At 39.1% G+C, this 288,358-nt stretch overlaps 5 protein-coding genes and 2 pseudogenes across 13 annotated transcripts in view; 6 read left to right on the top strand and 1 right to left on the bottom strand.

Annotated features, from left to right (window-relative positions):
* LOC129519109 (growth-regulated protein homolog gamma-like) overlaps positions 1-11,322 on the top strand; it is a 19,018-nt gene extending 7,696 nt beyond the window's left edge. Inside the window, exons 4-7 of one of the 4 annotated variants that reach the window (XR_008666355.1) lie at positions 8,123-8,206; positions 9,311-9,355; positions 9,493-9,533; positions 10,427-11,322. Coding sequence is in view for 2 of the 4 variants with exons in the window: in XM_055339315.1 (XP_055195290.1) it covers positions 8,123-8,206; positions 9,311-9,323 (97 nt within the window). In the remaining 2 variants the exon portion in view is untranslated. Of the gene's footprint in view, positions 1-8,122; positions 8,207-9,310 lie in introns of all 4 variants that reach the window. The other 3 variants (XR_008666349.1, XM_055339315.1, XM_055339306.1) reach the window with 3 other exon arrangements.
* A 75,690-nt stretch (positions 11,323-87,012) lies between these two features.
* On the top strand, positions 87,013-88,928 carry LOC129520159 (permeability factor 2-like). The gene is made up of 4 exons (XM_055341193.1): positions 87,013-87,140; positions 87,236-87,359; positions 87,478-87,561; positions 88,314-88,928. Exons 1-4 carry the CDS (start codon positions 87,035-87,037, stop codon positions 88,327-88,329), a joined length of 330 nt encoding a protein of 109 aa, XP_055197168.1. The 5' UTR covers positions 87,013-87,034; the 3' UTR covers positions 88,330-88,928.
* Positions 88,929-97,814: 8,886 nt separating this feature from the next.
* On the top strand, positions 97,815-99,554 carry LOC129520255 (permeability factor 2-like). Its single transcript, XM_055341328.1, has 4 exons — positions 97,815-97,942; positions 98,038-98,161; positions 98,280-98,363; positions 98,826-99,554. Exons 1-4 carry the CDS (start codon positions 97,837-97,839, stop codon positions 98,839-98,841), a joined length of 330 nt encoding a protein of 109 aa, XP_055197303.1. The 5' UTR covers positions 97,815-97,836; the 3' UTR covers positions 98,842-99,554.
* Positions 99,555-126,604: 27,050 nt separating this feature from the next.
* MTHFD2L (methylenetetrahydrofolate dehydrogenase (NADP+ dependent) 2 like) lies at positions 126,605-248,655 on the top strand. 6 transcript variants are annotated; one of them, XM_055340519.1, is made up of 9 exons: positions 126,613-126,816; positions 129,141-129,229; positions 143,146-143,330; positions 144,139-144,261; positions 165,491-165,643; positions 166,849-166,956; positions 186,572-186,664; positions 221,183-221,308; positions 248,519-248,655. In XM_055340519.1, exons 3-9 carry the CDS (start codon positions 143,177-143,179, stop codon positions 248,629-248,631), a joined length of 870 nt encoding a protein of 289 aa, XP_055196494.1. In that variant the 5' UTR covers positions 126,613-126,816; positions 129,141-129,229; positions 143,146-143,176; the 3' UTR covers positions 248,632-248,655. The 6 variants fall into 6 exon arrangements, with proteins under 6 accessions (XP_055196512.1, XP_055196468.1, XP_055196502.1 ...); XM_055340493.1 differs by lacking the exon at positions 129,141-129,229 and having other exon boundaries at positions 126,611-126,816; XM_055340502.1 differs by lacking the exons at positions 126,613-126,816; positions 129,141-129,229 and adding an exon at positions 129,246-129,623.
* LOC129519686 (elongation factor 1-alpha 1-like) lies at positions 240,089-241,740 on the bottom strand (annotated as a pseudogene).
* A 6,438-nt stretch (positions 248,656-255,093) lies between the features above and the next one.
* Positions 255,094-263,038, top strand: EPGN (epithelial mitogen). The gene is made up of 5 exons (XM_055340550.1): positions 255,094-255,172; positions 255,706-255,795; positions 258,620-258,740; positions 259,491-259,643; positions 261,646-263,038. Exons 1-5 carry the CDS (start codon positions 255,130-255,132, stop codon positions 261,698-261,700), a joined length of 462 nt encoding a protein of 153 aa, XP_055196525.1. The 5' UTR covers positions 255,094-255,129; the 3' UTR covers positions 261,701-263,038.
* A 16,145-nt stretch (positions 263,039-279,183) lies between these two features.
* On the top strand, positions 279,184-280,566 carry LOC129519493 (elongation factor 1-alpha 1-like; annotated as a pseudogene).
* The last annotated feature ends 7,792 nt before the right edge of the window (positions 280,567-288,358 follow it).

Genomic DNA, 288,358 nt, shown 5'->3' with positions numbered 1-288,358 from the left:
CCAGATGCCCCACGATAAGTGTTCTGGAATTTTTGCTTAGAAATATCCACATCACTTCCCCCACATTCTACTGACCAAAGCAGTATCGGCACAGAGTCAAGGGGCTTCGGAAATAGATTCCACTTTTTGAAAAGGGAGCTGTTAAAAACTTGCAACGCTACTTTTTAATCTTTCATAATTATCTAACCTCTCTGGGATATCTGATTTTCTCATCTATAAGATAGAAACACCCCTTGTAACATTTCTGGTTAATACACAAACAGGTCATAGTGCTGTGTTGACACAAAGCAGAAGTCAATAAATGGTTGTTATATCATTACATTATGTTATGTCTCTATTAGGGTAGGGAAATGTTTCAAAGGAAGAAACATAAGAATACAGCTAAAGCACGAGACAAGTGAGCAAGGCAGTCCTGCTCAAGCCACCGATGACTGCAGCCACATGAATGACCCAGGAGAGACCATCAGAAGAACCACACAACTGAGCCCAGCTCGGCTGTGGCATCACATGGCCCAGATTGAAGACCTATGGGGTCATGAACCAGGATAAAATGGTTGTTGCTTTACAGTTAAAAAAAAAAAGGATTTTTTTTTTTTTGTGACTTGCATGTGTGTATAGGCCTCAGGTTTGTGTGAAAAGTCAACTAATAAAACAGATTGTCTAAAAACTTAAGAAGCTGACAATCTGAGCATTTCGACAATCTAGATTGAACTCTACATTAATTCTGCTCCGGATCTGCCAGAGATTTTAGTAGGTCTAGAATGAGACCCACATTTGATAAGGAAGATCTCTGGATCTTTTATCACTATCTCTTTAACAAATTCCTTATCGGCCATGATGTCCTAAGCCTGTTTTTGGAGTTTTGGAAAACGAAATTACTTTGAATCTTTCAATAGTTGAGGAATAGTTTATGATATGTTAATCATATTAATATTAATAGTTTAATCTTTGCATAATCTTTATCTTGTTCTCATCATAATGTCTAGATACATTGATAACACAGCATTTCACTTGGTGCAGATAGAAAATAAAACTCAAGTCAAGATTGCATCTGAATGGTATTATTATTATTATTTTTTATGATAGTCACAGAGAGAGAGACAGAGGGAGAGAGAGGGGCAGAGACACAGGCAGAGGGAGAAGCAGGCTCCATGCACCGGGAGCCCGACGTGGGATTCGATCCCGGGTCTCCAGGATCGCGCCCTGGGCCAAAGGCAGGCGCCAAACCGCCGCGCCACCCAGGGATCCCTGAATGGTATTTCTAACTGATCTGCAGCTTTGTGGTTTCTCTGAAGACCAATATCCGGTCAGTCAATTGTATGTTGTCAAGATGTTAAAACTTACCTGATTTTGAGATTGGAATAACTTTTTTCTCTTCTTTAACCAGAAAGATTGCCAAGACCCCTGTCTTAGTCTGTCCAGGCTGCTGTAACAAAATACCGTGGACTTGTGGCTTTAAACAACCGAAATTTATTTCTCACAATTCTGAAAGCTGGAAGTCTGAGATCAAGGTGCCAACATGGCTAAGCAAGGGCCTCTTCTGGGTCACAGACTGGCCTTGTCTCGCGTGGCAGAAGGGGCAAGGGAGTACTGGGGTCTCTCTTACAAAGTCACTAATCCCATTTGTGAGGGTTCCATCCTCATAATCTAATCACCCCATCTTCTAACACCATCACCTTGGGGCTTAGGACTCAAACATGTGAATTTTGAGGAGAAGCAAACATTCAGACCATAGCAACCCTTTGTGAACCTGTGTGCTCGTCTGTTTCTCTGTCTGGAATGCTTGTCAGCATTTGTGGTGATGAACTTCCTTTCACCTTTAACAACTCCAGTGTTACTGCCCCAGTGAAGTCTTCCACATTCTCCTCCAGGTCCTCCCTCCTCTACCTTCACACTGCCTCAGGTCTCCATCTAGTTTAACACAGATCACCTTCTAGATTCATCTGTTTACATGTTTGTCTCCAAACAGGCTTGTGAGTTCCTCAAGAGCAGAAACTCAGTTTTTATTCTTTGAATATTTAATGTCCAGCAAAGGCCTTGGCTGGTAACAGATGTTCAATGATAACTTCACAAGAAAAGACTTTCGTATTTAAGCTAGGTTTACCTCTAGACTCTATCAGTCCTGTAAGTGAGGATTCTTCAACTGAATGTTGTGATGGGTTGAATTGTGCCCCCTCACCCCCACAGCAAGTCCTCAAATTCATAGGTTAAAGTCCTAACGCCTGGCACCTCATATGGAGGTAAGGTTTTTACAGAGGGAACCAAAGTAAAGTGAGATCATTAGGCTGGCCCTAATCCAATTTGGTGTCTTTATAAAAAAAAAAAAAAAAAAAAAACACAGAAATTTGGAGACAGACATACAGGAAGAACACCATGTGAAGATAAAGACAACCCCCTATAGGGCAGGGAGAAAGGCTTGGAGCAGCTCCTTCCCTCCCAGCCCCCAGGAAGAGCCAACACTGCCAACACCATGATTCTGGGCTTCTAGCCTCCCAAACCTCAAGACAAAAACAAAAAATATATATATTTCTTGTTTAAGCCACCCAGTCGGTGGATCCTTGCTATGACAGCATAAGGAGAGTAAAGCTAATGCTTTGATATTTGATTTGTTAAGAAGAAGAAGAAGAGAAGAAGAAGAAGAAGAAGAAGAAGAAGAAGAAGAAGAAGAAGAAGAAGGAGAAGAAGGAGAAGGAGAAAATTGTAGTCAGTGTGGAATAATAAGGTCATTTATAAAATTGCTTAAGGAAAAAAATTGGAGTTCATAGTTCACTGTTGCCTATGGCAGCTTCAAGTCCATCAAAACTGCTGCCTTCAAACTACAAGTAAAGTGTAATTTGCTACTTTTGACAGGACAAGGGTTACTGTAGTCTGAACTGCAGTTTCTTTGTTGGTTGCTTATAAGTGTGGTTGGAGTTTGACAGATTCCATTACCATCTTGAGTGGGATTATGCAAATAGGCACAAAAGCCAAAAGCAAATACTTGCTGAGGAAAAAGCATTTTTAATTACTTCTTTGTATACACATGACCTTTAAAAAGTGTATAGACATTCCTACGTCTCCATTCTGTAAGTCACTTAACCAACTGGCATTGATTGACATGATTATTCAGTTTCCCTCCCCAGGAAATAATAGGTTCATTTCTCCCTTCAACAAATTCATACCCTGCCCCCAAACCTCAGGCCCCCCTCCAACTAAAACAAAGCTTGAAAAACAAACCCAATTTCCTTATTGGCTTGGGACAAACACAAAGTTGCTCCTTTCATTCTTCAATGGGAAGGAAGTGCATGAACAACAAAAAATTCTCAGAGCTACATACAAAAGGGACATAAAAGAGGGCTGCATTGTTGATTCCGCCGTTCAGACAAGGGTCAAGATCCAGCACAGACATGGCTGTTGAGAGCTCACAGACACTTCTCCTGCTGGCTGTCCTTGCCCTGAGCATCTTTGTTAAAGCAGCTAAAGCTTTTATATTTTCCTTCTAAGCACTGCCAAAATTCAGAAAAGATTCCAGATCTAATGAGATTGTATCTGGCATTGAGCAAAATCTAGAAACTGTAAGATCAAAACCTAAGTATAACATATGTCTAGACCGTGGAGTGTCAAAGAATTTCTTGTTGAGTTAATTTTTAAAATCTTTTTAACTTCCTGGGAAATATTTAACTGTAAGCATCTGTGCTTGTCTTACCAGAGACAACGCGATGTCAGTGTATTCAGACACATTCTGACTTTGTTTCTCCCAAATTCATTACAAATGTCCAGTTGATACCTGAAGGTGCTCACTGCAGCAGAAAAGAAATCATGTAAGTAGTAAAGATAAACTCATTTATTATCTCAAAGTTCTATAAGTCAGTAGTCTAATGGCTTGACTAGGTTCTTTGCTTAGAGTTTCATGAGGCTTAAATTAAGGTGTCAGCGAGGTTGACATCTCATCTGGAGGCTCTGGGAAGAACCCACTTCCCAGATTTATTATGTTGTTGGCTGAATTCAGTTCTTTGCAGTTGTTGGATTGAAATACTCATATTCTTTCTGGCCCTTGGTTCATGGTCACTTGCAGCTCCTAGAGGCTACCCTCAGCTCTTTCCATATCAGCAGCTGAGAATCTGCCTTACATTGAATTGATCTCATACTTTAGATCTCTCTTTCTCTTCTGCTACCTGCTTTTAGGACCATGTGATTACATTGGGCCCACCTGAATCATCTCTCTTTGGGTTAATTTAGTCAACTCACAGGAATCTTAACTCCATCTGCAAAGTCCCTTTGCCATATAATGTGACATAATCACGGGTGTAATATCTCATTATGTTCCTAGAGACTAGGGAGGAAAACATAATGGCTCTTCTTAGGATTCTCCCTAATGTGCATACAAAAGAGTGTGTAAATATATACACATACAGTTTAAGGAACAGTAAGAGAGAAAACACCCATTCACTTGCCATCCAGGCCAAAATCTAGAACATGATTAGTACATCAGAAGCCTGCACGTGGAAAACATCTATTATGGGCTGAAGTGTGTTCTCTCTAAATTTTTATGTTGAAGTCCTAACACCTGAAACCTCAGAGTGTGACTGTTATTGGAGATAGGACCTTTAGAGTCGTGATTAAAGTCAAATGAGGTCACAAGGTGGGGCACTAATCCAATGTGACTGGTGTTCCTGTAAGAGGGAGAGACACCAGGAATACATGCACACGAAGAAAAGGCCTGTGAAGATACAGCAAGAAGATGGCCTCCTGCAAGGCTAAGGTGACAGGTCCCAGAAGAAACCAAACCTGCCAAAACCTTGACCTTGAACTTACAGCCTTCAGAGTGAGATAATAAGTTTCTGTTGTTTAGGCTACCCAGTCTGTGGTATACTGTTATGTCAGACCTAGCAAACCCCCCAAATCATATACCTCCCCCACGCTAAGAAATAATTACTATTTGAGGTGTCGTTTCTTCCTTTTAAAAATAGTTTTGCCATCTGTGTATGAAATCTAAAAATTACAATTTTGCCTGTGTTATGGATTGAATGTGTGCCCCCCCCCAACCCCAAATTCATATGTCGAAATCCTAAACCACAAATGTTTCTGTATTAGGAGGTGGGGCCTTTGGGAGGTGGTTAGGTCATGAGGGTGGGGCCTCATCACTCATTAATGGGATTAGTTTCCTTAAAAAAGAGACCACAGAGAGTTCCTTAACCTTCCAACTTGTGAGGACAGAGTAAAACGGTGGCCTTCTATGAACCAGGAAGTAGGTTCTCACCAGACACCAGATCCCTGGCACTTTGATCATGGACTTCCCAACCTCCAGAACTGTGAGAAGTAATGTTTGTTGTTTACACCACCCAGTCTGTGGGGTTTTGTTGTTGTTTTTTGTTTGTTTCTCTGTTTGTTTATAGCAGCCCAAATGGACTAAGCCTACTTTTTAAAGAATTTAAATTCAAATTGGTTAACATATAGTGTATTATTAGTTTCAGAGTTGAGTTTAGTGATTCATTTGTTGCATATGACACCCAGTGCTCATCATATCAAGTGCCCTCCTTAATGTCCATCACTCAGTTACCCCATCCCCCGCCCACCTCCCCTCCAGCAACCCTGAGTTTGTTTCCTATAGCTAAGAGTCTCTTACTGCTTTGGAACTTCAGGCCCCCATGCTGAATATATTCTTTGATTATGCAACATTTTATTCTGCAACACATGCATTTTGATATGTTTAGCTGTAGTTTATTCAATTTAAATGACATTTAGCAGTAGTAGGAATACTAAATAAATACCAAATTTGCTTATCTAATCCACTATTGGTGCACATTGAGGTTCTTTCCAGATTTTTGCTATTAGCAACATTCTGTATATGTGGTTCATGTATATGAGAATTTCTCTAGGGATTACTTGCTGGTTTAAGGTTTGCATCTATTTAACCTTACTAGGCTATGCCACACTGTATTACTGTATTATGGTACATAAAACCACTTGTTGTATTATATATTGGCCAATATCTGGTGGCGTTAACCTGATGAGTATATAATGGTATCCTTTAATTGTTCTTTTAATTTGCATTTCTCTATTATTAATGAGGTTGAGTATTTTTTCATATGTTTATAAGCATTTGTGTTCCTCCTTTTGTGAAATGTCTTTTTTCTTATTTTAAAGATTTTATTTATTTATTCTTGAGAGACACAGAAACAGAGAGAAAGGCAGAGACACAGGCAGAGGGAGAAGCAGGCTCCAGGCAGGGAGCCTGACTTGTGAATCCATCCGGGGTCTCCAGGATCAGGCCTTGGGCTGAAGGTGGCGCTAAACCGCTGAGCCACCCTGGCTGCGCCTTTTGTGAAATTTCTGTTCATTCCTTTGTTTCTTTTCCTACTTGCATACTATCTTTTTCCTATTGGCTTACAGGTATTGTATTCTTTATATATTATGAGTATTAATCTTTTGTCAGATTTATGGATAGCAAAGCTCATTTTCCAATTTGTGGCTCATATTTTCCTTCATTCTATGGTGTTCTTTCAATTAACTTAAGTTTGTGTTTCTAATATACTGAGTTAAGCAATATGCTTTTTTTCTGGTTAGCACATTCAGTGTTTGTTTCTTTCATAGACTTCACAGAAATATTCCTCTATATTGTCTTCTAGAGTTTCTATAGTTTATTTTCCTTTGTATTTAAAACTTTAACCCAAGTGGAACTAATTTTTGTATGCGACATAAGGGAATTAATACAATTTTATCTTATTTTTCTATGTGGTTCATCAATTATTTCAGCACTGCTACTTCCATCATAAACTGAGTTCCCATTGATGTGTAAAGATATTTCTGACTTCTCTATTCTGTTCAATTAATCAAGTTGTCTACACTTGTACACCATCTTTACTAAGATTTTATACTAATTTTTGACATCAAGAAAGGAAAATTCTCCCATCATCTCCAGAGCAGATTTTCTCAGACTTTTGTTTGTTCTTCTAAACAAATATTAGAAGCGGCTTGCAAATCTGCACTAATTTAATTATAATTTTGAGTGAATTTCTTTGAAGTTATTAATTAATTTGTGATTAATAATTAAGATTATAATCTTAATAATTAAGATTAATTTGTGAATTATTGACATTCTTATGATTCTGAATTATTTCAAGAGCATAAAATAGTTCTCAATTTATCAAGGGCTTCTTTAATGTCTTTAAACAAAGTTTTGTTATTTTCTCCATAAAGACCTTACATATCTTTTTTATTATTTAAGAAAAAAAGCACATTTCTAGTCACTTTATATTTTTTGATGCTGTTGTAAAGAATAGCTTTATAAAATTTTATGTTCCGGTTGTTTTTAGGATTTAGAGATAAAATTTTTAGTTAATTTTGTAACTGTGAATTCTTTACTTGGGTAGTCACATCATCTGACAATAATGGTAGTTTAGTTTCCTTCTTTGGAAACTTATGCCTTTATCTTTCTAGCTTTTGGAGATAGCTTTTGGACTCTTCTTTCTGCATTCAAAGGGAATACTTACAAGTTTTCACCATTACATTTGATGTTTTGAGGCTATCTTTGTATTGGTAACTTGCTCAGAAGTTATTGCTACATTATCATCATTATCTCTTTCACTATGATCCGGTCCTCATGTAAGGAACTTCAAAGAGGTAGAGATTTGTGGTTCTGTGAAGTACACTTGAAAACTATAGAGGTAATTTAAACTACAGACTTAATTTAAATAAGCAGTTTGTGTTCGCCCTCCCTCCCCGAATAAGTGAGACTTTAGCAAGGTCCAAAAGCCAGCACAATTAGCACAGGTATAAAGATAAAGAATGTATAGTAAGTGGTTGATAATTGGCAGCCAGGAAGATGTTACCTTTCTGTAGATTTTTCCAGAGTCTAACTAACACCTGTGTAGCACAAGTCCAATAAATGTTTGCTGACTTGTTGATAACCCAAAAAGTCTAAGAAAAAAATTATTCTTTAATTGATTTTTAAGATTTCATTATGTACACTGGTATGACTGAAAACCATACTCCAATAATATGATTAATGTAGTTTGAGAAATAAATCCATATCCATTTTAAGCATAAAATTTCATGTTATTGAAATTTTAATCAATAAATTCAAAGCATTATTGATTTACATATAGTTATCATTTACCCAAAATGCTTTTTTTTTTTTCAGAGTCACACTGAAAGATGAGAAATTAATCTGTTTGGATCCTGAGGCTGAATGGGTGATGATTATTATCAAAAAGATTACCAACAGGTATAATCAATGCCAAGGATTCTCATATTCATACTTTCTCTTTTCTTTTAATTAAAGATATTTATGAGTATATACAGACTCTGCTATAGGTCAGAATAAAATTACAGTAAGATTAATGAGTCTATACCAGAAAATCAAAAGTGTGGTCCCAAGACTGGCAGAATTACCGTCACCCAGTAACTCATTAGAAATCCAAATTATTAGGACTCAGCTCAGACTTACAGGATCAGAAACTGGGGTGCAGCCCAACAGTCTGTATTTTAACAAGCCCTTCAGATGATTCTGATGCATGACCAAGTTTGAGAACCATTGATCCATACCTTCTATTTAACACACTATCCTAGTTGACCTGTGTTATAAATATCCCCAATTAATATAAAAATGATTGAAATTTACTAGAACTGTCTCGTTCAGATCAGCTAGGCAGGCAATAGACATATATGGTGAAAAAAATTTAAGAAAAAAAATTCCCCTTTGAAAAAATTTTATCTCCAACATTTTTAGAAACTAGACTCCAAAGAGAATTTGCAAATTGGTGAATGGAGAAGATACACTAAGGACAGGCAGGTGACAATGGGAGTGTGTTCGGATTGACTTCTGGGGAGAAAAATCAAGCTAGGAGTTTTAAGCCATAGCAGTATGTAAGAAGAGAGAGGTGACCAGTCCTAATGGAAAACCTAAATTTTGTGGATTTTTTTTTTAGTTAAAAAATAAACAGGAAAACAAATTAAGGGTATGTGGAGTTATGATTCGCCCAGAGGATCACCTTGACAGTTACGTGTCAATGTGGTGGGAAGAGTTTGAATTTGTGAATCATATATTTATGGTTTAATGTTCCAGATCCACAGCTATAAGTCACATCATTTTGGTTAATTCACTTAACATTGGGATTTGTATGATTTCATTTGTCCTTACTTGGCTTTATCTTGGGGGAAGTAGAGGTTACACATGTAAAGTGATTATGGCTGTTATTAGTTTTCAGCTTACCAAATATGTAAGCTTTTTTCTTTATTCTTCAGAGTTCTTGCTTTTTTTCTTAAAGGCACCACACATGGGAAATCCTGTGTATTTGTATAGTTACTTGTTGCTCTGCTTGTATTGTAGTGCTCCCAACTGATGGTCACACAAGGAACGTCACATCCTATATGGGTATGGAGAGCCACTGGTATCTGTGAGCTTGAACATCCTCCAGAGTTTTCTTTGAAAGTAGCACCAACTTATGCTAATTTATGACTAAAATGAACTGCCTTCTTTACTCATTCTGACAACTTAAACATTGTTTTCAGGCAGGAGATTGGCTACTTGTGTGGAAATAATGGAAGAAGAGGTAATGAAATTTCTATTATGTTGGAAGAATAATCTCCCAAACTCATATTGTAGGTGAGAGGTTTCCCTGTTAGGCTCAGTATACTTTAATGGAGTCTACCTCTTCCTTGGTGTACTTTACCACTTAACTTTTTAGTGGATCTGGCTTTTGATCAGACTTTTCACTCAACTCCATCTTTGGAGATTATTAACAGTATATTTCTTGATTAACTTATCAACATTCTGACCTTTGATTGCTTGGACTTCTGAGTTCCAAAGGCTTTAACTTGCTCCCTATTTTAGTCACCTACAACTTTGGATGTCAGTATAAAGTTGGGTTTACCTATAGTCTTCAAAACTGAAATACCTCTTTTAGAGAAATTTTTTATTCATTATAAAACCTATGCATTTAGTAAGAAGAAAATGGGGTTTATACACTTATATAGAATTGTCTTAATTTCTAAGAATTTACTCTTAAATAGAGCAAACCTAATAGATAGCATCAGCCAAGTAAAGTAATCCAACCCAGGAAACTGTAAAGTCATTGAGTTGGAAGAGGAAGGGAAGGAAACTTAGTACCATCTAGACCCAAGGAAAATCACAAGGATGATGCCTCAGAAAGATGAAATGGAAAACACAGAGCTAAAGTTGTGTTCTAGTCATTTAACTTCTTCTAGGTAGAATTTCTGCATATGCAACACCATATTGAGTGAATAAACATATTTCTTCTTTATTATTTCTGAAGGAAAAAATGTGTTAACAGATGAATGATGTTCTCATGGAGCCAATGAATAGGAGTGCTGTTTCAGAAAATGTCTTAGTCAGTTGGGGCTGCTAACAGATTACCAAATTACCAAATTGCTAACAAATTAGGCCAAATTGTTGGCTTAAACAACAAACATTTATTACTCACAGGTCTGGAAGCCAGGAGTCCAAGGTCAGGGTGCCAGCATGGTCAAGTTCCTGAGAAGGTCCTAGTTTATAGATGGCCATTTCCTTGCTGTGTCTTCACATGATGGAAAAAGAGAGCTAGCTCTCTGGTCTGTTCTTTCTTTTCTTTTCTTTCTTTTTCTTTCTTTCAATATAAGGGTACTAATACCATACATAAGGATTCTACTCTCATGACCCGGTTACTTTCCAAAGGCCCCCACCTCCAAATACCATCATGTGGGGATTAGAGTTTCAACATATGAACTTTGAAGGGACATAAACATGCAATCTGTAGCAGAAAGGGATTCAGTCCTTGGACATTGGAGCCCTGAGGACTTTCTCTTGTCATCTGTTGTGTCTTTATCTCTCTCTGCTGACCTGGGATTTTTCTCTTCTCTCTGATTTTTGAGTCTTGATGACAAGTCATCTGCAAAAAGTAACATACTTTCCCTTATATTCAATTTCCAATTCCTGAGTGAGAAGACCTTATTGGCTATATGGATTCAGGTGTCCACAAAGGTCCAATGAACTGTGGCCAAGGGATAATAGTTAAATAGTGCAAGCAAGGCCATCTGGAACTTACACTGTTGGAATGCAGAAACAGCTAAGTGAGAGTTTCTTATGAACTGAATCTTTCAAAGGATCACTACGTGTGTGTCCTCACATGTGACAGGGGAAAACAAAGATGAAAGAGAAAATGTATTTCCTCAGGAGAAACTATTGTACTTTCAAGAGGTGATGTGCATGTATTGAAAGAGCCCTGGGCAAAAGGTCCAGAGGTCTAGGCTCTGCAATTCTGTCTTAACTTCGCTGTACTCTTTTGTAAATGTGAAAATATGGCAAACAAAATAAAGTATCTTCATTCCTCACAGGATTGTTAACAGGAGATAATAAAATAAAATTGCTTAGAAAGTAAGCATGAAAAATCATAAAGTATTATCCTTATTATTAGTAAAATGTTAAAATCAATTCTCAATCAGTACCTAAGATGGCCAGTTTTATGGTGGCTATTTACATTGTCTTATCCACAATTCTAACAATTCCAACTGTCTCTAAACTGTCTGAAGCAAGTGGTAAATTTTGCTGCTGTGGATCATGGCAAAAATAATAATCATGTTACTAAGCTATACACTAAGAATTAGCTCTAGGTTTGGGCTTGATGCAAAAACGATCTCAGGACCACAAGTACAAGACTGAATATTTTAGAATATAAAATTCCAAATTTCAAGGGAAAGGGATCAAGCTGGCACAGTTTGTGTCACGCACCCACTCATGGTCTAGCACCCTAGGACAGGAGGGTAGAGACACATCACAGAGACATGGCCAGTAGCAACCCCAGGACAAGGCAGGGCATTTCCAGAGTAGCTGGTAGACAGCTCAGTGGGGTGAGTCAATAGATTAGGTTTGGCTGGAGAGATCATCATTTTAGATGAATCTAAGATGCACCAAAGAGATAAAAATACAGACTATATAAAAAGGCTGAGATGTCAAGAATAGTATTGAAAATATCTAACTTATTTCTGAAAGGAATACCAGACAATGTGGGGAGGGACAAGGAATGAAGAGTAATATTTGAAAGGATAATGACTAAGAATTTTGTAGAGAGATGAAATCCTCATATTCAGAAGCCCAACAAATTCGAAACATGATAGAAAAATAAAATCCACACCCAACTGCATTGTAATGAACCTGCAAGATTCCAAAAACAAAGAAAATACCTTAGAATGAATAAGCATGACCTATACCATGTGGCAAATGATTCTAGAAGGAGGGCTCAAGGACAAGTCACGCCTACCGTAGGCCTCTAGAATACATACATGGTTTTTCTAAAATGGAAACATTGTGGCTGAATTAGTTGCAAAAGAGTATCAAATTGCTGAGGCTTTTTATGCACATTTGTAAAGAAGAATCAAGTTCATCAAATTCTGCTCCTGTTAGTCATGCCTAAATGTGAGACAGTTTCTAAAGGATATATAGTAAACTACTGAGAAGAAACCATGGTTAGTGAGTCATTTATTTATTTAACTAACTTTACTAGAAATTTTTTGCTTCCTTATGTTTGTGGTTTGTATACTTTAATTACTTACCTGCCCTCCTGCCCCACTCTTCTAAATGTGTTAATGTGGAGAAGTGGTAAAAATTAATAGTTAAAAACAGGATTTGAGGCAGACAGATCCTATTTGTTCTAGCATTTACAAAGAAAGTGGTTTCAGGCAAATAACAGTTCTGAATTTTGGTTTCTTCTACTATAAAATGTTAATACTCATATTTACTTTAGAAAGTGAATGAAAAAACTAAAGAAGTGAATAGGCAGGCATTCATCTCTCTATGCTCTAGGAGCCACATCAAATTACCCATAGTCTTTGCGAACGTATTATCCATTTCTTGGCTTAAAGCTTATACTCATGCTGTTCCCTCTACCTAAATCCCTTTACCCTGCCTCCTTCCCCTGCACCTGACCTGACATATAAAGGAACTAAGATCTGAGGAATGGTCTTAGTTTGTGTATCACCTCCTCCAGGAGACCTTCCCATAATCTCTCAAGTCTGGGTTATTGGCTCCTCATCTATATAAGCTGTCAGAATTACATTTGCTTCATATTTTGTCTCATTTCACAGGGTATGGTGGGGGGGGGGAGGCTTTAAATCAACACAAATAACTGACTTGCCAAAGATTATAAAACCAGAGAGTGGCAGAGCCACAGCATGAAGCCAGGAATCCTGATTTTTATCCTCCATTACTCAATTATCTCCATTACTCCCACTTTTAGTTACCCAGCTCCACCCTGGTTACACCCAGACTGTGGGACACTGAGACATAAAACCTCCAGAAAGAGACCCTCTGTGGCTTTCTAGGTGAGGTGCATTTCTTCCCCATGACACAGTAAGTCATCAGGCCATCAGGCCATCTAAGACATCCTGACTGCTGCTACCTTCAGTAATGCCAGCCTTGCCCCACTGGATCATCAAATGCTATAATCTTGGTCTGGACTGAGAGCTGTTTCTGCATTTTCTTCTGGATGCCAACAAAAATATATCATTTTAATGTAGCCAAACCTCACTCCAGAACTTGCCATTGACACCGAGATTTTTCTCTACTCTTGAGATTCAGTTATTGTCATTGCTGAAAACAATTGTTCCCCCCACCTTGCACCTCCCCTCCTACCTTGAAACACACATTTATTCACCCATGACTGGGCCCTACCCCATGGAACAGGGAGCTCAGGGTGAAGGAGGGGCAAACTCACTGTTCCTCTATTTTTCTACTTTATTAACACTACAGTTCATCCAGTTGCCTAAGCCAAGGATTTAGGAGTCATCATAGACTAACTTTCCTCTTCTGCCCCATATCCAGCCAGGCTCTAGGCCCTGCCACTTCTCCACCTTCTTTACCCTTCTCCATTCAGTCCTCCTTTCTCTTCCTTCTGCCATTGTCCTAGTTCTGGTAGTCTCAAACTTTTAGCAGTTTCCCTGAAAATGGCCTCCTAAGCAGTAGTATCCATGACTCTGGTCTGTTCCTATTCCTGTCAGTCGGATTCACTACAGAGTGACTGTTCCAAAACATGAATATCAGTGGGTGAGAAGAATCCTTCATCTATGAGGCAAGCCAATCATTAAAAACAACCATTAATCAGATCCTTTCTGGAAATTATCCATTATTCTTCAGATTTGCCTCAAAACTCACTGGGTGGATCCAATTTTGATTCATTTTTCTTGGAGTCATTCAAGTTTTGATCCCCGCCCCCCAGCACCATCTGTCAAAAAGGGACCCATATTTCTATTGTCATTTCATTTTGTTTAATTTGCTGTTTCTTACCTATGGGCCAAAGCTTACATCAGCAAATAGGTACATGTGTTATATTTATTGAAAAAACATATGTATGGTAAAAATTTAAACAGTGTAAGGGTTATGCCATTTTTTTTAAGTAAAAGATAAGTTTCCTCCCACGTCAAATGCTGAGTTGTCTGGTTTCCATCCCTAGGAGTAAGGATTTTTACCAGTTTTGGTGGACTTATATTCTCAGAAATGTTCTCTACATATTCCAGCATATCTGATGACATAAATGAGAGTCTCATTTCAGTACATTTATTTACTTATCTATTTACTTGTTCAGGATGGGGATTTGGGACAGAATATGTTGTTGCTGGTATGTACCATTGTTCAGTTTCCCGGTCTATTCTGATAGACATTTAGGTCTTTCTGGACTTTGTTTTATGTGAGAAATAATGCTTTAGTGAACATTTATGTATTTTCATTTTATGTCTATACAAGTTATGCAGGCATTCCTCTAGTACAGATATATAGAACAGGAATAACTGAATCAAAGGGTATGTGCATTTTACATTTTGATGAACATTGCCAAAACAGTTCCCAAGAATTTGCACTAATTTAAACTCCCTCTATTAGACTATGAAAATGAAATGCACTGGTGATAGTCTTTGTCAAACACTTTGGTCTTTGCTAGACTGATAGGTGAAAACTATTATCTTATTGTTTGAGTCTGTATTTCTCTAATTGAATGATGGTGGGCTTCTTTTCCTTTCTCTCCTTTTTTTCTTTTTTTTTTTTGCAGCCATTTATACTTTACTTTCTGGAAAATTTTTTTCATTATCGGTTTTATCATTTATTTGTAAGCTACCTGTAAATATTTTTTTAAAAAAACCATTTTTATGCAAAATAAATTGCAAAATATTTATTCTGTATTTTCCATTTGTATTTTTATTTTATTTTGTTTTATTTATTTTGAATAAAACAACAGAAAGAAACAATTATTTTAGTGTAGTTAATTCATTAAATTTGTTCGTAATGGTACCTAGAGTTTGTGTTTTGCTTCCATGGCACTTCTCCATCCCAAAACCTGGTTTGTTCAAATTGAGAGGTTTGAACCAATCACTCCCCGAAATAGATATTCTCTAAATTAGGACTGCTGGAAAACAGGCTTATTAGTGAATGGGTCACATACATCATACCTAAGAATAATGAACTTACATTTAAGAGGTCTTTTCAGGGCAGCCTGGGTGGCTCAGCAGTTTAGCACCAGCTTCAGCCCAAGGCGTGATCCTGGAGACCCAGGATCCAGTCCCACATCATGTTTCCTGCATGGAGCCGGCTCCTCTCTTTGCCTGTGTCTCTGCCTCTCTCACTCTGTGTCTCTCATGAATAAATAAATAAAATATTTTAAATAAATAAATAAATAAATAAATAAATAAATAAATAAATAATCTTTTCAATCTGGAATGTTTACAAGTAGTTCATGTCTTAAAATGAATCGATATATCCTAGCAATGTCATCTTCAGGGAAGAACAAGGGTAATTTTAAGCTTTAAACATAGATATATGTGTGTTTGTGTTTTGTTGATATATACACATAGAAGTATATGTGTAAATATTCAGTAAAAACTACATATATATAGTATTTTTATATTGAATATGTGTACATAAACATTTTGTATTTTATACAAAAATACTACATACATTCTTGCATACAAAATACACTAATATATATTTGTATATAAAAATTATATATTTTTTTTCACTGAAAAATAAATTTAACCATATTACAATATATTTTGTATAATAAATGAGGAAGTAATACCCAAGTCCCCCTATAGTAATATACTGCTATTATTTTAGTACATTCCCTTTCCATCTGCTTTCCCATGTATATATAGTTATAAGTATAATGGCATAAGCCATCTTTAAGGGACACTATAAAGGAGTGCCCTGTTAGATCAAAGAAACACCAGCAGAAAGAAACAAGAGGTATAGTGCCTTGGAAGCAGAAGTTGAGGAGAGGGGTTTTTAAGAAGTTGAGTGAGGCCTGCATCCCATCTTTGCCTGCCCACACCCCAAATCAGGGCACAGAAAGATGCAGAGTACTTCATGAAAAATATTTGGAGAACAAACCAACATGCCCATAAAAAGTTTGCAGGTGTAGCCTGGTACAAAATAATGTATAACCAGCCAGTCATCCAAGAAAGAGCCACAAATAAATTCAGTAAAAAAGTAAATAAATAAATAAAAATAAATAAATTGTCCTCTTCCTCTGTGTTCCTCTACCCTTGTTCTGATGCTAGAAAATGCAGAAGCAGTGCAATGACGAGTAGGGTAGGAGAAAAATAATTGCAAAGTGGAGAAAGAGAAAAGAACAGACCCTGGTGATTTCATCCAGTCTTATGACTAAATGTCATCTATGTGCCAATGACTCTCAGACTTAAAACTCCACCCTTGAACCCTCTCCTGAACTCCAGACTTGTGTATCTAACTTCCCACTGAACAACTCCACTTCAGTATCTAACAGCCATTTCACAGTTAATATATCCAAAATGGAACTCTTGATCATCCCCAAAAATGTGATCTACCTGCAAGTCTACATTATAGTTGACAGCAAATTTACCCCCTCCACTGTCCAGGCCAAAAAACTTGGGGATTTTTCTTGACTTCTTTTTACCCACACATTGGATATTATTTTTGTCAGAAAATCTTATTGAATCTACCTGTAAAGTATATCTAGAATCTGATCACTTCTCACCACTTCACTACTGCCTCCCTGCTTTGAGCTAGCCTCTCTCACCTGGGGAGGCCATCATCTTCAAACTGACTTATGCTTCTATACTTGCCACCTTCACCCCACAGTTTGTTTCAAAACAGTAGCCATAGTAGTGTTTTAAAACATAGATTAGATAATGTCATTCATTTATTCAAAACTTTTCTTTCCATCACATCCCATCTCACTCACTCACTCACAGAAAGGTGCTAGTTCTTATAATAGCCAACAAAGCCTTATGTCTGCCCTACCTCACCCCCGGTTTCGGTCTGCTTGAGCTTCTATAACAAACCATAGACTAGGTGACTTAAACAACAGACATTTATTTTCTCACCATTCTGGAGGCTGGAGCAGAGTGCCAGCATGGTCAGGTTCTGGTGAGAACTCTCTTCCTGGTTTACAAACACTTTCACACTGTGCCATTACATGGCAGAGAGAGAGAGAGAGAGAGAGAGAGAGAGAGAGAGAGATGAGCTCTCCGAGGTCTCTTCTTATAAAGACACTAATCCTACTGGATCAGGATCTTACTCTATGTCATCATTTAGCCCTAATTACTTCCATAAATGTCTTTTTTTTTTCCAAGTACATATTGAGGGTTAGAGCTTCAACATTTGAGTATTGGGAGGATATAAACATTCAGTCTGTAGTAGTACCATCACTAACTACAGGACCTCACTTCCTACGAGGTCCCTTGCTCACTCTCTCCATGCACATTGACCTGCTTAATGACCCTAGAACAACTCATACATATGCCTGCCTTAGGGCCTTTGCTCTGGTTTTTCCTTTGCCCGGAATATATTATTTCCAGATATTCCTGTGGATAACTGTCTCATTTCTTCAAGTCTTTGTTCAAATATCAGCTTCTCAATTAAGCCTACCCCAATCAGCTAATTTATAATTGCTAACTACCCTCTTCACTACCCTTAGGTCTCCTTATCCTACTGTCTCTTTTGTTGTTCCATCAAACCTTCTAAGATACTTTATAAGGAGCTAGTCATACACTGGAAACTCAGACAGGCTGGGCAGGGCATTGAAAGCCTGATCAGAATAGCTGCTATTGCCCCAGGAATAGGGTGTGGGGGCAGGTGGGATTCACAAAAGAGGCCATCCAGGAGCTAAGTCTAAAAAAGCCAGTGGGAGCTTGATAAAGTAGGTGTTTAGGAGTGAGTGGTTTATTTGAAAACCAAATAAACCTTAGCCACTCCCCCCGCCCCCAAAATAAATGCAATAGTGGAATCTCAGACATTATGATAGAGCAAAGAGGAAGAAATTTGGGGGCAAGTGGAGAATTAAGGGGAATAATTAAGGGAAAGATTGGCCTTACTATTTGAGCAGATAGGATTCTGGCTTGCTAGAGGATATTTCATGAAGGTTTGTTTCCAGCTTGTTAGTTTAAACAATAGAATATCACCCCATCTGACTTTGCCATTGCTAACTTCTCTCCTTTATGTGGGAATTGTCTTAAGAAATATATTACCAAATATCTATACTTTAACAACTACGAACAGGTTTCTAATCTTGCTGATGGATAAATGAAGTGGTACACTATTTAACCCGACTAGGATCTAGAAAATGACCAGCTTTCTTTACATTTGAGAGGTAAGTATTATTAAAACCATGGTCATCCCAAGGCAACTCAGGTCTGCTCTCTGACTGAATTTCTTCTCTATTCCTAGAGAAGGTAATTTCTTCCTATTACCTGACACTCAAATTGGGTGATTGTTAATACTCTAGGCAACTATTTATTACTTTTAAGGATTCTGTTTTCATATGTCTATGTGCAATGTCATCATGTTTCTAGTAAAAATACCTCTTCCATCTGTTAAGTAGCTATAGCAAGGTGCTCTAATCAAGACCAAGCTGGATTTTAAAGTCTGTGAGGCTATTTGTATAGCTGGTAAACTGACAATTTTCACCTTGGATTAACTGATTATGGGTATCTTTTTTGGGTAGCAGAAGGGGATGGCCTAGAGAAAGCGACAGGGAGGGAACACAGAAAATAAAGCCAGCAGAGAAAAACTTATGTCCTTTTCCCTTATTTGAGAAGTTGTTTGAGACCCCAGCAGAGAAAGGTGATAGGGTTATAAAACACAGCCTGAAACACAGGAAGACTCAGTAAAAATAGCATATAATGCATTTATCTATTAAGTTAAAAAAATTATATTTATCTATATTGACATGATTCACTTGGAGAATGACAATTTTGTTGTGTGGTAAATGTTGTAACAAATTAGAGGAAATGACACCTAACGACACCTACAGCCTGAAAATGAAAGGTTGGAGAACCATTTACCATTCAAATGGTCCTCAAAAGAAAACTGGGGTAGCAATCATCATATCAGATAAATTAAAGTTTATCCCAAAGACTGTAGTAAGAGATGAAGAGGGACACTATATCATACTTAAAGGGTCTATCCAACAAGAAGACCTAACAATCATGAATATTTATGTCCCTAATATGGGAGCTGCCAAGTATATCAGTCAATTAATAACCAAAGTAAAGACATACTTAGATAACAATACACTAATAGTAGGAGACTTCAACATGGCACTTTCTGCAAATGACAGATATTCTAAGCACAACATCACCAAAGAAACAAGAGCTTTAAATGATACACTGGACCAGATGGACTTCACAGATATCTACAGAATTTCCATTCAAACTCAACTGAATACACATTCTTCTCAAGTGCAATTGGAACTTTCTCCAGAATAGGCCACATACTGGGTCACAAATCAGGTCTCAACCAATACTAAAAGATTGGGATTGTCCCCTGCATATTTTCAGACTACAATGCTTTGAAACTTGAACTCAATCACAAGAAGAAATTTGGAAGAAACTCAAACATGTGGAGGTTAAAGAGCATCCTGCTAAAAGATGAATGGGTCAACCAGGAAATTAGAGAATAATTAAAAAGATTCATGGAAGCTAATGAAAATGAAGACACAACTGTTCAAAATTTTTGGGATACAGCAAAAGCAGTCCTAAGAGAGAAATACATCACAATAAAAGCATCCCTCAAAAAAATGGAGAAAACTCAAATACACAAGCTAACATTGCACCTAAAGGAACTGGAGAAAGAACAGTAAATAAAACCTACACCCAGCAGAAGAGAGTTTATAAATATTCGAGCAGAACTCAATGAAATAGAGAGCAGGAGAACTGTGGATCAGATCAACAGAACCAGGAGTTGGTTCTTGGAAAGAATTAATAAGATAGATAAAGCATTAGCCAGCCTTATTAAGAAGAAAAGAGAAAGACTCAAATTAATAAAATCACGAATGAAAAAGGAGAGATCACCACCAATACCAAGGAAATACAAATGATTTTAGAAACATATAATGAGCAGCTATAAGCCAATAAATTAGGCAATCTAGAAGAAATGGATGCATTTCTGGGAAACCACAAACTACCAAAACTGGAACGGGAAGAAATAGAAAACCTGAACAGGCCGATAAACAGGGAGGAAATTGAAGCAGTCATCAAAAACCTCCCAAGACACAAGAGTCCAGGGCCAGATGGCTTCCCAAGGGAATTCTATCAAACGTTCAAAGAAGAAACAATACCTATTCTACTAAAGCTTTTCTGAGGGATAGAATGGGACGGAATACTTCCAAACTCATTTTATGAGGCCCACATCACCTTAATTCCAAAACCAGACAGAGACCCCAGCAAGAAGGAGAATTATAGGCCAATATAACTCATGAACACAGATGCAAAAATTCTCAACAAGATACTAGCCAATAGGATCCAAAAGAACAGTAAGATTATTCACCATGACCAAGTGGAATTTTTCCCCAGGATGCAAGTTGGGTTCAACATTCATAAAACAATCAACTTGATAGATCATATCAACCAGAGAAAAAACAAGAACCACATGATCCTCTCAATGGATGCAGAGAAAGCATTTGACAAAATACAGCATCCATTCCTGATCAAAACTCTTCAGAGTGTAGGGATAGAGGGAACATTCCTCAGCATCTTAAAAGCCATCTACAAAAAGCCCACAGCAAATATCATTCTCAATGGGAAGCACTGGGAGCCTTTCCCCTAAGATCAGGAACAAGACAGGGATGTTCACTCCCACCACTGCTATTCAACATAGTACTGGAAGTCCTAGCCTCAGCAATCAGGCAAGAAAAAGAAATAAAAGGCATTCAAATTGGCAAAGAAGAAGTCAAACTCTCCCTCTTTGTAGATGACATGATACTCTACATAGAACACCCAAAGACTCCACCCCAAGATTGGTAGAACTCATACAGCAATTCGGCAGTGTGGCAGGATACAAAATCAATGGCCAGAAGTCAGTGGCATTTCTATACACTAACAATGAGACTGAAGAAAGAGAAATTAAGGAGTCAATCCCATTTACAATTGCACCCAAAAGCATAAGATACCTAGGAATAAACCTAACCAAAGAGGTAAAGGATCTATACCCTAAAAACTATAGAACACTTCTGAAAGAAATTGAGGAAGACACAAAGAGATGGAAAAATATTCCATGCTCATGGATTGGAAGAATTAATATCGTGAAAATGTCAATGTTACCCAGGGCAATTTACACGTTTACTGCAATCCCTATCAAAATACCATGGACTTTCTTCAGAGAGTTGGAACAAATCATCTTAAGATTTGTGTGGAATCAGAAAAGACCCTGAATAGCCAGGGGAATATTAAAAAAGAAAACCATATCTGGGGGCATCACAATGCCAGATTTTAGGTTGTCCTACAAAGCTGTGGTCATCAAGACAGTGTGGTACTGGCACAAAAACAGACACATAGATCAATGGAACCGAATAGAGAACCCAGAAGTGGACCCTGAACTTTATGGTCAACTAACATTTGAAAAAGCAGGAAAGACTATCCACTGGAACAAGGACAGTCTCTTCAATAAATGGTGCTGGGAAAATTGGACATCCACGTGCAGAAGAATGAAAGTAGACCACTCTCTTGCACCATACACAAAGATAAGCTCAAAATGGATGAAAGATCTAAATGTGAGACAAGATTCCATCAAAATCCTAGAGGAGAACACAGGCATCACCCTTTTTGAACTTGGCCACAGTAACTTCTTGCAAGATCCATCCATGAAGGCAAGAGAACCAAAGCAAAAATGAATTATTGGGACTTCATCAAGATAAAAAACTTCTGCACAGCAAAAGAAACAGTCAACAATACTAAAAGACGACCTACAGAATGGGAGAAGATATCTGCAAATGACATATCAGATAAAGGGCTAGTTTCCAAGATCTATAAAGAACTTATTAAACTCAAGAGCAAAGAAAAAAAACAATCATGAAATGCGCAGAAGACATGAAGAGAAATTTCACAGAGGAAGACATAGACATGGCCAACACGCACATGAGAAAATGCTCCGCATCACTTGCCATCAGGGAAATACAAATCCAAACCACAATGAGATCCCACCTCACACCAGTGAGAATGGGGAAAATTAACAAGACAGGAAACAACAAATGTTGGAGAGGATGTGGAGAAAGGGGAACCCTCTTGCACTGTTGGTGGGAATGTGACCTGGTGCAGCCACTATGGAAAACTGTGTGGAGGTTCCTCAAAGAGTTAAAAATAGACCTGCCCTACGACCCAGCACTTGCACTGCTGGGGATTGACCCCAAAGATACAGATGCAGTGAAACGCCGGGACACCTGCACCCCGATGTTTCTAGCAGCAATGGCCACAACAGCCAAAATGTGGAAGGAGCCTCGGTGTCCATCGAAAGATGATGGATAAAGAAGATGTGGTCTATGTACACAATGGAATATTCCTCAGCCATTAATTAGAAATGACAAATACCCACCATTTGCTTCAACGTGGACGGAACTGGAGGGTATTATGCTGAGTGAAATAAGTCCATCGGAGAAGGACAAACCTCATATGGTCTCATTCATTTGGGGAATATAAAAAATAGTGAAAGAGAATAAAGGGGAAAGGAGAAAAAATAAGTGGGAAATATCAGAGAGGGAGACAGAACATGAGAGACTCCTAACTCTGGGAAAGGAACAAAGGTTAGGGGAAGGGGAGGTGGGCATCCCCCAGGGGGGATGGGGTGACTGGGTGATGGGCACTGGAGGGGGCACCGCGTGGGATGAGTACTGGGTGTTATACTACGTGTTGGCAAATCAAACTCCAATAAAATAATATACAAAAAAATATGTGGTAACAGCTACAAGTGTCAATTTATAGTGTCATCAACACACACACACACACACACCCTTACACAATGTTAGTAACGCCAGTGTCTGCATGGATATGGTCATATCCTTACCGGCAGTAAGCAAAGTATATTGAGCTCGGTAATGGTGCCTGCCCATGTACTATTCATTGGGTTTTCCCAAGTTGATTTGTGTTCCAAATCTCCATCAACCCAGGACCACCTTAAATCTTAAAGTTTGAAGTTTAATATTACCTGGACTTAGCCATTCAGTGTGAAATATGGTTGAGGGCTGGTTTTCACCTGGGTCTTTAGCCTATCTGGGCAGTGTCCTGGATTGCAAACTTAGTGACAGCTGTGTTCCAGTAAACTGGCCGTTATATTTGAGTCACCAAAATTAAAGTTCAGATTTGGGAGAATGAGCAAACCTACTTAGGGACAAAGGGGGCTTTTACACTCCACTTATTTTTCTGATTTTCTGATTTCCTGATTTTCTTCAAATCTTGATCTAATAATTCGCCATTGTTTTGGCTGTTTCAACTTTTATTTATATTTTTAAAGATTTTTATTTGTTCATTCATGAGAGACACAGAGAGGGAAGCAGATACATAGGCAAAGGGAGAAGCAGGCTCCCCGTGGGGAACCCCATGTGGGACTAGATCCTGGGACCCCAGGTCACACCCTGAGCCGAAAGAGATGCTCAACCACTGAGCCACCCAGGCATCCCTTGGCTGTTCAACTTTTAAAAGAGTTTTTAAAAATATTTTATCTCTCCTTTTTATGTTTTCTGTCAGAATGGGACTCCAGATAACCTAGACTGCATTATTGGAAACCAGAAGTCTCAATCACATCTGCCTGAGAAAATTTCACTCAAGTTTTTGAAGCTCTGCCATTGCTTCAGTGATGCTGCTCTTGCTTTTCTCATACATACATTTCTTCCTTCTTCAAAACCCCGTATCACCTACCTGACCCTCTCTTAATCTCCTTTTAGTCATGAGTGCACCCAGTGTTTCCCTCTCTGTGTCGTGTTAGATTCTCAGTGGCGAGTGGCATGTCTTATCCCTTGAAGCAACTCGTTCATGCTCTGCACAAAGGAGACACTTAAGATTTATTTAATAGAAAAAATTTCAAAGCATTGCTTAAGAAATCAACTATGAAATAACCACTTCAGTTATTTCCCACATTTCTTGATTGCAAAGGGGAATAGTCTTGAGCAATAAGAAAACTTCCCTAGCCTTTTCCCTCACATTCCACTTGAGTTTACATAAAGTGTCAGCCCCAGTTTATTCTACTAACAGGGCCCAGCTGCTGGAACATTTAATCACCATTAGTTCAACTTGTGATAATGAACATGTTTCATCAGTCCACTTCATAAAACTCATTGAGAAACTTTGGTTCACAAAAGAAGGAATTTGACTCCCAGGGAGCATAGTTCTATACAGATGTGGTCAAGCAAGACTGAACGCCAAACTGCATGACAGTATGTGAAATGATGTGGGGAAGGGAGGAAATCATTTGCATAGAACATGAAACACACGTGTTGCCTTAACTGCCTGCACATTTCAGGGGAAAAGTGTTGTGAGCCAAAAAATATCCTGAAGTTTGAAATTACACAACCCAAGAGACAAATTTTAGGCTCATCATTTGTTAGCTACTTATTCAGTCTTAGACAATATAGACTGTAAGTCATCATTATTTCACATACTATTTAGAAGGAGAAATATCAGCTAAATAATCTGTGTTCCCCATTAACGGTAAGCATATCATGACTTCAGATATGTTAAAATGCGATCAAATACGATTATTAGAATCATTGAAATAGTATGAATCTTACTATCTTGCAAACTTTATTTCTCCACTTGGTAAACAAATGGTTGTAAAAAGACTTTCTCATAAATTTTAGTTTTCTTGTCATCTTTTCTTTATCAGTCTCAATGCTGACCCAGGGGAGTCAAAGTCTGCAGCAACAGAATGAGTCATAGTGTGAAGGTAAAGGATCCAGCAGCAAGCCTACCCACAAGGAAGAGATGCTGGAGGGGAGGGGAGGGGTATTGTGCAAGTTGAGCTGCAGGTTGTACCGCTCAGAAAGAGATGTTTTCCCTGTAAACTTACTTTTACTCCCTCATGACATATCTACTATGGAAAAGAAGGTGTATTGAAAAGTTAATTAATGTGATCTCTCTGCTTCTGAGAGGAAGATAAAGATTCTTTAGATTGACAGGCATCTATGTGGAACCTGCTTAAGATTCTCCCTCTCTCCCTCTGTCCCTCCTCCCTCCACTTGCATGCATACCTGCGCACACACATGCACGTGCAGTCTCTCTCTCTCTAGTGGACCCGCATAACATAACATTTTCCTCTTACCTTTCTCCTGAGAGCCACCTGCACACCTATAGCAAGTGATTGGTTCTGTTCTCTGTCGTGTGTGAAAGTAGCTTACCCCAGAGGGGATGTCTGAGATTTTCCAACCCAGCTTGTGACTACGTAGATAAATCTGCCTAATTCTGGGGTTCAGTATTAAGGAGTTCATCTACCCATAGATACAAATTTTGATCTTTAATATCAGCTTTTTTAGTAATAAAGGTGATATTTTGTCTTTATTTTTAAAAAAGATTTTATTTATTTATTCATGAAAGACACAATGAGAGGCAGAGACATAGGCAGAGGGAGAAGCAAGCTCCATGCAGGGAGCCCGATGTGGGACTCGATCCCAGGACTCCAGGATCATGCCCTGAGCCGAAGGCAGAGCCCCACCCACTTAGCCACCCAGGCGTCCCTAACTTATTTTTTCTTATCTTAATTAAATCAAGACTCCTAAATCAGGAAATTGTAAGGAGCACTATTTGTAGGTTCCCTAAGAAAACAACTAGCATACCTGAAACCTTGGCTCTGATGGGCAGGCAGGCTTCTGCACCCGGACACAAAAACTGTGATAAAGGTTGTCCCATCAAGGTGCCATCGAGAGATTCAGTTCATCATGTAACCACCCCTTCCTCATTCTGTTTGACACGGTCGTGATCAGAACTCCGGCCTACACTTGAGTGTGCTAGGTCTTATCTGCTAAGGAAGAGGGCCACTCCTTTCTTCTCCCCTTTCTCTGGCTTCTCTTAGCTTCCATCAACAGTGCTAAGGCTTTATCTCCAACCCATGGTGGACTTGGCTGACCTCCCTTTACCACTAGCTAGCAGAGAAGCAACCCAGGCCCTGATCCAAACCAACCGAAATGCAGGCAGCTGCAGTCTATTGGAATGACAGTGGCATTGCCTAAGGGCTGAGCCAAAGCACTTATTGACTCATTGTGAGCCATCAAATTAGGAGAATAAGCAGTTTTATCAGTAAAGCCACAACCTACTTTGCTTGGCCACATTCTCAGAGACCAGCGAACTAGGAACAAAGGCAGCGGTTCAGGGATACAAAGAAGTGGGATATGAGAACAATCAGAGCACTGGACTGGAGGAATCTTGCCCAGCTCTATGCTCAATTTATTTCCTTGGATACACTCTGTATCAAGACAACTAAGTTACATTTTTACCAGAAAAAAAAATTCAGCCAGAATGCTTAGTTTTGTTTTCCGCACCAAGAGAAAACATTCTCACACAGTCTATAGCCTTCTGTCTTACTTGTCATTATTTGTCATTACTTTATTTAGTTGTGCCTGCCTTCCATCCTGAGCTCACCCACTACCCAGCCGTTCATGCCGTAAACAGCTCTGAGCGGGTATAACCTGCCATTACTTGGCCTTAGCTACATAGCCTGTCTCTTGCTTTATTATGCTCTGGAACTTTTATGACATGGGAGCCCCCAGAAGTGAGAGGCACTTACTCTCTTGTTGCTACCAGTGGATACTGGAGGATGCCGCGGTAGTGAATTCTCCCTGCTTCCTTCCTCAAGGCAGATAATTCTGAGGTACAGCTATACTGAGTTCTGTCACCGCCTCTGCCCCTGGAACACACTGTGAAGGGCTCATCCCTGAAGATTAGAAGGAGCATGACAAAGCATGGACTTCCCCAAGAGGGAAGAACAGCATTTGGAGCTAGTGAATTTAGAATGATGCAGAGAGACGTGGCCACATGAGTTTGTCCCGGCTTTGATCTGACATCTTTGCAGAGAAAAGTACGTGGTCCTGATGGGAGGATGTTTATATGACTCTTTAGCATGAAAAGATGTTATCGTTATCAACCAGAAGGAGAGAAAGAATGCAGTGAGGAAGCAAAAGCGAGACTCCGTGCATACTGAATACAAATTTTAGCCCAAAGCAGACTCCTCTTGCAATGATTGTTAAAACACTAGTTTAGAGTTTTTATTTTTATTTATTTATTTATTTATTTATTTATTTATTTATTTATTTATTTATTTATTTTTTAGTTTAGAGTTTTTAGAAGGCTCAGAGTACTTCTGGATTGAACCTGTTAAAACATGCTATACAGACAGTTTGCAGGGGGGTGTCCTTGCTCAATAGGTAACTTGCCGCACAAAGTTTCTCCTCTTTTCAAACCAGGATCACACTACGTATAAGGCCAAGCACAGTAACAGATTAAACATCTGGGCGGTTTTTATGAGTGAGACATGCCCGAAGCAAAGTTGCTTAAGTAACGAGAGGAGGTCCAGATCAATAACAGAATAATTAGGCCTATTCCTGGTTCTGTCTGAGGTTGGGTTACAGGGAAGGAGTCAGACTGCTCTGAATCCACAGAGGTGACTTCTTTCTCTTTAGGTTATAGATGGAGAAGGTCCTCCTCATACTGCTGCCCTCAGCTGTAGCTCTGGCTCACGCACTGAGAGGGTCTATAAAGGGATCCAGACTGGGCAGCCCCAGTGGCTCAGCGGTTTAGCACCCAGGGTGTGATCTTGTAGACTCGGGATCGAGTTCCGTGTCGGACTCCCTGCATGGAGCCTGCTTCTCCCTCTGCCTCCCTCTGCCTCTCTCTCTCTCTCTGTGTGTCTCTCATGAATAAATACATAAAATCTTTAAAAATATATACATATATAAATGGATCCAGATCAACCCAGCAGCCCATCCAAACAGCTTCACTAAAGAAACTTGCTTGGTGGCCTCAAAGGTCACACTTACTTGGCTTACGGAGAAAAATGTTTTGAAGAGTTTGGAGGGTAAACTGGTACCATCTAGAAAGAAGAGAAAGAAATAGAACTTGGTCATTGACGGAGTAAAAAGATTATTTGTGAGTAACTTCTCTTGTCAAGAACTAGCAGAGAATCATCAGAGGACAAAGGGCAACAACTTCCCTGGGTGATGTGTTTTATCAACCTGGCTATACCTTTAACCACTGCAGCAGGATTTCTTCCTTTCCTCTCTCATCTACTTATGTATCTCAAGCATCAAGCACTTACCTCAAGAGATATCCTTGCAAGGGGTAACTTGCATCACAGACACTAACAAAATCTATGGAATATTTCTTGAGGTTTTCGTAATTAAAATCATCCAAATTCAGAACATTATCAGAATGGACATTTGTAAATTCAAAAAAAGATCTAGATTTTATTAAAGGGATCTTTGCCAAGTCTATTATGGTTAACCTACTACAGGCTGCTTTGTCAGCAACTCAGTTTTACTCTCAGGAATAGTACACCGACAGAAAAGGCGTTTAACTCCGAAAGCTCAGGATGAGCTTGTATAGCATCGTATAGCATCTTCACATTTTTAGAGCCAACTAGCAAAGACCTGTGAGTACTTAGTCTAAAACCAAACATCCTGGTCAGCCCGGGTGGCTCGGCGGTTTAGCGCCGTCTTTGGGCCAGGGCCAGGGCGTGATCCTGCAGACCTGGGATCAGGTCCCGCGTCGGGCTCCCTGCAAGGAGCCTGCTTCTCCCTCTGCCTGTGTCTCTGCCTCTCTCTCTGCATCTCTCTGTGTCTGCCATGGATAAATAAATAAATCTAAAAAAAATAAATAAAACCAAACATCCTAAAATCATTTTAATGGTGCTTAGATCAGATTCAAGACTTTGATATTTTTTTTAGAACTTTTCATTTGTGTTACGTAATGATCTTTGAAGAAGTCTTTTCCAATATGGCAAGAAGATGGCAAACACAAATTACATTGGGAGAATTCGAAGTATAAATATGAAGCTGCTGTCTGAGGCTGCTCAGCCTTGAGCCACTGTGAGTTTCACAGATGTTTAGGAAAATCTACTGAGGTCAAAGCAGAGAAATCACTAAAACCCACTTAACCCAAACTGTGACTGATTGTGTACTCATTGGAGTAGCTGCTAAGCCTCCATTCAAGTTAGAAGTAGTCCTGGGGTTAGAGAGGCTTTATTTTCTCCTCTTCAAAGAAGTCTGGTTTGATCTTTTTTTTTTTTAATTTTACTTTGCCAAACCTCTAAAATAATCAGGACGTTGATTTTTGATTGGGCAAAATAAGCACCATAGCATTTGGAAGAAAAAGGGAACAAGAGAACTTGATAGTCATAGAGTAGGGTCGAGGTCACAGTGGTTTTCAAAATGTGGACTGGGGATCCTTAGGAGACCCTGAGACCATTTCAGAGTGCCTGTCAAGTCAAAGCATTTTTTTAAATATTAAGATTTTATTTGCTTTTCCTCCTAACCCCCTTATAAGAAAACAATGGAGTTTCCCAGGGACTATATGATATGTGATGGAATCATTACTCTGATGGCTAATGGAATGTCAGTTGGTTTAAATTTTCTCAGTTTTAATTACTAATACAGTAAATATCTATGGTTATAATTCATATTTTAAAGAAAGCTCTTTGGGTTCCTCAATAATTTTGAAGAGTTTAAAAGTGTCTGGAGGCACGTAAAAAAGAATGAAATCCTGTCATTTGTAACAACATGAATGGACTTTGAGGGCTTTGTGCTTAAGGAAATAAGTCAGAGAAAGATAAATACTGTATAATCTTACCTTTATGTGGGCTTAGAAAACAAAACAAAACAAAAAAACAGTTAGTGTGACTGAGAAACTGAGTTTTTAATGTTTATGTAATTTAAATTTCAGTGTAAATAGTTACCATGTTGGGCAGTGCAGACCTAAATCCTCAGCACCCTGACTCCTGATTTAATACTGTTCTCAATCTTCTACACCAGCTGTTTACAGTTAGAGATTTTCCTTGTGCTAACTACTAAATTCTTGGTGTGGTTTGTGTGGTATGTGAAGGGAGTATTTAACAACAAATATGCAATAAGAAAATATTCATAACTCTAAAATATCAGTCAACTCCAGATCAAATCCTAGATTCAAATAAAGAGGGATCCCTGGGTGGCGCAGCGGTTTGGTGCCTGCCTTTGGCCTGGGGCGTGATCCTGGAGACCCGGGATCGAATCCTATGTTGGGCTCCTGGTGCATGGAGCCTGCTTCTCCCTCTGCCTGTGTCTCTGCCTCTCTCTCTCTCTCTCTCTCTCTCTCTCTCTCTCTGTGACTATCATAAATAAATTTAAAAAAATCAAACAAAGAAGAAAATAATCAAAAAATTCTTGTAGTTGCCCCTTTGGGAGTTCAAAAGAATATTTCTTCATGCTTTATCTTGAATTAACTACATGGTTTTGATAATATTTTTAAACTATAAACAGTGTTTAGACTTTGCTCCTGTTATAGTTATGAAGAGACAAGAACGTAATTACGGTTGCACAGAAAAGTCACCTGGGTGTTCAGGCATGTTCAGACCAAACCAGTCTGCTTTGGTGTGGTCATTATTGACTAGGATCTAAATCTCAATAAATAGGGAACCCTGGGTGGCGCAGCGGTTTGGCGCCTGCCTTTGGCCCAGGGCGCGATCCTGGAGACCCGGGATCGAATCCCACGTCGGGCTCCCGGTGCATGGAGCCTGCTTCTCCCTCTGCCTGTGTCTCTGCCTCTCTCTCTCTCTCTCTGTGTGTGTGACTATCATAAATAAATTTAAAAAATTAAAAAAATAAATCTCAATAAATAGAAATCCTAGATTTTTCAATTAGCAGAACTGTCTGAAAATTGTGCACTCAACTCTTGCTAAACATATTCCCAAGAGATACATGAGCACAGAAGAGAATCTCAGCTTGAAAATATAAGCTTTGAACTAGGGCAGCCCCGGTGGCACAGCGGTTTAGTGCCACGTGCAGCCCAGGGTGTGATCCTGGTAGACCCGGGATTGAGTCCCACATCGGGCTCCCTGCATGGAGCCTGCTTCTCCCTCTGCCTGTGTCTCTGCCTCTCTCTCTGTGTGTGTTTCTATGAAAAAATAAACAAAATCTTTAAAAAAAAAAAAAAGCTTTGAACTATGTGAACCTGTATGAGTTATTATTGAACTTCTCTAAACCTACATTTTCCTAGTAAACTGGGATTATGATGTTATCAGTGACTTCTTTATATGTTGTTGAGAGGTTTAAAGGAGATAATATGTAAAACAGTAAAATTCCTGAAAATTATTAATATTATAATTACATTACTATTTACTGTATTTACTTAAAAAATCTTATTTATTTATTCATTCATTCAGAGAGAGAGAGAGACAGGCAGGGACAGGCTAGTAAATAGATTGTAAAATTTAATGACTAAACAAAACAAAAGTTTATTTCTCTTTCACTTAACAGTCCAGGCTTGGTAGTCAAGCTCTGCTTGGTAAAGTCATCTAGGGATCCAGGCTGAGAAGGGCAGTTCCATCATCCTCTGCTGTAACTTCTACGGTTGCTTCCAGCCAGCAGGAAGGAAGGGGAGATGGTCATCTTGGAAGAACTTCTTTATTTTTTATTTATTTATTTTTTTCCATATAATGTTTGTCCTTGGCCGATTGACTTCTTTCACTCGGAAGAACTTCTTTAAACAGATGTCTGGAACGTTGGGCTTGTACGGGAAGTTTGGTTGGCTGTTCAGGTATTAGGATAGGCTATCATGGAACTAATGGGCCTGCCCTTGGTGTGGTCATCATTCACTAGGACCTGGTTGTCAATTACAGATATCCTACAACTGTCAGGATTTTGCTCACCTGAGTCTTGCAAACCAAACCCACAACAGATACATGAACATAGAAGAGTCTCAACTCAAACGTGTAAGTTTTAATGCACTGAGTTACTGAATCTCTGTAAGCCTATACCTTCCCCATGAAGTGGGATAATGATAATATTAGTGCCTTCTCCGTATGTTGGAGATAATTACCTAGGCTCATATCCTGGTGGTGTCAAATAGTTTTGTAATATGGTTACACCTAGAAGAAAGCCCAACTAAGAAATGTAATTTCTTACTCGGTAGTCATATTTTAAGTAAAAGGGAAAAGAAATTGTGGTTTCCCCTATGTGTCTAACACACAGGCAGAGAAAACCAAAACTCTAAATAAAGCATTAACATTGGAAAGAGTTTGGCACGCTAAGGGAACTGGACGGAGGAGGCTAGGATAGCTTAGAAAAAGTGGTATGACATGAGACTAAATGCCAGGATCCTTACCTACAATCAGCTTACAAGCCACTAGGAGAGATAGAGAAGTAAGCAGACCTGATTAATGCTATTATACTTGCAAAACACACCATGTTTTGGTAGAAGAGAATAAGTAGATTAATTTTTCTCTAGACAGTTTGTGGAGAATGGAACATCTTAAATGGCCCTCGGTGACTAAGACTTTGGGCATGAGGTGATAGGTGAGGGCATGGCAAGGAAAATGAACAGAAAAGGACAGAGCGAAGGGCAAGAGCAAAGGAAAGGAACCAGGAAATGTATAATGTATAAGGTGTTTCCTAAGAGTGGTAAGAGCTATGGCTTAAAGTATTATCAGAAAGAGTTTGCCTCTGCTACTCTTAAACAGTCCTCAGAGATAAATCCTACACTGTTGTAAGACAGCCAGAAAGATAGCATAACAAAAAAAAATCATAGCGTTAAAATATAATATCAACTTCTTGAGTTATATTTTTAAAACGTCATTCGTCTCTCCAACTAAGGAACAACAACTCCTTTGCATCAAAGTCTTGTTGAACAAGTTAACAGTTCTGATGTGCCAGTTCTATCAAAACCAGAAAATATTGCTGTACTTTTATCGGAAAAATGCATCCAGTACAGAAATGATTTTTGCTAACCCTGAAAATCAATCTAGTTCCACAGCGCTTAGAAGTTCTACTGTTTTTCTCTTAAAGCTTAAAATATGTTCAACACTTTCATTCACTTATACATGCACTCACTCATTCATTCAGCGATATTTATGAGTGCCGACAGCCTGCACTAAATACTAGGAACTGTTAGGGGATGGTAATAAGACACAGCCCTTAACTTAAAGGGATCCAGAGGCTCAAACAAATGGGAGAAGAACAAACATCACGGTATAAGAACAAGACAGAGTGAAAGGCACAGTATTATGCAGGTGTACATAGGTCTGGAAGGCAGCAAGTATCGCTCTGTGAAGAGGAAACGAGGAAAGCTTAGTGGAAAGAGAGTGGAGAAGAGAATTTGAACATTGATTTGGATCTGGAAAACGAAGAAGGTATTGCCAGTCTGAGAAGAAAATCACGAGTACCTGAACGCGACTGGCTAGGCTAATTTAAGGGCGATCATTGGTCTAAAGTAGACAGACCAAGCCAATCAAAAGGAGAAATGAAGGTAGAATGGCAAGAGAGAGCCGGACTGTGAAGAGACTTGAATGCTGAGCAGCATATTTTTTAATTTGTGTCACAAAGAATGGGAAATTGCAGGACTTTAAGTGGGGGATGAGCAGGACTGACTCCAAGTTTTAGGAACAGAGCTCTGTCAACAATATGAATGACAATGGGCAGCTGAGCTCTGGTTGCATGGAAGCATGGTCTCTGCAGAGAATCCTGCCCCTTGATAGCTGTGTGACATTGGGCAAATGATTTCCCCATTCTGTGCCTTATTTTCCCTACCTGTAAAACAGGGATGATAATGATAGCTACCTCCCAGGATTGTTGTGAGGATTAAATCCAGGAATTCCCATCATGGATTTAGGACATTGCCTGACATTTTAATAAGCACCACATAAATATTTATATACACACACAACATATACCCTAGAGAGAAATAGTGACAACGTGTTAAACAAAAACATCTAGTTTGTGCTCTATCTGTAAAGGGCCCTTGAGAGATGGGAGTAGGATGTCTGGGACCAGATTACCTGGTGTCCAATCCCAGGTAAACTGTTTTTTAATCTTCCTAAGACTCTTTTTTTCCTTCTCTGTAAATTGGAAATAACAACAGCATCTATTTCATAGAGTTGTGTGGAATTAATGTAGATAACACATGGAAAGTGCTCAGCAAAGAGCCTGGTACCTAGTGATGACTCACAATAGGATAGTTTCTTTATCAAAAAGTATTTGCTCAAGGAGTTTGTAATCCTGTAAATCCTTACCCTGGTTGATTCCCAGCCCTTGGGATGCAACTGACAGTGCAGAGAGCAAATTAGAATCAGATGAACCTGAAGTGAATTCTTGTTCTGTCGTTTAAAGTAGTGTGAATGGGGGCATTTTTCTAAAACTAAGGCCACCTTGTTTCTTCCTGAGATCATGAGAATGCTTCCCATCTCAAAAGGTTGTTTGTGAAGATCAGAAATCATTTATGTCAAGTAGCTAGACCCACACACACTGAGCGCATGCCAGAAGTTGCCTCCCTGGGACTGCCCCCCTGCCCCCCCTCCCCCCACTTTTTCAAGCTTCCCCTCCCATATCCTCTCTGGAAGAGGAAAAGCCACATTCCCTGACCTTAGCCTCAAAGACTATTGTGGCAAGAAGCCAGGCAGAAGATTAGCCACTATTCTGGGCCAAGAATTATGGGTCTCAGAGAAAGACAGAAGTAGAACCAAACTAACCCAGTGCCTTCACTTGCCGGACCTCTTGTTATCTGACTCCCAGTGATGTCTAACCAAAATTAACCACAGACCGCTAATGGGCCAGTGAACCATTGTGCAATGTTTTCAACTGGATACAGTGTGGAAAAATGGGAAAGAAGGAAGGGCCCACAGATAGTTGGGGGTTGAAAGTATAAGGGATGATCATAATGGCTTTGGGACAGAGGACAGCATATATGTTAGTTTGGAGGAAGGGGCATTTTTTTGTCCTTTTTTCCATATCAAAAGACACAGGAGTAGACCACCCCAAAGGAATAGTTTTCTTCAAGTATGGGAGGTGTTACAGTACAGTGGTTAAGAGAGCGGCTTTAGGAATAACGATTGTTGAGTTGAGGAATAACCTTGGACCTGCCATTTGTGAGCAGTGTAAGCCAATGTAATTCAGTAAATCAGTGGGCAAGTTATTTAACACTTCTTTATTTTTTTATTTTTTTATTTTATTATTTTTTTTATTTAACACTTCTGAGTTGAAGTTTCTCCCCCAATTCCTGAATCATTACATTAATGCAATGATTAAATATAATAATCCATATAAAGCAGATGAAATAGATTTGGCATATAGTACATATTAAAAATATTTGCTTTTTGTAATTATGATTTAATCTTTTAGCAGAGTCAACACAATTCAAAATGAGGAAGACAGAGGTGCAAACAACAAGATGAATTAGACCCTACCTGGCAGCCTGAACCATCTAATTCCAGAAATTTATTCGGTATACCATTAACATAAAATTCCTCTCCTGAAAATTATTTTCCTCCTTGATTTCTTTTCCCATTTTTAAAAAGATATTCTTTTTCTAAGCTTCTGACATATGGCACTTCTCCGTTTCTTAAGAAATTACTATTACTAAAAAGTTAGATTATCTGACTTGCTTCTCAAGTGCCTTCAGGCTTGACTATTGCTTATAGATCTTTGCACTTGTCCCTGTGGTTTGGGTCTTTCTGCCTTTCCTTCTTTCTCAGTGTGGTCATTATAATCTAGATAATACCCATTAAAGGCCATTTAACCTTCTGGCTTTATGATATAGCATTCTTGTCACCTGGAAAATGCCCTCTTATTCTCACTTAGCATTTGCCAAGCAGCAATTTTGTGCCTAGATTTTTTTGCTGGGTACTCTGATTTACAGATGGGAAGGTGCTTCTTGCCTCCCAGTGGTTTCGAATCTAACCGAAGAAACAAATCTCACAAGAAGTTATAAAACTTTCATGACAGTCTTATGGAAGTTATGAAAATAAGGAAGATAAGATCGTAAACCCAGGGCAAGGGCCCACCAAAAGAGTGAGAACAGATAGATACTGCTTTCTGGGAAGCAGTGATCACTACAGCTGGGAAAGGGAGGGGAGACAGTGAAGAAATATTTCTGTTGGCCAGATGGCTGGCTGGCAACACCACAGCTGGGAGTGTTACTCTCCTGACCTACAGGAGAGTAGCCTATTATGCATTTTCCTCTATAGAAGCATTTTAAATAGCATTTGTTTCCCACATCATTTATGAAGGGAGGCTTAATCCAAAGAGTAGCTGAATCATAGAGCACTAGAGTACATTAATAACTGACATTTTGTAGGATATAGCAATGTAAAAAGAACTTTTGCTTACCTTGCCTTACATCATGCTCACAAGCAACCACCCTATGAGGAAGTTAACCAACCACCCTATGAAAAGTTATAATTTTCTTTCCCTTTTTTTGAGAGCTAGAGCATGTATGAATGCAGGGGGGGGGGGGGATTAAAGGGGGCAGGCGGTGAGAAAATCCTAAACTTAGAACCAGATTCAGGGCTAGATGTCACAATCCTGAAACCCTGACCTGAGCCAAAATCAAGGGGCAGATGCTTAACCAACTGAGCCACCCAGGAGCCCCTATTTTTATTTTCAAGTGAAAAAAATGAAAATGATAGAAATTAATCAGTTTTTCTAAGGTCGCTAATTTAGCCATAATAATTACAGGTGGGTTATTACCATGCTCCCTTAAATAAAACTTATGTTACATCATGTTGCCTCCTATTTGAAAGAGTGTGAGTTTTCGTGTGTATGTAGGTGTGTGTATGTATTGGGGGTATGCCAGGACAGGGGTTATTCTATGAATTCTATGAATTCAGAACATTATTTCTAGAGGAAAAAATATTTCAAATACTAACAAACCAACTTGGTTCAAAGTCCTTAGAATACAATCTACGTATAAGTTGAAAACTGATGACATTATTTTATTAATTCAAAAAGCCTTGTAAATATGAATGTTGTAGCATATACACTGAAAAGCTGGCGTGGGTTGCAGTTTGAGCAGTGACTTTTTGCCTAGTCCTACTTCTTCTACAGGTGAAGAATTGACTAGATGGGCTGTTTTATAATTTTCCTCACAGTTCACACTTGGTATTGTAGTGTCACTTCCCTCAAATTAGCACTTACGATTGAGAAACAAAAGTCAAAATCACTTGTCAAATACGTGAAATCATTGTCATGGCTGGGATTAGACCTCAAATTTTCTGATTTCCATCTCCTCATCCTTACCTTAATACATGGGACTCTACTCCTCTGACCTCTATTTCTATAAGGCCAATACTGGTATGCATCAAAATACAAAGCTGTCATGGACAATACAGTTAGCCTTCGTGGTCTTCTGCAGGTTCCCGTGGTTATCTTGCAACTCACAGAGCACATTTGCACATTTTCGTTCTTTCTTTCTTTCTTTCTTTCTTTCTTTCTTTCTTTCTTTCTTTAAGATTTTATTTGTTTATTCATGAGAGACACAGAGAGAGAGGCAGAGACAGGCAGAGGGAGAAGCAGCCCCCCCTCCCCCAGGGGAGCCTGATGCTGGACTCAATTCCAGGATCCTGAGACCATGACTTGAGTCAAAGGTAGATGCTCAGCTACAGAGCCACCCAGGTGCCCCACGTCTTGGTCCTTTCATTAAAAGGTGAGATCTGTTTGCCAGCTAACTAACTTGTGTTATCTTTTGTTTGCAATGTAGATTTAGCACCAAGTGTGCAAATGAAAAGTGGAGCTTATTTCTTCATGGAGAATTTGTTAAGTGCTAACTTAACAGTGTTGAGAATGATCATGGTTCTACTCATCTCCAGGATCTTGAATTCTTCTCAGGTCATGACTGAGAGACATTTTGTGGATTGGAAGAGGAAGATTATTCCTTTCCCTCCTGCCTAGAGATGAAAGTCACACAATCCCAAGTAAAAGCCTGGCCACAGAGCCCAGCAGCCAGAGGAAGAGGGGGACTTGGGAGGACACACAGCTGTCCTCAAGTGCAAGATCCTATTGCTCAAAAAAAAAACACAAAAAATACAAAAAGCTTCCAGCCACCAGAGAAATTAGGAAAACAACCGATCTAGTTGAAATGAGGAAGTAGAAGCCACATTTTAATAATATTGGGGCAGGGAAAAAATGAAAGGTTAGAGGAGAGAGACTGGAGTGACTACAAGAAGGAGTAAAAATGATTGACTTGGGAGAAAACACAGTGCAAGAGTTGCAAACACTAATTTGTTAAGCTAGGAGTTGAAGTAAATAGCTGGCTCCCATTTGGAAAAAAAGACTTGTCCTCTAAATGACTAGAAATTTGGAATTCTTTGGGGGGTAAAAGCCACTACAGAGAAATAATTAAGGGGTCAACAAGTAGAAAGAATAGAAACTGTCGTGAGAAGTTCTAAATACATTTTCATTCAAAAGGATCTGGACCTTTGAAGCAAAATCATGTCTTTGACACAGGAATTACATGTCTAGGAATATATCCCAAAAGCCAATCTTAAGTAACTAAATAAAAAACGTTAAACACAAAGATATCAGTGTGATACTTTTATGGTTAAAAATGAGAGCTATATGAATTCTTTAAAACAGGGAAATAGTTAAGTAAATAAGATATACTGTAGAAAATGAAGTCATAATATTCAAACAACTTAAAATATTTTAAATTGTGCATTACAATACATCAAATCAACAAAATGAAAACTTTGCCCTGGCATAATACTCTGTATGTGCACAAAGCATAAAAATATAGAGAATGAGTATCTCTTAACAATGTAATTATGAGTGACATTTATTTCTGAATTATTTTCCCAATTTTCTAAAGACCGTGGAAAGCAGTCTCACATAATGCATAAAAACTGAAGATTTGCATTTAGCTGTCTGGCTTCTCATTTTTACTAGCTTTACACCTCATATATTCTACTAGCTTCGTGATCCTGGGCATTTTACTTAAAATTCTTGGGGGCTTCAGTTTCTTCATCTATAAAAATGGGATAATAATAATAACTACTTCATAGAGCTGCCTTAAAGATTAATGAAATAATAAGTTATTAAATGAAATTAATTAAATGAAATAACGTACTGTATGAACAGTCCTTGCAAATAGTTAACTGTTCGATAAATTTTACCAAATCATTATCTTAAAAAAAAAAAAGCATACACACGTATGTGGGTACACACACCTACTCAAGCAGACATATTCAAGTTTTAAAACAATAAAAATAAACACAGCTATCATTTACAAGGAGAGTTGAGTATTGTTAAAACCCATTTTAATCATGTTTAGTTTACTTAAGAAAGACATAGGGAGGAGCCTGACAAAGGGTAGGCTGGTCAGGGCAGTGGTGAAGGCTCTGCCCAAGCAGGGCATGCCGCTCACCTGTGACCTCATTCACCTCCGTCTTCCTGGATCACATTTCTCCAGTCCTCTCCTGAATGCTCATTGCTTTGGAATCAATGTGACATGATACACCTAGAAATAGAGGTTTTTCTACAAACCATTGAATATGGGAGATCTAATGCTCAAATACTTTTTCTTCATTCCCTGAGGGTCATGAACTCCATCTTTTCTACAGGCCTGCTGTAGACAGGGAGGAAATATTAGAAACAGTCATTTAATTCACTTTGTGTATTTTTCCAGTACCCTGCAAGTTAGAGTAGGTTTCTATCTTACCCTAAAGGGAGCGAAGGGGGGATAGAAAGGGCCAGTTCTCCAGCCAGTAAGACTGCTGGAGAGCTAAGCAGTATAATCCCAGTTCTCCATTAATGATCTTTGTCCATGGTGTGGTTTAGAAGAAAAGTAGAAATCAAATTTTAGCTCTGGTTTTACTACAGCTGAAATTGAGCAAATGATCGAGTTTCTGAATGCTAAATTTCCCATCCATAAATTGGGATTATAAGTAGAGTTATAGGAAGGACTAATGAAATATTACTTGGGATATGATATGTGATATAGGGGTGCCCAGGTGGCTCAGTCAGTTAAGTGGCTGCCTTTGGCTCAGGTTGCAATCTCCAGGCTTGCCCTGTGTTGAGCTCCCTGCTCAGCGAGGGGGTCTGCTTCTCCCTCTGCCTCTCTTCCCTGCTTATGCACTCTCTCTCAAGTAAATAAGCAAAATCCTGAAAAAATAAAAAGGATAGTGGTATGTAGTAAGCATCTACTAAATAGTAACTACAACTACAGAAACTAAAGAAGAAAGGGAAGTGTGGAGTTTCCATGATGATAACAAGTACTAAGTGCTAATGATTGCCAACATTTAGTATGTGTCAAGTACTAGTTTGAGCATTTTGCCTATAATAATGCAGCTAATCCTCATAACAGCCTTAAGAGTTGGGTAATATTATGAATCTATTCAATATTACTTTGCACAATATTAATTTGCTCTGTTTTATATATAACGAGGCTACTGAGTATAAAATATAGTTTGAAGAAAAAAATATATATATACAGTTTGAAGATACTTTGGAGCTCTTTGCAACTCTGTTAATATCTAATATCTAATATAAAACTTCTCTCTCATTCTACACCCTGAACCCTGTCTTCAATGACAGATCTTTGTAACTCCCACTTTGCTTGCCTTATGGAAAATATACAACAGATATATTTTAAAGAGAACTGCTCTGCCTTCAAGGATAGAAATTAGTTCTACACTCAGGGCAGAAATTCATTTCATTTAAGATTTCAGTGGCTACAAAGGAATAGTCTAGTTGTACCTTCTTCATTCACAATACATATTTTGAAATCAAAGTTTCATAATTAATATCAAGATCAGTTTGCATTAAGGAACAATTCAATCGAGATAACATGCTTGGTGTTAGGCATGATATTACCATTTTGGATCTCTGCTGCCCATTGTGTTTTTGGCACTGTCTGCTATTTCCATGAGCCACCGAATCAACCACAATGTAGTTCATTCCTTTCATATGGTTTTGCTCAAGGCCTACGTCCAACATAATTAATCAACTCAAATGTGTAGAAATTTGAACCAACCATTGGATGATAGAAATAATCAGAGTCCAGGCCACAATATGAGGAATTTGGTTAAGTGGCCACAAATATGGCTGAAGTCAAACACATTGGGATTTGCACATCACTGAACTGCAAGCAACATACTAGAATGCCTACTAGCAAAAAGTCCTTATCTGAAATTCTCTTCTGTGTTAGGACATCAGAGAAAGCAAATGGCAAAGAAGGTTTACTGTCACTGTAATAAATCTGTTGGAACTCTAAAATATCCTTCAGAATATTATTTCTTGAAATCAGTGAATTTCCTTGAGACATTTCAGGGAAGAGTCAGGGATTAAACGACTTTTGCACAATACATTTCTTTTCTAATTATATGAATACTTTAAAAAATAGGACTTTTACATAATTTTTAAAAATTCATATGTAAGTGGTTTGTGGCTTGGATATTTAACTTTCTGAGTCATCATTTCACTGGCTTATGGAAATGCTGTGGTTGTTCAGGTATGTTTTTATGTTCCAACAGGGACATGAAGTAGTTAGAAAAGCCTTTAATTTCCTTTAGACTTCAGTTCTTCAGTGATACAAAATGATCCTCATTTAAAGATGCAGCTACCTATGCTAATGGCTGCCAGGAAACATCTCCTTTGAAATAAACATGCAGACTTTCTTTTAGAGAACGGTTTTGATTGTTATTTGCAAGGACTGTTAATGTTTATGTCACTTTCTTTTTGCTAAACTGTTTTAGGGATCTTACATGACTTTTTAAATAAATGTTAGTCAAATGTACTATAACAGAAATATTGAGGGCAGGGAAAGTGAGGTTCTATAAAATATGTTACACATTTCATGTTAGAATGCTCTATAATGAATGCATCACTCTCCTGAGGACTTCAAAAGAAGATGCCATATAGGTAGGAATACTATTCACTATAGGCCACCGATTTCACCTTTAAATTGAATGGTCAGAGATAATGGAATGTAAAAAGTCCTGTACATTTTAGCGAAGAATTACAATTTATAGGGTATGACTCTAGACAAGTCAAGCTGACTGATAAGGACATAAACATATAAAAAAAGACAGTCATCTTGAATATAAATACCAGTTTCTTGGCAGTCTCAGGATACATATCTAAGGGCGCCTGGGTGGCTCAATCAGTTAAGCATCTGACTCTTGATCTCAGCTCAGGTCTTGATCTCAGGGTCATGAGTTGAAGCTCTATATTGGGCTACACACTGGGCATGGAGCCTACTTTAAAAATAAATAAATAAAGACACATATTTAATTACTAGTAAATAAAATACTGAGAGGTAAGACAAAGGTAAGTTGTCCTACTCTGGAAGGGGAGATGCCCATATCTACATGATGCATTTAAAAATGAGGAAGAGTCTCAGCCAGACAGAAACTTAAAGAGAAGTCATATATTGTGCAAAGACCTCTTTTGGAAAAGGCTTTGTCAGGAACTTGAGGGATGCCCTTGAGCTTCCTAAAGCCATGTGTGACCAGTGGCTTCATGGGAGTTTTAATATGAGTCTCAGCCTTAGCTTGGAGTTAATCAGATCACCTGTCAAGACTTCTAGGAGGTCAGCCTGGATTTTATAAAGATGGAGTCCACTTGGCACCACAGTCAGATGAAATCAGGTAATAAAAGAGTCAGGGAAAATAGAATGTCCTCAAAGAAGGACTCTACAAGAAGACACAACTGCCGGTAGCAGCAGAACCTCCCCAGTCCACTCATTCCCTGAGGTGTGCATACGAGGTTTGAAGGCAGAGAATGGTAAGATCTGGCATCTTTGGAGCAGTAAAGAAGTGTGGGTAATGTTTGAGGGAATGCACATCATCTATTAACATTGGCTAAATTTTCAATTAAAATACCAATTCAGTAATGCAATTTGTAGTTAAATGGATAACAAATTTCAGTACATAATCACGGGTATACAAGAAATAAGAAGTATATGTCTATTTTCCTGCACTTCAGCTCAATTCTTATTTTTAATCCTCATCTACCTGGGTAATGGACACACAATCTCACTTGCTATTTGGTTCTTTCCTTTTCTAAGGATTGTTTCCAAATTAGGAGTTAGTTACAGCACTGAGATCCGCAGGGTGTAGTGTAAGTTCCAGAGGGTCAGCTTTTCTTTTTTGTAATGCAAGTGCCTGACTTAAGCTTTGATTGCCCAGCACCCGATTCAAAGAGGCATCTCCTTCAAGGGTGGCTGTTTCCGACAAACACATGGCCAGCTACATGCTAGATAAAGAGCTAAGTACCTCCTCTTGAGGCTCCCGATTTGATTTGGTTTGATTTATTTCTATATTTATTTGAGAGAAAGAGAGAGAGCAAGGATGGGGGGTGGAGACAGAGGGGGAGAGAGAGAATATTCAGCAGACTTATATCCAGCAAGGAGCCTGGAGTGGGGCTCTTTCTTACACCCCTGAGACCATGACCTCAGTTGAAATCAAGAGTCAGTCACTTAACCAACAGCCACCCAGGCGCCCCAAGGCTCCCTGTTTTAGACATCTTGATTGATTCCAGTAACTGATCATTTGGGCCCTTGTTTATTCTCTTCTTGTGCCTGAAATTCTTGTTCTTATGCTTTAAACTCACCAATACAGAGCAAGCCTGCAAAACCCTAAGCCCCTACCGTTGACCTCAATAAAAGCAGAACCGCAGGCGCTTGTCCTCTGTGTGTGTGTGGGTGTGTGTGTGTGGGTGTAACGACACATCATTCTTGCCAAATGCTTGACAAACTTTTGCCATCTACTTAAAGGATGTGAAAAAGCTAAAATTATTTTTCATGGTAAGATTTACATTATAAATGCTGGGGACCAAATTCCATTTATTGGATTGGAATGCCCTGTTCAGATGTAATTTACTTACCTCATCTGTCAAGTATCTTTCAAAAGACTAGCAGTATGTAGTGTGGCCCCAAGTGCACCATGTAGTTTCTAGCACTTATAAGTAATAAACCTTTTATTTTTTTCCAAAGCTTCCTGATGGCTGTTACGGAGGGCATCTTGCAATCATACTGAGAACCACAGGGCTGGTCCAGCCACAACATGAGTTATTGACAGGCTGAGACCAGCACACAATAGTGAAGTGTATCCCTCTGCCCATTAATGTCATTTGCCTACTTAGCATCCACAGTTATGTATACATAAGAATAATATAAGAATTAATTGTATAATTGAGTTTGTTCAATGTAAATAGGTATGACAAGAACAAGCATGTCTAGGAAGAAGTATGCTCTGTGTTTCTTCCTCTTTCATCTAAGAATGGAGCTAGCACATTCCAGGATTTTTGTTCTGTTGGTAGGAGGGAGAACTACTTGGGAAGCTTAGAAGGAGATAAAACCCAGATTTATTTTCATTATTGAACTTATCTGAGGAAAGCCCATTGAAACTCAGAAGCTAAAAAGGGGGACGATAAAAGAACTGAGAAGAAAGCTAAGTGAGCCAGCTCTAAAGATTTTTAATAAGGTTTTTGGGATTGACAGAGAGAAGAGATTTGGGAGAAGGGAGTATGAGGAGGGTCTTAAGGAGATAATTGAGTAGAATAGACTTCTAGGTTTTGCTCCAACCCAGACCATGTGATTCTCCTCTGTGACACTGTAGATAGACTTTGGTAAGAACTATTGCTATTTTCTACGTGGATTGTGCCAATTCAGGGATGATGACAATAAAAGGGGGGGGGCACTGACTTTCAGGACCAGGTATATACATACATAAATAGGGAGGAGGAGGAGTTCTGACCTCTCCCACCACCAAGCTCAGCTACCGTCTTGCAGATTTGGTACTTCTGGAATGCAGGATGCTAAGCTTTGACAACTTGCTCTGGGTTCCTGTTCGGGGTTCCTGGATCATCAGTTAACAGATGAACTGCCAGCATCCAAGGCATTACCTTAGGTTCTGATTTTAGGAGACTGAAAATTACAATTCTTTAAAAGAGAAAGTGTGCAAAAAGTCTTTTTTTGTCTATAGAAAGACATTTCTTTCTAAGTATTCTGTAGATTATAAACCAGTTATTTATTATCCAGATGCTCACTTTAAAGTTCTTTGGCTTGCATTTCTTTGTTCCTATGTTGTCTTCTCTTTTTGGAAATTCCAATAACTTGGCACTTATCTTAGTTTAATCTCAAGATGATGGAAGTGCAACCTCGGATGCTCTGCCCCTCAATTGCCTTAGTTTTCTGTTATGGTAAACAAAGTTAAGATATCACCATAATGCTGGCTTATGTTTAACACTTGTTCAAGAGTTTACAGCACTTATACAGTTTTCCCAAAGGGCCTGACTTCCTCACAGTCCCTGTGTTTGGGTGTATTTGGAGATTTTGGGCTTTAAATTTAAACATCTAAGTGTGGTCTGCCTTTAGAAAACACTGGACTGAGTCAGACACACTTGATCCCTTTTTATGATTCTACTCAATATGTTGAGAAACCTCCTACCCTCTCTAGGCAAGTCTTTCTATCTGTAATGAAGCCACCCAGCACTTAACTGTATCTCAGACTAAAAGGAACAGAGTTAATAGACCTGGGAGCCTCCTGGATACCGAAATCAGGAATGGGCCTAATTCCACTGTACTTTCTTGTGTTTCTAATCTAAAGTATTTCTATTAGTTGCTTTATTTTGATGTAGTTGGAAATATGCACTAACTACAAAAGAGGAAAGAATGATCTTTTATGTTTTCATTTAATAATTGAATTCTGACACAGGGAAGTTAGACTATAAGTGAGAAAAACAAAATCACTTCACATACTAAATAACATATTAGTTCTTTACATCTCTTTCTGAACTTTTTTTTAAAGATTTTATTTATTTATTCATGAGAGACACAAAAAGAGAGGCAGAGACACAGGCAGAAGAAGGAGAAGCAGGCTCCATGCAAGGAGACCAATGTGGGACTTGATCCTGGGACTCCAGGATCATCCCCTGAGCCAAAAGACACTCAGTCGCTGAGCCACCCAGGCATTGCTCTTTCTGAACTTCATTCTGATCAAGTCAATACTATGTTACCTTCCAATACCAAGGATAAATTGCTTTGGATAATACCATGCCTGAATTTACAGTACACTACCAGGAAGTGAAGAATAGCACTTAGGAGCACACCACCAGAACAGGCACACGAACTCTTCCTGCACTAAGCCTCTGGGACACTCTTCTGCACTAAGCCTCTGGGTAGGAAAATACAAGTTAGGAGGGAAAAGAGGAGTATGGGAAGAAAGAGTGGCGTGTAGCTCCAAAGCTCTTTTTTTTTTTTTTTTTTTTGCCATTTTACTTTTGATGTGTGTGTGTTTGGGGGGGGGGGCTTGTATTTGTGTGTTGTTAGGGTGCTGTTAAGAGGTAGTTGGCAATGAAATATAACCCCCACATATTTTCCTGTTAGGGATGACTTTTAGTTGTGCACGTTCTTTTTTAAAGCACATATGTAGCAGCTTTGGATTATTCCTACATCATAGCATCAGGACTATAACTCGATCAATGACTTATTTTATCTGCAGCACAGGGGGAGGGGGAAGGAGGTTATTTTTATTTGGGAGGAGTGGTAGAGGCTCTGGAGGGCAGGATCTGGTCCACCAGAGAGCAATGACAAAGCTCTAGGTGCGAGGATGCAGGAAACAAGGGCAGCCCAAAAGGCTTGTGAAGGTGGGATAGTGAGAAAAAGAAAAATTGTTTAATAATTGTGACTTTGCAGTTTTGCCTGGTGAACTCACAATAATACCTCCAGGTTAGTACAAAGATAACAAAACTTCTCCCTAACAATTCATGTCACTTTTCCCAGTCATGTGAGGTCAACTGGAAAAAGAAAGGGGTTCACTTAAAAGAGTTGTGAAAGAGACAAGTATATATATTCCTACAATCTCTCACACATACAAGAGTTTGAGCATGTTTAGCTCGTATTCTTAAGAATGAGCAATTGATGGTTCAGAGCAAGAGAAATGAGACAGCTAGTACCGAGTTATCTGTAGGATGGGATTAATTATGAGGAGACTTTTGATATAAAGTAAAAGGCCATAAAACATATGTCCTACACTGAGAAGTACACACCTTTAAAGTTAAAAGGATGAATGACTTAACCACCAATTCTTATAAATCTTACACCTCAGTAGCATCTGGATCCATGTTGGCCACTCAGGTAGCTTTGCCCCACCCATATATCTGTCACCTGGAATATTATTACAAGCCAACCTGGAAGTTATCCTCGGCTGCCCTTTTTTCTCACACATTCCACATCCAATACATCAGGATATCGTGGTTCATTTCAAAGTTGAATCATGTGCACTGTCACCCTCCTGGTCTGGGCTGCCGTCTTCAGCCACCGGAACTGCATTATTAGTTTTAATTAATATCCTTATGCTCACCCATGTCTACTTTTGACACACTTCCAATAAAGCCCTTTCAAATTATAGCAGACCAGGGCTCTCCTCTGTTTAAATCCACTATTTGCTCCCCTCTCTCAGAGTTAATGATTAAGTCCCTGGAAATGAGTGAGGAGATTTTGCATGTTGTGTCTCCTGTTCTTTCTCTGACAGCATTTTTGCCAGTGCTTTCCCCCTTGCTCACCCACTCCAGCCACAGAGGGCTCCTTATTCTTCCTTAAATGTACATTCACTATGTTTCCTTTTTTAGGACTATTTATTCTGCTTGGAATTCTCTTCCACCAGATACCTAGTTGGCTAAATCCCTCATTTCCTTTAGATCTTTGCTCTCATCGTCCCCTCCCAGTGAGGACAACTTCCTCAACTTACTTGGTCCCTTTGTCCTTTCAGCGAATCCCTCTCTGTTTTTAAGCACATCCTTACTTTCTCATGTAAGCAGCTATTCCAGGATCCCTGCATACTTTTTTCTCAGCTGCATCCAAGCCTTCATTAAAGTGCTATGCATATGCTTAATTCGGTGTGTGGATATTGTTGGCCCTGAAGGATGACATGGGAGAGTCGATGCTCAGCATTCACCCTCCCCACTGACGTATGCTCAAGGCAGCAGCTGCCTGTTACAAGGGATCATAATCCAGAATTCCAGATACCCACAGCACCTACATAAACTCCTTAAGTTTCCATTGCATTCTGGAACCCATTTGTTTTTGTAAATGTTTTATTAAATTAATTTAAAAATAAGCACATTTGTTTGTGTCTTCTTGATATTGTGTGGTCTCCTGACATCTTGGATCACATCCTTTCATATTCACAGCCCCAGATTTGAGTGTAGTTTCCAGCACTTATTGGGTGTTCAATAAATATTTGATCAGGGAAAAGAAGGAAGAAGGAAGGGCCATCTTACCAATTTCATCAACAATTCAGACAAAAAATATGGAATGATAAACTCTACATAAAACCTGTGGCCAATGACTGGCAAGTTGAAGGTATATTGTAAGAGTAAGCAAAGTAAAAGCTAGAGTTTTCTGCAATTTGCTAGTTCTGAGATATAAGCAGAAGAATGTTTTTATGTGTGGTTTATTGTATTCTCAATATTCCCATCGACAATATAGCAAACTGGTTGAAAAAATTATGAGAAAGCATATTTGATGTTATTCCTCCTCAATTTTAAATTTTGGAGTTTCAAGAAAATTATTTTAAAGTGTAATACTAAATTGAATTTTCCTCATCAAATCAGCACAAAGTAAATGATTGTCAAGAAATCATGTGTAAAAAATAAAAAGACACATAGATGAGTGGAACAGAATAGAGAACCCAGAAATGGACCATCAACTCTATGGTCAACTCATCTTTGAGAAAGCAGGAAAGAATATCCATTGGAGAAAAGTCTTCAATAAATGGTGCTGGGAAAATTGGACATCCATATGCAGAAGAATGTAACTGGACCATTCTCTTACACTATAGACAGAGATAAACGCAAAGTGGATGAAAGATCTAAATGTGAGACAAGAATCATCACAATCCTAGAGGACAACACAGGCAACATCCTTTTTGAACTTGGCCATGGCAACTTCTTATAAGACACATCTATGAAGGCAAGGGAAACAAAAGCAAAAATGAACTGTTGGGACTTCATCAGGATAAAAAGCTTCTCCACAGCAAAGGAAACAGTCAAAAAAACTCAAAGACAACCTACAGAACGGGAGGAGATATTTGCAAATGACACATTAGATAAAGGGCTAGTTTCCAAGATCTATAAAGAACTGATAAACTCAACACCCAAGAAAGAAACAATCCAGTTATGAAATGGGCAGAAGACATGAACAGATGTTTCTCCAAAGAAAACCTACACATGGCCAAGAAGCACATGAGAAAATGCTCCGCATCACTTGCCATCAGGGAAATACAAATCAAAACCACAATGAGATCCCACCTCACACCAGTGAGAATGGGGAAAATTAAGAAGACCGGAAACAACCAATGTTGGAGAGGATGGGGAGAAAAGGGAACCCTCTTGCACTGTTGGTGGGAATGTGAACTGGTGCAGCCACTCTGGAAAACTGTGTGGAGGTTCCTCAAAGAGTTAAAAATAGACCTGCCCTATGACCCAGCAACTCACTACTGGGTATTTACCCCAAAGATAAAGATGTAGTGAAGCGATGGGACACCTGCACCCTGATGTTTCTAGCAGCAATGTCCACAATAGCCAAAATGTGGAAGGAGCCTCGGTGTCCATTGAAAGATGACTGGATAAAGAAGATGTGGTCTTCTCTGGAATATTACTCAGCCATTAGAAAGAATGAATACCTATCATTTACTCTGACACGGATGGAACTGGAGGGTATTACGCTAAATGTAATAAGTCAATCAGAGAAAGACAATTATCATATGGTTTTACTCATACGGGGAATATAAGAAACAATGAAAGGGATTATAAGGGAAAGGAGGGAACTTAGTGAGAAAAATTATAGAGGGTGACAAACCATGAGAGACTCCTACCTCTGGGAAATGAACAAAGGGTAGTTGAAAGAGCAGTGGGCGGGGGGTTGGGGTAACTGGGTCATGGGCACTGAGGAGGGCACTTGATGGGATGCACTCTGGGTATTATACTATATGTTGGCAAATTGAATTTAAATAAAATATTTTTTTAAAAAAAGAAGAAGGTAGAATTAAGCAGATGGAGAAGGTAAAAGAAAAAGAAAAAAGAAATCATGCATAAATACTAAATTAAAACCACAAAACCAACTGATGAATTCTGAGCACGAAGTACAAAATCAGAGAATTATGCTTACCATGTTTACATTAAGTCAATGACTGCCAAAACATTGATGCAATTTTATATAAACTCAAAAAATGTCACAAATAAATTAGTGTCTAGTCTGGCTTTGGAAAATAGCTACAGTTCTAACTGCAAGAATGAAGTAAAGTTTAGGATTGTAATTAACTCTGGAAGCAGAGGAACAGAATCGTGAAGGAACATAGGTGTATTTGATAATAGTGATAAAGCTCTAGTTCTTATGCTCATGGTGTGCATTCATGAGTGTTTGTTTTATGCTTTAAACTTTATATCTTTGGTGAATGTTTTTATTTTGCATGTATCAATTATTACATAATAAAATAGAACATAAGAAAATAATAATAAAATAAAATAGTACATAGTTAACCTTTTGGAAACTACTGACCTAGTGTATTAAGACTTTGGTTTTTCTCATATGTCAAATGCAGATAATAATCCTCATAAAACTGTCTTTAAAATTAGATGAAATAATATATAAATTGCAATATAGTGCCTGGCATATATGTATATGTTATTACTTCGTATGTATGTATAAAAGTGACCATTTAGGCTAATCTTTGTTCCGATTTTTAGTTTCTAAAAACACTATTTAGTTTTTGTAAGTTTCAAATCATCACGTATAATAAATATTGCATTCGAATCCATCTTGAAATGTTTTAGGCCTATAACTACATGCTTGATGAAATTGATTATCTTACTAATACATTTATCTTGGAAAATAAGCACTGAACAGCATTGTCTAAAATGCAGGAAGAATTTCAAAATATGTTCTCTATCTAGTGTCACTACCATCTGGATGTCTAGCTGCAAAAGTCCTTGCCACAAATTAACTGGCAATAGAATCTTAACAATTCATGGAAAATATAAAGCTGAAAATTTTGGACATCAGATGAATCGTGTTTGATTATGAATTGTGATTACCCATACTGTAACTAGACTAATTTTACCTTCTTATTTACAAGATAGATGCAAGAAAGACTTTGCTAGAATAAGATCTACAATTCTGTCTTATTTCTGCATCTTTTCCTGATATAAAAATCAAATATGTAATATAGTGCACACAATCAAATCAAGTCTCTCTCATTACTTTGAAAAGTCTGTCAACTCAACCAAAATAAAATTTTCCATATTTTGGCTAAAATATATACTCAGCTCAATAAGCTAAAAATGAAATAAATAAATAGATAAGGAAAAATATACATCTATTCAGACCTTCCAGTTGAATTCAAGGTTGCACTCTTTCAAGCAATGTTGGGCTGTCCACCCTTCTGACCACTTCTCCCAAAAACAAACATGGAAAATAATGCACCGTTTAGAGCTGGGTTTTGAGGCTCAATTCAGAATCAGTTGAGAAAAATCAGCAGGGATATGTTTGGCTCTTTCCATTGAAGATTAAATTAAATTAATTATTGCCACCATCTGATGATACCATGAGTAAAAGCAGTGATGGTAATGAAAGGCACTATAATGTCCTTACCATGTTCTAGGCAAAATGTTCGGCACTTTACATGTGATCTCATTTAATTCACACTAAAACTTTCATGGAGGACGTATGATTATCTGGAAGTGACTTATCTAAGCTACACTACTATTACGCTAAACTAGAATACCAAACTTCTGACTCTAGTGCTGCCAACACTCAATAAGGGTATTTCTTATATACCCAGTTCCACCTTATTAACTCTTTTGCCATTTGTTCAAATATCATCAATCAGTTGCAATCAGTTGCCGATCATTTCTTCTAGCAGTACCTTACCTAGCCTGGAAATAATTTTTTATTGTCTGAAAGGAAACTTTTGGGATTCCATCTTAAGACTTCAAGGATTCTGAGATAAGAAGAAGAAATAATGAATCAGCCATGATATGATAAAACCTTCATTCTAACAGGATCTTTTCCTCACAGGATCTGAGAAAATGTATAATCTGTAGTTTTGGTCTATGTCTCAGGTAGGCGAAGAGGAGGAAAAGGTTTGAAACTGTTTTGTCAGTACTCAGGTAAAGCCAAGAAATTCGTGCTAACTAACCAATTTATAAAAGAGAGAAAAAGTAAAGATTACAGATCTTTTTCAACCAAGCATGCAATGCCATGTACTATTTGAAGCGTTCAACATCAATAGGATGATTTATTTATCACTTTTAGGGAGACTAGTCTTGAAGAAAAATGTCTAGACACATTTAACAGCTTTCGTGCCCATTTCAAACCTCTGAAGCTTGCTTCTCTCTCTTCTAGCCAAATTCACAACTGATTATTAAATGAACCATCTACACTTTGGATTATTATTACTGTGGATTTTTCCTGCAGTGTCTTCTTGCCATTTGATTCGTTTCCTTGACTGCAAGAGCCAGGAAGGATATGGATGTGGGGCCACCTGGTGACGGATATAGAAAAATCCTGGAGACTGAACAGTGGGATTAGAATTTTGGATTCCATTTCTAAATTGTTAATGTTCAACAAATGCCTTTTGCAAAAGGGTATCTTGGCAATAGTTGATTTTTGCTAATGAAGGGATGGTTACCAATATCACAATATACTCAGTTACACCACTGGCTTGTTTCTACGTGCCAGCCACTGCCATAAACTGTCTGCACATATTATATCATTTAATGCTCAGAGAGATCCTATTAAATAAGTGCCATCATATTTCCACTTTACAGATGAGACAACTGAGGTCTAGAAAAAAAAATAATTAATTCATTTAAGTTCATGAAGAGAGCAAATGTAATCTTAGGAAGCCTCAAAATATTCTGGTTTAAAATGTGGGGAAAAAATGTCACTCTATACGAAAGCACAAAATTACATGAAAATATTAAGAAGTAGATCAACATATTTACCATTTTGTAACATTTTAAAGCTTCAAATTGCATTTTATTAGCATATTTTGGATTAGAGACCCTGTTTTTATAAAAACACAAATAGGAAAACAAAAAATGGGGAAAAAATAAAAGCTGATAATATTATGAATAAACTCAATAGTGTAGAAATTAAAAAGCATATTACATTCCCCATACTCGTAACTAACCCTATGATTGTTTTAAAAAGATTTTATTTATTTATTCATGAGAGACACAGAGAGAGGCAGAGACACAGGCAGAGGGAGAAGCAGGCCCATGTAGGGAGCCCGACGTGGGACTCGATCCCTGCACCTGGGATCAATCACGCCCTGAGTCGAAGGCACTCGCTCAACTACTGAGCCACCCAGGCATCCACCTATGATCTTATTTTTGACCCTTACCTATGTCAGGTTAAAAGAGGGGGTGTGCGTATGTGTGTGCACGTGTGTGTGTGCATGTGTGTGTGAAAACAAAGAGCAGATATTCTCTAGCTAAAATTAATACTAAATACCCTTGGATTCTATTTTCAGTGTACGGAAATTATTAGTGAGTCATGTGCTCTATATTATTCCTTCGGGATTTCAGATGACATCTTCAAAAGTAGAGTCATTACTTTTCCTCTATGCCCTCACCTGTATTTCCATCCCCCATAGTGCCAGTAGCCATGGAATTCCTCTGCCCAGCGCCCCCTTAGAGGAAGAACTTGTTTCAGCTGCAGACAGCTGCCTTGCCCAAAATCACGCCCTCCCAGGGACACACTGTGTCCAGTGGCTCAGTGAGGGTTTAAAGGCCGGGCATTTTGGCTCTTGGAGGGACCACTGTATTTGCTCTGGGGCTTACCATGCGGACTTGGCTAAGTCTATCTTAAGGTTTGCATGGCAATGCAACTGTTCTCTTCTGTCCAATCCTGTTCCCTCCCCCTTTTTGTAGATTTTGATCCCTAACCTGTCTTTAAATTCAAAATCATTCCACAATCTGCTTCTTATTTGAGTGTGTGTGTGTGTATTTAAAAAAAAAAACACATGATATAAAATCTATCACCTTAACCGTGTTTATTTAAGCAGACAGCACAGTAGTATTAACTGTATGCACGTTGTTGTGCACCAGGTCTCTAGAACTTTTTCATCAGCCTCTGCTCCTGGAGAAGCCAATCTGTGATAACACTTTGATGATCTAAATCCTCTTCGGATGTTTTGAGGTGCTGCTGTGCCTTGTGGGTCATACCCTGGACGGCTTGCCATCTGAAACTGCCACAACACATAGTGCGGAGTATTTGCAGCGATCACCTGCCTTTCCATGACATGTGTGAGAATTTCCCAAACAGCTTGAAGATCAGAGTTTTTCTTTGAGAAGAAAGTTTTTCATGAGAAGCTCTAAGCTGTCTAACTGCTAAGGGTGGTTTTTGTTTTTTATTAGGCCAATAGCAACATGGTTGGTATCTAACAAAGTTTTGGACTTAAATCTTTCCAGAAGTATTGAGCATCGGATTCGAAGTTTTAGAGTCAATTGTATTTACTCAAAACTGATGTCACATCAAAACACCATGCTTTGGTATCTGTATCTGTAAAATGGAGAGTTTAAGCTATCATAATCATTTCCATTTCGGTGCAGTAATTTAAGTTTGGCAGAAAGTGTTTTTGCTACTCCTTCCATTGAGAGGTGGAATCGGATTCTCATCCTCTTGAATCTGTGTTGACATTAGTGACTCGCTTAACAAATAGGACATGACACAAGAGATGAGCAATGACTTTCAAACTAGATCAGACAAAGCCTGAGGCTGCACCTTCATCTCTTGGACCATCTCCACAGGAGCCTCACCTCAGCACAGACCAGCATGTGTCTGGGGACCTAAGCAGCAGGGTTGGAGACAGGAATTACAAAGGGGCAGAAGGAAACTTTTGAGGGTGATGGATATATTCATTATCTTGACCCTGATGATGGTTTCAGGGATATACATATCGAAGTTCATCAGACTGTACATTTTAAATATGTAAAGTTATTGTAGGGAAATTATGCCTTAATAAAGCTACAAAATGAGAGAGAGAACTTGGTGAGCTCAGAGAATTCCCCTAGGAACCAGAAAGCTGGACCCAGGGGATCCATGGCTGAAAAAAAAAGTCACCTGAATTTCTCAGCAAAATTACGCTAACAAAGGTAATGCAACTGTCACTTATTGGACAGGGACACCACAGATTGCATTATTGACTCCTGGACTCCTGGAAAGCAATTGCTTTTATGAGAGATTGCTTTTGGAACTGCATCTGACAAGGGAGGCGTCTGCCCCCACTCACTGCCAGGTTAATGTAGCTCTTCCAGGTGAGTTTCATTACAAACGATTCGGTTTGTAGGTACTGAATCCTACTGGGACTGCTCAGATAAGCCCAGGAGCATCTATTTAAATTCATAAAAACCTCATTGATCAAGCACAAAAAGCGGTTTTCTTCTTATCTTCAATAGCTCTTGGTACCTGGCATTATCTCCCAAGCTAACCATGAAACCCTGGCTTCAAAGAAAGCTGAACAGTTCATGAAACAGCTTGGCAGTTAAATATTTGTCAGCCTGAGTTGGCCAATAGAAGTATGGAAACCCACAGTCAGTCACATTTTTTTTCAGGACATTTTGTACTATAACAATCTGGAAGGCACCCTAATGATAGGATTCCACAATAATTGTATTGGCCAATGTTCTTTAACAGACGTCCTTAGACCACTGGTGTCTAACAAAACAATTCTCCAAGATTGTTTACTAGCTTCGAGTTACTCGATGCTATGGTTTCTTGCTCCCTTTATACATATCAAGTATCCCTTTTATCCAGAAAATATTATTTGCCTCTAGCACAAAGCTTCCCCTCTAATTTGTCCTCCTATTTCCCAGGTACTTGGGCTTCTCCTAAACAAAAACTGTTTAAATCCAACTCATGGGATTTTCTATAACGATGCTCAGGAGAGAGAAAGAGTATGCTTTATTTTCTTTTTTTCCCTATTTCTATCTTCTATTGAGATAATGAAGTCTCCCTGGTCTACTGTGGCACTAATATACCAGGGCTTTACAGAAAATAGAAATAATCCTGCATAATGGCCTTTATTCCTGCCCTGTTAGTCCACATGACCAGGGTTATCAGCTCTATCTCCTTCTTTAATTCTACAATTTATTCAAGGAATTTCATCTTCTCCAAAATATACTTTGAGACTTAAAGTAGAGACACTATTCTCTTAGCTCATGCATTTGTTAATTCACTAATTCCTTTATGGACCCAAGATCATCACCAGGTAGCTGGGACTAAACATGCTGACTAGATTCAATCGGGTTATCTTTCGCTTGAGCAGGTGCATGGCTTTTCTACCCTGCTACTACTCAGATGAACTTTAGCAAGTCATCAAACTTCTTTGAGTCTCTCTTTCCTCACTGATAAGATGAGGCTGCCAACTACTTCATGACATTATCATCAAGAGTTACTAAGTTGTAAAACTATGGGACACAAATTAGACATACAATAAAAGCAGATAAATTTCTACAGGGTAATATACTCGGGGGTTTTCTCTACTTCATTTATGTAAATTCCATTTCCTTATCCAACTAATAAATTCATCGTTAATTGTATTTTTCTCCCTCATCCCACTGACAGCCTGGGAAGGCTAGCCTTGCTGTGCACAACCACTGGTGATGGACAGTCGAAAGTCAGTCTTGGGAACAGGTACCTACACTGTGAAACACTAATGCTGAGGACTTGAGAAAAAATTCCCAACCTAGAGACTAAAATATATAAATCCTCCCTGGAATGGGTTCTGTTCTGTATTTTGTTTTCTGGGTTGTGTTTGTATTTCACAGACATGTGAAATGTGTAAAAATTTCCATAGAACGTTTTAGATTTTCTAAGTCAAAATGTATGTGCTTGGTAAAATAAAAGAACTTTCCAGAAAAGTTTACATTTACACGTTAAGAATTAAAAAAAAAGAGAGAGAGAAGAAAAGCAGGAAGGGAGGGAGTGAGGGAAGAAGAAGAGAGAATGAAGCAAATATGAATATCTCCAAACTGCCAAAGTGGTAGAGAGAAAAGACTCCATCTGAGGAGTATATGAAGAAATATCTTTTTAAAAGTTAAGTAAATAAAACCTGGCGTTGACAAAACATTTCCGTTTAAATGAAATGGCAACCTATGGTACATAAGTAATTTTAACCAACCAACAGTGACACTAGGAACATTGTCAAGTGAATCCTCGTTATTTTGCTTTTCCAATATAATAAAGCCATAACAGGGATGCTTCTCTAGCACAAAAGTCTCATGATTCAAGCGATAATTGAGTAAAAACAGAAGGTAGGATGAGCAGACATGAGAGCAGCAGCAGCAGAGCTCCCTCATATAACATCATTGAGTCTAAAATAAATATGGATGTTGTACCAAACCATTATATTATCCTCTTAATATTTTTTTCTTTTTGATTTGGCTGTACTTAATATTGGTTAATCTATGTACTACCTATATACGTGTAGGTATATTATATTTGAACTAAATTACATTTGAAAATAGTATTTTATGCAACTAAAAGCTTAAAGCATTTTACTTGTTCTCACAATTCTGTGTGATATGAAGCGGCATATTTTTACCCCACTGTAGAAATTTAAGACACTAAACACAGTGGTTCCTTTTCAGCCCCCCCCCGCCCCCCCCCCCCCCCCCGCCGGGGGTACTCCACCGCTATTGTCTTAGGTTCTCCCTAAGAGCAGTCACTCAGATACAGATTCAAGTGCAAAGAGTTTATTTTGAAAGTGATCCCTATAAACCTGGGAGGGATGGGGCCATAGTAGTGAAGGAAAGAGACAGCACTCAATAAAGTGTCAGTTATCAAACAAGTTATTGCTATGGATTGATTGGAGCTTTAATGGAACCACGTAAAATATGTGCATGAGGGTTACCCTGCCTGAGGGGTGAGGGAGCCAGGACATGGAGACTACTCCAGTGTGTCATTAGTTAAAGGCTGCTTTCAGGGGCATTCATTTCCCATTATTTCCAGTCCACGGCTCTGCTGGTACAGTGGACTTCAATGGCCAGAGAAAGTCCCTGAAGACTAAGTGTAGTGAGGGGCTGCAGTAGTGAGGATAAGACAATAATGGTTCTGTTTTTATAGAGTTCTGATTTTATTTATTTGAAATTTCATTAGCATGTTCACTAAGAAATTTTGGGAAAGCATGGAGGAATTATCCTTTACTTTTTATATCATTCATTCTCCTCATCCCTAAAAGCAATTAAAAACAAACAATGGGGCAGCCCAGGTGGCCCAGTGGTTTAGCACTTCCTTCAGCCTGGGGTGTGATCCTGGAGACCCAGGATCAGGTCCCACGTGAGGCTCCCTGCATGGAGCCTGCTTCTCCCTCTGCCTGTGTCTCTGCCTCTCTCTCTCTCTCTGTGTCTGTCATGAATAAATAAATAAAATCTTAAAAAAAAACTGGATTAAAGGAACTATTTTGCAGTGTGGTTTGGGGTTTTGTTTTGTTTTGTTTTGTTTTTTTGGAGAAATTAATACTCTTAGGTTTTGTGTTTTACTCTACATTTTCAGTTATCAAAAAAGCAAAACTCCCATTGCTATTCTTTTCTATTACTGGAAAGTCTCCTTGAAGAGGCAAAGATGTGAAAGAAACCTTTTAAGTAACAGGGAAAAAAAGCTTAGGGCAATTCCACCAGGTAATTGACCTGACTTCTGAATCTTTCTTATAAGTTGCATGAAAAATGAAGAATTTTAATTGAGAAAAATCAACTCTCCTTCTCAAAACTATCTGGAAACTTCTGCATCCATTTTCACTGCAGAGCCAGGCAGAGGTCTCTTCCTGAATAAGCTTCATGTAAAATAATGAGATTTTTGATATGAACTGCTTATCGGGTTTTAGATATTCCTTTGCCATGGCCCTTTGGGGTTCCCTGGTGAACTGAAATGATCCCAACAGGATTTCTTCACAATTTTCCAGAGGTCACAGGCACCTCACTTATACTGCCAAAGCCCATTGGACCCAGTAGTCATGGTGAAAGGAATTCCCAGGTTATGTGGAGTCAGATTGCTAGGGGTCAGCCAACATGTACCTGAAGTTGCTTCAATCATATTAGTTCCAATTCAAATTTAATTATTTCAGAGACTTTCTCCTGCCTCTCTAATTATTTTAAATTTGCAGAATGGAGGTTAGCTAGCTCTCCAAACTATGTTTTGGAATTTACTTATCAAATAAACGAAACTTTTGCTCTAGAATTCAGAAGTAAGGGAGCTTGACAGCTAAAACTAAGCAGATATCTGTAGCATGTTATGTTTCATGAGGACAGAGATTTTTTTTCTTGCTGTTTTGTTTACCATGAATACCCAGTACCGAGACATACTATATTTGCAGAAGCAAAATAATGAAATTTTTTTAAAAGCATTTACATGAATTTTTTATAGTGGGAAATATTCTGAATTTTTCTTAATTCTTCAATAAATTTGGGATGGAAAGGGGTAGAAGGTATCCTCATGCACTGGCATTGAGGCGCGACAGTAATAATACTTGGCATGATGGAAGCAGTAAAAATTTTAAGAGGATAGAGACTGATTTCATCAAAGAGCACAATCTGTTAGATATCCTTTAAAATCTATCATGATGATCTTGAGGACTGTGGAAAATGTCTTAATTTTAAGAAAGAGCTTGCTGCGAATAAAGACCTAATTTTTGGCCAGCCCTTGACATCAATTTCCTTTTTAAAAAAAGTGATTCTCACTATTTTGAATGCCTTTCTATATAAAGACTAATATTTGTAGTTTTTAAAATCAACATGGAACCTCCATGTGGCATTTTTTTCTTCTATTTGATTTTGCAGAATCCTCTGTGACATCATTTCACTATTTATAGGAGGTAAGCTACGATCTCATGAATAAAAAATCACCTTCAGAAAAAATTAATAGAAATATGATTATTTCACACAGATATCATATATATTAATTATATATAAAATTATATATAATTAATATTAATATATTATTATATATAATTGTTATTATAATTATTGTTATATATAATTATATATATAATTAATGTTAATGAAAGAAAAAGAGCAGGTGCAGAAACCACAGGCCAAAAACACAGAATTATTTGTTACAGAGTAGCATCTCAGGAGGGTCTCATCATGGTGTCTTCAAAGCAAGCAGAAGATGTCTGAGCCTTTGTTAACAGTAAAAATATATGGGTTCAATATCTGGTTCAGTATTAACAATTTTTATCAACTGTGGTTCCCCATGGAACATAAATTATATATGGATACAGATATACATAGACATAGGTCTATAAAATTCAACTAATATTCAGACATATAAACAAATTTCTTATAGAACATGATCTGATTTTAAGCAACCAGATGTCTACATCAATTCAAATACTATACTTTCCTTAGAGGTATAGAAATAGCGAATAAAAAATTCAAAATCTAATTCAAATCAGGGCTGGTTTACTTACGCATTGAGTACAGTAGACACATTGCCTAGCACTCACAATAATTTGAGTGACTCATGAAAATGTTTCAATTTCTTTTAAAGTCAAAATTTTAAAAAAGAAGCTTTCTATTTACTTACTTTTTTTCACAAAAGAGAAAGATGGAACTCTGGGGGGCTCACAAAAATCTACTAAATTTTGCCTGAAATAGCAAAAGAAGGTTGAAGTATTTATTTATTTATTTATTTATTTATTTATTTATTTATTTACTTTTTTTTTAAGATTTTATTTATTTCTTCATGAGACACACACACACACACAGACACACACACACACACAGAGGCAGAGAAAGAAGCAGGCTCCATGCAGGGAACCTGATGTAGGACTCGATCCCAGGACTCCAGGATCACACCCTGGGCAGACGGCAGGCTCCAAACCGCTGAGCCACCCAGGGATCCCCCAAAGTTGAAGTGTTTAAAGCTATATCAAAAGTAATTTTTAATTTTGATATGATTATGATGGGAAAGCTCCATAAAGGTAGAAGTGTCTAGGGCCCATGAATATCCTTTGGCAGCCCTGTCAACATTAAACAAATGTAAACAGAGATTTTTTTTGTTTGAATAAAAATAACGTTTGTTATCAAAGCTTTAGACTTTTTTTTTAAACTATTGATCACAGGGTGTGCCTACCTTCCCACGTGCATCAGAAAGCAAGAAACTGCCAAGAGAGCAACAGAGCAATCAATAGTCAGCTTGGAAGTTGTGTTTATACTGGAGCCTTCCCTCCAAATCCCTGCAGCCCCACGACACAGGTAGGCTTAGCCGTCCCTGAGGACTTGTGCTGCCTGAAGTGGCTTTTTTATATTATTGCAAAGCTAAACATGTGTGGGCCCTCATCTTTGCACTATGTTCCTGGAAACTACACAAAATCCAATATGTCCCCGTGCCCTTTGAAACTAACCCCGAGAGAAACAAACAGTCCTAGATCTCTTAACAAATCTTCAGCGTGCTTAAATATTGACCTGATTTAGTATAAAAACGATTTTGTTTAATGTGCCTGTCTTATTCTGTTTGGGCTGTTATGACAAAATCATCATATACTGGGTGGCTCAAACAACAAAAACTTATTTCTCAGAGTTCTGGAGGCTGAGAAGTCCAAGATTAAGGTGCCAGTAGATCCTGTGTCTGATGAGAAACCCCTTCCTGGTTCTAGATGACCTTCTTTTTGCTGTGTCCTCACAGGACAGATGGTGCGAGAGGGCTCTGTGGGATCTCTTTTATGGGAGCACTTATAAAAAAAAAATCTCATTCATTAGAGCTCCATCCTCATGACCTAATCACTTCCCAAAGACCCCACCTCCAACTACCACCACACTGGGGATTAGGTTCAACATATGAACAAGAGAGGCACAAGCATTCAGGTCTACAATTCGTATCTCTCAACTTGATTATCTGTATTTATATACTTAATTTTTATAATACTTTATTTTGAAATAACTTTAAAATTATTTAAGCTTATTAAAGTTATTTAAGCTTCTCTTATTAAAGACTAAATAACTTTAATAAGAGAAGTGGCAGGAAGAGTATAAAGAATTCTAGAAAATTCTTCACCCAATTTCCCAGGATTTCCTAAAAACAAGATAATTTTCTTATATAACCAGAGTTACAACAATAAAAAATAAATTAATGGCGATTCAATACCATTGTTTAATCTACAGACTTTATTCAATTTATGACCATTGTCCCAATGATACTCTTCACATGGATGGAGGGCTGGATAGCTGGATAAATGGATAGATGGACAGAGAGAGATATGCAGACATGAAGAAACTACATCAGGATTCAAATTTTAGCTCACATATTGCATTTAGTTGTCATATTTAATATCTAATCTCCTTTATTCTGAAACAGAGTTTCCTCAGTTTGGATTTGTCTAGTGTTTCTTCGTGATCAGACTCATTATGTGCAGCAATGTTTCGGTGCGATGTTGCATTACTTCTCGGTGCATCTTCTAGTAAGATCTGTATTTCCATGTGCACAAGTAATAGTTAAAAGGATTTTGCACCCTAGCAAAGAGGACGTTAAAGTGCCAATTTATACTTTAGGGGAAAAAATAGTTGCTGAATGAAACTCCCTTAATCTGTTCCTGCTGCCGTTCTGTTTGTTTTATAAGAATGTCGGTTTCTGGGTGTCATGAGCGCTGTCCAAGGGCCCTTGCAGTAGTTGTAATTAATAAATACTTTATTTTGATAATACCTCTCCTGTCTCTGTGCTCACAAGCAGCTGCTCACAGAAGGTGTGTGAGTGTGTGTGTGCATGTGTGTTCAGGGGAAGAGGGATGAAACTGATATTAAACTGCTCACTAATGAACCAAAGCAATTGTTCTAAGTATTGTTTTTCATGTCTTTAAGTTTTGTATTTTTTCTGAATTTAATCATTTCTGTATTAATTTCATAACGTCACTTAATAAAATCAGGGCTGTTGATTATTTAGTAAGTGTTTTTTCAGCTTTTTCATCATGTTATATGCCAGACATTGTGGTACTTGCTGTGAATACAAAAGGAATAAGGTCTGATTTCTTTCTCTACAGGCCTTGCAAGCTAGTAAGACCCGACGGCCGAGTCAAATGCAGGGCAGAGTGTTGTAATAGGGGAAGTACAGAGGCCCTGAGAGCACATGGAGGGGATCTTTCTACCATCTGGAGGGAACTGATTTATGAACTGAGACCTCGGTGTGAGTGTGGAGTTCTCAAGGCAGACGCAGCCTTAAGAACAGGAGACAGGGCACCGCTAGGGAGAAGGGAGGGCTTCCATCCCATCCGTTGCTCTCTCCCTACAGACCCTGCGCCTCCTCACAGGCAGCTCTCACAAGGGAAGTTCCAGCAAAAACTTGCAGGCCACTTACTGGCTCCTCTTAGAAAGAAACAAGCCCCCAAATTTGAAGCTTTGAACACTCAGTGACGATGCTGATCCTCTGGCAAATATATTGTATTGCCCATTTTTTTTTATCATCACTGTCACTAGTATTATGAATATAATTATGGGTATTGATGGCTCATTTTCTAAGAGCTCGGAAAAGAATAAGCAGCTGCCGACACAGCTGATGAATGGATATTTTGACCACAATGTTTTGTTCTAACACATTCAAATTCTCCACAAACGTGAACGACCAAGGCATCGAGTGCCCTGAGTCAGAGAAGCGCTCAACAGGCACCGCAGAGCTGGGTAACCAGTCACAGCTCTGACCTCAGCAGGACAGCTTCTATCCAAGAAGTCAGACTCAAAGATGCTGTTCTCAGCTCACACCCCCTGGCCTCCTCAGCACTCACAGCCAAGCCAATAGTCAGGAGAACACGACTTTATTACTCTCCTACCCCAGCTCCCATCCCGTGTTTGCTCCCCCACCTGCTATACATCCAACCTGGGTACCATTGCCTATAATGCTCATCTGGTAGAAACTTCTAGAAGAGGTTAAGTTAAAGAAGATCCTGTAGGAATAAAATGACTCTATGTCCCTTTCTGGAACCATTCTTAATTCTCACACACTGTTGAGAACATCTTCACAGCTTTGAAATCTGTCTCTTTTCTCCCTTCCTTTTCTCCCTTGCTCCTGTCCTTTTCTTCTTAGCATCTGGTATGGTTCTACATTACAAATATGATTCCTTCTGAGTATAGTAAAGTATGAAAAAGAAAGTAAAAATTATCCCTCATCTCACTATCCAGAGGTGAAGGCTGTTAAGGTTCTGATAGATTTTATTTCAATCCTGTGTGCTGTGTGTACGTTATAATTTTATGTCCTGGGTATTTCGCCTTCTGTTTTGTTGTCAGTGTTTCTTAACATCCATCAGTACTTAGGGCAGCCTGGGTGGCTCAGTTGGTCAAGCATCCAACTCTTGGTTTCAGCTGATATTATCTCAGGGTCCTGGGAAGGAGCCCCCAATCAGGCTCCCTACTCAGTGGGGAGTCTGCTTATCTTCCTCTCCCTCTGCCCCACCCTCCCCATCCCCCACCCTACTCGCTCAAGCACACTCTCATAAATAAGTAAATAAATAAATAAATAAATAAATAAATAATATCAGTGAGCACTTCTATTTAGCGTTTGCCCTATCAGCATTTCTATTTCCACCTTGCATCTGTGAAGTATTCCAACATAACTTCGCCTCATTACCTGAATCACTGCAGAAATCTCCTTAGTGATTGAACCTCAAGCTTTCCCCTCGCACTCACTTTTGTTAAGTGAACTTTCTAAAATATGACCCTGGTCATGTCTTTTCCCAGCTGTAGTCTCCAGTGTCCACCCACTTGCTGTGGTCTTTGGGATACAGTTCATATTCTCACCCTGATGGAAGTATTTCTTTACTTGACCTCTTCCAGACTCTCCAGATTCCTCTTCGGATCTGTCTCTTCTCCCAGCCTCAGCTTCAATCTTTTAAATTCTCATACCTCTGAGTCTTGGGTTACACTCTTTTCTTGGTTTAGGATACCTTTTCCATTTCTTTGCATGACAAAACCCTTTAAAAAAAAGTCAACCCAGATAGCACTAGGGCTTGTAAAGTTCCTGAAAATCCTTCAACCTCCACCTTACCAAATGGGTTAAGATCTCAAGATATTCTCTTCTCTGACTGTAAGAGCTGACTGCACCATCTCCTAAGGGACTTCTTGGGTTTTTCCCCCTTAACAATGGGAGCTAGATTTGAATCCCAAGCACCTCACACAGAGTGAACACTCAAGACAATTCTTTTGAAAGAGGAAATCTTTCAAAGTTCTTCTGGCTCAGCAGCCAAGAGTTCCTCAGTCTGAGGCCAGTTTCCTGCTGTTAATCCCATTCCAATGTCATATGCCTGACGCATGACTCACAAATTCCTGGACAATGTCGTTTGTCCACATGGCTATGAAGCCTTGTCCACTTGTGGAATTTCCCAAGGATTTCAGAATCTCCCTTTAAAATCCCTTTCTCCAATATTTCTGTCACAGATGCCTCTAGAGATAAAGAATAATAGGGCATTGTTCCTCTGAGCATAAGTCACCTATTTAAAAAAAAAACACATTAATTTTGCTTTAAGGAACTACAAAAAAGGAAACCAAATCAGGGTTTGTTTAAAAATATGATGAATTAAAATTTTAACATGCAAATTTTCATGTAGTAAATGTGAAAGTGGTTTGAGTGGAGATCCAGAAAGATAGAAATCCATGTGAGTAGTTCTAAACACCACGGTATAACAGAATCTTCTTAAATTTGTCACTGTTACCAGTTACTAGGGGCACAGTTACTACCCTAAACATAAGGATAAACATTTGTACATCCTTTTTTAAGGAGTGATACCACTCACATAGATGAGAACTTTATCACAACCATAGATGGATGTATCATGAAGCTACTTAACTTGAGCTCCAGGACCTGTCACTAAGTCGGCCTTTTTTTTCAAGGCCTTGGCAGGGGCCCTAGCAAGACATATTTTTTAGAATTAACTATTGTGTTTTAAACAAATTAAGACTGCTTATTTTTCCCACTCCCACTTCCCTTCTTTACACTTCTTGTATTGGAGAATGTTGATGTAGTTGTGCTTTTGATAACTGGCTGAGCAGAAGTTGAGATGAGGAAATTAGTTCAGATTTAGTGACACATATTTACTATTCATAATCATATTATAAAAGGTTCTGTTTTTACTGGGCATCCTGGCATGAGAATAGCTTCTAGGAATATTCCTCTGCTCACTGTGCTTACTCACCTGGATTCCTGATGTGGAGAATGGGTATGATGGTACACAACACCAAAATGATGCAAGTATGGGAGAAAGAAGGTTGAAATACACAGCGGCAGAGCTAGTCTGGGGAAAATTCTTCCAGTCATCAGAATGGAAAGTTGCACCAGAGGATTCAGTTCACATCAATCCTAGACAAAATAAACCCTCTCCCTCATTTCAGGAATATCTTAATAATGCAGAGTATATGGTCAGAAATGCTTCATATCTTTTTTTCTACTTGACTGGAATCATGTGTCATAGAATCTATTAGAATTCTTGTACTTGTAAAGCATGCAACCGTAGTAGTATGACAAATAGTAAGTATACCTATACATGAAGTCACATGCTTCATGCATCCAACGATCTACAATGAAAACAAATTTTGATCAACCATCCTAAGAGAAAGCAAAAGTTATATTTCTATTATTTGTATAAATGATTATCTTAAATACCCTTGTTATGCGAAAAAGATGTAAAAAGTATTATAACCACAAATGTAGGGTCAAAGTGTTTTAGAGATATTGTCAGCAGTTACATAATAAGCATTTTCTGTTTTACTGGATTTTCTCTTTGTGGGATTTTCCAGCTTTTTAAATTTATAATTCGTTATGATTGCTTTTCTTATTTAAAGTAATTTTTTTATTTTTACACTGTAATTTGTATTCTTTCTTTTAGAGCATCTCTATAATTGCCTTACAAAACCTGAATCTACCTAATTAATGATTTTTTTAAAAAACAGTTTCATGTGCATCTTGCCCTTTGCTGTATTCCATAGATTAGCCCTTGTCCCCTCACTTGGAGTTACATGGCATTACCAGACTCAACAGCAGCACACACAAAAGGTAGTTCTCCCTAGGGTTTGAACCACAGCACTGCTTACTCGCCAAATAAATAAATAAATAAATAAATAATAAATAAATAAATAAATAAACTCACCATATATTATATAATGCATATATATTTTTGGAAGACTTAGAGCTAAAGTTTTATCCTAAACTCAATCTTAAATCTATTAATGGAATTAGTCTTGTGGTCTTTCTTATGTTTAAAAGTAATCAGAATAACTAAAGAATATTTTTATACCAGATAAATATTTGAAGAAGAAAAGGTCCAGAGAATCTAACACATCACCTAGTGATCATAGTGATAACATTCTGCTATATATAACTAAGATTTACTGAGAGACTAGGATATAAATGCTCTCACAAAATAAGAAAAGATACATATGTGAGGTCATAAATATGTAACTAGATATGAGACATCTTTTTCACAATGCATATATCAAATCATCACAATGTACACTTTAAAAATCTTACAATTTAACAAAAATTAAAAATAATAAAAATCTTACAATTTTGTTTACCAATCATATCTTAATAAAGGTGAAAATCCAAAAATGCCATTATATTCATAATCCAATAAGTTGCTTTAAAAAAGATTTAAAGAAAAGAAATGTCCTTCATATGTATTTAAATATGCTCAAAATATCTCCTCTGGGGAGGAAAAAATAAGTGGTTTTCTCTATCAGTCCTGTGAGAACAAACTCCTAAGTATCCTCTGTGCCTGCAAGTTCTCTAAATAGTGAAGCCCAAGAAAAATCAAGAATGAAAGAGAAAACCAATTAAAGGAGAAAAAAATGTCCAAGGGATCTGAGCAGAGGGCAGTTGGATAGCAGATAGAGGCTATGGGAAGAGGGAGGGAATCGAGGAGAGCACTTAAGCGAGTGGAGAAGGATTCTATGTGGTAGTGTGTTTTCTGAAAGCAGCTTTCAAAACATAAAGCCAAGATTTGTAGCATTTGCTGATTTCCATGGTGCAAACGCTTCCTGTATGGCCAATTTCATGCTACCAAAAATTAACAGAGTTTTCAACAATTTAACACTCAGCCCTTGGAATGGCATGAGCTGATTTGAGCACAGCAGTGATTGTAAACGACACTGGGAAACACTCGCTGACTAAGAATGAGCTCCTATAGGACCCTTGGGAAGATTACAGAAGACTTAACTTCTTCCACGTTCTTCTTCTAATGAATCTATGACTATGTTTTACTCTAAGGCATCAATGTGCATATCCTGTGCCTCAAGAAGAGTGTTTTGAGTGAGAGCTTGAATAAAATGTTTTTTGGTTTTACCCAAGTGCCAGGCAACTCTGTTCTCTGGTTTTATTTATTTTTTTAGTTTTTAAAGATTTTATTTATTTATTCATAAGAGGCAGAGACACAGGCAGAGGGAGAAGCAGGCTCCATGCAGGGAGCCTGACGTGGGACTTGATCCTGGTTCTCCAGGATCACACCCTGGGCTGAGTGTGGAGCTAAACCGCTGAGCCACTGGGGCTGCCCTGTTCTCTGGTTTTAATGACAACTGCTACTCCTTTCGTGAACTCTAACCATTCTGAGGTGGGAGGAAGAGTGAGAGAATGAAATGGAGTAGCAGGAAAAGCACCCTGTGTTCTCACCCTGCCCTTTGCCTCACACCCCACCTCCTTACTCCCAGCCCTACTTGTAAAGCCTTGGCCTTTCTGTGAAATAAACATTACTTGGCTCTGGCTTGGAGGAAAATTGGAAGAGCTAGGCTCTAAAATAAGCTAATATTATTCACAGTCTAGGACAAAAAAAAAAAACAGGAAACATTTGGCACAAAGAAATTGTCTTCGAGAAATTATTTTCCGTGTTGTATTTGCATAAATTTGTCACGGGCCTGCCATTTCAATGGAAGAGGAAAAATGGCCTGATCTTGAGTTGGCTGGCATCCTGTTGCCCTTTGCAGCTGACCAAAGTTAGGCTACTTCACCTCTTACTTTATTTCTGTTCTTCTTAGTGGACTCAAGACTGACAAATCTGAGGCTGCAGACTGAATCCTATGATTTCCCCCAATACTGTGTGGTCTAAGTAATGCATATTGCACAACAAAATTTCATTTTGCTGATTCTTGGTTTGTTGAGCCATGAGTCTGACAAGTTGTTCAAACCATGAAGTAGCATTTCCTGTAATAGTCAGAGAGAAGCTGTGGCCAAAGATCAAGCACCAAAGATGCACTTGGCAAGACCATCTGACTCCACATTCTTGCTCTAAAATCTAAATTCTTCCCTACCTAATAGTGTCCCTATGCATTTCACATGAGGATCAGTCAACTACAACATATTCCAAGACAAGGTATCCTGTTCAGATTTCTGCCCTAACTGTGAAAGTCTTCCACCAGGAAATGACAATCATTGTCCTGCTATTAACGCATGAGGAATTTGAAGCCTCTTGAGTAATAAGAAGTTGAGAAATGAATTTCCTGCTGTTGAAGTTACTACACCTTGAAGTACTTCAATAAACGGAAGTAACTAGTGGTTTTTACCTTCATAACGAAAAGAGATTTGCTTAAAACAAGCCCAAGTTAACTCTCTCACAAGTTAGTAGAATCAATTAGATTCTTCGACCACTGAAAAAATAGGCCTGTCTCTCATTGCTCAAGTTTTCAAGGATAGTTCGAAGAACCACTGAAGGCAAGATGGTGTATCTTTGCTTTTCCTTATAATGTTATATTATGTTATCAAAATTGATTATAGTTCAAATAGCATTTTATTATTCAGTCAAGATATTCTACTTGAAGAAAAACATGCACTTCATCCCTTAGCGTGACTTTCCCCATCTGAGGTCTTAACCATTAAAATTTTTAATATACACTCCATTTCTCTTCCTTCCCAAGAACATTTGTTTTAAGTTATTAAGCACTATTGGGTTCCAAGCACTAGAAAATGAACTCTATGTGTGGCAAACTTAAAAAGAAAATATATAATTCTTGTTTCCAAAAAGCAATAAATCCTCTGAGGGATTATCAAAATAAGCACAAATTTAGATACATTATAAAAATGCTTTTTTCCCCATAATTCATTTCACAGTTATGTGTTTTAGGATGCCTTTCCAAAACTCCTTCTCCAAAGGAGAGATAATGAGTGGGTAATATCATAGAAGGAGACAGAACATGAGAGACTCCTAACTCTGGGAAATGAACAAGAGGTAGTGGAAGGGGAGGTGGGCAGGGGGATGGGGTGACTGGGTGACAGGCACTGAGGGGGGCACTTGATGGGATGAGCACTGGGTGTTATACTATATGTTGGCAGATTGAACTCCAATTAAAAAAAATACAAAAACAAAAAACAAAAAAAACCCTCCTTCCCCAAATGCAAATGCACGCCTCCAATATCTATGCACTCAGGCCCATATAACAGTTGTGAGGGCCTGAGGGAGAGTTCAAAGAGCGACCCACATTTTTCTAAATGTTTAAATATTTAAAAATTATTTATTTATTTATTTATTTATTTGAGAAACAGAGAGAGAGGGACAGAAACACAGGCAGGGTAGAAGCAGGCTCCTCTCAGGGAGCCTGATACAGGACTTGATCCCTGGACCCTGGGATCACACCCTGAGCCAAAGGCAGATGCTCAACCATGGAGCCATGCAGACATCCCTAAATGTTTAAAATTTTGTAAACAAGCTAACAAAAGGTTAAAAGAATAGTTCTACCCTTCCTACCTTGACAAATACACCTTGACAAAGATATATTAATAACATTTTAGAAATATGTAAAACTATTGATTTTATATGATTAAAGTAAGCAAAAGATGGAAGATAACTAAATTCAATTACTCCACACATCTGGATATTTTGTTATTATGAAAGCCATATCTGGATGCACACAAAATACAGACCTATGATTAATGATTAATTAATGATTAATTTATAGTATAAAATCCATTTTTCCTGGCTACATTCAGTTTAGCAAAATTAATTCTTAAGTTTTCATAATTGAAATTTGTGTTCTATAGACAGTCATATATTACTTGAATTATTTATCTTTAGATAATTTTATTTTTAACTTAAATGTGGAGGCTTCACTCTGATAAAGTAGTGATTTGAATTGTTAATAAGATTCCGGAAACATTACTTACATTCAGAAATGAACCATGAATTTCACATCATGTTCATACATTATAATGGGCTGCCTATGATAAACTATCTAGACACTGAGAATAAGAAAACTTACAGTGGATGGATTCCTGACAGTTTTTTTAACTTATCTCTGAATGAGAGGACAGGGAAATTATTGGTCATAAGGGTACGTGGCTCTCCTGACTTCATCCAAACTTCTTAAGTCAAGTCCCCTGTAAATATTCTGGATTGTTTTTTGTTGTTGTTGTTGTTTTTCTTTTTGTTTCTTTAATACACTTCCAGCTCCTAATAGGTGTTCCAGGGCAGAAGAGACTAGAAGAAAGCCTAACTGACACCTTTATTATTTATTCGTGTCTCCAGTGCTTGAGACATTAAGCCTTGGAACTAAATTTTGTTAGTCAAGAGAATAGATATTTAAGGTTAAGGATCTCTAAAGTGTTAAAGGTCATTTGATACCCACACAGGTCTCTGATTCCTCCTGTGGCAGAGGTGCTCACATGTTCTTCAGTACCTTTACTTTTCCCTATGCTTGTAATAGGGAGATCTTCTCATGCTTTGGCAAAGGAGAGAGGGCCCTTATTCCTCCAAGTCTAAGGGCATGTAGAATTTACCTGTTATACTTTTTTTTTCTTTGTCTATTCTATCTTTTAGAATTTAAGCCCTGTAAGAATAAGGACAGTATTTTACTCCTCTTTCTATCTTTACTTCTTTGCATACATAATATCTGGCATATGTATTGTGTTATTATTGCCTGTTGACATCCCTATAGCTCTTGAGAAGGAAGGAATAGATGTTTTGATTTCTTTTTTTTTTTTTTTTTTTTTTTTTGGTTTTAAGATCTTTTGATTTCTGAATCTCAGTGCATCACCCAGTCCTGGAAACATGGTTGCTCCTTAATAAATAAGTCAATTGCTTAATGTGTGTATAACCTTAGAACTATATCCTTACTGTGGAAGGGGTGTGGGACAGTATAGTCCATGTCCCACATGGTGTATATTAGTTCAGCAAGCATCCAAATAAAGCAAAAAAGTATATAGGAGAAGAAGGGCATTAGAATATAGAAGTGGATCCATTCCACCATTTTTGCTACCTCCAATTCCACTTTCTGTTTTATAGTCACCATTCTTGAATCTTTTATTCTTTTTCTCACCTTCCTTTTGAATTGATAATCAACCCTTCATCTCCACCTAGTTTCATGCTAGCTACCACAGAGATGGAGAGTGGGAAGGGAAAGTGTTGTCACAGTGTTTATATACTGCCATGATCAACACTTTTGTTCCTTCTCTCAGTTCTCTCTTTCCAGGAAAGCAACAGGACTACAGAAGAATAGCTATAATCTGTACTTGGAAGACTAGTAAGTCCTGGTATTACCAACTTTAGTAACAATTGCTGTGCAAGAGAACAGAAAAAAGTAACTCCGTGCTGCATCTCAAATGACCATGCCAATATTTGTCCTGTTATAGAAAATAAGCCTAAGCCAAAGTCCAGAGGGACACTCCTAGATGTTTTGTTTTGCATAAATCCCTGCACTACAAAGAATTATGGTCAAGGAGCCACAATAATAAATGAGATTAAATAATTTTCACCATGGTAGAATGAAGGTATAAGGTCAAATTTAATCAGTTTTAAAGAAAATAAATTTAAATGTTCCTGAACACCTGACTTTATAAAGCAAAATTCAGACTCACTGTCTAATATTTGAAGACTCAAAAAAATTACTTGAAGGACAGTAGAAAGTGATTTTTTTTGTATAAGGACAGCTCAGAATTTAAAATGTAACCACTGACTTTGACTTTGTTTTAATTGTTATTATCATAAGCATACACCAGAGCAAATTGCCCCTTACCTCATAAAGATTTGCCTATTTTTCATATATTTTTATGATGGATATGCATGCAAGATACAGGAAAAATAGCTATACGAACGTGACAGAAAGAAATTTCACCCTAAATAAACATATTACTAAAGAAATTCTTCTGTAATCCAGAGATTATCAACTGGTTTCCAATGACAATTTATGTATAATTATAAAGTTATATAATAAATAGAGAATATCAACATATTTATTATTTTATGGCATTAAAATTTGTTCTGAAGAATTCAAAGCACAACTTAGGCTCAGAGGTAGAATTCTCACAATGGTATTGCCTCAGTGCAAATTAATCCTTGCTTAAAGGATATTCTGAATCCATGCTAAGAAAGTTTAAAATCAAGCCTTGAAAGTGTAATTGCATCCCAGAGCAAGTGCAAAAATATTTAAAGTAATATACAAATACATAATTTTAAAATACATTCCCGACATAAAGTTCACAATATTTGACATCTGATCAAAAATTACTAAATAATCAGAGGAGCAAGAAACTATCACCATAGGAGAAGAGAAAGACATAGGAATGGCACAGATAATCAATTAGTAGACAAAGATGTTAAAACAGTTATTATTAATATAATACATGTTTCTTTTTTTAAGATTTTATTTATTTATTCATGAGAGACACAGAAAGAGAGACAAAGACACAAGCAGAAGGAGAAGCAGGCTACCTGCAGGGAGCCCAATGCAGGACTCAATCCCAGGACCCAGTATCACACCATGAGCCAAAGGAAGACTCTCAACCAGGCATCCTTATAATTTATTTTTCAAGAAAAAAAAGATGAGCATAATGAGGACAGAAATGGAAAAAATAAAAAACAGCCAAAACAAACATTTAGAAATTAAAAATACAATAGCTGAAGAAAAAAAAAAAACACTGGATGAATTACTAGCAGATTAAACACTGCGGATGAAAAAAAATCGTGAACTTGAAGACATAGCAATACCAATTACAAAGTGAATTACAGAAAAGAGACTTTTGAAAAACAAAGACACCATCAGTGAGCTGTGGGATAATGTCAAGCAGCCTAAAATACATAGACTTGGAGTCTCAGAAAATGGTGAGGAGTAAAGAGAGCCAAAAAAAATATTCCAAATATGATAAAAATTTCTATCAAGAAATCTAATAACCCCCAAGTAGGAAAAAACAAACCAAGATACATTATAATCAAATTGTACAAAATAAAAAGTGACAAAGAGTAAATTTTAAAACAACCAGAGGAGATAAAGATACACTATGAAGAGAAAAACAAAGGTAATATAACAGCAGACCTATCATCAGAAACCATGCAGCCCAGAAGACAATGAAATAACATCTTTACAATTCTGAAAGATAGTCATTAATCTCAAATTCTAAACTCAAAAAGACTTTTAAAAACGATGAAATAAAGATTTTTTTCAGACATATAAGAAAATGAAAAAAAGCTATCACCAGATCAGTTATGCTAAAAGAAATCCTCCAAGTAGAAGTAAAGTAATGCCAGACAAAAAATTGGATTTGTGCAAAGAATGAACATCTGGAATAAGAAGTATGTACCTGAATATAAAATTTGTTATTTAAGTCTACTAATAGAAAATTGACTATTCAAGCAAAACAGCAACATATTGTAGAGTTATAACATATGAAGAAGTAAAATGTATGACAATATACATAAAGGGAAGGGGAGGGAAATGGAACTATACTATTGTAAGATTATTCACTATATGTGTGAGGTTATCATACTAAGAGATTGATAAATCCTAGAGCAATAAAAAAAGAGATATAGCTAATAAGGCAAAATAGGAGGTAAAATGAAATAATAAAGCAATATTGAATTAATCCAAAAGACGGCAAGCTCTAAAGGAAGTAAAAAGAAAAGAGAACAGATGAGGTAAATAAGAAAGAATAGCCCAATGGTAAATATAAACTCAATCATATTGAGAATCATATTAAATGTAAATGGAGTAAACACCCAAATTAAAGATCTTGATTATCAGACTATTTTAAAATGCAAAATCCAAAAATATGCTTTATAAAATAACTCACTTTAAATATGAAGAGTCAAATAGTTTAAAAGTAAAAGGATTGAAGATTTACAATATTAACAGTAATCAAATAAAACTGGATGGATAGACCTATAGATTTCAGAGCAAGAAATATTACTAGGAGTAAAAGGACTCAATTTGTAATGATCAAAGGTCAACTATTCAAGAGAATATAACAACCTTAAATGTATAATGACAGTTTAAAAATACATTTTTGTTAAAAGTCATAAAATCTTTTATTTATTTGTTTGTTTATTCATGAGAGACACAGAGGGAGGGGTAGAGACATAGGCAGAAGAAGAAGCAGGCTCCCTGCAGGGAGCCCGATTCAGGACTTGATCCCAATACCCTGGCATCACAACCTGAGCCAAAGGCAGATACTCAATAACTGAGCCACCCAGGTGCCCCAAAGTCACAAAATATTATGCTTCAAATTGGTCAGTGTCAACTATGTAAATAAAATGAAAAAACCCACAATCCACTGATCATAATGCCATTTACATGCAATGTTGAATTTGTCCTATGTTCTTTCTAAAACCTAAATAATCATAATGCTCAGTGAAGCTTATTGTGTTTCATCAGTTTGATTTTCATTCAGAGCATCAGACTACTCCTGCTGATTAGACAGTGTTAGAATCATCAAGTCCTATAGGTCTGCCCATAAAATTTTCAGATATTTACCCATTCTCTCAATCACTACCCCCAGGATAGGTCCACATGATTCATTTCAACAAAGAGTCTACGGAGGACATCTCTCTCAGTGTCAGACATTGTGCTGTATACTGGGATTCAAAATGAGCCTCTGCCCCTGCTCATGGGCTAATATAATTCAATTTAATGTGTCAGATGTTTGTGTAGATTAGAAAGAATATGCCATAAGAAGATGGAGAAGAGAATGATTCACTCTGCGTGATTTTGAAAAAGCATAATCATTAATGGTATCAGCGCTGGGGCTCCTGACTGGCTCAGTCAGTTAAGCCTCCAACTCTTGATTTTGGCTCGGATCATCATCTCATGATCGTGAGACTGAGCCCTAGGTCAGGCTCCAAGTTCAATGAGGAGTCGGCTTGAGATTCTCTCTCTCTCTCTCTCTCTCTCTCTCTCTCTCTCCCCTCCTTGTCCCTCCTCCTATTCATTTATTCATTTTCTCTCTTAGCTCTTCTAAAATTAATAAATAAAATATTTTAAATAAATAGAATGGTACCATCATGTAAGTACTTATTAGATGCCAGTGATTATAGTCTTCCCAATAACTCTTCAAGGTAGAATATTATTTTCATTTTACAACTGAGGAAGCAACCACAACAACCCTTAAGAAACTTGTTCAAGGTCACGCATATAAGAGGCAGAGAAAATCTGGCTGATTCCCAACTCCTAGTCTTTTTATATATTATGCTATTCGTACAGGCAAATAATATGGAAGTAATTGCTTCATAAAGGAACCAAGACATGAGCTTGATCTTGAATAAAGGATTGTAATTTACAAGTCATCAAGGGAAGAACAGAATTTTAAAAAGAGAGAGACAAACATCCTCAGTCTGAAAAATCATTGCATATTTAAAGAAGAGCTTATCCTTCTGTGTAGGGGGAATATATCTGTGGGGTAGGGCGGAGATATACTGGAGACAGTAGACAATCATTTCTTGAAGAGCTTTGCCCTCATTTTGTGTTTCCCTCTTAGCATTTCACTTCAACGCCACAAGAAGCATCTTGCTAAAATACAGATATAATGGTATCGCTCATCTATGTACAAACATTCAAGGTTTCTCTTTTTCCCCCAGTGTAAGGTCCAAATTTATAAGGATGGCATACATGCCTTGTTTTCCTAATCTTTGAAATGTATATATTTTGAATAATTTCTTAGGTCTACTATATGGAGATTTTACACATAAACACACACACACATACACACATACACAATCTCAGTCCCATGTCATATATAAAAACATATAAAATGGGGGATCCCTGGGTGGCGCAGCGGTTTGGCGCCTGCCTTTGGCCCAGGGCGCGATCCTAGAGACCCGGGATCGAATCCCACGTCGGGCTCCCGGTGCATGGAGCCTGCTTCTCCCTCTGCCTGTGTCTCTGCCCCCACCCCCTCTCTCTCTCTGTGTGTGTGACTATCATAAATAAATAAATAAATAAATAAATAAATAAATAAATAAATAACATATAAAATGGTGCATTTTTACTAAATGTTAGTGATTATTAATAATTATGATTGTTATGTTATTATTATCACTATTCTTTGTACTATCATAGTGTGGTGGGTAAGATATTTAGCTCAGATATTTCAGTGAAAATGAGCAAAAAGTGTTGAAATTGAAATGGAAGTATTTCAACAAAATTTTTTAAAAAGTTAACATAAGAGGAAGTGGGGTACAAGTAGTAAGGTGTCATGGTTTTACTTTTTTCTTTATTTCTCTTCTGACGCTTGCCACAAACATCTTTAATTGGGTATAACAATCAGTAAGTATGACCCAACAGGCCAAAAGACCAAAATATGTTCTGCTCATGTTACTCTTTGTTTTGGACTAACTCTTCTGAGAGCATTGTAAGGCTGTAACCTTATCAGCAAGAACATCTAAAGCTGGCATTTCTGTGGGGAAAAGCACAGGTTGTATTGTAATTTACTGTAGCTCCCTGTTATGCAAACTTTCAGGGAGTGATGAAATTAAGGTGGCATTACTTCAACTTTTTTTTTTTTCTGACTGAAAATTCTTAGCAAATAGTATCTACAAACTGAGAACTAGTATAGACACAACCTGGATTAATGAAACAGAACTATTGAAGGGATATTTTTGCTTGTGGAGGTCCATTTCCTATATTTTGCGCATTGAAGATTTAGTTTCACAGTTACTCGTGTATAAAGAACAAAAGTTTCATGATATAAGACAAACTATATATGATGCATTATGGTACTTTTATTCTATCTTATTGTATTTAATTCCATTATATTTTCAAATACTAGCTACAACCCACAGGATTGATTCTACAACCTACTAATGCATCATGACTTACAATTTAAAAGCATCACTATAGGGATCCCTGGGTGGTGCAGCGGTTTGGCGCCTGCCTTTGGCCCAGGGCGTGATCCTGGAGACCCGGGATCGAATCCCGCGTCGGGCTCCCGGTGCATGGAGCCTGCTTCTCCCTCTGCCTGTGTCTCTGCCTCTCTCTCTCTCTCTCTCTCTCTCTCTCTCTCTCTGTGACTATCATAAATAAATAAAAATTAAAAAAAAAGAAACATTAAAAAAAAATAAAAGCATCACTATAGTCTCTTAATAACAGAGGCAGGCTTTGACAGTCCATGTAGAGCCAATATCCTTGTTAGTGTGGTCCAAGATGTTAGAAGAGCCAGTAGAGGTAGAATCCTTTTTTTTTTTTTTTTTTTTTTTTTTTGAGGTAGAATCCTTAAGCTGGCTAGGCCCTTTGCATACCCTAGTTATCATCTCCTTCCAGATTTTATTTTATTTATTTATCATGAGAGACACACAGAGAGAGGCAGAGACAGAGACAGAGACAGAGGGAGAGGGAGAGACAGAGGGAGAAGCAGGCTCCATGCAGGGAGCCAGATGTGGGGCTCAATCCCGGGACCCGTTGATCATGACCTGATCTAAAGGCAGATGCTCTAAAGGTAACTGCGGAGCTACCAAGACGTCCCAGATTATAGGATTTTAAGATCTTAACCTAGTGTTGGAAGTCTCTGGGCACTCCATGGGGCAAAGTATTTGGAGTTGAGATGGCATGATAAGTAGGAGAATCTCTGGGCTGCTGAAACTGGAGGCTAGTAGTTGTCATTGCCCCAACATTTCTATTTGGTTCCTAGTACAGACTAGACTGAGCATTTAAAAATGCATTGTTTTCAGGATGCCTGGCTGGCTCAGTCAGAAGAGCATGCAACTCTTGACCTCAGGGTCATGAGTTCCAGCCCCATGTTGATTGTAGAGATCACTAAGAAATAAAAAAATAAACTAGAAAAAAAAAGGCTTATAAGTAAACTTTTAAAAAAATAAATAAAAGTGCAATGTTTTCTAAGAAGGTTTATTAAATGAAATACACTCAATAGACAATTACATGTTCTCCTTCTTCCCAATAGATTCTTTCTTTGTGCAGACGAAAGACTCACTTTGAGTCAGTGGGCTTCTAAGTTAGAAGGTCTTGAGTTTTACTTTTAACTCCACTTTTAAGATCTTCCTTGTCTATAAAATGAGAATAATAATATCAACTCCATAGTATTCTTGAAATAATTAAAAGGACATTATAAAGAGCTCACACAGCATCCGATTTAGAATTGGAGCCTAAGAAATATTACTCTCCTTCTCTTCCCTTGATGCTCACTCCCAGAATCCATGTTTTCAAGCAGCAATGACCACATCCCTGAGCCAGTAAGCAGCCCCCTGGTACACCACCAGCAAGCAAGATTTTTTTCTTCAACAGAACCACAACCCAAAGCTAAGGTGCTACAGTCAGGAAGAAAAATGTAGCACAATGAATATAAACCACATTTTCAAAAAAATCAACTAAAAAATCCTGCAAAGCTTGTCAACCACTATGTTTATAACACTATGAGGTATACAGAGTGCCTGATGTTTGAGATTTGGTCTTAACTTTCTCTTTGGTGAAAAAAAAAATAAGAAGAAATAAACATACTATGTAATCATGTTCATTATTTATTCCTTCACTGAGTCAGACTGTAGCAGTATCCCAGCGTCCAGTTTTATGTGGGTGGCAGTAAAGCTTGAAAGCAAAAGGAAAAAAAAAAAAAGAAAGCAAAAGGAGTCACCAAACCTAAACAGGGTTAGGACTATCAAGTCTTAATTATGAATAGTATTGGGTAATTTGTCTTTTACTCTGTGATTCCAAAGTACCATATCCCAATTTCCATCAGCTCTAACTCCAAAATCTATTATAATTATTTGTTTGTCCTTCTGATTTTTTCCTCTGAGGAGCAAACCTTATCCCCTCTAGTGTATCTACATTCTAGAAAATGCCAACCACAATAAATGCTAAAAAACTATTTTTCAAATCTTAACCACAGGGAGAAGAAAAATGTGATTACTATAAAAGTTTTGGATAAGGATTTTTTTATTGCTGGGATAAGCAAACTAACCAAGAATAACACAAAATGTCCTCACTAAAGGATATTTAGTTGTATACGTACATAGTTAATGTAGAGTGTATCAGATGTGATACAAAACCAAGCCATCCTCCCTCCCCTTTTCTTCCTTATTTTCCACCCGTCTGTCATAATGGGATCTCATGATTCTGTGACCTCCTCTACTTCAGAACATTCAGATGGCACTAGCTCATCGTCCACAGGTGGAACTTTGCCTTGACATCATCACATTCAGAACAATGCCACAAGATTATAGATGGTAAAAGGCCATTCTGACATCACAAGGTTTTGTCCTTCTAACTTTCCCACTTTCAAACTTCTATTAGACATGCTCAGCATTCCATGGGGACTGAAAATCCCTAAAAAATCCCATCACCATCATTTCTTTTCAGTTTCTCACATTTTATCCTGCTTCATTCATCTTCCAGCTCAGCCTGGGCTCCGTAGCTAGTCATCTCTGCAAGTTACTCTCTACATGGTTCGTATCAGGTTAATCTTACTTCCATTGTCTTTCTGTTTTGTCCCTGAGCTACAAAATATTGCTGAAGAAATGAAATGTGAGTTGGTATCAGGGAAATTTAATGCTTTCTGGTTCTAGGTGAGCTTTTCCGATATTTTACAATGCTTTTGTTCTTTAAATTGAACTATCTTGGGACTTCCACAAACTATGGTTCCAGATCCTCGTCGCTTCCATTAAATATCCAGTCCTGCCTTTAGCCCTGGCCACTCAAGAAATGTCCTGTCCTCACACTTTACTATGATGATCCCTAAACTTACCTCTCTTCATCTTCAATATCTATAGATCTTTACCTTTTTTCTCCTTCTACTTCCTTGGTATTAAAAGATTTTAACCCCACCCTGACCCCACTTGCTAAATATAAGCAGTCAATAGTACTGATTACCTAACCTTAACTATGGAAGTACACATTTTTGCACAACTTACCCACTTTATTTTTAAAAGCTATTTTTAATTTTAATTATTTCATTATTTTATTATTTCTTCTTTATTTAACAATATTTTATATAGAATTTACTTTCTGGCAAGTTTTATATATGCAAACTGATTTGCTTTTCATAATAATCCTATAAGGACTATTTTTCAAGATCTTAGAAGGAATACAAACATTTAGTTTGGCTAAGCTAGTGGGACACAGAATAGACAAAATGTGAAGTAGACACCGAGAGAAACACCATAATGAGAGATTGCATGGTCCATGAATAACAGAATAAGCTCTATCCCTGAATTTCTATTTCTCAGTTCCAGCCCCATGTAATAACTTGCTATTTCCTGCCCAGGCCAACAGTCGACTGCCTTTTGGCCTGCTGTTTATACCAAATAAATACTAACTACCACCGCCACCCTGGCATACAAGGTTTGTTTTGTTTTGTTGACTTATGTACGTTTAGTAAGGTTTCAACTACTTGTAAGCAGTCATATATATGTGTGCACATCTCTGCATGCCTCTATAAAAAATGCACGCACAAACAGAGTCAAGAAGAATAAAAACAAAAATCAAAGTATTTCTGGTGAAAAATATATGAAGGTGTAGTGAAAAATGTTGAAGAAATGTCCTATGGACAACATTTAAAAATCAAGTTTTTTTATTCTTTGTTCGTAATTCTTCTAGTCAATACATAGCACTCTGTATGACTCTTTTTTAGTTCTTTATACAGTCGTCTATCAACTTCCTAAATTTTGCTTCCATAATGCCAAAGTCATCATGTCTTTATTCTTCAAAAAGGCCTTGTTATAACATAAACTATTTCCGTGGGGAAGTAAACATTTCCTGTGTTTACTTCCCTTTTATAAATGTGTCATACCACCATTTCTTCGTGTTGCATTATATGATCACAGCAGTATTTACCTAATCAGGATGATTATCATAAACATTTAGAAATCAGTTTTAAGAAAATCGAGGTGAAAAACTACTTTAGAGCATTGTTAAAAATCCTTTAAAAACAGTCCCAAATCCCCAATATATTTTTAATGTCTCTTAGTGCAACTCAAAATGATTTTAAATAATTGTGAGTTGCTCGAATCATCAGGATCTTCACTATATGTGCAGCAACAATAGAAGTTAATTAAGGGAACATTAAATATAAAGAGTATAAAGATATTAAAGAACGTCAGGTCAAGAGTCTGGCATTTACCAATTGTACATCTCTTATAAAACCTGTCAGCACGTTATACACCATGAGTGCATGGTAAAGGCCTATTGAATTAATATCCACATTTAATCTCCTCATTTCCTACCATACCTATGACTTCTATTCACTCTGCATCTCACACCACTTAGTAAATGGCGAATTTGTGCACACAGTCATGGAAACACCTTCAGATGGATTTAAAACCATTTCTTTTTTGTTGTTGTTGTTGTTTTGTTTTGTTTTTTATTTATTTATTTTTTATTTAAAACCATTTCAATGGAGGTAACATCTGAACTGGTTTCTGAACAAGTAGGGTCTACACACAGCCTTCATTGACTGGGTCCTGCCTCCATCACTCCCCTCTCCCTGCCTCACAGGTGAAACTCCAGATGTATAAATTGCCGGGTGCTCCCTGTAGACACAGTGCTCATTCTAGCCTCTACGATGCTGTGTGTTTCGTTATCTCCTTCTAGAATGTTTTGCCCACCCTTAATCTCCCCATTCACTTGGGAAAATGAAGACTTTCAGACTCAGTTGGGAGGCTCGCTTTCCCTAGAGAGATTTCTCCAAAGACCTCTGAGAATTCAGCCCACTCCATTGAGAAACAATGTTAGGGGTTCCATTTCCACATTCCTATCGTATCCTGGGCATACTATATCATGTCATTTACCAGTCCACTTCATAATATTCTATTTATTAAAAAAAATAAAAAAATATAAATAATATTCTACTTATTTATACGTCTACTTCTCCTATTAGACTGAAAATTTGGTGGTAGTACAATGCATCTTACTTTATTGTATTCCTGGGACCTAGCTTGATTCCAAATTCATAAATGCTAACTTATAAATGAAAAGATGGAGAAAGGGAAGGATTTAAAAATGAAGAAATCAATCTGTATTAAATAATTTTAGCAGCAAGATGAGAGAGAGAGACGGATTTTTCAGGACTTTTATTATAAATAATGGCAACATGACTCAAATTAACTTTATAAGGAAAAAAAAATCGACTGCTATCTCACAATGAAGTCAGTGGATTAGGTTGGGCAAAGCTAGATTCAGTTGCTCCAACAATGCCCCAAATAACCATAGGCCTGTGGGCCTGTGCCTTCCTCTGTGACAGCTCCGCTCTCAGGCAGGCTCCCCCAAGCACTGGCAGGTCTCCAGGCTTCTATTTTACCAGTTTAGCAATCCCAGAAAGAAACAAGAGCCTCTCAATTCCCTTTGTTCCAGCACAACTGGTGTCTTCTCTGACTTGGCCAATCGTAAATCACAGGCTCCACTCAGAACCTGTAGCGGCCTGGGCAAGGCCACGGGCACGCAGGAGAGACACCCACTGCCATAGGGTCCCAAACTCCCCTCTTGAGCTCAAAAGTGAAGTCATCTAACCTTGATCATGTAGATTGATTGATAAAGGCAGAGATGAAGATTTCCAAAGGAAAATGAGGGTTCTGTTTTAAGGAACAAAGGGTGCCGGACAGATGTAGAAACAACAGATGTAGGAGAGATTGGAAGGGGAAGTTAGCACAGATGTACAACTTAGACAACAAGATGGACGATCTTGGGATCTAGAGACATGCTCAAGCATCTTAATCTTCTCCCTTCAGAGCAGAACCATTATACAAGAAACTAAAGCTGTTGGGAAATGGGAGGGAGGTGGGTGGCAATTATGCCAGCAAAGCTCTAAAGGCGAGCTAGGATAAAGTGGAGCCACATCATTCATTCTTGCTGGCCCATTAACAAGATCAGTGCTCAGCACAGAAGAGCAACCCAAGGTTTTGCGGGCTTATTACAACGTATTGTAATAAGTCAAGTCTGAAAGATACGGTAACAATTACAAGGTAAAATCGATTTTAGTAAACTGAATATATATTTTAGAGATAACTTCATTGGGTTAGTGATTGCATGGCTTTACAGCTTGCACATATAAAAGTAGCTTTCAGCACATTTTAAACCCAGAAGCAATTTGTTTATCATGGTGGGCTTTATAACACTGGCGCTCTTAAAATTTTCTGAAACTTAGTATGGGCTGAAGTAAATGAATTAAATAACAGAAAATGGTACATTAGGAAAGGAAAAAAATACATTTCTACTTACTTCTGAAAGCCCGTAATTCAGATCAAACAAGTCTTAGGATAATCGTAGATAATTCCACAGATAATGGGTTAATTCGTGAATGTCTCATCCTTTTGGCCGCTACTATAAGTAAGTTGAAATTCTACTCTTCCTGAATATCTGCTAACGTCAATACTTTGGGTTGGGTCTGGGAATCATTACAGCTAATACTTTCTATTGTTTGAGCAGCCAGCTGTTAATGCCCAAGGCATAGAAATAGTCATCGCTGAAATACTTTCCCATAAATGAATTAGGGAGAATTTTTACTCTTATTCCCATTTTATGTTGGAAACTAAAATTTCAAACAAACACTGGATTTTAAAAATATGTTCTAAGATCTCTAAAGAATATAGATGCACCCTTTCACAATTCCTGATGCTGACAATTTTAAAAGACAAAGCAAAATATATCCCCCCCCCCATTTACATAAAGATTCACCACAGAGTGTTCTTGTTCAAGCGTCTTCATCAGTTCAGGCTGCTAAAACAAAATACCATCATTGGCTGGCTTAAATAATAAACATTTATTTGTTTTATTTGTTCTGAAGGCTGGGAAATCTAAGATCAAGGTATCTGCAAGAGTCAGTATCTGGTTGAGAACCCCCTTCCTGGTTTGCAGACAGGGAAGTTCGTGCTGTACCCTCACATGACATCAGGCCCTCTGGGTGTCTCCTCTTATAAAAGAACTTAATTCCATTCTGAGACTGCCCCCTTCATGACCCCATAGAGACTTTATCACCCCTCGAAGGCCCCATGTCCTAATACATCATCGCAATGGGATATAGAGCTTCCATATTTGAATTTATGGAGGGCATATTCAACCCATACTAGTAAGGTCTTAAAACACTGCTTCTGTTTTCCTTAACAAATATTCATATAACACAATACCTGCTGATACTTTACAAACATTAACCCATTTAGTAGTCTTAAGCAACCTGTAAGGCAGCCATTACTTGCTCTTTTACAGAGGAAGAATAGGAGTCCAGAGAGAGTAGGTAAATGGCCCACAGTCAGAGGGTCTTGGGGCAGGAGGGCAGTGCAGCTAAGGTCCAAGCCACACTGTCCCTGTTCCAGAGGGAGACCGGCTGCTTCCACCTCCAGGCCTTGTCACACCACTGCCAGGATATCTCCCGCATCCCTGAGGACTGGATGAGGTCCCAGGGGTCCCTGGAGAAGCTATTGAATCTACTCAGTTTAACCCAAGAAGAGACACCGAAACTGATGCTGTAAAGTGAAATCCCTCCGGGAAGAAGGCCTCGACTGTGCGCGGACTGAAATGCCTTACGGGCCAGTACTTGCCTCAAGTACTTGCCAGTTGTTTCCCAGGAGGGTCCATTCCAGGAGGCAGGCAAGTGCGGATGAGGTGCAGTGGGGTGTCCTAGGAATCTAGTATTTGCATAGTTGGAAACACATCTGTTTGCGACTTGGAGGAGCAAAGGTCCCAGTGGCTGGGGCCTGGCTCTGCGGTGCCCATGGGCCTTGCGGCCAGTACTACAGACAGTGGAGACCCCCACTCCCAGCATGGCCCTCCCTGCTCCCCACCACTGTGCTGAAGGGAAACCCAGTTTCCTAGACAACCAATAACGCGGCTCCAGGAATTACTAGAGTGTGGGAAGTTCCAGAATTTCCAAGAGAAGAAATATGAGAGGTTTAAACTCTGTCCTAAGATAAACACCGAATGGGCCTGGGGGGGTGCTCTGTCCCCTCACCCCACCTCCCCGCCCCACACTGCGCGAGGCCTGGCACTGAGCTGCTAACACGCCAGAAATAAGACCAACGTTCTCCGTAGGATCCGCCGCAGCCCGCAGATACTTGTAAGCGGCGCGTTTATTCCAGAGATAAAGACAATCTGCAGGGGTCCCGGGTGGGGGGCGCAGCGGTTCGGCGCCTGCCTGCGGCCCAGGCGCGATCCTGGAGACCCGGGATCGAATCCCACATTGGGCTCCTGGTGCATGGAGCCTGCTTCTCCCTCTGCCTGTGTCTCTGCCTCTCTTTCTCTCTCTCTCTCTCTCCCTCTCTCTCTCTCTATCATAAATAAATTTTAAAAAAATTAAAATAAATGAATAAACAAATATAATCTGCAAAACCCAATTCAGAGTGAAAGGGTAGAGAGGGAAGAGAGGCCTCTCCAGTTCCAGCAGCTCCAATGTCTTTTTTAAGGACCAATTCTCTTTTCTAAAGCTCTAACTGCCGGGCGGGACCAACCCCGCCTGGAGATCGCGGATCGCGGGGCGCCCCCCCCCCCCCGCCGCTCCCCGGGGACTCAGGAGGAGGAGCTGGCACCGCGCGCCCGGGCCTGGCGGGAGGCCCGGGATGGGGGCGGGGGTGGCGGTGGGGGTGGGGGGGTGGGGGTGGCCGGGCGGGGCCCCCTGCCCTTCCCCTTCCGGACCCGGGAATTCCCCGGCCCCCTCCGGCCGCGGATAAAAGGGCTTCCCCGGCTCCGGGAGCCCCAGAGGCCGCTCCGCCCGCCCCTCCGAGCCGAGCCCCATGGCCCCCGCCGCGCCCCGCGCCCCCCGCGCCCCCCGGCTCCCCGGCTCCTCCGCGCTGCTGCTCCTGCTCCTGCTCCTGCTCCTGGGCCCCGCGGGGACCGCAGGTGAGACTCCGCGCCCCGGGGCCAGGGCGGGCCGCGGGCCGGTGGGCGCCCCCCGGGGCCAGCGCGCCCACCCAGCTGCTCTCCCGTCCCCGCAGGGGCGCCGGTGGTCGCCGAGCTGCGCTGCCAGTGCTTGCAGACCCTGCAGGGAATCCACCTCAAGAACATCCAGAACGTCCAGGTGACGCCCTCAGGACCCCACTGCGCCCGAACCGAGGTCATGTAAGTGATGCGCCGCCGCCCCCGGCCCCCCGCCCCGCCCCGCCCCGCCCCGCGTCCTGCCCACGCGCCTCCTGCCCACGCGCCTCCTGCCCACGCGCCTCCTGCCCTCCCTCCGCAGAGCCGCGCTCAAGGACGGACGCGAGGTGTGTCTCAACCCCGAGGCCCCGCTGGTCAAGAGAATGATCCAGAAGATCCTGAGCAAGTGAGTTGCGCCTTCATCCACACCGGGGGCGAGCGTTGTGGGCCCCGGACACCTGCGGGGGGTTTGTAAACCCAGGGTGCAGCTCCAGGACTGGAAAGGATCATTAGTTCCTAGTTACATCTCCTACTAAGATCATCCATCTGTTCGGGTGCCGGATTCCCAGTGCCCTCCATCCCCGTGCGAACCGACAAACATATGTGTTCCTAAGAGATGAAGTAGATTTGGCCAATGATGCTGAAATGCCTCCTAACCATTAAAGGACAAAAAGTATTGACCCTCCATCGCTGGCGGGCTTCAGCCCTGAAAAATGGAATGACTCTGGTTTGGGGCAACTTGAGCCTCTGAAGTTTAGCTTGAAGAGCAAGGGCTTTGCAGTGAGAGCTCCCTAAGCTCGAGTCTAGGATCCCCATGAAAATTCTCTAATCCCTTTGAGCCTCAGCAAAATGGGATAGATAATAATAGCTATTTCCTGGGCTGTAGGAGGTTTCAGCGAGGTCTTCCATGTGGAATTTTAACTCAGTGTGACGGTGAGTGCTAGGTTTTAGCGCTTTCCAGTCAGTAACAGAGTTCCACAGCCGCCTCTCCTCAGTAAAGAAGCAGCCTCTCTGCTGTGCAGGGCAGTGGCTACTAGGGGACCTTCTGAGTGCAGAGCTGGGCCAGGCCTACATACAAACCCCTGCAGCCTCAGGGGCCAGTGTGAGAGAAGAGCAGCATTCCTGAACACCTGTAACGCAACCCTGTTCTCCTCATAGGGGCAGCACCAACTGACCTCCAGACAAGTAAGGAGCTATTCTGGTGGTGGTTCCTGAAAGACTTCTAGGAACTGAAAATGAAGAAGAGAGCAGCTGGTTTCTGCAGACATCTAGAAAGGCCTTAATGTGTTTGACTATTACGAGTTCTATTTATTTATGTTTGTATTTATTTATCTTTCAAAGCTCATATTTAATATTTTACTTGTTAGTATTTAAAGATGTGAATGTGTCTAATCAAACATAATTCAGTCCTGACTGTCTTTTAATCTGAAGATGATGGGTTTTAAATGTCCCATTAAACCTATGTTTATTGGGAGATCATCAAGTGCCTGGGCACAGTGAGTGATGGGGAGGGGGATGAAAGAAGGGAATCAAAGCAGGTGGACAGTGTGTACACATCTATTTTTGTGCTTGTTTAAAAGAATGTCAGTTGTTATTTATTGAAACTATTTCACATTATGTGGTCAACATTTTTATGTTGAAGCTTCCCTTGGACATTTTATGTCTTGCTTGTAGGGCATAATGCCTTGTTTAATGTTCATTACGCAATGTTCTGTTTTGGAACAGAGAAGTTAAAACTACTGTTATGTTTTTACAAATGATATGACAATAAACGTTTTGCAAAAAATAACATGCTCAGGTTTTTTTCTTCTCTTCTGGTTCCTACTGAGTGCCCAAGGTACTACACAGTTAAACTGTAAATCACACTTAACTGTATGCATGCTCCTGGTTGTTACTTTCCTTACCTTTCTCTTACTCATGGGATATTTGACACACTAACCTACCCAACCGCCTTGAGAATCCTAATTTTACACAAAATGTTGCTGCTTTTCACACTGATTCATTATTCAAAATTAGTTCTTTATAAACTTCTGGATTTTTATAAATATTGTAACAAGAGCTCCTATTAAATACTTTGGGTAAGCGGTTTTCAAACAATTATGCAATTCCTTCCCTTTTGATGAGGCTGGGATCAAAAGGTGGAAAAGTGGATTCTGCCTAAGAACTTGAACAATTTGTGTCATTTGATAAGAATAATGATCTATGTTAATACTTACTAAAGCAAAAAAAAAGAAGAAGAAGAAGAAGAAGAATGATCTATGGAGATAAGTACATGCTGTAAAGTGTAATACCAAAAATAATGAAGGATAGGTAGGAAGAGAAGTGGATTTAGAATATAATATATATCTTGGATTGTTGGAGAAAGTATTAATTGAAGGAAAATTTTAATGTGGCAAGAATATATATAGCAATTTTTAAGGTAACCACTAAAAAGGAAATGAAGATTCTGGATTTAAAAATCTGAAAAGGGGCAGCCCAGGTGGCTCAGCAGTTTAGTGCCGCCTTCAGCCCAGGGTGTGATCCTGGAGACCCAGGATCGAGTCCCACGTCGGGCTCCCTGCGTGGAGCCTGCTTCTCCCTCTGCCTGTGTCTCTGCCTCTCTCTCTCTCTGTGTCTCTTATGAATAAATAAATAAAATATTTTTTAAAATAAAAAATAAAAAAATAAAAATCTGAAAAAGAGAGACGCCTGAGTGGCTCAGGGTTGAGCATCTGTCTTTGGCTCAGGGTGTGATCCCAGAGTCCCGGATTGAGTCCCACATCAGGCTTCCTGCATGGAGCCTGCTTCTCTCTCTGCCTGTGTCTCTGCCTCTTTCTCTCTGTGTGTCTCATGAATAAATAAATAAAATCTTTTCTAAACATCTGAAAAGTACATAAAATAGAATAAAAGAAAATATCTGAATGATACAAAAGAAATTAAGGAATAAAGAAACAAAACAGCCGAAGGAGAAGGGAAAAATCTTCCTCAAGAAGAAGGCCTAATAATACAAGTCTTTTTCCTTTTTTTTTTTTTAAGATTTTATTTATTTCTTCATGAGAGACAGAGAGACAGGCAGAGACATATGCAGAGGGATAAGCAGGTCTCATGCAGGGAGCCTGATGCAGAGCTTGATCCCTGGACCCCTGGACCTCTGGACCCCGGGAACTGAGCCAAAGGCAGAAGCTCAACCACTGAGCTACCCAGGTGCTCCAAGTCTTTCTGTCTCTGAAGGTGAGTTTTAATTTCACTTGCCACATTGAGTTGTGGGCTGCGTTTTGTGACTGTCTTCCAAAGAACAGTGTAAGAAAAGGGGAAAACAACATTACAAGGAAGAATCTGGCAGATCCCACCTTAACTAAGTGATGAAGGTTATTATGACCAGTTGTGTCATATGAATATCAGGAACACCCCCCCACACACACATGATATGGCAAGAAGGGTGCTTTGTCTCCATCATATTTTTCCCCAAAACCCATAAGCCCAGTATCATGAGAAAACCATCATAAAAATCCAAATTCAGAAACATTCTACAAAATACTTAACAAGATTCTTCAGATCTGTTGAAATCATGTAAATTAAGGCAATAACGAGACTCTGTCACAGATAAGAGCAGACCAAGGAGACACAATGACTAAACCCAATGTGGGGCTTAAACTCATGACCCTGAGATCAAGACCTGAGCTGATCAAGAGTTGGATGCTTAACCAACTGAGCCACCCAGGTGCCCCCAAAATTGACTTTTTTATACAAAGATTGTATAACTAAGACCAAAAAAAGCCTATGCCTCTTAAAAGAGACACACTTTAAATACGGGGACCGAGGTAGCTTGAAGTTAAAAGAACTCAGAGTGTTATATCATGCTAAAACTAACTTAAAGAAACCTAGTGTGGATATACTAATGTATCACTTTTAATAAGTATTAATGTATCATTAATATAAATTTTTAATACATTAATGTAAGTTTTTAATAATTGATAGGTTAATAAAGGCTTAGTTAATATATTAGGACTTAAGGAAAGAAGTATGCTTAGAGATGAAAAAAAAAAAGACTGACTCAAAATATAAAAGGGATGGGACCCTTGGGTGGTTCAGCAGTTGAGCATCGCCTTTGGCCCAGGGTGCGATCCTGGAGACCTGGAATCGAGTCCCACGTCGGGCTCCCTGCATGGAGCCTGCTTCTCCCTCTGCCTGTGTCTCTGCCTCTCTATGTCTCTCATGAATAAATAAAATCTTTTTAAAAAAATCAAAATATATTAAAAGATAAACTAAAAGGAACCATGGGTGACACCTTAATCATAGTTAAAGAGTCTAACAGGACTCTTTCAGTACTTAAGAGGCACAGCAGTAAAGAATCAGTAATAGTATAGAAGAATAAAGCAACAGGATCCCCAGCTTGGCCGGAGTGTAGTAATACAGACACTTCACCCAACAACTGTGTAAATCATGTATATTTTTTCAAAACACAAGGGAGGGACATTTTATAAAAGAGGCTACATACGAGCCATAAAGACTGTGTTAATATATTTCAAAATGTTGAAATGTTATAGAGGATATTCTCTAATCACCCATTATTTTATGATTTGTCACGTTCCTAGGTATGTATCCACACACTATGCGTAATGTGTTTGCTGTGGTTTATAGTTCATCTCTTAACTCCCCAAATTTCACTTCCATAATACATACGGGAAGCATCAAAACAGGGTCATCATGCTGTTTTCGTGCCTGTTATAGCCAAGTGTGATAAACAACATTTCTGTGAAGATATTTCCACATTTTCTTGACATACCCTTTTGTAACTTTGGCATTTCTGTATTTCTTTGATTTATATTATATGTAATGTAATTTGATGACTCAGTACTACTCACACAAAAAAATGTTTTAAATCTGAAGAAAATGGGGCACCTGGGTGGCTCAGTCAGTTAAGTGTCTGCCTCTTCATTTCAGCTCAGGTCATGGTCTCAGGGTCATGGGATGGGGCCCCTCTTCCAGCTTTGTGCTAAGCAGGTATAGTCTGCTTGAGATTCTTCTCCCTCTGCCCCTCTCTCTCCCTCTTCCCCCACTCTAGGTAAATAAGACAATCTTTTGTTTTTTTCTTTTATTAAAACAATCTTAAGAAAATGGAAATACAAAGTTTATATTGAAATTTACCATTTTTAAAGCCTTGAATAATGCCCAAATCTAATATATTGGATGGTTCTCAGAGTTAATTGAAATGAGTTTAAATAATTATAGATGGTTCAAATCATCAGGATGGCCTTACCATGAGAACAGAAGGAAAGACTATCTGTGCTCCGAAAGGAAGAAGTATGCAGGTAAATACTGAAGAACTTCACATTGGGAGTTGCACTTTTATCCCCATACATCTTTTGCAAAACTGACCACAGTGCCTTGTATCTTGCATGAGCCTCATAAATGTCTTTTAATTCAATATCTATGAGTCCCTCAATTTTTGCCCATATCCTGAATCGTAGCTTATACCCCACCCACCCTATGGTAGATAACCAGGAAAGGTCGCAGTGTGGTCTCTGTGATGGGGCCATGGAAACAACATGTGCTGCCTTCAGAAGCCTCCCAGTTGAGATACAAACCATACTGGATCCTGACTGACAAATAGGATCCTACCAACCCAAATCTTCTATTTGTACATTCATTTCCCCTATTGCATTCAGAGTTGGGGAGCAACAGAGCCTTACCCCTCTCCAGATCCCTGGCCACACTTCATTCCCACCTCATACGCGCTCAGTAAACGATCAATGACAACACTGAAACAGACGGAAAAAGAAAGGGATTCAATTCGTGCTGAAACGCCCTTCTGTTTAGAGAGAAAACTAACAATAAGTGGAATCAGTAACAAAAACTCAACTCAGGGATGCCTGGGTGGCTCAGCAGTTGAGCGTTTGCCTTCAGCTCAGGACATGATCCTGGAGTCCTGAGATCGGGTCCCACATCGGGCTCAGGTCCCACATCGGGCTCCCCGCATGGAGCCTGCTTCTCCCCCTGCCTGTATCTCTTATCTCTGCTTCTCTCTTGTGTCTCTCATGAGTAAATAAATAAAATCTTTAAAAAAAAAAAAAAAAAAAGGGATCCCTGGGTGGCGCAGTGGTTTGGCGCCTGCCTTTGGCCCAGGGCGTGATCCTGGAGACCCGGGATCGAATCCCACGTCGGGCTCCCGGTGCATGGAACCTGCTTCTCCCTCTGCCTATGTCTCTGCCTCTCTCTCTCTCTCACTGTGTGCCTATCATAAATAAATAAAATTTAAAAAAAAAAAATCTTTAAAAAACTCAAAATGGCTTCATGAAAAGGCAAATCATTCAACCTGTCAAAGACTGATGAGTAGATAAGGTAAAACCGGATGCTGCAGTTCAAAAAATTTCTTTAGTAATTAGTCTCACTCCGTATCAGGCTGCTTTTCTCTGTGCTCACTTGCACAAGCTCCCCTCAAGTACTAACAAAGTTTTAAGTTTCTGTTCTAGTAGGTACAACCCCACAGGAAACAAGGACTTGTTTTTCCAACCATTTCCTGATAAAAAAGATTCCAGGAAATTTTTCTGACTTGGCTAGGCTTACTTAGGTCACTTGCCCACAGGAATGTACCTAACAGAACAGGGGTGGGGGTTAGACCCAGACTGGAAGGGGTGACCAATCAGCCCACTCAGGGGAGTCATTAGCCCACTCCCAAGCTTTGGGGCAGCATCACCCTATGTGAACTGCCAGATTGGAAGGGAGAAGGGATGGTCCCAAAAGAAAAGCAGGATTCTATAACCAGAAGGAGGAAGCTCAAGCCAGCTAGAAATGGCCAACGCATTAGAGACTGGATCAGGTTTACGACGTTAACATTGGACAAAATGCTCTGGATTGAAGAAGTGGGTTTTAACGTCACATTCAGACATCTTCATTCTTCTCCCCTCAGCGCCATTCTTTTTTTTTTTTTTTTTTTTAAGATTTTTTATTTATTTAGTCATGAGAGGCACACACAGAGAGAGAGAGAGACAGAGGCAGAGACAGGCAGAGGGAGAAGCAGGCTCCATGCAGGGAGCCTGATGTGGGACTTGACCCCAGGACTCCAGGATCATGCCCTGGGCTGAAGGCAAGCTCTAAACTGCTGAGCCACCCAGGCATCCCAGCATCAGTCATTCTATCAGAAGTAGTAATTGCAACAAAATAGAGGTGACAGTTGTGATGTCATACTTTCTCCGAGGCCAGGGTGGGGACAGCAGCACTCTACCACCCATTCCTTTGGCCCCATCATCTCAGAAGGCAGCACCAGGTCTGGGTTGCAAAGGCAGATTAGATAATGTCAATCAGATCTGCAAGATGTAGTAAATATGGTAGCTCACAATGGGACTTAGTCACCAATGTTTTTATTTTAGGGATGCTCTATTCTTTTAAGATTGGTGATCGCATTAAAGTTTGGGCATAGAAATCTGTCATTCAGCTCAAAATGAATAATTAGCTGGGGAAGACACTGGCAAAAACATCAAATTGGGTTATTTTTTAGGTTTTAGTACACCATTGCTCTTTAAATTGTCTGAAAAAACAAATATGGGACTGTTAGGGATTGAATTAGGAGAATTGATATATTCAGGTAGAAAGACCCTTTCTTTTGTACTTCATTTTGTAAGCAACTGATGCTTATCAAGAAAGTCTTAGATGTAAAATGATAGATAGTTCTGTAAATATGAGGCTGCTTCTTGGCCTTGGCCACTAGTATATATTTTTTGATGCTCTATTCATTCACCCTTCTTATTTGCTTATGCCAACACTTTGGACTGGATATGGAAAGCATTAGAACAATATTTTTCTGTTTTTTTTTTTTTTAAGTTTAAAGAGACTAAAGTTCTGGATAGCCTCCTGCTGATGCTGGAGGCAAAATATTTCCATATTAAAATATGATAAAGTACCCAAACTGCATCAAGCAGAAAACGTGATCCTTATTTTAGCAAATGAGAGCTAAAATGCCCAGTTCCCTTCTGGGAAGCTCTGAGTAGAGTGTTCATCCCACTGACCTGATTTTGGAAGCATAAATCCATTGATGTGGAAAATCAGAGAGATAGATAAATGTAGATTTTATTGAATTTAAGTATAGCTTATTCATTCCACAAAAGAAACTTCTCACCAGTGAAATAAAACACTGGAGACTTCTGAGCAGTTAGCTATTTTTAAGCCTTAGGAAAGGTGAAGTTGAACTATTTAAGCCATGAGATTAGCAAACATTTAAACCAACTAAAACAAAACAAATCTGCTCTCCTGGTTATCTAATACTTGTCTTAATTTTTTTTTTTTTTTTTTTTTTTTTTTTTAAGATCCAGTGGCTAACGCAGCACTGGCTTGAGCTCAAATTGTGAATTGTTAACTACAACCTCGGCAAATTACCTGAGCCAAAGGCAAATGCTTAGCAGATGGAGCCACCCAGGTGCCTCTGAAAAAGTCTTCATAACAATCTCTTAGTGTTTTCTGTCCTTCATAATTTATCTATAATAAGCAGATACACAACTAAAATCAGAAATATAAAACCATATTTTTAAAATACAAAGAATAGTTATTATAATTCTGAGCTACTAATTATCTTAAAAACCCCACAAAACCCCCACAGTATTTTCAATTGAGAATCCTAAGAAAATGAGGGTAACAACACTAGACACAAATTCTCAAAGATTGCTAAGTGACTAATATTTTATAAATATGTTAGGTCATTTCCTACTTCTTTTAAAAAAATTAGATTTCTTGTGGTTTTTTTCTGCAGGATTGATGATTACTAAAAAAATGTAAAGACAAATCTTTATTTGTAATTTAGCCATTCGTAATCTTTTCTAATAAGATGGATCATCTTTATTTTTATTCTCATTTTTTGTTGAAATTACTGAAATTAGAATTATGAGATCGCTGAACAATTAAAATTACGGGACAAACTAGCCCACAAAAAAATTCATTTTGAGTTTTCTCTTCAGGAAAAAGAATAGTACAAAAATCATATATTGATTGAAGGAGGTGTTTTTCTTTTTTAAATTCTATTTCTCCTTGTACAGGGATTTTTTATCTCCAAGTGAGTTTCAGCTTAGTAGTGTCAAAAAAAAGCAATTTCTATTTCATCTATTTAAAACATGGTTTAAAGCATATCGTGTGTACTGGTGTTTTACAAATGTCAACGCATTTGTTCATCATCGCAACCTGTTGAGGCGGATGCTACTTTTAATCTCCATTTTACAGGTGAGAAACGGAAGCAAAGAGAAGTTAAATGCCTGGTACCTGTGGTGGGCAGAAGGGCACTTCCTACCGTGCAGCGCGGAACCGGGAACAAAGTGCTGCTCCGCGCCCCTAAGCATCCCCGAGGCGTCTCCTCCCTCCGATCTCTCGCCTCCTACACACCGGTGCGGTGCGTGGCCCCACTGGACCTGCATCCAGCATCACACCCAAGTCATCTGAAACCCACGTGCAACCCAACGGAAAACGTGAAAACTGGGGGTGAAAAGTGAGCTGCTGAATGACAGCGGCCGGAGTCCCAGCTTGCGATGACTTATCAGAAATCAGTAAAAAAACGAAATAGGACCGCGGTTGTTTGTCTAGAGAGGACATCAGATCACGGGAGACAGGAAAGCCCACCAATGAAGCGAGATCCATGAGCACAAGACAAGGATTCGTGGTCTGGCACTTAGATATTTCCCCTCCTTTTGCTATTTAGGGGAGCAACAGGTGCTGCTCGCGCTAGGCTTCGGCTCCTTGGACAAAACCAGCAGCTGCGGACGGCGGGAGCCCGAGGCAGCTTTCCTTCCCCGCAGCAGCTCTCACCTGAGCACGAATCCCCTCGCCTCGCGGATCAATCCAGGCCGTCTACACCGAAAAAGTGATATGCATGGATTACATGGATCTCCAGCTCTGGAAGTTCCAGAATTGCGTAGAGGAAGGGAGGGAGGCATGTAAGGTCACGGCGCTGTGCCTTGAACACGGAGTTCAACCCTGGACGCGCTCATCCCCTCACCCCTTCAGGATATGACACAAAGTCTGATTTATTTGTGATTGTAAAGTGCCAGGAACAAGGCGCACATTCCTTTTTTTTTTTTTTACTTTTTTTGATTTTTATTTATTTATGATAGTCACACAAGCGGGGGGGGGGGGCAGAGACACAGGCAGAGGGAGAAGCAGGCTCCATGCACCGGGAGCCCGACGTGGGATTCGATCCCGGGTCTCCAGGATCGCGCCCTGGGCCACAGGCAGGCGCCGAACCGCCGCGCCCCCCGGGGATCCCCATTCCTATGTCTAGTGTGAGATGACAAAGGTGTTTGAACAGCGTCTGCTCATGCAAACCTAAGCAAAGTCATCAAACCAGGAGACATTCATGCGCTAAGTGACAAACAGAGACTGTGTCACCCCTCCCCGGGCCTCCCTCCCCCGATCCGGGTAACTGACTTCCAGGAAGCCTGACCCTGGTTCGTGGCGCGGACGCAGGCAGGGCCCCCCCGCCGCTCCCCGGGGACTCAGGAGGAGGAGCTGGCACCGCGCGCCCGGGCCTGGAGGGAGGCCCGGGATGGGGGCGGGGGTGGCGGTGGGGGTGGCGGTGGGGGGGTGGGGGTGGCCGGGCGGGGCCCCCTGCCCTTCCCCTTCCGGACCCGGGAATTCCCCGGCCCCCTCCGGCCGCGGATAAAAGGGCTTCCCCGGCTCCGGGAGCCCCAGAGGCCGCTCCGCCCGCCCCTCCGAGCCGAGCCCCATGGCCCCCGCCGCGCCCCGCGCCCCCCGCGCCCCCCGGCTCCCCGGCTCCTCCGCGCTGCTGCTCCTGCTCCTGCTCCTGCTCCTGGGCCCCGCGGGGACCGCAGGTGAGACTCCGCGCCCCGGGGCCAGGGCGGGCCGCGGGCCGGTGGGCGCCCCCCGGGGCCAGCGCGCCCACCCAGCTGCTCTCCCGTCCCCGCAGGGGCGCCGGTGGTCGCCGAGCTGCGCTGCCAGTGCTTGCAGACCCTGCAGGGAATCCACCTCAAGAACATCCAGAACGTCCAGGTGACGCCCTCAGGACCCCACTGCGCCCGAACCGAGGTCATGTAAGTGATGCGCCGCCGCCCCCGGCCCCCCGCCCCGCCCCGCCCCGCCCCGCGTCCTGCCCACGCGCCTCCTGCCCACGCGCCTCCTGCCCACGCGCCTCCTGCCCTCCCTCCGCAGAGCCGCGCTCAAGGACGGACGCGAGGTGTGTCTCAACCCCGAGGCCCCGCTGGTCAAGAGAATGATCCAGAAGATCCTGAGCAAGTGAGTTGCGCCTTCATCCACACCGGGGGCGAGCGTTGTGGGCCCCGGACACCTGCGGGGGGTTTGTAAACCCAGGGTGCAGCTCAAGGACTGGAAATCGGGGACTTTGCAGTGAATCCCTGCCCTTGACATGATTTTATTATTTCTAGAACTCCAGCGAGAGCATTGAATCTTTTTAAGTCTCAATCATCTAGAATAGTAAAAATAGCCATTTGGAGGTGTTTGCTGTGAGGTTTAAGGGACGACCCGAGTGTTCTCCTTAGTGACGACAAGCTGGCTGTTTGAAGCTTGTGATATAGCTGTGATCATAGGCCCTTAATAGGCCCTTAATTCCTAATTAAACAGCATCCAGGACCCTGGCATTTTCTGCCACAAAAGACAGGGATGTGGTTAGTGACTGCGAGGCACAGGCTCTGCAGCTCATTTATCAGCCCTATTAACGCAACCATATCCTCTTCGCAGGGACCACGCACACTGAGCCAGAGAGAATGCAGCGGCCCATGGCTTAACTGCAGCAGCCCGAGTGCGAGGGAAGCAAAAGAAGAGAAACAAAGACCTCCTGAGACCTCCTGGACTGTTTAATGCCATTTGGTTATTTCCTATGAGTATTCACTATTTTTTGACATATGTATCTATCTATTTATTTATTTATTTCCTCAAAGCCAACACATATTAATGTCCTACCTCGTGGATTTTGCTGATGTGCTGTGCTGTTATTTCTAAAAGGTCTTTTTGATGTTCCATCAAAGTTGGTTCGGTTTTGTTATTTAGTCTGTAGATGATAAGTCTTAAATATTCTTCGTTAAGTTCTGGGGGAGTGGGGGTGGGGGTAACCATGCCGTATCGTGATTCACCATGATGAAGGCTGGAGATAGTGTGGGATCCAAGCAAATACATCACTGCTAAGGTTGTGGAATGTATGCATCTGTCTTTGTACTGTTGAGAACAGAGCCAGTTGTTATTTATTGAGAGAGTTTCACAGTTATGTGGTCAACATTTCTGATGTTGAAGCTTTAAAAACTCCAATGTTTTAAATATCCCTTGGACATTTTATGTCTTCCTTGTAAGGCATAATGCCTTGTTTAGTGTTAATTATATGGTATTTCTCTATATCTTGGAATAGAGATGTTTAAATATTTATTGATGTATTTATACAAAGAGCATGAAAATAAAAGCTTTTTACAAAAGTTCCTTGATTCGTTTTTTTCTTCTTGATCTGCTGTTCCTCCTGAATACCCAAGCACTGTCAATTTAGGACAGATTGTAGGTCACATCCACCTCGAGACTGCCAATAGTGGACACTTCTTAGTACCACTCCTGTTCATGAAGGCCTATCTGATGCTTTTTCCAGGTCCTTGCAGTCCCCCATCTTGAGAATCTGTTTTACATAAAATTCCCATTTTGTTTCAGCATAACCAACCATTATTCAATGGTAGCTCTTTAAAATTTTGGGAATGTTTATACATATCTTAAAAAGAGATCTTATTTAAATTTTCTTCTTAAATGGTTTTTCAATTATACATTCTTTTCCCTCTTAATGATGCTAGGAGCTAAACTGTAAATTGCATTCTTCTTTAGAACTCAAACAATTGTGTAATGGGAAAAAGTGAGCTGGTAAGTGTTTCATCTAAAGGTCTAAATGTGAAGGTCTTTGTTTTCTTATCTTCATGGCAAGATAACAATCACCAAGTGTAAGCCTGTTCAGGTGCTTCACAAGTCTGGTGATGGTTTAAATGGTTCTAAATCTGCAAACTTTAAATGGTCCCAGGGCACATCTGGAATACATCCAGATTTCACAATAGAAACAAAGGCATATCCTGATGTGGAAAGATCTGAGGCATCTGAAAGAGAATGTGTTCTACATTTGAAAGGGAAGAGACTTTGTGCACCTGTGGGCTTGTCTCTGACTCAGGACCTGTTCCTGGGCACGTGTATAGCTTTTAGCAGGAGGAAAGGGGTGGCACATGCCCACCCTTGTTAAGTAGCTGGGTAACTATGGACAAGAAACAGCTATTTTGAGCCTCTAGGTCCTCCCCTGAAAATTAAGTCTCTTCCTAACTTCAGTGATACATGCTCAGAACTAATGAGATAAGACAGAACAGCAATCTTTAAGTTGTATAGAGGTAAACACATGCAAACCATTCTGGAAGCTCCAGACGTGCCAGCATGACACCTTCCTTATCCCCCAGTAGAGAGCAATATATTTTAGGCTGTGGGAATTGAAACTCTTTGGATTTCACAGTGTTCTTATTTCTCAGTGTCCTTGCCTCTTCACAGATCATGAGTATCAAATCTGACCTTTGTCTAGTTAATTGCTCTGATCCTAACAGTAAAATTTTTCTAATATCCTGAAAGAGGACCCAGTGGTTTACATCCAGGTGTCAGGATAACCTGGGGGTGCTGGGGAGATTGATGCTATCTCTCTGGGTATTTACATGTCAAAAGAGATAAAGCCATAGAATTTAGATATAGCCATAGGCTTTACCAGAGGAGATTAGGGGCAATCTGACCCTTGGAAAGATTTACTTACACCACAAGAGGTTAGAGTTGGGATTTAGGCTTACTGCTTTTTGAAGGAGACCCTTTTAGGAGGGCAATAGAACAAAGTCTTCCTTCCCCTTTATAAGCAGAACTGCTTGTTTTCCTCCCAGTAACCATCCCCACACCTTTGAAGTGGGACAACTGATCTGGTTCTCATCACATTACCCCAGGCATCAGGCCACAGGCAAGCAGAAAGTGACACCCATTCACTGGGAGGTAATTACTAAGAAATCTGTCTGATGCATTCAGGATAAAATTTTAAAGTATGAATATTAAATTTCCACATAGGCCATGTTAACTTGGTGGATGAAAAGAAAGATGAAGAAGTTTCCATTGGTTCATATGTTGATTGAGAACAGTGGCTGTGAAGAATTAGACTGGTCTGGGGGCGCCTGGGTGGCTCAGTGGTTGAGTGTCTGCCTTTGGCTCACGTCATGATCTCAGGGTCCCGAAATCGAGTCTGTATCAGGCTCCCTCTGCCTGAAGGGAGCCTGCTTCTCCCTCTGCCTATGTCCCTGCCTCTCTGCCTGTGTCTCTAATGAATAAATGAATAAGACTTTAAAAAAAAGAATTAGACTGGTTTCACAGTGGCTTTCTAGTCCTAACACTTTCTATGTGATTCACGGTCAAAATTCTTGATTCATGGAAATCCCACTTCTCCTTTCATAAAAGGTGTACGAGAATAGAATCTCCTCTTTGTAGCTGTTACTAGAATGGAGCATTAAAATTCAAGTAAATTGCTAAGCAGTGCTGAAGAGATGACAGTGGCTCCTGAATTCTGGAGAGGAGGGGGAGCAATCTGGCTGAAAGTGGGAGCACCAGTGTTCTGTTGCTGTTGCAACAAATGATCACAACTTCAGCGGCTTAAAACAAACACAAATTTATTCTCTTACAGTCCTGGAGGTTAGAAGACCTAAGTTAGTTCAACCAGGCAAAAGTCAAGGTGGCTTCAGTACTGGTTCCTTCTGAAAACCACAGGAGAGAGGATCCATTGATTTGATCCTTCCAACTTCCAGAGGCCATCAGTCTTCCGAAACTCATGACCATCCCCCTGCAACTTCCCAGCCATCAGCATAGGCTTTTCAATCTCTTTTCTTCCTGTCCTTCTGACTTCTCTCACATCCCTTTTATAAGAATCTTTGTGATTCTTCCAGGCCTAGTCAGGATTCTCCAGGATACTCCAGAATAATCTTCCCATTCTAAGATCCTTAATGTAATCATATCAACAAAGTTTATTTTACAATGAAGGTAAAGGCTATCTACAAATTGCATAGGCTCTGGGGAGAGGGGGTGGACATCTTCCAGGAACCATTAGGCAGCCTTCCACAAGAGGCTTGAATTTCAGTGTTCAAAGCACTTTTCATGAGGCTAACACAACACACATATTGTAGAAGAGAAGTTGGAAGTTGTGGGAGAAGCCAAAATGGTGCCAACACTGGCTAATGTTCAATAAATGCAGCTACTGTTAATGTTCCTAAGGTTAACAAAAGGAAATTTAAGTCATTTCTCCAGACTGCTACTACTGGAAGGCTTCGAAGTGAACCAAAATATATTTATCACATAACCGGAAGGAAGACATGAATGACTGGAAGAGCAAGAGGAGGGTCTCCATCTGCATTAAGCATTGGTCCTCTGGCTTGCTCTTGAGAGACTATACAATTTCTGAACATGAGCAACTCTGTTTGGAAGCTACATTTTCCTTTCTCATGAACTTTCCAACTGGACAAAAGTAACTTTTACACTGGGCCAGTCAGAGTGATTGTTTTGCAAGCAGTTGCTCTGAAAACCAACAGGGCAGTTGGCAGGCAGACCATGAAACTGCCAGTCCATACTTTCTGAGAGCAGAGCAGTTAATTAGTGCATACCACAAGTGGCCTCACTAGACAATACCAACATATGAGTTGATCAAAGTGTAAACAAAGGTGGCTCAATCTATTAGTACCAGTCATGACTTATTTTTCCTCCTCCTCCCTAATTCAAGTCCTGTGGCTACCCTCTCTTCTTCCTCTCATAAAAACTGCCCTCTCAGCTCTGGTGCGACACTTTTCTGGTTATACTGGAAACTGTGCTCCTAGAATTGCAATTCTGAAACTTCAGATAAAGGCCTTTGTTTTTCAGTTTCATCTCCTTTTCTCTCGGCTGACACTCTCATAGATATGAAAGCTTTCTTGGAGCAAACAGAAAAGGCAAGAGAGGGTATCACATTAAATTGTCTACATGAAGTTGAGATTTGGAGTATGAGACAGCCTTCCACTGGGAATACCAAGGTATGAAGTGGAGGAAAGAGTAATTGGGAGGATGGTCACACGATGAGGGCAGGAAAGATGTTCTTTCCTCAGATCAGTCTTAGAACAGTGAGATGCAGTATGACCATGACTTTGAGAAGCCATCAGGAAACAGTGATGGCAGCAGTGCCTGAGGTTTCCTGGGGAAAAGAAGCCAGAGCAAAAGAAGAGGAATGATGGATGATCCCACTCTGTGAACACGATTCCTTACTTGAGAGTTCTGAGTTATCTCTAGAGACTTCCAGAAACGGACAGGCTGTGAGACATAAGAGAGATGGGGGTAGGGCAATACCAATACGGGGTAATGTTTTCTCTGCTGGAACAGAGAAATTATAAGAGGAGAGTCCTGCTTTATCTAAAGTTTTCCATAGGGGGTCCCTGGGTGGCTCGGCGGTTTAGCGCCTGCCTTGGGCCCAGGGCGTGGGCCTGAGGTCCCAGATCGGGTCCCCGCATCAGGTCCCGCGTCGGGCTCCCTGCGTGGAGCCTGCTTCTCCCTCTGTCTTTGTCTCTGCCTCTGTGTTTGTCTCTCTCATGAGTGAATAGATAGAATCTATTAAACAAAAATAAAGAGAATAAAGTTTTCCATAAACCAGAGCCTGAGGCAGAAGTCTTCTTGCTAGCACTGTATTAAGTTCTCTAGGTCACATCTGGAACCTTATCTTCACCTGTGCATGTGGTATTCCCAGGGAAACATTTTATCCCCTGCCTTCAAAGTGATAGAGACAGGTGACTGGGATTGTACCTTTTGCCTGGGCAGTCGTGAACAAATCAAATGGACCCGGACCCGTAGCAGCCAGTTAGAACTCAGAATTCTGCTCTTTGGGCCACAAGACACACACAATGACACAGACTGCCTAACTCAGCACCCTCAGAGCTATCTAAGTACAAAACAAGAAGGAGAACCAAGGTTTTTGATTATTAGTCCAATTCGCACGACTGTCAAAGAGGCCTGTGGGTTGACTGTGACGCTAGCATCCTCTGTGAACACATGGTAAAGCCACCATTTCCTTTGGCTTCTCCAGATTCCCCTTAGACCCTTCTCCATGAGCCACTGCAGTGTGGGGTGAAGAAAAGTTATGGGCCTTGTGGCCACACACACTTGAAAGAAAAAACAATCTCTTCCTTTTCTCGTGACCTTGCCAAATTACTTAGCTCATCTGAGTTTCAATGTCCTCATTGGCAAAATTAAAACAATCCTTGCAGCATCACTGTAAGGTTTCAGGATAATACACCAAAATTGTGTAGGGTAGTACTGGCATAAGACAATTCTCAACAGGGGCACCTGGGGTGAGCATCTGCCTTCGGCTCAGGTTGTGATCCTGGAGTTGAGTTCCACATTGGGCTCCCCGCAGAGAGCCTGCTTCTCCCTCTGCCTGTGTCTCTGCCTCTCTCTGTATGTCTCTCATGAATAAATAAATAAAAACTTGTTTAAAAAACTCTTTAAAAATCCCAGCTAAACAAATAGTTGTTACTATTAGTACAGTGTATGGTTCCTGTGTCAGAATACATAATTATTTCTGAGGAGTGAAAAGGATGACGCAGTTCAAAATGAACTATTTGATGTGACTTAGAAACTTGTATAGCCCTCACAGCAGCTTGAAGACCATGGTAAAATGTGAGAATTTGATCATCTTAGAATATTAAGAGTCTAGAATTCACTGCAAATGAAATAATGAAGTGTACTATTAATCTGGCATTGGGTCAAAATTCTCAAGTTAGAGATCCATATTTGAAAGTAAAGGTCCCTGAAAACCTAACCATGATGACTTTGACAAATTCCATAATAATTAATTTTAATTCCATTAAATCCTGAACTGTAATTTCATGTTAGAAACTCCTTTTATTTTGATTCCCCACATATTTTTTATCTTATGTTTGTACATGTATTTTCTTATCACGGTGACTACAAAATGCTCGTAACCCACAATATAATCACCATTACTCCAACATAGAGAATTGAGACTCATGATTATATCTTAGTGTTTCTGATTCATTGAGGTTGCTTTTCATTTGGCATAAAGTCCAAGAACCCAGTAATCAGTTGAAAGTTATAAATTCATTCCATCTTATTTTATGTTGAGATTTTTCCCTAATAGGCCAACCCTGTCAAAAGCTGTGCCTCTTGGAGCATGATTATGAGTACAATGTTTATCAGCCTTTTTTCAGTATCCTGAGCTTTTATTTGTCTTTGTAGACACAACTCAATAACACTTTTCCTGTAAAAACAAATGAGATATTCTGATTATTGAGGTTATGTGTACGGTGGCATTGTATCAATAACTGAATTATTTAAAGGGTTTGATTTATTGATGCAGAAAATGTGTTAAATGTCACATAACGAAGGCCATTTAACAAAACAATGAGTAGAATTTGATCTAATATGCCACTGTCAGTAATTCAGTTTTGAGAACTTTGTTGTTTTTGTTTTGTTTTTTAAAGGATTTTATTTATTTATTCATGAGAGACAGAAAGAGAGAGGCAGAGACACAGGCAGAGGGAGAAGCAGGCTCCCTGTGGAGAGCCCGATGTGGGACTGACTCTGGGATCACGCCCTGGGCCAAAGGCAGACACCCAACTGCTGAGCCACCCTGGCGTCCCAGTTCTGAGAACTTTAAAGCTAAACACACTGCGCTTGACAAGACAAGAATTTTTAATTTATCAACTGATGGTAGATTCCAATAAGACCTTAAATATGATTGGGCAAATAGACAAAGGCCAAGATACGTTAAAGTATATTCATTTCCTGCTTTGTGCAAACATGATTTTTAAAAAGATGCACAGACTTTCTCATGACGATATTCTCTAAATCATCATTAACTGAAAATGGCATTGGATCTGCTAAACAACAAAATTCAACTGAATAAATTTGAAGATCTGATTGGCTTCATTAAATGATTAATGAATTAGGTAGAATTCCATCTAACAGGTAGAGGGGAGCTCCACTGAGCCAAGCAACAAAAAAGGTTCTAACAAAAAAAAAAAAAATATATATATATATATATATATACATATATATATATATATGTATATATATATATATATATATATATATATGTATATATATATATATATATATATATAATTTACTTATTTTAGAGAAAGGAAGAGAGCCTTCAACATGCAAGGGCACACAGGGAGAGAAGCAGCAGGGGGAGGGAGTGGGAGAGAATCCCAGGTACACTGTCCTGAGTGCAGAACCCAACTCGGAGCTCAGACTCACAACCCTGAGATCTTGACCTGAGCCAGCTGAACAGAAGAATCCAAAGTTCCATCTACTGAGCCACCCAGGTGCCCCCAACAAAAAAGGTTGTTAAAGGTAGAGAGGCGGCATTTTAAAAATAAATAAATAAAAGGAAGGAAGAGAAAGGAAGGACTATATTAGCAAGGAATGCATTGTTAAGACAAAGCAGTCCTCCTAAGGAAAGTGGAAGGGGTCTATCAGTAAATTTCCTAGTATTGACCAGGAGATTCCATTTTGAATGGCTAAAGTTTGCAATCTTTGAGGAGTACAATTGAAATTGCAGTTAGATAAGGTAGTAAGTCTTGGTTAACTGACTTGGGGCTTTAATCCAAGGGATGTCTTGTAGGGGTTTTCTAAATTTCTTTTGTTTCTTTCATGCTTTTTGTTTTATAGATCTTTCAAGGTTGCATAGTTCCATTCCCCAAAAGTAATAAAGCAAAAAGTTTATACCTCTGTTAACAAATTTATTACATTACTTGCTCCCCATCCCTTCCAAATAAACAAGCTAGAAAAATAGATTATACTTCCTTATTGACTTGTAACTAATAAATACCCCTTTGAGAATCTTCCTCCTTTCATTCTTCAACAGGGAAAGGGAAAGCAATAAAAATTAATCTCCAGATTGCGGTGCATAAAGAACATTATAATGCTGAATCCACCCAGGTCTGAAATCAAAAGTGCCTACTGAGAGCTTACAAACTTTTTATATTTTTTTCCTTTTATCCACTGGAAAGTTTCATAAAAAAGAAACTATATCTAAAGAGAATTTTTTTTTCGCTTTAAGCAAAACAAAAACTGAAGTATCTACAATTAAACCACACATACATGCAGATTGTCAAGAAGTCTAAGTAGAGGCAGAATAAAATCTATTTAATTTCCTTGAAATACGGACTACGATGGTTTGTACTTCTCTTATTAAGGATGATAGTAGTCATAAGACTGAAAGTCAATCTCGGACGTTTATTTTAATGTTGGGTTGCAGATGAAATTATTATATTCGTGAGGTCTCACAATTAATTACCATATTAATAAATTTTCAGAATGAGGGATGCCTGGGGGCTCAGTGGTTGAACATCTGCCTTCCGCCCAGGGCGTGATCCGGGGTCCTGGGATCAAGTCCCACATCTCCCACATCCCACTTCCCCGTGGGGAGCCTGCTTCTCCCTCTGCCTATGTCTCTGCCTCTCTCTCTGTCTCTCATGAATAAATAAGATATTTTAAAAGAAGATTATCCCTGAAATAGTTGACTTTATGCTTATATTGGTTATCTTGATGAAACTGTAGGAGCCAAGGGCAGGCTGTCCCAAAAGGTGCCACTTTGGCACATTGATTAGTTTAAGTAAAAACTACTTAGGAAACAGCTTATGTAAGGACATTCAGTTTCCCCTCTGTCCCCCTGAAAGCAGAGGAAAAAAATCTCCCGTGAAAGGTAGTCACCCTGCATCAGGAAGTGAAGACATATCCTCATCACCAGAGATGGGAAACTAGGGGCAGAGAAGCCTGTATACACCTCTTCAACTTCATCAAGTAATGCTATTTTCGAAAGGGTTGTACAGACTTAGTCCACCTACAATCAATCTCTGAATGTTCCTCTTCCTCCCCCTACGGGCCAACACTTGCATTCGGCCGACTTTTTGAATTGTTGACTAATGCAAAATGATTATCTTCCTGTCGTTTTATATGCCTTTCCCTCATCACAAATGAGATCGAATATCTTTTTGCATGATTATAAGTGTATTTGACCCTATGTGAAGTGTTTTTTGCTCATTTGTTCTATTTTGCTATTTCATAAAAGTCTTTAAAAACATGTTTTGTGTACTCCTGCTCTTCTTTAGGAGTGTCTTAGCTCTTCATTCAAATATATCTTAGAATCAACTTGTCAGTATGGGAATACTGAGTGCAAGAGCATTGGATTTATAAATCATTTCAGGTAGGAGTAGTTGATGCATCTTTAAAATAGCAACTCTTGGGACACCTGGATGGCTCAGTGGTTGAGTGTCTGCCTTTAGTTCAGGTTGTGATCCCTGATCCTGGGATCAAGTCCCAAATTGGGCTCTCCGCGGGGAGTCTGTTTGTGTCTCTGCTTCTCTCTGTGTCTCTCATGAATAAATAAAATATTTTTAAAAAACTGAAAATAAATAAAATAGGAAATCTTCCATATTGGACCTTGAGAGAGTTCATAAATTGAGATCTTTAAATAACATTTAAACTTCTTGAACATTATGGGCAGCCCCGGTGGCCCAGTGGTTTAGTGCCGCCTTCAGCCCAGGGTGTAATCCTGGAGACCTGGGATCTAGGCCCGTAGGCCTCCCTGCATGGAGCCTGCTTCTCCCTGTGTCTGTGCCATTCTCTCTCTCTGTGTCTCTCATGAATAAATAAATAAAATTTTTTTAAAAATAAATATAAGTAAACTTCTTGAACATTATACGTTAAGCTTATTTCTAGGGACTTTTGCATTTTGATGCTAATTACTGTAAGTGGTGTCGTGTCGATCAAATTGCATTTCCTGATTTTTTTAATTCTGTATCCAACAGTCTCCTAATTATGTATTTTTTAATTATTTTGAATCTTTCACATAGACAATTATACCATCTGCTCTTAATGGCAGGTTTTTTTTTTTCCATTCTTTATAAATTTTTATGTTTTTTTTTTTCTAGTCTTACTGCATTGGCTAAAATTTTCAGCACAAGCTTGAATAGAAGTGATGATAGCAGGTACTTTGTTCTCAACAAACCCCTTATACTTTTCACCACTAAGTATACTCCTTATCACAGACGTTTTTTAGCTTTCTAAGTTCAAGGAAGTCACCTGCTATTAATCATTTCTAAAGAGTTTCTTTTTTTTTAAACCAGAAGTGAACGTTGAATATATTATGTTTAAATCCTGGAATTTCCACACTGAGTTCAAACTATGGTGAGACGGTCATGTCTGAACTTAATGAACTCCTGGACTCTGGAGATGCAAATAGAGCCCTTTGGTCTGTGAACAGCAGTGGAGACTTCAGAACGAATTTAAATGGAACTTCAGTAGAACATGTTCACTTCACAGAACACGTTCCTTGTGATTTAGACAACACAACCTCTCCCTATGCCATAATAAATGAGATTTTAGTGAGATTCTGAGAGCAGAACAAACATAATAGGCCCAAAAAAAGACTGCCTAGCAATACACAAAAGGAAATCCTCTGGTGGCAGCTTGGGACATCTACGTGTAAATTATCAAACCTAACACAAAACCTTGTGCATAGAGCTACATGTACTATATATATTACATACACAGTAATAAGTGCTTTCTGATTGGCTTATTGCTGAATGGATTCTACCTTATATTTTAGCTGACATTATTCATAGTCAATGGTAGAAAATTGTGGTAGTACATACAGAACACTGTATCCTAAATACATGGTTGGTGCAATGTCTGAGACAAATTTATTTTGAAATATGTTTATTTTGTAGTTTTTAAAAATAAATAACATTAAATCATTTTAGAATTTTAAGTAAAACATTTTTTAAAAAGAAGTACTCTCATTTTTAGTAACCCAAATGTTCTCCTTTCAGAGTTACATTGAAAGATGGAAAATTGGGATGCCTGGGTGGCTCAGTGGTTTAGCGCCTGCCTTTGGCCCAGAGTGTGATCCTGGAGTCCTGGGATTGAGTCCCACATCGGGCTCCCTGCACGGATCCTGCTTCTCCCTCTGCCTGTGTCTCTACCCCTCTCTCTCTCTCTATGTCTCTCATGAATAAATAAACAAATAATTAAAAAAAAAAGAAAGACGGAAAATGAATTTGCTTTATTCCTGAGGATGTATTATTAAAAAGACTGAAGACAGGTATACTACATGCCAAATGTCCTGAGGCAAAGATTTTTCTTCTTAAGTAGACTGATATTTAAATAAAGGCTCTGCTATAGATTTTAGTGAATTCTGACTATACTTTTTATGTAATGTGGCAAGTCCTGTTATAATTATGCCCACTAAACATGTAAGTGATTAAAATGGTCATAAATTATCTTATGCAGATCAAAGCATAGGTATTTTAGCTATGAGGAATTTTGAGCAAAATTTCCCTCCCCCCCCCACCTTAGGAGGAAGTCCTTTAAAGAAGGGAGTCCAACTTCAAGCACAGTTGACAAATCACTGGGTAGAACTAGGAAAATAAGGAAAGCCTCAGGGTTGAACTGTTAAGTATGCATTTGGGAGGTACAGGGGTAGTCAGCAGAGAAGTGTATGAGAACACCACTAAAAAAGGTGCCAGCTGCCACCCTGGGACATCAGCTGAGCTCCTCCAGCAGGTGCTTCTGGAGGAAGATCTGAGTGATACATCTCCATGGTCATCAGACAACAAGCATCAGATTTAGGAATCCCACCAAATCATATGCAGGACAAACAAAAATAATTCTACAACTTAGCACTTCATGGCAAAACATTAGAACATGGAGGACAAAGAGAAGATCTTATAATCAACACGTGTAATCTTCTGTGGATCAATGCTCCAGGGAAGAGGTATAGACAGACCAGTTCATCCAGTCTCTGGAGAGTATGTAACACAACCACCCAACTGCTAAGTTCATTATAAAACTGGAGGGATCTGGATCTAGGTTTTGTTTGTAAAATAAATGCAACTATTGTGGCTTCTTAGACCTCATTTTCTTTTTCTTTTTTTTTTTTTAAAGCTTTTTTTTAATTTTTATTTATTTATGATAGTCACACAGAGAGAGAGAGAGAGAGAGAGAGGCAGAGACACAGGCAGAGGGAGAAGCAGGCTCCATGCACCGGGAGCCCGACGTGGGACTCGATCCCAGGTCTCCAGGATTGCGCCCTGGGCCAAAGGCAGGCGCCAAACCGCTGCACCACCCAGGGATCCTGGACCTCATTTTCTATTTAATGAATGGTAGTATACAATAGAAAACTAATCATCAAACTCTTGTGTTAGTCACAAAATCCATTTTGAGACGGTTTCTATATTTTCTGGAAGACTAGAGTAGAAGCAAGGACTAGTAGGCTGTTGGTTGAATTATTTGACTAAGTTTAGCTTACTTGCTTTTGTGGCCAAATTCTGTATAACTGACACTGTTTCTAACATTCTCCTCAGGATTTTTCTATTTAGGCTCAAGTGAACATTCCCTCTGTAATTTTCTAAACACATTGAGAAATATTAAGTTTGTATCACCCTTGGCAGTGGTCTTTTTGTATAGTGCTGTAGGGAGGTTGTATAGAAATAATAGTTTAAAGATTTATTTATTTGAGTGAGAGAGAGAAAGACAGAGAGCATGGCAGGGGAAGGAGCAGAGGGAGAGAGTCCTCAAGCAGACTCTGGACTGAGCCTGGAGCCTGATTCAGGGCTCAATGTGGGGCTTGATCCTAAGACCCTGAAATCATGACCTGAGCCCAAGTCCAGAGTCGGACACTTAACCGACTGAGCTGCCCAGGCACCTCCAGGATGTTACTGTGAAGTTTAAATGTAAGTCCTGGTGCAGGCACGCTTAATTCACAGATCAGACCCTTAGTGCTATGTGACCTTGAACAAATTACTAAGCTGCTTCAATTTCTATTTTCTCATTTCATCCCGATGGAACTCTTATGTTCCCATTATATCACATCACTTCTTGGTTCTCTGAAAAAACCATTTTCTGTTTGGGCTCAGGGTCTTACAGATGCTGTTCCCTGTCACTAGCACATCTTTCACTTCCACACCTCCTAGCCATTTTATCTGGTTTATTTTTAACTCATTCTTCAGCTCTTAGTTGATAAATTACCTCCGGGAGGTTTTTTCTGACCCTCTAAGTATTAATTAGCTAATGAAGTGTTGTTATAATTACAATCACTTCATTTTTGCCCTGATTTGCTAGTGCAAGGAAATGAGGCCAAGAGAAGTCAACTGACTTGCCCAAGGTTATAAAGCCTGTCAAGGGCAGAGCCAAGGAATGATGCCAGGATTGTTATATTCCTTTTCTGTCATTACTTCTGCCTCAGTTATGGCCAGCTCCACCCTGACTGCACCCAGCCTCTTGGAATGCTGAGCCTTCCCTCCACAAAGAGACCCTCTGTGTGTTTCTGGGTGAGGTTCATTTCTTCTCCATGACATGGTAAGTCATCAGGCGTCTCAAACATCCTGACTGCTACCGCTTGCCAGCTCTATGAGCCTTCCCTCACTGGGTCATCAAATGCTTTGATCTTAATCTGGATTGATGCCTATCTCCTGTAGTTTCTCCTTGCTGCCAGTGTTAACATGTCACTGCTGCAATTTAGTTACCTCTCCCCAGAGTTCACATGGGGAGCCCACTGCTCCTGTGTTGTTCCATTTTACTTTATAAACAATTCACTTAGCTGCTTAACCCAGGGATGTAGGTTTCATCACAGGCTGACCCTCTCTCTCTGTTGTGCATCCAAATGGTCTCTGGATCCTGTAACTTCTATCCTGTTAACAAATCTCACAGATAATTCCTCCTCTCAATTTCCTGTGAAATTGCCTGAATTATGCCTCTTATCAGCTTTCACTGCATCATGGATGTAGCTTCCTAGCAAGTCCCACAGACCCCTGGTTATCCCTTCCAATTAATCTTACTCATTGCAAAGCCATTGTTCTAATGAGCAGATCTTAAAAGGTCATTCTTCTCCTTGAGATTCTTCAATGGCTGCCTATCACCTGCAGCCAAAATTGCTGAGTTTAGGTTGAGTACTACTTTGCTCCCGCTGCCAAAACAAAGGGGCTGAGGACAACAGAAATTTGTTTTTCTCATAGCTCAGGAGGCTAGAAGCCCAAGATCAAGGTGTCCTCAGGGTTTTCTTCTGAAGCCTCTCTCCTTGGCTTGCCGATGGTCATAATTTCCCCGTGTGTTCAAGTGGTCTTCCCCTGTACACGTGTCTGTCCTTAATCTCCTTTTTTTATGAGACCACAAGTCATCGTGGATTAGGCCCACCCCCAATGACCCTATTTTAACCTTATTTCTTTTTAAAATAGCCTATCTCCAAATAAGGTCCCATTCTGAGGTACTGACACCACCTCAGCCTATAAATTTTAGGGGGCAAAATAACAAGTGGCTTACTCTTTTGATTTTCTATAAAAATTGTTATTTATACTCATGATATGCCTTAAAATACACAAATATACAGTAGTTGGCCCAAAAACTAGCCCAATCTTCCTTGAACCTTTCAAAATTTAATATTCCTCTGGCAGAAAGAGATCTAAATTCCAAACTGCTTTTATAATCATTCCATAATTACTTAACTCAACATGCTATTAATCATTCAGAAGCTAAAGTTTACACCATTGAGTAGGTAAACTGGCTATATTTATTTGTTGAAGAAAAATTATATGTGTGTTACAAAAATTCAATGGGTAAAAAGGGTTATACAGTAGAAAACAAACAAAAACAAAAAATCCCCACAATCAACCCCAAATCTCTCCTTCCTATTACAGATCTTTGTTTCTCCTTCTGAGAGCCTATTAGGATTACTAATTTTTTAATATTCTTAAAATGTATTTATTCATGAGACACACAGAGATAAAGAGAGGCAGAGACACAGACAGAGGGAGAAGCAGGCTCCATGCAGGGAGCCGGACATGAGACTCGATCCCAGGTCTCCAGGATCATGCCCTGGGCTGAAGGCAGTGCTAAACCACTGAGCCACCCGGGCTGCCTGATTACTAATTTTCTATGTGTAGATATCCTTGAAAAAATAGTTCAGGGGACGCCTGGATGGCTCTCCGGTTGAGTGTCTGCTTTCCTCTCAGGGTGTGATCCTGGGATTCAGGGGTTGAGTCCCACATCGGGCTCCCTGAGGGGAGCCTGCTTCTCCTTCTGCCTATACCTCTGCCTCTCTCTCTCTGTTTCTCATGAATAAATAAATAAAATCTTTAAAAAAGAAAAAATAGTGTACACCAGCATACATGTTTGCGTGTGTGCATGTAGATATGCATACACACACACACACACACACACTTCTTTTATGATACACATTGGGAAATACCATGCATACTGTTCTGCACCTTGCTTGCTTTGTGTACAAACACGTTTTGGTGAATGGTGAATTTCAGTGAATATTTTCAAGTATTTCCCTACAGGTAGAGAGACATGAGACATAGTGTTTTATTGTTGGAATGCATCATTATTTACTTAAAAAGTTTTATATTGATAAAATTGTGGAGCTTCTAGGCTTTTGCTCTCATTACCCTCTCATTAATTTCCCCTGTCTAATTGCATTATCTGGTCCTGAAAAGAAAAGGTAATGCATGTAACAGTATCAGGAATATAATAAGTTTCCAATAAATATTAGTAAATACTACTTATTTTAAATATAATTGTTGACATTCACATTAACTCTCTTCCCTTTATTCCTCTCATCAGCTAAAATCTACATACAACTCTTTGTGCCAAGTGGATTTTAATAAAAGTACAGGTAATTCCACAAATGGTTCAAGACTTATGCTTACTGTCCATTTCATTGTCCTTTCCACCTAAACATAAGCAAGTTATTGTGATGTGGTAAGCTGAGTTGCAATGTAGGTACAGTTTCTTTTTTCCTTGGAAGTGTACAATAGTATAGTATGTAAATTGTTTTTTTAAATGTTCATCTGAGACTTTTTACTGTTCATATATTACATTTTCTTCCCCTCTGACAACTTAAGTGGAGATTATTTGGCCATCCCTTTCCAGTTGTGATGACTCAAGTAGATGTTCCTAAATAGGGGAGGTAGAGCCACCAGAGAAATAGGACAATTTTATGTGACTACTAAATATTAATAACATTTTAACTTTTCTAGTTGAGTACTATTTAAAGCACTTCAAAGGAACATAACCAATTAATTATGAACATTTTACATTATGAATAAGTATTTAATTTATACTTATTTTTTTAAGTATTTTATTTATTCAGTTGACAGAGACAGAGAGGAGTGAGCACAAGCAGGGTAGCGGCAGGGAGAGGGAGAGGGAGAAGCAGGCTCTCCACTGAGCAGGGAGCCTGATTCAGAGCTAGATTACCAGACCCTGGGATCATGACCTGAGCCGAAAGCAGATGCTTCACTGATTGAGCCACCCAGAAGCCCCTATACTTCATTTTCATGGCCAGATATCAAAGCGTGCTTAAATTCTAACATTTTGATTCATGTGATTACAATCAAGTAAAAATAATGTATAAATGAAATCTCTGGGGGCAATATGCCCAAATGTTGACAGCCTTCCTATTATGACAATAGTGCCTTCTACTGATTCTTCTTCTCCTCTTCTTCTGTCATTCAGTTTTTCTGTAACTTTCACATTTTCTATAATGATCATGTATAATTTTTGTAACCAAGAATAGAAGCTTTATTTTAAAAGAATTCCAAGGTTATGGTGAAAGTCAACAGAGTCCACTATTTAAATACACTGATGAAACAAGCTTCATCTCTTTTACAAGCAACATTTTTATTTTCTGTTTTATGGCCATAAAAAGCTTTTAGCAAATTTTATTACTAAATTCTTACAAGTCTACTGAAAATTTTTCATACCTATTATTCTTTTCTGTGCGTTTACATGCATAAATGATGCACTTTTTAAATCATTCCCAAGCTTTTGAGTTCATGAGTTATGGGTGCCCTCTAGAGGCCAAAATAATTACAGAAAATCAGATGCACAGTACTCCGAAGAGGGGCTTAAGAAGGTGCCTTTGTGGCTCAGTGGTTGAGCTTCCTTCCACCTTTAGCTCAGAGTGTGATCCCAGGGTCCTGGGATTGAGTCCCACATCGGGCTCCCTGCATAGAGCCTGCTTCTCCCTCTGTCTATGTCTCTGCCTTTCTGCATTTCTCAAGAATAAATAAAATCTTTAAAAAAGGGGGGGCGGGGCTTCTCCGTGAGAGAGGGATGTGGATTACATCTAAAGAAAACCAACAAATGTTTTTATCAATTTTGATTCAGCATAATTTACATATAAAACATTCTTTTTTAAATGTGTAATTTGATATGTTTTCACAATGTATAGACCATGATCAAAATACAGAACATTTCCATCAACCTCAAAAGTTCTTTTGTACCCCTTCCATTCAGTCCCAGACAGTAGCACAATATGAAATAGAAATGGTGAGAAAAGACATCCTTGCCTTGTTCTTAATCTTAGGAGTCTTTCATCATGAAGTATAACCTACGTGGTGGGTTATTCCTGGATGTCCTTTAACAGCTTGATGAATACCCCTCTACTTCTAGTTTTATGAGAGTTCCTTTTATCATGAATAAATATCTAATTCTATCAAATACTTTTTCTACATCTATTGAGAACATCATTGTTTTTTCTTCTTTAATTTGTTGCTATGGCAAATTACATTGATTTTTTTTTGTCTTTTTTTTTTAAAGATTTATTTATTTATTCATTCAGAGAGACCGAGAGAGAGGCAGAGACACAGGCAGAGGGAGAAGCTGGCCCCATGCAGGAAGCCCGATGCAGGACTCTATCCCGGGTCTCCAGGATCACACCCCGGGCTGCAGGCGGCGCTAAACCGCTGGGCCACTGGGGCTGCCCACATTGATTGTTTTTTTAATGTTGAACCAGACTTACATTTCCAGAATAAGCCCCTCTTAAACATGATACATTACATATATTTATACATATTGCTATTAAATTTGCTATTGTTTTAAATATTCTTGTTACTCTGTAGTTGACCTTTCTTGTAATGTTTTGATATCAGGGCAACAGTGGCCTCATATGGTGAGTTGCGAAGTGTTCCTTCTTCTGTTGTCTGAGAAATTTACATAGAGTTATTATTGCTCTCTTAAATGTTTGAGAGAATTGGCCAATGAAGTCCCCTGGCCGAAGTTCCTTTGTCAGATGGTTATTAATTACTAATTTGTTTTTTAAATCTATATGGAGCTATTAAATTTTTAAATTTCTTTTTGGGTCAGTTTTAGATGATTTGTGTTTTTAAATAAACTTGTCTATTTTATTTCAATAGTCACATAGACTGTATTATTTTTTTATATTATTACTTTATTAATATTTTAATGTCTTCAGTAGCTTTAGTGATATTTCCTCTTTCATTCATTATCATAACAACTTGTGAGCTTGTGAGGGAGTTAATTTTGCCCTAACTACATTCTACTAAATTAGCCTTCCACAGTTTTATGAACACTTACAGAAGACAGAGACAAAGAAACTTGTTACAGCAAAAGTAGTTGCCAAAAATGACCAGTCCAGAAGGGAAATGAAGGAATAATTCCATTTATAATAGCACCAAAAGTTCATATGAAATTGATAGTAATAAACCTAACCAAGGAGGACTTGTATATTGAAAACTACTAAACGCTGCTGAAAGAAATTAGAGACACAAATTAAACAGAAAGACATCCTGTGTTCATGGATTGGAGGACTTAATATTTCTAAGATGCCAATATACCCAAAGCAGTTTACATTACTAGATTTAATGCAATGCCTATCAAAGTCCTAAATTTTTGCAGAAATAGAAAAACCCATCCCCGAATTCGTATAGAGTCTTAAGGGACCCTGAATAGTCAAATAATGTTGAAAAGAAATAAAAGGGGGGGATCCCTGGGTGGCTCAGTGGTTTAGTGCCTGCCTTTGACCCTGGGCACGATCCTGGAGTTCCAGGATCGAGGCCCTGGTCGGGCTCCCGGCATGGAGCCTGCTTCTCCCTCTCCTGTGTCTCTGCTTCTCTCTCTCTCTCCCTCTATGTCTATCATAAATAAATAAATCTTAAAAAAAAAGAAAAAAATTGGAGGTCTCACACTTTCTGATTTCAAAACTTATTACATGGCGTATTGCTAAGTTGGATTTGAGTATATTGTTTTATATCCTACTACTGTGCTAAATTGTTGAGAAACCTGCTGTTCTTTTCTACTTCCTCTGTACTTACAGTGTTTTTTCTCCATCTGGCTGCTTAATTTATTTTATTTTATTTTATTATGTCACTGGTTTTGAGCAATTTGATTATATGGTTTGGTATAGTTTTCTTCATGTTTCCTCTGCTTTGGGTTCACTGAGCTTCTTATCTGTGGGTTTATACTTTTCACCAAATTTGGAAAATATTTTACCATTACTTCTTTGAAAAGATTTTTCTATTTTGTGGTATATTTTTTTATTGGAGTTCAATCTGGCAACATATAGTATGACACCAGTGCTCATCCTGTCAGTGCCCCCCTCGGTGCCCATCACCCAGTCATCCCAACCCCCCTCCCACCTCCTCTTCCACTACCCCTTGTTCATTTCCCAGAGTTAGAAGTCTCTCATGTTCTGTCTCCATCTCTGATTTTTCCCACTCATTTTCTCTTCTTTCCCCTTTATCTCTTTCGCTATTTTTTATATTCCCCAAATGAATGAAATCATATAATGTTTGTACTTCTCTGATTGACTTACTTCACTCAGCATAATACCCTCCAGTTCTATCCACGTTGAAGCAAATGGTGGGTATTCGTCATTTCTAATGGCTGAGGAATATTCCATTGTGTACATAAACCCCATCTTCTTTATCCATCATCTTTCGGTGGACACCGAGGCTCCTTCCACAGTTTGGCTATTGTGGACATTGCTGCTAGAAACATTGGGGTCCAGGTGTCTCGGCATTTCATTGCATCTGTATCTTTGGGGTAAATCTCCAGTAGTGAATTGTTGGGTCGTAGGACAGTTCTATTTTTAACTCTTTGAGGAACCTCCACACAGTTTTCCAGAGTGGCTGCACCAGTTCACATTCCCACCAACAGTGCAAGAGGGTTCCCCTTTCTCCACATCCTCTCCAACATTTGCTGTTTCCTGCCTTGTTAATTTTCCCCATTCCCACTGGTGTGAGGTGGTATCTCACTGTGGTTTTGATTTGTATTTCCGTGATGATAAGTGATGCGGAGCATTTTCTCATGTACTTGTTGGCCATGTCTATGTCTTCTTCCTCTGTGAAATTTCTGTGCATGTCTTTTGCCCATTTCATGATTGGATTGTTGTTTCTTTGCTGTTGAATGTAATAAGTTTTTTATAGATCTCAGATACTAGCCCTTTATCTGATACGTCATTTGCAAATATCTCCTCCCATTCTGTAGGTTGTCTTTTAGTTTTGTTGACTGTATCCTTTGCTGTGCAAAAGCTTTTTATCTTGATGAAGTCCCAATAGTTCATTTTTGCTTTTGTTTCCCTTTCTTTCATAGATGTATCTTGCAAGAAGTTGCTGTGGCCAAGTTCAAAAAGGGTGTTGCCTGTGTTCTCCTCTAGGATTTTGATGGAATCTTGTCTCACATTTAGATCTTTCATCCATTTTGAGTTTATCTTTGTGTCTGGTGCAAGAGAGTGGTCTAGTTTCATTCTTCTGCATGTGGATGTCCAATTTTCCCAGCACCATTTATTGAAGAGATTGTCTTTCTTCCAATGGATAGTCTTTCCTCCTTTATCGAATATTAGTTGACCATAAAGTTCAGGGTCCACTTCTGGATTCTCTATTCTGTTCCATTGATCTATGTGTCTGTTTTTGTGCCAGGACCACACTGTCTTGATGATCACAGCTTTGTAGGAAAACTTGAAATATGGCATTGTGATGTCCCCAGCTCTGGTTTTCTTTTTCAATATTCCCATGGCTATTTAGGGTCTTTTCTGATTCCACACAAATCTTAAGATGATTTGTTCCAACTCTCTAAAGAAAGCCCATGGTATTTTGATAGGGATTGCATTGAATGTGTAAATTGCCCTGGGTAGCATTGACATTTTCACAATATTAATTTTTCCAACCCATGAGCATGGAATATTTTTCCATCTCTTTGTGTCTTCCTCAATTTCTTTCAGAAGTGTTCTGTAGTTTTTAGGGTATAGATCCTTTACCTCTTTGGCTAGGTTTATTCCTAGGTACCTTATGCTTCTGGGTGCAATTGTAAATGGGATTGACTCCTTAACTTCTCTTTCTTCAGTACATTGTTAGTGTATAGAAATGCCACCGATTTCTGGGCATTGATTTTGTATCCTGCCACAGTGCCAAATTGCTGTATAAGTTCTACCAATCTTGGGGTGGAGTCTTTGGGTGTTCTATGTATAGTATTATGTCATCTGCAAAGAGGGAGAGTTTGACTTCTTCTTTACCAATTTTAATGCCATTTATTTCTTTTTGTTGCCTGATTGCTGAGGCTAGGACTTCTAGTCCTATGTTGAATAGCAGTGGTGAGAGTGGACATCTCTGTTGTGTTCCTGATCTTAGGGGAAAGGCTCCCAGTGTTTCCCCATTGAGAATGATATTTGCGGGGATCCCTGGGTGGCGCAGCAGTTTGGCGCCTGCCTTTGGCCCAGGGCGCGATCCTGGAGACCCAGGATCGAATCCCACATTGGGCTCCTGGTGCATGGAGCCTGCTTCTCCCTCTGCCTGTGTCTCTGCCTCTGTCTCTCTCTCTCTCTCTTTGACTATCATAAATAAATAAATAAATAAATAAATAAATAAATAAATAAATAAATAAATTTAAAAAAAAAGAGAGAATGATATTTGCTGTGGGCTTTTTGTGGATGGCTTTTAAGATGCTGAGGAATGTTTCCTCTATGCCTACACTCTGAAGAGTTTTGATCAGGAATGGATGCTGTATTTTGTCAAATGCTTTCTTTGCATCTATTGAGAGGATCATATGGCTCTTGTTTTCTCTCTTGTTAATGTGATCTATCACTTTGATTGTTTTATGAGTGTTGAACCAGCCTTGCATCCCAGGGATAAATCCCACTTGGTCATGGTGAATAATCTTCTTAATGTATTGTTGGATCTTATTGGCTAGTATCTTGTTGAGAGTTTTGCATCTGTGTTCATCAGGGATATTGGTCTATAATTCTCCTTTTCGGTGGAGTCTTTGGTTTTGGAATTAAGGTGATGTTGGCCTCATAAAACGAATTTGGAAGTATTCTGTCCCTTTCTATCTTTTGGAACAGCTTTAGTAGAATAGGTATCGTTTCTTCTTTAAACGTTTTATAGAATTCCCCTAGGAAGCCATCTGGCCCTGGACTTTTGTCTTGGGAGGTTTTTTGATGACTGCTTCAATTTCCTCCCTGGTTATTGGCCTGTTCAGGTTTTCTATTTCTTCCTGTCCCAGTTTTGGTAGTTTGTGGTTTTCCAGAAATGCATCCATTTCTAGATTGACTAATTTATTGGTGTATAGCTGCTCATAATATGTTTTTAAAATCATCTTTATTTCGATGTGGGACTTGACCCCGGGATCCCAGGACCACGCCTCGGCCAAAGGCAGGCGCCAAACCCCTGAGTCACCCAGGGATCCCTTCCTCGTGGTCTTTTAATTGTTTTTCTCTTTTTTCCTCAGCTTCCTTCCTTGCCATCAACTTGTCTTCTATGTCACTCACTCTTCCTTCTACCTCATTGACCCTCATCATTAGGACCTTCAGTTTGGATTGCATCGCATTTCACTGATTTTTTAATTTTGCCTGATCAGATCTAAATTCTGCAGTCATGAAGTCTCTTGATTCCTTTATGCTTTTTTCCAGAGCCACCAGTAGCTTTATAATTGTGGCTCTGAATTGGTTTTCTGACATTGAATTGTAATCCAAATTTTGTAACTCTGTGGCAGAGAGTACTGTTTTGAATTCTTTCTTTTGTGGTGAGTTCTTCTTTGTAGTCATTTTGCTCAGTGCAGAGTGGCTGTATGAACGGGCTGAGTCAAGAATATCAACCATGACCTAAGTAAATTTCACCCTAGATGATTCTGCCCAGGTCAGAGACCAGAAATTGAAAACAAAGATCAGAATGAAACAAAAAAGGACCACTAAAGTGTAAACCATATTTTAAAACAAAGTAGTAAAAAATAAAATGCCAGGAATCCCAAAGAAGGAGAGGAAAAAAAAAAAAAGAAAAATGAAAAAAAGGGGAAGAAAATAAAGGGAGGGGTACTGGGAGATGGTGGTGGTTATGAAGTTTAGTGGAGGGAGAATTATTCTACCTGAGGGGTTCTAAATGGTGATCCTCTTGTTTCTAAGTATATTAAGTTCTCTATGTTAGAAAATGCTTAGTCCCAAATTTATATAAACCTGAAACACTTGTAGAAGGCCCCAACATTGACCACCAAAAACATAAATGAGATAAAAGAGGGGACTGAATGGGAATGAGGAATCTCACAGAATACCAACATGGTATTCCACTTGGTTCTGGGTGCGTGCTGGTCATGTTTTAGAAGGTATTAACTTCTGCCATTGGAGAATAAAATGAGGCAGAGAACACAAAAAAACACAAAACAAACAAACAAAAAACCCGTATCTTATATATCTCCCCAAATTAAGTTGAGTATGTTGAAGGGAATCTAGAAGTGGAAAAATTATCTAGGACTTGTAATTGTAGAAATATGAAAGTCAAAAAGGAAGAATCTTAAAAACGAAGAGGTACATTTTTTAAAGAAGTTTTATCTCTACTTCACACTTTACATGGTAATAATTAATTAGGGATTTAAATGTGAAAGTCAAAACTATAAAAGCTCTAGAGTAAATTAGTAAGACTACATCTCTATAATCTGGAAATATGAAAGGATTGCTGGAACATTAAACTCTGGCCACAAAAGAATAGATTGGTAAATCTATTTGTTACACATGCAAGTGACAAAAAAGTACTGACATTGAAAATATAAGTAATTCCTATATCAATAAAAAATATACCCTTTGAGGAAGAAAGTTAAAATGGCTAATAAGTAAATAGATGTCTCACACATTAGTGGTCAAGAAAATGTAAATTAATACCTCAATGAATATTATTTGTTGCAAACTAAACTGCCTCAAATTTGAAAGACTGATAATACAAAACTTTGCTAAGGTTGTGACTCAATCACTTATTCACTGCCATTTGGGACTGAAAATTCCCAAGTTAACAATAAGATATTTTTCACTAATTTTTACATTAAATTTTTTTAAATGGTGGTATATATACATAACAAAATTCACCATCTTATCCATTTTTTTTAAAGATTTTATTTATTTATTCATGAGAGGCACAGAGAGAAGACCGACGCTTAACCGATTGAGTCACCCAGGCACCTTCATAAATTAATTTTCAAGAAATCACTGAACACCCACTCTTTGCCCAATGCTATGCTAGGTATAACGGGTGTTAGGTTTTCTTTTAATGACCGGCGGAGAAAATTAAATAGACAGTAGAGCCAGGTGGTAAGTTGGAGAGCGCTTTAATGGGGAGCGCTCCTGGGCGAGGTTTCGTGACTCGGAGAGGAGGCCCAAGTCAGCGAAACCGCAGGGGGCGGCTTATAAAGAGTTTTCGGAGGGAAGATGCGGGCAGGGCGGCATTCCGACTAAGGCAAGGGTTACAGGTCTTTGTAAACCAAGTTGGGTAGGGCAGCCAGGTGGCGTTGGCGGGAAGATGGGGGTGGGGCGGCAAGGCGCGTAATTGGGAGGTTGCTGGCCTCGGGTCGGCCATTCTGAGGTCCCCAACCTCACCAGCCCAACAACGGGGATGTAAAAGAAGTGGACTATGTGGTACTTGACTCCATGAAGGGCATGTCTTCCTCCATCCCACATAGAGCAGAGAATACTGCCTACTTTGCTAGACTGATAACTACTCCTGGGCTGCAATCCCTTCTGTAGGATAATCACTCCTGGCTGCTAATCAGACTACACAACTGCCAGGGACAAATCTATAGCAAGATGAAATTAGGGCAACTGGTTCCTTGCAATGAGGGAGATTGCACTGCAGAGTCCAGAAGTGTCTCATCAATTAGAGCTAAAAGGTTATTATCAGATTTGGGGAAGGGCAAAGGTGAGGTGGAATTTAAATAAAGCTATATTTTGGTAGGCTCAAAGCAGAAAAGAGCTGTGTGTAGAGATCAATATTAGGTTGGACTGTAAAGTGGACCCAGGGGCCTATTCCGTGGAATTGATAAAGTTAAGATAGATGCTGAATATGTTCAGAAAGCCTTTATTAGAGGCTTTTGAGGTAAAATGGAAATAAAGGCTGCTTCTTTTAAATTCACTTAGATCATGCAAACTAGGAAGAACAGGGTGTTTCATTCTTCTTGATATGACTTTAAACAGTAAGTTTTCTGACACTTACGATATTTTAGAGAACAAGGATTCTAAGTAAGAAAGCGGTGGTCAAAGGGATTGTGATGACACTTCGCAGCTGCAGCCTGTGGTAGAAATGTTGTTTCCTTGGGATCCCTGAGTGGCGCAGACGTTTGGCGCCTGCCTTTGGCCCAGGGCGCGATCCTGGAGACCCGGGATCGAATCCCACGTCGGGCTCCCGGTGCGTGGAGCCCGCTTCTCCCTCTGCCTGTGTCTCTGCCTCTCTCTCTCTCTGTGTGTGTGACTATCATAAACAAATAAAAATTTAAAAAAAGAAATATTGTTTCCTTTACCTTTGCAGCTGGTTTTATCTCTTATCTGTCTGTTATTTGTCAAAAAAAAAAAAAACCCACAAAAAAACAAAAAACAAACAAACAAACAAAAACAAGACAATGGGTCCTAAATGAAGTTGCTTAGGTTAAGGCCTCACTTCACCAAACTGAGAATTAGTGTAGGGGCCAAGGGCAGACCGCCCCAAGGTAAGCCACTTTGGCATGGCCATTATTTTGAGTCGAAAACAACCCAAACCCAGCAGATTCAGAAAAAACTTCTTACTCCCCCCCCCCCCTCAACTGCGGGCCTTACTGGGAAGTGAGCTATTAATAGAGCTGCCTCTTTACCTAAGAAACCGATTTGCATAGCAGGTCACCTTTGTTCTCCAAAAGCCTCCCTCCCTTTGTACCCTCAGACTCCCACCCCTCTCCTTAGCTCCTACAAGCATCCTGCTTCACACTCTCACACTTGGCTTGGACTCCCTGCACGTGTTATCAAGTCTGATTTTCTCCTGTTAATGTCTCATGTCAGCTCGGTTCCAGTCTAGCCAGAAGGACCTTCCCAATTCTTCCTCCCCGTGAGTCTCACTTGTCCCAGACAGAATCTTAAACCACCAACCTGCAATCACCGGATCAAGCACCAGGCAGGTACCTGCTGCGCGAGGAGACCCCGCCGTCCCCTAAAGGTAGGTGACTTGGCAGTGACAGACTCACTTCCTCACTCTGCGGCTCGTCTGACCTTCTTGTCCCCGCCCCGAGGCCCCGCAGCCTTTCCTCCTGCTCAGCTCCCGTGAACGCCCTCAGCCTGCTGGACTGATGCTGCCTGACTCAAACTGCTTTTGTTGTTGTTGTTGTTGTCGTTCAAAGAAACCCTTTAATATCCAAAAATATGCCTCAGTCGACCTCTTCGCATACCCCAGCGGGGCAAACGGCCGGTCTGATTCTTACTTTTCCAGAGGGAGCTGATGTTTTGCTCCCTCCTTAGTTGTCGATTCACCACTGTGCTGGTCCCTAAACTGTGCCGTTCACTTGGTCGTCGACTCTGCAAAACGACACACGTCGATCGACCTTTCCTTCCTTCCAAAATGGAGGCAAGGGGGAGCCGCAGGAACCCTAAGGCTCACGCCGTCTCCGGCTGGTCCCCCTCCTCCCTCCACACGCTCCCTCCTGTCTCCCTCCGGCCCCAGGTGTCGCGAGACGGATGCCCGGCGACACCCTCCGGGCTCTCAACCAGTTCCAGAGCCTTGGAGGCGGTAGGACAGGGCCCCGGCTAGAGAAACAGGAGCCACGCTGCTTGGGCTGATTAGCCTAGACGCTTTACCCGCGTCCTGGCTCCAGGAAGGTCCGCGGTGTATGCGGGGGACAGTCGCACCGCCAGCCGCGGGTCCCGGGGCCGCGCCCCCGTCCGCCATACTGCGCTCGGCCTGCGGCTTAGGTCCTGGCCCCGCCCCCGGCGTCCCCTCGGCCCCGCCCCCCCGGCGTCCTCTCGGCCCCGCCCCCCCGGCGTCCCCCTCGGCCCCGCCCCCCCGGCGTCCCCCTCGGCCCCGCCCCCCGGCGTCCCCCTCGGCCCCGCGTCCCCTCGCCCCCCCCCGGCTTCCCCTCGGCCCCGTCCCCCCGGCGTCCCCCTCGGCCCCGCCCCCGGCGTCCCCCTCGGCCTCGCCCCCCGGCGTCCCCCTCGGCCCCGTCCCCACAGCCTCCTCCCCTCGGCCCCGTCCCCCCGGCGTCCCCCTCGGCCCCGCCCCCGGCGTCCCCCTCGGCCTCGCCCCCCGGCGTCCCCCTCGGCCCCGTCCCCACAGCCTCCTCCCCTCGCCCGCCCCCGCGTCCCCGGCCCCCCCCAGCCCCGAGCATGGCGCCCCGAGCTGCAGGGACCGCTCCCGGGCCGGCCGTGTGGGGGCGGAGCCGGGGCGCAGCTGCGAGGCCAGCGGCGGCGGGAGGTGGAGCCTCCGTCCGGAAGCCGGCGACTCGCTGTCATGGCGGTGCCGGCCCGCGGCGTGTCCTTGGTCGGCGGCCGCCTGAGGCGCGCGCGGGCGCTGGGTGGGGGCCCCGCGCTGCCCCTGGGGGCGTCGGGAGCCGCCGGGCGCGTGTCCCGGGGCCTTCGGAGCAGCGGCGTGAGGTAGGGCGCCCGGGACGCTCCTGTGCTCGCTGCGGGTGCTCCCCTGCCGGAGCGGGGCCGCGGGCCGCGGGCCGCGGGCGCGGGCGGGGGGCGGGGGCTCGGGGCTCGGGGCTCGGGGCTGGGCCGCGCGGGCAGCTCGCGTCGGCCTCCTCCGGGGGCAGCGTGGACGTGGCGGCTTCGGGCAGTGGCGCCAGGAGGCTCCGGGGACTGGCCTAGGAAGACGCCTGAGGCCCCCAGGGCAGACCTGACTCCGTTTGGGTGACCGTCGCGTCTCGTGAGCCGAGGAGCGCGCGTTGTGCACGTGGTCTTGCCGGCGTCGGCGTTCCCCAATTCCGCGGTCGGTCGCTCCGAGGCCCTTTCCAGCTCTAAGACGTGCAGCGACCCACGGCTCAGACGTCGATCTTGATTTCTTGGTCTTTTTCTGTACGGCACTTGCCGAGCCTCTCTAGTCGGGGAGTGACGTCATCGGTCTTGGAATCGTGGCGTCCGCCTCCTTGGGCCGTGTCGCTGGCGGCGGCGTCGCACGTTCAGAAAAACGTGCTGCGGTTTTAGCCCTGCAAAGCCCTGCGGCACGGGGCGCCCCCGGACTCCTCGCTCTTCCGCCCTCTGTTTGCTGGAGTCACAAACTCAAATCTAAAGAATCTTTTTTTATTTTTTTATTTATTCATGATAGTCACACCCAGAGAGAGAGAGGGGCAGAGACACAGGCAGAGGGAGAAGCAGGCTCCATGCACCGGGAGCCCGATGTGGGACTCGATCCCGGGTCTCCAGGATCGCGCCCCGGGCCACAGGCAGGCGCCAAACCGCTGCGCCACCCAGGGATCCCACAAACTCAAATCCAAGAATCTAAAAATGATATTCTTGACCCAGAGCCACTGAGATTCCGTTTTCAGACACTCGGGGCTTCCCGTTACACGTGTTCACTGCAGTTCTACGAGCTCAGAGGTTGTGTCTTTTTCATCCTTTTTTTTTTTTTTTTTTTTTTTTTTTAATTTCATCCTTTTGTATCACCAGTGAGCAGCACAGTACCCGGAAGAAAGTACTAATCAGTAATGTAGAAACATAGCGACTGCTTAAGTTAAATGGATCAGCTCTCGTTTTACACATATATTCTCAGTCCTGAGGGACTGAAATTTTAAAAATATGTATTTCCAATAGGGTTTCCTTTAGATGTAATTTCTATTGATTAGGTCTTCTACAAGGATATGAGAATGTAACTGGTTATGAGTTCTGCTGATGGAAGCCGTCTGGTGTCTGAAAAAATTCCAATTAGTTTGGATACCTAGCAAAAGCAGATTCTGTGGGATTCTGGTTGAATTGCAGATTTTTTTAAAAAATTGATTTTATTTATTTACGATAGACACACAGAGAGAGAGGCAGAGACACAGGCAGAGGGAGAAGCAGGCTCCATGCAGGGAGCCCGATGTGGGACTCGATCCCGGGTCTCCAGGATCAGGCCCTGGGCTAAAGGCAGGCGCCAAACCGGTGAGCCACCCGGGGATCCCCTGAATTGCAGAGTTAAAGATAGTACGTACTATAGTCTCTCTAGATAATTATTTTTAAAATTTCAGTTGTTTTAGGACTTCTTTCCAGAGTGAGGATAGCCTTTTCCAGATTGTGTAAAGTCGATGAATTTCCCTTTGTCAGCTTGATGTGAAGAACTCCTCACCCCATCCTTTCCATGTACATTGAATGGGAGTCACAGCAGTCATAACCCAAACACTTCCTGGTAGCCACTTGCTTCGTACATACATGCACAAGCAAAGGGATAATTCAGATCTTTTAAATTGTATTTAATGATCTCTTTATAATTTAAGATAGTTGAGTTCAACAATTTTGGAAAGCTGTTCTTAATATAGAGAAGTATTATTTTAAACCCAGCAGCTTTCAACCCCCAGATGATACAGGTCATAATTACAAAAATAAATTATTATTATTATCATTTTAATTTTATTTATTCATGAGAGACACAGAGAGAGGCAGAGGAAGAAGCAGGCTCAGTGCAGGGAGCCTGGTGCAGGGAGCCCGATGTGGGACTGGATCCCGGGTCTCCAGGATCATGCCCCGGGCTGAAGGTGGCGCTAAACCGCTGAGCCACCAGAGCTGCCCACAAAAATAAATTATTATTTAGCTTTTATTTTCTTAAGGCAGCACTAATCAAGTTAGGATAGGGTGGTGTTTTTGACATCCTCTTGTCACTGAATACCATATATGAAGGTGAAGTTAGCTGTCAGGTTGAGAAACACCTGTGGACTGTTGGGTCTCGGGTGGGGAGGAATTTGGACAGTGTGTTGATGCTTATTGGTGTCTCTTTTCTCTTCTAGGACCAGCAGAGAGAAGAGATTCCATCTTCCAGAGGTCGCCACTGTCTGCCTCCCCACTTGTCCCCATCCTCAGTCATCTTTTTGAATATGTAGTTACACATTAGTTGTCTAGTTCTTCATAGTGAATGTAGTTTAATCTGACGACATTCTTATTGACTTGAAATTTGAGCCTTAGTGTTATTTTTACTGAAAATTATCTTGAGTTTGATAAACTCTCCCCAGTATGGACTGTGTTAAATTAACAGATTTATTACCAGTTTCTGAGCTATATAGAGCCTTAAATGAAAAACGAAAAAGCATTTTTTATTATTTTTCATATATTTTTTTGAAGATTTTATTTATTCACCCATGAGAGACACAGAGAGAGAGAGAGAGGCAGATACGCAGGCAGAGGGAGAAGCAGGCTCCATGCAGGGAGTCCGATGTGGGACTCCATCCCGGGTCTCCAGGATCAGGCCCTGGGCCAAAGGCAGCGCTAAACTGGTGAGCTACCCGGGCTGCCCTATTTTTCATATTTTTGATTAGATACCTACGATAATGGAACATATAAGTACTTCTTCAATGAAGTATTTTTTTAATTGGAATTTCAAAAAGTAATCTTTTTTTATTTTTAAGATTTTATTTATTTATTCATGAGACAGAGAGAGAGAGAGAGAGGCAGAGACACAGGCAGAGGGAGAAGCAGGCTCCATTCAGGGAGCCCAACCTGGGACTTGATCCCAGGTCTCCAGGATCAGGCCTTGGGCTGAAGGCGGTGCTAAACCACTGAGCCTCCTGGGCTGCCCTCAAAAAGTAATCTTTGACAGGATTTGAAAATTGTAAAATCTTGAAGTATTTATGTTTTCTCTCATTTTTTAGATTTACAGTGAGATTTTTTTCTTATGAGAAATTTCATGAGAGATTAGTCTTATTAATTTGAAGAAAATATATTTAATGTCAGAAATAAATAAGCCCTTATATTTGTTGCAGCTTATTATTTCTTAAAATATCTAAAGAGCCAAAAGGTTAAAAATTAAAAAAAAAAAAAGTAGTGATTAAATTTGTATTGTTTTGCCTTTCTGTGTGAATTTACAAATCAAAATTTCTTTGGATTATAAATATCACATGAATCTTTGGCCCAGTGCTTTCAATGTATGGAGGTAGGCAGCAGCATTTCCCATTTGGAGGGGAGGTTCTGCACCTTGTACATTAATGCCAAGGTCAAAGCATATTTGCAGGTATCCTGCAATAAGAGCTCAAATGCTGCTTTTGATCATCCTACCTGAACTCATTTTCAATAATTAAATGGATCTCTTAAGCTTTGGTTCCACGTTTATCCTGTTGCAAAGTGATTCCTAAAATAATTTATTTGGCAGATTTTCTTTTGTTCCCTGCTCCTGCTGTGATGCCTTTTAATATTTAAAATTTTAATTCCAGCCTATATAGCTCTTAATAGAAGCCTCACCTTACTTTGTGTCTCATTGCCAATGGCGTTACAATTTTTGCAGCTAGATCAGCATTTAAAAAAAAACAAAAACGGGTTGCCTGGGTGGCTCAGTCCAGTACGCAGCTGCATCAGGCTCCCTACTCAGATTCTCCCTCTGCCCCTTATTCCTGAGCTCGCTCTCTCTCTCTCTCTCTCTTGAATAAATCAAATGTTAACAACAACAAACACCACTACAGTTTTGGAGCTAGTAAAAGATACTGGTTTATGTTATTTAAATATTCATGTCTTATAGAGGGAGTAGTTGAATTTTATAATTGAGAAAAGCCCAAATTTGGTCAGTAGCTGTTCATTTTTATTCATACTCTCCCTGTTAGTATTTATGCAACATTTCTGTCTCTACGAAAGAATTACTTGATTTAAAAATCCTTTTATCATGTGAAGCTTGAGGAACTCAGACTCCACTTAGGACCCTGACTAAAGCTGGTTTTCCATAGACTGATTTCAACCAAGATACGAGTTCCAATGACTAGCAAAAGCAGTTTCTCAAAATCATATTTTGTTGGGAAATGTGATAGTGTGGTTTTCCTATCTTAATGCTTTATCAGTCTAATGAGATAGCTGTCTGGCTACAATGTTGATTTTATAAGCAGTTCTTAATGTCATTTTAAATATGGAACCTAAATGTTTTACCTTTTAGTATCTATATCTGAGTTTTATATCCTCGTCCCAGCTGTTTACAGATAATGTGTTCAATGTAATGTCTCTAAAATCAAGTTTCCTGATTAAAATAGATCAATAGATGAAAAAAGACTGGCATTAATCTCAGATCTTGTTACTCAGTCATGGTGTTAGGAATATTTAGCAGTTTCTTTAATGATCTGACCTTGTTTTTCAAATGTTATCTTTTCATGTTAATACCTTGATTGGATGATTAAAAACAGCAGGAGAAAACCAAGCGCCACATAATTTTCCATGATCACATACTTTTCTGGAATTCTGTGGGGCCCGATGACAGGTTTTAAAATAGTTTGGCTTGGAGATGATTAAGTTGTAGAGGGAGGTATAAAGAGCTTGGAACTTGGGAGGAATTTGAACTGTCCGTGGGATAAATTAAAGATTAGTAGTAAATGAGATTTGCTATGAAGTGCCATTTGGACCAGAAGAAAAAAAAAAAAAACCCTAAAAGAAAACTTTGTGGTCATAATGGAACATAATCTAAGCCTAAATTAATGTCAAAGAACTCATGGTTGGGAATTAGCCAAGAATGCTTATCCAAGCTGTTCCACTTAACATTACATCATGTCCATTTTCTGTGTTGCTGTTGTCTTTACTAACATTTTATTGGCTGCATTATATTACATTAAGTCAGTTGGTCATAACATAACCATCTTGGCATTGTTCAGTGTCTAGTTCTTAGAACATACGAAATAATTTACTCTCAGATTGAGGTCATGTTCTTGTCAACATTGTACCAATGAGATTCGTTCACTTAATATCTGAAAGTGATCAATGATGTGTGTAGATTTCTGTAATTACAATAAAGAGTGTGCCTAGAACCAAAAGACTAAAGATTCATAATTTTAAAGTTAGGGCATTTATATAGATGTCTTTCTCTTTCCCTATGATCCCCTGTTTTGTTTCTTAAATTTCACATGAGTGAGATGATATAAATGATGAAATCAGGGAGGGAGACCAAACATAAAGAGACTTTTTAACCATAGAAAACAAACTGAGGATTGCTGAGGGGAGGAGGTAGAGGGATGGGGTAACTGGGTGAAGGACATTAAGGAGGATGTGATGTAATGAGCAATGGGTATTACATATAGCTGATGAATCACCTCTACCTCTGAAACCAATAATACGTTAATATGTTATTACATTATATATTTTTGAATATAAATTTAAAAAATTAAAAATTTTAAATATTTTTAATTTTATATATAACATATATTTTTTAAATTTTAACCCCCTTTGGTTATGAATAGCTGGAATGAATATCATCTTGCCTTTAATCCAGTTGTGTTGTTGAAAAATAAATTTTTATTGGTGTTCAGTGAACCTTTGTGCTAAGCACTTTGCTGAGATTTTTTGTTGTAACTATATCCTTTTATTCTCAGAACAGCTGAAATAGACTATTACTATTCTTAATAGATTGGGTAATTGAGGCTTAGAGAAACTAACTTGCCCAGATTAATAGTAAATAAATGGTGAAGACAGGGTTTGGCTCTATAAGCAATTTATAATTGTTGACATACCTCACTATTTTCCTCTTTCTGAAAATGTATTAAATTTCATAGAGGTTTTGTGAAACAAGAAAGCTTATTTTGCATATAAATCTTAATCAGATTCCCTTAATGAAGGGTATTTTTTAACTTGAGACTTTATGGATAGATTTTAGGGGAGATCACTCGCCTCTAACAAACTTAGCATGGCCTCTAACAAACTTAGCATATTCTTCAGTTGTGAATGTTGGCAACAAATCACAGTAATATTAGCATTAGTTGAGATATTGCCAGTAAAAACCACAGATACTTAAGTATTACAATATTTGATGTAGAGATAGCAAAATATCATATACACTTACCACTACTTTGTTGTTGTGGTAGTTATTAGACCTGCCACTGGATGATCCTCTTAATGCTTTAGAAAAAAAAAAGTGATAGCAATATTTCAATAAAACTGACTGCCTTGTAAACCTGTGTATTTTACATTAAACATTCAAAAGATTATTTTGAGAAGCTGTCCATATGATTCAGCAGACTGCCCGGGGGTTCTAATGATAAAAAACTTAACATCTAAGATTCTGAAAAAAGCGGAAATATTTAGGTAGCTAATGTTCTATTTTACAGGTTAAGGGACCTGAAAGAGAAATTGCAAAATTGAGTCACAGAATTATGCATAATGAAAAGAACTTGTTTTTAGGTTATGCTTTTAGTTACAAAAGTATAATTTCTGGTAAAATAACGTTAAGGTATAAGTATAGAAATTATGTGAAATGAAATGTTTTTAGAATTCCATAAACTTAACATTCCTAGATATTACTCACTTTCAAAAAATTTATTTACTTCAGAAGGCTCCCTAGTACTAGAGTAGAGACATTTCTACTCTTTAATTCAGACTCAGAACCTCCAAGTGAGGCCCTAAAGTACACAGTGGTTAAGCTGTGGTATGACCTGCAGAGAAATTTGAATTGCTAATGATCATATTAGACTTTTTTATCTTTATAGATCATAAACCAGTCCATTGCAGCCCTACTTTAAAAAAGTTGTGGTTGAAAATGAGATTGAGGGGATCCCTGGGTAGCTCCGTGGTTTAGAGCCTGCCTTCGGCCCTGGGGTCCCAGAATCAGGTCCCACATGGGGCTTCTTGCATGGAGCCTGCTTCTCCCTCTGCCTGTGTCTCTGCCTCCCTCTCTCTCTGTGTCTCTCATGAATAAATAAATAAAATCTTAAAAAAAAAATGAGATTGAAACCTAGATGCAGAAGCAAGATACCAAGAATACAAATTAAATATACTGCTGATCCTGGGTATATTTTATTTGTTGTTATTTTACTATCTTATGAAGGAATATTTTGATACCCGAGAAACGTAGTGATTTTTTTCTTCTATTTACTCCTTTACTATAGTTAAATACTACATTTTGTTCTAATAACCATAGATTAGAATGATTACAGTTTATTTCCTGGAAAATATGGAGAAATCAACAACCTCATGGAAACAACACTAAGTGATGGGTTTCTGGTCTCATTTGCTCCTGGTTATTTGAGTATATCACCATCTGTCACTTAAAAGAGCCATTTTTGCAAATCAGCCAGTGAACTTTTAGCCAAATCCTTTTCTGTAAATTAAACAGAACGTTATGTAGATAAGGAAATTGCATTCAGAGCAGTTAAGTGTCCAGCCTCATTACAGGTCCCATCTACTAAGAAAGACTCCACTGGAAATGTAAGCAAACAGGCATTTATTTGGGCAATTAGAATTGCAATTTGGGAAACCCAGATTCAGGTAGAAAGCTGACTCCTGAGGAAGACACAGAGGGGGCAGAATTATAAAGGCTAAAGGTTACGAGTGTAGTTCTCATTTAAGTCATCAATGCAAAACAGATTGAAACTAGGTTGACTCCGATTGGCTGGGTTAATATTCCAATGAGGGATCTGAGGTGAGGAGGTTAAGTCTAGGCTGAGGGCTGTAGCTGGCAATGAAGTTGAGTTCCTCCAATGAGGGCTTGCATAAATTCCTCCTTCCTACAGCCTTTCCGCTCAATTTTAAAGAGACTTCTTTAGACTTGCAGGCTCCATTTTAAAATCTCCTTTTACACTATTAATGGTGAAAGTCAGGGCTGACTTACGGCTTGGAATAAATAATTTGTAATGCATTATCCTTCCCTAATACTCCCTGCTCCCCAAACTCCCAAAACTGATTTATTGCTTTTTAATGAAGCCACATTTAGTGCCAGCCAGGCAATGGGGGGAGAATCCTGAAAGGGAGAGCTCTTTGTCCTGCTGCTTTTGGGGGTCACTTGCAATATTACCTATTCAGAAGATGTCACCTGAGCAAGTAATGACAGGGTGCATTGTGTAATATCTAAAGGGTCGGGTAGCCCAAGTGGCTCAGCGATTGGCGCCGCCTTCAGCCCAGGGTGTGATCCTGGGGACCTGGGATGAGTCCTGTGTGGGACTCCCTGTATGGAGCCTGCATCTCCTTCTGCCTGTGTCTCTGCCTCTCTCTCCGTTTCTCATGAATAAATAAATAAATAAAATCTTAAAAAAAAAATCTAAGGGGTCAAATTGCACTCTTGGTGTGTATTAATGGCAATATGACTATATAATTTTTTGATCAAACCACATTTTTAAGAGTAAAATGAGACATTAAAATAATGAAAATTACATATTTGGAATATTTTACTGACTTACAAATATTTTAGGCCCTATTAAAGAGTCCTGTTCAAAACTTTTTCAACATTAACATTTTAAAAGGTAATTTATATCCTTATACATTAAAACCATTGAAAAATTTTGATCTTAGTTTTGTATTATTTTTTTATGTTAATTATGTGACTACTAACTTTCAACATGCTGAATTCTTGGTACTTATTGAATCAGTTTCTTAGCTGTTTATTTAATACCTTGACGTTGATCATTTCCTGGAGAAAATCTTTTTTTTAATTTTTTTTTTTAAGATTTTTTATTTATTCATAGAGACAGAGAGAGAGAGAGAGGCAGAGACAAGCAGGAACCATGCAGAGACCTGACATGGGACTCGATCCAGGGTCTCCAGGATCACGCCCTAGGCTGCAGGCGGCCCTAAACCTCTGCGTCACTGGGGCTGCCCTCCTGGAGAAAATCTTATGCTTAATTTAAAAATTAAATATGTTGCTACAGTTTTTTTTTTTAAGTTGGAATTATTCTTTAGACAATGTATTTTTAGTTTTCAGAGTACTTTTTCTACAGATACTAAAGCACCTATTAAGCTCAGAGCAAACTTCTAAGTGGAACATCATTTCAATTCTAGTTTTTTAATATTGAAATATGAAGATATTTTAGCCTAAATATTTTCACCATTACTGTCTTTGTGTCTCCTTTCAGAGTACTTCTCTTTGACAAATACTTATGTTAAATGTCATCACATAAGTTGTTTCTATCTATGCCTTTTAAAATATTTTGCCGTGTTTAGATGTGCTAAAATTATAGGTCTTTTTAATTATATTGCCATTACATTCCCAAATATAAATGTATTCAATGAAAAGTAGCTCCATCAAAAGATTCTTCCCACAAATTGGTATATTTTATTTATTTTTATTTTTTATTTTTTAAAGATTTTATTTATTCATGAGAGACAGAGAGACAGGCAGGACACAGGCAGAGGGAGAAGCAGGCTCCCTGCAGGGAGCCCGACGGGGGACTGGATCCCCGGACTCCAGGATCACACCCTGGGCTGAAGCCTGTGTTAAACCGCTGAGCCACCAGGGCTGCCTAAATTGGTATATTTTAAATTAGGATTATAGATGTATTTGTTTACTAGGGTACCCTAAACTAGATGGTTTAAAACAATGGAAAATTAGCCTCACACTTCTGGAAGCTAGAAAACTGAAATCGGGATAGTGTGGAGCTTTGTTCTCTCCTCTTGTTGCTGGCAATCTTTAGTTTTCCTTGGTTTGTAGTTTCATAAACTCCCAATCTCTGCCTCTGTGGTCACAGGGCCATCTTCCCTGTGTGTCTTCAAATGGAGTTCTATGTGAATATCTCGTGTCTTTTCTGATAGGGGCGGCAGGCATATTGGATTAAGGGCTCACTTTACTCCATATGGCCTCATCTTCATCCTACATCTTAATTATATTCGCAAATATCTTATTTTGAATAAGGTCACAATCACAGGTACAAAGGATTCAAATTTGAACACATGTTTTTGGGAGACATAATTCAGCCCAGAGTAGACTTTCAGAATTGCTTTTATGTTGTTCAAGCCTTTGTTCAGTTCTTATATTGCTTCTCATACTTTTGAAGGGATACATTTCTTCCCTTGCTTCTGAAGGGACACATTTCTTTTTATAAGCTTTGGTTTCAGGGATTACAATTCACTAAAAGTTTCAGATACCAGGTCCCCTTTCCACTTGGTGTTTTGTTTTGAATGTGTTGATTAGCAATTTCCAACAGATTTTGACCAAAATGCAACAATTTTCGGACTTTAGATTAATTTACAAAGTAAAATTTCAAACATTTATTTCTAAAATCTGACATAGGCAGTGAGGAGAGTAAATTCTGCCATAGTAAAATAATTTTTTTATATTCAAAATATAATAAGGCTTGCAGTTTAGTTACAGTAACTGGATTTATGTGTACGGTATTTGCTAATTTTGGTTTTGATTTACATTTTAGATAATAGTAGCTTATGACTTGTTTGCACATAGCTATAATTTGTGCCGTGACCCATTTCGGGCATATATGTTTCACAGGTTTCTTCATATTGAAAGTGACTGGCCCCCTGTCAGGAATATAGAGTGAGGATTCCTGCTCTGGGAGTGATGCAGGCCTAAAGAAGTTCTTTTTTTTTTTTTTTTTTAAAGATTTTATTTATTTATTCATGAGAGATACAGAGAGGCAGAGACATAGGCAGAGGGAGAAGCAGGCTCCCTGCGGGGAGCCCCATGTGATATTTGATCCCAGGGATTCAGTCCCAGGGTCCCAGGATCATGTTCTGAGCCAAAGGCATGCGCTCCACCCAGGCGCCCCTAAAGAAGTGGTTCTTAACTGCGGCTCAGCAGAACTGCTTTATACCTGCTTAAATACAATACTGTGGGATTTTAAAATCTAGTCTATAGAGTCTCAAAAAGTTCCTGGCAATTTCTTAGCCAGTTTGTTTCATCAGCTGAGTCCTATTGTATTCTATGACAGAAATTTTGCCAGAGTTTGCACTTTTTGTGCAAACTAGAAGCAAAACTGGTTGAGTTTTTCATTAGAATTAAGAACTTTTCATCAAACGTAATCAAAAGAAGTGAAAAGACAAACCACATAATGGTGATACTTGATACATAAACCTACCTGACGTGAATGTGTAAATAACTACTACAAAATAGACACAGATTAATATTTCATTAGAAAAAGGGTCAGGAGTGATGAACAGGCATTCCAAAGAAGAGGAGCTCCAAATGGCCTATTAACCTATAAGACCTTCAACCTTTAGTAATTAGGAAAATGCATATTAAGACCACAATTAAATACCATTGAACTAATTGGTTAAGTTAAAAACTTTGACAATACCAAGGAAGTAGAGCAATAGAAACTATTATACACCACTGATGGACTTGTGAACTAGTGCAGCAGCTTTGGGAAACAAGTTGGGACACAGCTGAACACACATGTATCCTATAATCAGCAATTCCATTATGGAGTGTATACCTTTAAGAAACATGCATATATTGTATTTTATAGATAATGTTATATCTTCAATGTTTAGAGTTACAAACATTGGTTAATAAAGGAAAGCAATGGAATTATAGACCCACATTTCAGGATAGTGCTTAACTCTGGGAGAGGATAGGGTTTGGATGGAGAGGGTTACAAGATGATTTTGGTGGTTATGGTGATACCTTAAGCTGGGTTGTAAGGTTGTTAATTGTATTATTTTTCCTTTTTATATGTTTTATAGGTACTTTCAGTTCTCTTCTAAATATAGTTCAATAATACCTCTTTTGATAACACTTAAAAAAAACATTTTAAGATGGATAAATAACTAGGGACGCCCACCGGTGGCTCAGTGGTTGAGCGTCTGGCTTGGGCTCAGGGTATGGTCTTGGAGTCCCAGGATCAAGGAACCTGCTTTTCCCTCTGCCTATGTCTCTATGTCTCTCATGAATAAATAAATCTTAAAAAAAAAAAAGATGGATAAATATCTAGAATACTGTCTCACCATTTTACGTCACATATTCCCTTTTAATCTTTAGTCGTATGCAGGCACATTTTGACAATTGAAATTATGTACCTACAACTTTTCATCCCGTATTTTCACTTAACTTTATGCAGAATGTGTTCACATATTGCTGTTTTTGTAGTTACTGTTTTCAGTGGCAGCGTAAGAATTCCAACAAGTTATAATACAATGAACAATTTATTTTAACTCTAGTGATTCCACAGGTATTTAATAAACACATACAATGTGCGAAATACTCTTGGGTAGTAAGAAAATGGTAGTAAATATAAACTTCCTGCCCTCCAAGCTTAGAGCATGGTGTGTGCATGTAGGGGCGTGAGGCAGTGGTTTTCACAAGGGTTTGCTATGTGATAGAAAGGTCACGACAGGGTCCTGCAGGGGCTCACAGCAGAGGCAGTTCCCTGGGGCAGATGGGTTAGAGAACATTTCCCAGAGATGTTTCCAAGCTGAGACTTGAGGAATGTGCGGGAGTGAAGGAGGAACAGACTTGGTAGGACGTTGGGGAGGTCAGAAGGAGTAGAGTTTCAGAAAGAGGGAGTAGTGTATGTAAAGGCCCAGAAACAACCTGGCACAGTCAGTACATTGAAATGCAGCTGCTGGGCAGCCCGTTGGCTCAGCGGTTTAGTGCCGCCTTCAGCTCAGGGCCTGATGCTGGAGACCCGGGATTGAGTCCCACATCGGGCTCCTTGCATGGAGCCTGCTTCTCCCTCTGCCAGTGTCTCTGCCTCTCTCTCTCTCTCTCTCTCTCTGTGTCTCTCATGGGTGAATAAATAAAATCTTAAAAAAAAATTGAAATGCAGCTGCATCTAACGTGGGACTTGGTGAGCATAGTGTTCTTTAGCAGTGAGGTAAAAGAAAGCTCAAGCAAGGGGCTCGTAAGCTACAGGAAATTTGAGTTTTAGTTAAAATTCCCTTTGCTCAATTTTTCCGGTCAAAAATATTGGAGTTCTATTTGTCTTATGTTCTTGTCCTCACACCTTACACCCAGTCTCAGTAAATCCAGTAGTTCCAGCCTCAAAATTAACTCAGAATCAGACTACTTAGTGCCTCCACCACTACCCTCTTTGTCCAAGCCACCATCATCTCCTGCCTGGGATACCACACTAGCCTCCGATTGGTACCCCCACTCCTCCCTTGTTGTCATAGAGTCTCCCCACATTTTAACCAGTTAGGGAATAATGAAAATCGGGTAATAGCATTCTGCAAAATCACCAAATGGCTTTCTGTATCACAGTAAAAGCCAACATCCCTTTGAAGGTCTGCAGCACCTTATGTGATCTGATGTTCCATGACTTCTCTGACTTGTGTCCTGTCCTGGTACACTTGTTTCCACTGCCACCACTGACCTTGCTGTTTATTAGCCATGCCAGGTGTGCTCCTGCCTAAAGTACTTACTATGCACTTCCCTTGGCCTAGAATTATTTTGTCCTGATACCTTCATGACATATTCCCTCATTTCCTTCAATTATGATAAAATATCACCTGATTAGTCAGAGAAGAAACACCTAACCCGTCTATATAAAATGACAACCCTCTGGGATGCCTGGGTAGCTCAGTCAGTTAAGTGTCCAACTCTTGGTTTCGGCTGAGGTCATGATATGAGAATCATGAGATCAAGTCCTGCATTAGGCTGGCACTCAGCACAGAGTCTGCTCGATATTCTCTCTCTCCATCTCCCTCTGCCCCTACCCCTGGGCACTTGCAAGCTTTCTAAATAAATAAATAGATAAAACCTTTAAAATGATAACTCTGGCTTCCAGATACGCCCTTTTCCTCTGTTCTTCACATGATATGTTAAATGATATGTTAAATATTTGCCTTAAAAAGATTTATGTCTTCTTATAAAAAAAAAAAAAAGCTTACCTCTTCTTCAACTAGGATATAGTTCCCATAAAGGTGGGCAGTTTGTTTTTTGTACTGTTACTTATATTTCCAGTGCCTAGAATACTGCCTGGTAGATAGAATGTTTTCAGTGTGTATTTATTAAATTGAGAAACTGTAGGCTTATAGTGAGGAGTTTTAACCAGGGAACTGGCATTATTAAATTTGGAAAATCACTCTGGCTATGTGTGGAAAATGGGTTGGCAGAGAATGACCTGAGTCAGGGAGAACTCTAGCAGCTGTATGCTTCTATGGCTGAATATTTGCACTGTTATTGATATTTAACATTTTTCAAAAAGGTGCATGTTGAAAGACTATGCAAGCTAAATAATGAATGTGTTTACTAGTTCTTCCAGCATATGGACTGAAATGGGCATAGTGAGATACCACCACCACACAGCCACTTGCAGTCTAAAATTTGAAAGACCAGCCATATGAAGTTATGGCAAGTATGTGGTGCAACTGGAACTCTCATATACTGCCTGTAGAAATGTAGAAATGTAAAATGGTACACCCACTATGGAAAACAGATTGAAAGATTCTTACAAATGTAGACATAGGACCCAGCCATTCCACTCCTGGGTATTTATTTGCTCAAGAGAAAATATGTACATACAATGACTTGTATATATGTGCATACCGTGCATACATACAATGACTTGAACGTGAATGTTTATAACAGCTTTATTTGGCACTACTAAAAACTGGAAACAACATAAATATCTATCAACGACTGAACGGATAAATTTTGATATATCCATACAATGGAAAACTACTCAGCAATAAAAAGAAATGAAGTGGTGCTTGCTTCAGCAGCACATATACTTAAAAAAAATGAAGTTTTGATACATGCAACAACATGAATGAATCTTAATTATGCTGAGTGAAAGTAACTGGAGAAAATGGAGCATGTAATGCATGCTTCCGTTTTTATAAAATTTGTGGTGATATAAACTAATATATAGTGATGGAAAGCAGATCAGTGGTTGTCTAGGGATGGGGAAGGGAGCATGGCAAGGATGGGGGAATGATGAGATTACAAAGGAGTACCAGAATTCTTTTGGGGGTTTTGTTTATTTGATTATGATGATAGTTTCCCAAGTATATACATAGAGTAAAACGTCCAATTGCACACTTTAAACATGTGCAGTATATATTATTCAGTTATACTTCAATAAAACTTATAAAATTAGGACAGTGGAGCAGGATTGATACACTGAATTTGCCATGATTTTCTTTGCCTTGAAAGCCATGAAATTTTATTGAAAAGTAGACAGAAACAAAAGTTGAGTTTACTTACAGTTATAGAGTCTAGTTGTAATTGCATTGTCTAATCAGTTTATTTGCTTAGTTAAATTGTTTACCTACAGTAAGGATTATTTTTAAAATATACTTTTGTGTTGAACTGAAGAAGTGGTTTTCGAACATGGTCATGCACAAGAATACCTGTGGGAATTTGTTAGAGGTACAATTTCCAGCCTGTTCTGAATGATGGGGGTGGGAATCTTCAACTTCAGCCAGCTTCCCAGGCAGTTTCGGTGTATGTTTCCATAGACCACATTTCAGAATCACTTCTTAGTAGAACAATGTTCACGTCAAAATTGTATGAACCTGGATGGACACTACGGACTGCTAGTGCCAGATTGAAGTGGACTATTCTTCTTGATTTATGTATGTATATATGTATATACACCAACCTCTTAGAAAGGACAGTTGACTTATTTGGAAGGGGCAGCAAATTTGCATTTTGTTTGGGTTGGTTGATATTAATGATGCCTGCCCCCATTAGAAAGTAAAAAGAGTGTAGGTACTAGAAAGAATTCAGGTGCCATAATGTTTCCTTTTCTCCTTTTTTCTCTTCTGCTTCTTCCCCTTCCTCCTTTTCCTTTCTTCATAATGTTCATTGACCTGCATTTGGTGTTTGTGTAATAATCATATGCTACATATGGATGTTGCTTCCACCATCTTTCAGTAGTGAAAGGACAAGGGCAGCAGGAAGGAAGAACCATCTTAGCCTCTATCAGGTACCTTAAAAAGAAATGGACACACAGTAAGAGCAACCTTAATTCACCACTTTTAAGTTTGAAATCATGGGGAGCAAGAGAGCCTTTTCAATATATGCATTACTCTGTGCCTTTTTAGGGATTGATATATGGTTGCTCACTCGGAGAGTCATAGATGTGTTACTCATTCTTGGACCTTATACCTTTATGTGACTGAGTGTTCCTTATTGTACTTTTAGTGCTCTATTTATTCTTTTGCTTTCCACAGACATGATGCCATTATTATCTCAGGAACTGAAATGGCCAAACAAATCCAGAAAGAAATACAGAGAGGTGTGGAATCATGGATTTCCCTTGGGAACAGAAGACCTCACCTCAGTATCATCTTAGTGGGCGATAACCCAGCAAGCCATACATACGTCAGGAAGAAGATCAGAGCCGCCTCTGCTGTAGGTGGGAATGCATTTTAGTTGTTCTTTTTACTAAATCACGTGTTCTTGTTTTTCTTCAAAGTCTGATAATTCTCAATGATAATTGTCAAATAAGTGCTATTTGAATAGCATTTATTATTATTGTTATGTTACCATAACATATTAGTTACCAAGGTATATGTTCATTTCTTAATCTTTTTCTTCAGCTTTCTTACTGAATTAACTCATTGTGATTTTGGGTCATATGGTGACATGTCAGAGGAACACTGCACATTTAAAGGGCCCACTTTTAGGTACAGCAAATGGAATGTAGTCAGTGGTATTGTAATAGGACTGTATGGTGACAGGTGGTAGCTACACTGGTGAAGAGCACAGCAAAATGAATAGATTTGTCAAAAAACCATGTTGTACACCTGAAAACTAAGTAGTATTGTATGTCAACTATATATTTCAAGTTTTTTAATTGCCCATTTTTATTATATTTGCTTGAATCAGATAACAAACTTGGCCAGTTCACTCTGCTGAACTTGGCCTGATAGTGGTGGCAGTAGTATTGGTATCTTTACTGTATTCAAATCTACTAACAGTAGCTTATTACAAATAAATGCAGTGGGATACTGGGCCGAAAAATGCATGTGAATCATGAGAAAGCATCTGTGCTATTTGAGAAATCCTTTTAATGGTGCTTTGAACATTATTTTTATAGAAGGATTTTTCCTTCCAGTGGGACAGGAGCAGAGAAAACCAATTTGCGTACCATGTAAGACACCATTAATGAAAAGCGACATCTTTGTTAGTCCAGTGACTTTCTGTATTTGTTTTTCTTCCAGGTATCTGTAGTGAGATCATTCTAAAACCTAAGGATGTTTCTCAGGAAGAACTTTTGGACATAACTGATCAATTGAATATGGACCCAAGAGTCAGTGGTATATTGGTTCAGTTGCCACTGCCAGGTACATCAGGCTCTTCTATATGTCTGCTTTGGTTGTAGGTTAAAGGGCATCTTTTAAGATACCGCAAGTAATTTAGAAAATAGTTCATCAAGGGACTAGCTGTTGTATTAGCACTCTTCTTGTCATTTATAGTTTTTTTCAACACTGTGAAATATCTCTGAGAGTTTCTTTAATGTGATGCTTTACACTGGTGCCACTTACTCTGGGATGCTGTCTCTCCTTTTGGTCACAAGAACCTTCTTCCTTTGTGTGAAACAGTTGCCAGGTCACTTAGTTCTTGGACAACCTATTCCCATTCAGTAAGAATTCTACTGAAGTGACTTAATCTTGTTTTCTGCATTTGTAGTTCTTACCTTCACGTGGACCTGGGCTTCTGCTGTCTTCGCTTTGTTGTTGCCATTTTCAGACCTTCTGTTCACATCTAATTTCACTTCCAGCACCCCCACATTTTGTTTCATTGTTGCCCTGTCATCTTTACAGGTTAATTCTTTTTGTCAAGTGTCATGTGAATTGATCACTGGGAGACACTGGCAAGTATGATTTGCTGTTTATGTTTGAGCGGAATAACAAATGTACAGCGGCCAATCATCAACAGACTTGTAAAGAAGTGACATGTTGCTCGTTTAACCTGATGCTCATCTTTATTTACATACCAATTTGTAGACCAGAGGACCGGCAGCTCTTATGTAATTACTCACAGTTAATTTTACCACTGTAACTACATTTGAGCTGTGTTATCGGATGTCTAGTGTTATTTAACTAAATTGTGGCTCTGAAATTCATGCATATTTCAGCTAAGTACAGTGAGGACTGCCAGCATACTATAGATTACAGTAGTTTTGAGTTCTGTAAATTTTGACTTTCAGAAAGCAAAAGCTGAATGGTGCTATGGCATGGGATCTTTGTAGGACATTAATATTATACTCTACCCAGCAATATAACCTGATGCCTTAGTATATAACTTTTGTGCTATTTAAATTGTACCAAAAATACATATTTCTGATTCTTGTAGGGGTTTATTAACATCACAAATCCTTCCCCCAAAATTTGGCAGTGGGCTTACATCCAATTGTTTGGCTCATATTTAACAAGTCTTTTTTTCTACTGTATTTGCCAAGCAATCTTGTTGTAGTTTGTAGTTTTTTAAATTTCTCCCACTTCTATTTGTACTGAATTCAAATAGTTATAGAAAACATGTCACAAATTTCCCAATTTCCAAATATAAAACATTAGATTTAGTTTGTCTTAAAAATTAAGTTCTTACCTGTAGAAATTTTATACCCTTTTTGGGCAACCTTTCTCATTTGGCAAATTTATTAGAAAATTGCCACTAGATGGCACTGTTGATCTGTCTGTACTAAAACCGCTTAGTCCTGTGTTCATTTTAGTGAGAAGAGTAGAGGCAAAGGAACTGTGGTAATAACAAATATCTAGATGCTCTAAGAAAGGACAATTCTCTATCTTGCTGCGAAACCACTAATATATAAAATAATACTGGCTAAAATTTATTATATTAAGCATTTATTCTCAAGCACTTTACATTTATTACTTCATTGAATCCTCAATAATGGGAATGGGAAGAGGGAGGTTGGAGCTATTATTATGTACATTTTACTAATGAAGGATTTGAGGCACAGAGAGGTTAAGTAACTTCCCTCAAGGTCACTGGAGCTGGTAAGTAATTGAGCTGGGATGTGATTCCAGAAAGACTGCTTCCTCATGCTCTTCCTCTTAACCATTATGTTACCCCTCACCAGCATATCAGTGTTAGCTAGTAAGTAATGTCTCATACCGTGTGGCAAGTATTTCTTTATATGGATGGTTTTATCTAATTCTCACACAGCCTTGTGAGTAGGAATTATCTTCTTTATTTTATATATAAGGAGACTTGTCTATATTACTTACCCTACTTAATTAATCTGTATTATACTGGGACAGATGGTTTGTTGATTGATAGAAAAGTTGGCTAAAGTAGGAAATCCTAAAACAATGCATATTTGTATTATATTGTATGATATATTATAACATATATCACTTAAATATTTATTCATCAATCTTTTGATGTGGATCCACAGCTCTTTGGAACCTACTGATTAGAATTATGAATCATCTTCTGGCATTAATAATACCTGTGATTCATTGCCTCTCATTTTCAGTTTGAGGTGAAACTATCTCTGTGAAAATTCATATTGATTTTTTTAAAAAAGATTTTATTCATCTATTCATGAGAGACACACAGAGAAAGACAGAGGCAGGGGGAGAAGGAGGCTCCCTATAGGGAGCCTGATGTGGAACTTGATCCCAGGACCCCAGGATCATGCCCTGAGCCAAAGGCAGACAGATGCTCAACCACGGAGCCACCCTGGCGTCCCTTCATATTGATTTTTAAAATATCTCCCAATCTGGGGTGCCTGGGTGGCTCAGTGGGTTAAGCATCCAACTCTTGATTTTGACTCAGGCCCTGATCTCAGGGTCGTTGAGATCAAGGCCCACATCAGGCTCTGCACTTAGCTTGGAGTCTGCTTGAAATTCTTTCTCCCTTTCCCTCTTCCCCTTCCCCTACTTGTGCTCTCTAACTAAATAAATTAATTAAATACATAAAAAAAAATCTCCCAATCTTGTCTTGTCTTGTCCATATCTAAATCCTTACTAATTCATTTTAGTTTTCAAGAGTGTTTCTAAAACATTCAATTTATTTTTTATAGAAATAGCAACTGTTTTTCTTCTCACATTCCTTGTCATTTTTTATACCATTTTTAATTAAATTGCATATTTTACTGTGAAAGAACTAGCAAAAAAAATGGATTAGGAAATATACAGAACTGTCTTTTGATTATCATAAAAGTAGTTTTCTTAACTGCTTTCTGATTTGTTCAGCAAGCCCTGAGCATCAGCTTCTGTGTTTTGCAGAAGAAATGGAACTCCTTTAGTCATTTTGGTAGGCTAGTTATGTGGAAGTAGGTTGAAATAGCTCATCCCTGTCCAGGTCTTAATAATATTGTTACAATGAATAAGTGAAACAAAGAGCAAATGAACAAATGAGATGATTCTAGTGGATAACACCTCCAGTTTTCAGTCATTTGGCTAATTATGTCATGATTAGAAATGGGAGATTATTTTTCACAATTTAGGGGCAATATTTGAGTAAAAGAAATTCTAAATTAGAATTATTCTGATGTCGCAGGACACGTTTGCATAGATTAATCAGAGTGTACAAACAGCTTCCAAGCATCTCGTTTGGACAAAACCCAAAGAAATAAGATAGAATTCTGCCCTATTTGGTGGTATTGAGTCTGTCTTAGGCCAGCCCCCTTTTTATGTTTAGAGGCTGCACAACTTTGGTCAAGATTGGAAGTATTTGGGATATAATTGTGTATCCACAGTCATACAGCCTGGATGTTTTTCCTATAGCTGATCCTCAAACTTTGGAGAAATAAAGCCATATGCAATGCTTTCCTGTTCCTATTCTGACTGTAAGCAGTCTGTCAGTATCAATAAGTGGGCATTTTGTCAAGGCCACAAAGATATCTGATATGCATGTTCTGTGGATTTTTTCTCCTAATCAGGTAGTTTTTGCTTTTAGCTTTTATTGAGTAACACCTACTGAAGTGATATTATATGAAAAATTATGTCCTTTGTAGGGTATGTATCAGTATGTAATGTGAAAAAAAGGTAAAATAATGATCTTTAAAAATTGAGAGCCATTTTTTTCTACTAAAATAATGAAAGGGAAATTACAATATCTAGAATCTTAAAGGACACTGGAAATTCGCTATAAATATTTGTTATAGTATGGGATTTGGTACCGGGGAAGTTTGGTTTAAAAGGATTTCAATTAAATGAATTGTGTGAAAGCAATCAAATGTAAGCCTATAAAACAACGGTCACTTAATGAGATTTTATTTATTTATTTATTTTTTACTTAATGAGATTTTAATGTGATATTTTACTTAACTATTACTAGTATTAGTAATTGCAAATATTTACCATTTACTGTTGGCAGACACTGGTCTAAACTGCTTTGTATATAGTAAATCATTTAACACTCACAGCAATTCTTACTAGTAGGTGCTATTTCTTTTGGTCAGTGGCTTAAAGTTAAGGATAGTAAGTGAACCAAGAAACTTGTATAAGGTTAGGGAGGTAGCGAGTAGCAGAGCAATGCTGGGAGAATCAATGATAGTATCCTTTCAACCATAATCACTGTCCTAAGATGGAGACTGCAAGGCAGGTGCCAAGAGAGATGCTTGCTCATTTCCTCTTGTTTTCTTGCTTCCTCAAGTCAACTTTTCACCTATTTTTAAAACAAAATCATTAGATAGAATGGGAAAACTTATTCCATCTTATCTTTTTCTAAATAGTTTTTCAAATGTTTCCCTTTAGTCATTCCCTTTGAATGTTAACATCTTCCAAATTATGCAAGGGTATTAAACAGAGAAATTAGAATGAAATATAGGATTAAATTTGGAGGGATTGAGTAAGAAGGGTTTGAGTTTGCTGTGGAGATTTAACAAAGATAAACTTTTTTAATAATTAGTAGGCATCAAAATGGGGATATTTAGTAAGGATAGAGGTTATATGCACTGCCTAAAACTTGTTTGGAGAAAAAAAGTCTTGCCATAATTGCTTTTCTTAAAAGATTGTGCAGTTTATGTATGCAGAATACTTGTTGCTCTGTTTTTAATGTTCTTAACAAGAGTGGGAAATTTTCATCACTGGACCTCTTCATGTTTGTAGGGCCATTTATTCTGTTTATTTTTTTTTAATTTTTTATTTATTTATGATAGTCACACACAGAGAGAGAGGCAGAGACATAGGCAGAGGGAGAAGCAGGCTCCATGCACCAGGAGCCCGACGTGGGATTTGATCCCGGGTCTCCAGGATCACGCCCTGGGCCAAAGACAGGCGCTAAACCGCTGCACCACCCAGGGTTCCCTATTCTGTTTATTTCTAACTGATTTCCAGATTTTGCCTTGACCTTTGTTAACAACATTTTCTCTCTTTCTCTGGGGAGAAAGCCCAGTTCTGTGTTTGAGTGTTCAGAACAATTCCACATGGAATATTTTATTACTTTTTTAGTAATATGTTTCCTCTGCTGGAGTGCTAGTTCCACCAAGTAGGGAGAATATTGCAGTCAACATTTTATTCTGAATCCACTCTGTATTATGGTAGCCTTTTAGTGAATGTTACTGCTGGAATGAATGAACCCTCTAGTTTATCAGCAACTGCTTTTTTGTTTTGTTTTGTTTTAATTCAAGCCTCATTCTTCTGCATATTTTCTAAGAGTTGTGTATAAGTTCTGACCCTGTTCAAGATTTGACGAGGATCTTCTGTCTCTCCACCCCTGCAAGCTTCCTATAGCTATAGTATTTATTATACAGAAGACACGCCAAGATAATGCATATTTTATTTCTTGAATAGAGCTTTAGCCTCTGACCCCTTAACTATATTGGTTATCTTTCAAACATAGTGCCGACTTCTCCATCCTTCAGGTCTTAGTTTAAATGCCACTGCCTCACCGAGCCCTTCCCAGCCCACACCCTCTGAAATTATTTTAATTCTGCTATTTTCTGTTTTAGTGTTGCCTTTCTCAGTGGCAGAAAACGTTCTCCAAAATCCACATGCTCCTTTCCATGTCCCAGCTTCTCAGAGTAACTGGGTTGGGGCCATGTGACTACTTTCCCCTGGACTATAAGGGGAAGTGACTTTTTTTGAGCCATTTCTGGACTGAGAGTGGCTAAAAGCTACTGCGCTCCACTCCCACTCTTTTTTTTTTGTTGCAATTATCACAGAAGGTAGGTGTTACAAATGATAGTAAATTATAAGAAGGAGAAAAGTGGGATGCTTGTGGAGCTTTACATGAATAAGAATTAAGTATCCTTTCATAAATGACTCAGATTTCAGATTAAAACTCACACACACACACACACGTACAAATTTGATGACAACTATAAACCCACTGACCTAAGAAGCTCAACAAACTCCAAGCCCATGCAATATGAAGAAAACTATACCAAAAAACAATCAAGTTGTTCAAAAGCAGTGTGATAGAAAAAATATTAAAAGTAGCAAGGAGAGGGCACCTGGGTGGCCCCATGGTTGAGCATCTACCTTTCATTCAGGTCGTGATCCTGGGATCCTGGGATCAAGTCCCACATCAGGCTCCTCGAGGGGAACCTGTTTCTCCCTCTGCCTGTGTCTTTGCCTCTCTCTCTCTCTCTATGTGTGTCTCTCATGAGTAAATAAATAAAATCTTTAAAAAAAAAAAAGAAAGTAGCAAGAAGGGGAAAATCCCATTAATATATTTGGTACTAAATACTTAGAAAAGAAGAAAGATCCCAAATCAATAACCTCAGCTTTCACCTAAAGATACTAGAAAAAAAGAACAAGTTAAAACAAAGGAAAGACAGAAAAGAAAATAATAAAGATCAAAGCAGAGATTAATATGATAGAAAACAGGGACACCTGGGTGGCTCAGCAGTTGACCGTCTGCCTTTGGCTCATGGTGTGAGGATGGAGTCCCACATCAGGCTCCCTGCGTGGAGCCTGCTTCTCCCTCTGCTGTGTCGCTGCCTCTTTCTCTGTGTCTCTCATGAATCAATAAATAAAATCTTAAAAAAAATAAAATAGAAAACAAATAATGAAGAAAATGAATGAAACAAAAGCTAGATGGATCAAAGCAAAAGAAGATACAAATTACTAATATCAGGAATGAGAGAGAGAACATCACTACAGATTCTAAAGCAATTAAAAGGGTAAAAGAGGTGGCTCAGCAGTTTAGCGCCACCTTTGGTCCAGGGCGGAATCCTGGAGACCCAGGATCCAGTACCGCGTCGGGCTCCCTGCATGGAGCCTGCTTCTCCCTCTGCCTGTGTCTCTGCTTCTCTCTCTCTCTCTCTCTCTCTCTCTGTATCTCTAATAAATAAATAAAATCTTAAAAAAATAATAAAAGGGTAAAAGGGAATATTTTGAACAGCTTTATGCCAAGTAATTTGAAATGGACAACTTTCTTAAAAGACACACACTGCCAGGGCCCATTTAAGAAGTGGATAATGTCAATAATTCTATTAAAAAATTGACTTTTTAGGTAAAATTCATTCCACAAAGAAAGGTCCATGTTCATATGGCTTCACTGGTGAATTCTACCAGCTATTTAAGGAAAAATAATGCTCAAAAAGGAATGAATACTCTCAAACTCTTTATATGAGGCACCATCACCCTGATATCAAAACCAGACAAAGACATTACAAAACAGGAAAACCATAGGCCAGTATCCTTTATGAACATAAATGTAAAAGATATTAACAATGTCTAACAATACATAAAAGGGATCATTCTTCATGACGCTAAAAGGATTTTGTTCTAAGAATGCAACATTGCTTTAACATTAGAAAATCAAACAACTAATCAGTTAACAAACTAAATATGAAAATCATATGAACATCTCGATAGATATAGGTTAAAATATTGAATAAGATCTATCACTGATTCTTGATGAAAGTTGTCATCTAACTAATAATAAAGGGAGTGTTCTCAAGCTGATTAAGGGGCAAGTATGAAAAATTTCCAGCTGGGACACCTGGGTGGCTCAGCGGTAGAGCGTCTGCCCTTGGCCCAGGGCGTGATCCTATAGTCCCAGGATCAAGTCCCACATCAGGTTCCCTGCATGGAGCCTGCTTCTCTCTCTGCCTCTCTCTCTCTCTCTCTCTCTCTCTCTCTTTCTCTCTTTCTCTCTCTCTCTTTTGAACAAATAAATAAAATTAAAAAAATTCTATACATGAACAAATAAATAAAATTAAAAAAAAATTTCCAGCTAATGTCATAGTTGATCATGAAAGAATTAATGTTTTCCTCCTGTGATCCAGAGGAAGTAAAGGTCCACTCCTGCCATTTCTGTGTGACACTGCACTGGAGATTCTAAGTGGAGCAATAAGGCAAGAAAAAGAAAAAAGGCAGAAAATACGACTGTCTATGTATAAAATCCAATGGCACCTAAGTAAAAGACTACTGATACTATTAAGTGATTCTAGCAAGGTTGGAAGATACAAGAGTAATATGTTAAACACAATTGCTGTTTTGTATATTAGCATCAAATATCAGGTATTAAAATGAAAAAAATAACATCAAAAAATGAAACTGTTAGGCATAAATTTGACAGAAGATCTGAAAAACCTGTACATTGAAAACTGTAGAACACTCCTAAGAGATGAAGTAAAACCTAAATAAATGGATCAATATACTATGTTTATAGATGAGAAAACTAAGTTTTCTTAAAATGTCAGTTATTTTTACATTGATTTGTAGATTCAAGGCAATCAGAAATCTTAAAATCAAAAGGTACAAACTTCCAGTTTTAAAATAAATCATTCATGGGGATATAATGTGCAGTGTGTACTAAAATTATTAATACTATATTGCATATTTGAAAGTTACTAAGAGTAGATCTTGAAAGTTCTCATAAGAAAAAATGTAACTGTATAGTGATGGATGTTAACTAGATTTGTGTATATACATATATTTTGCAATATATATAAATATAAAATCATGTACAACTGAAACTAATATAATGTTATAGGTCAATTGTACCTTCATAACAACAAATTTTTTAAAAAAGACTATAAAGCTACTACAATAATCAAGGCAATATAGAATTGAAGTCACGCAGATTAATAGAAAAAATTAAAAGTCCAGAAATAGATTCATACCTATAATCAACATCTGAGTTTTTCCAAGGATGGGAAGACAAATTAATGCAGAAAGAATGTGCTTTTCAACAATAGGTACTGGAAAATTAGACTACTTATGGATATGAAACAACAACTTGATAAATTAGACGTTATCAAAATGTAAAACCTGTGTTCTTCACAAGATACTGTTAAAAGAAAGAAAAGGTAAGACACGGACCAGAAGAAAGATTTGCAAAGCATATCTTGTATAATGTATAGAATATACAGAATATGTGAAGAATTCTCAAAAATCACTCTCAGGAAATTAAAAACAACCCAAGTGAAAAAAGCCCAACTCCTAGCCAGAATAATCTAAGTCCTTTTGTTCTTAAAACAAGAAAAAGCTGAACAAACTAAAAATCAGTCCTTTTCATGACCCATCAGAGAACTGAGGTTGTAGGGCAAACCACTATCCCAAAATCTGGATAGAGGTAAATCCAGAGAGTCACAACCAAGATCTACTCCCATTGAATGGAAGCTACTGGAGCTATAAACTGATAGGAACACTTAAATGGAATTTTGATGAATTTTTGGAGGCAGAATGTGTATTAGCATAAGAATGAGAAACTCCTGAACCCACAGTTTTGGGTGTGGCTTTCAGCAAAAAAAATCACAAGGCATGACAAAAGCAAATGAAAACAGTCTGAAGGAACAAAATGAACATCAGAACAAGATTCATATATGACATAGATTTTGGAATTATTGGACAGGGAATTTAAAATAACTTTGATTAATATATTAAGGGCTCTCATGGAAAAAGTAGATAACATGCAAGAAAAGATGGGCAATGAAAGCAGAGAGAGGGAAACTCTCAGAAAGAATAAAAAAAATGGTAGAAATCAAAGCTACTCTAACAGAAATGAAGAATGCTTTGATGGGCTCTGTTGCAGACTGGACATGCCAAGAATCATACACTTGAGAATATGCCAGGAGAAACTTCTCAAATTGAAATGCAGAGAAATAAAAAAAGGAAAAGAATAAACCCCAAAACATCGAAGAACCATAGGACATTTTGAAAAGGTATAGCACACATGCAACTGGAATTCCAAGGGAAGAGAGAAACAGGGCAAAAGAAATATTTGAAGTAATAATGGCTGAAACTTTCCAAAATTAGTGACCGACAACAAACCACAGAGAACACCAAACAGGATAAATACCAAAAATCATTGAAAGATTTAACAGACACTTCACCACAGAAGACATAATTACATGAGTAGATACTCAACATAAGTAGTTACTAGGGAAATTCAAATGGAAACTATAATAAGATACTATTACACACCTGTTAAAATGACTGAAATTAAAAAGACTACTGACCATACCATATATTGGTGAGGATGTATTGCTGGTGAAAATGCAAAAAGGTTCACCTTGAAAATAGTTTGATAGTGTCTTAAGTTATACATATATGTATATACTATATGGTGCAGCCATTCTGTGTCTTATGTATTTACCTAAAAGAAAAGCAAACACATATTGATATAAAGACTTGTATATGCATGTTCATAGAAGCTTTATTTTCTTATAATTCTGGAGGCTAAAAATCTGCAATCAGAGTGCCAGCATGGTCAGATTTGGGAGAGTTCTCTTCCTGTTTTTTGTATTTTCTGTATCCTCACATGGTGGAGAAAGAGAGCAAACTCTCTGGTATCTCTTTTTTATAAGGGCACTAATTCCATCATGATGGTTCCATCCTGATGACCTCATCTACACCTAATTACTTCCTAAAGGCCCCATCTCCAAATACTATTACATTAGGATTTGGGGCTTCAGTATGTACATTTGGGGGGACACAACTGAGTCCATAGCAAGTGGTTACCTATGGTTGGAGGTTAGGGGACAGGAAAGAGGGAGGGAAAGGGGCTTGAGAAATTCCAGGGTGGTGGATGTGCTCATTGATTGTGATGGTTTCACATGTATATACATATGTGAAAATTTATCAAATTATATACTTCAAATGTGTACAGTCTCTTATATTCAAATATTATTAAGTAAAGCTGTGTTTGAAAAAAAACAAATCTTTTAAGAATGCAAATAAATGCAATGGAAGTGTGTGGAAAGGAAGTCAAAGGACTGATAAGCTCAGGATGTAGGATGAAGTTTCCATTAAGTTGGAGCAGTTGATTGTATTGTGTGCTTAAATATAGATTACTATCAAGGCCATAACTTTTGTTTTGGGTGATGGATTTGCATATGCCTAGCTTATTGTGAAAAATACTTGTTTAAGGTTGGACCGCACTTGGACCAATATTGAGATTGTGTCACAAGCCATGAATTATGATGTACCCAATTGATGCATTTGAGGCTTACTCAAAGAAAAAAGGCCAGATTTCTAACAATATTCTGCTCAAATCCTTTGTTACATGATTTGAGTGTTTACATAGAAAAAAAAGCCATCCCTATGATAGCATTTTTCCATTTTATTTACTTATTTATTTATTTTAAAGGTTTTATTTATTTATTTGACAGAGAAAGAGAACATGAGAGAATACAAGCAGGCGTTGGGCAGAGATAGAGTGAGAAGCAGGCTCCCCACTGAACAGGTAGCCTGGTGCGGGGCCTGGGATCATGATGTGAGCCAAAGGCAGATGCTTAACTTTAAAAAAAAATTTCTTAACAGGTAATATTTTTATCAAAGAATTTATATGCAAGGTCAACAGTGGAGGTGGGTTCTCCTGCATGTGGCTATGTTAACCAAGTGGTGGCAGCATTGAGTAAGCAGTGCCGGGCGATGGGGGGGGGGGGTTGTTTGTTTTGTTTTTAAAACTAATGGTTTATACTGGAAGCCAAGTAAATTACTTTGATATGATTTACATATTAGTACGATTCGTTGGTCCCTATCGCCATGTACGTCTCTCCTTATTTATTCCCAGGTAGAAACCATTTCAAGAGGTCACTGAACTCTATAGAATTACCCCTTTGTGAGCAATTGCTGTCATAGACAGGTTATATCATGTAACTCAAGATGCCTGACTACTCTAAAGTACCTTCAAAAATCCAGAATTTTTGGGAGCGCAGTGATTACTTCTTTTCCTTTTTTCCTTTTTCTTTTTCCTTTACTATGATGTCCTTATCTATTTTTGAGTGCATACAACATTGATAAAAAATTTACCAAAATCAAAAAGCTCTTCAAAACATCTGAATATTTCTTTGTAGAAAGTCTTTTGAAACATCTGTTCATATGATTGCTTTCTGGCCCTCTTCATTCATCTACCAGTTCATACAGTATTTACCTAGAATCTAATCTGCATATGACTCTGTGCCAGGCACTAGGGGAAACAGGTAGTTAGAAAACAGTTGAGTCTAACTATCCTCGCAAAGTTTGCAGGCAAGTTCCCCCAAACACAACAATCTCTTCTTTCCCCTTGTGTGTCAGAGGAAGCTCATTAGAACAGACACGCTCACTCATCTGAGGGTTTTTCTTCATAGAATACACACTGCTTCGACTGCTGTATGGTACATTTATCAGAAGTCAGTGTGTCTAGTATATAGGGTACCAAGAGCTTACTTAAGCAGGATGTTTTCAATACTACTTCTGAAGAATAAGGCAACTTTTGCATCTCTGTGTCCTCTTCAGGTTACTCGAGAGAATTATGAAGAGCAAAGGTAGCAACCTTTGTGTTGTGTATAGGTTCCCACTCCATTTTTTTTTTCCCTTGCCAGCCTGTGAAATAGGCCTGCCTAGGGATATCCTGTGCAGCTTCTATGGCTATAGGAGAAAGAGGCTAAGGAAGGGTGGAGGGCCAAATCCACCCCTCCTGGCCTAGTCAACACCTCCCACTCCACCTCCAAGCTCTACTAATTCTCAAATTTGGAGGTGGAGTAGCAGAATGAGATTAGACTCACTTCCCATTCCTTTCTTGTCCGCTTACTCTTTGATGATGAAACAACTCTTAAATGGTGTCGGGCAAGTGGTAAGCACCTGATAAGTATTTTCTGTCTCGAAACCTTGATGTAGAACCCAAAGGGTATAATCTAAATATTACTTATTGGCTTGAGAACAGGAAACACAGCTTCCAGAGGTATCTCTCTTATTTACTCCTACAAAATAATTAACTCGTTAAGAGACTATAGCTAAACAATTTGATCAGGCAGACATTTATTCCATTAGAATATAGGCTCCAGAGGGTAAGGATTTTGTCTGTTTGGTTCACTATGTATCCTCAATCCTTAGAACAATACGGGGCACATGGTAGACACCCAGTAAATATTTGTTGAGTGAACAAGTGAGCGAATTTTCAAGGGCCTATATATTGTGTTTAGAGTGTGGACTTCAACCTATCACAAAGCTTTGCCTTAAATTTCAGACTTTTCAAATCCTGAAATGAAGAAATCAATAAAAAACAGACAAACGTGAATCTTTTACTTCAGATTTATATTGGAAGATGTAAACATGCCAGATACATAACAATGCAGATGCAAAGATACTGACAAAGATTTTAATGAAAGCCACCTTTGGTTTTTCGTTTTATTTTTAAAGGGTAGATGTCAGAGGTTGTAGAAGGATCAGACATCTGTTCTAATTGTTCCTGGTTGTCCACTGATTTTGTCTAGTTTCATCTGTAAGTCAGGGGTAATAGTGCTCATTTATCTAACAGGTATTTATTGAGTCCCTCCTATCCCAGGCATTGTTCTATGTGCTAGGAAGACATCAAGGAAAAAAAGACAAAAATTTCTGTCCTTGTGGAGTAAGCAGGAGAGACTGACGATAAAAAATAAATGTGATAAATATACATTTATATTTATTAGAAGTTGATGTGCAATGAGAAAAAAAGTAGAGCATAGAATAGAGAATCAAGATATTGGGGGACAGATTGTATTTTTGTTTCTTCAACATTTTATTATGAAAAATCTCAAACTTACAGGAGAGTTAAAAGAATGATACACGGAACACCCATATAATCCCAACCTAAATACTATAATTGTTAACATGTTGCTATTTTGCTTTGTCATATCTACCCATTGATTCATTCATCAATCCCTCTTGTTTTTGAGGCATTTAAAAGTAAGAACATACAATGTATCCCTAAAACTTCAGCTTGCATATCATTAACCACAGGTCAGTATGTATGTTTTTATGTAAAAGTTATGTTGCATTGAAATACATACATTTTAAGCATATTGAATGTAAGTTTTAATCAGTTTTGAAATAATCTAAACCCCCTAGCAGAATATAGTGTGTGTGGGTGTGTGTTTATCAACTGAGAGAGTTTTCTCATGTTCCTTTCCAGTCAATTCCTGTCCCTGCCTCCATCCTAATCCTCAAGGAACCGCTGGTTTTTTTTTTTATATGCATATTTCCCATTTGAATACATTCCTTTGAAAAATACCTATTTATGTATTTGGCTCATTTTTAAAAACTGATTTATCTTTTAATGATTTTGTTTTGAGAGTTCTTTATATATCTGGATACAAGTTCTTTGTCAGATATATATTTTACAAATATTTTCTCCCAGTTTTTGGCTTGGTATCCGTTTTGTTAATATTATTTTTTGGTGGGTATAAGATTTTAATGTTTCTGAAGTCTAATTCATCAGTTTTTTTCTTTTGTGCTTTATTCTTTTGTATTCTAAGAAACCTTTGCCTGTATCTAGCACAAATTAAAGTTTTCACCCAGAACCCAGTTTTAGCTTTTATGTTTAGATTTATTATAGTTCAGTATCCAGTCCCACTGCCAAATGGCTATCAAGTTATTCAAGGACTTTTTGTTCAAAAGATTTTCCTTCCTCCACTGAATTGCTTCAGCATCTTTATAAAAAATCAAATGATTGTATAAATGTGAATCTAAAGCTGGGCTCTTGGGCAGCCCCGGTGGCCCACCGGTTTAGTGCCGCCTTCGGCCTGGGGTGTGATCCTGAGACCCAGGATTGAGTCCCGCGTCGGGCTCCCTGCATGGAGCCTGCTTCTCCCTCTGCCTGTGTCTCTGCTTCTCTCTCTCTGTGTCTGTCGTGAATGAACGAATAAAATCTTAGAAAGAAAGAAAGAAAGAGAAAGAAAGAAAGAAAGAAGAAAGAAAGAAAGAAAGAAAGAAAAGAAAGAAAGAAAAGAAAGAAAGAAAGAAAGAAAGAAAGAAAGAAAGAAAGAAAGAAAGCAAGCTGGGCTCTTTATTCCGTTTCTTTGATGTATTTTTCTGCCCTTATACCAGTACCACACTGTCCTGATCACTTAGCTATATAGCAAGTCTTCAAGTCAGATATTATAAGTCCTCTAACTTCACTCACTTTCAGGATTGCTTTGGATATTCCTGTGCCTGCTCATATAAATCTTAGAATCGGTCAGCCTCTACCAAAAAAACTCATAGAATTTTGATTGAGATTACATTGAACCTATAGATCAATTTGGAAGACTTGACATCTTAGTACTGTTGAATCTTCCAGGTCATGAACACAACATGCCTTCCATTTGTTTAGGTCATCTGTCAGCAGGGTTTTATAGTTGTTATTATAGAGGCCATTCTCAAATTTTAAAAATTTACTCCTAAGTGCTTTATGATTAGCTAACTATTATAAGTAATATTTTTAACATTTCATTTGCAAGTAGTTGCTGTTTGTATACAGAAATACAACTGATTTTTTTTGTATTGATTTTGACTTTGTATTCTGTGATCTTGCCAAGTCCACTTTATTAGTTCTTTCATTGTTTTGTAAATTCTTTAGAATATTCTGTGTAAATAACCGTGCCATCTGTGACTAGAGCATTTCAATTCTTCCTTTCCTATTTAGGCTTCTTTTTTTCTTTTTCTTATATTATCACACTAACTAGGATCTCCAGTAAAATATTGGATAGTAATGGTAGCGGAGACACCCTTGTCTTCTTTTTTTTTGGAGAAAAAAGATTCAGTATTTCATTATTAAGTATAAACTTAGCTATAAGTTTTTTTGTAAATGCCTATTATATTGAGGACTTTAAGCTTTGCATTGCCTTTGCCAAACCACTGGTCCTATCTTTGTGTAGTTCTCCGAGCCTTGGATGGGCTTCTTGGAATTTTCTTCCTGTGTGTGTTGTTCAGGGGTCAGGGATTTGAGCAGAATTTACAGATATACTTTGAGTCTCCACTCTGTGGCTTTCTTCTTTTCTGGATATCTCCCTCCAATTTTCAGCTGCTGTGGTAGCCTCAAACTTTGTGCTTTGATACCTTAAGCAAGTAGGACTGCAGAATATCTATCCAAGTTCTAGCTGTTCTGTGCCTAAGGAAAAACCTCCAAAATGGGAAACTTGGGCAGCCCAGGTGGCTCAGTGGTCTAGCGCCACCTTCAGCCCAGGGTGTGATCCTGGAGACCCGGGATCAAGTCCCACATCAGGCTTCCTGCATGGAGCCTGCTTCTCCCTCTGCCTGTGTCTCTGCCTCTCTCTCTCTCTCTCTCTCTCTCTCTCTCTCTCTCTCTCTGTGTCTCTCATGAATAAATAAATAAAATCTTAAAAAAAAAGGAGGGGGGAAACTCTTTGAGTGACATTCCTGTCTTTCAGATGCCCACTCTCTTCCAAATCTGCCTGGGTCTAGTGATTCTCCAGGGTTTTACAGATGGCTTGTATAAAATAGTAGTTATTTGAAAATTTTTATTGAGCTTTTATTATATTATTTTATAATTGGCATATAACATTGTATTAGTTTCCAGTGTATAACACAACGCTTCAATATTTGGATATATTGTGAAATACTCACCATGGTAAGTCTAGTGAACGTCTATCACCATACACAGATACAAGATTTTTTTCTTATAATAAGAACTTTTAAGATATATTCTCTTAACAATTTTCAAATACACAATACAATATTATTCACTGTAGTCATCCTGCTGTACACTACATCAGTAATGTACATTACAACTATAGGTCATTGTTTTTTATGTATGTTTTCCAGTGTTTACAGTAATTGTGAGAAGTTTGGTCTAACCTAAACTACTTCACGATTATCAGAAATGGAACCTACTTTAAATAACATGATCAGAATAGTCCTTAAAAATAATGTAGCATTTAAGCAAAGATTGAGTAGATGGAATAGATATTGAGTGTGAGTCAGAATGGCTCCAGACTTTTTTGGCAAGCAGCACAGGAGGATGGAATTGCCATCAACTGAAATGGAGAAAACTATGGGCAAATCAGTTTAATAAAAAAAGATCTGTGCCCTAGAAGGCTCACACTCATAAGTGAGAGAGAGAGTTAAATAACTAATGTTATCAACTGACTGAACTAATGTGCTAAGTATTCTTTATAGCAGTTCTGTGGGAGAGCAGAGGAGGAAAATGTATCATTTCAATTTGTGATGAAGGAACAGGTGCCAATCAACGTGTTGAGGAATGACTAGGGTGGGAAAGACAGGGAAGAAGGAATTAGTTATGGAAGAGTCATCATGCATTTCATGAACAATAGTACAGAAATACAAAGTTAATTCTAAGGAAATGAGAGAGTGGGACATTGCTTGATGTGACCAATTTGACTATGGTGGTTGGGAAAGAGATAGATGGAGCCTTTGGAGAGGAGGTTTTAGGAAAAAGATATAACCAGGCTGAGGACAGTATTATTTATTATGCTAATGAACTTGCGCTTAACCTATAGCTATTGAGGCAGTAGGAGAAGGTACTTTTTTTTTTTAAAAGATTTTATTTATTTATTTGAGAGAGAGAAAGCAATAGAGCAGGCATGAGCCAGGTGAGGGGCAGAGGGAAAAGCCAACTCCCCACTGAGCGGGGAGCCTGGAGCTGCATTCCCAAACCGGAGCCACAGGCAGATGCTTAACCCACTGAGCCATCCAGGCACCCCAAGAGGAGGTACTTTTAAACAGTAACATAAAAATCCTTGGATAGAGAATAAACCAATAATTTGTTCTTTTTTGGGTGTGTTCATTGTCCAAAGGCAATTTAGCATACACATACACACACACACACACACACACACACAATCATACACATAGTGTAGTAGTTCTATAGAATGGTCTCAAGGCATTCTCTGGGTTGTTTTCTTGCAACATTATGGTTATAATTTGAAGGCCTTTTTTTTTTATTTTTGACATGATTTAATGACCTCTCATGATCATAAATAGAGGGGAAACATAAAGTGAATACTGCCAATTTTCCCATTCATTTGGTAGGATGTTGACTGGTTATTTATTAGCCGCTGTATTCTGTGGGTCAAAAATATTTTATAACCATTGTGAAAAAATTGATGCTACTGAGTCTTAGGATTGTTTCTTCAAGTCATGGACCCAAGGACTTCAGGGGACTTCCACTAGATGTCAGTCAAAAACAGAAAATATATTTATTTCTCTTACTCATATAATAAAGTATTCAATGCTTTTCTGCACGTTTAGGCATGTATTAACCTAGAAATTGTGTTGTATTTGTAGGCCTAAAAGAAACAGTGCATTCCTTGGGATATGTTAGGATTATCAAATGTCTTGATTAGAAGGTGGGGGGCTCCTCCAATTTTAACTTTTAAAAAAACAGTATTTATTTATATATTGATTGATTGATTTATAGTGTGTGAGCAGGGGGAGGAACAAAGGGAGAGGGAGAATCTCGAACAGACTCCCTGCTGAGCATGGAGCCCAAAGTGGGGCTCTATCTCATGACCCTGAGATCATGACCTGAGCTGAAAGCAAGAGTTGGACTCTCAACCGACAGAGTCACCCAGCCACCCCCAATTTTAACTTTTTTTTAAAGATTTTATTTATTTGAGAGAGAGTGAGAGAGCATGAGTGAGGGAGGGGGCAGAAGCGGGGGGGGGGGGGGAGGGCGAGCAGCAGACTCCCTGCTGAGCAGGGAGCCCAATGTGGGACTCTATCCCAGGGCCCTGGGATCATAACCTGAGCCAAAGGCAGATTTTTAACCAACTAAGCCACTCGGAGCCCCCAAATTTTAATTTTTGAATGATATTTGAGATGATTGGATACTTATGACTTCTATATACGTAAGGAAAAACTGACTTTAGGGCAAAAAGATGTAGATTTTAATTCTGGATCTTCCTCTTTATAGTGGCTTGAAATTAGCTGACTCTCCCAACTCTGAGCTTTCCTTTTTCATTTTAGTCTCCAGTAACTATGAATATCAAAAAGGAAGTGGATATGATAGTAACATGAACATTATGAAGCACTATGTAAATATAAATTATACTAATTTGTATTATTGACATTCACTGCATATTACATAATAAAAAGTGTATCTTTCCTGGCAAAGACTGCAAGTGAGATTTAATTCACTGCTGAGATAACATGGAGTTCTATAAAAATGTATGTATGTATGTATGTATGTGTGTATATGTATATGTAATGTATGAATCAGTTTCCTTGATTCTTATGATCTTAATTTTTAAAATCTACTCATATAGGTTCTTTTCCTTTTAGACTAAATAACCTCAGTTTTCATATGCTCTCTGTGTTATACCTTTGTATGTCCACACATCTTTTAAATAACTATTAATGAAGTGGCTTAAGAAAAAATTGCTTGGAATTGGTGGCCTGGTTATGAACTGAGTTTCACTTGAAGGCATACCTAAGAGGACTGGTCTCTAGTGCTGGCCTCCATATTCTCACATGTTTATAGAGCTTCTTAAGAATTTTAGCCATTGCATGAGATAAATTATTTGCTATAACTTCAGTGTTATTGTTGGTGAATGGAAGAGCACGGACCAATAGGTGGTGACATTAAGTGTAGCTCAGACTTATTGGTAAGGGGATGACTCTCCAAACCTACAAGAGACCTGAGTTCTTTCAATCAGTCCATGTTAAAATTAAAATTAGCCAATTTTAAGCTTAGAAATGAACTAATTTAAGCCCTAGGTCAATAATGGAGATCTTAAATACAATTATTTTTCTTTTCATTTACAAAGCTTTTGATTAACTGTGCCATATATCCATATGCCGTATATCCATGGCATGGAGCTTCAACATAAATGGTTAATGTCTAAGAAATGAATCATCAATATCATCCAGGTTAAAAAATGAGCCACTGTTTTTATTCTCAAATAGTGAACATGTGGTTTTTAAGAAGTTTTACTAGAACCTGTATAATCATTTTCTGGTTTCAGAGAAAACAGAGGGATACTTACTCTGCTAGAACATTACAGAATAAATACAGTTATTGAAAGTGAACAACTGTTGATTGGAAAGACATTCCAAAGACCCCATTTCTATATGAACATAATTCAAATTACTACTTTCATACATATAAAAGACTTCAGTAGTTTAATGCTGGAAAATTGGATTTAAAGTAAAATAGTAGTATCCCATTTAGAATATAGAAGATCTAAGGTACAAGGCATAGCTCTTGAAAACAATTTAAACTTTGACTTTGATAATGTTCTTAAAAATTATATTTAGGGACACCTGAGTGGCTCAGTGATTGAGCGTCTGCCTTTGGCTCAGGTCATGATCCAGGGGTTGTGGGATCGATTCCCACATCAGGCTCCCCTCAGGAGCCTGCTTCTCCCTCTGTCTATGTCTCTGCCTCTCTCTGTGTGTCTCTCATGAATAAATAAATAAAATCTTAAAAAAAATTATATCTAAATGCCATCCATTGTGTAATGAACAAAGAAACTTTTATGTAGCAAATAGAAACTGTACTTCAGTAATATTAGGCAGTTGGGCTGATTGTTGGGTTTAGGGTAACCTAAGCCACTCTGCATAGAGTAATAAAAGCCTTTTTACTTTTACTTATTACTTTTCAAAATGAGATGATGACTGACACCTCCTATCTATGTGTTCTTTTCCTTCCAAATAGAAAACCAAAATGATATTTTGGATATCAGTGTGCAAGTGCTTCAGAGAAATATACGTGTGTGTATGTGTAGGTGTGTGTGTGATTTGCTTTTTTGTTATGTCATTTGGGAGGAAGTTAGGCACACAAATGATGTTATGAGTATTTTAACACCAGCAAAGCCCTTTTAATCTGTGATAGTGGAAATATTTAATAGAAGACTATTCATGGAAATGTCTTGTGTAGGAAAAACATAGATCTAAACCACTAAGTAGGGAAACTAATTGAGGCAAAGACTTAGGACCTGGCTGTTTCCAGATCTCATTGGTATTGTTTTATTTCAGACATTTTACCCTTTCACCAGGCCAGCCGCTCCAGCCCTGCAATTGCCTTATACCATTACGGTGGTTAATTATAGCCATCAGCCAAAGCACTTTGGCTTACTATTTTGGTGGAAAGAAAAAGGGCAAAGTAATGATTTTATGCCTTTCCTGAGGCTAACTCTTAATGTAGATCTTCAGATCTCAAGTAAAGACCTCCAAATAAATGACCATTTTAAAATAGACCAGGGCAGACCCCATGGCCCAGCGGTTTAGCGCCACCTTCAACCCGAGGTTGATCCTGGAGACCCGGGATCGAGTCCCACGTCAGGCTCCCTGCATGGAGCCTCCTTCTCCCTCGGCCTGTGTCTCTGCCTCTCTCTCTCTCTCTCTCTCTCTCTCTCTCTCTCTCTGTGTGTGTCTGTAGTGAATAAATAAATAAAATTTAAAAAATAAATAAAAATAAAAATAGACCAATTTATTTACTTTTCAGACCATGTGGATGAGCGAACAGTGTGCAATGGAATTGCCCCTGAAAAAGATGTAGATGGATTTCATATTATCAATATTGGAAGACTGTGCCTTGATCAGCATTCTCTCATACCTGCCACTGCCAGTGCAGTTTGGGAAATAATCAAGAGAACAGGTTGGTAACTTGTGGTCCACTGGACATATGTATGAAGTGCCACACTGAGCATTTGTGCAGTTTCTTGATGGAACCATTTCACTATTGAGTGAAAGAAAATGATAAGTCATAAAACTTCAGTCTGTAGAAAGTTATAAAATCATAGAAGTCAAAGAATAATCCAAAATAAATAAAATAAAATAAGGAACGCATGTCAGCTTACTGGTAACTACTGTTGCACCTTATAGGAGTGGATTTTTCCCAATAGTAGGATTGTGTCCCTGCTTTTAAATTATAAACTTACTGTGCATTTTCCAAAATGAATTGTGATTTTCCTTACCTTTAGAAACAAAATGTGGTGAACATATTTGAGCCATCTCTAATGACTTCAGTGTTTACTGTAGACATTTACATTTGAATTGTGCTCTGAATACAATACAAATATTCTCTTGGACCTTGGAGGTATATATAGAGATATATACCTCTACATTAATCAGTTCCATATTGCCTTTAGGTTTGTGATTGTCCTGCCTCTCTCTCTCTCACTGTCTCTTCCACTTCTGACAGCATCTTCTCCTTTCAAATGTGCTGTTTTCTAAAGGAGAAAATTTCAAGAGAAAGTAGATCCTAGAACCATCCTCTTAGGACATTACTACTTGTAAAAGCCTTAATTCTAACTTCTTCATTTTACTTATGAAGCAACTATGCCCAAAGGAGGTAGAGTGTGCTATATCTGCAAGTTTTATCTTTCGTAACTTTCTGAATCCCTAAAGTTCAGTGCCTTTCTCCTATGGGGTAAAGTGCATGAGTTTTATAAAAAATACCCTTTTTCCCAATTCATTTTGTTCCAAATTTGCTGAAAGTTTGATTACCAATTAAGCTTGACATTGTTGTACTTTGCTTACTTTATAATTAGTAGTAATTATTACTTATATTTTAAGTTTTTTGCATGTCTAACTCTTCATGTGAATCTCCATATTTAAAAGTAATTTAATGACAACTTGAAAAATGTAGTTTTTTAACAAGGACAATTAAGGAGGAAGTGACAAATCCAAGAAACATAAAAAGAATATTTATAAATAATGAATGTGGGTACATTATAGACTAGCTACACAGTAATTCAAATTTAATTAGAAGTTTTTAAAGAATGTTTTAGTTGGCTGTTCAAATGTTTAATTTGCTTCTTGTTTTTGATTCTTCATTTAAATCAAACTCTGTGTTTTAAGGAATTGAAACATTTGGGAAAAATGTGGTTGTAGCTGGAAGATCCAAGAATGTAGGGATGCCCATTGCCATGCTTTTACACACTGATGGAGAACACGAACGGCCAGGAGGTAGGTAGGACCTTAGAGATTCCATATACTCTTACAATTTTCTTTATTGTTAAAGTCATCAAGTAAGGATGTTTAAAAATGTGACTTGGTATATTCGTGAGTTTATGCAAATTAAGGCTTCCCTTCTTCATCTAATGACATGAGCACCTTGAAAATGAATAAAAGAATTTCTGGGAATATACAGCCCCTTTGTCCCTATTACTGTTATTATTTTGGCCTTATACATTTTCTTTAAATAATTGACAATATAAGCATTAAGAAAAGTAGAAAGCCACTAAATACATAACAATCACATGTTGATGGACTTCTGCATGCTCAGAGGCACACACACACACTGAAGTATAGATATATAGATTTCTTATAATTATTAACCTGGGTGAATTCCAGTGTCTGGATCTTAAATCTTTAGATCTTTCTTTTAGGATCTTTGTTGATATAAGGCACATGAACTAACTTTTTAAGTCACAAAGCCCTATGGAAAAAGAAGCCCAGTGATGACATATCACTATCTTAAATGATGAATGAGACTTTTGAGTATTACTTTTCCTTCCTGGGCCTGAGGATTTAAATATTACCGCTAATCAAAATGTGTATGTGGATTGCAGTAAATTAGGGCCTGGTAATGATTCCAGGTAACTTTAAAAAGCCTTAGTTTTGAGGAGCTTTTGGAAAGGCTAAATCTAGTAATATGAACACAATATCATGGTGAACATCTACAATTCTAGTGTTATTATTTATGTCTAACTCAATCTACTAGTGCTGTCTCTTAGGATATAATATTGATTCATATTTGCCTTTGTGGAGTATTTTCTACATTAAGCAAGTTAAAACAACCAGAAACATTTACCTAGGTATACCATTTTTTTTTTGGAAAATTTTGACTCGGTGTCAGCTTGCCATTTTTTTCTTCATTTTCAACCTTTTATTTTCTTACTTCATTGATAACATAACAAGCAGCATTATGTTGTTCCACAACCTACATGGTACTTTCTCATAAACCATCTTTTTCATTCTTAGTAATTCTGGCATAGATTATTTTAATTTTGCAGCTAAAGGAATGAGCTCTCCAGACTTTAGGTGACTTACCTAAGGCACACAAAGAAGTGGTGAATCCAGAGCTGGGAGCTGGGTGTTGACTGGGTTTAGGAGGATAGACTTGGAGTCAGACCCTGTCCTGCCAAGCCATGTGTGCTTGGGCGAGACATTTATGCCATGCAAGTTTCCACTTCCCACATCCGTAAAATGCAAATAATATTAATATCTCCTTCTCTGGGTTTTTGTGAAAATGAGATGAGATATGAGTGTAAAGCCCTAATTATAGTGCCTGACACAGTAAGTTAAGTTAGCGCTCAGTAAGTGTGAACTGTGGCTGTTACTATTATTTCCATTATATGTTTAGCTTAATAATCTGCGGCCATATTAACTGCAAAGTTTAGAGTGACATGATCCAAGTTAATGATGTATTTTTCCCCTTCATTTGGAATTTTGTCTTTTTCTGCTAGTCTTTGTTGCAATAATCAACTCTAGTTTTTGTTGCAATAATTTACATAAACATAGGATTTATAAAGTCTGTAAAGTGTTTGATTAGAAATATGACATCATAATGTACATAATCGTACTTCCCATTGTACTTTTTCTCATAGGTTATCAATGTATTTTATGCTAATTTCTTGGTAGGTTTGCATTTTGAATGATTTATTTGTCTAGAATACCTAAGTCTAAGAAAATCAATTTATCCCTTTTTTATGTGACTTTAAATTAGACATCCCCATGTCATAATACATATTAACTTTATAAACATTTTATGTTGTGTATTACAAAATATTCTCACTTGAATGCATGTTAAAAATTGAATAAAAGTGGAATGAGTTATAACATTGGTTATTTATATGCCAGGTAGTTAAATTTGCATTTATTATAGCAGCACCTAGGTGCCGTTATAATTGCAGTATCTAAAAGGTAATAAATTATATTAAAAATGATGTTAGGCAGTTTGTAAAATGAGTGGTGTTTAATCTCATGCATATTTAATAGGAATGTGGTGACATATATGATTAATATAATGAATTGTTGAGAGCTGCTTACTGAAGTTTGGAGTCTGTGGGAAAGTTAATATTTCAAACGTTCCTGTCTGTTAGAGCAGTAATTATGTGCAGTGACTACATGTGCATTGTTAGCTAATGGAGATAATGAAGGGGGATTAACTAGGCAAATTCATATCTATGGAACTGTTCTGATGACACTCACAATGTTGAGCATTCAGCTTCTACTGTATTTCTTTGCCAGAAGAGATTCAGAACCCTAATGATTCATTTGTGTCTTAAAGCCAAAGATAATTGTACTAGAAGAAAAATGGCTATACTGTAATTTAGCTTGATTAATATGTGTCACTTTTGGCTAGCTTTTAGTCCTGATTATGTAGGACATAAATCCCAGTTGTTTGGTGAGAAAGAGTTTCTTTTAATTCCTCAAGGGCTTGAAATATATAAAGCACTGAGAATGTGCTAAAATCTTGAGGCAAAAGGGTAGTGCTAGTGCTTGACACAGCAGGATGCTGCAGGGAGATCATCTTCTGCTGAGGACATGTCATCACAGAAGGCTTTGTTGAGGACGTGGCATTTGAGCCACTCTGTAATTTATATAGAGTAAGTCAGAGATGGTTCCTGTCTTTCAAGAGCTTAGAGTCTTGGTGGTAAAGGGGGAGACAGATACAGAGGTGCATGATATACAAGTATGCATGTTTTAAAGTTTTGTTTTTTTTTAATTTTTATTTATTTATGATAGTCACAGAGAGAGAGAGAGAGGCAGAGACACAGGCAGAGGGAGAAGCAGGCTCCATGCACCGGGAGCCCGACGTGGGACTCGATCCTGGGTCTCCAGGATCACGCCCTGGGCCAAAGGCAGGCGATAAACCGCTGCGCCACCCAGGGATCCCCAGTATGCATGTTTTAAATTGTAAATATTCAATGGCACAAAATAAATTTTGACATCTCTAAGAAAACACTGCATTTGCTTAGGGAAGCCTGTGGTTAATTGAGGGGCTGTAAAAATAATGATAATGGAGAATCTCTTCTCTTGAGCTCCACTACTTACAAGGATACTTGAATGCCATTGTGACTACCTAGAAGACACTGTGTATTCTTTTAACTTCTTTGTATATGGTAACCTACCCAGTCTCACTTGTCTTTAGAATGGAAACTGAATACCATTGGTTTCAGCCCAATGTCTTTATTTGTAGCTTTACTGTGAGGAAGCAAGAGAGAAGTTCTTCAGTTTCTCTAAAACAGAAATTCCTCCAAGATAACAAAGGTGTTAAGGTGTTAATTGACCAGGTCTTAAGATTATTAATTGTCACCAAAGGAATGAGATTCTGATTTTATTTCAAGGTTTTTTAGAGTAAGTGTCTTTCTGCGTAGTTTATATTCTTACATAGGACATTGCATCTATATAGATTACCCCTAAATGACTACAACATGTAGTTACACGCTTCTCCTCTAGCTGAAAGGTTGTTGTATAATTGCAATCCTTGCATTGATGTAGGGATTTACTTTTACTTTTAAAAAAAAAGATTTATTTATATATTTTAGAGAGAGCAAGCATGCATGCTGGAGGGGGGAGGGGCAGAGGGAGAGGGAGAGAATCCCAAGCAAACTTCCCAATGAGCATGGAGCCTGATTTGGGGTGCTATCTCATGACCTTGAGATCATGACCTGAGCCAAAACCAAGAGTTGGACACTCAACAATTGAGCCATCCAGGTGCCCTGATGCAGGGACTTTTTCAAAGAGCATTTTAAAAGGAAGAACAGCAAGCTAATTGTGCTTAGAGTTCAGTAGGCTCAGGGATCTTCTTAATTTCATGCAATATGCATTCAGTACTTAATTCTCTGTGAAACACTGTAGAGAAGAGTGGTAGAAAAGACTTAGTTCTGTTTCTGGAAGATGATAGTCCGCATCTTCAGAGTTCATCTTTGAAGACTGTTTTCTCAAAACACTGCTTCTGCATTGGTGAGCAGCTTTGGATTCAAGCTGCCCTTCTGCTGCAACTTTCTGTATATCAGGTTATTTTTATTCAAGGGGAATCTTATCAAAATGGAAAACCATGAGACATTTTGCCAAGAGAATGCCCTTCCTTTGTGAAAATTGGCTCCAGTTGTGAAAATGAACACTTTTGCCGGACTGGAAGCATTATCCCTTAGGACATGCTTTCAGGTGGTAGCATGTCTCTCTATAGGACATGCTTTCAGGTGGTAACACAGGAGTGGATGTTCCAAGCAGTGCAACCTGATGTGAGTGGTATGTGTGATTAAGCTCAGACCAGTGCCAGGTTGGGCCAGGCACTCTCGGGTGTCAAAGAGAGGAGCCTGGGAATGCAGGAGTCATGCAAAGGATCACACCACAAGGACTGGAGACAGTCTTGTTGGCAGCAGAGTGGAGTGAGACGTTTGCTACCTCCATGGAATGAACCATTGTCAAAGTGGGGCAGGGAGGATGGCAGGCATTTAGTCTCTCTCCCTCCCATCCCACTACCCCTAAGTTAGAAGTACTCATAATAAGATATTGCAAATATTATGTCTTGTGATGCTTCCATGTTGGTTAGACTTTACTGAATTCCAGCACTGAGTTTGCATAGTGGAAAGTAAAAAAAAAAATGCTTGTTCTAGTCTCCTTTTCTAAGCTGAATAATAAGGGTACTGCTTAAATAATTTTTAAAGATTTAATGTATTTGAAAGAGAGCATGGGGGGAGGTGGAAGGCAGTGGGAGAGGGAGAAGCAGGCCCCCACTGAGCAGGGCGCCCAATGTTGGGCTGGATCCCAGGACTCCTAGATCATGACCTGAGCTGAAGTCAGACACTTAACCAATTGAGACACTCAGGTGCACCGAGTACTGCTTAATTTTTAACATCTCCTAAATTCAGCCAGTTCTTATCTAGAAAGCACTGTACTTGGAATATAGCACGTATTCTTACATAAGACAGCTGGAACTATTACACTCTTGGATCTAACATTAAACATGATTTAAAATATAAAGTGACATCCACATCTTTCTTTTTCCCTTTCATTTTCTCTCTTTCCCCATGACCTCAGAGTACGAGGTATTTATTACCAGTACAAAGCATCCCTTTTCTAACGTTCGTAAGCCAGCTTATTCCAGGTACCACTCCTAAGGTCATTGTGATCTGCTCTACACTGCCTTTCAGTACATTCCTCTTGTCGCTTTCTTCCTGGGACCTGATGCTGAAGGTCCATGGAATCCCAGGCTGGACTTCAAACATGCCATCCTTTCCACACCTCCTTGCCCTTGTATATCCTGTTCCCTCTGCATGGGATGCCACTTCTTACCGCTCACCTGCTCGCTTCACCACTTCACACCCATTTTTTTAGATGCGGCCCAAATCTTCTGACCTTACACATGTTGTAGATGCTGCAATCGCAACACTTCTCCTCTCTCATGTTGATCATCTACCTGTTCTTTCCTACACATGTTTGGTGAATGTGAACTTCTCCATGACAAATATGTGTCTCTGGCTTTTTCATATCTCTGAAATTCAGCACAGGACTTGGCATGTAATAATGTAACCAGCCAGCCCATCAATGAAAGTTTATTTAGTGTCTCCTATGTACCAAGTAATGTGCTGGTATTGTAGAAAATGAGGCTACAGGCTAGGAATTTAAAATAAAATATTGTCATTTACAGAAATCCTTGTATCTTGAGAAGGAAGGGGAAAAGGGTGAGAGAAGTAGCTAGTAGCTAGCTAGTAGCTTACCACACACTAATTCCTTCGTATTTTAAAGTTACAGACATTGGGACACCTGGGTGGCTCAGCGATTGAGCACCTGCCTTCGGCTCAGGGCATGATCCCGGAGTCATGGGATCAAGTTCCATATCCAGCTCCCTGCGGAAAACCTACTTCTCCCTCTCCCTGTGTCTCTACCTCTCTCTCTCTCTGTCTCTGTGTCTCTCGTGAATAAATAAATAAATCTTTTAAAAAAATAAAGTTACAGACTTTTATTATAAAAGTATAATTTAAGACTCCCCTCTCCCGGGATCCCTGGGTGGTACAGCGGTTTAGCGCCTGCCTTTGGCCCAGGGCGCGATCCTGGAGACCCGGGATTGAATCCCACGTCGGGCTCCCGGTGCGTGGAGCCTGCTTCTCCCTCTGCCTGTGTCTCTGCGTCTCTCTCTCTCTCTCTCTCTCTCTCTCTCTGTGTGACTATAATAAATAAATAAATAATTAAAAAAAAAAAAGACTCCCCTCTCCCCAAGAATCAGATCACAGGGGAGAGGAGTGCTTCATGACTATCAGAGGACAGAGAGGAGACCTCAGGACACTGGAACGGAGGGGAGGATATTCCTGGCAGCATTAATTCAAAGATGTTACCGTACTTTTCCAGGAAAAACATTTAGGATCTATCTTTTTTTAGACTTTTTTTCCCGTCAAGCTGTTGATAGATACTGCTTTCTTACAAAAGAGCTGATTTTTTTTTTGTCACTAAACATGGGGAATACGATGGTAAATAAACCAGCTATTGCTCTGTCCTCTTGAGCTTACAGTCTAGTAGGAAAGACAGCCATTAAACAGGGATGAATGATTAATCACCATAATTGTGCAAAGTGCTGCAAAAGAGAGAGCTTTCTATAATAAGAGTTTAGCTATAGGAAGGAAGAATTTCTGATTATGGTTATATATGAATGTTATACCCTTCTGTTGTCTACCTTCTGTTACCATTCTGTACTTCAGACCACTAATAGGTGAAAACAAAGCTATCTTCTACTCGAAATTATTAAAAATTATGTCTGGGGCCATACCACCCTGAACACACTTGATCTCATCTGAAATTATTAAAAATTCCTAAAATCTGGAAGAAAACATTTCTCTCTCTACAAAATAAATAATTCATACCATACATATAAATGATGCATTAGTGATTTAAAACAAAGTCAGGGGCGCCTGGGTGGCTTAGTTGGTTGAGTGTCCAAGTCTTGGTTTTGGCTCAGGTCATGATCTCAGGTTCATGAGATTGAACGCTGCATCAGGCTCCACACTCAGCGGAGAGTTTGCTGGAAGATTCTCTTTCTCTCTCTCCTCCCCTCCCTTGACCCCTCCCCACATGCACTTGCTGTCTCTCCAAAAATAAATAAATCTACTAAAAAAAAATAAAGTCAGTCCCAAAAGTGTTGTTATATAAAGATCCTATATGTGCTTAAATAGTGTAGGGTCTAGTCTGTTTGATCAAGAAGTATCTCTGAAGTTTCTTGTTTTTTTTTTTTTCTTCTTCTAATTTGTTGCTTTTTTTAATTCTGAAATCTTTTTCTATTTCCCTTTGTGAATATTTCTGCAGACTTTCAGGACTTCCCAGTGCTGCTTCTCTTTGCTACCTCCCTCTTTGTTCTGTTTTAACCCCTTAATTGCCATTCTTCAGCCTTGCAGATAGGAGTGCTCCTTCTTACTCATGTATTATATGTCAGCGCAGATATAACTTCTTGAGCAGGCTTCTCTGATAGCCTGTGCCACCACGGACATACTGAAGGACTTCTCCTTTACATCATATATCAGTTGGTGATTAGTGTTTCTTAGTGTCATTATTTGATTAATGTTCATCACACCTACTTGACTGTTAACCCCACAAAAGCAAAGACTGTCTCTGTTTATCTTCCCATCTTATCTCCAGCACCTCACACAATAGCTGTCCAGAAAGTCTTTGTTCAACAGATGAATGGGTACATTTACTTTATTTGTAGACGAAGAGTATCATGAAAGATTTAATACAGCTACTCATAAGCTGTATTCTAAGCAACACTGATGTAAATGGATTTGAATTTCTTTTTGATTTATTTATGATAGTCACAGAGAGAGAGAGACAGAGGCAGAGACACAGGCAGAGGGAGAAGCAGGCTCCATGCACCGGGAGCCCGACGTGGGATTCATTCCCGGGTCTCCAGGATCGCGCCCTGGGCCAAAGGCAGGCGCCAAACCGCTGCGCCACCCAGGGATCCCCTGGATTTGAATTTTTTAAAAAAGGGAGAGGAGTTGGTCAAATAAGTTTGGGAAATCTGGATTAAACAAAATTGAACCTATAACTTGACTGTGATATTTCTCAGAAACTTTAATATAATAATAATATAGTATAGCCTCTAACATGGTAAGCACTGTGATTCTCTGACAGGGCGACAATATTTAGTATTTGATTCTGGGAAGTTGGTTTTTTGTTTTTTGTTTTCCCTAACAAAATACATATATTTGTATTTATGTTTGCTATATTTGCATCTAGATGTTTGCTATATTTGTGCTAGTATACCCCCAGAGCCCTAGCCTTTTTCCATAGAGAGGAAGAATAGAAGGGCAGTAAGCAGCACAATGTTCTTGGAAACGTCTGTATATTTCACTCTCAAATGCAGGCAGAAATCTTGCAAATACTTAGTAATTCATTTTTGATCTTCTAAGCATGCTCGCAGAATCAGACATTGCTGTTAGGTCCTTGAGTTTTATTTTCATCTGTTAATCTCAGAAAGTGGAAAATAAATGCAAAAATTATATACAGCTGTAGCACACACACACACACACACACACACACACACACACACTCACACACCTCTTCTAGCCAAAGCAACTAGAAAGGAAAAAACAATACTTTGGCTCATGTCAGCACCCATTGCCCATGGCTGAGCTGGCTAGCTTGTTTTGGCTAAAATTTGGAGGGATCTGATTGCTTTAGTTTTTTATAGTTTAAAATCTGTTTCACAATCAGAAATACTATCAATCCTGACTTGGCAATTTGGCACCATGGGGAATTTGGTCACCTGGGGAATTGATTCATGTAGATGACTCACAACATTTCATTCCCATTCATAGGAAAGTAGTCCCAGAAATAGAATGCTTCAAAGCCAACATCTTCATTTATGGCTGCCATGTTGTTCACACCATAGCTGCAGTTTTGATTGGTGACGATTGGCTTCTGGAGCAGGAGAACCTAGTTGATGAGCATAGACTCTTTGTTCTTATTGCCTAAATACACATTCTGTTCTTGTATATCACTATGAGATCAGGGTATGCACAGCACAGTTGTTGGAAGAATTAAGTGAACTGATACCTGTATTTAGTATTCACACACGTTAGCTATTACAGTATACTTACTCTAAAAAGTATTTTTATAGGAGAAGCGCCACCTTCAGCCCAGGGTGTGATCCTGGAGACCCGGGATCAAGTCCCACGTCAGGCTTCCTGCATGGAGCCTGCTTCTCCCTCTGGCTCTGCCTGTGTCTCTGCCTCTCTCTGTGTGTGTGTCTCTCACAAATAAATCAATAAAATCTTAAAAAAAAATACACCTGTCTCAATTTTTAAAAATAAATAAATGAAAAGTATTTAAGGTATGCCATAGCAATATATAAAACACATTGCCAATGAGAAATAGTTAAAAGGGGGGAAGCAAGGCCTAAACTAAAACAGAGCCAAGAATAAGGCTATTAAAAATGGGCATATCATTAAATCTTAATGGGTATATTACTACTGTCAAGCACATTGCTTTTCATACACTAGTGCTGAATGTATGTTTGGTGAATTTGTTTGAATCTAAACTATACTTTCTATGATTGAGTCACTAATTTCATCTTGAGAGCTCTTTAGCAGGAAAAGAAATGATTAGTTACCCAATTAAGTGTCTTTAGGATTAAAAAAAATACATGCTCAGGATAAAGAAAACATTTTCTGGTGTTAAGACTGAAAAATAATTTCTCCTGAGGGTACTTATAAACAGGAAACTATATAATAAACTGAGTAATATTCACAACATGCTTTTTATTTTTTTAATTTATTTCTTTTTAAAGATTTTAATTACTTATTTATGAGAGTTACTGAGAGAAAGAGAGGCAGAGACCCAGGCAGAGGGAAAAGCAGGCTCCATGCAGGGAGCCCGACGTGGGACTCGATCCCAGGTCTCCAGGATCACACCCCAGGCTGCAGGCAGCACTGAACCGCTGCGCCACCAGGGCTGCCCTCAACATGCTTTTTAATTTAATGAAATGGCCACATCTTATAGGGCTATTTCTTTTATTGCTTAAGCACAGATTAAAGCTACCACTGGCATGCATTTCTTTTATTTCACTAGATATTTCTTCTCATTCTCTATTTCTGGATCATTCTGTTCTTGCCAACTTCTAAAACAGTGGTTCTCAACCTTTGCCGCCCACTAGAATCATTGAGGGGCTTTTGAAAATATGGCTGCCTGAGCCCAACACAGAATAATTGAATCAGAATCTTTTTTTTTTTAAGATTTTATTTATATATTCATGAGAGACACAGAGAGAGAGAGAGGCAGAGACACAGGCAGAGGGAGAAGCAGGCTCCATGCAGGGAGCCCGACTTGGGACTCCATCCTGGGTCTCCAGGTCCACACCCTGGGCTGAAGGTGGCGCTAAACCACTGAGCCACCCAGGCTGCCCAAATCAGAGTCTTCAAGTTGGACCTGAGTATCAGTATTTTTTAGAAAGCTCCATAGAAGATTCTATGGTTGGTCAAGGTTGAGAACAATTACTCAAAACACTGGGATAAGCCTAGAGCTTCATTTCTCATTCCATAGCCATTCCTGGGTCATCCTTTCTAGTACCTTAGCTTTAAATGCCCTCTGTATTGCCAATATGTCAAGACCCATGTAACCACTGTTCACTTGACAAGTCCACTTGCGTGGCCAATAGACACTTCCCAACTTACCATATGCAAACCTTCAATCTTAATTTTACTCCTCATAGTCTGTCCTGTCTTAGGACATACCACTGTCACTTCACCCAGGTGCTCTGGCCACCCTTGACCTCTCTCTCACATTTCATGTCTTATCCATTGGCAATCTATTTAAAATATACCCATGATCACTTCCACCAAAACGATCCTAGTCAAGATAGCCATCATCTTTCACTTGGAGCACTATCAAATTTACAAACTAGTTTCTCTGCATCCACCCTTGTCCCTTCTTCCATACGTTCTACACAGTGGGTCTCAGTCACCCATGGTTTCCTGTAACATTCAGAACAACATTACTTCAGAATAAAATCCAGATTCCTTAGTGTGATATGCAAGACCTTACAGCAACTGACCTGGGCTGCATCTTTTCACTCGCTTCCTACCATCCTCACCCTCCATCACTGCCCTCCAGCTGCAGCTGCCCTTTGCTTCCCAAGAATATGTCATCCACATTCTTGTGTCAGGGTCTTTGACTTGGTTTTCCTTCCAACTGAAATGCTCTTCTTTGAAATTATTTACATAAGTTATTTTTCTAATTTCCTTTGGGTTTCTCTCTGAATGTTAACTTCTCACATTGTCCCTTGCCACCTTATCAAAATAACACCCATGCTACTATTCTATATTCACTTACTCTGCATTCCTGTCTTCATAGCATAAATTACTATGTAGAATTTTATTATGTCTATTTTTTCACTTATGTATTATCTTTATTGAAGAAATGAATCTTTGACTTCAATAATCTTTGGCCAAATAAAGGGGCAGATATTTTTCAATATCTAGAAACATTGGTGGTCAGGGCTCTGTCATTTCTCCCTAATACTGTTTGTTTCAAAGGTACTTTGAGATAGTTGTTTAAAAGAAGTAAGCTTGAAATGGTATTTGACTATTTAAAAGTGAAACTGTCTTCCTTAGTTGTCATCTACCTAATTGTCCATTGTTTGGAAAATAAGTGAAGGATCTACAGCAAATCAGACCAGCCAGGTCTTAACCAGATAAAAATGCATCTGAAACCTGGCCCATTTTAAGCATGAAAAGAAGGCTTAGATCTGAGTGCTCTGTAACTATCCCTAAAATTATTTGGGTGATTTAATCCAGAAAAAGCAGCTGAAGTTGAAATAGAAAACTTAAAGAGGTGCCTGGGTGGCTCAGTCAGTTAAATGTCTGCCTTCAACTCAGGTCACGATCCCGGAGTCCTGAGGTGGAGCTCCACGTCGTTGGGCTCCTGCTCTGCGGGGAGTCTGCTTCCTTTTCTCCTCTCTCTCTGCCCCTCCATCCTGCTTGTGCTCTCTCTCTCTCAAAGAAATAAATAAAATCTTAAAAGAAATAGAGTAAAACAAAGAACTAGAAAACTTAGAGTAAGAGAATGCAGTACTATTTCAAGATCTGGGAAATGGCCCCATGATCATTTTATAAATGATAAAAAAGGAAGCTAAAACTGCCCTTTTTGTATTAGAGACACATGTGTTTTCTGTCATTAGCTGGCCTCTTGTCACTACTACCAGTGCACACCAGGTAGGATCTGAAGGCAGAATTGATCCCTATGAAAGAAGAAGTGTCATCCAAGATCCCTCACAGGCAGGACAGTTGTCCAGAAATGGTGTTCTGAAGTGACTACATAGCGGTTGCCAGGTCTGATTTTACCACTGTGAACTCCCGCAGAGCTGCTTCTTTCTGCCCAGTGTGGACAGAGGCTGTCGAGTGCCATGATGAGCAGCCTGGGCTCTAGAGCCAGACTAAATTAGTTTGAATTCTGGCTCTTACATAGTTTATATGACCTTGGACAAATGACTGGACTTTTTGTGTCTCCTTGGTTTCTTCATTTATAAAATACAAATAGCATTACTCACTACCTTATAAAAAATACTCTAACAGTGTCTTGTGAAGATTGTGTGATATGGGAATGTATGATAATGTGTGTAAGGTGCTAGAACAGTGTTAGATGTGTAGTAAGTTCTTATATAAGGGTTATCTTATATCTAGACTCTGTCCACTTAGCTGCTACAGAGAAGTTCTCTGTAGAGAGGTGTGTGTGTGTGTCTGTGTGTGTGTGTGTGTTATGCCACAAGATACAATCACATCTTACAAATTGAGTAAGAAACACACAGTCAGGGCTGCCCGGGTGGCTCAGCGGTTTAGCGCCACCTGCAGCCCAGGGCCTGATCCTGGAGACCCGGGATCCAGTCCCACGTCGGGCTCCCTGCATGGAGCCTGCTTCTCCTGCCTGTGTCTCTGCCTCACTCTCTCTCTGTGTCTCATGAATACGTCAATAAAATCTTTTAAAAAAATAAAAGAAACATTCCAATCCAGAATCTTTAGACCTCTGTAGGCATTTGTCCAAAAACAACTCAGGCTGCTTTTCTCCTTTGGATGCTGTTCTGGTGATGAATACCATTTTCTTGCCTGTAATTTCCTCAGCGTTTTGTCTTTCTTTTCTTTTCTTTCTTTTCTTTCTTTCCTTATTGGAGAGGGAGGAGGGAGGGGGGGGAATCCTAAGCAGACTGCACACGCAGCACCAGAGTCTGACTCAGGAGTTAGTCTCACAACCCTGAAAGCATGAACTGAGCTGAAATCAAGAGTTGGGTGCTCATCTGACTGAGCCACCCAAGCACCCCTCCTTTAAAACCAGACCATGGTATGAGTTAATGTATTGAGAATGACTCCGTTTTCTCTTATCCAGAGAAAGTGGCAAAGCAAAAGCCTACATGTGAGATTCTAGCTCCTATTGGATTTGCCATTTTGCTTCATCTGTCAATTCAGGTTCAAGCTGCTATTTGAAAATTTGCCTCATGGAAAAGGAAGTTGAGACTTGTTCTGTGTTACTGTTCAAGACAGATCTAGAATTATGGTAAAAATTGCAAAACGGTAAACTGGCTTTTGCAAGGAAGAAGTTTCTGTCTGGGCTAAATAACATGCCTTTGCACATTTTTATGGAAAATAATTTATTGATGCATAAGAATGGGGGTATTGAAGCAGAAGAAAAATAAGTTCTGCTTACATCAAGAATCTGTCTTCTCTAAGACCTTTAACTGCCCCTGCGCTGTTCTTAGTTAGAGAAGATAGTGATGCTCTGTGCCAACACTGTAACTTATAACTCCTTTTAATGTGGAACGTACCACACTGTATTCTCATTCCAATTTACATATCTGTTTCTCATGTGAGAGTATGGAATTGTGTGTTTCCATTGCTTAGCATGATTCCGGGATTACTTCTTGATAATTGAATAAATGGAGCTAGAGAATGACCTGGAAATGGCCAACAAAAAAATAAACTATTCATTTTAAGTAATTTAAACCAAAAAGTGCTACTCTAAAATGAAGTATATTGTGCCGTTTGTTCTAGCATCTTATAGCAAATACTATTTGTCTCAAATTGGCACTCTGTGTTAGTTGCCAAAACTCTTCACTACAATCTGCAATTTTACACAAATTACAGTGTAATAATAGCCTAGAAAACTGCTCAGACAGCTCCCAGTAGACAATTCTTGATTGACTGTGGACTTTTATATAGTAAGAAGTGTATCTTGCCCAGCAGTTAATTATTAAGTTCTAACAGAACTCTCAGATTCCAGGAGATAGGTTCTAAGTTTTTTATTCTTACTCTATTTTACAAACATGATGTAAAGCTCTGGGCACCATGAAGTTGCTTAAGACTCTGCTTATAAGTGTTTTTTATCTGGGTCTGTGTGATCATTAGAAAAATTAGGTCCTCGCCCAGGCTGATATCATATGCACAGTAAGAGGATGAAACCGAGTGTGGGAGAAAGTCATCTGAGGGTCAGAGATATTCATCATTCTGCAGAGTAGCTGCTGTAACTTGTTACTACTGGTTACCCCAGGGAAGAGTTGAGGAGTTAGAAGGGATTAGGTGCAGCAAGCCAGAGGATTTGCTGAAGAAAAATTAAGAGGGCACCAAAACTGGAAACAGGAATGACAAGAATTTTCACAGGTTAACTAAGCATATAGTTTGCAGGACAGCTGGTTCCCAGGGGCAGGGACAGGTACCAAGGTGCTCATCAGCAGGAGGCAAAGGCAGAAGAGACGGAGGCGTGATTTGAACACATTTGCCTTTCACTCCGACGATTTACCTCTCCTTTGCTATCATCCTCTGGTCACCTGAGTAATAGGCTGAAAGCCTTTCCACAGGGTGATATGGTTATAATCAGAAACTCACCAATCGAGTTTAATTATGGTTTTGATATTTCCCCATGGGTTTCACTGGTCAGACTCACTCAGGAGTAAGTAATAACAAGTTAACTAGACATTATTGAGGGGAAGGTGGAGTTGCCTAAAAGAGCTTTCTATGCTTACTGAAATTCACCTTCATATTTTTTTTCTTTTACTCAAAACTTTACAGGTTGTTGTCTGGATATACAACTCAGTGGATTATTATGTATCTCTCAATTCCTTGCTGAAATCATCAGCACTGATGAAAGGGGAGGTTTTAGTGTGGTTTGATTTTTGTGGGCATTGGGAGGCTCTCATGCAGGAGAACACGCTTACATAGGTTGCTAATGTGTAAGAGGACCTTTCTGCATGTAGGGGAACTGTACTAAGAGATGGGAGGAAGCTTCACAGTTTTGCCTTGGGATGCTTTGAAACATGTATTCTACACTTATTGATGGTTTATAGCAAATGAGAAAAAGAAGAAACACGAGACTTCATAGACTTTGCTCTGTATAGCTGGGCAGATGGTGGTACTGTTAACCGGAATAAGAGACTATCAAGTACTAGTAGCCTCTCCTTGTTCTTCCTTTTCAAAGCTTTCCTTGTTGTTGTCTTTTATTTGTCCTTACTGACTTTAAGATGAAATCATATTCTTTCAAAAAAAAGCACAACCGCCAGTTATTATTGGAATTGTATTAAATTTGTAATGAACAGAGAGAATTATCATCTGTATTATTTTGAGTCTTTTATCCAAGAACATGGTTTATCCGTCTGGTTCTTCAGTCTTATGTCTTTGGTGTTGTTCTGGAGATTTTCTTTTATCAGATAGATTTTCCATATTTCTCGTTAGGTTTATTTCTGAATATTTTACCTTTTGTATTGCTATTGTAGCGGAGTCTTTTCTTTTACTGTTTCTTCTAATATGTTGTTATAAGTGAAAGCTATTTATTACTGTATGTTTATTTTTTACTGGGCAATTTATTGAATTCTCTCACTGCTTATGATATTACGGCTTTTAGACTTCTTTAATATTAACACCTTACCTCCTAATTTCTTTTGTTTCTTTTTTGTTCTTTAACTTTTAAGTGAAGTGATTGATTTGATTATTTTCTTATTTTTATTTTATTGATATAATAATTTTAGATCTACGAGTTTTCCTCTATGCTTTGTTTTATCTTTATTTTATAGGATCTAATATGTAGTGATTTCATTATAAATGTTTCTAGAAATTCCACACTGTTGTTTGCGTTTTCTTTTTGATCCAAAAATTATTTAAAATAGGATTTTAAAAAATTCCAATGGAAGAATTCTAATTTCTGATTTTTTCAATAATTATAACTTTACTGATTTGTGATTAAAGAAAATACTAAAGTTTATCTAGTTGTCTATTTTTGAGTATTAATTAAAATACTCTGTGGTTAAAATCATACCATTTAAAAATATTCTTTGATCACATGAAAAGAAAATATATATTCTACTTTCAAAATGTGATGTATTACAATCAGGTACATAACATGAATTATGCTATATACATTTTCTATATCTTTGATCTGTTGTTGATTGAGAAAGGAGAAAGGTGAATTAAATTTAGCAAATACAGTGTGTTTCTTTTTCAATTTGTAGCCCCTATAATTTCTGTTATATGAATTATGTTTCTCTTTTATATGTTACCTATTTATCATTGTTGTGTGCTCATTTGAATCATGTCTTTGCATTACGATGTGCACTTCATTGTCTTATCTAATGTAAAATCACTCCTTATTTAACAATAAGAACATCATCTCTTTTTTTGTAGTTGTCCTGCTATACATTTGCCCATTTTTTAAACATTTCCAAACAGCTTTGTTTTAGGTGTGCCTTACATCCAGCATAGAATTAAATTTTGTTTTTGCTCTGCAAGCCAATTTGGAAGTATTATTATTTTAAATAGATAGCTCAGGAAAAGTTAGTGTGATGATAAATATGTATGATCTGAACTGTCATAGTATTCTCTGTTCTATTTGTTGTTTTTATTCATTTTTACATTTTTTCCCTTTTTTTGTGGATGGTTCTTCTGATACTTAGGAAGGTTTGTTGTTACTCTAATAGTTATTTTAACTTTACACAGTACTCTTAGTTGTCTGTTCTTCATATGGTATCTATTGATACTCTAATTTTAAAAATGATAAAATACTTTCTTTTTCTTCCCTGATTCCATTTCTTTTGTCTCCTACTTGATATTTGCCAATAAAAATGATCTTTTAACACTTTTACCTTATACTTCTAAAATCCTTATACTTCCATTAGTTGATTGATCAGCTTTAAATGTTTTTCTGTTGATCCTGCTCATTAAATAGTAGATGATCAGCGAACTTTCTCATCTTCACCCTTCCCATTCCAGTTTGGTTGGTTGTAACATTTCTCCATAATCAGAGCAAATAGTATTTACATTTTTGTCTGTCACCCCCATCCTCATATTTTTTTAAGTCTCAGTTTTATGGCTAAATATATCCCAAACTCTCCAATAATCCTTTTGCTAGTTTATGATATATGATACTTGATTCATTAAATTTAATCATTTAGCAAGTTCCTCAGGGAAAAAAATAAAAACATGGGAACAATATTCCAAGTTCTTAAAATTTCAGAATTGTTTGTAACTTTTAATCTTGGAGGATGATATGACTGGATATAAAGTCCTTGACTCCCAATTTTTTTAGATGAGTCTCCTGTAAATATTGCTCTGCTGTTTTCTGGAGTTGAATGTACCAATCTGAATTTTTGCTTTTAACATTCTTTTTTTAAACTTTACATTACTGAAATTTTTCTTAATGTTGACCATTATAGGTCACTTTATATGAATTCAAATATTCTTTTCCCAGATTTTGTGACTTTATGTTCTTAATTTTTAAATTTTTGGTGTAATATTTGGCCATAATGTTCAGCTTTTCCATTGCAACACTTTTTGTTGTTGAGTATATTGGTATGTTAGTAAATTCTTTTTTTTTAATTATTATTATTTTTTTAAAGATTATTTATTTATTTATTCAGAGAGAGAGAGAGAGAGAGAGAGAGAGAGAGGCAGAGACACAGGCAGAGGGAGAAGCAGGCTCCATGCAGGGAGCCCCACGTGGGACTCGATACTGGGTCTCCAGGATCACACTCCGGGCTGCAGGCGGCGCTAAACCGCTGCGCCACTGGGGCTGCCCTGTTAGTAAATTCTTAAAAAAGTTTTTTTTTGCCTTTTGTTTTTTTCCTTGGGTCTGCTATTTTTAAAATGCATTCTTTCATTTACTTAAAAAAAATAGTAAAATCCACTCTTCTGGGTGTACAGTTCCATGAATTTAGACAAATGAATATTGTCATGTAACCACCACTAGAATCAGAAAAGATCCATCCTTCCCCAAATTCCTGGGCTAATTTTTACTTAGCATCCTTTTGCTAATTCTATGTCAAATCCTTTTTTTTGTTTCTTTTATTACTTATCATTGAATGAGTTGGATTTCTTGGATCTGCTATTCTTAGGGTACTTCTGCTGGGGGTTGGAGAGGAGGTGCCTGGCAGTCCTCAGATCCCTCCTTCATCACTTACAGAGACTCCAACTGCCTCCTGTTGAAATGGCTCCTCCATGGGAGTCTAGCCACTAGGAACTTTACTGGATCCAAGAAGGCTTCTTCTGTATTTATTCCTATCTTTGCTACAGATAAGAGATATGTTTTGCATTTTGACATGAACCCTGCACCTACAAGCAGTATATTTTTGCAGTCATTTTCAGAGATCGCTGCTACTGGCCATCTTACTCTCTGCATTGCTTTGCTGCCTTTATTCTTGTGCAGTATACGCTAACTCTACTGGGCCTGGGTAACTCTCACATATTTTTTGGAGGCTGTGGAAAATATGTCTTCTAGTTTTGCTAAAAATGGATATTATGGAGTTTTTTTAATTCATTGTGTAGCATTTGTATGTTATCTACAGGAGAAGAAAAAAGGCACTGTCTCACGCAGCTATGTCCTCACCAGGAATCCTTTGGCTTCCTTCCTCCTGGCCTTCTTTCACTCCTCCTCCTTGGTTCACACTTGAAGCACTGGAACCCCTCAGTCTGCTAACTTCTCTTATTCATACATCAGCTCCTTAAAGCATGTGTGAATACCACCTGTTACATCTTAGACCTCTTTGTCATTTCCTAAACATATAACTTCAAAATTAGTCCACTTTTTTTCCTGTTATTCTGTTGGCTTGGAACGCCCTTTCCCTAATTAGTATGCCCTAGCTCATACTTGAGACTGAAAAAAAAGTATACTGCCTCCTTTAGGAACCCTTCCTAGACACCTTCAAAAGAAGAGGTAGGATTAATCTCTTAGCTGTGCTTTCACAATACATTGCTCCATTTTTGGTGCACTTATCTTGCTGTTTTCAGTATTTATATACTTTGTTATCAGGCCAATGAGTATCCCCTGCATTTATATGTTAACCTTTCAGCACAGAACTTTCAACTATTGTGTTTCTAGAAACTTAACTTACAGCTCCCTTATGATGGTCAGCACATACTCTCATTCAGTCTTAGTTGATTTTCCACTGATTAATTGAAGGTTACAGTATTTAGGGTCATGTAGGTTTTCTTATCTAGCTTTTGTTCTTAATTTCCCTACTCTTAGAATGTAACTGAATCTCTTATAGAATTGAAGCATTCATAAATTTTGAAAAAACTCAGTAACCATTAATGGAAATTCTTCTTCATTCCAGGTGATGCAACGGTGACAATAGCTCACAGATACACTCCCAAAGAACAACTGAAGATCCATACTCAGCTGGCAGATGTTATCATAGTAGCTGCCGGTAAGTCTTTAGTAGCTGTTATTTGGTAGAATGTCATCAGCAGAGTAATTCCTGCCCTAATTGCTGACATGTCTGTAAAAACAGCTTCTCGGGAGAGGTAGGAATACGTATGACTAACTTCCATCGACTGGATCCTATCTCTAGGCAGTTATTATATTGGTTCCTTGTGCCCACATTAACATTTGTCAGTTCCAAAAAAAAAAAATTGTCAGTTCATTATGGAAAACCCAAATCGCCTTTGGGGTGACAGATGAAGCACAAGAACAAACATGCACACGGCCAGTTCTTCACAGACATGGTTGAGTCTAAACATGAATGAGTTATGGGGAAACAAGTAGGAAATGCTCTTTAAAAGATAGCCAGGGCTAGCTCATATAGGACCTTGGCAAGGACCTGGATATAAGCCAAGGACAGCTGAATGCAGATTGATGTGGCCTGGCTTATGATTTTAAAAGAGTGCTTAAACTATGTCAAAGAGTGTGGACCCAAGAGGGGCAAGAGGAGGCACAGAGAAGAGGTATTGTGTTTTCATTTACGGGACCTGGGATTTTTCCTAATTTGTCTTATATTTGAACATACAAAATAATTTTATTCTACTTCTACCTCTACTCTTGCCACATGGTATTTCTACATTGCAGATGATTGTGATTCTTCTTGATTTATCCAAGGCTTGACTGAGAGCCTTTTTCATTTTGTTTATCAATGAGATGTTGCTGATAATTTCTAGACTTTATATTTGAATTGCTGGGTAGTGACAAACTGTAAAATAGAAGTTCCAGAAGAAATTGAGTTTGATGAAGAGTTTAAATTAGTTTCAGGCAGCCCTGGTGGCTAGCAGTTTAGCTCCACCTTCAGCCCACGGCCTGATCTTGGAGACCCGGGATAGAATCCCACATCAGGCTCCCTGCAGGGAGTCTGCTTCTCCCTCTGCCTGTGTGTCTGCCTCTCTCTCTCTCTCTCTCTCTCTCTCTCTCTCTCTCTGTCTCTCATGAATAAATAAATACATAAAATCTTTAAAAAAAATTTAGTTTCAACCAAATTTAGTTTGCTTTCTTAATCTGATCTAGGCCCCTCCTTAAAATTTGGGATATATATGTGATGACTCCAGGTAAATTAATTTGCTTCCTGATAGAGAAAAAATACAAATACTTATACTCCAAAAGTCTCCAGTAAGCTGGTACAGCTAATTACATTTCTGGTTTTTCTGAGACATTATATTCAGGTGACAATGAATGCTAATTTTTGAACAGAATTGACAGAAGGAAGACAGGTCTTTGGAGAAGCAATAAACTTTTTCAGACCCCACATAACATTAAGTGATATACTGCTGCAGCAACTGATATGTTTGCAGAAGACAAATATTATACCGACTTCTTTTTAGAAGTCACTTGGATTCACATACAGGAGTCCGCATTGGTGAGTAGAGAGGTGTTTGGCCATCTTTGTTCATCTCAAACTTTAGAGAGAATGAAATCTACATATTCTTGAAAAAGTACTCCTTGATTCTAATGTTAACGCTTGTAAATAATAATTCACAGTTTATTTTAGTTTCTATTTTTCAGTTATAATAGTGAATACTTTCTTCTAGTGAGAAAAAAAATCCCTCTATGTGCATTTATGGTTATGTTTTTCTTGTCATGGGAAGTGGCATATAGAAAATCCTCTCTCAAGAACCAACAACATTCTCTTGTGAATAAAGCAAGCTTTATGTTACAGACATTATTGCTACCACTGTCTTCATTTTTCAGTGTCTCCTACAGACTCACTGTATGCTCCTTTGTAAAGGCCTAAATAGGCACTGACTACAAGGTGTTAAAAAAGAAGATGGGAAAAGAAAAAGGAAAGTAAGGCAGGGAAGGGAAAGGAAAGACCAAGCCTATATAAAATCAACAAAATAGGAAGGAGCCTGGAGGTAGTCAGGCCTCTAGATGTGGGTGCAGTTTTGAGGCTCCGTCTCGCAGCCATCTGAGTCAGGGCATCTTGGTACCACTAGAGGGCACCAGGCGGGTACCAGCTGTGGTAGACAGACAAACTCCATTCACACTCCATCCCCGTCCTGGCTGGAGGACATTTTGAATGATGGTGGTATGAGCAGGTCTCGTGCCCTGCCTTGTATTCCAGCCTTAGTGCCTGTAACTAAATGCAAAGCTATGCAGAATGCTAGAAGACAGCCCTGTAGATAACCCTGCAGTTGTCCTGAAGAATAAATATTTGGATAATGGGAAATTTGGGGGAAGAACATTAAGAGTTTATAAGAAATAATAAAGAGTGCTCATTTCCACATCCTTAATAATCACTTGGAAAATTTAAGGATAAAATAGGTAGGTATCAGTAACTTACAGTGAAATTATAAAGAATGCACAAATTAACATAAAAAAAGAAATTCCATATCACCAGACAATAGGAATGAAATCTTACTAAAATGAACCACATCATGCATTATGTGTGGGAAATAAACAAATACAATTAGTGGGTATTAAAGAAGGAGATAGTGATCTAATGGCAGAGGTAGCTGGAACCGGGAGGGCTGGATCGTTGTCATAACTAGAATGTCAGCATATATGGAAACAATCCCATCTAGAAGTCAGGAAGAGTAGAAGGAGGAGTGGTGCATGATGTATCAGCAAGATCGATAACGTCTTTCGATAATGTCTGAGGGATGACAGTGAAGAATGTACTGACGAAATCTCGGAATGGGCTTGCAGAAGAAAAAGTAAAAAAAAGGAAATCATTGTGTAAAGATCCTGAGGCATGAATAGAATTAGCTTAGGTTAATATTCATCTTACCCCTCCAGTTTTTCAGATTCTCGTAGTCCTATCCTTATAGGTTTAACTCTGTATTGCTTCCGTTTTAAACATATCCCTGTGCATTCAGGATTTGGATTAATTTAGCTCAAATCTGAAAATCTGATCTTGTCAAGCTGTGCATTTAGAAATAAGAAACTTCAAGTCACTCCTCAGAGCTACTCTCTGAGTTCACATAGAGAATTAAACTGTTTCTGGGGTACTTTACTGTACCATGGTTATGACACTTACCTGTATGGTTGTCCATTATCTTCACTAGACTGTAGTAAGAATGGGACTGGTATTTCTTTTTTTAACATGGTACATAAGTTTTTCAAACAATATCTGACACGTAGTGAGTACTCCATTAATGTGTGTTGTATTCCTTTTGAAATCACAATTGGAGCAAGGACTTCAAATTGATACAAATTTAGCTGATGAATTTTTAAGAATATAATTTTATGAAGATGGAATCATTCTAGTTATTAGTTGATTCACATAGTGGTAGCGTTAGTAACTACTAAACATTCATAGTTTGTCATTGTAAAGTAAATTGATATAAAGTCATAAAGGTAAAAGATTTGTTCATAAAAAAGCAGTTTGTATCATTAAGTGGATAATTGAACTGATTTGATTTGAGATAATAAGATTACAAAATTCTGAGCAGGAGAAAGGAAAGTAGCCAGAATAGGGCATAATGCTAAGAGTGTATTTGAAGACCCTTCGTTCACTTCTATCTCATGCTTCCAGGAAAGTGTGGGAAATCCTGTCTGTAAAAGTTCTAAGAATCTTCATTATTTAAATAGGATAGGCAAGTTTTTTCCAGCCACTGTCTGAAGGACCCTCCACCAATATGAGGAAACTGTGGAACTAGCTTCATTCAGATGATGAGCTGCTGAGTCAATGCCACTTGCATACTATCTTCTGCATACAGAGTATCATAGTTGGTGAAAGCTGGCAGTTTGTCCACTAAGCCATCCCCTCCAGCATGATGAATGAACCTTTACAGTCGTAACTCCAGCGTCTCTATTGCAACACTTTTAATGATAGGCACTGTAATATAAAACAGGATAAATAGGCAATTCGGTCGAGTAATTTGGAGTATTCATACTTACTCGACATAAAATAAAGATGACCAACCAACTTCTCTTCATGACTTCTCCCATCATATCATCAAGTTTTGCATGTGCTGCCATCAGATGCCCTCTTAGGTTCTCAATAGACTTCCGTTGGATTTCCTCTTCCTTGGAGTAGGGTTAATTATTTTCAGGAGGCCAGGACACTGAGGAATTCTAAGGGGTGAGGGATGGAAATCTGCTCCATCATCCTCCATAGCTCATGCAACTTGGGAGTGGAACTTGCTCCTTTACAGCCCTGGGTGCCTTCTGAGTGCATGCCAACACGTTTCACGGCTTCACTATTGCTTTTGTTCTTTTCTTATTTCTTATTTTTCATCTTGCCTCTTTAGCCTCAGTCTCTCCACTTAGAAGTCCTTCCTGCCCTCCTAAATGTCATTTATCTCAATTTTATCAGTTATTTTCATGCCATAAATGCACTGTAAATACACTGAGTACTGTAAATGCACTGGCCTTGCCAGAGTGAGAATTCTAGAATTTAAATTCTACCTCTGTCACTCGCTAATTGTCTAATCTTAGTCAAGTCATCCCGCCTCTGAGCCTCAGTCTCTTTAATGTGAAGAATAATCTCTAACATAGCATTGTTAAGCCAGCCAATCCAGGCAAAGAATATGGCAGTGACTAGCCTATTACAAATACTCAAAAAGTGTTGTATGCTAATATGTTGTATGTTAGTCCTTCTTAGACCATTGCACATGAATTTAAACAATAATTTAGAAACAATAGATCAGTTTATTATTAATCTACAACTTCTACATAACTAAAGGAATATACTTTTGGTTACTTTTGATACTAACATAGTATCAAAATTGACTGGTCATCATAAACTTAAAGAAAGTGACCTACAGATACGAGACCAGCTTCATAAAAGCTCTATTTTTACTTAAGATTTGTGGCTTCTCGGGATGACACCAGCTTTTGCTCATAGCTGTGTATTCTTTTGTCCCTGGATGAATCCCTTGTGGCCCTCTCTTTTGGAATAGTTGGACTTGTGAGGGGTTTCTTCTCTCAGACCTTACCCCCACCTTCTCAATCTCCCTCCTTCCTTCTTACCTCTTTCCCCTCCCCCATTGTAGCCTCTACAACCCAGCCCCAGAGCCTCCCTGATCCGCAGCAATTAGGCTTCATCAATGTAGAGAGGATGCTTACCTATTGATTATTTCCCTGACATCAGTAATTCATCCCTATCATAAAAACCTAGCAAACATGCGCAATAAGCCAGTGGAAACCAACCAGTTAACAGTTTGATGTTGAGCCTTTCCCTATTTTATATTTACATATAAATATTTACACAGTTCTTTCACCCTGCACGGATTATTTGTGTTTTACAGCTCCACACTGTGTACATGTTTCCTTGTAAAATGTATTCTTTTAAAGCATTTCTACTAACTTAATAGTATTCTATGCCATAGGTATAATTCATTTATTCAGTTCTTGAGGGTTGGACATTTAGATTGTTCCCAGTGTTTTACTATTATAAACATTGCGGTAAACAACTGTGAACATCTTTATAAACACCTACAATTATTTGCACAAGGAACCTATTATATTTATTAGATTGGTCTTTAGTTCATTATTTGGTAATGAATGGTTATTTGTGTTCTCAAAAACAAAACTAATATAATTTGTTTATTTAAAAGATTTTATTTATTATTCATGAGACACACAGAAAGAGAGAGCCAGAGCCAGAGACACAGGTTGAGCATCTGCCTTCAGCTCAGGGCATGATCCCAGAGTCCCGGGATCAAGTCCCGCATCGGGCTCCCTGCATGGAGCCTGCTTCTCCCTCTGCCTATGTCTCTGCCTTCTCTCTGTGTGTCTCATTAATAAATAAATAAAATCTTAAAAAAAACCCAAAATATTAAAAATGCACATAAAAGTGAGCCACAAAACAATGTTACTACCTATACATCCCACCAGCCAGGTTTGTCTAATCTGAATATCATTATAGATGTTTTTAACTTCTACATACTGTACATTTCTGCAAACTTGTTTTGTTCTGCTTAATATTATGTTTTCGAGATCCGTTTATGCAGATACATGTAGCATATACTACTACTTTATAATTCTCAGTTGACAGAGTGTCCATTTTCTGTTGATAGATACGTATGTTCTCATTTACTGTTTTATAAACAGTGCTATGGTGTGTAAGGGTGATATTTCCTTAGATATTAATTTTGCCTCTACTTGGGCCCTACATCAGGGGCTGGAAAACAAAAATAAGTAAAATATAGTTCCAATTCTTTTTTTTAAATTTTAATTATTTTTTATTTTTTATTTTTTTTTATTGGAGTTCAATTTGCCAACATATAGCATAACACCCAGGGCTCATCCTGCCAAGTGCCCCCCTCGGTGCCCATCACCCAGTCACCCCAACCCCCCGCCCACCTCCCTTTCCACTACCCCTTGTTCGTTTCCCAGAGTTAGGTGTCTCTCATGTTTTGTCACCCTCACTGATATTTTCACTCATTTTCTCTCCTTTCCCCTTTATTCCCTTTCCCTAATTTTTATATTCCCCAAATGAATGAGACCATATAATGTTTGTCCTTCTCTAGTTGACTTATTTCTATAGTTCCAATTCTTGAGAACAGAGTCTTAACAGAGAAAAAAGATGATGCACAAACAAATCAGTATGATATGGTTCACTCATACAGTATTAGAGTCCCGTGTATGTGTGTTTGTGTGTGTGTGTGTATGTGTGTCTGGTAACAATCCATTATCTAGAAAAAGGAAAAAGAGAGACAAAGAGACAGAAACCAAGAAGGACAAAGACAGAAACAGAGAGACAAAGACAGAGACAAGAGAGATAGAGACTGAGACTAAGATAGAGACAGAGACCAAGAAGGATGGAGACACAGAAAGGGAGAAACACAGAGACAGAGACTTGGAGGGAGAGTGAGAGAGAGAGAGAGAGCATAACTGAGGAGAAATGACCACCTCCTTCCTCCTTTGGAAGATGAAATGATGGAGCTGGGTGACAGCCCACAGAATGAACAGAGAGGCACTGGGCAGAATCCAAGGGAAGGGGACTTCTGACAGCTTCGAGCTGTAGAACACTATGCTTGTATCAAAGGAAATATTAGACACCTGTCAAAATGATAGATGCCTGTCTGTGGTCATCAAATGGTGAAGCTGAGTCTTTAGGAAAGACCAGACAGCTGAAGAAATGAAGAGATTTGGATTTTTATCCTGTAGGCCAGGGGCAACTGTTAAAGTTGTAAGCATTGGAATAACATGATCGTATTTAAATTCTAGGAGGGTTACTCTGGTAGCTTCTGGGCAGGGATGAGGCTGGAAGTAGCACTGACGTGGCTCTAAACTAATACAGGGGGTTTTAAAAGTGAGATGGAGAAACAGAAAGTAGACTAGAGAGACTTTCTGGCTTTGCATCCTGGATGTGTGGCATGACCGTGGACGAGGAAGAATGCATAGAAAGAAGCAGGTGTGGAAGGAGTCGAAGATGGGTGGGTACAAATTTTGAAGTATAACAAAATAATAAAAGAGGAGAAGGGGATGGAAATCTAGAGCACCTAGATGAAACATGTGATGGATACAGAATACTGAGAAGTAACTCACACTGTACTGTGACCTCCAGTAGCCAGGACCATGCCTTATTTATCCTTGTATTTTTATAAGAACCCTACACCAGGCACTAGAAAACTCGCTGTTGGATGAATATGCTTCTTTCTTTAGAATTCAGGTGCCTATCTTGGTTTTTTGTTTTGTTTTGTTTTTCCCCTATCTTGGTTTTAAAGGCTTTTTTTCCCCCTAGAAGTTGAGGAGAAGCAGATGATCTCTTTCAGGTCCATTCAGCCTTAGACTCTCCTTAATACCTTGTTTGGGACTATTCCACTTCACGAAGACTTAATATGGCATTGCATCAACATCATTGACTCAGAGCTCACACCTGCAGGGTTCAAAGGTAAGATAGGGAGGAGGCAGAGAAACATCTGAGAAATGATGACTGTCTTCAGTGAGAGAACAAGAAAATACTATAGCTCTCATTTCTAGTGTGGGTAAGAATATGAGCCCTTCTCTGGTGAAGTCAGCATTCCTGTGGTAGATTGGAGTGTGTGGTGTGGGATGTCTCCTCTAAACGTGTGTTGACTGGTGGAAAGTGAAATGATTTCATTAGATCTGTAGTCATTAGTTGTGGCTTTGCAATAACATACACTCATCTCATTAAACTCCAGGAAAATTGAAAATTAAAAAATTTGGGGATCAAAATGTCACCTGTCAGCGCTTGTGTAATCATCCACACAGAGGTGGTGTTTGAAATGTGCTGTGGAGACTCTGTGCACCTGGCTACCTGCTTTAGGTGTGGCTCTGGTTCTAGAAGGAGAGCAATGAGAAGTAAGGAATCACTGTGTTGGCATAGATCTCCTCCGGCAGCTTTCTATGAAAGTCCTTTCTTTTTGCCCATTTATATAGTCAGAAAGGTTTCTGGCTCTGGTTCTTCGTCTGATGCCAAAGTGCATTTCCCCCAAATTTATTTCTGATTTGGCTAATTAATAATTGCTTATTTTAGAATGACTTACCTTTGTTAACAAAACCTGAGCATTAATGAGTTCTATGCATGAATGTGGGCTTTATGACTGTGGTTGGAACAAATTCAAATAAGGCATAGTTCTTCTCTGAGTGTTCAGATTGCAGGCAATTCACTCTTACTATCCTAATATGTGCCCTTTAAATCAAGATAGCAGTCAATATCAGGGATCATATATTTCACTGCAAAGCAAGGCAGGTGTATTTCAATAATGTTTCTGTTGAGTTTCTATTGTGTTTTATAATTCACACTTTCATTTATTTTTGAAATAACCAGGATGATTCCTTGTCTTTATAAAATACAAACACACACATACAGGGATACACACACACCCAGGACACATAGACACACACAACAAAGGATACATTATAATACACATTCTTCCCAGAGTAGCTGGTCAGGATATTTGTGGTAAAATAACGTGGCACACCACGTCACAATGAATGAGAATTGCTTCTTGAATACTAATAGTATTGAAGAACCAGAAGTTCTTTTAGGTTACTAAGATATCACCTCAACTTTACTTTATTTGAATAAAAAACTATTTGAAGGAGTTTCCCCTTCTATGATAAATTTTTTGGCTTTTTTGGAAGCTCTGCAAAGGAGTACTAGATGGCTTGGAAAGAACTCAGAAATGGCATTAGTTTACCATGGGTGCTGGATTAGATAGTGAACCCAGGTAAATTTCTCCAAATACAAATAAATATATTTAAAAACTTGTTTTGGATATAAGCTTGTGAACAGATATTATCTCAATCCCCAAAGTACTGCATGTAGGAATTTATCCTAAAGAGAATTGTAGGGGTGCCTGGGTGGCTCAGTTGGTTAAGCATCTAATTTTGGCTCAGGTCATGATCCCAGGCTCCTGGGATAGAGCGCCACATCGGGCTCCTGTTCAGTGGAGAGTCTGCTTCTCCCTCTGCCCCTCCCACCACTCATGCTCGCTCTTGCCCGCTCTCTGTCTCTCTCTCAAATAAATAAAATCTTTAGGAGGAAAAAAAATCGTAAGGAAGTCTACAGAGATGTTATTCAAAGATAGCTATCACAGAGTTGTCTACGATAGCAAAAAGCTGGGAACAGCCTAAACATCCAACAACATGGAAACATCTACTGTGAATGATGATATAGTTATAAAAAGGTATTCTTAGGGCCAATTGTATTTGAAAATAATTATATTAGATTGCATCTATGGTAGAAATTCAAATAGGAACACGCGCACACACACACACACACACACTGACAGGGAAACAAAGAGGGAAGAAAAAATACAACTTGAGTAGTTACTTCTGGCTAATGGGTAATAGATGATAGGTAAATGTTGATTCCTTCTTCATCTTCCTCTGAATTCTCCAAGTAAATTCTCCAAGTGATATTGATTTTATAATTACAAAATGAAATACAAAATATTAAGATGACTCTTTCCCTGTTCCTGGCAAGATTTTGCCTGCTGTCCATTTGTCTGCTGAGGCTGTTGACCTTTTACTATGGAGGAAGAGCGTGAGAGAGGTGTACTAACCTGAAATGGCTCATCTCCTACCAAGTGCCATATATGCTAATTAAGTGGCTTTTCTTGGTAGAAAAGAAGAAATGAAAAGAGAAGTGCCTGGATGGATTATATGGTGTGTAAATTATATCTCAGTGTGGCTTATTTAAAAAAGAGAGATGGGAAGCTGGAAGACCTAGGGTTGCCAACATTGAGGGTGACTGTGGCTTTGAAGTTCATTTTCAAGAATATAGTAGAAAGAAGTCATCTCGATTTCAGTGAACGCTGGAAAGATTGGAGCGGGGCAAGAGGGGCACGAATATGAGGGAGGGAGATTGGAAAGGAAAGTCTCTGGCTACTCTCCGTTGAGTTCCTGACCTCCCCCTTGCCCTTCTATCTTGAACATTCCTTGGTGCTGAAGCTCTTCTTGCCTCACACTCCAGGACTAGTCACAGGTCATTAATACCTCTGTCTGCTTTAGTCACCTGAGGGCAAATTCAGATTTGGCCTGTAGCAAGCTTTGTAAATAGGAGTACTTTCACTTCTTTTTTTGCCCTTATATAAATATTTTAATCATTAGGAAAATCTATATAGTTTCAAATTAATCTGATTTATCTCCAGCACCAGCTAGTTCTTGGTGTTTCCTAAAAAGGCACGTATAGGGATATCAACAAATTTTTTTCTATAACATTAAATAATACATTCTCATATTTCTGAGTATGAGATTTTCTTTCTAATATTGTAGTTATCAAACAGATTTAAAATAGTCTTTGAATAGAGAATTTTCAGGATAGGTATTTCATCATTTTATTTATTTAAATATCAGTGTTCATAATATTTTTTTCAAGATTTTCTTTTCTTTTTTTTTAAAGATTTATTTATTTATTTATGATAGACAGAGAGAGAGAGAGAGAGAGAGAGAGAGGCAGAGACACAGGAGGAGGGAGAAGCAGGCTCCATGCTGGGAGCCCGACGTGGGACTAGATCCCAGGACTCCAGGATCGCACCCTGGGCCAAAGGCAGGCGCTAAACTGCTGAGCCACCCAGGGATCCCCCCAAGATTTTATTTTCAATCTCTATGCCCAATGTGGCGCTCGAGCTCAAAACCCAAGATGAGAAGTCACATGTTCCACCGACTGAGCCAGCCACAATCCCCAGTGTTCATAATATTTGTTTTAATAATAATAATGACAAATATTTATTAAGCATTTCTGAAACATGATATTATTTAAATCTCACAACACCCCTAGGAGGTCAATAAGGTTACAGCTTTTATATAATATATGCATACAGTTGAGGCTTAAAGTGAATTGATTTGCCCATGGTCATATAATGAAGATCCAAACCAGGACTGCTAACCACATCTTACTCTAGAGCCTTTGATCTTGATTCTTCATTCTGTTTTTGGCACTTCCCACCATGATTTTGGGAAGTGGGATGGGCTTTTATCTTCCTTGTTTATTTGCTTTATCTTACGTGTGTTATAATAATTGAAAGGGCAGGCATCCAGCATGCATTAACTGTTTCTCAAGACTCTGTAGTTATGTTGGTCACACTTTACATTTTATTAGTAACACTTTTCAATAGAACCAAAGGAACATATCTCAGGGATACAAAAAGCTAGCATGTGTTTAAATTTGCAAAGCTCAAGGAATTGTGGCTACAATTCTGTAACTCCCCGGCCAGTAAATAACATTTCACATTCATGTGTTCAAATGGCAAGAAAACTTGGCATTTCCCTTAGCTGAGTAGGGAGGGTATCATTATATCTTTATTCTAGCTGTGCTTTTCTAAAACACAGCATGCCATGTATATCCTTTTCATAATGTGTGACCATGATGAAGAGCATACTCTCATAGAGTGACATTGACATTCTTGAAGAATTAATAATCTGTTAAAAAAGGCAAAATTATCCCTTCATTTCTTTTTTTTTTTTTTGGTTACAGACCCATATTTGTTTCTTTTTTTAAAAAAAATTTTTTTTAAAGATCTTATTTATTTATTCATAGAGACAGAGAAAGAGAGAGGCAGAGACACAGGCAGAGGGGGAGAAGCAGGCTTCATGCAGGGAGTCCGACATGGGACTCGATCCCGGGTCTCCAGGATCACACCCCGGACTGCAGGCGGCGCCAAACCGCTGTGCCACTGGGCTGCCCTCAGATTGGTTTCTAGCAAAATATGTGTTTCAGTTGGAAAAACTTAAGCTCCTGGGACGTTTTTTGTAGGACTCTGATGGCCAAGGATTTAACTTATAAATCAAATCAAGATATATTTTTTTTTACCTATTATTTATTTTTGCATATTCATTAAATGTTTTCCTATCAGCAAATATGCCTCATTAGGGATTTTGGTCTCTAAACTCTAGATGGAAACTAGCTGGTTTGGTACATTGCTAATCCTAGAATAATTATGTAAAGAAAAGAAATCCCCCCCCCCCCCAGTACTCAAAGAGACAAAAAGATAACGAATCACAAATTATGATATCGGTTTCCTGGAATTAGGTGGAGATCATATCATAGTCACATAACAGTAGTGGCTAAAACAGGTAAAATTTTAGTTTATTTATATGTGATCCTTTCAGCCAATTTTTTTTACCCTATAGTAATAGCTAGAGATATTCATAAATTAAATCAAATTGCTAAAATCGCCAAAAGGAGATTAACAATGAGATTTATTTGTGAAAATTAATTATACCTTAATTTTTTTTGGAAAAAAAGAAGTTTGAAGTGACTTGTATGAAAAGATGGACATTTTAGTTAAAAAGGTCACAAACAGTAACTTAATATTCATAAAACTATATATGACACAAGATTCATATTGTGTTTGAGATTTTGATTAGAAAACTGAGAAGCCAGAGACAACTGTCAATCATCAGATGCCACTGTCTGCCAGTTACCAGGCTCTGTTCCTTCTCTGTTTAATTTCACTTTTACAGCAAATCTAGACCAAGGGGTAGGAAGTGTTGTGTTTATTTTTATAAATGTGGGATATAACCTTGCTATTAGTGGAAGATCATACAATTTACGGTTGTCATGGTGGAGATCTGTTTGCCTCCAGAGTCCCAAGTTCTTTCCAGTGAGTCAGGTCACATGTGCAGACCAAATGGCCAAGCTGCCTACCCTACGGGGTAACCACTAATTCCCAATAGAGAGTTGTCAGTATCTTTGTTTTCCCAAATGAAGAATTCCTTGGATCTTAGTCCTGTCATGCCCCATGGCATGGAATAACTGGTCTGCATCCATGCTTCCCCCTGAGATTTGAGATTTGGAACTCCTGAGATTTATGCTCACTTCTCTTTTCTATCCTGCTGTCCTTGCTCCTGAGGCTAGGTAAGACACTCCTGAGACCTGCAGAGGCACTTAGTGCTATTCTTTCTCTTTAGCCCTGCAGTGCCCACCAAGCCAATTAAATTATAAGGCACATAAATGAGAGGAGCTACTCAGTGTTCACTGTCCTCTTGGAGGCTTTTTCTTCCACACTACCAAGAAATGAGAAACTTATCTCACAAGGAATACTTCACATTCATTGGCCCGGATTCTGAAGATTTATATGTCATCTGAAAATGTACAATATGTGGTTACTGAACTGTATTCAGTTGCCTTCTGATATTAACTCCTCTTCACCAAGTTCAAATATACGGGACAGAAACCTTGATAATTCTCCTATTTTCCTATGGGACTCTTTGCCATTTGTTTTTCTCCCAATTAGATTGATGTGCCACCTCTAAGGATTGACACATTGAGCCTGTCTAAAGCTACACTCTACCTCCCTACCTTTATCATCCCCACACACTTACTGAACACCTGGTAGTGTCAAGAACTGTGTTAAGTGCTGGTTTTACAATGAGACTTACTTAGTTTCTACCCTCATGGAGTTTATAGTCTTAAACAGATATCGATCAAGTAATAGCATGAAAATGTAATGGCAAAATTTGAAAATCAGTGAGAAGGTGCAGGGCCAAAGACGCGTACATATAGAGACTTGACCTTCTATCAGGATCGGTGCGGCCCCAGAAGAACTAGCAGAGGAAGTGGCTGTTTGACTGCCATATACTTTTCAAGGTAAATAATCGGCAAGAAAGACCTTTGCAGTTTTCTTTCCCTTACCACTTTTACCCAGGCACCTTGCATACATCTGGTGTATTTTTATGGCCATGCATTTTGGTTTTACAAGTCTGCTGCATGTAGTGCGCTCGCATTCTCTGCAGGCAGGGGCTCTGTCAGTGATCTTGAACTCCTAAATGTCTCCTGAATGCCTCCTTACAGTCCTGTTAGACTGCATGAGAAGGAAGCGTGATGGCAGGACACGAACTCTACCAGGAAGTCTGAAGGCTTTCTCAAACCCACTTTTGTGGATTTTGTTCATTTTTTTTTAAATCAAACATTTTGGTATTTAGTGTTATTTTGTTTATTTTTAATGAGCATTTTTAAAAAATGAGCACTTTTAAAATATTTTTGTTTTTTATTTTTATTTCTTTTCAAGATTTTATTTATTCATGAGAGACACACACAGAAAGAGGCAGAGACACAGGCAGAGAGAGAATCAGGTTCCATGCAAGGAGCCCGATGCGGGACTCGATCCCGGTACTCCAGGATCGCGCCCTGGGCCAAAGGCAGGCGCCAAACCACTGAGCCACCCAGGGATCCCCCTGCATTTTTTTTTTAACATCAAAAAACTATTCCTGTGATTTCCCTACTTTCCTCTCAGGCCTCTTCAGAACTCCATGCTCTGCATATTTGTGGTGTTTCCAAGTGAATATGAATGTGTTTGGTTTTTACATTGCAACAACTAGTAATACTCCCAAAACAAAGCTGTTGGCAAGGTAACAGAACCACCCATTACATCCCTGAGAGAACAGAGAGCTTTCTTCATTCTCTCAAAGTGCCCCTTCTTTCCTGACTTTGGCTTACACACTGTGCTCATCTATGGCAGTGGACTCTGTCAGGTTTGGCCTTAATTATTGTTTAATATTGTATTGTTTTTACACCTTTTGGAGGACGAAAATTAGAAATAACACCATTCAGTTTGTTAATAAGTGTGACAGACCAATCTTTTCATTACTATTTATTTCAACAGTTGTTATGTGATCATGTATTTAAGGCCACTCCTTTGTGTGGGGGATGGGGTCTCAAGTGAAGAGTGGGATCATTCATTATATTTATCAACACAGTCTTTCCAATCTGCTGGGGAGTGGTATGATTTTTAGACCAGAAGGATGGATGGGGGGGGGGGGTGTCTGTGCCTACTAGCTGAGATAGACTCTTCTATTGGCTTTGAAGGAAATAAATCAGGTAACTCAGTGGTCTGCTTTTGTCAGTGGGAAGGAAGCTATGGTATGGGTACAAAAGGCACCCAGGTGAGTTGTGGTAGGACATGCCCTAGCCCTCTGGATTAGGCTATAGTTTGATTAAATTAAAACTTAGAATTTTGCAAATGTAGCGTTTTCCCCGTAAACTTGACAGCTTCCCGATACTAATGTTTTTTTTTCTTTTCTCGTGAGATTAATGGTGGTATCAATAGATGTGATGTTTTTTATTGTGTAATGATAAGTGACAGCATTTGGTATATCTGTATAACTCAATAAAGTAATGTTTTCCAAATAAGCAATGCATGATGTCACCAAATCCATTAAAAATGGAAGATAGACCAATATTGGACTTTATTTTATTTTTTTTTAATTCTTCTTTTTTTAATTTTTTAAAATTTATTTATGATAGTCATACAGAGAGAGAGAGAGAGGCAGAGACATAGGCAGAGAGAGAATCAGGCTCCATGCAAGGAGCCCGACGTGGGATTCGATCCCGAGTCTCCAGGATCACACCCTGGGCCAAAGGCAGGCGCCAAACTGCTGCGCCACCCAGGGATCCCCAATATTGGACTTTAACATTACAGAATATGGGAAGCTCATTCAACTGGCTTCAAATTCCACATTATAACTAATCTTTGAGAAATTACCGCTTGTCAAGTTTTGGTGTAGATTCAGAGAAAGATAACCATGATTATCTTAAAAGGCTTTTTTTTTTTTTTTTTTTTTTTGCAGTTTAAAATGATTTATTTGACAAACTTCTGTGGCTTACATTTTAGCATTTCATCAACTGCAAAAGTGAGGAAATAATTTATGGGCCTGGTATGCTTTTGAAAATATTTATGGTTCATAAAAATGTACATTCATATAGTTTGAAATGAACATATTTTAAGAAAGTTCAAGCATATACAAACATTGTTTAATCTCACAAAATGTATTAATTTTGTTGGAAATATTTGCACTATAAAAAGGTCTTTAATTTACCAAAGGATTTGACACGAAGCTTTACTTTAAGTTGCAATTATTTTTTCCAGTCTAAAGCACGACTCATGCTATCCTCACATAGCTGCTTCTGTGCAACCATAAGGATGAGAAGAGACACCAAAAGGGTAAAGTCTTAGTTAGAAAGAAGATGCAGGACAGACAACCGACAGGTGTCCCTTAAGGAAGACTTCGGAACAATATCCAGTCAGATATAAAGACACTTAAATATGAGGGTCAGTCCTCATCTGCATATACCTGTTCTTTTTTTTTTTTTTTTTTTCCTTTAACACACTCATTCATACTGGAAAATGTAATGGTGACTATTTGGTCATGAATCTTAAAAGGCTATTTTTATTAGCCTTTTACTCCAACTACATATGTTTCTGAAGCTGGATACAGAAGCAGATTTGAGAATCCAGCTGTCTTCTCCTAAGCTGAATATAAACAGATTATCAATGGTAAAACAGTGCCTCTCTTCTCACTATTTTTTTGTCTTTGAATATATAGTTATTTTAAATAAAATTTATTGTTTATTTTGACATGTAATAGGTTTATTATTTTTTTCCAAATAATTAAAAATATTTAAACAGTCTACCAGTTTTAATTGCTTATATGATAAAATCAGTGTATATAAGTTACATAAGCAAAGCTCCTTTGAGTCTTTAATAATTTTTAAGAATGTAAAGTAGTCTTGAAAACAATGTTTCCCAAACCAATAATTTGCATAGTAACACTCTTTTTATTCATGTCTCTATTCAAATGGCTTATGTTTAGAGAGGCCTATCTAAAAATAGCAGCCTTTTATTTTTCGTTCTGGCACCTCTCATTATCAGACATTGCATTATGTATCTATTTTTTTCTTTGCTATCTTCTCTTTGCTATCTTCTCTTTGAAAGTATAGGTTCTGTTAAGAAAGATTTTTGTCTGTCTTGTCCATTACCTTATTTCCTTCACCTACTATAGTACCTGGCACATAGTAGCTATTCAGCAAATATCTATTGAAATAATGAAAATATTTCCTATGTGGATATTTTCCCTGTAGTACTAAAGCTTTAGAGACTCCATGTGTAATTCTTTTTAATTATGCCTCACACTTTTGCTATTATTTTTTAGTCCGTCATGGGTTTTTATACTGACATATCCAATCAGTTTTCACATGGTGTTCCCCAGCACCCTCTCCCCATGACACATTCATATGGGTATGAGGTTCCTTATTTCCTGACAACAACAACTGTCACCATGGCCAGACACAGTCTCTTAATTACACACCCCATTCTAGGTATACTGGAGACCTCAAGCTAGAACTGCATGAAGTTCTATTGCAAAATGGGAATGAACACCTGTTCGTGGTACTCTCTTAGAGGATACAAAACATGCTATAGAATTTTTAAGGAAAGAGCCCTTCCCATTGTTTTTGACTTCTCCCTCTCCAGAGACCCTGCGTGAACTTCATGGGAGAATGTAAGTCCAATCTAAGTTAAGAACACTATCTACTTAGACTCATCTCTCCCCTAACAAAAAATACTATGCTGGTGTAAGCTCCTTACATACACCTGACTTCTTTCTTTAGAGCAGGATCTCAACCTTGGCTATATATACATTTGAATCAATTGAGAATCTTCAAAATACCGATTATTATGTTCCACCCACAGAAATTCTGCCTTAGTTAATCTGGGATGCAGCCTAATCAGTGAGAATATTCAAAGCTCCCCAGATAATGTGAACTGGTACAGCCACTCTGTAAAATTGTGTGGAGGTTCCTCAAAGAGTAAAATAGAATTAACCTATGACCAAGCAATTGCCCTACTGGGGATTTACCCCAAAGATACAGATGCAGTGAAAAACCAAGACACCTGGACCCCAATGTTTATAGCAGCAATGTCCACAGTACCCAGACTGTGGAAGGAGCCTCGGTGTCCATCGAAAGATGAATGGATAAAGGAGATGTGGTCTATGTATACAATGGAATATTCCTCAGCCATTAGAAATGACAAATACCCACCATGTTCTTCAACATGGATAGAACTGGAGGGTATTATGCTGAGTGAAGTAAGTCAATTTGGAGAAGGACAAACATTATATGGTTTCATTCATTTGGGTAATATAAAAAATAGTGAAAGGGATTAAAGGAGAAAGAAGAGAAAATGAGTGAGAAATATCAGTGAGGGTGACAGAACATGGGAGACTCCTAACTCTGGGAAACGAACAAGGGACAGTGGAAAGGGTGGTGGGTAGGGGGGGATGGAGTGACTGGGTGTTGGGCACCAAGGGGGGCACTTGACGGGATGAGCACTGGGTGTTATACTATATGTTGGCAAATTGAACTCCAATAAAAAAATATACAAAAAAAAAAAAAAAACCTCCCCAGATGATTCTAATGTGCAGACCTAGGTGGGTTGTCCCTCAGAGACTATTCAGTCCTCCCCAGAGGGACTTCTGTTGTGTCCCTCCCCCCAGATCATTGCATAAACCCAGCCATAATTTCTTGTAAGAATTGAATTCCAAGCAACTAAGCTATTTCTGACCTGTCCAATGGAGAAACAGTCTTGTAAATTCAGGATGTATCTGAACTGGAATGTGATCAATTGAATGGGAATCAGCCTTCCTCTTCTCCTAAGTGCACAGTGGGAAATAAAGTATCTTCTCTGTCATTTGGTAGTTATCTTCAGACTCCTGCTCCATCTCCAGCCATTGCCCCCAGTGTGCATCCTAGACTAACAATCTCAAACTCTTTTCAGTTTCCTTAAACCTAAGAAGTTTATGAGGAAGTACATATTTGTTTGTAGAGTTGGGTTCCTGTGTTTGGAACAGGTTTTCTTACCCTTTTACCTGACATATTTTGAGGCATCTCAGAATCATCACAGTCCTCTGGAAAACAAGCCTTCACTACCGCAAGCCAGGTTAGGTGTGCCCTCCTTGATTGATTTAACTTCTCATCCTACAAATTTCTACACTACGCTGCCATTTTCTGTTACAGTTGTCTGACTCTCTTATTTAATCATGAACTCCTAAAAACAGACCATGTATTTTTCTTAATTTTTGCATTGTCAGTACACAGACAGAGCATAGTGCATTAAACCATCAATAAGTGCCTATTATATGTTGGGAAAAGTTAGTGAATATTTTATGAAATATTTATATTTGAGGTGTTCTTAGGGAGTAGATGTCTATAACTTTTACCTTACATGTGTTGTCCAGTCATATGATGTATCTTGGGTCATACTCCCTAGTTGTTGGGTACCCAATCCTAGACAAAAGAATTCCTGACTTTAATTCAGTGCCCGTGCTGTTCAGAATTTTCTGTAGTTTTTTTTTTAAGATTTTATTTATTTATTCATGAGAGACAGAGAGAGAGGGGCAGAGACACAGGCATAGGGAGAAGCAGGCTCCACGCAGGGAGCCCGACATGAGACTCCATCCTGGGTCTCCAAGATCACACCCCGGGTGAAGGTGGCACTAAACCGCTGAGCCACTGGGGCTGCCCAAAAATAATAATTTTTAAAAATCTCAATAGCCCCAGAAATCACGGTTGACCAAATCCATCATTCGTCCCACAAAAACTCTCAGCAGAGTGAGAAAGAGACTTCTTCAACCTAATAAATAGCATTTATGAAAACCTTCCAGCTAACATCATACTTCACAGTAAAAGAATGAATACTTTCCCCCAAAGATCAAGAACAAGACAAAGACTGCCGTCTGACCACTTCAATCTAACATTCTACTGGAGGTTCTATCCAGTGGAATCAGGTAAGGAAAGTGATAGAGTGTATCCAGGTTGGGAAGGAAGAAGTAAAATGGTCTTTATTTTCAGACAACATGATTATCTGAAAATCCTGTGGAATCTACAAAACAACTGCTAGAATTTTGTGAGTCAGGTTGGCATGTTTGCAAGATATAGGGTCAGTATAATAATAGTAATTATATAATAATCATTAATACCTATGTGCTTACCCCTTCCCAAGAAGTAAAATATTACCAGTAACTTGCATCTAGTATGTGCTTCTTATTCCATCTATAGGTTTTAAAAGCCTCTCAAAGTTTTATGTGTAGTTTATATGCAGGAGCATATAAATGTAGACAAAGGAATGAGAAAAAGATTAGAAGATTAGGAGAATACACAGCAGTCTAGCAAGGGGATAAGAATGGGGATTAAGTTTGAGTTATACTTTACCTATATCTACAGTTCTAATATTTTAAAGGACAATAAAGTGCAAACTTAGAAAAAAAACACTTGAAGTAAATATGCCAAGTGTTTATATTTGTTAAATCTGAGTGGTGGCATTATGGGGGGGTTCTTTTTTTTTTTTCTTCCTACTTTCTGTGTTATTACTTTGTTTTTGAAATATCTTTCTATGTTACTTCTCTATGTTGTTTAAATTTCCAGAAACAAAAAGGAGGTGATTTTTATATAACATCATAAATGAGAAGTTCTGATGTACAGTGGTCTGAAGGAGTAATAAAAGACCTTTCATGTTATCGTATGTGGAGGTATTAGGGATCTATTAGAAAACAAATTCACTGCCCATTATAATTGGTAGAATATATGTCGATTTCTAACTTGCATCTTTCAAGTATTTTATTTATGACCGATTTGTTTGTCTTACTTCATACTGTTGTAGTAGAACAAGTCATGCCAAAATTCTGTGGCACAAAACAACAGTCATTATTATAACTCACAGCTCTGGTTTGCTGGGAGATTGATCCCTGGGCTAGGCTGAGCTGACCTCAGATCGATTAATTTGTGTCTCTATAAGTTGACTGGCTTATTTATGTGTCGTGAGTCTGCTGGGTCTCTCCTCTGCTCTGGGGTTGAGTGATGCACTGTAACTGTTCCATGCGTGTCTCCTTAACCTGGGACCAGCACACAGGCCCAGATGTGAGTTTATAGTGATTGCGGGGTTGCCAACGGGCAAGTGGAAAGATGCAAGACCTTTTGGGGGGAGGTTTTGAACTAGCATATTGTCATTTCTGCCTTATTCTCTTGGACTGATTGATTTCTACAGCCAGGCTCAGATTCTAAGCATGGAAAATAGACTCCATCTCTTAAATAAAGAGACTGCAAAGTCATGTGTTAAGGAGTTTGAATACAGGGGGAATAGGGATAAAGAATTAGGGCTTTTAACGCAGTATATACATTTCAAGACTTAATATATACTTATATATATAAACATAAAACAAGGTTTTATGAAGGATTTTTTTATTATGTGTCTTGCTCTTTGATTTATGCCATGCTATGTCATGCTATGCTATTTCTTAAAAAAAAAAAAATGCTGATGGATACTGGATTGTTTCAGGACTCGTTAATGGGTCACAGACCACAGTTTAAAAAATACTCTCATCAGTGGGAGAGACTGTGTTGTGTGAATGGAAGTTGCAGTTCCCAGATTCCAGAGGGAAGGCTTTCACAGGAGGATCTTCACTTGCATAAAGACAGCAGGAAGCAGAGTAGGAAACACAAAGCAGTTTGTAAGGACAGTACCCTCTCAGTGGGAGGATGGGCAGACCCAGACTGGGCAACCACCCTGAGGCCACAGGGGTCCTTTCCTTTTATGTGGGCAGGGTCTTGGGTCACAGACAGGGTAGTCTCCAATGGAAGCTGCTTCCAGTCATTTGACAGACTCCTCCCACAGGTTGGGAAGGAGAGTGTTTGATGCTACAAGGTTTGTACCGGAAATGTCATGGCAGCTTCCCCCCTGGTGGGGAGGGCAGTAAAACCTCAATGCAAATTGCATTTAGGAATTTCCTTCGGGGCAGAGGTGAGAGAGGAGAGCACGGGTTCTGCCCTGAGGTCTTGGAAGCCACAAGGCTAAGATGTTGAGGGGTCTGGGAAGCCACAAAGTCAGGATGATGTGGTCCCAGGCTTCTAAGGTGTGATGTTGTGCTTCTAATGTGTAACCTATTTATCACCGTCCTTGCGTCTAGCTCCTGTCTAACCATCAATACCATGTTATAACATAGCATATGCAGGTACGATAACTTTCTCTTCTTCCACTTTTTTTTTTTTTGGTCCAGAATAATGTGTGAATGATTCTGGCATATCCTGAGTATGAATTGGGTAATTTCTAGATGCCAGGCAATGTGCTAGGCATTTTATATGCATCATTTCATTTACTTCTCTAGCCATTTTTATGAAGTTGTTATTATTCTAGATATATAGGTAAAGAAACTGGGACTGAAATTGAAATAGGCATTTCTTCAAGGTTACCCAGGTTTTAACTGTACAGCCTGAGATTTAAACCTGAATCTTAGATGTTGGCCAAGGAACAGAGGAGGCTAGACAAGCATTTAAACTTTGCCATGACTAGTATTTTTGTCATGGATAATCCTAAATTATTTTCTTTTAAGAAGCAAAGCACTGTTAAATTGTCTTCCCAACATACTTTAAACATGATAGATTAAAGTCAGTTTTCTATGCTTGAGATTCTGGTAGTTGTAGATCTGGTTTAATTCTTTTTTTTTTTTTTTAAAGATTTTATTTATTTATTTATTCGTGAGAGACACAGAGAGAGAGAGAGGGAGAGACACAGGCAGAGGGAGAAGCAGGCTCCATGCAGGGAGCCTGACATGGGACTTGATCCCGGGTCTCCAGGATCTGGCCCTGGGCTGAAGGCGGCGCTAAACCACTGAGCCACCCAGCTGCCGTGGTTTAATTCTAAAAACATTTCAGTTGTTTGGTGACCAATTATCTAGACCAACCGCTGTATCCTTAAACATCTGTTAGGCTACCCCCTCCCAATTGTTACTGACTTTTTCATTAATATCTTTAAAAAGTTCATTTGAAGTAGTAAAAAACTCAAGCTTCATCTATTTGGACTCTCCTTCTAGCTTCCCTGAGGTTGTGTGTAAGGACCCAGACATGGTGGGGCACTTAGTTCTCACTATTATGTTCCTTAACTGTCTTCCAATGAACTATCCTTCATCTCATCTGGTCCTCAGCCAACTGTCTACACATGCACTGGCCCTTGTGTTTCCAGTGGCATATCACTCTGCAACGGGAAACTTTTTTTTTTTTTTGTTTAAGACTTTATTTATTCATGAGAGACACAGAAAGAGAGAGAGAGAGAGAGGCAGAGACACAGGCAGAGGGAGAAGCAGGCTCCCTGTGAGGAGCCTGATGCGGGACTCGATCCCAGGACCCCGGGATCACAACCTGAACCAAAGGCAGACACTCAACCACTGAGCCACCCAGGCGTCCCTGCAGTGGTAAACTCTTAACTAAGTGTCTAAGGCATCTGCCTAGGCTCTTCTTAGATCCATTTAATTATTTGGAGCCATGACACCTTCTGAACCTCCACCCAGACCATGAGGAAAAGATTCCTTTGTTTTTGAACATCCCAAACCAATACTGGATTTTTTGCCAACTCTCCAAGACACAGCCCAAGGCACATTGACTGGCAACCTCTCCCTGGGAACCTCTCAAGTCTTAAGCTCTCACCACCTCTTCCAACTATCCTGACTTTATATTTAGCCCTTTTTCTAGCCTGAGTCCCTCTATCTTTCCTAAGTGTTAGTCTTTTGAAATCCAAGAGCCAGAGAGGAATTCCTTCTTCTCTCTTCTCTTTCCTGTCTGTATCGCTTCTCTGAGTCTGTCAGCACAGATGGTCTCAGCCACAGCTTGACTGCTTCAAGGAGGTGTGTGGCATTAAGCTCTGATGGCTGCTTTTTGTAAACCAAGTGCCTAATAAGCTAGGCCTAAGAGTTTTGATTGCCAAGGCACACACTTCAAAGAGGCATCCATTTCAAAGATGGCTATCTCCAGTAAACACCTCTCCAGCTACTAGATAAAGAGCCAGGCTGGCCCTCCCTGCCAGAGATCTTGGTTGGTTTTGATAACTGAGCACTTGGGCTGCTTTGTGTTTTCTCTTCCTGAGTTTTAAATTTCCACCCTAACCCACAATGAAAGCAGAATCCCAGGCCTGTATACCTCTCCTTATGGGTGACTTCACTGTGTGCCCATGGTGTGCTGTCATATAAATAATAAACTTTTCCTTTTTCTCAAAGTTTCCTGATGGTTATTGCTGACAATGTCTTACAGTCATAATAAAAACCACAAGGGCTGATCCAGCCACAAAATTGGTTACCAGTAGGCTGACACCAGCCCACAATGAGGCAGGAGAAGGGAAGGTCTAGGACTATAGACAAAGGGAATTACAGGGATTATCCAAAAATGATTTGTGTTTCCTGAATATCGGGTCTCTTTCGTATGCATTATTGAGACTATCTGGCCTTTAGGAGCTACATCCTTAAAGAAAATGAATTGGACTCCCTAGTTTTCAAATTTGACTCTGGGGAACCTAAGGGGCTGTTGGCTGGCTGTAGAGCAACCACCCCCCAACCCCATCTCTTTGCAACTAGTACATTTCTCCTTGCTTTGATAATGTTACATATTGAGCTTGGTAAACATTTTTCCTTTAAAGAAAGGGGTTAAAAATGTTTGAAATCCATTCCATTTGACTTTAATACTCTGTGTATATAGCATAGTGTTTAGTAATATAGCCCCCTGCCCATTACCCCCACTGACCTTCAACCTCTACTCATGCCCCAGATGCACCAATGTGCATCTATTTGAAGGGAACAAGGTTTGGTTGATGAGAGGAAGAAAAGAGAAGTGTGCATCCAGCTCCTACAAGTTCACTGGATTTTGGAGAGAAAAGATCCAAGGCAGAAGCTGAGGGAACTACTCAAGAGTGATCCTGTGAATTTCTGAGAACAAAGGGATTTTCCATACTCCTAAATGATCAAATATGGCAAGGAGCAGGATCCTGCTAGCCCTCAGTTCTGTGAGAAACCTGGCATTGTTCTGGCACCCCGAGGATTAGAGGCTTTGTTAGATATCCAGAGATTGTCCTTGGTATGGACAATATATTCTAATGATATGCATCACAGCCAAATAAATACCCAATAGGAACCAAAGAAGCCAGAGAAAAAGAAAATATGCTCTGTAGTCATTGCCACTGACTCACTAGTTTATAAATAACTTTTTGAAGGTTCCTAGAAATAACAGGGGGGCTTTGGGAGGAAGACACTGAAGTACTCTTACTAGTAGTGTAGGTTCCATTTAGCTAGGATACAGTTAGCCATCATATGACTCTCAAAGCAAATAATGCTGAAGAAAGCTTTTCTAATCTAGAAAGAAACGTATACATTCGTACAAATTCCACTGCAATTACTCTTGTTATTTATGTAGTAGGACGACTTCCATCGGCAGGAGTGATCCACCTGAATAAGCATTTCCATGGTGTTACTTTTATATCTGAACAAGAGTTCTGGTTTTGTTCCCAGCCTCACCTCTGACTCATCATTGTGAAACTAAGAAATCATTTAGCCTCTCAGCACCTCAAAATCTCTCTTCTGTGAATGAGGATAATGGGTAAACCTTCTCTTGCTTCACTGAATTGTTGTGAAGTTTAATTAGATAATGTTTGCACAGCCCTTTGAACTCTACTAATTAAATTGATGTGTAAATATGGTGCTTCCTTTTATCAGGATGCCTTGACTGAGCCGTTTCATAAAGACTTAAAGATGACCACGATAGGAGGATTCATAAGGAAGGGATTTTTTTTTTTTTTAGTTCATGTGAACTCAATTCTGAGATTGTCAAATAGGCATCTGAAAATATCCAGTTTGAATTCTAATTAATAGGAGTAAGGATATAGCCTCAAACTTGCTCAAGGGGTAATGGTTACACATTCATATCAGGGTAAACTTAGCACCTAGGCTATACTATTGTGCTCTGTGTGTGCTTTAGGTATTGGTGGTGTTGGGGTTTTTTTTTAAGATTTTTTTAAAGATTTTATCTATTCATGAGCAACACAGAGAGAGAGACAGAGACATAGGCAGAGGGAGAAGCAGGCTCCCCACAGGGATCCCCCAGGACCCTGGGATCACAACCTGAGCCAAAGGTGAACATTCAACCATTGAGCCACCGAGGTGCCCCCCTTTTAAAGATTTTATTTAGTTATTTGAGAAAGCGCAAGAGTACAAGTGGGGGGAGGGGCAGAAGTACATGCAGACGCCTCACAGAGCAAGGAGACCCTGAGATCATGACCTGAACTGGAGTCAGATGCTTAACTGACTGAGGCATCCAGGTGCCCCTTATTGGCATTGTTTTTAAGGTGTTATGTTTATTCATTATATTTTACTAAGAAAACACTGGTGATTTATTTCATATTTGTCATATGAGGAATCACCCAATAACAGATTTATAGTCATCTAATAAGAAAGTCATAACTTTTGAAGTAGCGTGATTCAGTGTAGCTCACCCATGGGTTAGTCTACTTATCAATGAAAGAGATTTTCACCTACAATAGAGAAATCCTAGATAAATCAGAAATCCGCTTACTCAATTTTCTAATGAGAATAGTTCACCATAAAATAATTATCCCAATTATTTCTGAAAATCTGTATTAATAATAGGTCTTTTTTTTCTCTCAGAAATAAATTCATAGATGGATTAATTGGCTTGGGGAAAAAAAATAAGCCTTCCTCTATAAACTGGCCTTGGGCTTTACTGTGTAATTATATTTGTAAGCTAGAATTTTTTAATGATGATATCATAAGTATGTAGCAATTAAATTTCATATATTACTGAATATCCCAGTATATAGAATTGAAACGTTTTATCAGGAATTTAGACAATTGAGAGTTTTGAAAATGATTAAATATCAAGATGGGAGTTCATAACAGCAAATGCTCCTGTAAAATCTAATACGTACTTTATTATACATAAGTAATGTTTCTTCTGTCGTATGTACTTCTGGAATATATTTGCTGATGGACCAGCTTAATATAAAAGTACTTTGAACTGTTAGAAACTTCAGATTCCACTTCTGATTCATATCTTCTGAAATGGATTCTCTGTCCTGAGTCCTCATCTGAATGAAAGAGTAGAATTCCAGGAATTCTTTAGGCCCTGGCTGAGGACTTGGGAGAAGTGTGGTGTGAAAGTGCCTTAGTAAACTCTAGGCATAGCAGGCCCAGATAGGTACAGTGTTGATATTTTCAGAAGAAGGCAAATAAGTATTGATTATTATGATCTAAAGGGACACTAAAGAAAACAAATTACAAATCTAAAACCACAATATATTGCCTCAGGAGGTTCAAAGACAATAGAATTTGAGTTTGCTACTATAGGAAACAGGGAATGGATATTCCATTTATGGCTCTAAAATTCTGAATGAAAATACATCCTTACCCACTGGGGTTTTTAACTAGGAGGATGAATGTTTTAAGAATCAGTTCCCTATTAGTTTTACTCTAACTTGAGCTTATTTTGGAAAACAAACCTTTCTAGATTTTGGAAAATCTTTAACACTGGCTTTCGGCTCAGAATAAGACTGGATCTTAAAACCAAAGCAGTTTTCCTTGCACTCTGGAGGTTTCTGGCCAGCCAGGAGAGAAAGGAACAAGTCAGAAGAAAATGGCAGAAATAGCTGAGGAATAATAGGATGAAGGAAGGCTATTAGGATTGTACTGAGATTTGGAGGAATCTAGAAGAGACACCAATTTTAGGTTTTTATCTTTTGTTTGCCGTGGCCAAGACATCTTTTAAGGGAACAGTTTTGGATTCTGAATACCTTTGGAAAATTCCTCAAAAACAGTAAAAAACGCAGACCACTGGATGTGTGGAATTCTGTTCCTTTACGCTGTAACATAAGTCTCCAACAAACACTTTTGTTCACCTCAAAAGTTCTTCAAGATGGCTATTATAATTCTAAATTATTCTTGGTGGGATAATGCCATCTAGAAAGGTAATCCTAAGAATTTGGGAATTGGTATAAGCATATGTAAGAAGCAGGAGTCTATATCAGAGGGAATAAGAGTGTTGGTACTGAGGCAAATCCAGGAGAGTCTGGGACTGGTGAGTTGAAAGTGCTGCTTGTACACCTTGTGCCTCACCACCCCCCCCCCCCTTGTCTAATGGCTGGCCTGTCTGCAGCTACAAACCTGACCAATTTGTGGCTCTCCCCAGACAGAAAGGTTTGGGGAGATTTCACAGACAAAACAAGGCTCTTGTTTTATGAAGAAAGTTCTCATAAAATTTTACTTAGTGACCTGAGGCATAGTTTTTCCACAGGATTTTCCAAAGTTCAGAAGATACTCTCTGAATTTCTCAATTCCTAGGGCCAGTTTGAAGAATGGATTTATCCAGGCTGCTCACATATCCTCCCTGTGAACTTCTCCCATATAGACATACAACAAAAATGACAGGGACATAGACAAATTTCATTCTAAGTAATGACTGATCTCTACTAAGGATAAAAGATTTTTAAATGATCAGGTAATCAAAGATTCCTAAAGAGGGTTCCTTATTCATAGAAGACAAAATAAATTCAGCATTTGGGGAGCTTTAATAAAAGAAACCAAAGTTCAGACTCAAAACAAGACTGACCTCATCATTCCAGTCAGAGAGACCAATAGCTCCCTATCTCAGCAAGAGGCTCTAGGGGCCACAGAGGCACCCGTGGTTTCTGAGTTGAGATCTTGAGTCATGGCCAAGAGTGATTATTGATGAGATCTTCATGGGTCCCCAATATTGTTGAGTACTGGCTCTCCCTAAATACCCAAACAATCCATTAATAAAACAATCTGAGCTTATGGTTATAGAAGCATGGGAAAACACTGTCTTAGCAGTCTTCAAGGAAGAGTGCTGTCCTGGAGCTTCCTAAAATCATCCAGCCTGTGAAGGTTGATTCTGAGCATCTCTTTCTATGTTCAGTTGATGTCATTTGCCATAGAACAGTATTTATACCACAGAAATCATAAAATTCCACAAATCAAGGATGCCCCCTCAGCCCCCAAAAGCCAGTTTGCCTTAGTAGTGTCTTGGGGTATAGAAGCAAATTTGGGATTCTTAGATGTTGAAATTTGTTTTAAGGCAAATCTTTTAATGTGGAGGCTTGCTTAGAATTAGGGAAGGATCATACTATAAAAGGCTAGGATTGGTGGGTAAACAAGGAGAGGATTTTGAAGCAAGGATTTTAGAGAGTCTTGGAGAACAAATAGTCATTTGATACTATCTACTGAAAAGTCAAACAATTGGATGTTAATTAAAATGAGTTTTTAAATAACTTCTCAAGACAGTGAAATTATTTGCAACTTCTGTCTTTCAGAGCAAGAGTGTCCTGGAATAATAAAGTCATCTTGATGAAGATAGTGGAATAATAAAGTCATATTAATGTATACAGTAAGCTATGTGGGTGTGGATAGTTTCGGTTCTCACCTACAATGCTTGAGTCTTCAAATTATGTAAGAATTAAGGATAGGTTTCCATGGAATGTTCACAGCAAAAATAAATTAATAAATCAATCAATAAAAATAAAGCTCATAGGAAATAGTTATTTGAACTTTAAGAAAAGTTCATTTTCAACTTTAACAAAATGTAAAAAAAAAAACCAAAAACCCAAAAAACAGAAAACAACAACTAATAGCATTTAAAACCTATTGGTGTTAAATATTCACCAAATATTTATTTATTTATTTGTTTTTAAGATTTTATTTATTTATTCATGAGAGATAGAGAGAGAGGCAGAGACATAGGCAGAGGGAGAAGCAGGCTCGATGCAAGGAGCCTGATGTGGGACTCGATCCCGGGACTCCAGGATCACGCCCTGAGCCAAAGGCAGGCACTAAGCCGCTGAGCCACCCAGGAGTCCCTTTTACCAAATATTTAAATAGTTTTTAATTCTATACCACTGTAACTCAAGTGATAAGAATTTAAATATATTGCATTTGTATACTTGGGGAGCTAAATATATCATGTCTAAGAAATCTCTTTTCAGTGCCTTTAAAAATATAATTAATGAACTCTGTGGTCCTGGAGTCCTGGGATCGAGTCCCACATCGGGCTCCCTGCACGGAGCCTGCTTCTCTCTCTGCCTCTCTCTCTGTGTCTTTCATGAATAAATAAATAAAATCTTTAAAAAAATAATAAAATAAAATAAATAAAATAAAATAAAATAAAATGAATCCTAGAAATGGGAGTGCCTGGGTGGCTCAGTTAGTTAAGTATCTGCCTTTAGCTCAGGTCATGATCCCAGGGTCCTGGGATTGAGCCCTGCATTGGGCTTCCTGCTTAGTGGGGAGTCTGAGTCTACCTCTGCCCCTCCCTTTTGCTCATGCTCTCTCTCTGGCACTCTGTCTCAGATAAATAAATAAAATCTTTTTTAAAAATATCGTAGAAATGGAAGGCATTATAACCTTCCCAGATTAACTCCTTCTTTATGTGATTGTAAATATCCCTAGTGAGGAATAAGGGCAGTATATACTTTCTTTGTGGAGCATTTTTTTATTCTTTTTTTTTATTTTTTATTTATTTATGATAGTCACACACAGAGAGAGAGAGAGAGGCAGAGACACAGGCAGAGGGAGAAGCAGGCTCCATGCACCGGGAGCCCGACGTGGGATTTGATCCCGGGTCTCCAGGATCGCGCCCTGGGCCGAAGGCAGGCGCCAAACCGCTGCGCCACCCAGGGATCCCCATAAAAAAATTTTAAATGGCATCAACAAATACTTTTCATGGAAGACCTCAATAGACCTTTTTACAGATGCATTGATCACCATTTTTTGGAAAACGTTATTTAATTATCCATGACTATAACAATAGTAGCTTTTGTCCAACCCATGTCTTTCCACCAAGTTAATAAGGGTTTAGTGAAAAATTTTGTCAAATTTGATGCTGTAATTAAGAAATCAGGGATGCATTAAAAAAAAAGAAAGAAAGAAATCAGGGATCCCTGGGTGGCTCAGCGGTTTAGCGCCTGCCTTTGGCCCAGGGTGTGATCCTGGAGTCCCGGGATCAAGTCCCACTTTGGGTTCCCTGCATGGAGCCTGCTTCTCTCTCTCTGCCTGTGTCTCTGCCTCTCTCTTTGTGTGTCTCTCATGAATAAATAAAATTTTTTTAAAAAATCATCTGTAGTTTTCTGAACAGAAATGATCATCACTGCATTTAATTATAATAGCAAAATATTAAAAAGTTCAGAACTATGTAACTTATGGTAATTCATATAATAAATTATTTCATGTGGGTTTTAAATGTCAAATAATTGATAAAACAGGAAAATGCTCACAATTTAATTTTAATGACAAAATGGTAGGGTACATAAACGCAATATTAGCAAAGTTATAGGTATTTTATATATGACATATAAATATTTTGAAATCCTAGAAAAAAATAAACATGTATTTAAGGTTTTTCCATTTTGTAATTTTCCTGAGAATTAAAATCAAACACCCATTCCCCTCCATTTTGTAAATTGTGCATTTATTATTGCCAGTCTGATATTCACTGAGAAAATGTAATGAACAACTACAATTGGGAGGGAAATTTGGATCTTTCTCAGAAGCATAGTAGCTGAATTTTAATAACTATTTCATCAACATTTTCGTCTTAAAAGGAGTTCCTGAAATTATAATCAATGTATGTTTCCTTTTTTTTTTTTAAAGAAAAGTTTTCCTTTTATTAACCATCTATAAAACTTCCATCCAGATCACTATGGCTTAAAAAATATCACTAATCTTTCAGAGCTCTTTAGTACCTAAGAGCAGTGGATAAAATCCATACAGCAGTTCAGAAAAGTTCATTTCACTATTAGTTCAGAACATCTGATTCACTAGGCTTAGATTATTTAAAAAGAATGATTAGAAATTAAGCATCACAAATAAGATTTTTTTATTTGTCACCATTAAAAGTCTGAGTTTTAAAGAGATTCTTGGACTGGTGACTCCTATCTATCAGCTCATTCAACTTTAGCACCTGTCTCATCCCCAGTAGCAGAACTACTACCATCATCATGAAGCTCCATGAGCTTTCCTATTTCAAACTTGGGCTTCTTCAGCATTTTTACTTTTCTGACAAAGAAAGACATCATGGAGTGAATAAGTAGACTGACAAGGTATTTCTGTATCTTTTCTGATGCTATCTGGAATCAATTTTTTGGCCATTTCTTTCAGGTCATTTGCCTGCATCTCTTAGGTCATGATTTTGCACCATCTTTTTCTGAGTTTGGCATACCTGTTGGTGCTGAACATAGCAGGTCTTCTGAATCTGATCATTGTGTTTTTTAGTAAAACCAACACAGAACAGACCAAGCAAATAATCATGAGTAGTCTTCACATCAACATGAGTCTGCCACTTTTTGACCATGGAGCACATATTGTCATGGGTAATGAAATGATCCACACCATGGAAATTAGGCAGTTTTTGCCCTGAACATCCTCAGTAATTAGCTTGAATTTTCTAAACGCAATTTCATTGTTCAACAGATCAGCAAAGCTCACTTTGAAAACACTGCCCTTGAGGCCATCAGATCCTGTTTTGGCTCTTTGAATAACTGATGTTTTTCCAAAATGTATTGTATTGAACGTAGCTGGTGCTTTTATATCAAACCAATCTTTCTTCGAAGATGGACCAACCATTTACTTCTTGGCTCCCTTTTCGCTGCCTTCCATAAGGTGCTTATTCTTGCCAACTGCCATGGCGCTGCTCAGAGAGCCAAAAGGCTATGTTTTCCTTTTCTGTTGGATGCCAAAAAGAAACAGGATTTCTGACTCTCTTTAGAAAAATACTCAATATTTATACTAGAACTGATTTAAAAGGAAAAAGTTCTATGGGCTAGGATAGGAAAGCTAGAGAAAAAAACATTTCAAACATCAGTGCCTCATTGGTTATATTATTATGTGGTTGAGGAACCTATCAAATAGCTACATCTACTTTAGTACTGACCATTTCTTTATAGCCTTTAAATTCTTGTACTAAAACTCTTATGACCACAAGGTGACATGTAAGCCATCTGGAATGCTTAAATGGATAGTTTAAATGTAGAAGAAAGCTTCTGACAACACAACATGTGTCCTTTTCTTGCAAGGGATGCAGAATGTGAAAATGAGTAAGTCACCTCCTAGGCACGGTGGTGGTAAAGACGGCCACAATCTTTGATTTTCCTCTCCCTGAAAAGTGAAATCTCTGCCACTACTTAGCTGATAAAGTATAACAGAGGTGGTATAACAGAGCTTCCAGGTTCCGGCCTTAAGTGACTGGCAACTTCTGCTCTGTGTTTCTTGGAGCCAGCTGCCAGGAAGCCCAAGCCACAGGAGAGGCCACGCCGACTTACTCCAGTTGATAGTCCCAGCTGAGCTCCAAGCGTGTGCGGCAACTGCAGGCATGTGAGTGAGCCGTCTTGGATAGTCAGCCCAGTCCCATCTTAGGATAACTCCAGCCTCAGCCACTGTCGGATTCCAAGTAGATGAAAGACCCCAAGGAAGATCCATCCAACTGAGCTCAGTCAACCCACAGAACTATGAAATGTAACAACGAAGTGGTGTTTAAGACACTAAGTTTGGGGATGATATCTTAATCATTAACAAAAACCATTGAAACATCAACTATTGTTAGCTTGTAATGTTGTACTTGAAATAAAGTTTGAAAATAGTTATAGAAAATGAATGGTAACATAAGATCCCTGTAGAGCTATATTTCTTTTTTTTTTTTAATTTTACTTATTTATTCATGAGAGACAGACAGAGAGGCAGAGACACAGGCAGAGGGAGAAGCGGGCTCCATGCAGGGAACCCAACATGGGACTCGATGGCGGGTCTCCAGGATCTGGCCCTGGGCTGAAGGCGGCGCTAAACCGCTGGGCCCCCCAGGCTCCCTGTAGAGTTATCTTTCCAACTGCAATGAGAAAATAGTGAGTAGAGCTTAGAATGTCTTATACTTTTCCAAGTCATATAAAAACATAATGAATCAAAGAAACCAAGAAAAAATAAGAAAGCCCAAGATAATACCTCATATTTAGAGTTGATACCACTGTGTGTACAACACTTTATCATTTACCACAACCCTGAGTATCCGAATTATTACTGCTTCATCTTTTTTCTTTTGATTCCTCCCCTGCACTCCACTCCACCCTTCCTTCTCTCTAACCTCCAATTTCCAAATAATTTTCCAGGAGCCTGTTATTCATATCTATAATGTCCCCGTGCTGTTTACAGTGCATGAAATACAAAAGGATGCTACTCCAGTGGGAACTCATCTGGAGAAATCTCTGAGGTGAAAGGGTAAATCCAGGTAGGATTTGATGCACAGAAGCTCCCATGTGCTGCCTTTGTTCTTCTGCTTGATCAGAAAGGATCAAGTGCAGTTAGTGTCTTCCTAGAAACAGTGTATTTTTATACAGTTTTTAAAACCAGGACAACAAAACATCAGACGTATGAATTGTTAGGCTCAAGGATGAAGTTGAAGTCTTTTCCAGAGTGTTTTACGACTCTGTTTTGCTTTCAGGTATTCCAAAGTTGATTACATCTGATATGGTTAAAGAAGGTGCTGCTGTCATTGATGTGGGTATCAACTATGTCCATGACCCAGTGACAGGAAAGACAAAACTGGTTGGAGATGTGGACTTTGAAGGTAATAAACTATATCTCTTTTGATGGGTGAAGAAGAAAGTGAAAGATTCTACTTTGCATGTTCTGATGGTAGAGGGAGAAACTGTATTTGATGCAGACACTATTGAGTTATTAATCATTCTACCTCCTTCCCCTGAGGGAAAAGGGTTTAATCACTTACATATTTCCTGCCTCTCTTCTTCCCTCCCCCACTTCCTTCCTTTATTCCTTCCTTCCTTCTTTTTTCCTCTCACTTCTTGGGAGGAAAGTATAATTATACTATTAATATTTAGCTTTAGGATTAAATTCCTTATAGTGCAGGTTTTTAGTGAAAGAATTCAGCTGACCTTCTCTACCAGGCATTATTTTGATTTTTGAGAGTGTGTCTCTATACTTTACCATGCTATGTATTCATGCTATGTATTCAGCCATTCACACTGAAAGCCAGAAGGCCCGGCTCCGTGCAAGGAGCCTGCTTCTCCTTCTGCCTATGTCTCTGCCTCTCTCTCTATGTCTTTCATGAATAAATAAATAAATAAATAAATAAATAAATAAATAAATAAATTTAAAAAAATAATGCCAGAAGGCATCTTGGCATGTGTTTGCTAATCCTAGCAATATTTCAGATCTAGAGAGTTACCTTGTTAATTCAAGTCAACGTTCCCCCTGCGTTTTAAAGATGTGGAAGAGGATCAGATACTTAGAGGCATTCAGGTTTTCAGTATAATGTAGGAATCTTAGATGTCCAATGAGATATGAATTTAGTAAAGTAAATGGAGATATGTTCATATTAGAAATATCATCTAGGGCAGTTCCGGTGGTGCGGCGGTTTAGCGCCGCCTGCAGCCCTGGGTGTGATCCTGGAGACCCGGGATCTAGTCCCACGTCGGGGTCCCTGCATGGAGCCTGCTTCTCCCTCTGCCTGTGTCTCTGCCTCTCCCTCTCCCTCTCCCTCTCTCTCTCTCTCTCTCTCTCTCTCTCTATATATATATATATATATATATATATATATATGAATAAATAAATAAATAAAATATTTTAAAAAAAAGAAATATCATCTATATTAGATTGATCTTCTGGCCAAACAAAGCAAGACCATGTCAAGAACTTTTTTTTTTGGGGGGGGGGTGTTGAATCTGGACCATGTCAGGAACTTTATTAGTTACAGGTATGTCTTTATAGAAAAACTGAAAGGAATAATAGATGATGCCATTTTAAAAATAATTCCAAATTTTACATTTCCTCCTGGAATCTGATCATCAGCTGATGTTTTATCCAAGTCCTAGCATGGTATTGAATGAAACCAAACACGCAGGCATCCAAGTATTCTAGGGTATTGGCCCTATGTTTGTGATATTCCAGGGAGCATCGGGTAGGCAGTCTGAGCCTGGTGCTGAAACAGAAAAGAAAAACCTGAGGACACATGTGTAGCAATACATTTTGAGGACAGAAGGGCAAATAAGAGCAAAGTACAAACAGCACACTGCTGCCCACCTAGGCTCTATTCATAAGTTCCCTGCCAGTGATGGAGCTTCCAGTCTAGCAGATGTGACTCTCTAAGCAACCATGGGTGTCTGTCTGCATATATGTGTGTGTTAAACTCCTTAGGAAGTGACCTCATTTCTTTATTTCATTTGTCATGTTCAGTCAGTAATGTCAGATATCAATAATCTATCTGAATTTCTCAACCTGAAAGAGTAAGGATACATTTCATTTTAAAACCTGACCTTGGGATCCCTGAGTGGCTCAGTGGTTTAGAGCCTGCCTTCGGCCCAGGGCATGATCCTGGAGTTGGGCTCCCTGCATGGAGCCTGCTTCTCCCTCTGCCTGTGTCTCTGCCTCCCTCTCTCTCTGTGTCTCTCATGAATAAATAAATAAAATCTTAAAAAAAAATAAAACCTAACCTTATTTTATTGCTTATTCTTGCACTGTCATTCTGCTTCTTGATAACATTACAGTAACCGTGTGTCTGTTGCAAAATCACCATATGCTTATGATGCATCCAGATGGCGTGGACAGAGCACGATGACCAGCTCGAGGCAAGGAAAGCAGAGACATTTACAGTTCACAACCTTGACTGTGCTTGTAGGGCAGGCTTACCCAGCAGTTTGACACATCTTTTAAGACCCTTCTCTCGGGGATCCCTGGGTGGCTCAGTGGCTTAGCACCTGCCTTTGGCCCAGGGCATGATCCTGGAGTCCCGGGATCGAGTCCCACGTTGGGCTCCCTGCATGGAGCCTGCTTCTCCCTCTGCCTGTGTCTCTGCCTCTATCTCTCTGTCTCTCATGAATAAATAAATAAAATCTTAAAAAAAAAAAAACCTTCTCTCATATGATTGTTCATTGTTCTCAGACCGTTTCCATGCATTCTTATGTGTAGCTGGGAATGTATTTTGTTTATGGGGGTATTCTAAAAACATTTTTTTAAAAAGTGAGCGTTTTGGGGTATGTGCCCATGCGCAGTCACACATAGATGATGTACTTCAGATGGTGCACCACTGTACTTGGTAGACTCTATTCGGTTGAATTGCAGTTATGTGTATCTAAACATACATTAATTTTTTTTCTAAAAAAGAGGAAGTGACAGAAAGGTATAAGATAAATGAAAGAGCATTGGACTGGGAGACAGAGAGGTACTTTTTAGACCTAGCATTGTAGCCCAGTAACTTTGCAGCTTTGCTGGGCCATCCGTGGTATTAGCAGTTAAATGGCAGCCGTCCTGGCAGTGGCTCTTCCCAGCGTGAACACTTGGTGCATCTTGGACATTTAGCTGATTGCGACCAGGTGATCATGTGAAAACAGAAACTTTTGGAAGGTCAGGTTCTTCTGATCCAGTAATAAGATATGGTCATCTGATTGATAATATTACTCCTGCTACCCCCTGGTTCATAGTCCCAGGACCCTAGGGAAGACCCGGACCTGGTAAAGAAGGCCTTGGAATGAGGCCATGACTCAGCCACCCAGAGGAGCAGGCAAATGATAGGTTTTGACATGTTGCTCTTCAGGTTGTTCGTCAGGACTTAACCTGGGGTAAGGGATGATCCCTTGGCTGAGAGGGAGGAACTTTAACTTGGGTTATGCTGTGGAACTTATAGGTAGCACTTGGCTGCCAATTGCCATAGGCAAAGTGTGGCTACGTTGTGAGTATCGGTGAGCATTTCACTCCAACATTTCAGCCAACAGAAACATGTGAATGCAGGTAAAATCAAGTGCTAAAATAAACTGTCCTTGCAGAAATGTTCAACTGTCTAATAAAGGAAAACGGGATGGCCTTTGGCAGGAACGATTTTTTAAATAACAATTTCATTATTCACCTCCCCCCTTGGGAAATAGCAAGAATATGTGAATAATTGCAAATTCAATGATTTGTTAAACCAGGAGGCATTTTATCTATTTTCTTTCTAAGAAAATGTGGATGCTTATTTGTAATCTTTGTTATTAGATGTTTTGGTGTCAGTTTTGAATCAGGCTCCTCGTTTATGGGTGATATTTTATATTAGACACAACATGAAGGTTGCCTCATCCCTTACTATAGTTCTTGATGAAAGGGGACACAAATCACTCTAAATATTTCTTTTTGATGTTAATGTCAGGGTTTTTAATTTAGATATAATTTGCTCTAGACCACGTCTTCCTTCATGTTTCTCATTCTTATTTTTTCACTGCTCCATTCTTTGCTTCCTTCTTGCTTTGTTCTCCTTTTCTGGAGCTCAAAATAAAATTGAATAGCCCTTCTTGAACTGGTGGACTGGTATGGGGGTCAGGACCCAAATGGCCTGGAGACAAATGATTGTCCCTCCCTTCACTGCTCCTCCAACAATTCCCTGCCACCTCAGTCATAAAATTGCCAATATTCTTAGAAAGGAAGCAAGCATATCTAGTAGAAAATTATATTGAGGGTGGGGAAGGTGGAAGAAGCTTTCTTACATGGGGATACCCTCTTCTCAGATCATTTGGAATTATTCTTCATTTTATAATAATAGCAGTGTTTGAGAGATGCTTACTGTCCTCAGACTTTTACCTGAATTATTCATTTAATCCTTATGATAGCCCTATAAGGCATTATTATTATCCCTCATTTCACAGAGGCACACAGAACCTGGGCATCCTCCCTGAGATGACATGTGATGCGGCACGGTGGGTTCATAGCCAGGCACTTGGAATTTCTATCCTGCATTATCTTCACTATCCTGTATTTCACTGGATTAATACTTTCCTTTTGAGATGTGAAATTATTTCTTTTATGTTTCCCCCAGGATATGTGTAATGGCAAGTTCTAAGAGTGCCTAGACAACAATATCAACATATGTCGGTCCTCTCTACATGGTCCGATATGCACCATTTCAGTTACTGTGATTTAGGTAAATAACACCAGTCCTGCAACAATGTGGCTCAAATTTCAGTGAGCCTGCTATATTAACTGTAGCTGCATAAAGTGCAAACTTCTCTGCCAGCCCTTCAATCTACAGATCATTATGCAAATAACAAATGTGCACTGTGATGTGTGGCCAATGACATCACTTACTTCAAGTCTATTCATGGTCAGTCGTGGCACACCCGTTAGTTCAAACAACAAAGTGTGTCATTCTATTGACTCCTTGTTTCTCACTAATAAACTATGTGACATGTTACAAAGATAGATCAAGAAAGAGGGAATTGCTAGCAAAGGAATGGAAAGCAAAGAAAAACCCAGACATTAACATATAATGCTGAAAATAGAATTTGAAATACCTGACAATGGGATGTGGAGGGTGCCCCCACTTGCCATTTGAGATTCTGGCTATGCAGCCAGAGGAACTTAGTGAAATCCAACATATTGATGCAAATGAGGAAGTGGTTGCTGCTAAAAGGAGGACAGTATCCGAGAGGAAGTGACACTGGCATAAAGCTTCATGTTTAAAAACCCTCTTTCATGGCATTGAAAGGGCAAATACAAAATGTTGGAAGCTGGTCTAAATTTGAAAAGGAATCCAAATTCACCAAGACGCAGGAAAGGTGCTCACCCAATACTGTACCGTATGTGACCAGAAGAACACAAAACACTGTTCAAACTACTTTTGATAAGTTTCTGCAAATAAATAAAACCCTTTAATTCTCAGTGTTTCTAATGTTTTAGATATATTATGGCACTCTAAAGAAATGTTTTAGTACTATTTTCAATTCCTATACATTTATAAACCATAGAAAGAGGATTTTTAATGTGTTGACAAAAATTTCTAAAGGTCGAACAAACGTAATGTCCTCCATCGCTCATTAAAATGGCTTTGTACTGTTTCAGTTTGCACAGGGGTTTGTAAGGTCTTTTCTGCTACTGTGGGAAGTGAGCACCGCCCATATTTAACTCCCTGTCCAGTGAAATTGGTCGGCAATGAGTCATTGAGTTCAAACTTCTATCCAATGCCACAATCACCTCTACTACATGATTATTCACTTGTGTTTGTGTCACACCTCTCCCAGGGAATCCACCCTGGTGTTTTTCCTCAATATAGATCCAAGTTAGGCCCTCCCTACGACACCTTTCCTCTCTGGGTGTCTTGAGTTAATAGGGCCTTCAAGTTATTACTAAATTGAAATGCAATTTTGGTTTGAATTGATCCTTAATTATAGAATTCAAGATAGCTCATCATTGCTTCCAACCTCTGACAAATACTTCCCATTCCCCTTCAGCTACCTGAACCTACCTCTCCCCTCTAATTTAAGGCATTAAAAGAAGAAACTGTACTTAAAAGCATCTGTGATAAAATTATTTTCTATGTCTGAGAATTGTTTCTCATTACTAACAATCACACCAATAAATAATGTCTCTTGAAAAATTTAGATCTGCTCTACAGATTTAAAAAAAAAATAAAAGCAATGGGGCTCATCTACTCTAACCTGGTCATCTTCTATTAGTAGCTTTGAAAGAAACTTCATGCATTTCTAACAAAGAAGAGCATATCCTCATGAGGTCGAAACAAGAGATTACGTGGTATGAGTCGTAAATTGCTTCTTCTGACTGGAGAGCAGTCTGCAGTCCTGGACTAGCTCATAATTATACTGTTTTTATGACAGCAGTTCTCTGAATGGACTTGGCGAGCTGAACAATCTAATTAATGACTTCCCGTGCTGTTAATTCAGCTGACCTCGTTTGCATTGGCCAATTCGCAGGCCTCATTTGCACCTCCTAGCTACCACACAGATGTTTCTATAATCTTTTGAAGCTTTTAATAGCTTTACTTCAGTTTTATGATGAATTCTTCAGGGATTGCAGTGGAATGAAAGGAACTAGAATGTCTGCTCCTTTTCTCCTCCCATCTTTCCTCCCTGCCTTCTACTCCTGACCACACCTCTCCACTCATTGGTCTGTCCCAAGACAGGGAATTAAAAAAAAAGGCTGGGAAGAACTGCTGAAAAGAAAGAGGTAGGAATAATGTGTAGGCTCTTTTCTCAAAGTCTGAATAGGTGAGGCTAATGTCTAAGAGTGTCTCTTTGCTGACTTAAAGTTATAGAAATACATAGAAATACAGAGATAAGTCTCAGGTACACTACAGTGTTGATGAAACAGATTTAAATTATAAAAATGGATAAGCCACATTATTTGGAAAAGAATGTCTACTCCAATGCAACCCATTATTTTTTAACTGTACTTGCTTCCAAACGGTTCACGTATGCATATTTTCCATATCTTGAGGAGTATATGACTTAGGCCCGTAGATTTTTAGCAACTGTTTTCCATGCTGGAGCCCTGATTCATGGTTATGTTTAGTGAATCTTTCAGAATTTGCCTCATTCTGTCTCTTTTATTAAATGTTGTTTCTATTTTTCCCCCTCTAAATATTATATAGCGTATGGGTTATGCTGCTGTAAGAAAGGGACACCAACATACATGAACTCCAACAAGGGAGTTTAGCTGTCACCTACTGAAGTCTGCAGTTAGACAGCTCTTCTTCGTTCAGGGATACTGCTTTCATCTATCTTACTGTTGGTATTAGTTTGATAAAACTGCCATAACTAAGTACTAAACACTGTGTGGTTTAAACAACAGAAATTTATTTTTCACACATCTGGAGGCTAGAAGTCAGAGATCAAAGTATCACCAGGGTTATTTCTTCTGCAGCCTCTCTCCTTGACTTGGAGATGGCCAGCTTCTCTCTGTCTTCACGTTAGCTTTCCTCCGTACCTGTCTATGTCCAATTTTCCTCTTCTTACAAGGACACTAGTCATATTGGATTAGGGTCCACCCTAATGACATCATCTTAATTACCAATATAGTGACATTCTGAGGTACTGATGGTTAGGACTTCAACATATGAACTTGGGAGACACACATCAGCCCATATCACTGTTCCACTTGAGTATTCATATCCGTACAGTTGAAGTTGGAAGCAGTTGCCTCCTCATCCATGTTTTCTTCCATTGAAAAGTGAAAGAGAGATGAGGACAAGTGGCTTCACTTTAAGAAAATTGAACTGGAGGATGTATGCATCACTTTTGCTAGCATCCTACTGACCTGAATATAGCCATATGGCTATTGTATATGGAAGTGAAAAGATGTGGAATCCATAGTCTCTAGATGGAAAGCCATGCCTGGATGAAGAATGATCCATTATGTACAGAAGAACTTGAAAACTAATCTCTTACTTGGAATAGAGAGAGAGATCTTCCTCTAAGCCCCATATACTATTTAGTCTACCCTTAATTCATTCAGCTGTGATAGCCTCATTGTATAGTCTCACTGCTTGCTTTTTAGTAAGTTTCAAAGCCTGACCCACTTATTAACTCCTTCCTGCGTGATTGGTGGATGCCTAATGTCAGTGAAGTCATATCATGACTCAGATCTTAATAATATTAGCAGTGAACTCTGTAGATATACTTTAGATATGTAGATAGTACAATTTCACCAAAATGTCTTCAGTTCTAACTAAACTCATTTTTATTATTCAATCATTTGTAGAGACTAGACACCTTTTATTTTTTATTTATTTTTTTTATTTTTTTGAGAGAGAGAGTGTGTTGAGAGTGGTGTTGGGAACTGGGTAAGTGGAGGGAGAGAGAGATAATCCCAAGCAGGCTCCATGCTAGGCATGGAGCCTGACATAAGGCTCAGTCTCATGACCCTGAGATCATGAACTAGGCTGAAATCAAGAGTTGATTAAGCATTCAAGAGTTGAATTGCTTAACCAACTGAGCCACCCAGGCATCTGAAGACTAGACACTTTTTGACAACTTCATGCAATGTTGAAAATTATATCAAGTCCCTTTGTGGTTTCCATTTTTCATGTCTCTTTACTGACCTTTTGATCTCTTTATCATTAGATGTTTTCAGTGTAGCCCTTCAAATTCACTAAGCCATACTTTTATTGAAATGCATGTCATACAGTATATTCAGGAGTTGGAAAAACAGCAAGGGGAATAGATCTAGATCTCAGCCTTGTCTCAGCCACCATCTATAACTGGTCCTGAATAGGAAAGGCATATAAGTTACCACCTATTGTGACCAGACAGGAAAGAGAAACCCACAAAGTGAAATGTGTCAAGAGAGCACGAGATCTGCTTAGGGTGAGCAGCTAGGACAGTTCCCAAGCTTCCTTCTACCCCTGCTGGTCTTACTGTGGCACAAACTGACCACAGGTGACCTGCCTCTTGAGAAAGGGTTCCCAAAGTGTCTGAGGATAGATGACAGTAGGTGAGGCAAGGATCCCAGTTAGATAGAAAAAGGACAGAGGACAAGCCAGCCTTGACTGAATTGGCTCATTTGGCCAAGAAGTGGGGTGGAGGCCTCAGGGTGGGAGTCTACAGGGGACCCGAGGCCCCAGCCTCAAGCAATGGAACTATTGCTGCTGCCATAAGGCCCTGCTAGAGACCAAAGGCCTGGGTCAGGCATACCCCAGAGAGACTCCAGTAATGAAGACATGGTACTTTTAGGCAGCTTTAGGTAAGTAAGCTCTGGTCAAACCTGCAGGAAGTAGGGACAAGCCTGTGAGAAAGGCCCCATCTGCTGATCATGGACTCAAGGCCCACACAGATTCTGCTTGTCCCTGGCTCAAGTACTAAGGTTTCTGTGTGTATGCTCTGTAAGGCATTTTCCTGAAGATGAGTGATATTGAACTTCTTTTCATGTACTAGTTGACCATTTAGAAGTCTTCTTTGGAAAAATATCTATGTCTTCTGTCCATTTTTTAATTGGATTAGTTTTTGTTAATGAGTTATTTTGCATTCTTTAGGTATTTTTTATAAAGTATTTTGGATAATAACCCCTTACGTGATATATTATTTGCAAATATTTTCTCCTATTCTGTAGGTTGCCTTTTCATTTTGTTGATCATTTCTTTTATTGTGCAGGAGCTTTTTTTTGTTTGATGTAGTCCTGCTTGTTGATTTTTGCTCTTGTTTCCTTTGTTTTGGTGTCGTATTCATAAACTCATTTCCAAGACCAACGTCAAGGAACTTGCCCCCTATGTTCTCTTTTAGAAATTTTATGGTATCAGGTTTTATATTTAAGTCTTTAATGCCTTTGGACTTGATTTTTGTAAGTAGTATAAGACAGGAGTCCAATTTCATTTTTCTGCGTGTAGTTTTCCTAGCACCATTTACTGAAGTGTGTACCCTTTCCCCTTCAAGTGTTCTTGGCTTCTCTGTCAAACAACAGTTGACGTTACATGCAGTGGCTTATTTCTGGGCTTTCTACTTTGTTCCATTGTTCTATGTGTCTGTTTTTATGCCAGTACCATAATGTCTTTAGTATAGCTTTATAGTATGGTTTGAAATCAGGAAATGACTATTCAGGGCCTTAGTGGTTTCATACCATTATTTTTTTCCTATGTTTCCTATTTCTGTGAAAAACACTATTGGAATTTTGGTAGGAATTGGACCTATAGATGGCTTTGGGTAATATGGATACATTAACACTATTAGTTCTTCCAGTCCATGAACATGGGATATCTTTCCACTTTTGTAGAAAAGTTTTGTCTTCGTCAAAGTTGTGTAGTTTCCATTATACAGATCCTTCATTTCCTTAGTTAAACTTATTCCTAAGTATCCTGTAGTTTTTGAATGGGATAGTTTTCTTTATTTCTTTTTCATTTATTTCATTGTTAGTAAATAGAAACAAAACTGATTTTTGTGTATTGATTTTATGATCCGGTGATCCCACTTCTGGGTGTGTATCCAAAGGAAATGAGAAAAGGTTATCAAAAAAGATATCTGTGTAACCATATTTATTGCAGTGTTATTCACAATACCCAAGATATGGAAACAACAGTGTCAAGTCAATAGATGAAGGGGTAAAAAAGATGTGATATATTCAGTTGAACATTTTTCAGCTATTAGATAGAAGGAAATCCTGCCATTTGTGACAACATGGGTGGACCTGGAGGGCATTATGCTTAATGAGATAAGTCAGACAAAGACAAATGCTGTCTGATATTACTTACATGTGGAATCTGAAAAAGCTGAACTTGTAGAAGTAAAGTAGAATGGTAGTTACCAGGGGCCCAGTGGGGAGTGGGGGACTGGGAAGATGTTAAAGAGTGCAAACTTGCAACTAGAAAGTGAATAAATTCTGGAGCTCTAATCCACAGCATAGTGATTATAGTCAACAATACCATATTATATATTTCAAAATTGCCAAAAAACTAGATCTTAAATGTTTTCCCACAAAAAAGAAATTATAATTCTGTGGTGTGATGAGGTGTTAAATAAAGCTAAGATGGTAATCATAATATATATATATATATATATATGTTTCAGTTCATCAGGTTATACATTTTTAACTTAGTGTTTTATATAAATTATATTTCAATTAATTTTTTTTAAATGCAGTGCGAGGGATCTTAATTAGGTTCAGGCCAGTATACACGGTGTATACTGGGGTGTGGGTAGGGCGTTTTCTTCCTAGTGTTAATTGTTTGCTCTCGGCTCCTCAATGCCCTGCTTGCTCTTTGGAGCCTCCTTTGGGGTCCTGTATATACGTTTCTGTGAATAGGCTGGGAGAGCAATGGGCCAAGTGCCCTCCTGAAGCTAGGTTACCTCACCCTCTAGTCTGCAGAGGGATGACACAGGACCAACACAGTTCTCTAGGGAGAACAAGTTTCATGAGAGTCTGAGCTTAAACTTAAAGAAGAATGTGTGGATGGGGAGAGGATGGTCCCAGGGAGAGAAAGGGGACCCCTAGGCCAATTGCCCAAGACAGTTAGGGAGAAGAGAAGGCCCAGAGCCTAGGCTAATTCATCCATCTGTCTTACAACCTGCTCTTTTCTTAACTACACCAAGAATGATATACACCAGTTTTGCAGGGCTCACAACAGCTGAGCCCATTTCCTGCCAGTGATTTTCTTTCTGGCCCATCATTCCTAGTACTGTATAGTCCAAGGGGCTTCTCTGGCCCCTCACCACAGCCTTTTGCAAACAGAAATAAGGAGCACAGTGGGAAGGGATGGAGCCTCCCTTGGCCCTCTCAGGAATACCTAGAGGGCAGAGTGAGGCTGAGGCTGGGATGCAGGTGGGTTTGAAGCGAAGCTGTGTGTCAGGTGTTGTGATAGACACTTGAGATGTGACAGTGATCTAAGTAGGCCAAGTTCTAACCTATAAGAACTCACATCTGGTTGGAGAAGACAGATAATAAACAAATCCATACATATCCATGTAATATACTGGGCAGTGTTTATGTTACAAAATGAAAACAAGATAAGGAAGGCTAGAGAATTATAGAGCAAGGTTACTTAAAAGGGGTGGTCAGGGAAGGCACACTGCCAACCAGAACAAAGTGAGGGATAGAGCCATGTGGATATATGGGAGAGGAATATTCCACACACAGGGAGCATCAAGTGTGAAGGCCTTGAGGATCGGCATGCCTAATGGCGGCCATGAGCTCCATCAGGCCATTGTAACTGGCTCAGAGCAAATAAGGGGAAGAGTTTGGGGAATAAGGTCAAAGAGGTAGCAGCAGGGTGGCATATCATGTAGGGCTGTGGAAGGAAATGTGGATTTTACTTTTAGTGCAGTAGAAAGCTAGTAGAGGATTTGGGGCAGAGAAATGACAGTTGACTTGCATCTTAACAGAATCACTCTGGCTACTGATGGCAAACAGACCTTGGAGAGGTTAGGATATAAATAGGGTACCTGTTAGGAGGCTATTGTAATTATCCAAGTAAGAAATTATCCAAGATGGGATGTAGGCCAACATGGTAATGGGTGAAGGTGTTAACAGGTGGTTAGATGGGAGATATAATTTAAAGGAAGAGTTGGAATGATTGGCTGAATGATTAGATATACAAGAAAGAGGAGAATCAATTATGGCTCTATAAGAGTTTTCAAATAAGCAAGAGTGAAGGTGCCAGTTCTAGAATCCTTTTGAGATGAGTCTGAAAAGATGAATTTTACCAAGTGTGTGTATATAGGGTAGAGAGTGGATAGGGTGGTGGGGGGGGGGAATCTTTCCAAGTGAGAAATAGCAAATCAAAGGCAAAGAAGAAAAATTGCAAAAGGTCTTTTGTACCCAATAGTAGTCTCACCATTGTTGAACAAGGGAAATATGACATTGAAACAATCCTGAATATTGTGCCCCGAGTAGCTACACGGCTTACTTTGTATTCTTCAGAGTATCTCTACTTGACATGAAATCCCTCCTAGAACAAAAAAAAAAAAAAGGCTCTATAATTTAGGACTTTACTGATCAGAATTATTTCTCAAAATTCTAACCCAGTAGTCAAAATATGAGGACAAACGAGGTCTAGAATTATTACAGAAGCACACTACCATTTTCTAAAAAACTACTAGATGTGGAATAAAACCCCTGGAGTGCTTTTGAAGCAGCTTTTAATCTGTATTTTCTCTTCCTTTACTGTAGTCGCTTCCAGATGTCTTATGTATGCACAATATTTCACCTTTGAAAGCTGAGTTACCTTTTCGCTCCATGCTCTGTATATATTATGTTCCATCTTTCTTAAAAGAGTATGATTTGGAGTCAGGCTTACTTATGTTTGAATCCTAGTTCTGTTGCATAAAACAATTATGATCTTAGGCAAATCCCTTCACCTCTCTCTGAGACTTGATTTTATCATCTGAAAAGCAGATGATAATGGCTATCTTATAAAGTTGTTATGAAGATTAAATGAAATAATCACCTCACATGAGCTGAGCACAGTGCCTAGCAGAAGGCAGTATCTGTGTGTGTGTGTGTGTGTGTGTGTGTGTGCACATGACTCACCTTCCTCTTCATTCTCACTTCAGTACTAGTCCAGAAAGATGTAACTTTGCATTTGCTGTTATGACCCTGTCCCTCAGGGGCTTTTCTGACCTCAGCTCTCTTCTGGCCAAGTCTGTTCTTCAGTCGAAAATCATATGAACCAACTTTAAAGCACTCATGTTTATCTCTATCTTCTCCAAACTCCTATAGCAGGTCTCGTCTGCCTTGTTCATTTTGTTCTTTTTTTAATTAATTTATTTTTTAAAAGATTTTTATTTATTCATGAGAGACACACAGAGAGAAGCAGAGACATAGGCAGAGGGAGAAGCAGGCTTTCCATGGGGAGTCTCATGGGGGAATCGATCCCAGGACCCAGGATCACAACCTAAGTCAAAGGCAGACACTCAACCACTGAGCCACCCAGGTACCCCTGTTCATTTTGTTCTTAATCCTGTACAACCTTGCACTTTTACTTAGTTGTTATCTATTGAATTGTATGTCTCTGTAAGATAAACTTCTTGTCCTACACTTCTTTTGTCTCCATCCCACAGCAGGTCTCAGCCTTCTTAGTCATACCATTGGTCAGGTGCATGATTCCTCTGTACTTACAAATCTCTAATGTTGCTCTTACATTACAGAGGTAATTCCTTAAAGTTGCCTTAATGGGAACACAAGCTGCCACTCAGGGTAGCATCAAACATATTATTAACCCACAACAATCCAGGTCCAGTAATAATATATCCATTGAATCATTCGTTGATTTACTCAACATATATTTCTCCTTCAGCATACCTTGAAGGTATCAGGGACATAGTCGTGTGCAGGATAAAGTTCCTGCTTTCATGGAATTTATATTCTCCAGATTCATTGTTAAAGTAAGCTGCTGCCGCTTTTTTTTTTTCCCAATGTTTCAAGCTTTTATTTAAATTCTAGTCAGTTAACATATAGTGTAATACTAGTTTTGGAAGTAGAATTTAGTGACTCATCACTTATATGTAACACCCAGTGCTCATCACAAGTGCCCTCCTTAATGCCCATTTAGCCCATCCCTCCACCCACTTCCCATCCAGCAAATCCTCAGATTGTTCTCTGTAGTTAAGAGTCTGTTTATGGTTTGCCTTCCTTTCTTTTTTCTTCTTTTCTCTGTGTTCATCTGTTTGATTTAAAGTAAGCTTCTTTTGGAAGTGATTTTGGCACTAGTTACTCATAAGTATGTGTTATACAAGATGGGAAAGCAAGATAATACTGCCAGTTTCTAAGCAAAGAGTACTATCTTTGAAGTAGATCACTTATACGTAACTATTATCTATGATATTGTAAATCAAACAAACAAAACAAAGTTAAAGTGACTTCCCACCAACGCAGTTTTCAGTGTTAATCATTTAATTTGATGATATGTGTCTTAGTTCAGGCTGCTATAACAAATTACCACAAACTGGGTAATTTAAACAATAAGCATTTATTTCTTATAGTTTTGGATGCTGGAAGTCCAAGGTCACAGTGCCACCATAATTAGATCCTATTCTCACATCAGGCTCCCCACAGGGAACCTGCTTGTCCCTCTGCCTGTGTCCCTGTCTCTTTCTCTCTGTGTCTCTCATGAATAAATAAATAAACCCTTTTTTAAAAAGTTGATGGAAATTTGCAAAAGCCTCTGTTAGAGAGACTGTTACAAACACCATGGTCATAGTGCCTATACAGGTCAGTTCAGAAAACAAGTAGTAATGGTCACTATGAGATCCTTATTAGTGAGCAGCTACCTCCACTGTGGCTCACAGCACACTTACATTTTACAATGGAGCATAATGAGCATAATGGTGCTCATTATGAAGTCTAGGTCTTTGAAATCAGGTCAGCTTTAAAGATTTTATTTTCAGAGGAATATATTTGACATTGAGCAATCTACCTTCAGAGAGAAGTTAAAAGTTGAAGCACAAAAAGGACATCCACAAGAACAAGAGAGGTGCTGGTACATCTACAAGTCTTTCTTCTCTTATACCTAATGATGAGATTTTTTTTGTAGTTGTTTCTCAGGGCTCCATATTAAAGTTCAAATATCTATGGAAGGAGATTTTATCTTTTAGTATCTTGGGTTGATTATGGAAAATTCCTGACATTGAGGCCTTGCCAAGAGACTTGGAGGACACTTTAAACAGCCTATCTAGTATACAGATTTCTCACTGTATGATAGGAACGTTCAGTAGCTTGAGGAAAAAGGATTGGGGAGAATGACAGGAGTAAATGATAATTATGTTTCTCCTAAAGAAATAATGAAAGGGAGATATTGTTAGTCTTTTGGGTAGAGTACTAGAAATACACATGGCAGTAATCCTTACTCCTGCCTACCAAAGTGGAAACTGGCCCTGAAAGCTCACACCATCCATCGTCAGAAAGGAGGTTCCATGGATGAGGCATAGACAGAGTTTACAGAAAGGAATTTCAGATTTTCATTTGGTTATCGGTTTGCTGTTTGGCTCGACTGAATGCCTTCCAAATAGTGTGAGTGGTGTTTTTTGGTATCCATATCTATGAGGCAGGTACCTGGACATATGGAGAGATGGGATTTAATGTAAAGAAAAAGCAAAGGCGGGACCTCTGGGTGGCTCAGTGGTTGAGCATCTGCCTTCAGCTCAGGGCGTGATCCTGGAGTCCCGGGGTTGAGTCCCACGTCGGGCTCCCTGCATGGAGCCTGCTCCTCCCTCTGCCTGTGTCTCTGCCTCTCTCTCTGTCTGTCATGAATAAATAAATAAAATCTTAAAAAAAAATAAAGAAAATGCAAAGGCTTAGCCACCCTACACATACAGATAGTGTGGTAAATAGGTGAGGGATGCATTGGTAAGTGCAACTTACAATGCTAATGAAGCCAAAACAATCTGTCTAGACATGTGGATCAGTCTCATACTCAAACTCTATAATCCTGCCTGTTCCACTGCTGCTCCAAAGGTGCTGTGCTAATGAATGTCCTAATATACGTAGAAATCTTGTAGAAACCCCAGAATCAGGCAACCAGATAAATGCAAAAGGAAGCATTAGTGAATTGCCTTTGGGATATCTGAATCCTTGTTGCCCTGCAAGTGTCCAGGGGTGAGCCATTCATTTGTCAAGGAGCCCTTTCCTCTCTCTAGCTCATCATGCTCTTAAGTGTCATTTTTATATCAACCATATGAGAAAGTGAAGTGTTTTCCATATTACCTCCTGAGTCATACTATTTCTCCAGTCCTATGCCAGTCAGGTTTTTCTGGTTGTTATTCACATACTTCATTTTCCTGAAGCTTGTCTCCCCCTTCATTATAGTAGATGTGTTTGAGAGGTCATGCCTAAATGGCCTACGTTTAGAAGCATGGGAAAATTCTCCAAGCACTTAATTTAGACAATTACACAGGTATACTGGAATATAGAAGGTTGAAATTCATATGAGAAAAACAAGAAATTTTCATCTGCTGTCTTGCCACACATAAGGAATCATTCCTTTTCCTTTTGGGGAAGGAAGTTGGTCTTAAAAATCAGTTGTTGCAAATCTGACGTGGATCATGGAGTACTTCCTTAAAAGTGATGGAGAACTGGACAAAATACAAAGAGAAATAAACCAATATTACAGCAACCTGAGATGTGAGGTCCTCATCCTCCACCCAAAAATGCATTTATAAAGCACAAATATATTCTTTAACTTTGCCAGAATATGCAACTTCCAAGCCATACTAGCAAAACCAGTTGTTTAGATACATCTGGAAATTCCATTATGTGGAACCTTTGGAGTACATTATATACTGAAGCAGAAATTCACTATTTGCCAAAGAATTGTGGAGTGTCTAACAAAGCGTCTTAGGCAAGAATTTGAATTATGAAGTCCAGGCCCTAGGAACCTGGGAGCATAAAGTTTCCAGAGAAAATAATGACACAGAACATACCAGCCAGAGACACCCAGTCATGAGACATGGATTGCTGGTGCCAAAGATTAATAATGGTCACATACGTTTCCTTTCATTCTTACTTGACTTGTTAAAGAGCATTTTGATGTCTCTTATGTTGCTCTCAGTGTCCTTCATGAGTAATCTTTCCACACCTTGTGATCACGTGTCACTCCTGGATTTTTTTGAGACATAGACACTGGACATGTAGTCTCTTCCATCATCCCTGTCATCATCTCAAATTTTAAATATAAAATAACCTAATGACTTCTGCTCCATACTTCTTGTTCTAATATTGACCTTGATACGTAGTTGTCTTCAATGGAAAAGATGTCAGGCCACACCCATCTGAATTCTTTACTTTAGAAATCTGAATCTAGTAACCAGAAGAGTGTAGTCAGTCATCCACTGAGTGGAGAAAAAGGAGCATGACAGATTAGATTTCAGACTTCAGGCAAAGAAAGGGTGTCTGGGGATAATAGTTGAATAATGTTCCAGGACCTGAAACTTTGTGAAAATACAATGTGAATTTCTCTGTCATTTTCTGAAATTATCATGCAGTATACATTTTTCACCCCCAATTTCTCGCTTTGCAAAACTGGCTATTCCAACCTATCAAAATAACCAAGTTTATTCACAAAAGACTTGAAAGTTTATTAGCCGGGACACAATAGTTACAGCTGCCATCACCCCATCTAAATGTCCTGCCCCCTCACCTGGGGGTCATGCAGCCCATGGCTACATCCCCCACTACATCTCACTCTACTCTGTTTTTCTCATGCACTTTGGTCATAATGAACTACTGTCAGCTCCTCTGTTACATCAAATTCGTTGTCAGATCAAACCTCCTTTTGCTTTTACTATTTCCTTATGTCTTCATTGTAGTCTCTCCTTTTTCTTATGCCTCTGGCATCCATCAGATCTTGAAGCTTTTCTGTCTACAGATCTTTCTTTGATTTTCGTATCTGATTTCTGTTTCCTCCTTGAGCTACTCACTGGAGAACTAGAATTTATTACCATCTTAGCACATCTTACTTTATGTTCTTACTTTTATTGTCTCCCTTTCCTCTGTGTCAGATGATGAACTCATTTCATTAGAGAAATACACCAACACAAAGCAGACAGCTTCCCCACTTGATCTTATCTTGCTCAGGATAGATTTTTTTTCCCTCTAATATTAAAAATACTTCTGGGCTCTGCATGAGCAGGAATCTTCTCCTTCATACCTACATGTTGGCAACCCTGGCCTTATTGCAGGGTTTCTAAGAGTTCATGCTCCTTTCCACCTGAAGGAAGCTTCTTTCCACCTTCACCGCAGACATTGTTCCACCTACCAACAGTGTCTATGCCCCACCTCTTCATTTCACATGGAAAAGTTTGATTTATCCTTCATGTTTCTGGGCTTGGCATAGATAAACCCCATATGTGTATGCAGTGCTCAGTTAGAGCCTCCTCACAGTCACATGGGTAGCACATTTCATAACCATAGTTCAATTATTTTGGGGGTAATTATATATATATAATTTTTTCTCAGTAAACTTTTATTTTAATGGGTCTCAAAATTCTGTGACAGATTTTTGGTCAAGTTGTTTCCATTAGGGAAGCCTGGGTGGCTCAGTGGTTGAGAATCCGCCTTCAGCTCAGGTCATGATCCCAGAGTCATGGGATCGAGTCCCAAATCGGGCTCTTTTCGTAGAGTCTGCTTCTCCCTCTACCTGTGTCTCTGCCTCTCTTTGTCTGTCATGAATAAGTAAGTAAAATCTTTTTTAAAAAGTTGTTTCCAATAAAAAGTACTGATTTTAAAAACTAATAACTTAAAACTGCCACACACAAACCAAATGGTCCACAAAACGTTCTCCTTTCCTTGTGAAGGTTGGACGATGCCTTGTCATCATTGACCAGGCTCTTACTATCCAACTTAAATGGCCCATTGACACAGTTCCGAGACCGTTCTTCCACCACTGATTAAGACTGGGGTGGCAGGTGTTGGGGACAATATTCATTCAGCCTTCTGAGCTTTCTGGGCAGACTTGGCGACTTTGCCAGCTCCAGCTGCCTTCTTGTCCACTGCTTTGATGGCATCCGCGCAACCGTCCGTCTCATGTCACGAACAGTAACACAGCCCGGAGGAGGATAGTCAAGAAGCTCTCAGCACACGTAGGTGTGCCAGGAGCCATCTCAACAAAGGCAGCATCCCCAGATTTCACGAACTTGGGACCGTCTTCCAGCTTTTTTCCAGAATGACGATCTACGTTCTCCTTCAGCTCAGCAAACTTGCAGGCTCCGTGAGCTGTGTGACAATCCGGCACAGGTGCGTGTCCAGCACCGATTTGGCCCGGAGGCCCAGGAAATCACCCGAGCCGTGAAGCCACCTGCTTCCATTGGGGGGGTCATTGTTGCTGTCGCCGGCCACACTGCCACGACGAGCATCTCTGACAGATACGCTCTTGACACTGAAGCCCACATTGTCCCCAGGAAGAGCCTCACTCAAGCTTCATGGTGCATTTCCACAGACTTTACTTCAGTTGTACCACTGACCGGAGCAAAGGTACCACCACGCCAGGCTGAAGAACACCAGGCTCCACGCGGCCCCCGGGGCCAGTCCCAATACCACCGACTTGGTAGACGTCCTGGAGAGGCAGGTGCAAGGGCATCTCAGGTGGCCGAGTCGGCGCAGGATGCAAGCCAGAGCCTCGAGCAGTGTGGTTGCCCTGGCATTCCGGTCTCTACGGTGACTTTCCATCCCTTGAACCAAGGCATGTTAGCACTTGGCTCCAGCATGTTGTCACCATTCCAACCAGAAACTGGCACAAATAATGCTACTCTGTTGGGCTGGTGGCCAATTTTCGTGATGTAGGTGCTGACTTCCTTGGCGATTTCCTCGGATCTCTTCTGGCTGTAGGGTGGCTCAGTGGAATCCATTGTGTTAACACCAACAATTAGTTGTTTTACACCCAGTGTGTGAGCCAGAAGGGCACGCTCACGGCTCTGCCCTTCTTGGAGGCACCTGCTTCAAATTCACCAACACCAGCAGCGCCGATCAGGACAGCACAGTCAGCCTGAGATGTGCCTGGAATCGTGTGTTTGATAAAGTCTCTGTGTCCTGGGGCATCAGTGATGGTCACATCATGCTGCTGGTCCCGAATTCCCACAGGGAGGTATCAATGGTGATACCACGTTCACGTTCAGCTTTCAGTCTATCCAAGGCCCAGGCACCCTTGAAGGAGCCTTTTCCCATCTCAGTAGCCTCCTTCTCAAATTTTTCGATAGTTCTTTTGTCGACCCCACCACATTTGTCGATCAGATGGCCAGTAGTGGGAGACTTGCCCGAATCTATGTGTCCAATGACGACGATGTTGATGTGAGTCTTTTCCTGTCCCATTTTTGGTTTAGGTTTAGTGGTGGTTTTCACGATGGGTGTGAAACAATGGGTGGCGAACCTATTGCAGAAAAAAAAGGGGGTAATTATATTTTTAATATCTGTCTCCTAGCTACACTATAAGCTCCAAGGGACAGTGGCTCTGGCTGTCTTTCTCAAGAAATATTTGTGGTGAATCTATCTGGGCCAAACTGGAGCCAGTGTGGGAACAGTGAATAAGTTAGGAAAATGTGCAAGGGTTGGGAAATAATGCCAGACCCGGATGTAGGGCCAGATCCTAAAAGACCTTAATTGCTACGACAAACGGTTTATACTTTATCCTGAAGACAGTAAAGATTCATCAAATGTTCCAAAGCTGAAATGATCAATGAAATAATCTGTGTTTCAAAGAATGAGTCTGGCAGCAGGTTAGAGGATTTTTGTCTCTAAACCAAAAGACTATTTTACTAGATTATTTTAAAAAAAAAATGACTACATATTTCTCCTGTCCCCATATGGACATCCCTTTGGCAATGTGGCTTTATCATTCTTCTTATCCCATGATTTTAAATAGGAGTTTAGCCATGTGACTTGCTTTGACCCATGGGGCCTTAGCAGCTGTGATTCAAGCATTTGCACCGAGGGGTTTGCCTGGGGCCTGAAAGGGAAACCAGAAGTCCCTAGTGAAGTAGCTTCATGAAGCTGTGAACTTCAACCCTGTTTAAGCTTCCTCTTTGCTACTGTTAACACGTATAACACTGGCCCCCTCACACCAGCACTAAGAGAAATCTCTCTCCCTTCAGAAGTGTGCTCAGAGTCTTGAGGTGGGAGGGAGCCGTAAGTAGCGAGACTACATTTGTCAGGAGATTGCAGCATTCGTTATAACTGCAAATCGACAGCCACTCTACTAAGTTTCACGGGTCAGTGAATGGACAGTTAATTCAGCCTGGAGAGCTAATGAGCACAAGGAAGTGACATTTAGCTAGATCTGCAAAGGAAGAATAAATATTCATCAGGTAGAAAGTAGAGGCAGGGTCCGTCAAACAAAGAGAGTAGCATGTGCAGAGGCAAGTGTTGCATCCCAAAGGACCGATTTTAAATGGTCACCTTTCCCCTTCTATACGACTGAACATCCTCTCTGATATTCTAGATCATGCTGGCAGAACCCTATCACCCTCAAGGAAGCCTATAGGATTTACTTCTGTGGTGTCTATAAAGTCCATAGAAAGGCCAATGAAATAAATTGCCATGGTAATTATTGTCTTTCCTCAAAGTAGTCTTTATTTTCAGAAACCTGTTTTAAACACGACCAAGTCGTTTCCTCTGACTCTCATTCCCCAGAGTAAGCTCCATGCAAGTAACAATAGGATCTAACGATTGTTTTATTTGTGTTCACTGTCAAATGGTTTCAGTAACTCTAGAATCATGCTAACTTCATGAAATTGAATCGAATCCTGATTGCGCAGTATCTGTTCATGAGCCTCTCATGAAAGTCCTGATATTGATCAAGATCTAAGGCATGGGGATCCCTGGGTGGCGCAGCGGTTTGGCACCTGCCTTTGGCCCGGGGCGCGATCCTGGAGACCCGGGATCGAATCCCACGTCGGGCTCCCGGTGCATGGACCCTGCTTCTCCCTCTGCCTGTGTCTCTGCCTCTCTCTCTCTCTCTTTCTGTGACTATCGTAAATAAATAAATTAAAAAAAAAAAAAGATCTAAGGCATGTTCCCCTGCTTCTTGAAAGTTCATGTTGCCACTTTGCTGTTACAAAAAAAAAAAAGCAAAACTACATTAGTATCTGTTTTCACTAAGTGAAAGAAATCCGAGGTTTTTAGCTTTTCTGAAAAAAGCAAACAACAACAACAACAAAGAATAGGTGCAAAGCCAAAAGCATTCAGTATTTGCTTCACAGTGAGCATCTGACGTACAGTGTGCACAGAGGCAGTGCACACCCCCAGCAGGGAGAGGGGCCCCACCAGGCTCCTTCCCTGGGAACTACACTTCAGCATGTCAGTATCCAGCAGCCAGAGCTGTGAACTGTGTCTGTGAGCACTTAGGCTTCTCCCCATTTATTTTGCACATCTGTTAGCAAGATATGTCCTAAGATGTCAGAAAAGCCAAAAAGGTTATTTTTTAGGACTAAGAATGCTCAAAAATTTTCTCCTATAAATTAATGGTATATGCTTCTTCTGTTACTCCATCATGGCGTAAGAAAGGTTTTTTTTTTTTGGATTGCTGGGAGGATCCTGTACCTGGTTTTCATACATACAGAATTTTTGGCATTTTCCTTAACATACACATATACTCCCTTACACCTAAACACAGAATAAATAAGTCTCTGAAGGAGATTGTTGCCTTAAAGTGCTTCTGTGATTCTTTTCAATATAGCATATAGAACACTTTTCCTCACACGTAATAGGATTAATCTTTATTTTATTTTATTTTTATTTATTTATGATAGTCACATAGAATGAGAGAGAGAGAGAGAGAGGCAGAGACACAGGCAGAGGGAGAAGCAGGCTCCATGCACCGGGAGCCCGACGTGGGATTCGATCCCGGGTCGCCAGGATCGCGACCTGGGCCAAAGGCAGGCACCAAACCACTGAGCCACCCAGGGATCCCTAGGATTAATCTTTAAAAGCATCATCTTCTACAAGCAGGTGCAAACCTCTGTCTGCCCTTAGGGAAAGACCAGCCAAGGAGAGCTTTTTCTGGTGATGTAATGCTTGTTAACTTTCGCTCTTGCAGACATGATTGGGGAAGATGCTTTTCAGAGCATCAGACATTTTGAATTTAACTCTTTCTCACAAGACTAATTTAAGCTCACAAGCCACTTCTGATGCTTCATAAATATGTCAGGTAGGACAACCCTGAGATAGTTATGCAAAATCATCAGTCTAGAGAATTTCTTTTAAGAATTGGCATCTTTACCCCCTGGCATTTGCCAATGATAATTCCCTACCTTACTTGAGAAATCAGTACCTCCATATCCTGGTTCTTCTGTAAATAGATGATACATTAACCCTAGCCAGCAGCAAATAAACTTCTATTTCTTTCTCAGATATAGATTCTCATGAAACTCAAAAGGGATGGAGACCTTGTATGGGTTGTTTTCCATCAAATTCATCACAGTTGACCTCTCGTGACTGTGTACAGACTTAATTTTCATATTCACCCACTTTCTTTCAAAAATTAAAAAAAAGAACAATATTTGATAGCCAGGGGTATTCATAGTGATATAATCTTCTGCCTAGTGAGTAATGTTCAGGGCTCTGTTGGTGCCACTGAGCGCTTGTGAATGTCCAGAGAAGCCCTTGCCCAGGGCAGGTAAAGGCCCACTACCCCTCATACAGTGTTTCTATGAAGTGATAGGTAAGGCAAGGTAAATGTGTGTTACCTTCTACGAGTTGAATGTGCAAAAAAGCAGACATAAGCTACAGATTCAGGCAGATGTTATTTTGTGCAACAGCTCATCCTCATTCCTCTGTCCTTCCACCCCAAACCTCACTTTTTTGAGCAAAAAAAATGCAACATAAGCATGTTGTGAAAAACATAATTTGGAAGAGGAGTGTCATGGTACCTGAGCAGACCAGTGGTTTATCTGATCTGACACCCAGGAAGAAAGCAACTCAGACTGCTAAGCCAGCTGTGTAATTTGAAGTGCTGGATGTAATTCAGAGATGATGAGCTGTGAGTACTCAGAGGAAAAATGTAGGAAAGTTACTTTATTAGAACTTCCCTCCTTATATCTTTTTTCAGACAATCCTCCAAACCCTTTGAGAGCACTGCATCAAATTTTGGCACCTGGGACTTTTCTTTCCTGGGACTTTTCTACTTATTCAGGTCATGGTAATACAGTTGCATTGGGATGGGGTGGAATTATGGAATCGTAGAATGTTTCCAACTGGGCTGTAGATAGCATCTCCACCATATAAGGGAGTGGTAAGTCACTCTAACTGCAGGGAGAAACACTTTCTTCATATATTAAGATGAAATAATAATTCCATATGGATTATCACAATAATATTTGTAAAGTTCTTGGCAAGTAGTAGGTATTTAATTGATAGTAGCTATGGTTAATATTATCTTTATATGCATAATTTCAAGCCACTTTACTTTTCAAAGTTGAAAACCAAATTATATAAAATGACCTTACCTACAGCAGATCCCCTGACATGATGAATTTTATCTACCTTTTGACTGTGAAATGAATAATTTTGTTTTCCATTGCAGTTAGTTTGTACTTGATTCTTCATTTACCAGTAGTCTTTTATTTTTACCCTTTAGTATTTCAAACTCAGGACTTTACAAATACATAATTTTAAGTACTACCAGAGTAAATAGTCATAGCATAGTACATTTCTGCCAGAGATCCACTGATATTGTAAAAGCATGGCATTTCCAATTCTGTAGAAAAAGTCCTGGAAGGCACTGGTCATGCTATCAAGTCAGCTTATTAAAAAGGGGGGAAGGGGCAATTTGTCATGATCAAGCAAATTAGTAGCTTGAGTTTTTCAATAAATTAGCTTGAAATAAATTGTCTGTATCCACTGACACATTCCTGCAGATTGATTTTAAAGTTACTGGAAATACAGGTGGTGGGGCTTTTAATTCAACATTGGAGGGGTGAGTTTTTGAGAAAAACTATAGCCAGGTAACATTTTATTGGCTTTTAAATAAGGATTTTCTTATTTGGATAAAGTAGAAGAGTATTCCAGGTGGAAGGAATAGCTAGAGCAAAGCAAGGAAGGATTGCTAATTCATAGCTATTTGTGAAATGGCTATTGACCTAGCCTAGACTTTGACATTGGATGGAAGTGTGATGAGGGAAAAGACACGTTTGTGTGTAGAGAAGCTTTTTGGAAAACGAATCCATTACCTTCCAAATCATAAGTATTCTTATCTTTTCTTTGTTACATACCATGATTGATAATACATACAAACTGGATTTTTTTTCTTTTGGTGATGTCTTTAAGCCTATTTGGACTTAAGCAAAAGAATATTATTCCTTTGCTCTTCCTATGATTAAAAAACATTCTAGAGTACTACTAGACTTCAAATAAAGGTAAGTGTAAACTTTACAAACCCTATTTCTAGAAGGCAACATAAATCGTACAAAAATAATACTTGAGATCTAGAAAACCTGTTAGTTTTTTTTTAAAAGATTTTATTTATTCATGAGAGACACAGAAAGAGAGAGACAGAGACATAGGCAGAGGGAGAAGCAGGCTCCATACAGGAAGCCTGATGTGGGACTCAATCCCCGGAGTCCCGAGATCACGCCCTGAGCCAAAGGCAGATGCTCAGCAGCTGAGCCACCCAGGGCCCAAGTTGTTAGTTTTGATTCCTATAGAAGCGTATACGAGCAAAATTTGTAAAAGGCGATGCATCTAAGTAACATGTGAACTAATAATGTCAGAGTATGTGTTAAAGAAGTATTGTCTGTGCTAACTGACAATAAAAGAGTTATCTGGGAAAACTTCATTGTTCATATTCACATGACAAAGCATAAAACCAGCAGGTCAAAGCAGGGGACCATTCACGTGTAATAATGTGGGTGTGAAAACATTCTTAAATAAGACTTGCTGAAAGTTCTCTGTCGTTTTCTTTGAGTCTATTCACTGAATAAGGAGTCTGCATACCTTAGAACAGGACTATGTGTATATGCTCAGTAATTCAAATATATTTGATGATTTTTATTAGACTGCACTGGGAATGTATTATTCACACATAAATGATGCTGTTGTTAGAACAGGAATTTATCAATTTAACAAATGGTGTGTGCTGAACTGTCTATATCCTGTTCCCCCTTTGTTACTAATATCATGTGTTTTAGAAGTAGTTAACTAGAATTAAAGGTAGTTGGGTCACTCATGGATTATAGATTTTAAATCATGTAAAACTAACTGCATGGAGATTCAACCTACAGTCTTAGGCTGATTAGGTATCATACACAGGATTGTCCAAGTGTGTGAGTATTTATAGGCTACCTTATTCTGACAGTGTTTTGAGGTTGTTAGACTTATATATGTAATGCAGAAAAATCCACTATATTCTGTTAAATTAATTAAACAAGGAGGCTTTTAGATTCATATGGCTCTAATGCCATGGCAGCCCATGTAAGCCAACCAAAATCTAAGCCTAAAAATGCCTCAAGGTTACAAAATCAAAACTGAAGGACAACCAGTCACAAACAGGCAATTGAGTTTTTAAGTGATAGCCAAAACTGAAAGGTCATTATTGAATGACCTTGCTTTGTTTCCACCTGTTCCCTTAAAAGTCGCTCACTAGCCTCTTGTTGGTAGAGTGCTCCTGACTACTTCCAGTTCACTGCTATCCAATTCAAATAGATAATATAAACTCTTAAAAATTTTTGGGGTACCTGACTGGCTCAGTCGGTAAAGCATGCAACTTTTTTTTTTAAGATTTTATTTATTTATCTGAGAGAGAAAGAGAGAAAGCACACAAAAGAAAGCATGAGACAGAGAGGGGGAGGGAGAGGGAGAGGGAGAAGCAGGCTCCCCGCTGTGCAGGGAGCTGGATACTGGACTTTTGATCCCAGGACCCTGAAATCATGACCTGAGCCCAAGGCAGATGCTTAACTAACTGAGCCACCCAGATGCCCAGAGCATGCAACTCTTGGTATCAGAGTTACAAGTTTGAGCCCCATGTTGAATGTAAAGATTACTTTTTAAAAAATGTTTTAAAAAATTTTATACACCTCTGTTTACCTTTTAACACTTCAGTTTATTTAAAAATATGAAAAAATTAAAAATAAAGATGGCTTTCTGTTTTCTCCATCAGCTGTTAAGAAGAAGGCTAGCTATATCACTCCAGTTCCAGGAGGCGTGGGACCCATGACGGTGGCAATGCTTCTGAAGAACACCCTTCTGGCAGCTAAAAAACTCATTTACTAGATCACGTGAAAGAATAAAACAAAATGAAATCATGCTATTTATTTATTTGACAAAGGGCAAACATCTTTATATTTTACTACAAAGCTATTTATTTCTACATTGTATTTATTTTTTCATGGATGGAATCATTGTGGATCAGATGATTCATACAACTTGATGCATTTCCTGCTAACAGATTTTGAGTTTTAGGGAGAAAAAAAAAACAATTCCAGTGAAAGCTTTGGTAACAGCGGTTTATTTTGTGAATAATATTTGTTCATAGTTTTAAACAATAAAGGGCTCATAATAAATGAATATATTTTTGACACAAATATCACACTATGTTTTCAACAAATGTCCTGTCAGCCAAATGGGTGCCCTTATAAAATGTAATTTAGGTTTTGACATAAGTATGCTCAGTTTTTATATATTTTGTTTATCGTATGCTGAAAAAGAGCTTACTTGCTAAAAGAAAGATAAAATATTAAAAGTAAGATCTTGATCTCATATATTCCTCAAATGGATCCTATAAGGCCCCTTAATGAGAAATGATACTCTATTCAAGGAAAGAAAAATAAACAAAGAAGGCAAAAAATGCAGAGCCACTTAGAAAGGTAATGATCATTTCAAATTGCAATGACTACTTTCTATGGTAAAAATGTGATAAGAATATGTTAGGTTTACATGTAATTTCTTTCTTATTCTAGAAAAATATTTGGATAATACCTTCCTTGAAGAATAATGGAAAATCCAAAACCAAACATATACAACAAAGCTATGGTTGTATTTTCCCACAAATATTAGAAAAATATAGTATAGAATGAGTGAGAACTGCATTAAAGAAAAACTGTCAGGTTTGTTCACAGATTCAGAAATTAATAGAAAAATAAGACACTTAACAAAATGTGCCAAAGCTAAGTCTTAGGCTATGACAAAAAGTCTACTGCTTTGTTCCCCACTGTTCTTACCTCTTCTGCTATGGCATTTGGTTCTCAAAGTAGATGCCATATTTCTAACGCCATTTAAATTAGGAAATACACATGAATGTCAGTTGAAGGCTATTCTGAGACTACCCTAAGCACTTCATTGTATTGTTTTCATGTCCAATTCCAGTGTGTTTATGCACCAACAGTGATTCTTACCCAGTGCATGTCTTTATCAGTGTGTGTTTCTGATCAATTGTGTGAAAATAGACTAGATACTTATAATTAATAATATTTCAACTGTATAATAAAAGCAATTTGAAGAATACCTGTCTTTTTTCCTTAAGATATTTGTGGGGGGTTTTGTTATATATTTGTTACCTATTTCTTTCTCCTTCTTCTTATTCTTCTTTTTTTTTTTGTAGTTTCAAGTTCTTTTTTTTTAATTTTTATTTATTTATTTATGATAGACATACAGAGAGAGAGACAGGCAGAGACACAGGCAGAGGGAGAAGCAGGCTCCATGCACCGGGAGCCCGACGTGGGACTCGATCCCGGGTCTCCAGGATCGCGCCCTGGGCCAAAGGCAGGCGCCAAACCGCTGCGCCACCCAGGGATCCCTGTAGTTTCAAGTTCTTATTTATATTCCAGTTAGTTAACATACAGTGTAATAATTAGTTTCAGGAGTAGAATTGTGGGGCACCTGGGTGGCTCAGATGCTGGTTGAGCATCTGCCTTTGGCTCAGGTCATGATCCCGAGGTCCTGGGAAGTATTCCCACATCAGGCTTCCCCTTGGGGAGCCTATTTCTCCTTCTGCCTATGTCTCTGCCTCTCTCTCTCTCTCTCTCTCTCATGAATAAATAAGTAAAATATTTTTTTTAAAAGGAGTAGAATTGTTACCTATTTCTTTACCAACATGCTGAGGAAATGTACAGGTTTTTTAAGCATGTAAGAAAAGGTTCTACAGCCCATTCTACAATCAGTCCAGACCAATCTTTGTCTGATAACGCCAACAGATTTTAAATTCAAAGCTCCAAGCAAACATCTCAGAAAGGGCCTATTTTATTCTTAAGGGCCCCAAATTCCCCAAACAGACAAAATGACCCAAAGTACAGGTACCTGCAAAAGGTGAAGTCTGCAGTTTTGAGCCTACCACCTCCAACCCTTCAAAGTACAGGAGGAGTTATTTTTGGAAGGTTTCTGACCTTTGGCTAGGATAAATTCAGGAGTGAATCTTTCTAGAGACTTAAAATACTGTAAAGGAAAAATTGTTCTGACATTTGTTAAAAATAGTAAGGATGACTTTATCCAGGACTATTGCAATGGGATCAAGACTATTGCAATAGAGAAGATTCAACTGATCAGATGTGGTGGGGAGGGAGGTCTTCATTAACTGACTCAGCAGCATTCTTTGCTAAAACGGGGCTCAGCAGGCCGAGTCAAGAAGACTCAGAGGAATATGACTGAAGTTCAGTCAAGAAGGAAGCCTATGTCAATACATAAAGGAGATAAAGTTGATTTGTTGGTACCATGACTTTATTTATGGGTATTTGGACTGCATGAAAGATAGATATATCACGGCCATGTAGATAGGAGGAGCTTTGGAGAAGTAACCTTCCTTCTCCTGCGAGTATCTATAAAAAGGGCCCTGAAGAAGTAAGGGGATTGAACAATCATACAAAGATATGGAGGTGAGAATGAGTTTGGCATATATATATCTATGAAAGCAAGAGTCAGACTAAAATGAGAAGCGTACGTTGGAGAGTGGTAGAAGCCCAACTGGATAGATTAGAGAGTACCTGGATAATTCAGACCATGTTTAATGAGTTAGGAGAATTGTAGTTAGACCCTGGAAGATGTTATCACTAATTATCACAAGGAAGGTGTAAAAGGGAGCTGATTCTGGAGGAGAGACTATGTTTAACTTAAGAGTAACAGATGATAACATGATACATAAAGAGAAGTCCTGACATAACATCAGTCTGGGAAGAGACTAATGAAAATTTAGGACTCAGTACTGTAGTGGGTTTTTTTTTTCTTTTTCAAGATTTTATTGATTTATTTGAGAGAAGGAGACAGTGTGAGAAAGAGAGAGAATATAAGCATGAGCTGAGGGAAGGGAGGAAAGGGTAGAGGGAGAGGGAGAAGCATACTCTCAGCTGAGTAGGGAGCCTGATGCCTGGCCATCCCAGGACCCTGAGATCATGGCGAGCCACAGGCAGGTGCTTAACCCGACTGAGCCACTCAGGCGCCCCTCCATTCCATGTATCAACCACTAAATTCTTGACCTTGTTGACCATTATACACCCCCTCAGTCCCTCTACTCTTGTTCAATCGTAACAGCTATCCTTTTATATTTATTTATTTATTTATTTATTTATTTATTTATTTATTTATTTATTTTTGTAACAGCTATCCTTAAGAGAGCACCTGGCATGTGCTAAATGCTTTACGGATTCTTGTTGTTATTGACAATCTCCATTTGACAGATGAGAAAAATTGACCCTTGGGATTATTAAAAACCTCCAGCCAGGGCTAAATGGATAGTAGATGTGGGATTGGAATTCAAAACAAGGTCTGGGATGATATGAGCCAGAGCTCACTCTCCGTTACACCACACTGCTTCCCTCAGTGCCCTCCCCAACCCCCCGGAGTCCTTTCTCTTATTACACATCTAAATCTTACTTGTTATTCCAGATTCACCTCAAATGAAACTTGTTCATGAAAGCTGCCATGAGAATTTGACCAAGTCCCACCCCTGAACTCCCACAGCTATTTCTGCAGACATTCGCAGCACTTATCAATTCCTACCTAGTTTTGTAGTTATGTATGCACTTTCCTTAACTCCCTTCAGCACCTGAAAGAGTCCATGCATGATTTGTCTGTCTTGCTAATAGCACATCCAGCCCAGTGCTATGGATAATCTAGGCATTCGATATTTTGTGAATGAATGAATAAGTGAATGAATGAATGAATGAATGGCAACTGCACCCAAGAGAATCACAGAATAAGTTTCGAGAGAGATAAGGCAATGGACTGATTTCCTGCCAATGTCTAGCAACATTTTTGTTGAATTAGTGAAAGCAAGAAAGAAGAAAAAAAGGGGAAAAAAAAAGACAAGGGAGGGGAAGGAGGAGTGGGGAAAGGAGGTGGAGGGAAGACACTTTCAGAGATGCTTATGACAAGAGGAGAGAGATGAATACATTAAAAAGACAGAAAAAGTGGTAGAAGGGAAGAATGAAAGTGCAGTGTACTTAGCCTTCTTTCCCCTTTCTCTTGGAGCAGGTTGCTCCAAATATGTATCAAGAAAGAATGAAGATAGGGAGGCCCCCTTATAGTGCCCATCTTGCCCAGTCTTCAGGATTGGGAAAGGCACTTTTCGTGAGAGGGTTGAAAGAGGGGACTCTCTTAAAGAGAGTGTAAACGGGGTCCAGCAGTATGAGTCCCAGTATGAGTCCCAGAGGCGAGACACGTGTGAGCAGACTAGAGCTATTTTGTTGGAGTATAAGTCTTCAGGAAAGTGTAAGCGAGTTTCTGTGTTATGTGGCTCACCGCACCAGAGTAGGGGAACATCAGGAAAGAGCATGGGCCACTCCTTTCAGCCCAAATGTATGTGAAAGCCACAGTTCATTGAATATTTAAATTCTTAGGAGAGAGGTGATTTATTCAAAGTTTGATTTTTAGGAGATTATTCAGAGAATTCCTCTGAGATCAGTATTACGGATTCCTACCGGAGAACACAGCTAGGAAAGTAGAAAGGACATGTGATCTGGAATCCGAACGCAGATTCCAGTCCTGACTGTAGGGCATATCCTCTGGTGCATTGCTCAATTCTCTTGAGCCTCCATCCCTCCGTTGTCACAAGGGAATAGAAGCAATGCCTGTTGTTTATTTCTTTATTGACTCAGATGGATTCATTAGGTAAATAGCATATGTTAGGCGCTGGATTCGTTGGGGCCAGGATTACTGAAGAAATCACTGAGATGCGTGCGAAAGCCTCCTGCAAAATGCAAAAGCGCCATGGAAACAATTACAACCAAGATGGCTGTTGTACTATGTCTTAGTCTTATGAATAAAGATATTTAACATCAGTCCTAGCATTTCCCTCCAAAGACTGCAATTTGTCATAAGGGTTTATTTAATCCTTTGTAAATGTTAGTCTTCTTAAATTCACACCAGTGGCGCAGAGGATGATTATTTGATTTATGATTCAAATATGATTTGCCTGGAAAAAATATTATCCAGAATTGTCTTAATAATGAGGAGTTTTTAAAAATCCACAAAAGTGGAAATACAAAACGTATGCACATTTAAAGTGAGCCAAGTGCTATATATTCTTTTAACTGTAAAATGAGGACTCCTGTGGTGATTGCCCAAGTTATAATGAGTTCACAACAAGCTCATTCTTGTGTGATTTCTAAAGCCAAATTCATATTTCGGTAGTGAAAGAGATCCTTTCTGGTAAACCAAATTTGCTGGATGGACACGATGCAAATGATAACCTATCTTAGCAACAGGTTTTCAAGGCACAGAAAATACAAGCAATTGAAATTCCTGGTAGAAAGGCACAACGCCTCAGTAAACCATGTTTGTAGAAGTTCTTTATAATAATTTGGGGCAAGTGAAAATTTACGGGAGGCTCTCTATATTCACAAAATCTAATAGGAGTAATCACATTTTTGGCCTTTCAAATGGCATTTTAATAATCATAACTAGATTAACAGTGAGAAAAATTTGAATGTCATGTTACATTAAAAACTTTCTGTTCACTAGACATACCAAACCTCAATATTTTATCTTAGAGGAGATGACATCATCATCATCACTTTGGTACTTTACTGGTTCTCTCTAGCCTAATCGAGCATAGATTGAAGCTTTGTAGCTCTAAGGAAACTGGTAGCCTGATCCATTTACTCAGAAACTTCTTAAATGGCAGAATGACATAAAGGCAAATGTTACGCTGTTAAAAATAATCATTTTTACAGAACTTGTAATGGCAAAACAAAGTAGCAAAAAATAAAATGGAGTATGAAACCTCTCTTTTCACCCAAATTTCATTTTCTCTCCTGCCCCTAAATTACAGACTATCTGAACTTGCAGTGGAATATGGCCTCTGTGCCAGAGGTGGTGTCACTGACAACAGTTTCGAGATGTTTGATTCATATCCCGGCGATGCTGCTTCCTGGTTTGCAAATATCAGAACTCTCCTTTGTGGGCATCCTAGGTAGGTGGCTGGCAACTTTGGAGCTGGCACAAGTCTGTTCCGGCAATGGGGCCTTTCCCGAATTTAGATTCTTTTTTGTTGTTTTAAGTACTTTTACATACACGATTATGCCCACAGGTAACAGGAAACCAGTGTTTCAAAAGAAAACTTGATCACATTGCCAGATAGCACGGGTATTCTAAACAAGTGCGTGAGCGCCTCGAGGGCTCTACCTACAGCTGCTGCCAGAAGTACATATTTTTTTGATTGGTAAGAACTAGCAGATGACGCTTCATGAAATATAAATGCAAGAAAGACTCAGGAGAGAGCATTAAAAACCTTCCACCGTCAGTCTAGGAGGATAAGAAGGACACTGTTAGCAGCAGCAGGAAATGGCTTTCGGAGTCCCAGTATCTGTCTATCTCTTATTCAAAGGTAGGTAGTTCCTTTTTGCCTTGTTCATTCTGTATCCCTGTAAAATACGAATTAATGAGAAGTTGGCTTTTAACAGTCGTCTTCCGTGACAAAGAAGGGAGCAAGGAATCTGTGAATTAATTGAGTTCCTTATGTAGTGTAGATTTGGCTCCTAACAGGTTGGGATACCCCCTTTTTTGAGACCTGTGTGTTTGCTCCATACAGCCGAAGAGCAGTTGATATATTCTAACTACTATGCCATGGTATCCTTGTGGCTGAATCACCATACACATGTACCCACTTCCTCTTAAGAGTTAACGTATTTCTATTTTTTGGAATTGTAAGGTAGCCACTAGAATTGGTACGGATGGGAAACTGTCAGGAAACTACCCCTGTCAGGTTTTGGATCTCACATGTAAATGGATTAAGAATGGACACAAATGGGAAGAAGTAGACTAATTTTTGATCTGTGACTTGTGCAGAACATTTGATCTGTGGCTTGCACATAGGAGGCTCACCTGCTAAAGATGCCTTTCCCCCACCCCTTCATATAGCAATGACGGCCCTGACTCAAGAGGCAGCCATGCCGGGAACACCTCCAACCACAATCCAGCAGAGTAACTGGACAGCTAACAAAACAGAAGGTATTTTCTTTACACTTTTGTTATTTTAAGTGACTTTTTCTTTTTTTTTTTTTATCTTTGAGAGATATTTGGATTGTGATAAAAAGCAACGTTGGACGTTTTTAATAATATTTTATTATTAGTAATCAGTTCTTTTAGCACAATGCAATTAAATGAAAGTGACAGGCAAATGTGCCAGCAAAGAATTGCCTTTTTAAAATTTTGGGGCAAGTAAAGGAAATGAGAGACACAGAAGTTGTCTTTAGTTACTGCCCTGAATGTGAAACATGCCACATTTTCTGCTTGGCTCCTGTTTGGTTCCCAATAACCCATGCATGTCCTGAGGCACTTTGTCGCCGTTTTTGGCATTCTTGATGACTGGTGTTTTGATATCGTCTTTTAATCTGTGACCAGGACTTGGAAGCCAAAGAAATTATGACAAAATGAAGCCATAATCCATCTTTGGAAAGATCTTTTTTCTTGTTTTGTTTTGGGGACCTTTTGTTGTTGTTTTATTTAGCCTACGCTATATGTCCTAACCACTTAGACCCAATTTTGATGATATATTTTCTTTCCTATATTATTACTATGACTATTATTATTAGAATAGCTTCTGGCTGTTGTTGAGCATCAGTATTTTTTTAAGCCTGTTTGAACTCTCAGAGGTGAACTTGGAAAACTTGTTACCTGCCAAGACCTGTTACCAGGTGGTGATGGTTCTCACACAAATCACTACCCACCCCCCCTTGTGAAGATTGGTAATGTGACACAGGACAGAGGAGACACCATATCTTGCTCTCAGAGCCAGGCAAATAAAAAAATCAAGTCAGATAGATATTTTGTTCCTGAATATGAAGGCAAGTAATATTTAAACATTCCTCACTTCACCAATAATTTTTAAATTAAAAATAATTTACTTATAATATTTTGCCCATTTGACGTTTGAATATCTATCCATTTGCAAAACAAAATCAGGGTGAGCTTTAGAATAATTTTTAGCCAAACTTCTTCATGTCCCCTGAGCCTTTGAGCAAAGAGAAAAGTTCTTCACCGGCAGATAAATACTACAGAAAACTCAAGTTTCCCTCAGTGACTTACTTCATAACAGTGCACCCAGCACCACCTTTTTACTTCCTTAGTAGTGAAAGTTTTCCAAGTTACAGACAATAATAATAGAAAACAGGGGACAGAAAATATCATCTCTACAGGTTTCCTTTGCTTTCTTGATGGAGAGCTTCAGTCCTCCCCCCCTCCTTTTTTTTTTTTTTTTTAAGATTTTATTTTATTTATCCATGAGAGGCAGAGACACAGGCAGAGGGAGAAGCAGGCTCCATGCAGGGAGCCCGACATGGGACTAGATCCCAGGTCTCCAGGATCACACCCTGGGCTGAAGGCGGCGCTAAACCACTGGGCCACCTGGGCTGCCCTCCCCTTTTTAATTTAATTTAAAAATCTGCATCCAATACCTCAGGAAATGTTTAATAAATTTATAACTAACATTCTTCTCCTTAGGAGAAAGATGAGGCTCTCCAGCATACTCTTTGTTTGAAGATATCTCCTTTCAATTCTCATATTTTCTAGCAAATCCTGCTTCAGGCTTGGTTCATTCAATCTATTTAGTCTTGAAGCAGGAAGAACCTAACACAGTTTATAAAGGGAAATTCTTACTAGCTTACAGTTAATTATTAAAATGAGATACTAAAAAAAATGAGATACTAGATTCACAACACCACATTCAAAAAATGAAGGTGAATTTTAAGGTAACGTTGTGTGTTCTCAACCAAAATGAAGTTATATGACAGTATCTTATTGGCGGCTTACCTAAGATTTAGTATTTTCAATATAAAAAAATACGCCTTTTTAGATCTTTTTTTTTCCCCTAAAAACATGTAAGTAGGATTCTGTTAATCTACTTAGCAAGGCAAATACGATGTCACATGATAACTAAGGATGAGGAAATATGTTTATTCATAACAATGACAAAATAAAATGCCACTAATTATGCTTGAGACAAATTTAAGAATCAGTAATTAGGTTTTTACCAAACAGGACTCAAGTGTCATTCCCACTGCATATACCCCAAGATTGGCTCGGGCCTGTATCTTCAGTACCTCAGGGAACAAGGAGTAAGCATCCTGAAACGTTTGCGTTATGCCAAAGGGAAACTTCCCATAGAGACTTCTGGCACTTGACCACAAAAGTTTTGCCAGATGCGGTCGTTTGCATGATGTTAGAAGACAAAACCCAGATTTTCTCATTCTATCTGTCTCGAGGGCTTTCCCCACTATCTCATAACGCCTCTTAACTGAGTACAATTTCCAATTAATATTCAAAGGTGTGGTCTCAACTCCGTGAAGCTTGAGCTGTAACTTATTTCTGGCTTCTTGTATAGGTCATAACAATGCCTCTTCTGAAATCAGGCTCAGTGCTCCCTTTGCAGTTACCTTCTCAAGTGGTTGTCCACAGGAGAGGTCATCTTCTCAAGTGCATTATCTCTGTAAACCCAAATTTCCTACGTGCTGACTCCTTAGGTGTAAAGCGGAGAATTAAAAAACGAGAATCAATGCTGCCACCTTTTGGCAAACTTGTATCTATACCTCATTGTGCAGCTTCTAAAGAACAGCTCATGGGTCCACCTCCACCCCTTAATTAATTAATAATATGTCTAAATGACATTTACCTAAACTTTGTGAGTACAACCTGCCGACCGAATTAGCCAACAGCTTAAAAGGCAGAGCACCCAAAGAATACCCTTAAAATTAAAGATCTCTTTACATATGTGTGACAAATATACTATAAAAGTATGACCCACTTCATCTGTTAACATTGTATGTCCTTTTCCTAGTTGACTACACGGAAGGACCCATAGCCTTGAGGTTCTCACATCCTTGCCTGGAAGACCACAATAGTTACTGCATCAACGGTGTTTGCGCATTCCACCACGAGCTGGAGAAAGCCATCTGCACGTAATTGCAAAGAACTTTCCAAGTCCTAGAGATGGGAGGAGATGAATTTATGTTTCACATGTTTCTATGCGTTTCACATAGCACATTTCCACACGCCTCTCTCTTATCTAGTAAAAAGGGTACATCATCTGAACATGATTCACTGTATTTGAATATCTAAGGAGTCTTTCTCTAAACTACCTAATCCTCATTACTCAGAAGTAGGGTTCCCACATTAGCAGCTTCTGTGTAACCTGGGAGCTTGTTAGAAATGCAGAAGCTTATGCTCCACCTCAAAACTACTGAGTCCAAATGTGCACTTTAGCAGTATGCAAGGATGATTCGGAGTTTTCACGGGGTTGGTTGATTACAGAATGAGGTGAAAAAGACTCTATAGCAACACACTACAGGAATATAAAGTTCTAGAGCAATTAAGTACTATTTTTATGATCATTGCTTTGCTAGGCATTCTCCCATGAAAGAGCAGATTAGCAATTTTCTTGATCAACCCATGGAAGTGGACTACCTTGCCCCTCTACCCATGAGGGAACTTACAGTAATATGGGGCTTTAAAAAAATATATGGGGCTTTAACGATTTGATTATTGTGAAATACAGAGCTTCTTCAATACATTTAACAGTTGGCTTTCATTTGGCATTTTCTGCTTTAAATTACACTCTGTGGAAATTTTTCATTCTTTGAAATTGGTCATTTCTTTATATCTCTACCACTATGAGTTTTACAATTATATATTCTTTTCTTTTTTTAAAGGTGTTTTACTGGCTATACTGGAGAAAGATGTGAGCACTTGACCTTAACTTCATATGCTGTGGATTCTTACGAAAAATACATTGCAATTGGGATCGGCGTTGGATTATTATTAAGTGGTTTTCTTGCTATTTTTTACTGCTACATAAGAAAGAGGTATGAGAAAAATAAAATAGGAAGTCACTGGGCACTTGTTCACTTGATGAATATTTACTGAGCCCCTATGATGTACCAAGTACTGACATGTATAATTTTTTAGTAAAAATGGCTGCAGATATGGCAATTTCCTCATATTTGTTTTGATGCTTTTTCTTATAAACACAGAGAAGCAGTACAAATTTAACTGCAATTGCATTAGAATAGCTCCAATTTACAATTTCCCTACATCCTCATCTCTGTCTGCCCACGTCAAAGTTACAGGTAAGGAGGACAGGAGGTCCCACAAGAGAAGAGGTAAAGCATGTCTTGTTTGCAATTATATATTCAGTGCTAAATACTGTGCCTGGCATACAGTAGACACTCAGTAAATATTTGCTGAATGAACAAATCAAGAAATGAGTATTAAAGGAATGAAAACGTATGGCAGGGGCAGCCAGGTGGCTCAGTCGGTGAAGCGTCTGCCTTTGCCTCAGGTTATGATTCCGGGGTTCTGGGACTGAACCCCACATCGGGCTCCCTGCTCAGCAGAAAGTCTGCCTTTCCCTTCACTCATGTTCCCTCTCACTCTCTCAAATAAATAAATAAGTAAAATCTTTAAAAAAAGAAAAAAAAGAAGAAGAAAAAAAAAAGAAAGAAAATCTAGGGCAAACATGGGCCTTTTTTTTTCCTTTTTTTTCAGATTTCAGTTGAGGGTTTATTCAGGAGATTCTAGTCTACTGCTAAAAGCCTAAGAAAATAAGCTTGATCCACAAGTATAAATTACTTGTGTTATCCGCACTGGTAATCTTTTCTTAAATCCATGTAACTAGGAAAAAGGCAAGAAATGTGAGCTACATTAAAGAAAAAAGTGCAAATACATTTCCTTTGCTGTATCCTATTCACTAAGTTGCCATTTTTAAAACGACCAAAACAGATTGTACAAAATAGAAAAAGATTGTTTGCTTAGTAACGGCATCTAAGAACATCTGTTATGTCAATTGTAGATCAATTGATATAAAATCAGTCCTGCCAATTGATTTCGTTATGTCAGTTGCCTAAGAAACCAAGAAAGGAAGAGAAAAAAATAGGAAGTAACCTTTACTTATTTTTATTTTTTTTAAAGACTTTATTTATTTATTCATGAGAGACACACAGAGAGAGGCAGAGACAGAGGGAGAAGCAGGCTCCCCACAAGGAGCCCAACGTGGGACTCAATCCTGCATCCCGAGATCAGGACCTGAGCCAAAGGCAGACGCCCAACCGCTGAGCCATCCAGGCATCCCTTGACCTTTTAATGTTAACAAGACTACTGTTGGAGGTCAGATTCCTTAGCAGCAAAACCTAGGATGGGGATTCTTGTGCAAGTCATTGGCCGAGGGTGTGCTCCAAGTGAACCCTGGTATGGAGAATGGAAAAATGGACTAGAGGAAGAAAGTGAGCAAAGATGAGGACATGACTTTCACTCTGTCTAGCCTTGGCCCAATTGCATAGGAAGACCTCAAATATAAACGGTCTCCCAAGAGAGTAAAGGATCTTGAGTTTGTTTGCTTTTTTAAAGATTCTACTTATTTATTCATGAGAGACTCAGAGGGAGAGGAAAGCTCCCTGTGGGGAGCCTGGATGCAGGACTCTATCGCAGAACCCCGGGATCATGCCCTGAGCAGAAGGCAGACACTCAACCGCTGAGCCACCCAAGCATCCCAGATCTTGGTTTTAGTGCCCTATGTCATCAAGCATGGGTGGCAGGGTGCTCCCGGTGGGAAAGAAGGCGAGGGCTTGCAATTTCCCAGGAATCTTCAGGCTAAGTGCCCTGTTGGCCAAGGGCCGTCCTCTGGAGAAGGAGGCAGCTGTGAGCTTGTTGACAGGTGTAGCCCCAGAGGGGTGGGAGGGGAGTAGGTCCACCCCACAGATTGGAGGTGGGGACACCAGGAGCAACAGCTATACCACAGGATAGATGTCATTCTCAATGAATTATACAGACAGCAGTCAGATTCACATGGCAACCAACATTCTGTTTTAGGTGTCTAAAACTGAAATCACCTTACAACATCTGTTCTGGAGGAAGACCCCTGTGAGGCCTCTGTAAGAAATTCTCACGAGGCATTTATAAAAGTCAGCGGGCCCCAAACTGAAATCTTCAACTGAAACAACAAGCTGACTGGACTGGAAAATAACGGAAGTTGGGATCATGATGAAATGAGGGAATAAATTTCAACGTCGGTCTTCAGACTTTGTCATTGTTAGGGCGCCATGGGAGCCGAGGGAACAAGCTACAGTGACAGAAGTCAGGTTCATTGTCCTACTCTGGATTTGTTGCTGTTGTTATGTGCTTATTGTTCTGATTGCAGAAGGACTGAGTTTCACGCTTCCGGCCATGTCAGATGTGAATTTTCATGGCAATAATGATCAAGCTTGCAGCAAGTCAAAGCAGTGCCAAGCTTGGGCTCTTCATGCCCTCGCTACCGCCAGTATTTTGTATCCATGCTCTGTGGACCTCATCCCATGCTGCTTTCGTGGTAACTAAAAGAACGTGATGTCAACTGTCTAGATGAGGTCAGTATTATGACCCCTCCAGGGATGCAAGCATGTGCCTGAAGCCTAAACCAGAAAAAAGAAAATGCCATGTCCAAGGCAAACATACATCATGCCCACCTTGCGACAATAATGTGTAGCCTTTATCTGTGAAATATGGAATAAGCTAGAGTTTTTAATGACTGAAAGCTTTCTGGAAATTGAGTCCCGAGTAGGCGAAACATTTCTGTTTCTGCATGGATTATAAAACTCTGTGTTGGACTTACTGCTCCCCTAATGTTTATGTTCATCGCCTCTTCCTGTTGTTAGTGGAACTACCTGGTGACTACCCATTTTGGCTGAAATTCTAGAATTCTACTAATAAATAAAATGCTACCATTTGCCCTGAAATAGAAACTGAAGAACTGGACATAGGAATTTTTTTTATAGGAATTTTTTTCATCAGCCAACAGCATCTGGAAACTTTTGTTCCCATTTCTGGATACTTGATAGCAGATTTGCACAGAGCGAGAGATAATGGAACAATGGCAGAAATGCCTGTTTTTAAATTAGAGTCCTTCCTCTTTAATCCTATTTCTTCCCTGTAAGTCGAATAGTCTTGTGCAGGTCCTTTAATTTCTTTGGGCTTTGGTTTTATTTCTACAAGGCCCTGATAGCTTTAAAATTTGAAAGTGTTTTCCGTGTTTGTTCTGCTAGTGGGATTATTCTCAACCCCACCTCTGTCCTCTGCGCCACCTCTAATCCCCAGACACACCACTGGATATCATCTCAGGTGTGCATTTTAATGTTTGGTTTGTAAAATGATTAATTAAAAACTTGTTTTGCAAGGAAGTGAAATATGAAATTGAAGAATAAATGTTATCTACTAATTTTCTTTTGGATTCAGTCTGAAACTACGGACTTTGTTTTCCTCCATTGTGATGTGGATAAGCAAAACAGTTCTGATCACAAGATGGGTTAAAAGAGAATCAAACACAAATGTTCTTTAAAAAAAAAAAAAGATTTTACCTACTTATTCATGAGAGACAGAGAGAGAGAGAGGCAGAGACACAGGCAGAGGGAGAAGCAGGCTCCATGCGGGGAGCCCAATGTGGGACTTGATCCCAGGGCCCCAGGATCACAACCTGAGCCTAAGGCAGACGCTCAACCACAGAGCCACCCAGGCGTCCCTCCGCTCGCTCCTAAACAAAACTTTACAGGCTGTCTCCTTTGAGTGGAAGGTATTTCTCCAGCTTTGTTTTTCCTCCATAAGGAATTTAATGCAGATGAAGTGCGTGTCAGCACTTTCTGCTTGTCCTCACAAAGTATGCAAAGGTTACATCATACCAAAAAGTGGGGAGGTGAAGGTTCCTCCCAGTGACTCCAGCAACCGCACCTAGAAAGCTATGCTCTTCCTGGGCATTTCAAAAAGGTGTTAAAAAGCTAAGGAGAGTCCAGGAAGAAGCAATAAAGCTTAATTAAGGACTGCCTCCTGATGAAAGGAAAGAGGAATTAATGCCGGAATCTGGGGAGGTGATAACCTAAAAAGTTATAAATATCTGCTGTCTATAAATATTTCTGAATTGTAAACATAATATAACTGAAATTAAATAACACCAGACAGAGAATTAAAATCTCTAGATTGCCAAAGCAAAACAGAGACCAATAGAGAATCCAATACTGTGGAATAGTGTGCGTTCAGGGTATAAAATGTCCTCCCTCACCCCATGAGAGACAGAAATGTAGAGTGTGGCTTAAGAGAAGCCATCTGTTTGTGGTCCATCATACAAAATAGTCTTCGGGTCCCATAACACCTAGATTTAATTTTGCAGGGAGAAATCTTGGCATTCCTGTAGCAATATTCACATATGCAAGTAGAACTTGAGTGAGAAAACATACAAGATGTTTTGCAAATTTTTCGTCTTTTTTTCCCTCTTCTCTGTATGCAGTAAAGACCTTGGGAAAAGCCTGCCAGGGAAGCCCTGCCTCAGCACTACCTTTACAGCTTTCAGTCATGAATTATTAGGTGAGGTGGATCATTTAGGGAAGAAATGGGAATGTTTCTGGCATCTTTGACTAAATCAAACTGGATCAGGAGTTCATTGATTTCATTCAATTCCTGTTTTGTCTTCTTCCTGTGTCTATCCTTCAGTCTTTGAGAACACATTCTTAAGTCTCGATATTCATGAGTGCTTCATTAATTAGTATATTGGACCATGCTAGGGGTAGGAGCAAACACTGTAACTTCAGTCATATGTGAACCAGTAAATTTACAAAAAAGAATTTTAATTACTTGTTATTGTATCCTCTTTCCCCAAATTACTTTTTTTTTAAAATAATCTCTATACCAACATGGGGCTTAAAATCATGACCCTGAGATCAAGAGTCCCATATTCTACTGTCTGAACTGGCCAGGTGCCCCATCCCAAATTACTTTTTGCATATTATGTTTTTGTGATGTTTGAAGTAGATGAAATTAAAACATAGGTTATCTTTTAGTGTTTCCTGGCACAATACAAAACCTAATCCTTTAATTTTGAATTGTCCACTTTGGTGACATCAAGAAGATTTCTGTTCCTTATATGTAATTGAAAAAAATTTTTTAAAGAAAATAACAAGGCCAACATCAGCAATTTAAGCATTTGATGTTGGACATAAGGACAGTTTTTGTCTGCAGAACACCATGAGTAAGCCATCTAACTTCTGGTATTGCAAAATGTCACAGACTCTCTGTAGTGTGATGTAAATATTGATATCCTGCAACCCACATTCATGGGAAGGGTTACCAGAATCTTTCTATTGCAAAATACCACTCTTTCTGGCTTACATCATGGCTGCATGACATCAGATTACTAGCATCTGCCAAGATGAACTAGAAATGTTGAAATTTAATTTGTCAGTCTGGTACTGCTAATCTGGGTGAGTCCACATTTCTGTCCAAATCTTGGCGCAGCCCTATTCAGTAGCACATTCAGGAGCAGATCTTCCAAATTCACCTCCAGATTCCTGTTAATTATTCAGTCCATGAGTGCACAGCTCAGAGTACAAGAGGCCAAGCAGTTCATTTCCTAAAAATGCAAAGGCTAGGCCCCTATAGAATATCCACCTGAATGAATGAGTCCCACCGTTTTATTTCACCCCTCTGCCAAGACTAAGCATGATGGCTATTCCAGATTGTGGGCAACACCCACAGCCTCCAAAGAAACATCCCATATAGATTATGAGTGTGATTATAGGGTAACAAGGAGAATTGAATTTTTTAGTTGGGTCTCATTTATAATATATCTCATGGCTTTTCTTTATAATTTTTATGTCTCAGGTGTTACTGGAGCATAAATCACTTAGATTGAAATTCGGTTAGGACCACAGTCAAGCAGGTATCAAGCCAGCAGTGCTTTTGATCTTTAAGAGGATATTATATAGGCTTCAAGCTTTCTGGAAAGAATGGCATGTATAGATCTTTAAAATTGCATGAAAATATCAATTCAATATTGAATCTCCTCAAAAATCGTGTTAAACTGATAGTGTAATATAGCTACCAATTACAATGTTTGAAAAGCATTATTAGCATTATTTTAGTGAATCCACAACTGTGTGTAATTGAGGGTAAGAGAAAAGTCTAATCTTTGTCAAGGTCACTTAGCCTTTCAGTGGCAGAGCCTAGATTTGAACAGATAGACCTAATGCCAAAGCCCCACATCTAAACTCCGTATGATAATGCTCCCCAATATTTTATGGAAAATATTGGTGTTAGGGGGTTTGTTTCTTGATGAGCTTAGAGATAATATCCAAGTGGTTTGTATGCAAGTGAAAAAAAAGTTCTTTAAATTATATAAAATAATAATCTTTGTCATAGATCAACCACAGAAACTCCCTGCTATCATCTGCTGATTATTAAGATCTGCATACTGGGACACCTGGGTGGCTCAATGGTTGAGGGTCTGCCTGTGTCTCAGGGCATGATCCAGGGGTCCTGGGATTGAGTCCCGCATCGAGCTTCTTGCATGGAGCCTGCTTCTCCTTCTGCTACGTCTCTACCTCTCTCTCTCTCTGTGTGTGTCTCTCATGAATAAATAAACACAATCTAAAAAAAAAAAATCTGCATACTATCCCTAGGGCGGGGCCAGAACAGGGTTCCAGTGCCCGCTGACAGATGAAGGTACATTCTGGGGAGAGGCTGTTGACTGTTTTACCTTCAGATAAAAACCCTGTTTTACCTTCAGGACTCCAGGATGAGGAGGTCACTCGGGAACACTTGACCCCAGCCTGTGAAAAAGGGACACACCTAATTGGGACACACCTGGCTTAGTTTGGTGAGGGGATGGGGAATGCGTGGTTTCCCCATCTACAGAAAACATTTTTTAATCTCCTTCCCACCACATCACCCTTACAATCCTACCCCAAGTCCCACATACACTTTAAAGAAAGATGCTCAATGACAGTGGCCCACCAAGGGGCAAAAACTGGAAGCAACATTAAAAGGATTGATGCAAGGGATGGACACTTGAATGTCCTGCGATCTGGTCCAGCTGCGTGATAGTTTAACTTTGTCGGGGCCCTTGGCACATGATGTCTTCATCTGTTAAGCGGAGTTAAGACTCTCAGGATGATCTCTACACTCCCCTTTTGGGTGAAAGTTGTGTGTGGAAAACATGCAGCCTTCACAGCACATCCAGCCTGAAGATACATTTCCTTTGACCCTCATGGTGTTTATTTTAAAACAAGCTCACATTTAGAAATCTAGGTGTTTTAATATATTTTTAAAAATCTAGCTATTTTTTTTTTAAGCTTCCTTTGGAAAATCGAAGATAGAGAGCGCTGGTCCCACATGCTTGCAGTGCCTTGGTGAGGCGCTTGCTCTCAACACCTCGCCCGCCTCTGTCATGCTGCTACTTGTTCAGGGTTTTATGGGCCTTTCAAGTCTGCACCCTCAGTTCTTTGGATTGATTTTAAGATCCTGCATCATCTCCGCTCCTCTGAGTGTAGCCATCAGGTTGCCTGCAGAGGGCCTTCTTGTACAGCAAACCGAACGAGCCAGAAAGGACCATCAGAGGCCGGGCCACCACCGAGAAGGTGCTTCTGGGAGAGCCCACACTCACCTGGAAGCTGACAGGGGCGGCATCTGATGACTCAAGCCCTCTGTCCTGCCCACGCCCTCAGTCGCTCTCTGCTATAATCCTCACCAGGTTTGTTGTTTTCTCAGAGCTCAACCCTGCTTACGTCACCTCCGTGCTCAAAAACCAAACTGACTCCCCATCATGCACCAGATTCAACAAAGACCCCTCTCCCAGCAGTCTGAAGCCCTCCCCGGGGACACCCAGTTGGTCTCTTTCTCATCTACCCTTCCAGGGTTCCCTACACCAACCACAGCTGCACTCTGCTCCCTGAACAGACTCCACACGAGTCCTATCTGTGCTGGGGTCTCTGCTGTTCCCTCCACATACCCGACCCTCCAACATCTCTGTCTGCCTGTTTTGCAAATACCATGTTTCCTTCCTTTGAACGCCCTGGACATTCATGGCCGCCATCTCCCTGCCCCAACGCTGTGCCTTTTTCATCTCCCAACACTGTTTACATTTTACCTTGTTTTATGATGACTTTTGTTCCCGGCTAATTTCCAGTGGTAATAATACTGTACTTCATACACTGAGTTTATCCCTTAGACTGGGCATAATGCTAAGCAATTTATAGAGCCTCCTTTCAAACCTCAGAGACAGCCAGGAGAAAGGTTTTTGTTTGTTCTGTTTTTAAAGATTTTATTTATTTATTCATGAGAGACACAGAGAGAGAGGCAGGCTCCTCACAGGGAGCCGGATGTGGGACTTGATCCCAGGACCTTGGGAACATGCCAACGGCAGATGCTCAACCACTGAGCCACCCAGGAACCCCACTAGGAGAAAGGTTTTATTGGAGGTTGTGGTAGATAGTGGTTCAGGTGAGTCTTTGGAGTTTAACAGACTGAGGTTAAATCCCTGCTCCTCTGCTTACTAGCTATGCCACTGTGATCAAATTTCTTAACTTTTCTAAGCCTGAGTTTTGTCATTTGCAGAAAGGGGATCATATTTCTATCTCCTAAGTGTTTTGAGAGAAATAAGAAATGCTCAATAAATATTAGCTTTTTTTATTAAGACTGACTTCCATTTTTCAGATTAGGAAACTGAATGTAGAAAGTTCTAGTAACCTGTTCAATGATATACACCTAGTTAAGTGGTGGAACCTGGATTTGACCTCAAGGATGTCCAGTTTCAGGGCCTGATTCCCTTGGCACAGTACTTTGACCATGGCTGATATGTGGCCCTGCTAGTCAAAGCAGGATCTGCAATCTCAGAGAGCTGGAACCCCCAACTGTTTGTTAGTTCTGTGATGGAGAATAAAGTATTTAATTGCTCTAAATCCTATTATAAAATGTGGATAATAATTACACCTAACTTGTGTCATTTTAAGACTAAGTTAAATTTGGGCCATCTGAGTGGCCCAGTCATTAAGCCTCTGACTCTTGATTTCGGCTCAGGTCATATCTCAGGGTTTTGAGATGCAGAGCCCTGCACTGGCATCATGCTGGGCGTGGAGCCTGCTTAAGATTTTCTGTCTCCCTCTCCTTCTGCTCCACACCCCTGCTAACGTGCACACATGCCAGGCACTCTATCTCTTTCTCTCTCTCTCAAAACAAAACAAAAGAAAACAAAACAAAAACCCCACCTAAGTTAGCTAGCCAATACATGTAAAAATCTAGAACACAGTGCTCATTCAATAAATATTACTTAAAATCATTTAATATTGAGAACTTCTGTTGAAGAAGCTTTTTTGGTACTTGATACAGTTGATTTTATTCTGAGGTGACATATATCTTCCTAAAAATCATCACCCTGCAAAATTGAGCAATAAAAACCATAGGGCTTACAGGAAAACTGAGGTTAGGGGTGTGACATTCAAAAACTGTCAGTGATACATTTAAGGGAAATAAATGAGAACTAATAAAAACCACAGCTCAGTTTGGTACACTTTAAACGGTTAAGGAATAAATAGTTCAGTATATTGGGCACTCTAGAAGAACACATGCAGTTGCTTGTAGAAGTGAGTGTCAGAAGACTTGATTGCGAATTATCGTCAAGTGATGGAGGAAGCATTATGGAAATGGGGTGGAGACTTGTACCAACAGATGTGGATGGGTATAGCTCATAACACAAACATGAACCAAGGTAGCTGGTTTATATTTGAGATCCCGGCACGTGTATGTGTGTTCGAGTAGCCCATGCAGCTCACTCAGCAGCTCTGTGCATTCCCCTAGCAGTTCTAGCCTCATTCTGCTCAAATTATCCCTTTATGTTAGAATAAATTGATGTTTTCAAAACAAGCTTTCAAACAGAACCGACTATACCGTGAAATTATCACAGCCTTTGTCTCTCGACCTACCTTAATTATAATTATGAAGCACTTGAAGTATTCTGATTATATTAGGCACTAAAGGGGGATTCCTCAACTAAATTTTAACAGGAATGTCAAGGACATCACTCCAAAGACCCTGTTACTGTGGATTTGAGTTCTCTCAGACAAACTTGTTATTATAGTGTTTGCTCCTTCCTTAAATGGATAGAAAACCTCATGACCTCTTCCCTTCTTAAATTAATTAACACTAAGATGGCTTTCCTCCAAATATCACTGACTTACAGTACAAATGGGAAGAGATCCAATTTTTCTTCCTTTCATTATGATTTATTCCCTTCCTATTTTTTTCTCACCCTCCGAGGAAACTGTTCCTTTTGTTAAAACATCTTTCAATGATGCAGAAGGGGAAAAAAAGTTTGCTTCCTGCAGCAGTCTATATTAGGCAATAAACTATGCTAAATTGCAGACATTCTAGCAGCAAGGACTTAAGAATGAACAGAATGACAAGAAGGGGCCCTTAAGCCGAAGGAAATTCCTAAGAAGGAAAAGTCAAACTTGGCATATGCTGGAGTCCTCAGGCCTGTCTGGGTGGGCTGGGCAAGGAGGTGTGCCTGCAAACTGGGCCTCTGGGCAGAGTGAAGTCCATGTGCCTGAGGAACAGGAGTGCTTCCCTGCCACTGGGCAGACCTTCAGATGCTCCTCAGGTCAGGATTGACTATCCTCCAGTGGTTTGTTTGCATGGCTGAGGAAATATATGGCATGTGGTAGCATGCAGTAAAAATTCATGGGTTTGCCTTGCCAGCAGCCATGCTGCTTCTGTAAACAGCACCCCTGTTGTGCTTGGGAGTACCATCCTCCTTCACCTTCACCAAAACTGGGTTAGCTGTTCTTACCTCACCCCTAATCCCAGGGGCACTCAAAAGCCTTCCACCACCCCTAATACGAGTACTCACTGAGATGCAGGCTTGTGACCTAATTCAAGTCAATGAAAATCAGCCACTGGGTGTCTTTTTTTCTTTTCTTTTCTTTTCTCTTCTTTTCTTTTCAGGAATCTTGTACCTGATGTGAGGCTCCAACTCACGACCCCGAGATCAAGAATCACGTGCTCTACCAACAGAACCACCCAGGTGTCCTAAACCTTGGGTTTGTATTGGAACTCTCTACTATAAAAGTTCTCTCTTTTCCATTGGATTGCTAAATTAGCAGAATGAAATCTTGGATTTTTGTCAAGGCCACCATTGCTGCCATATGACAATAGCCTGCCTAAGAAGGAAATTACAGCAGAGAGAAGCAGTGAGAAACAGGGAAGGGATTTTGACCCCTCACTTGAGCTATGGTGGAGGTTCTAACTCTGTCCCTGGACTTTTTATTTTATTTTATTTTATTAAAGATTTTATTTTTAAGTAATCTCTACACCCAATGTGGGGTTCAAGTTTATAACCCTCGTTAAAATCCAGAGATATAACTGTATGAAATCATCCATCTTGCTATTTTATACTATCCTGTACATTTGAAAAATATCTTATTTTGCAGCTTCAAAGAAAAAAAAGTCTTCCCCTGGTAGAATAGAAAACCCAATCAGAGGGCCAAATTACAATTGCTTAAAACTTCCTTCAAAGTCAATTTCAGAATCACCTTGGATAATAAATTGGATTGAAGAATGTTGCTCATGCAGCGATAGGCCGAAGCCAAGCTGAAGAAGGTGCCGTTATAAAACAACTCACATAGTAACAAATGATTAAAAGATTGAGCTCAATCCAGTTTTCCTTAAACTTAAAATTGGATGGAAGCAGAAAATTTCACGGCTATAAAATATGTTGTTGGGCAGCCCCATGGCAGTGGTTTAGTGCCGCCTGGGCAGCCCAGGGTGTGATCCTGGAGACCTGAGATGGAGTCCCACATCCGGCTCCCTGCATGGAGCCTGCTTCTCCCTCTGCCTGGGTCTCTACCTCTCTCTCTCTCGCTCTGTGTCTCTCATGAATAAGTAAAAAATAAAATCTTAAAAAAAAATCTTAAAAAAAATATGTTGTTACTAAATTTGTGGATGACATTGGTAAAGACTTAAATTTCTGAACTGCTTAATGGTAAAACAACCAAAGACATTTTAAAGAGTTTTTTGGTCCTTGGTATTGATTGGAAAAAAAGTACAATGTATACATCTACGGATAAAATTTATACACACAATTCCTGATGGGATGGTCCATATCAAAGCCATTGTGTGCTGTAGCTCGACTCTCCTTGTCTTAAAGAGTCTGCTCCATGCTTTTCTCCATGTGTCTGATGGGTTCATATAAATATTAACATTTATTAAAACAAAACAAAATAAAAAATGACAGAAGTTTTAATGTTTTTGTTTTAGACAAATGTGTAATACAGTGAAAATTAATTAATAAGCAATAAAATAAGAAGGCTTTGAAAACTTGTTCCACTCATATGCTGGTATAGAGGAACACAAGTGCTTGTCAGTTTTCAAACCTAAAATTGAGTAATAGTTTTCTATATTAATGATTAAAAAGTGATACTATTGCAACAATGAATTTGTAAAAGCTAAAAATGGAAAATGAATTAATGGCTTATCTTAATAGCATTAGGTTTAAAAGCTGGCTTATTTAACAAATAAAACTGCTCAGTCAGGTACTGTGAATGTTTTCATGAATAATAAATTTGATTGTAATTTCAGCCATTTACTTTATGGGTTAATTTCTGCCACTGATAATGTAGTATATTCAATTTACTTGAATTCAAGTAAATTATAAATTCTAGTAATTTGTGTGTGTGTGTTTTTTTTACCTAATCAATCAGAAAATTATAATAATTATAAGTAATTCCCAACAGATATATTAGGGTTGACTCATTATCAAAATCCCTATGGTTCAGACATTCTTCTTTTTATTAATTTACATTTTAAACACTTCTCTGGTGCCATTTCTCCCTGAAAAATATTCTCTAATTAATTCTTCAGATCTAGTGCATAGTGTATGGATTTCAAACTGCAGGATAATATTTTTTGTTTTTTGGTCTTTTTTTTCTTTTTCAAGTTTTTATTTAAATTCCAGTTAGTTAACATACAGTGTAATATTAGTTTAAGGTGTACAATGTAGTATTCATCACTTACATACAATACCCAATGCTCATCTTAATACAAGTGCACTCCTTAATCCCCATCACCCATTTAACCCAATCTCTCCTCCAGCAACCCTCAGTTTGTTCTCTATAGTTAAGAGTTTGTTTTATGATTTGCCTTTTTTTCCTCTCCTATGTTCATCTGTTTTTTCCTTAAATTCCACATATGAGTGAAATCATATGGTACTTGTCTTTCTCTGACTGATTTATTCTGCCTAGCATACATAGTACTCTCTAGCTCCAACTGTGTCATGGCAAATGGCAAGATTTCGTTCCTTTTTATGGCTGAGTAATATTTCATTATAAATATATGGAATAATGGAATATTATATATATTATATATATATACACACACAGATTTTATATATATATACACATTATACACCACACGAGTAACTTTGTTATCTATTCATCAGTTGATGGGCATTTGGGCTCTTTCCATAATCCAGCTATTGTTTTTTTTTTTAAAGATTTTATTTATTTATTCATGAGAGACACACAGAGAGAGGCAGAGACACAGGCAGAGGGAGAAGCAGGTTCCATGCAGGGATCCCGATGTGGGACTCGATCCCAGAACCCTGAGATCAGGCCCTGAGCCAAAGGCAGATGCTCAACCGTTGAGCCACCCAGGCGTCCCAGCCAGCTATTGTTGGTAATGCCACTATAAACATCAGAGTGCATGTGTCTCTTTCAATCAGTATTTTTATGCCAAAATTTAGTGTGCCCAGGAATCATATGGAAGGGATATTCATTAAAATGCATATTTTTGAACTCTGACACAGATCAAGAGAATCAGAATTCCAGGAGACAGTCCTAGGAGTTGAAGTTTCAATGGTACTGTATCTCCTCCTCCCCATTCCCAATTAGTCATAGAAACACATTGTTGGAGATCTTTGATAGTAGAGATGAAAAACAAGCAATATGATAGTTTTCTTTGTGAGGAATATTGCTTCTAACTCTATCATTTTATTCTTTATGTTTTTAAAAGGTAGGAAAAATAATCTGAAATATTTAGCATCAGACATTTTCAAACAGATTGCTCTTAAAAGCCCCTGTTCACAGTATGTGGTAGAAATGTTTATGTACAATTTAGCCATAAGATTTTTTTTTTGGCTTTAAAATTATATGAGTACATTGGTTCTAGCTTGTTGAATGGAAACATGAATAAAATAGGAAATAAATCTTATTGCAGTTAAAATTATGTGTCATGGCTTTTCCTATGTGTCATCCATGTAAAATTTTTCATATGCTAATTCTTATTAATGTGGGACTGTCAGACAAAATAAAAATTTGGTTAGTGTCACCTTCACCATAATAAATGCAGGGAAATTTTTCCTTTTTAGAATAGATCTGAAAATGTTCTGACATGTAAATTGATTCTGAATCCCATTGTTGTGCTGGCACTAGGAATGTTCTACACTTTCTTTTGTGTCAAATTGCTACCTTTCAGCACATTCATTTTTGTAATTTGACTTTCATTGCCTATCATGTTATCCAAACAATATCTTTTCAAAAGTATAGGTGGCCTTTCAACTATCAGTTCTGTTTTTGTTTCTTAAAAGATTGTATTTATTCATTCATGAGAAACAGAGAGAGAGAGAGAGAGGCAGAGACACAGGCAGAGGGAGAAGCAGGCCCCATGCAGGGAGCCCGACGTGGGATTGGATCTCAGGTCTCCAGGATCACGCCCTGGGCTGAAGGTGGCGCTAAACCACTGAGCTCCCCGGGCTGCCCTATCAGTTCTGTTTTGAAGTACTTTGTAAACTTTGAAGTACAAAGTGAGACAGGCTGAATCTCAATAATCTCACTTCAGCGGAATGATCATTTACCATTAAGACAACTCTGTCACAACAAAACTATGCATATAGATCTGCTGTATTGTCACTTAACACAGCTGCAGAGCCTGATGCTATCACAGGGGTTCAAAACATAACTTCATAGAGTTCCTTTTTCTATGGTTTCTGATATCATCACAATTGCTTCGTTTTTATGCTTATATTTTAACCTGGAAAATGATGTTAGTGTCGGAAATTGCTGTTGCATGACTGAACTCATAAGAAAGAAATGGATATGATTATGTATCAAAAAGAGAGTGATCCCAGAGTCATGGAGTAGAAACTGAAGTTATATGGAAAGAAAGGGATAAGTGATTGGAATCTATAATAGATATATGTCTTGGGCTGAGGATTTTAAGATCTTCTTCTGGGCAAATATTTAGAGCCCTGTGCTCGAAAAGCTTTGCTCTATCTATGTACAAGGACTAGAAAAGTTCCACCTGTCAACTAAGATTCCCAGTTGGTGGAAAAATACCCAGTTTAGGCTGTGAGTAGAAACAATCAATTTCAAGAGAGCAGAGCTTGAAGGTATACAAAATAATGATACAGGGGCCAGAAATCACATTACTCATATAGCATGGGACAACCAAGCTGAGCAATTGAATGTAAGACAAAAGAGAGAAAGATTCAAAGCCTATGACCTGGGATGCCTAGGTGGCTCAATAGTTGAGCGTAGTTGAGCCTTTGACTCAGGGCATGATCCTGGGGTTCTAGGATCGAGTCCCACACCAGGCTCCCTGTAGGGAGTCTCCTTCTCCCTTTGTCTATGTCTCTGCTTCTCTCTCTGTGTCTCTCATGAATAAATATATAAAATCTTTTGAAAAAAACAAAAAAATTAAGCCTATGACTCTAATTGCACCTAAGCTGTGTTCATCGTGATACCTTATAGAGAGATCTCCATAGCCAACAGTAGATAGATGATGGCCTTCCAGAGAGTATGTTTCCCACTTAAGATGACCACATGGACAAAAATTAGAAAACACATGAAGAATATCAGAGAGGAGAGTCCACAGACCCAAGAATTGTGGAATTAACACTTAAGTAATTAGAGGACTTGTGATCTAAAACACTTTTTAAAATGTGTAGCTAAAATTGTTCAAAGAGATAAAGTAAATCATAAAGATAAGAGTAAGGAATTGAAAAATAGACAAGTGAAAATCTTAAATTCAGTCTTTGGGATTAAATAAAATCCTGTAGGTAGATTAATCAGTAGTTTAGGCACAATAAAGAGAGTCACCAAAATGAGGGAAGATCTGAAGAATCACCTAGAATGTGGCACAGAGAAAAAGAAGTATAAGGCATGAAGACTTCCAAAGTAAGTCTACATCAAGTAAAACCAGTTAATTAATATAGTGAAGCTCTGGAATAAATCATGCAGCCTTGGATGCACTTGAATGAAAAAAATCTGCAAAGATATGACGTTAGATAAAAGACAAAAACTAGTATATATAGTATGGTTTGGTTAACTTGTAACCTAGAGACCCAAAAGGTTTGTTTTAAAAAACTACATTTGCTAAAATATTTGCTCCAGTGAACTATTCACACTATGTTTGCATAGAAAACAGATGTGAAATAAATCCATTATGTAGGATTTCACTGCATTTTCGTAATCTCAATTATGCCTAAGTGGCTTGATTACACTTTTTAGAAAGCATCAACATCCTTTGTGGCTGAGTGTCTTTATTTTGTTCTTACTATTAAATGGGGGTAGATTTCTGTGGTGGCATTGATTCTACCTAAATATTTTTTTAGTATTTCATTTCATTTCATTCTGTTGTATAATAATAATCTGTTTGATGGGAAATTTGCTGTTATTCTAATTGGCTTTTTTAGACAACCTATCTACTTTTCTTGGGAAATTTTAAGAGTTTTTGGTCCTTCATGTTCTGCAATGTGATTGTGATCTGTTTAGGTGTGGACTTGTTTTTACTCATTTATCTCAAGAGCAGGCACACATCTCCAATGAGAGAGTTGATGTTCTGCTTCAATTCTGGAAGTCATTAGCCATTATTTCTTGAGAGCTTCTAATCCATTCATTCTTATGATATTGAGTGTTTTGTCCAAGACTAGGGCACATCTTCCAATTGATTCAAGTCTTCTGTTATATCAAACAATAGCATTTTAATATTTTGTTCACAGAATTCTTGCACATTTCTTGTTAAAGTTATTCATAAATACTAAAAATTGTATTGGTTATTACTATAAGTTGAATCTTTTTCCATTTTATGTTCTAACTGGTCATTGATTATATATAAAAGGGCCATCAAATTTTGCATATCAAATTTGCTTCAGCCATCCTACTGAAATATCTCTTTGATTGCAATAGTTTAGTACTTAATTCTCGTGTCTTTTAAAGATATAAAATCATTTCTTCTATTAATAATGATAAGTTACCTCCCACTACTCAAATATTTTGCCTCTTATTTCTCTCATCTAATGCTAACTATTATACTAGCTAGTAATAATTTGTCTCATTTCTAACTTTAGTATATCTAGTGTTTTCCACTAACATACTATGGACTCTTGAGTTCATCTATGTATAATTAAAACAACTTTTCGTTTATGTTTTACTCTAAGTATTTTTGAAATAAAAATGAGAGAAGCCCGAGTGGCTCAGCAGTTTAGCCCCTGTCTTTGGCCCAGGGCATGACCCTGGAGACCCGGGATTGAGTCCCGCATCAGGCTCCCTACATGGAGCCTGCTTCTCCCTCTGCCTGTGTCTCTGCCCCCCACCCCCCATCTCTCATGAACAAATAAATAAAATATTTTAAAAAAATAAAAATGAATATTGCATTTTATCAAAAGAATCTTCAGCATCTATGGAGATTATTATGACTTTGCCCTTGTATTAGTATTTTGGGTTAAATTAATAATTTTCTTCATGGTAAATCCTCTTTGCCCTGTTAGCATGATTCACACCTGCTCTTTTTATATCATTCATTTAATGTGCTGCTGAATTTTGTTTTCTGTTTTTTTTCCAGATTATTGTATCAAAATTTATATGTGAAGTTGGTCTAAGGTCTCATTTGTGCTGTTGTTGTTGGATTTGGAGGCCTATATTATACAGAGATAATACTGTAAAGTGATAGTAAAAAGCATGAACTCTGGAGCCAGACTAGCCAAGCTCAAATACCAGCTCTGCTCCTAGTAATTGTAGGACCTTTGGCACATTACTTAACCTCTCTGTATATCTGTTTCCTTGACGTAAAATATGAGGCCTGGTATATTTCTGGTTCTTTCTCACTAGTTGCATGTAACTCTTCAAGTCCCAAGTGAAAGGCTGGACATGTGCTAACAGGGAACCTCTTATTTGGTTCTAAAGTCTAATTTTTGTTTCCATCCGGGTAAGTATGTCGATAGTCCCATTCAGCTTTTCAGTCCCTCATCCACTATTCTGTGTTGGGAATCATTTCAAGGAAAGAGCAGTCCAAAGTGGTCTGTCTAGATGCAGGTCCCTCAGTTCCTTTCTGCCTGGCCTACTGTCTGATGTCTTCAGATCAATGCCTTCTTTCATTTTGCTTCAGTCTTTCTAATTATTCTTAGTGGAGAGGTTAATTCCACATACCATAGTCTCTCCACTTTTTATCATTACTGTAAAATTTAAATAAACTAAGATTTTCTGCTCAGTAATTTTGTTTATATACATTATTTCACTTGTGTTTCTCGATTCTGTCTTCTATGTCCCTTATGTGTTTTAAGCATATTGTCTTTTTTTTCCTTGCTATTTCAAAAAGGTGTTCATTTATACGAAAGTTTACTTCTATATAATTTTTGAGTGCTGACAATGTGCCTCCAGTCATTCTGTTGTCTCATCACAGGTCCTGAGGTCTTCTATGTTATCTACGTGAACTTTGATTATTACTCCAAGCCATGTAAGTTTATGGCAGTATATTGTCATGGTTTTTATCTGCTCAGTGGAAATATTTTTCTTATGAATGTTCTAAACCTGCATTTTCTCTTTTCTTTTCTTCTTTATTCCTATCATAACTTATAATTTGTTTTTTAAATAACAATATACTCAATTCAACAATAAAATATGTATAATGTAAATATGGTTTTAATAGCATTGTATATAATAAGCAGTAAGAGGAACAAGAAAGCTTGGAGGTCAATGGCAAGACTGATTTTTTACTGCCGACATCAGACCCTGGTTCCTGTGCTTTTTTTTCTCTTTTCTTTTCTATAAAATAACAACAAATTTTAAAAGATAGTAGCTATACTTTCTTCCTAAGGGTTTGTAAGAATCAAATCTGTATTAGTTTGCTAGAGCTGTTGTCACAAAATACCACAGATTAGGTAGGTTGAACAGCAGAGATTTACTTTCTGATAGTTCTGAAGGCTGAGACATCTAAGATCAAGGTATTGGCAGGTTTGGTTTCTTCTGAGGTCTGTCTCCTGGGCTTGCCTTCCTGCCATGACTTCACATGCTCTTTGCTTGGTGCAGGTGTTTATATCTGATATCGCTCCATGTCCAAATTTCCTCTCCTTATACACATTGCAGCCAGAATGGATTAGGGCCTACCTAAAGGGCCTCATCTTAACTTAGTTACCTCTTCAAAAACTCTATCTCCAAATACAGTCGCATTCTGGGGGCCTGAGAGTTAGGATGTCAACATAAGAATTTTGGAAGGACAGCTTTTTCACAACAGGTTTGCGGCCAGAAAACAGGTGTTGTGAAAACCACCACTAAACCTAAACCAAAAATGGGACAGGAAAAGACTCACATCAACATCGCCGTCATTGGACACATAGATTCGGGCAAGTCTCCCACTACTGGCCATCTGATCGACAAATGTGGTGGGGTCGACAAAAGAACTATCGAAAAATTTGAGAAGGAGGCTACTGAGATGGGAAAAGGCTCCTTCAAGGGTGCCTGGGCCTTGGATAGACTGAAAGCTGAACGTGAACGTGGTATCACCATTGATACCTCCCTGTGGGAATTCGGGACCAGCAGCATGATGTGACCATCACTGATGCCCCAGGACACAGAGACTTTATCAAACACACGATTCCAGGCACATCTCAGGCTGACTGTGCTGTCCTGATCGGCGCTGCTGGTGTTGGTGAATTTGAAGCAGGTGCCTCCAAGAAGGGCAGAGCCGTGAGCGTGCCCTTCTGGCTCACACACTGGGTGTAAAACAACTAATTGTTGGTGTTAACACAATGGATTCCACTGAGCCACCCTACAGCCAGAAGAGATCCGAGGAAATCGCCAAGGAAGTCAGCACCTACATCACGAAAATTGGCCACCAGCCCAACAGAGTAGCATTATTTGTGCCAGTTTCTGGTTGGAATGGTGACAACATGCTGGAGCCAAGTGCTAACATGCCTTGGTTCAAGGGATGGAAAGTCACCGTAGAGACCGGAATGCCAGGGCAACCACACTGCTCGAGGCTCTGGCTTGCATCCTGCGCCGACTCGGCCACCTGAGATGCCCTTGCACCTGCCTCTCCAGGACGTCTACCAAGTCGGTGGTATTGGGACTGGCCCCGGGGGCCGCGTGGAGCCTGGTGTTCTTCAGCCTGGCGTGGTGGTACCTTTGCTCCGGTCAGTGGTACAACTGAAGTAAAGTCTGTGGAAATGCACCATGAAGCTTGAGTGAGGCTCTTCCTGGGGACAATGTGGGCTTCAGTGTCAAGAGCGTATCTGTCAGAGATGCTCGTCGTGGCAGTGTGGCCGGCGACAGCAACAATGACCCCCCCAATGGAAGCAGGTGGCTTCACGGCTCGGGTGATTTCCTGGGCCTCCGGGCCAAATCGGTGCTGGACACGCACCTGTGCCGGATTGTCACACAGCTCACGGAGCCTGCAAGTTTGCTGAGCTGAAGGAGAACGTAGATCGTCATTCTGGAAAAAAGCTGGAAGACGGTCCCAAGTTCGTGAAATCTGGGGATGCTGCCTTTGTTGAGATGGCTCCTGGCACACCTACGTGTGCTGAGAGCTTCTTGACTATCCTCCTCCGGGCTGTGTTACTGTTCGTGACATGAGACGGACGGTTGCGCGGATGCCATCAAAGCAGTGGACAAGAAGGCAGCTGGAGCTGGCAAAGTCGCCAAGTCTGCCCAGAAAGCTCAGAAGGCTGAATGAATATTGTCCCCAACACCTGCCACCCCAGTCTTAATCAGTGGTGGAAGAACGGTCTCGGAACTGTGTCAATGGGCCATTTTAAGTTGGATAGTAAGAGCCTGGTCAATGATGACAAGGCATCGTCCAACCTTCACAAGGAAAGGAGAACGTTTTGTGGACCATTTGGTTTGTGTGTGGCAGTTTTAAGTTATTAGTTTTAAAATCAGTACTTTTTAATGGAAACAACTTGACCAAAAATCTGTCACAGAATTTTGAGACCCAATAAAACAAAAGTTTAACGAGAAACCCGTGTCTTCTTTTGGCCAACACTGTAACCTTGTATAGTATTCAGGTAAAAGATGAGAGTTGCACAGAACCTATTTCTAGTGTTTAAACTAAATTTTGGGTTAACTGTTTTCCTGGGTGGGAACTTGAGGTTTTTCACCTTGTTTAAGGGAAAAAAACTGTTTAAATACATAGTAAAAACAATGCTATGGGAAAAGGGGGTGTGTTGGTGCAACAAATTTTCTCTTAGATAAGCAGAGTAACACCATAAGTAACACCATAAGATAGTTTATAAAACAGGTTAAATTCTGTAATATCAAAGTCAGTGTGTTGTGTATAAAATTTGTATTCTATCACTATGAAGTCAACTTGTTAATAGAATGTCATGTTTTAGTTTTCTCAGTTACTGGAATGCATTGTCACCCTTACAAATGTTGAAGTAAAAATACCCTAAAATGAGAGGCATTTGATAACATTTTACTTCATAGTAGTGTTAATTGTATCTAGATTGTAGAAGAAAAGCTACTGGAGTTCACAGTCACTTAAGAACTTAGAAATCCGTTTTAAGTAGGAATTTTCATCACTTAACTTCTGTAGAAAGTGACTGCAATGGAAAAATCTCCATTTAGTTCTAAACTAGGTAAACTGGTCTCAACAGTACCACCAGGGGCACTGATGAGGCCTATAAATTAGAAACCAATAGAATTCCACAACTTCAAAACAAAACAAAACAAAAAAAGGATTTTGGAGGAACAAAATTCAGCTCAGGACACAAATCATTGTCCATTTCTGTTTCAAATGATATGTTCTTTATCTTGATAGTGCAAAATTATTCTCACTCTAAAGAAACCAATACAATTAGTTTAACCAGTAGAGATAATAAAGCTATGAAAAATAATTATTTAAATATAAATAATTTTTTGTAAAGTTCATTACAGTTAATGCTAGCAATAAAATACTGTGGTCTATGACTAAGTTTAAAGTGAATAAATAATGTAAGGGTATTTGTAGTCAATATTAGTTAACCTGTAATTTTATGATAACTACAGAATTTATAGATTACTGAATCTTTCAGATTGCCTACAATGTTGCTATTGTTTAGGATGCATGTTTACAACTTTTATAACTTTAGATCAGTAACATTGTGCTTTCAAGGGTTCTCTACTCTGGATTTTATCCAGTCTTGTTTAATAACTTCATATATTCTTGAACAAAATAAAACTTCAAATATGCTGCTATATCAAACCTGTTGTAATGTTTATGCTTTCTGAAAAAATTCTAAGGAAAAAATTAAGTTCAGGTTTACAGAGTTTATATTACAGCATTTACAAAATAAAATTGACGTCAATTAACAACCAAAATTTAGATGGATGTCACACTTCCAAGCAAACAAAAACTAGAGAAAGAAAACATACTAAGTTACTTCTTTTTTTTTTTTAAGATTTTTATTTATTTATTCCTGAGAGACACAGAGAGAAGCAGAGAGAGAAGCAGGCTCCATGCAGGAGCCTGATGCAGGACTCGTTCCCCGGACCAGGATCACGCCCTGAGCCAAAGGCAGATGCTCAACTATTGAGCCACAGAGGCATCCCAAATTAATTCTTCTTTTTGTCCTTTATACTTAGATGTGTAGGATGATATAAATAGCAGAAAGTAAAAAGAGTTCACATATTGTTCCTGATGGTAAATATACTCCTCTATTTTCTTCATTATTTATTTCCCCAAAATTTAGACATTAGAAAAAAAATGTCCTATTATTCAGCCCTCTTTTATAAAAGAAAAGATCCTCCCACTCTAAATTTTGAAGAGTCATTGTTATAATTTGTTTCTTTTTTAATAATAAATTTATTTTTTATTGGTGTTCAATTTGCCAACATACAGAATAACACCCAGTGCTCATCCCGTCAAGTGTCGCCCTCAGTGCCCGTCACCCATTCACCACCACCCCCCGCCCTCCTCCCCTTCCACCACCCCTAGTTCGTTTCCCAGAGTTAGGAGTCTTTATGTTCTGTGTCCCTTTCTGATATTTCCCACACATTTCTTCTCCCTTCTCTTATATTCCCTTTCACTATCATTTATATTCCCCAAATGAATGAGAACATACACTGTTTGTCCTTCTCCGATTGACTTACTTCACTCAGCATAATACCCTCCAGTTCCATCCACGTTGAAGCAAATGGTGGGTATTTGTCATTTCTAATGGCTGAGGAATATTCCATTGTATACATAGACCACATCTTCTTTATCCATCATCTTTTGATTGACACCGAGGCTCCTTCCACAGTTTGGCTATTGTGGACATTGCTGCTAGAAACATCGGGGTGCAGGTGTCCCGGCGTTTCATTGCATCTGAGTCTTTGGGGTAAATCCCCAACAGTGCAATTGCTGGGTCGTAGGGCAGGTCTATTTTTAACTCTTTGAGGAACCTCCACACAGTTTTCCAGAGTGGCTGCACCAGTTCACATTCCCACCAACAGTGCAAGAGGGTTCCCTTTTCTCCGCATCCTCTCCAACATTTGTGGTTTCCTGCCTTGTTAATTTTCCCCATTCTCACTGGTGTGAGGTGGGATCTCATTGTGGTTTTGATTTGTATTTCCCTGATGGCCAGTGATGGGGAGCATTTTCTCATGTGCTTGTTGGCCATGTCTATGTCTTCCTCTGTGAGATTTCTCTTCATGTCTTTTGCCCATTTCATGACTGGATTGTTTGTTTCTTTGGTGTTGAGTTTAATAAGTTCTTTATAGATCTTGGAAACTAGCCCTTTATCTGATATGTTATTTGCAAATCTCTTCTCCCATTCTGTAGGTTGTCTTTGAGTTTTGTTGACTGTATCCTTTGCTGTGCAAAAGCTTCTTACCTTGATGAAGTCCCAATAGTTCATTTTTGCTTTTGTTTCTTTTGCTTTCGTGGATGTATCTTGCAAGAAGTTACTGTGGCCGAGTTCAAAAAGGGTGTTGCCTGTGTTCTCCTCTAGGATTTTGATGGAATCTTGTCTCACATTTAGATCTTTCATCCATTTCGAGTTTATCTTTGTGTATGGTGCAAGAGAGTGGTCTAGTTTCATTCTTCTGCATGTGGATGTCCAATTTTCCCAGCACCATTTATTGAAGACACTGTCTTTCTTCCAGTGGATCGTCTTTCCTCCTTTATCGAATATTAGTTGACCATAAAGTTCAGGGTCCACTTCTGGGTTCTCTATTCTGTTCCATTGATCTATGTGTCTCTTTTTGTGCCAGTACCACACTGTCTTGATGACCACAGCTTTGTAGTACAACCTGAAATCTGGCATTGTGATGCCCCCAGCTATGGTTTTCTTTTTTAAAATTCCCCTGGCTGGGATCCCTGGGTGGCGCAGCGGTTTGGCGCCTGCCTTTGGCCCAGGGCGTGATCCTGGAGACCCGGGATCGAATCCCACATCGGGCTCCCGGTGCATGGAGCCTGCTTCTCCCTCTGCCTATGTCTCTGCCTCTCTCTCTTTCTCTCTCTGTGACTATCATAAATAAATAAAAATTAAAAAAACTTTTAAAAAAAATAAATAAAATTCCCCTGGCTATTCGGGGTCTTTTCTGATTCCACACAAATCTTAAAATAATTTGTTCCAACTCTCTGCAGAAAGTCCATGGTATTTTGATAGGGATTGCATTAAACGTGTAAATTGCCCTGGGTAACATTGACATTTTCACAATATTAATTCTGCCAATCCATGAGCATGGAATATTTTTCCATCTCTTTGTGTCTTCCTCAATTTCTTTCAGAAGTGTTCTATAGTTTTTAGGGTATATTTTGAGAACCATTTGAATGGTAAATGGTTCTCCAACCTTTTATTTTCAGGCTGTAGGTGTCCTTCTGTCTAAAATGAGTCTCTTGTAGACGGCAAATAGATGGGTCCTGCTTTTTTATCCAGTCTGAAACCCTGCGCCTTTTGATGGGGTCATTAAGCCCGTTCACGTTCAGAGTTACTATTGACAGATATGAGTTTAGTGTCATCATGATATCTATTCAGTCCTTCTTTTTTTGTGGATTGTTCCACTGGACTTCCTCTTAAAGGGGAATTTTAAGAGTCCCCCTTAAAATTTCTTGCAGAGCTGGTTTGGAGGTCACATATTCTTTCAGTTCCTGCCTGTCTTGGAAGCTCTTTATCTCTCCTTCCATTTTGAATGAGAGCCTTGCTGGATAGAGTATTCTTGGTTGCATGTTCTTCTCATTTAGGACCCTGAATATATCCTGCCAGCCCTTTCTGGCCTGCCAGGTCTCTGTGGAGAGGTTGCTGTTACCCTAATATTCCTCCCCATGAAAGTCAGGGACTTCTTGTCTCTTGCTGCTTTAAGGATCTTCTCTTTATCTTTGGAATTTGCAAGCTTCACTATTAGATGTCGAGGTGTTGAACGGTTTTTATTGATTTTAGGGGGGGGGGAATCTCTCTATTTCCTGGATCTGAATGCCTGTTTCCCTCCCAGATTAGGAAAGTTTTCAGCTAGGATTTGTTCAAATACATATTCTGGCCCTCTGTCCCTTTCGGCGCCCTCGGGAACCCCAATTAAACGTAGGTTTTTCTTCCTCAGGCTGTCGTTTATTTCCCTTAATCTATCCTCATGGTCTTTTAATTGTTTGTCTCTTTTTTCCTCAGTTTCCCTCTTTGCCATCCACTTGTCTTCTATGTCACTCACTTGTTCTTCCACCTCATTAACCGTCGTCGTTAGGGCTTCTAGTTTGGATTGCATCTCATTCAATTGATTTTTAATTTCTGCCTGATTGGATCTAAATTCTACAGTCATGAAGTCTCTTGAGTCCCTTATGCTTTTTTCTAGAGCCACCAGTAGCTGTATAATAGTGCTTCTGAATTGGCTTTCTGACATTGAATTGTAATCCAGATTTTGTAACTCTGTGGGAGAGAGGACTGTTTCTGATTCTTTCTTTTGAGGTGAGGTTTTCCTTCTAGTCATTTTGCTCAGTGCAGAGTGGCCAAAAACAAGTTGTATTGGGAAAAGGAGAGAAAGAGAGGAGAGAAAGAAGGAAATAAAAGAGAAAAAGAAAAAAGAAAAAAAGAAGAAAATGAAAAACAAAAAGAAAGAAAGGGGAAAAAAAGCGTGGGGGAAGCAAACAGAAATCAAAAAGAAAAAGAAAAACCCACGGGGGAGTATCTTCTGATTCTGTATACTCTAAGTCCCTCGACTTCCCCTGGAACTTGTCCGCCTCGCTGGTCTTCTGGGAGAGAGGCCTGTTGTGCTGAATCTCAGGTGTCAGCACTTGGGAGAGCTGCTCTGCCCCTGTCTGGTGCAGGGCTCAGTGGGGGTTGTTCACCCCGTGAGGCCCCAGGAGGAACAGCCACAGTGGCGGGGCCAGCTCTGCAGCCATGGAGTCAGCTCCCGCAGTAGCTCCAGAGCTCTCCGTCTGCAAGGCCTGGGGGCTCCGGGGCGGGGCCGCTGATCTGCTCAGCTCGGGGCAGGAGCGTCCTTGCTGTCCTGGGCCCTCCCGGCCTCTGCCTGTCCCGGGGGAGGCCGGATCCTGGGCTGTGTCCCGGCGCCCTGTGCTCCGGGGCCTGCGCTGTGGGATTCGCGCTCCCGCCCCGCCGAGCTGCTCCGGTCGGTCCCCCCGTGCGCGCTGCAGCCCTTAGGGAGCTCGGCGCACTCTCCTGCGCTCGCAGGTGTCTGTTAGTGTCCCCGGGAGCCCGAGGGCATCCCCGCCCTCCTGGGTCCTGCTCCAACCCCCTGCGAGCCCCTTTCCGCCCGGGAAGGTTGGTGCAGCTCCTGCTTCTCCGGGACGGGGCTTTCCCATCCTGGGGACACTCGCCCCGGCCTCAGCCCGGCTCCTCGCGGGGCCCCTCCCCCTTGGAGGCCTTTTGTGTCTTTATTTCTTTTTCCCCGTCTTCCTACCTGATAGAAGCGCGAACTCTTCTCACTGTAGCATTCCAGTTGGTCTCTCTTTACATCTCAGGCCGAATTGATAGATTTTCAGGATGATTGGAAGGTTATCTAGGGAATTTGGTGGGGTCAGGTGACTTGGGGACCCTACTCCTCCGCCATCTGCCCCTCCTCTCATTGTTTATGATTAAGTATCCTTCTGATATCCAGCAGCTACGTATATGTGAAAATATTGCTTTAACTGTCACAGCATTGCAACACTCCCTACAATGAGGAAATCTATATTTGCTAAACTTTTGTTTATTTTAGATTAAAATTAAAGGGCCCTCTCTGACATTTTGGCATATACTGTTTATCTGTGATCTTCATCATGGACAATGATTGTTTCTTGATTACTGTGTGTGTATGTGTTTAGGGGGAATTGACATATCATTTCTTGAGTACCTTCTATGGGTCAGGAATTCTTCTGAATATGTGAAATTATTTCAACCTCAAAAGTGTCCCACGGTGAATGTTCTGTTAGCTCCATTCTACAGGTAAAACTGATTCAAGTTTGTTAATTTCACACTAACGTGTGTAGAGGTGAAGTTTAAAAAGAGTGAAAATCATCAATAGCAGACTCAATACCTTCAAGAAGCTATCTGATCCATTCTGCTGTCTTTTGGCAAAATCTCACTCCAACCATAGATAGCCGTCTGCCTGCCAGACCCCACCTCCGTTTTTAAAGACAACAACTGCACCAATCCTTTGTGATCTAGTCCAGTCTCTATACTTACCACCCAGAGTGCCTCCTGGAAACATCTTACTCTTTGAGGACATCCCGATTTGTCTCATTTCAACTGAGAAAAAATCTGTTCACGACTCAAAATTTAAAGGTTTTCCTTCCATTCAACACACCCCATTCCTGTGGCTGTTCTTGGTTTTCTGCTCAGCCCAGAAATTCCAACACAGACACTGATCTGAATCTGTTCTCAGGTTTCACCATGGCTTTCCAGGGTGATCTTGCCACCAAATCACAGTTCTGGTAAATTCTGAGTCTATCTGGTACTTACATGAGCAGACTAACTGCCAGCCTTAATCCATGCTTTTATTTCAAATGAGAATGACTCTGAGTTGGGCTGGATATTAAACTCTTGGGGTTTACTCAGGATATCTTAAATACCTGTATGAGTATTTAAACGAGAAGATGAACAGGAAAATAGGATGAGTTTAAATACATACAAATTTGTTCAAATAGATAAATGAAAGAAATCCAATGGGTTTTACCTGTATTTTTACCAGTATATTTCTATAACCATATCTATGACATAATTACTGTTCATTCTTATGTGATGATAATAATAATTGTTATTACATAGCTTCTTTGCATGACCAACATTGTTTTTGTTTCCAGGTACAAACAGTGGATTCATAGGCACTTCTTCTCTGGAAACTGTCTTTATCTGGTCTCTGATGTTACTATACACTTTTATCACACAATTAAAATCACAGGTTCCATTGGGATGGGAGTGGGCCCAAGAGGAAAATAAGTTCAATGATAGAAGACAAATACACATACTAATCTCATATTCAATGGCAAAACTGTTGTGTCTCAGATTATTTTTAATGGACTTTTTACAAATTGGAAAACGTATGAGTAGAATGTATTTGAGGAATGCTATTAAAAA

The sequence above is a fragment of the Nyctereutes procyonoides genome, unplaced genomic scaffold, assembly GCF_905146905.1.
Source record: "Nyctereutes procyonoides isolate TBG_1078 unplaced genomic scaffold, NYPRO_anot_genome, whole genome shotgun sequence".
Classification (NCBI taxonomy): domain Eukaryota; kingdom Metazoa; phylum Chordata; class Mammalia; order Carnivora; family Canidae; genus Nyctereutes; species Nyctereutes procyonoides.
This window is presented reverse-complemented; position numbering and strand designations above follow the sequence as displayed.

Coding starts and splice junctions, on each gene's coding strand:
- MTHFD2L (XM_055340493.1), top strand. CDS start 126,674: ATGGCGGTGCCGGCCCGCGGCGTGTCCTTGGTCGGCGGCCGCCTGAGG. Junction 144,262..165,490: donor GGTTCAGTTGCCACTGCCAG/GTACATCAGGCT, acceptor TTTACTTTTCAG/ACCATGTGGATGAGCGAACA. Junction 165,644..166,848: donor GGAAATAATCAAGAGAACAG/GTTGGTAACTTG, acceptor CTGTGTTTTAAG/GAATTGAAACATTTGGGAAA.
- LOC129520255 (XM_055341328.1), top strand. CDS start 97,837: ATGGCCCCCGCCGCGCCCCGCGCCCCCCGCGCCCCCCGGCTCCCCGGC. Junction 97,943..98,037: donor GGGCCCCGCGGGGACCGCAG/GTGAGACTCCGC, acceptor CCGTCCCCGCAG/GGGCGCCGGTGGTCGCCGAG. Junction 98,162..98,279: donor TGCGCCCGAACCGAGGTCAT/GTAAGTGATGCG, acceptor CTCCCTCCGCAG/AGCCGCGCTCAAGGACGGAC.
- EPGN (XM_055340550.1), top strand. CDS start 255,130: ATGGCTTTCGGAGTCCCAGTATCTGTCTATCTCTTATTCAAAG. Junction 255,173..255,705: donor TGTCTATCTCTTATTCAAAG/GTAGGTAGTTCC, acceptor CCCTTCATATAG/CAATGACGGCCCTGACTCAA. Junction 255,796..258,619: donor GACAGCTAACAAAACAGAAG/GTATTTTCTTTA, acceptor TCCTTTTCCTAG/TTGACTACACGGAAGGACCC.
- LOC129520159 (XM_055341193.1), top strand. CDS start 87,035: ATGGCCCCCGCCGCGCCCCGCGCCCCCCGCGCCCCCCGGCTCCCCGGC. Junction 87,141..87,235: donor GGGCCCCGCGGGGACCGCAG/GTGAGACTCCGC, acceptor CCGTCCCCGCAG/GGGCGCCGGTGGTCGCCGAG. Junction 87,360..87,477: donor TGCGCCCGAACCGAGGTCAT/GTAAGTGATGCG, acceptor CTCCCTCCGCAG/AGCCGCGCTCAAGGACGGAC.